Here is a 288,358-nt window from a genome sequence, read left to right as displayed (position 1 = left end):
ATTCGGCCACATTGGGAAGAGTGGCTTACTGAAGATGATCCGTGAAGATATGGTGAAAGGAATGTCGATGCAGAAAGAAGCTGTAAACAGTGGCGGCGGTGGCGTGTGTGTCCCTTGCGTGGAAGGCAAGCAGACACGCAAACCCTTCCAGGATATGCCACTTCCGCGGAGCTCTCGGCCTCTCGAGTTGGTATACAGCGGCGTCTGCGGTGCGATGTCCCCGGCTTCATGGAACGGTAAGCGCTATTTCGTTACCTTTACAGATGATTTCACTCACTTTTGTGCGGTCTACATCCTGAGCACAAAAGATGAGGTGTTTGATTGCTTTAAAACCTACGTAGCGATGGTCGAAGCCCATTTTGATACCAGCATCAGCCGTTTACGATGCGATAACGGCGGGGAATACGTCGGCAAGGCATTTGCTGATTTCTGCAAAGGCAAGGGTATTCAGGTGGAGTTCACTGTCCCATATACTCCCCAGCAGAATGGGGTCAGTGAACGGTTCAATCGCACCATTCTCGACAAGGCCAGAGCAATGATAGCGGATTCCGGACTGGATCGGAATATGTGGAACGAGGCTGTGTTGGCGGCCGTCTATCTCGTCAACCGGAGCCCTACGGCAGCGCTAACCACAAATAAGACACCGTATGAGCTATGGAAAATTATGGACGAGAACAGCTTTCCCGGGAAGCTGACTAGACTGATAAGAGCAACGATGGACGGTGTGCAGAACAGCGTAAGGATTTCGGGTGAACTATCCAGTTCATTTGAATCTCGACGGGGACTACGACAAGGTGATGGACTTTCCTGCCTACTATTCAACATCGCCCTGGAAGGTGTTATGCGACGAGCCGGGCTCAACAGCCGGGGTACGATCTTCACGAAATCCAGCCAATTTGTATGTTTTGCGGATGACATGGATATTATTGCTAGGACATTTGGAACGGTGGCAGAACAGTACACCCGCCTGAAACGTGAAGCAGCAAAGGTCGGACTGGTGGTGAATGCGGCTAAGACAAAGTACATGCTGGTAGGTGGGACTGAGCGAGACAGGACAAGCCTTGGCAGCAATGTTACGATAGACGGGGATACTTTCGAGGTGGTAGAAGAATTCGTCTACCTCGGTTCCTTGCTAACGGCTGACAATAACGTGAGCCGTGAAATACGAAGGCGCATCATCAGTGGAAGTCGTGCCTATTATGGGCTCCAGAAGAAACTGCGGTCAAAAAAGATTCACCCCCGCACCAAATGTACCATGTACAAGACGTTAATAAGACCGGTGGTTCTCCACGGGCACGAGACGTGGACGATGCTCGAGGAGGACATGCAAGCACTCGGAGTTTTCGAGCGACGGGTGCTAAGGACGATCTTCGGCGGCGTGCAGGAGAACGGTGTGTGGCGGAGAAGGATGAACCACGAGCTCGCTGCACTTTATGGCGAACCCAGCATCCAGAAGGTAGCCAAAGCCGGAAGGATACGGTGGGCAGGGCATGTTGCAAGAATGCCGGACAACAACCCTGCAAAGTTGGTGTTTGCTAACCATCCGGTTGGTACAAGAAGGCGTGGAGCGCAGAGAGCACGATGGGCGGACCAGGTGGAGCGTGATCTGGCGAGTGTTGGGCGTGACCGACGTTGGAGAGCTGCAGCTGCAAATCGAGTATTATGGCGGCAAATTGTTGATTCAGTATTATCATGAATTTGATGTTAACTAAATAAATGAATGAGCTATGGTACGGGCATAAGCCGGACGTATCCAGGATTCGGATTTTCGGGAGCAAGGCATACAGCCTGATTCCGAAGGAGAAGCGAGGAAAGCTGGATTCTCGCAGCAAGGTCAGCTACTTCGTTGGATACGGTGGTGGCGGGTACCGTTTGTGGGACGGCAAGCGGATTTTCATCGCTCGTGATGTCGTGGTGGATGAACCAGCCCTGCGACAGCGGAACATCGAATGCAAGTCGGAGAGTTCGAACGACGTCGGCCACGGAGTGAGTCATGGTCGACTGCTTGGGCCATTTTCTTCGAGAATCGTTGCTGATTGTGAGGATGCCCAGCGTGAATTGCCTAACGCTGGAGGCGGCTCCGTTCCTGGTTCCCGCAATGATGAAAATTCCGATGATGAGGTGTTTGATGAAGCGGATGATAGGCTGTTCGGCGAAAATCGTGATCAAGCTGAGGAGGGGAACAACGGCGACGCGGAAGAAGGTCTACGTCGTAGTGAGCGAGTTCGGAAGCCCCCAGAGAAGCTGAGTGATTACCTGTGCATCGCATATGCACTGAATGCCGAAAGCTACGTCGAAAATGTTCCTGAAACCGTCGAAGAGCTGCAGAAACTGGAAGATTGGCCTGAATGGAAGCTTGCCATAGACGAGGAGCTGAAGTCACTGGCTGAAAACAACACCTGGCAGCTGGTGGACTTGCCGGCCGGGCGAAAACCGATTGACTGCAAGTGGGTTTTCCGGCTCAAGTTCGACCCGGATGGTTCTGTTCAGAAGCGGAAGGCGCGTTTAGTCGCCAAAGGCTTCACGCAGCGTTTCGGATTCGACTTTTCGGAAACGTATGCGCCAGTCATCAAAATGTCAACCGTTCGTACAATGCTTGCTCTTGCCAATCAGTTCGACCTTGAAGTCCATCAAATGGACGTGACATCCGCCTTCCTCAATGGAGTCCTTACTGAGGACATCTATATGCGTCAACCAAAAGGATTTGAGGAGGGGGATAAAGTATGCAGACTTAACAAATCCATTTATGGGTTGAGGCAGGCGTCCAAGGCCTGGAACGACCGCTTCAATGAATTTATTTCACGGTGCGGATTCCGTCGATGCAAGGAGGATAGCTGTCTGTACGTCCGGGCAGGCAAATCAGGACCAGTGTACCTGTTGCTGTACGTGGACGATGTCCTGATCATCGCGAAGAACTTGGACGAAGTGAAGACGGTGAAGCGAATGCTGAGGAAGGAATTCAAGATGCAGGACCTCGGTGAAGCTCGAATGTTCCTGGGACTTCGAATCGACAGAGACAGACAGAAAGGCGTAATGAAGCTGAGTCAGCCGAAGTATGTGGATTCTGTGCTGAAGCGCTTCGGAATGGAGTCGTGTAAGCCGTCATCGACCCCGATGGAGCCAGGCTTGCAGCTTAAGAAAGCGGAACTCAACCAGAACTTGCACAAACCATATAGGGAACTGATCGGCTGCATAACTTACCTGGTGGTGACGTCTCGCCCGGACCTGAGCGCGGCCGTCTCGTACTTTAGCCAGTTCCAGTGCAACCCCGGAGAAGAACATTGGCAACACGCAAAAAGAATGCTTCGCTATCTAAAGGGAACACCGGAATATGGACTGATCTACAGGAGAACGGATACTGCTGGTCGCCAAATAGTGGGGTTTGCCGATGCAAATTGGGCCACTGACGTGAACGACCAACATTCGGTCTCAGGATACCTGATCCAGATCTACGGTGCTACGACAGCGTGGAGCACCAAGAAGCAGCGGACCGTGGCGCTTTCCTCGACCGAGGCTGAGTGCTATGCGCTGGCTGACTGTGTTTGCGAAGTTTTGTGGATCTCTAAGCTATTCACGGAATTGGGCATCCATGACTGTCAGCCTGCGGTTATCTTCGAAGACAATCAGTCTACAATCGCCATTGCAGAGTCGGACGGCTCATCCAAGAAACTCAAGCATACTGAAGTAAAGCTACATTTCATCAAGGAGTGCGTCCAAGAAGGTAAGGTGAACTTATGCTACATCCCGACGGCTGATCAACCGGCCGATATACTCACCAAGGCAAGGGTCTGTCAGTTGTGCCATTTGCCAGGCACCGAACCTTCATGGGGATTGAAGCGTGATTCGTTTGAGGAGGGGTGTGAAGAACAAACTATTCACTGGGTAAATCCCATCATACATTTGGGTAGTTGAACTTGACTGTGTAACTTTTGACAAATAAAACCATTCTGTACTTTTATACTCGACCGTAACACACGTGTTTGTTTTGCTCTCGCGTATCACATTCCGCTGGGTGCTCCGCTTATAGTAATTACTTCACAATGTATTTTGACAACTTCAGTAACGCTGGAAAAGAATGCTCTCTGTTATAAGTTTTGGAAGTGTTTATAAAATACACTGTATACTAAAGCTGATTACCAGGCCGTGTTCCAATTGGCATGTAATGCCATGGATTGAAAGAAACACATTTCGTGCATAGAGTGAAATGGTGAACATGAATTAACATGAAATAAATGAACTTCACACTAATAAACTATCCTTCACAATGTGCGAGCTTTTGCCCCGCACAGTGCGAACTTTTGCCCCCATTATGGGGCAAAGCACGATAAGGGGCTGTCCATAAACCACGTGGTCATTTTTTTTGGCACTTTTCAAACCCCCCCCCCCCCGCGTGGTCATTAGTCCATACAAAAATTTTTATTTGTCCATACAAAATGGTCATTGGCCGAAACCCCAACCCCCCCCCCCCCCCCCCCTCATGACCACGTGGTTTATGGACAGCCCCTAAGTAGTGAGTAGAGTGAGACGTCTGTATATGTGTTGCCTTAGTTCAGTCCTGTTCAGTCAAGATTTTGTTCTCTTACACATATTTATCGCTTGCATTGACTTTGTTCACTTTTGTAGTTCCTGTTCCACCCAATTCTGGTTCTGCATCACTATCGGTAGCCTCCAATGTGGTCTGAGCCTATTTTCTTGCTAATCGTTCCTCAGATTATTGAAAAAACAGCAGTTTGATGTGTCGCATGCATAGGTTTGGTTCACTTTTGTATTCGGCCACATTTGGTAGGATAACCCAATCCTGAACACTACTGGTAGTTTTAAATGCGGTCGAAGCCAATTTTCTTGCTAACGTGAGAAATGATGTATGAACCTCTGTAAATTGTCGGTGTACCTTTTGTTTGAAAATGTCATTCTTTGGATGTTTTTGTTTTGTCCCCGTGCACTGAAAAGTCATAAATAAAGCATCGGCACGGGCGCAAAGGAACTAAAGTCTTCGTTCCTGTGTATAAAACACCGAAGTTGTGAGTAATTATTAATTGTAAATTGTGGTATGTACTATATGTTTAATAAATTATAGCTTTACAGCATAGGCTATGTGAATCCACTACGCGTTCTCATTTGGCCTTGCTAGAAGATCGGTGCCCAAAGCTGCTGTTTGCAACACCGTTTTTCGGGTTATCTAAAAAGTCACGATTTGATGTATAGCATATATGGGTTAGGATAACTTTTTCATTTGGCCACCTCCGGCGGGACACCCGCAACCGATTCCGGGACAATACCGATTATTCCTTATATGGTTTGAGACTAGTTTCTTGCTAACTGTCCATCAGGTTTCCTAAAAAGCCATGAATTGATGCGTCTAATGGATGAGTTTGGTTCATTTTTGTATTTGACCACTTCCGGCGTAACAACTGAAACGGTTCTGGAACACTACCAATATTGTCTAATGTGATGTGAGCCTATTTTCTTGTTAACCGTTCATCAAGTTATCTGAAAAGCCGCTATCTGATGTATCGCATGCATGGGTTTGGTTCCTTTTGGCATTTGACCACTTTCGGCGGGACACCCTAGATCGGTTCCGGAACACTATCGGTAGTCTTTAAAAAGATCTTAGATGTGGTCTGAGCTTATTTTCTTGCTAATCGTTCATCAAATAATTTAAATAGCCGTTATTTAATGGGCCGCAGGCATGGGGTTGGTTCTCTTCCACATTTGACTACATCCGGCGGAATACCCGGAACCGGTTCCGGAACACTATCGGTTGATCCAAATAAGGCCTGAAACTATTTTCTTGCTAAAGGTTTGTTGCAAACTTCCCGACCAGTAGAGCAAGACTACCGTATAGCAGGGTAATTCGGGCACAAACACGGCAATCAAAGCACCAACTCAAAGCTTATTCATTTAGACAACATCTTTATTTGGCTCCTAGCATTGTGCCACCTAAACGCCTAATCCTCTCTCTACGTCCTAGCTGTTTATTCTTACTTAGAAACTAACATTTGTCTCATCTTTGTACTCACGCATCGCCACCGATCAAACCTCGACCGCTCACTCGGGCCTCCTCGCCTGCCGGATGCGTGTTCCCGGCCGACCCTACGGTCCGATTCATGATTGGCGCCAACTCGCTCACCAATCCGCTCCTCCGATTACCGATGCGATCGTTGCTGCCTTCGAGCCCTTCGCTCCCGCGCCGGAAAGCTGGCTACCGCGTCCCGCCGAAAGCCACCGAGAACGTCTCAAGATCGACGGTGCGCCGACGTCGGTGGTCACCCCCGCTCGATCTGCCTGATTGATGTTGACGAAACTGGAACGAGAAAAAAGAGCCTTCTTTGACGAAGGCTCTTTGCTCCTGTCCTCTCGGTGTATACGGATCGTCGCGGTTTCTTGCCTCTTCCGTCAGCGCTTGACTTCGGCTGATCGTGCAAGATGTCCCGCCGGGCGGCTGAATGATCTTCACTGGTGGGCCACGATGCAAAATTGTCACTCGTGCGGTTTGATCTGCCAATTGCACGGACGGCGAGTGCCACCACCGAGTTCACCGACGGTCAAACCGGGGGGAAACAGCGCTAATCGCGTTCGGATGTGCACGAAATACGTCGAATGAGGTGCAGTTTTCTCCAGAACATGTGGCTTGGCAATCTCGTGGTGGTGCAAAATGGCCTCCTCCTTTTGTTGGCTGCACTAAGCGTCGGTCTCACCGATGCAAAGGCCGAGTTCACCTTTTTCGTGTAACTAAAATTGCCTCCAACAGCAAATCAATTTTCCACCTCTTTTTGAAGCTGGAGCCACTTCTACGCCCGTAACGTGAGCCACTACCGTTTCGACCGATGGATGCTTGCAAACTGCTAGCACTATGAACGATCGCGTGATCAGCTCCCTCCGCCTGATTGCCGGTGATGGTAGTTGTGCTTCAGAAAAAAAAAACCTCCCTTTCTCTGGGAATGAACAGTGCTCTCTCGATGAACGTCGCTTGTGTGTATGCTGCCGTCGCGCCGTAATGCAATGTTTGCCTCTCTCGTTGCCGAGCTCGATGCTCAACGTATCCGATCGAGGCCTGCGTGATCGGAATGGAGTGCTTTGTGTGTGTGGTGTGCGGTGGTTAACATGAGCGCGAGTTTTAGGATTGCGAGTCGATGATGGTAGGCATTACAGAGGTGCTTAAGTTGTTCTTGGCGGAACAAATTTTTACTCCTAAGTCGGAGCATTTACAAATGTTCTTATGGTTTAACGAATTCCTAATGGCACAGCTGCTAATCACAAACTTAAACGTAACACAACTCTACCGTAGCGGAAGAATTTTTCATAAATCGGTGATCAAACGATTTATGAAAAATTCACAAAATCTTCACTCATCCTTCTAGGATGATGGTCAGAGACAAGTCGGTCAACCTAACTCTTGAGCAGACCTCAAGTTACATCGTTTCCTTAACTAAAACCAAACTCATACGCAAGCCTCGGCTGCTTGCCAAATCTTCGCTATCCTCCAAACTGCATAATCTTAATGCTAGACTAAACTTCATGCCAGCTGCGCCTGGCAAAATCTTCGACCTCTCAAATCGTCTCTGACCAAAGTCCATGTCCAACTTCCACGAATCCTACGGCAAAACTTTCAAATCGGATTCTAGCCTATGGTATCTGCTAAAATAGGCTTAACTGTACACTAAGCATTGAGAAGCTTTATGTGTCGACTATATCTATGGACAAAATTGGTTTGTATTGGTCTGTGCGTATTTTCTGAGAAAAGAAACATTTACTAATCTAAATCGTCATGAGCCCGGGAAATAGGGTTTTACCGCGCCCCTGGTCGCGTTACTTTTGGGATGAAGATTTCATGACGACCCCCAGATCTTTAACCCTTGGCCACGCATTCGAATTGACTGGAAACACTTGAGGGTTCGTGTGCACCATCCAGTCGTGGATGTGCTTGGATTGCCGAGATCGTGTTCTCTTCCTTCATAGTGGTGCCACTCATAGCTCTGTGTTAGTGAGGTAGAGGTGTGCGCCGCCGCGCCGCGCCGCGCCGATGAGAAATCGGCGTGAATCGGCGTGCGGCTCCCCAAGCCAACAAGAATCGAAAATACTATATTTTTTAAACGGGGATAGGTAAAGGGGGGTTATACCCATGCACTGGTGGAAAAAGTTTACGGTTATGTTGTTTGAAGCCGATCCAGGAAGCATCGGCGTGTCGGCGTGGCAAACGGCGGCGGCGGCGGCGGCGTGAAAACCGCACGCCGATCGGCGTATCCCTTCTCAGAAAGGCTACCATCATCAAAACCAAAAAAATTCTGCAGCAGCACATAGCTAGATGTCCATTTGTTGCAATCCAGTCATTAGAAAGTAGTTTACTTTGTTCATAATTGTTTGAGAAGCCCCACGCCGATGCACGCCGAATATTCGGCGCACACGTCTATAGTGAGGGTGGTCGAATAGTTGATGACGGGCTCGATTTGTCTCGATCGGCTAACGGCATGACCACTTGGTGTTTCGGTGTAAGGGTTCCTCGGATGTCGTTGCGCTTCACTCGATGTCCTGTTTGTTTGGTATCTGGAGCCTCCCTACTCAACGATGGTTTTCAGGGTCCCAGTCTCCCTCGCCTGCTGTAGGCTATATGCTGCGCTCTTCGTGGTGGTATTTGGAGCCTCCCTACTCACTGCTGTTTTCAGGGTCCCAATCTCCCGCGCCCGCTGTAGGCTTCTTGCTACATCCTCCTGCTCTCCCAAAGCTCTCCAGTTGCTGTCTCCTTGCGCCTGATAGTGGCCGTAAGCTTCGACTCCGCGCCGAACCGATGTTTGGTCGTCGATCTCCGGGTCTCCACTCCTCCTATCAGAGAATACATCTGGTGCCTTGACGAGAAACCTGCGTCCCGTTTCCAGAATCACAGGGTGCCATTTCTCTCGCTTGGCGAACGGCTTACGGTACACCTCCTGGCGCGATGGAAGTGTTTGGGTACCGCATGTTAATTCTCCACTTGCTACTGTTCGACCTTCTAAGAGATCGGGGGATGGAATCGCAAATCATTCATTGTTCCTGGCGAAGATCGTGGTCTATTACAAAGCTGGCTGATTTGTCGAGGTGGAGAGGTAGTCGTAAAGAAGTTATTGCTCATCACACCTGACTTTTTACCATTTTCCCGTTTGTTACGTGTTTTTGGAGCGTGGTACTCATGGTTGACAGGCGTTGCCTGCGGACATAGCTTTAACATTGTGGAACCTCGTACGGCTGTACGGAAATCCTTGCTGTCGACTCACAATCGGTGTTGCTGTGGTGGAGCAGTATTGCGACGGCTTCTCACCCTCAGCTCTCGTGATCAACTCTCCCAGTGATTGGTGTTTCTGCTAGCTTGACTGCTTTGTGGTTGACAGGCACCGCCTGTGTACATAGCTTGAACGGCCCGGGATCTCGCTGCTAGGAACGACGATTCCCGTAGATGTAGTCGTCAAATCGATGTAACGGAAGTGCAGAATCCGGTTGGAAATTCTCTGCCCTCCTTTTCGCTGTAATGATGCCCAATTGTGGTGTTTTCTTCAGCGTTCGCTTCATCGTAGACAGGCACCGCCTGTTTTCATAGCTTGCACACGTTCGTTTAGTCCGCCTTGATGTCCTTCGCGTGGTATCTTCCCTTCTTGCCGCTCAGAACATCTTCTAACACGTACAGGTTCGTCCCGATGATCTCCTTGACAACTGCCGGAACGAATTTCGGCTCGAGCTTGCTGTTGATTTGGTCCGCCTTCGAAGAGAGTACGAACGATCGCCGCCAAACCAGGTCTCCGACTTTGAACGCTACTGATCTTGTGCGAAGGTTGTATCGCTGCTTCGCCCGCTGGTGGCTGTTCTTAATCCGCTCGATGATAAGCTTTTGGATTCGACGAATCGCAGAAAGTCGCAGGTCCTGCGCTACCTTCGGGTCTTCGGGCGTGTTGAGTTCCTGCTGCGTGTACAGATCCGTGTGCAACAACAGGTTCCGTCCGAAGTTGGCTTCGTGTGGACTGACGCTCGTCGCCTCGTGCCGAGCAGCGTTTATCGCCGCCGTGATCGCCGGTAGCTTTTCGTCCCACTCTCGATGATCGCCGTCCAACAATGCCCGGATGCAGGTTACTACGACGCGGTTGACGCGTTCGGCGTTATTGACCTGCGGACAGTAGAACGCTGTCTTCATGTGGCCGATTTTGTGCTTTGCCAGCCAGGATTTGAAGACCATCGATTCGAACTGTTTCCCGTTATCGGACAGTATCAGCCGCGGCCGAGAGAACTTCAGACAAACTTCTTCTTCCAGGAACTCCACCATCTTCTGCGAATCCGCTGTACGCATCGGCTTGACGATCACATACTTGCTGACCCAGTCTACTACTACCAACAAAACCGTGTTTCCTCGTTTGGAACGTGTGAGCGGACCGACAAAGTCCACCGAAATCATCTCCCAAGGGGTCTTCGCCGGCTTCGGGTTTCCCATTTGCGGCATCATTCTTTTCCCCGGTGCCTTGCACGCTTTGCAGGTCGCACAGTTCATAACGTAATCGTGAATCTCCTGTTGCATCTGTGGCCAGTAGTAGTGGGCTTGTAGCTTGTGCCAGGTCTTGTAGAAACCAAGATGCGCTGCTGCCGGTTCGTCGTGGAATCTTCGGATTAGCTGGAACCTCTCTTCTTTCGGAACGACTTGCTTCCACTTGTGGTAAACTGCTCCCACTTCGTCCTTGCAACGGCAGTTCTTGAATAGCGTGTCGTTTGCTATGCGGAAGTCCGGGAACTTATCTCCTTCGCTCTTTACTCTGTCCACCAGCTTCCTGTACCACGGATCCAGGACTTGGTCTACCGTGAAGACTGCTTCTGCCACCGTCCTCGAGAGAGCATCTGGAACAACGTTGATGGAACCCTTCCTGTACCGGATCTCGAAATCAAACGCGTTCAGACGCAACAGCCACCGGCTCATCAAAGCCGTCGGGTTCTTCATCGACTTCAGGTAGCTGAGTGCTGCATGGTCACAGTGGACAATGAACCGGATTCCTTCTACGTAGCCTCTAAACTTCTCGATCGCTCGGATCACTGCGAGGCACTCCCGCTCCGTGACCGAGTACTTTCTCTCCGACGCTGACAACTTCTGCGAGAAGTAGCTGATGGGATGTTCCTCGCCGTTGATCTCCTGCGTTAGCACTGCTCCGATTGCTGTGTCGCTGGCATCGCACGCTATGGCGAACGGTACCGGTGCCGAAACCAGAGCTGCTTTTAGCTTGAGGAACGCTTCTTCAGCTATCGGATTCCAACGGAACTTGGTCTTGCCTGACGTCAAGTTTGTTAGCGGAGCTGCTAGCTGCGAGAAACCGGCGATGAAACGTCGGTACCAGTTGCAAACACCGAGAAATCGCTGCACCTCTTTGCGCGTTGTTGGAGTCGAGAATTGTACGATCGCTTGGATCTTCTCGTCGTCTACTCGCCAACCTTGCTCGTCGATTACGTAGCCTAGGTACTTCATGCTCTTCCGGCAGAACTTGGACTTCTCCGATGAAATCGTGAGATTCGCTTGGCGTAGCCGGCGGGCTACTTCTTCGAGCAGAGCGATATGCTCTTCGAATGTCTCGGAACAGATGATGATGTCGTCCAGGTAATGGAATACCAGCGGTTCTAGATCGGCGAATAGGTGGGTCATAAGTCTCGCTAGGGCTTGACTTGCCGTACACAGCCCGAAAGGCACCACTTTGAATTGGAAGTGGCCTCTGGATGGAACGGTGAAGGCTGTCAGTTGTCTCGAACCTGGATGTAGTGGTAGCTGCCAGATGGCATCCTTGAGATCGATCGAAGAAATGTATTTGCTGCTTCGGAGATTGTTGGTGATCGCTGCAATCTGGGGTATCGGATAGCCCTCGTTCACCATGATGGAGTTGAGGTGACGCGCGTCCAGACAGACGCGATACTGCCCAGTCTTCTTCTTAACGGCGACCAGCGGATTGTTCCATGGCGAGAACTGCGCCTCCTCAATGACGTCCAGCGCTATCATCCGGTCGATCTCCTTGTTGACCTCCTGTAGAACATACGGCGACATAGGGTAATGCCGTTGTTTACGGGGCGGTGCATTCCCCACATCGATTCGATGCTCGTACAGCTTCGCGCGTCCTAGTCTTCCCTCTACCGCTTTTGGAAACTTCTGGATCGCCTGCTCTAGGCGCCGTTGTTGTACGGGGCTGAGCTGCTTCATCTCCTGGTCTTCGCTGATCTGGTCTTCCTTCTAGTGTGCAACACACCGCTTTGACGCCAAACTTTTCCCAGAAGTTCATTCCTAGGATGACGCAGTCTGGAATCGAAGGTACCAAAAGCACTGGAAGAACTTCGTTGCGGTTGTTGTACACTATTGGGAGATAGACGAAATGCGAAATGTTGTGTCTTGTGCCGTCCGCCGTTTTTATTCCGCCGCTGACGGTTCCTTTCTGCAAACCGCAGTCTTCCGCCAGCTCGACTCTTTTTCCTCCTAGTAGGGAGCAGTTTGCTCCGCTATCCAGCAAAGCTGTTAACTCCTTTCCCAGCACTGATATGACGGCGTGCGGTCTATTGTCACTTCCGGGGTTGATAATGATCGAGTTGAGGTTTTGAAATTCCGGGATGTCGGAGGGGTCTCCGAGATTTTGCGGAGAGCTGCTCCCCTCTATTGCTGGTTCTCCGCTGGGTAGTTTAACGCGTCCGTGCGACACGTGAAGCAACTGCGCAACGAGTAGCCCTTCCGTCCACACCGGTAGCAGAAGAGAATGGCTTGCGGTTTCGGACAGTCCATGAATCTGTGGCCTTCCTCGTCGCAGTTCCAGCAGAGCATTGCTTGTCGTTGATCGTTCGGAGCTTCTTCCTGTTGTATATGGCGATCTTCCCGTTGCCTGACTGGTTCTGGCAACAGACGTTGACTTCTTCGGTTGTTGTCACTCTGATCAGAATTTGGCATCCACTGTCGTGCTTGCCAGCCCTGTGCTCTTTGCGGTTGTTCTTGCTGCTGTTGTGGTGGCCGAGTCTGGAACGATGCGGCTTGTGGCCGTTGCTGCTGTGCCGGAGCTTGCGCTTCTCTTGTGTACTGTCGCGCTGCTCGCAGAACATCAGCTTCTGTTCGGTTGTACCTGTCCGTCGACCTGGACTGCTTCTCGTCGCGTGCGGCAAAGATTGGCCTCGCAGATTTCCGCTCCAGGTTCATCTTCAGCGCGTTGACTTGCTCAACCAGTTCGTCGATTGTGTGCTGCCAATCGTCTTCTGGTCCTTCCTCTACCGCTTCGTGCTCATAAGCGCCTTCTACTTCCACGGCGTGAATCCTGTTGAACCGCTGTGGCTGTTGGTGATGCTGAACCGGTGGTGGTCTGCTGGTTACTACTGGCGTAGCAAAGTTCGGTTCCTGAAGCGCGCTGTGTGGAATCGGAATCCTGCGTTGTCTGTTCAGAAGCATTCTCGTCTCGTCGTATCCGGTGCAGACTTCCACCATTTCTTCCAGTGAACGAGGCCTCGCTGCTGTGACGATGGCTGCGTAGTTCTCGTTCATGTTCTTCTTCACCAGGAAGAACTTCTCGACGTCTGGTATGGGTGGATCGACGAAGCGAAAAAGCGCTGAAATGTCGCGATAGAATTTCGCGAAGGATTCCTCTCTTCCTTGGAATCGGAAGCTAGCTTCCAGACGAAGAATTTGGGAGTAGCCGCTGGGCAGGAATTCTCTTCGAATCTCTCGCTTGAATTGGTCCCAGGTTCGCAACAAGTTTTGCGAGGTTGCTCGTGAGTACCAGTCGATGGCGTTCTCCTGTAGTAGGTGTTTGATGGAGCTCAGGAGTGTGGCGTCACTCATGCCTTCTGACCTTGCGAACGTTTCCACGCGATCTAGGAACACGTTGAGTGATGTCGTGTCCTTTTCGCCGCGGAACTTGAATGGCCAGTTGTGAACGGCCTTCTGTATTCGGCGATCGTCCGCTCGTTCCGGTGCTGGTCGCTCTCGACGGATCAACCGCTCCAGGTCGTCTCGCATTCTGTAGTACTCCTCACGCATGTGTTGTTCTCTCTCCTGCATCTCCCTGATTCTTGCTTGTAACTCGCGGTTATCCCGCGATTGTTGTTCTCTGGTCGACGGGTTCCATATTTCCCGCTCTCTAGGCAGGTAGGGAGGGGGAGGTGAACTGTTTCGGTGCCTCGTATCTGCTGGTTCTGCTTCTTCGCTGTCTCGCGTTTGGAACGAACTTGAAAACAACAATCCTCTGCCTTGCCCACCCGAGAATGACGTCACGAGCGGTGGCTGCACTACCGATGGCGGTGTGGTGTCCTGTCTTGAAATGCTTTCCACTGGCATCGTGGTTTCTCCTCCGACTGCTCCTTCATCGCCGCCGTTGTACCTTCTTATGGCTCCAGTCGAAGTTGGTTGAGTCACAACATTCTCACTTCGCGGTACACTATTCACTACACTTGTTCCGTTCACCTTGTTTAGAAGCACGTCGACATGCACCGCTAGCATTGCATGCGTATCCCGCGATTCACTTGGCGGACGAATCAACTGTAGACGGTCGCGGTAATGATGAAGACGTGTCCGAATTTGGTTTAAAGTTACACTGTCAGCTGTACGAATGGCTGCTTCGCAGCTGATGTGAAGCTGATGAACTTGCGCTTCGCAAAGTTCTAAGTAGGATTGGGGACTCATGACGTGTTCTGAGCTAGTGGGCTTGTTGTCTTTCAAGCTCTCTTCTTGGACGAGAGCCTTAAGACGAAGAACTTTTCCCCTATGGGTAGTCGGACCTAAGTTGACTACGTGGCGCAAAGCCAACTCGTAGGTCACCTCTTCGTCAGTCAAATGGGTAAAGTCCATTTTACTTTCGAACTTACTGCGTAAAGGGCTAAAATTGTATTGACTATCAAGGCCGCCCAACTAACAATTGCAAGTCACAAACAAGCAAGCTTGCTGAATTGTGGCTTAATAATGGTAATGATAGCTGAACTAAAATTATGCTCAACACATTACTGTTTAAATGATTTTTCAATTGAGAAAATAGTCAATGTTCGACTTTCCTCATCGGTATCAACAATGATAAATTAAAACACTTTTCAAAAGTTTAACAAGAAATTTATTCGACAAGCATTGATTCTTTAACAAAAGAGTTTAACAAAACATTTGTCTGCATCTTATTAAGCTGATGTATCGATAAGCATATGCTCCTGAACAATGTGCTTTTCACTTGTCAAATAAACGCCTTCAGCCCGTCATAGTTTGACTCGGAACTTTGTCCGGATTATGGGATAAATCATGGCTAAAACTGTTTAGACAACCAAGTTACTAAAGAACCAAAATTTTAAACGAATCACATAAAATAAAACAGAATAGAATTATGTAGCTCAACATTGAGTGCCAAGAGACGTAATCAACGTAAAAATGAGGCATTTATTTATTATTATTATTAGTATGTAACAAGATATCTTGTAAAATAGTTATTATATTTTTTTATCTTCCGCAGCAGTTCGATTGTACGGGACGCTTGGATCGATGCATTTGACATTTCAGTGCTGTCGTGTTTACTGAATATTGTCCCCACAGTCACCTAGATAATCAAACAGCATTCAGAAATCGACAAATTTCAAGTATCCCTGAACATCCTTTTCACATTAATAAAAATTAAAAAAAAAATAATGATAAACATCCTTATGCACTCTTTATTGAACATAATATCAAGATTCCATGACAAAAGCATAAATAAAAAAAAATGCTTGACGGATCTTCGACTGAGCATGAGTAGATTACCTGAACAGATGCTGTGAATGCACCACGTCCAAGGCCATACCGCACCACATATTGTCATACATTTTTAAAGATCGATTTTTAAAAATAAAATTAAAAACATATTCATATCGCAATTAGTACGTCTGGAAACAATATCTTCAATAAAGACCAACATTTTTTGGCCACATTCGATACAAGTTTTCTCACCGTGCGATAAAAATACTGACTGCGAAATCAGAATGGAAAACACGTGTTTTGGGCTGAACAGCTGTTGAAGTTGAGGCGTTGTTCAGTTGATTAGCACGTGCTGTGCTAATTCACCACTGCTGAACACAAGTTCAGGAGTGATCATTATTGAGTCATGGGAAGATTATGTTTTGCTTTGGGTGTTGCATCTCACCATCTCTAGGATGGCGCAGATAGGAAGGCATGCGGCTGGCAATCGACAGGTCTCGAGTTCTAATCCGGATTTAGGTAATTTTATATGTAATTCTTATTTCATAATAGGTGTTCTCGACATGATAGCAAATAATTACTCTCGTGAGAGTTTCAACATTTTTGCATTTTATTTATTTTCAGTCATTTTTGCCAAAGCTGAATAACAACTTTCTTGTACATTTGTAAAACGCTTTGAACAACAAAAAATTAAGTTAGTGCACAACATGATGCTTTATAACTTCTCCAAATTTGTGTGAACAAAACCCGAACATAGGTTGTACGTGAAAATAATTCAAATGTTATTCAACATTATGCTGAATTAATTCGTCATAATGGTGCCTGTTAAATGAGTGATTGTTAGTTGGGCGGATAGTCAATATACACAAAACCAAATATATCAAACCCAAAACCAAAAAATCGCTAACGGTAGTTTCAAATTTTGTGGATTTTCAGTTGGGCGCCAGTGTTGCAAACTTCCCGACCAGTAGAGCAAGACTACCGTATAGCAGGGTAATTCGGGCACAAACACGGCAATCAAAGCACCAACTCAAAGCTTATTCATTTAGACAACATCTTTATTTGGCTCCTAGCATTGTGCCACCTAAACGCCTAATCCTCTCTCTACGTCCTAGCTGTTTATTCTTACTTAGAAACTAACATTTGTCTCATCTTTGTACTCACGCATCGCCACCGATCAAACCTCGACCGCTCACTCGGGCCTCCTCGCCTGCCGGATGCGTGTTCCCGGCCGACCCTACGGTCCGATTCATGATTGGCGCCAACTCGCTCACCAATCCGCTCCTCCGATTACCGATGCGATCGTTGCTGCCTTCGAGCCCTTCGCTCCCGCGCCGGAAAGCTGGCTACCGCGTCCCGCCGAAAGCCACCGAGAACGTCTCAAGATCGACGGTGCGCCGACGTCGGTGGTCACCCCCGCTCGATCTGCCTGATTGATGTTGACGAAACTGGAACGAGAAAAAAGAGCCTTCTTTGACGAAGGCTCTTTGCTCCTGTCCTCTCGGTGTATACGGATCGTCGCGGTTTCTTGCCTCTTCCGTCAGCGCTTGACTTCGGCTGATCGTGCAAGATGTCCCGCCGGGCGGCTGAATGATCTTCACTGGTGGGCCACGATGCAAAATTGTCACTCGTGCGGTTTGATCTGCCAATTGCACGGACGGCGAGTGCCACCACCGAGTTCACCGACGGTCAAACCGGGGGGAAACAGCGCTAATCGCGTTCGGATGTGCACGAAATACGTCGAATGAGGTGCAGTTTTCTCCAGAACATGTGGCTTGGCAATCTCGTGGTGGTGCAAAATGGCCTCCTCCTTTTGTTGGCTGCACTAAGCGTCGGTCTCACCGATGCAAAGGCCGAGTTCACCTTTTTCGTGTAACTAAAATTGCCTCCAACAGCAAATCAATTTTCCACCTCTTTTTGAAGCTGGAGCTACTTCTACGCCCGTAACGTGAGCCACTACCGTTTCGACCGATGGATGCTTGCAAACTGCTAGCACTATGAACGATCGCGTGATCAGCTCCCTCCGCCTGATTGCCGGTGATGGTAGTTGTGCTTCAGAAAAAAAACCTCCCTTTCTCTGGGAATGAACAGTGTTCTCTCGATGAACGTCGCTTGTGTGTATGCTGCCGTCGCGCCGTAATGCAATGTTTGCCTCTCTCGTTGCCGAGCTCGATGCTCAACGTATCCGATCGAGGCCTGCGTGATCGGAATGGAGTGCTTTGTGTGTGTGGTGTGCGGTGGTTAACATGAGCGCGAGTTTTAGGATTGCGAGTCGATGATGAGGCATTACAGAGGTGCTTAAGTTGTTCTTGGCGGAACAAATTTTTACTCCTAAGTCGGAGCATTTACAAATGTTCTTATGGTTTAACGAATTCCTAATGGCACAGCTGCTAATCACAAACTTAAACGTAACAGGTTTATCAGGTTGATTAAAGAGCCGCGATTTGGTGCGTCGCATGTGAGGGTTTGTTTATTTTTATAATTAGCTACTTCCGGCAGGACATCTGGAACGGGTTCTATAACACTACCGGTTCAAATATGGTCTAAGAATGTTTTTCTGCCTACTGTTCATCAGGTTATCGAAAAAGCCGCTGTTTGATGTGTCGCATGCATGGGTTTGGTTCACTTTCATATTTGGCCACCTCCGGCGGGACAACCGGAACCGGTTCCGGAACACTACCGGTTCAGATATGGTCTGGGACTATTTTCCTGCTTACCGTTCATCAGGTTATTTGAAATGCCGTGGTTTGATGTGTGGAATGAACCATCGGTCGTTGAAATTGGTTGATATTTACTATCTAAAAATGAGGTGACCTTTTTGTACACATACACACACACACGCACATACGCACACACATACATACACACACACACACATACACACACACACAGACATCACCTCTACTCGTCGAGCTGAGTCGATTGGTATATAAGACTTGACCCCTCCGAAGGCTCTATAAAATTTTCGTTTTTGGAGTGAACATATAGCCTTTCGGTACACCTTGGTGTACGAGAAAGGCAAAAATATATAAGTTGATTTGTATTTTTATGCGACTTTTCCAGACACATCGCAATAAGTACAAAAATAACATCATATGCGATGAAAATTATTCCTCCGCCATACATATATGCGATAAAAGCTTAAAATAGTACTTCTTAAGGTGTACTACATGCATTCTTATGCGACTCCTGGTTCTCTGGGGTTTAATCTCTTCGCACGAAGCGGGTAAGCAAGCTAACGCTTTAAGCAGTGTAGGGACACTATGAGGTAGCTGTGCGCGAAGTGCCAGTATAGGGAACCCCATTTTCATCCTGACTAGCATGGCGGGAGAGGTCATGGATGAATCATGGTTGATGAAGGCCATAAAAAATAAGGATGAGTAGAGTGCAGAAAAATGGAGGTGGCTGCGCAGCCGACAGGAGAGGTGTCACCAGGCGGCGTTCGTAAGGCCGGTTTTTAACCCGGAGAGTGTAAAGCAGTAATACTTGCAAGCTTGGAAGAGTGGGCCTTAATCGGCCGGCTCGTCCCAGATCGAAGGGAGCAGGGGCTTGCGACTATGTGTAGGTGCTCAGCGATCACAGATTAGGGCGGGTAAGGGGAAAACGCTTTCTGGATCTTGTGGACAGGCAGAAGAAAAAAAGAAAGAAAAATGAGGAACATGAGCTTAGGGACGCTAAGGCAAGAAGAAGTATAAGGGAAAATGCCAAGGGCAAGAAGGAAGACACCCTCGTCATCCAGACAAACGAGTCTAAGCACTAAGAGATTTTGAAGGCGATGATAAGCAATGCCAAGTTCAGGGACTCTGAAGCTGGAGCACTCGAAAAATAATATATCCTCGTGCTAAAGCACGACAAAATCTGCAAAGCGCGGCCTACAAGCACTCATTGACATGGATGAATCTTTATAGTCAATAATCGACTACTTTCCGGCTAAAGGCATTTCAGTACCGACATTAGCCAACATGGTCAGAGCCTTTAGCAGAGTGTGACCAAGCTGGTTCGTGAAACGGCATCTCCTTTACACGATCCAGGCATTGGAATCACCTGTCACCCGGTCTTTGCTCTATCAGCTCAGCGGTTATACAGTCCAGTATCTGAGTGAACTGTTCCAACACCTACTCCTGGACGGGGTATTCACCAGTTGTTCATATCGCCGATCCAGTTGCCATTATCGGTGGGTATTTGGTATGGGTGGTCCGTTATGTACTGTGACTTATCAACAAAGTTCTTTTGAAGACTAGGACCGCTGTACACGTTGTTCGCGTATTTCCCGCAACAAATCAAACACTTGTGATGGTTTGACCTGCCTTGCGCCTTATGACATTCGTCCCCACATCGCCTACAAAGCTTGCTATTGTGCCTCTCGATATCAGTGATATCGTATCACAATTAATCGCCCGTTTATTCAAACACAAACAGCTGTCCCTCAGAAACTCTTATTCCCTTCAGTCTTATCCAATCCTAGCTAGAATCAAAAGCTTCTATCTATAAATTCCATTATTTTTTCTAGTTCCCTTGAAATTACCACTTCTTCCTCAGAACTACCATTCGATAAACAATCATTTTTTTTTGGGGGGCGGTAAGGATATGCAACAAACTGCCCATTATAAAAAGGCAGTTTGTTACAAGTTGGCATATTTGATTAAAAGCAGTAGTTGAGTGTTTTTGAGTGTCCAAATTTACTTTGCACCAATCAATTAGAATTGAATCGATTTGGCCTAGATCCACTCGCCACTGCGAGCATAACAAGCCATATATAGCCCTGACTTTGAATATTTTTCAAGTTCAAGGGGAGAAAACTTTGCATACACCATATGCGACAATATTTATAAACACTCTTCCTCTAGAACAACCACCGATAGTATGGCGTTTAGCTGAGAGTTGTTTATGTTTGGAGAAATATCGATCGGACGCGCGATCAAAACGCAATGCGTGTTGCAAGCTACAGTCCGTCTTGGGTTTTCTTTTTGTTCTTCCATTTAGAACAGATTACCTCTTATGGAACATGGCATATGTTTCGATAGATGGAGATAGGAATCCATTCAATGATTCATACAAGGCATAGATTCAGCCACTTATTCAAGGCGAGAGCCTGGGGTAAGGAACAATCGATCCAACTGTGATTATGAGTATTCGTACTACAGGGGTTCTCGAACGAATTTGAGTACGAGACATTTTCTTCATACATTTGAGTACGAATCAATCAATAGGGTCCTAATATGAAACATATTTTCCCGGTTTTGCTGCATAATACGAAAGAGCATGCTTTTCTGATCTCAATGGTATTTTTTCCGAACTTAAACAGTGACAGAATAGTTAATAAATCGAAAATAAAATATTTATGAGCAGGTCTTGTTTGACATTCGAGGTCAACCTTGACGTAACGAAAGTGAAACGGCGTGTTGCAAAAGACATCACATTGGCTCACTTTTGACAACAAATGTTCCTGTTTGACATACACGGTAAACAAAATTTACCCAAAATTGAGTGCTAAACAAGGAGTGTTGCAAAAAATCTTAAAATTTTTGAAAATATATTTTATGGGTTTTACCTAATAGGAATACTTAAAAAATGAATAAACATGTCGTTTTAATCAATGCTTGATCGAATTATGCAGAAATTGAGATAGGCCTTTTGGAGCCTATTGGGAAACTTCATTTTTATCACGAATTAGATCTTATCCCCACCACTTTATATTGATAGTGTGTGAAAATTTTATTTATGGGAAAGGGGTGCAAATTTGGAATATCATACCCCCTCACCATATTTCGAATAAATATTTCCGAAGGTGAACCGATCTCTCCCCACCACTCTTTAGGGATATTTTGTAGGATCCGTAGTATCCCGATCCAGACCGATCGTGGATCCGATCTCTCCCTTCCATTCATCACGGATAAATATTCCGAAGTTGAACGAATATGAACCCGATCTCTCCCTTCCATTCATCACGGATAAATATTCCGAAGTTGAACGAATACAGATCCGATCTCTCCCTTCCATTCATCACGGATAAATATTCCGAAGTTTAACGAATATGGATCCGATCTCTCTCTTTCATTCGTCACGGATAAAAAGTCCGAAGTTGAACCGAACTCTTCCCACCACTCTTTAGGGATATTCTGTAGGACCCGTATCCCGATCAAGACCGATCGTGGATCCGATCTCTCCCTTCCATTCGTCACGGATAAATATTCCGATGCTGACTCGATCTCTCCCCACCATTGTTTTTAGGGACCCGAATTATCCCGATGCTGAACGAAAACTTTTTTTTTGTCATGGATAATTATCTCGGACGTGGTCGGATTGAAAAATAGAAAAGGCCCCTTTAGGGTCGGACTTCATGAGGATGGTTTGCCTTCAAATTATAAAATGATGGGTTCGATTTTTATGGGAACACAAGGGATATGGAATGATGTTTAGTTTTTAAGGACGAGAAAAACTATCGGTTTAAAAATATACTTTTGGTGTGTAGAAACGGGTTGGGTTCCAATAGAATCGAAGTTTCATTAGATTTGAATATTTGTTTTTAACTCGCCATGAAAAATCAAAGTTTATCCCGAGCTCAAGATTTTTTCTAGGCGCAGGGGCTGAAACGCATGCAAGTTCGGGGGGAAAATTTTGGAATGCGATTGGTCAAATGAACCGTTTGAGTTCATGTAATCAACCAAAAGGGGAAATATGATGAATATGATTGGTCAAATGAATCTCTTTGATTCAAAAAGACATCATATGGGGAAACAGCACAAATGAAAGAAGGATATATGCACATCTCTTTCCAGCTCAGGAACTCCAGGATTCTTTTCTGATTCCAGAGTGGGGATGATTGAAAAGTGTAGTGCATATGTATTGTAATGAGAGTTGATGTGTAGGTTGAAATCTCAGGATATAAAAACCGCTGCCGGACCCTTGATCGAGGAAGTGCTTAGAATTTTTTTAAGAGTTGTTATTAAGGAATTGAGTTATTTAGGGAGTTCTTAGTAAGTGATATTGAAGTGTATAGTGAAGACTAGGAAGTTCGTTTTTATTTTGTGAAAAACAAAGAAGAAAAACAGGAAGAGTAATCCTGAAAATCTGCACATGGAAAACGCAGCTAAGTATAAGAACTAATAAATAATCTATTTTAAGGATTCATTTAGCTTATCCACAAAATATCACATCCGAAAAGTACATTTTTTTAATTTTTTTTACAATCGCTCGAGATTGGGGCGGTTGCACATGTTTCTAGAGCCCCCGGTTGCTTTCCAGAAAACCCAGTTTTTTTAAGTTTCTTGAGGTTTTTCTCAACTTCTCTAGGATTCATTTGCTTCTTCCCAGAATCTTCAACTTCCTGCTCTAATATGAGCTTTTTGCTCAAATCGTCAGCTTTTTCCAATAACTCTTTGCTTTTTACTAGCATCTTGCTCCATAAATCGCCAGCTTGTTTTTGAATCTCGTTTTAGTTTTGGAATAGCCCTAGGTATTTCGGTATCCGAATCTTCTTAGATCCATTATATGTATATTGAATTCACTTACTATTCTCAAGGTTACAAGGGTTTTGCTGAGATCAAACATCCCAAGTAACCGAGCTTCTTATTGAAAGCATTGTCGTCTACCTAAAGTCACAATATTTCTGGTATCCTCATGGTACAGCAATGAATATTATCCATAGAACCTTGTGCATCACATACATAATTAAAACACCTTAATTAAATGTCAAGCTTCACTTGACTCATAAAGTTTTTTTCATACTCCCCTTATATTTTGATATGTTTCACTGTGTTTCAACATTAGAATCCATACATTGCACAAGCACTTGCTCAAGAGAAGGGTTTTTAGGTATAATACTTTTGGTTATACTCATTCCACTATAATAATATTAATACATAGATTAATACACTACGTGCCCCTCCATTTTTACCCAAAAAACTTGCTGAAACCCCAACCTTTTCTATGCACTGGCCTGTTCCAGAAATCATTATTATCTGTTTTTTGTAATAGAATGACTTATTATTGTGTATAACACTGACAGATGAGACATTTGGTTCATTTGAGATTGGTTACTTGTAAAAAATGATACAAATAATTACAACAAAAACAACTAAAATCCGTCCCATACAATGTCAAATAACTTTTTTCTCCCATGATGAATATTTTTGGCCCCATAGCAACTTTTTCTTGTCTCAATTAGACCTTTCGAAAGAGCTATGGGTCATTGGTGTACATTCCGGGCCCAGATTCGCCCAGTCTCCTTTTGTCGGAAATTCTGTCTCAAAATATCTCCAAAGAGGTTCTTAGAAGCTACAAAGGTTGGACTGGTGGTGAATGTGACTAAGACAAAGTAGGGTGGGGCGGGGCAAGATGGGTCGCGGGGCAAGATGGGTCAGTGCCATTTTCGGGCGCATTACTTATGTTTTGATTATGTTAATAATTTTGTTAGATGACCAGCATGAATATACAAAAGTTTGGGGCATTGATTGAAAAATTATTCACTCTCATTGGAAATACACAAAAAAATGGTTTTTTGCCATTTTTCTTATGCGATACATTCCATATATTCTCCATATAAACGGCCGCGGGGCAAGATGGGTCACCTTCAATTTTGAACGTATTTTTGGAGCATTCAAAAGTTATTTATTTTTTATTACAAGACTATCTCATAAATGACTTCAATCAAGCGGAATAAACGCTCAAAATTATAACATAAAATTATGATAATTTTTTAGTAAAAACATCGATTTTCAAGTCGCCTCAGGACCACTCAAATCGTAAAGTTTTTTATATTCCAAATAAATTTATAAAATGTTTACTAGTAGCTCTTGTTTACTCAGTATGGATATGGAGCATATTTGAATGCGGAACAAATCTTATATTTTGACGTTTTTCTTTGAGAAAATGTTAATTACTTAAAAGGTGACCCATCTTGCCCCGCACTTTTTTCACGGCACAAAATCGATCACTTTTTAAAACTGCTTGTTTAACATCATATTTTGTAAATAAAAGAAAATCGGGTTAAGTACGGTTCCTTTGAATTCCACTAAGAATTTGCATCCTTTGACAGATACGTATTTCGACCTCAACTGTAAGGTCGTCTTCAGTGTCTTGTACTTGACTTGAGTCGAGTCAAGTACAAGACACTGAAGACGACCTTACAGTTGAGGTCGAAATACGTATCTGTCAAAGGATGCAAATTCTTAGTGGAATTCAAAGGAACCGTACTTAACCCGATTTTCTTTTATTTACAGATATTCCCCTAACAAGCCCAGGTTAATCATCATCATCATATTTTGTATTTAATGAACTTTTTATCGACTTTTAGCATAGCTAACTAGTGTATTAAAGAGTAGCGGACAAATGCAAACCAATCCAATTTGTATTTACGAAGTTATGGTGATCCATCCTTATGCGACCCATCTTGCCCCGCCCCACCCTACATGCTGGTAGGTGGAACTGAGCGAGACAGGATAAGCCTTGGCAGCAATGTTACGATAGGGTAGTGGAGGTATTTTGGACCGGGCAGGTATTTTGGCCCACCTAGGGAGTTTTATCATATTTATCACATAATCTCTACTAAATCTTGGTAATTTTTTTATTGGAACACGAAAAGTATTCAACTATGTGATGACCTTTATTTTGAATGTCAGTTAAATATGCTGTTCAGTATCAAAAATAGAGAAAATGATTTCACTTCCAATGAAACGCACGGAAAAGCACCAAAAACAAAGAAGGTGACAAATTTGTAGTCGGCTTCGAAGAGGTATTAAATTTTACAAATAAATATTCGTTTCATGTGAATGTAGTTATGGCCTTGTAAGAACTCAAAATAAACTGTTCTTAACCTCGGTGGAGCGATAATATTTACTAAAATGGTGGTTTGAGGTATGGCCAAAATATGTTCAACATAATCAGATGTGAACATATTTTGGACCACCTGTCAGATCCATCTCTCCAGGTTCTTCTAAAGAGAGAAAATATTCATGCCAATGTAATGTACTCTAAAAGCAGATAAAAAGAATAAGTTGGGATCTCCCGTGATCTGGGTTGTTATACGTTTATTTCACAATGAGATTGTTGTGGGTTCGATTTGTTCTAACAACTTTTCGCCAAGTTAAAAATTTCGATTCGATTTGTGTCATAACAACTTTTTCGACAAGTTGAAATTTTCAGGTGTTCAGTCATCCAGTTTAGAAAAGTTGTCCTTCTCGGCAATCAGTTTATGACTGAGACAATGTGTTATCTAATGTATGTTTGACAATTTACGTATCATTCAAATTACTTTATTGTTGATGGCCTTTCCACTCATTACAATATGTGTGGAACGCCTTTATATTTAGAAAAATCATTAGACTTTCACACAATGTGTTATCTAATGTATGTTTGACAATTTACGTATCATTCAAATTACTTTATTGTTGATGGCCTTTCCACTCATTACAATAGGTGTGGAACGCCTTTATATTTAGAAAAATCATTAGACTTTCACACTTCTTCTATGAAGTGTTACGTAATTTATGCATGGTGACCGACGTCATGCAATAGTTAATAAATACACGTATTGCGTAACATTTTTTTATGAAACATCATACTACAATGCGTAAAAACTGGCAATTGCAACAAAATCTCATCTTTTTTTACCGTTACGTAATTTTTCAACGTTCCCTGACTAAAAAAATGAATAGAAAAGATGTAAACTTCACGTACTTTTAACTATGTTTAATTTTTTGCTGAGGTGGCTTTCATTTCATCAATCAATTGAAGTTTAATTTGGTGGGCCAAAATATGTGCACTTGGTGGTCCAAAATAAAATCAGGTGGTCCAAAATAGAAGCCCGAGATCCTTCAGGAGTTTTGATATTTCTTGTATTTACTACAACAATTTTGACTTCTGTTTGGCCTTTTCCGACAGAAAACATGTTGCTCTACGTAATGCCCACTTAAATTATCCATATTTTGAAGTGGGAACTTTCTTTTTTTGCTTATCTGTTTCATCCACTTCCTAAAGGGGTCCAAAATACCTCCCTTACCCTAGACATGGATACTTTCGAGGTGGTAGAAGAATTCGTCTACCTCGGTTCCTTGCTAACGGATAACAAGAACGTGAGCCATGAAATACGGAGGCGCATCAACAGTGGAAGTCGTGCCTACTATGAGCTCCAGAAGAAACTGCGGTCAAAAAAGATTCACCCCCGCACCAAATGTACCATGTACTATGTACAAGACGCTAATAAGACCGGTGGTCCTCTATGGACACGAGATATGGATAATGCTCGAGGAGGACCTGCAAGCACTCGGAGTTTCGAGCGACGCGTGCTGAGGACGATCTTCGGCGGCGTGCAGTAGAACGTTGTGAAAGTGGCTAAAGCTGGACGGATACGGTTGGCAGGGCATGTTGCAAGAATGCCGGACAACAACCCTGCAAAGTTGGTATTTGCTAACGATCCGGTTGGTACAAGAAGGCGTGGTGCTCAGAGGGCACGATCGATGGGCAGACCAGGTGGAGCGTGATCTGGCGAGCGTTGGGCGTGACCGACGTTAGAGGGCTGCAGCTACAAATCGAGTATTATGGCGGCAAATAGTTGATTCAGTATATATTATCATGAATTAGATGTTGAACTAAATAAATGAAATGAAATGAGGTTCTTAGAACCACATATACTTCTGCTAAAATAATATCTATCTTTTTATTGGTCAAAACATGTAGAACACTTTTATTACTACAATACAAAAAATATAAAGGCACTGCGTTGTATAAATGCACATTCGTTACGAACTACGTTTCACGTAGAATTTGTTAACCTGATAATTTCCATATCCCTTGAACAATCCATATTGTCTACTTGTATTCGTTATTCAGCGCACGTCCGATGATCATTCGACGGATTTCCGATGTTCCGGCGCCAATTTCATACAGCTTGGCATCACGCATGATGCGTCCCGTTGGATAGTCGTTGATATATCCGTTTCCACCCAAAATCTGAATCGCATCCAGCGCAATTTGGGTTGCCTTTTCGGCGCAGTACAGAATGACACCGGCGCAGTCCTTGGGGTTTGCCTTTCCCATATCACAAGATCTGGCCACCGAGTACAGATAGGCACGACAAGCGTTCATAGTCGTATACATATCGGCCATCTTACCCTGGAGCAGCTGGAACTCACCGATGCGAGTATTGAATTGTCTGCGGTTGTGAGCATACTCAAATGCTACGTCACAAGCGGCTTGCATCAGTCCAACCGGAGCGGCGGCCAGCACCAATCTCTCATAGTCCAATCCAGACATCAGAACATACACTCCCTTGTTCAATCCGCCGAGCATGTTCTTCGCTGGTACTTTGACGTCTTCGAAGACAAGTTCGCACGTTCCGCTACCTCGGATTCCTAGTTTATCCAGTTTGGGACCTCGCGAAAATCCAGGTGTATCCCTTTCGACAATGAACGCAGAAATTCCGTGCTGTGGCTTGGCACTGAGGTCAGTTTTCGCGTAAATAATGTAGGTATCGGCGTCAGGTCCATTGGTAATCCAGAACTTACTGCCGTTCAGCACGTAGTAATCTCCCTTCTTTTCGGCTTTTGTCTTCATAGAAACGACATCGCTGCCGGAGCCGGCTTCGGACATTGCCAGAGCACCGATGTGTTCGCCGGAGATCAACTTGGGCAGGTATTGAAGTTTCTGCTCCTCGGTTCCGTTTCGGTGGATCTGGTTGACACACAGATTGGAGTGTGCTCCGTAAGACAACGAAATGGCTCCCGAAGCACGCGATATCTCTTCGTTGATGACACAATGGTCCAAGTAGGTTCCACCTAGACCACCGTATTCCGGCTTCACGGTTGGACCCAGCAGTCCCAGGTCACCCATCTTTTTCCAAAAATTACGAAGATCCCTGAAAGAGATTAAAATGACGTTAGTTGGTTGATTTAATGTGGCAGAGGCTTTCAGTCTTTTTGATTCGCGGAGCAGTGCACGATGCACATTAGCGTGGCACACAACTCCTGTACACTTTTAGAGTTCCATTTTGGCCCCATATCAACTGTGCAACATTTCAGCTCGATCGAAAAAAAAAATATATATATTTTAGCGCCAGCCGTTTTTAGTTTTCAATATGTTTGCTATGGGGAAAATCACTTTTTCAAAGAAAAATAGCCATAGGTTTCCCCTTAACCTTTAAAAATAAATCGATGAATGATTTCTGTTGGATTTTTTACGAGGAAAAAATACTTCAAAGACCGCAAAGCGATATAAGTCATGTGGAAAAAGTTATTAGCTAAAAACCAAATAGCATGGCAACGTCGTTTAATACGTAAGGAATAACAATAAATAATAAAATCTCGTTTTTTTATCAATCGTTCAACGCCTAAAACCTTTTTTCATGAACGTCGCATCGCTTTGCGGTCTTCGGAGGTCTGATTCCTCATGATATTTTATTTTCTACAGAAATCATTCATCGACCAGACGAAGAAGTAAAATTTCCCCATAGTAAATCATATGAAAAACTAAGAACGACGGGCGCTAAAATAAATGGTTTGAACGACACCTCACGCAAACCAACGCAGGCCAAACATTTCAACAGGTCCTATCTGCATTTGAGAGGCTCTCTTTGTTCACTTTCTCTTTCTATTATTGAAATGTAATGGTACACTTTTCAACTATTTTTGCAGTAGAAATCAAAAGACGATTGTTTTGACCATCGTTCAATGCAAGGAGACAATCATAATACAAATAAACAGCTGAGATATTAACGTAAGAGAGGGAAACCAAAGAGAGCCTCTCTTCTGCAGATAGGACCTTTAGGCCTGAACGGGGTTCATTTTTAATTTGAACTTCTAGTAACCCTGTGGGCATCGAACAACACACTGATGGTAACCCTTTTCGCTGTTTTGTTTTGATTCTGCGTTCCGTTTCACCCCGTTCCATGAGCAGAATGACGTTTGAACAATTATTAGTTTGAACGATGTGCAGATTAGAGGGGGTCAAATTAAAAAGCGTTCAGATTAGATGAGGTCAAACCAACGGAGGTACACGGTATGCCCCTAATCCCCCTACCTACGGTCAATAATTCGGATTTTTTTTATTTTGTTTAAATTTAATTTTTTAGGTACTTTGCGAAAAAGTAATCCGATGTTTGTGTGAAAAGTTATACCCTAGAATTTCTTTGAAAATTTAATCACCTTTTCAAATTATTTGTATTAACACAGAAAATTTACTCCTGGCAATCGATCGTTTAGCACCAACAATTTCGACTATGAAAGAAACACATTGAAAATCCCTTAAAAAGTAATATAAGGCGTGACTTTGACTAAAAACTAAAAATTCCACACTCATCTCTAGACATCTATGAACTAGATGCGGTAAGATTTTTATGGTCATAAAGACGTGCAGACATTGCTAATACGGAATTACAATTTAGTCCGCAAATGCTCAATTTCACCTCGCTGATCAAATTTGACCCCCGTATACAGTATATTTATATTGCCTTCGCAAGTTTGGGGCATCGTGGGGTTAAATGAGAAAAAAACATTCCAAAAGGATTTAAAACCATATGAGATGACCAGACGCTTGTTGAAAAGCAAAAATAATTGATAAATGGATGATTCATGTATGGAATACCTCGCGGGGTGTGAAGTCTATTTTATTTGTTGGTTTTGATTGGTTTTTCTCAGTAATACTGAACTGCAATTAAACGTCGTTTTTACGTTTCAACCTACTTTTTTTTTTTTTTTTCGGTCATCTTCAGAAAAAATCTGCCGCCCGTCCGTTTCCCAAGGCTATTTTACCCCAATTTCCCTAAAAATATGATCATTTATGTACCTTTGTATAAAATTGTTCAAATTCAGATTTTTTTTCAGTCAGACAATGTCGTTTCGATTTCAATGTCTATTAGCGTGGGTCATAGAGAGAGGTCGTTTTTTCAGATCAAGGTTTTTTTTACTCCATTTCGGGTCTTGGGTGACTGTACAACATTTGAGCACTAGGGTAACGGTCGAATTTTGGACCCCTAGAGGACATTAGTTTGAATTTAAGCTAAAATCAAACAGATTCAGAGGGTGTTACACATAATGATGATGTTGGTATGACCGTAAAATCCGCCACTGTCCGTCAAAAATACCCACAAGGTCATTTCTGGCCGAAAATTTGATGAAAATAACTGATTTTTGAAGCATCAGTTTTCACTGTTTTGGACACCCCAATTTATTTTGGACCCTCTTCAGTATATATTTTGGACACCCGGTGTTTAAACCAACTTGAAACTTTCGAAGAATCTGCCACTTGGATTTGCTCGACCACATCCTAATTGGCTTCTTTAGCGGTGTTGAGATAATTCCATATTCTGAATCTGCATGCGAAACTGATCCGAAATCCAAATTTTCATGAATTTTGGTGCCCAGGAACCTATTTAAAAATCAATTTGAAGTTTGGATGGGAGTGATTTGTAGAATCACCCCTCGTCGCATTTTGTACTGGGTGGAGCTGTCAGACAGTTACTGAGCTGTCAAAAGGTGATTTCAAAAAATCTCTTTGAAATTGATTTTAGGTACCAAAATAAAGTTCTAAAAATCTGAAAAAAATCATAGTGGCTCAGAAAAAGGTGCTCTTTCGTATAAAATCAAAAAATTGATACATTTTTCTTAATTTAAAAACCCAATTACTTGATTGACAAAGGCTGATTAGACGAACTTTGCAAATTTAATGCGCTAGAATGATAAAAGTTTTTGTTTACATCTGCAAGTTTCCCCGGCACCATTTTCTCTTTTCGTAAACATGCCGCGACACTCGCACGGATGACGAGATTAATAAAAATAATTTAAAGGCAAATAATGATATTTCCAGTGAGCAAATGATTGCTGCTCGTGCAGAAAAATCTAATTTAACGAATGATTCTAAAAATTGTCGTCATCTCTTCATTACATCTGTGAAAACTATGAAAATACGGCCAAGGGGGTCCAAAATATATGGGGGTCCAAATTATATTGGTTACCCTATCAGTTATGTTGTTGAGGGGGCCTGTGCCCCCAATTTCATCCTTCTCTTTTTCTTGTTTATTTAGGAGAATGAGCGAGAAAAAAGAAAAAGCTAGCTACGCCAATGCATTTTCCACATATGTACATCGTATCGCTTTGCGGTCTTGGACAAAGTTTTTCGACACATCCTGGGCTATCCTTTTACAATAGCGGTTATAGGGTATAGAACAATTTTGAGCAACTTTCAAGAAAAACACAGTAAAATATGTTTTCCCTTGTAAAATTTCATACAAACTTCAATCGCGATGCGCAAAATGTAGGCCAAACCAATCATGTCCAAATTTTGCTCAGTAGTTTGGGACCTCAAAAGGCATCATAAAAGCTTTGATCTAATTGAATCTGATCAATTTTAAGTTTCCCCATACAACGTTGACCAACCCTAATGCCTATCCCAAGCAGAATATATGCCACAAAGGAGTCACGACAGCGCAGATTTTTGGTTACGCACTAGTCATTACTAAGTAATTCTAGCATTGGGTTAGAAGTACAAAACTGTAGCTCTTGCGCAACAAAAGCCTGTGCTGCCGTGATTCTTATGTGACATGTGTGCTGCTTGGGATACATTCCAGATGTCATAAATTTAGATGATATTAAGGCAATGAATGCTGTTATTTATTTTTAAGACTTTTTAGGTTACTAATACAATAAATGTACCTTAAAACGGAGTAACTTTGATAATGCGGGAAGTTTTGTATATTTTATGTTATTACTATGATTCTATCAGTCAGTTAAAAAAAGACAAAAGTGTTTCAAAGCTATACATATGAAAGGCTATGTGAGAGGTAAAACTGGGTTTACATGAATCTTTTTGGACAAAAATTAAAAATTGTTAGTATTTTCGTCATTCGTTAACACCTTCAAATAATGTGCTCTACAACAATGTTTTGTCTATTTTTTAATGAATGGTCTCGGTAAATCAATCATAGTAGAATTTGAATCTGATTTTGAATTGGTAAATTGGGAGATAAATTTCCATACACCGATAAACGCTTAAAAGTAGGCAATGCCCTAGTAATTTCATGTAATAAAAACTATTATGTTCGGAATTAATTTAAATAAATTTGTGGAAAAGTATTTACATCCCGCTGTAGAGATGTCGTCCATATATAAATCATCTATTTGTGTTTTCTTATGGAAATTTACTTTCAAACAAGCTATTGGTCATTCTATATAGTGTTTTCGCCTTTTGAATTGTATTTTTTTCTCATTCAATCCCAGTATGCCCTAAACTTCCAATTTCTTTAAAACACTACTAGCAAGCACTTCATTAAATTCGTTCATCTTATGTAATGTAATTTCAATTTAGAGCTGTTTTAACTTAAAAAATAATAAGAAACATATGATTTTAGGATATTTGGAGCAAACTGAGCTCGAAAACTATTTACTGCTGTCACCTCCCGTCTATGGAACCATGGGAAAACAATATTTTGGACCTTTTTAGAGTATGTAAGCTATCGCTCATCGTTTGGAAATGTTTGGAATCGGTGATATTAGGTAGAGAATTACTTATACTTGTTTGCGTGAAAATTTAAAAATTATCGATACTTCGGTACCATACCAACGTCACAAAAAAATAGTATTTTTTCGAAATAGTCCTTGAATATTCCATCATTTATTCAGTTGTAATTACGTGAAAAATTCTTTTTAAAAATTAGAAGAAATGAAAATTTACCTCGAAAATATACAATTGCTTAATTGACCACGTAATACCCTAAAATTCCAACATTTTAAAAACGTCTTGTGTGTAACGTTACTCAATGGATTTTTGGACGATCCCAGCGAAATATTTGCCAAAATCATAACAAATGTCAAAATATAACGAAAATACTCAAATTTTAGGGGGAACTGGGATAAAACGAGCTCTATAACTCACTTCAAAGCAGTTTCCTGAACACGAATCAATTCTTGAGAAAATTTGCTTCCAAATGAGCCATCGGTGGTCACATAGAGTCTTGTATTTAGAAGGTTATAAATTTTATTGATTTTTTATAAATGATAGGGCACTGTGCAATGGTTTGGATAGTTGCTATGTGTGATTCATGTTCTGGAAAGCATTGTTCATCGAGAAACATAGTTTTTTTATTATCACACAAAATAGAGCCATCACTGGTGAATTCATCTTCGTTTGTGGAACCATCATCTGCCATTTTTATTTTGGGAGAACGTTCTTTAGGTAAAGAAATCGTTTAATTAATAATTGGATCCTTTCGGGCTATCCAGATTATTTCATAATCGGAATCTTCGTCCAAAAATTAGTCGAAATCCAAAATTTCATAATTTTTGGTGCTCAAGAACTATTTTTAAAATGTATTTAAAGTTTTTTATGGGAAAATTGTTTTGTTCGTGGCGAACTGTCACTTTATCGATTGAACTGTCATTATATCCACTGTTTTGTTTATTTGACTATTAAAATAAAGGAATTAGAATGCAAAAAAAATCACGTTATGCTCAGAAAAATGAGCTCTTTCGATTAGGCTATAGACATTTTGAAAAATTTATTGATTTTTCAATATTATACAAAAGAGCACTTTTTCTGAGCCACTATGATTTTTTCAGCTTTTTAGAATTTGATTTTGGTACCTGAAATTGATCTCAGAGATATTTTACAATATCACCTTTTGATAGTTTTGGCAACTGATTGACAGCTCCGCCCAGTACAAAATCCGACGAGGGGTGATTTAACAAATCACTCCCATACAAATTTCAAATTGATTTTTAAATAGGTTCACGGGCTCTAAAATTTATGAAAATTTGGATTTTGGTTCAACATCGCTTAGTAAGCCAACTGTGGAAGAGCTTATAGAACACTAAGCTGAGAAGCAGGCTGCCCCAGTTGGGATGTAACTTCGGAATGATGATGCCAGATATTATGACAGGTAAATGTATCTGTAAAGCGAATAGAGGAATAGTGCTATCCTTACATCAAACGTATTCGTCCACGTCTTTCATTTCGCTGAATTTTAAAAGTGTTTTTTTTTTGAAAATCCGTGTTATAGGAGTCTGCATTATAAAAATTCATAGTAGGTGTCTCTGCTATACGTCTACTAATGATTCAAACTCATTTTTGAAGATTAAAAAATAACTTAATTTTGATGAATGTAGTAGCGAGGAAAATTTTCGTACTATTGAGGACACGCTCTTCCGGGGGTACGTACTATCGAGGTACGCCTGTGTACGAGAGAAATTTGACTCTTTGGAAAAAATGCGTTGTTAAAAATTATTAAAGTGCTCGGAACAATGTTCTCGTGTATTTAGAGAAATGTTGTTTAATTTTATACATCAAACTAGTTGTCCGGCAAACTTTGAATCGATTGCATATTGCGCTTTTTGACTTGCAGTTCTGTAAAGAAATACCCCTTAAAAGATAGTTTCAAATTTTCTCGGTTGATTTTCACATTTTTCTGATCGAACACGTCTGAGCCCACGTCGAATACAACAGCGAAAGAATTGTGCAAATCTAATAGCCTACTCTAGAGCCAAAACGTGACATACAAATATCATTCCATGCTTTATTTATATAAATACCTACTGTTATTTTTTTAATTACATGGAACGAGCTCACCGATAAATAACCATCCAAGGGTCCAGTGGTTATGATCTCTAAATCGACGCTGACAAGATAGCGTTATACCACTGACTGGCGTCGCCAAACTGAACCCCACAGAAAATGCTCTGTGTCCAGCGTTTGATTTTTCTATAAATGCTTCCCCAATGTTCTAAATTTTGTAATTCCTTCTCTTATTGTCCCTAACTTATGCATTGTGGATTTTTTACAACAACTTTCTATTCATTCGTTTCTCACTAAAAAAATCGATACAATGTTTTAGAACTTCCACTGACGCATATTTTTTTTTCCCAAAGAGTCAATTCTTTGTTCTTCTCATCATACTTTAAACGTCATACGAAATTTGCATGAAAACTTTTGAAAGATCTTTCGAAAAATGAATTTTAACCCATCGACTGATTACAGTACACGACAACGTTTTGAAATTCCAAAAATAATAATTTCAAATCCAGCATAATGCACCATAACCCCAAGGATACTTACTTGAATTCATTTTGCTTATCTATTTCCTGAGCGAAGGGGGCCAATTCTTTCTGCGCAAAATTGAACACCGTCTGACGTAACTAAAAAAAAATCAATGCAAAAATGGCTCAATATTAGTTGGGGGTTATCTACGTCACCTGTGCCAATTTCCATGCCATACCTGTTGCTGTTCCTCGGTCAGTCCAAAAATCGTTTCATCGATCGGGTAGTGGGATAGCGATCGACATCCCGCTCCAGCCAGAGCAGCTCCCTGAGGTCTGAGCCTCTTGGTCAGGAATTTAGCTGCAGTTGTTAGATTGCGGATCGACATCGTTTCCTTGTTCTGGCTTGCGCACGACTACGTCGGCGACAACAGCACCAGGGCCCGTCAACCAGTTGCGACGGACGATGATCTTGCCTACCTTCCTATATGTGATAAGCGAAATGTGCGCGAGGATTGGAAACAAACACAAAGTTTACGCTCACTTTCAATGCGTATGGAACAGCCGGCAACTGGGGTGTGTGAAATATACAGGCTAGACCCGAGGTTGTCCGTCAGAGGATGTACTTATACCAAAAAAGAAGACTTTACTGTGGGTGTGAGTTTTGGATGTTGTTTTGCAAAAATAATTTCAATATTGTATGAGCACAGCAAAATATGGTCAAAGCAATTGGAACTGATACATATCCTTTATTTAAAATTTTGCTGTACTTTTTGAATCAAGAAAATTAATGTATAAAAAACATCATCAATTTTTTTTTCTATTGAAAATAAAATGGTTCTATTGAAATACCTTTAATTCAAAAAAGGTGTTACTGCTGCTTAATTTGATTGAAATTAATTATTAAGGTTAGCTAGTTTTCTTCTTTAGTTCCCATATTGACTGTTGCATAATAAAATAGTTTGAATATACACACTTCGAAAAAATCTTGTAATATTGTGTCATATAAGTCCGACATATAAAAGCAACACATTTGACGCAAAATTGTGTGCGGCCTTAATTTTACAGGAAACGGAAAATGTTTGACTCATGTAATTTTACCACAACAGCTCAGCACGTCGGCTACTTGTATACATGATTTAGAACTGTGCTATTTATAGCACCGAATATTGAAACAAAAAAAAATACAAAAAAGTTCCATTCGGGAATCGAACTTCGATCCTCAGAGTGTCAGTTTTCGATCTTGCTCTCTCGGCTGACTCACCACGTTGAAGAGGAGGCAGTCGAAGATGAACAACTTCTACCATAAACGAACTTGCGCGACGGCTGTCGTGTCGTCACTGCTGGCGTGTATGTATGTACTGAGACAGCCGTCATCGCAACCAAGCAGACAAAGCCGCCTTCTGATTGACTGAGCGTGGCTGTTTTCGTTTACCACGGCATCGGCTGATGGCAACGGATTGTCATTTCAAAGTTTGTGGCTCAACTCGGTGTTAAATTTATGAGCGGTTTTCATGCTGTTTCACCTTCGTAATAAACAAATTTCCAATCGACTGCAGTCTTCATCTGTTTCTGTAAGGTGCTGTTTGACAGTTCAACATCAGTAATCATATGTTTCTGTAACATATCGCGTAAATTTACAGCGTGGAGAACTTAATTATCAGATCTGTTATTTAAAATTATGACTGGAAGAACTCAAACAATATAAACTTAACCCTCTAATACCCAAATTTTTGATTTTGATCTAAATATCATTTTTCGTCATCTAAAATCGATTTAAACATGTTTTGGAAGATGATTCTTTTTAATTCTCGATTTCGTGAATTTCAGTTTTTGATTTTTCTAATTTTTATTTTTGAACATCCCCACACTTTTATATTTTTCCTGGAAGCCTATTTGGGATACGGATTTTTTGGGATGAAAACATTTTGAGATTTTATGATTATTGTTGAAATATTTTTATTTTAAATTTTTTTCATGTAAAATTTTATTTTCCGTGTAATTTTAAAGAAAATAATTTTAGAGTGTATTCGATCCCCTTAAACTATTAAACAAGGATAGAATGGTTTGGGAAAAATTTAAAATATGTTAATTGTAGCGATTCAATACAAAATAAACAATGATTTCTAAAAGGTGACCAAAACATCAATTTTTCAATGATTTTTGAAAAATGTAAATACGCTTTAAAATACACCAAAAACCATTTTGAGATATACAAAACAGTCCTAAATATCAGCCAAAAATATAAAAATTTTGATTTCCCTCGAAACAAAAATTACAAAAATGCTCAAACTATACCCCGTCTAAAGGCGGGATTGGGTATTAGAGGGTTAATACGTACGTCACAAAAAGTGTAAAAATGTGGCACATTTATGTTTATGTCAAAGCTTTTTCAGGCAGTTCGATCAATTGTGTCACTATTAAAATTGAGATTTTTTTAGTGTGTAGCGTATGGAACAATTCCCTGCTTTGCGTTGGTTTTGGACTACTAAAATTACTTAGGAAGCGCTGTATATTTTTTTGGATAAACTTCTATCACTTGTTTTTTTTTGCATCTATCTATTTTTAAATTAAACATTACGTTTTTTTTGCATCTATCTATTTATCATTATCAACACTGAATGAGTTGAACTTTGATACGGAGGCTCGGCTCGGAGATACAATACAAGGCATAGGGAAGTGGTTTTTTTTGCACTACAAACTTGGAAAAAATTCATATGAATCTGCGTCGCTTGGATGCACATATGCAAGCGGCGCATATAACGTAAATTTAAACGCCTAAGTGACGTAATTTTCTGTCACTTTTAACTGTTTTTTTTTACATATGAATCATAATGATGCTCGATTTACAAATTGTTTACATCACATTGAACTCAATTTTACAAGAATGACGTATTATTAAGTCAAAAGACCTATACATTTACGTCATTAAATCACTTGCGTTATGTCCAATAAATTTACGGCACGAATAATTATGTTTTTTTCGTAGTGTGTATGGCTTAGATGAGATATTTTGCTAGCATAAGTGCATTAATTAAAAATTCAAGATATGTGTATACGCTGCAGTCACAGTTTTATTCTTATTAGATACCACAAAACGTGATCGAAGTTCTATTATACATACTATTTGAAAAGTGACTCTAGTAGTTTACTTGATATATAATAATTATGTGAACTGTTAGTTGTATTTGCTCATTACACTAGTTTACAAAATAAAACAAAAGTCGTGAATTTCTGTTAATGACCAAAATTTTTGAAGTACAATTTAGCACTGATTTCGAAACCGTGCTTCAAAAAATTTTAAGTAGAGCAGTTTTTGAGTTTTAGCTCAATATCGAGTTTTAAAACTTTTAAAAATATAGGATTTACTAAAACTCAAATATCTTACGTTTTGTTCAACCAATTTCAAACCTTTTTTATAAATTAAAAGCTGAATATAATACCATTCGATCATTCGAATGCAGGTTTTGCATCAGATTGATGAAATTCAAGATATTGACGAGTTTTGGGGACGATCTCCTTAAATTATAGCCAAATTTTAAAAAAATTATGATGAAATGTATTTTTTTCAATAAGAAAAATTCAATCTAAAAATTCTTTCTCAACGTTTATTTGACATATCATATGTAGGCGAGTTACAGTAAAAAATCAGCTCAATCGGAGCATTGGTTTCGGGAAATTAGATGTGTGAAGTAAGCGACCTTGCTTAAGAATAGAACAAAAATCGATTTCAAATCATCATCCTTGTATGGAAAGTCGAAAAAAATTCCGCTCTACTGTAATTTTTTTCCTTCGCGTTTTCGAACTCAGGGCATGATTCTACACCAAAAATGATCATCAGCTTACCGAGTTCAAAAATGCTGTAAACTAGTGTTATTTGTCCAGGATCGTTTTACAACTTCCTCATTCTGATTCAAAGGCGTCTCGTGAGAAATTAAACTGCATGTGCATTAGACCTGTTCACTTTTTTTGACCTACCCGTGTCACATCAAATTATCAATCCACATGCAAAAACAAGGCTTCAGTCCAAAATTGAGCCAAATTGATAAAGGTTTAGAGGTGTATCAAATCGATTTTGTGTTTTTTCGAGCATTTTCACGAAAATGTACTTCAATATCCAGAAAATTGCACCAAAAAGGTACCGGAGATACCGTTAAAATATAGTTAGAACAATACTCTACAACTTTGCCGAAGACACTACGGTGTTTAAATTGCGTATTTCAAAGTTATTCAACAATTTTCGTTAAAAAATCATCAAAAAATACAATATTTTTGCGATTTTTCATGTAAAAGTCATGTAATTTTACATTGTTTTAGGTGACTAATTTTATGAGCTATTGCTCCTATGTGTTACGAACATTTCGTCCATATATCATTTTAGTGTAGAAATTCGTTTTCATTGACTAATTATCAAAAGTTTGTCACGTTGAGACTAAAAATTGTACAGAGTTGCCAGCATAAAATAAAACAAAGTTACCCATGATTTAAACGTCATTACACTTCTTTGTCTCATCTGCATCAGTTTAAATTTAGTGCAGTTGGTTGAGCATGAGATTGTGGATTCGAAGATTCAAGGTTCGAGTCCTGGAATAGCTTTTTTTTGCGTCTCGATCCTGCTATAAGTTGATGAAACTACGCACTGCATCTCATTGCAATTTGGCATCATAGCATTGTTTCGGAACCGTAGAGTGTAATAATGAAGTTTCCCTTCATCGTGTAGTTGTGCTGATTTGTGGGTAGATAGATAACAAGTAAGCTCCAATCACAGTTGTCTGTAAAATGTTGCATCCAGAAGCAGTTCCATCATCGTGTTGAATTGTTTTAGCTAAATTGATCATTATCAAACAGATGCTCAATATTTCGCCCAGCTGATATCGTCGACACAATTTATTGTCAACAAGTATAAACTAAATATCTAGCTAGTCCTCGAATGGGCTTAATTGGCAGGTCCCGATCATTATTCTTTGGGAGATTGCGTGCGTGTAAGTCATGGCAGATTCATCATCCTAACTGCTACAAAGAAAGAAAAACAAAAGTTTATCATGTATTTGAGGCTTGAACCTGGGATCTTCTGATCCGCAAGCTCGAGCCTTACCATCTGCACCATTTCTGATACTTAAGTCAAAAGACATTAGAATACGATGGCATGACGTCTTAATCATGGGTAACTTTGTTTTAATTCGTGCTGGTAACTCTGTGCGATTTTTAGTATCAACGTGACATACTTTTGATAATTAGTCAATGAAAACGAATTCCTACACAAAAACGATGTATGGACGAAATGTTCGTTACATAAAGGAGTAATCGCTAAATTATTTAGTCACGAAAAACAATGTAAAATTACATGACTTTTATATGTAAAATCGTAAAAATATCTTGTTTTTTCGTGATTTTTTAACTAAAATTGTTGAATAACTTCGAAATACGCAATTTAAACACCGTAGTGTCTTCGGCAAAGTTGTAGAGTATTGTTCTTACTTTATCCTAACGGTATCTCCGGCATCTTTTCGGAGTAATTTTGTGAATTTCTGAGTGAATTTCTGTGAAAACGGCTAAAAAAACACAAAATCGATTTGATACACCTTTAAATCTTCATCAATTTGGCTCAATTTTGGACTGAAGACTTGGTTTTACATGTGGATTGATAATTTGATGTGTCACGGAGAATCGGAGAAAAAAAGTTTTAAAGTGAACAGGTCTAATGTGCATGATAAACTCTAGAACTTCTTTCTCACCTTTCAAACACCAATGCATAAACATTTATTTTCAGAAAAAAATGACGCGTGTTTGGGGCAGTTGCGATGAAAATCTCGGTCGCGTTGCATTGTTCGAAGGACAAAGAGAAAAATTGACACGTGTTTGGGGCAGGTGCACATTGTCCTTCCTCGTGAAGTGATAAAAATGGATGCACACTTGGTAGCAAACAGTTCTTGCAGAAAATTGAAGGAGTTAAGGAGTGGTTGCTGTCATCCGACGACATGGAACTGGGTGAGATCATTCTGAGTTTTTTTTTTCTTCACATACTAGTAGTTGGGATAATTTCACCAATGCGTTTTCATGAGGACTCCTGAAGTCTATAATATCTGCAAATCAATCTTGTAGTTCTGGTGCAGGCTTAATATTGAAGCGATAAAAATGTTAGGAGAAAGTGATTGCAGTTCACAACAATCATTGAGCAAATTTAAAATAATTGGCTTAATTACCTCAACGGCTGTCGATCACAGGTAACACATAGGACTACTCTTAGTAAAATGCATGATTCGAAAATAGCTATCTAAGCTTGAAAGTTTATTCTCCGTATACTCTAAGTTCAATACTGTAGGAAACGCGCGACTATTTCCATGAGTCGATCGATTTTCTCGGCAGGGAGATGGGGACGCGAATATTGAATGTGAAATCAGGAGCGCGCGATAACTTTCGTGGGAAAGTCGGTTGTCACGGTAGTGTAAACGATCAATGCGGTGACGCGTTTAATGTAGAATGATCGTAGACGTATGTGCATTACCCTTACTATCGCGATCAAATAAATCACATTCGGGATGAAGACCGTGTCGTGCATTTTCATATAACTAGTGGATCATATCACCTACTAAAGGTGGCTCCAAGATCCACGCCTTACCCTGCACTACTAACAAATACTCCTTCCCGAGACAACTGTGGAGATGCTGTGGATTCCACAGTTTCAAGTAACAACGGTTGTCTAACATTCCTTCCCTTTCCCGATGTCCGTAAGGACGTGGCCGGCGCCGTTATTGACTTTCAAATATTGATCTCTCGAGTTGTGCACATTGAGAGTGTGTAGCACCATTCATTGGATCTCTGTGCAATTTCAATTGTTATGTTCAATCACGGAGTAGCAACTACGATGTGTACGGTTATCTTTGCTTTGCTTTGCTTTCTTGTATTTATTACAACAATTCTGAGTTCTGTTTGAATATTTTCGATAGAAAACATGTTTCTCTTGGTAATGCCTACCGAAATTATCTATGTTTTTTTCGCCAAATTGTTCATCCGCTTCCTAAAAGGGTCCAAAATACCTTCCTTATCCTATATTCAAGTTTTATAATCTTCTTGTTCAGACGTAGCGTGCACCATAATCAATAAGCGTCGCAATGTCATGCCAGTGACACGTGCTTTTTTCCACTCCCATGGAAACATTTTCTCCGTCTCTCAGGTGCACTAAAGAGAAGTGAACTTGCTTAGCTTTCTACATACACTGAAATAAATTTTGTTGTGGAAATTACCGATTCCATAGTAAAATTACTAACCGTACCTATGAATCTCAACCGACAACAAAATCTGTTAAGTTCACTGAAATATGATTGAAGTAACAATGCATTGCAGTAAATTTGACTAAAAGCGTAGTCGCCTCAACAACAAAACATTGTCATTTTTTCCTGGACACGCATCTTACAACACGGTATGGTTAAAAATACAATGCCCAGTTGTTAAATTTAGATTTTTTTGGTAATGTTAACAGCACGGCTAGTTAAATTGACAGTGTTTTAGTGAAATTAACAGGAAATAGCTGTCGGTTGAGAATCATAGGTACGGTTAGTAGTTTTACTATGGAATCGGTAGTTTTTACAACAAAATTTATTTCAGTGTACACAACGCCACCTTTGCTCCAGGCATTGCAGACTAATACAACTGAAACTAGCTTCTTTGTAACACACAACTTTCGTCCACTAAATAGAGAGAGTTCAAACGGCGATAGCAAAGTCGCAAAGTTATAGTGGATCAATGGGGACGCATGGTAGTTTAATTTCTATGTTTTGTTGCTTTCGTTTACCGGAGTCCGCAGACTCAACCCAAATTGTAATTTGGAATGCGAATTTAATAGGTTCTTGGTGAACTAAAACTCTTACTGCATTTAGTTATGCGCTAAAATCACAAAACACAGCTTACGTCTTTTGACTAAAAATGCAGTGGACTAGCTAGATATCGACAGACCTAAACAAAATGGAGTATCAAAAAGGGCAGAGGCGGAATCATTTTCGTTAATTCGTTAACCCAGTAATCATCAGCCTTACTGACAGACAGTAGACTTACAGCCTAAATGAAAATACCGTAAAACAGGGTATCTTTGATAATGCGGGTAACTTTGATAATGCGACAGGTATTGTATAGTTCAAGCCTAACTTTACCAAACACCGTATCTAACCAAATATACAAACGGAGAAAATCGAAGGGGAAGCTCGCTGTTCCAATAGCAACTCATACATTGAGCATTTCCAAAACGAGTGATACAAGCAATCCTTAATTAAGCACCTTGGAGGCGAATGAATTAAAATTATTAAATTTAAAGCCCCCCCAAAAAAAAAAAAAATAAGCACCTAATGTGAAACCTTTTTTTTGTTTACATATGTTACATACGGTGTTTGGTAAAGTTAGGCTTGAGTTTATCTTATATGATTCCTTCAATCAGTTAAGAAAAAAAAGGGAAACGTAGATCAAAACTATACATATGAAAGTCCATCTTAAGTTTTTTTTTCATTAACACCTAGTTAATATTAAACATTTTAGCATAGCATAGCATAGCACGAATACTTGCACACTTAAACATTTTGAGCAAAAAATAAGAGTTGTTTAAATTATTGTCATTAGTCAACCCCTCCAAACAATCTGCTGTATGAATTCGTTTCAACTATTTTTCAATGAATTTTCTGTTATTCTTGGTTGATCCATCATAGTTGATTCTAATGCTAGCCTTGAATCTCTTAACGAAGTGTGTTTTTACTAACTGGAACCAATTTTGTAAATTGGGACATAAACCGGTAAATGCCTAAAAGTATGCAATTCTTTTGTAATTTCTTGTAGTTGTGTTCAAAATTAGTTTATAAAACATTCTAAACAACCCATAAAACCCATGTAATCATATGTTGATGTACTGTTAAAAATATTTTTTTTTACAAAGATAATGATTTTTGATAGCTAAGTCCACTTTATTTCTCACTCAGTACTCAAGAACCTCATTTTTAAATGTATAATTTTGTAAAAAAAAATCCATATTTTAATATAAAAATTCAAACTAATATACTACACCAGGCCTTTTGATGTGTTTTTCAGGGCACTATCAAAGCTACCCCAAAATGAAAATGAGCATCTCGCTTATATGAAAGCTTTCCTGTTTACCATACCATTCCTGTTTTCAACAACGTTTCATTTGGAGGGAGTTTTAGAAGGAACTTTCGAGTTATAACAGTACAAATGAGCCAACATTTGACCAAAATCGAGGGGTCCTCAAAAATTTGTTGTGGCTCTAACTAACGGGGGGTCCATCAATTTAACCTTCCAAGACGCGCGCCATCAAGCAACCGAAACTGCACCGCGCTAGTGCTGTATACGAAAAGCGAGTTTTTTTTATAGTGTTGTACTTTTTACAACAGCGCGCACGCAACCAAATGCATTTTTCTTACTTTTTCGGCAAGGACTTTCAAAAAATCGCTACCTTAAGCATTTTCAAAGACAAGGTGTGCATAGTGAACCGGTCTCAGCGAGAATTACTCATGGACTAGTCAAATTCAAGGCTGAGAAAGATTATCAATATTTTTAAAGTCTATTGCAGGTTAGAAAATATTTCGAACTCGTATAGAAATTATGATCCCATATTAAATTCATAGCTAGGAATCGAAGATGAACAGAACTTAGTATTGAGAAAGAGTAGTTATTAAATTATCGAGGGCTTTTTTGTTTATTTATACTTCTTTCGAAAACTTCTTAATGAAATACTTATATAGTAGTAACACAGTACAGTAGATCAGTGTTTCCCAAACTTTAAGGAGATATCGCCCCCTTGGAGCTTGAGAATAATATTTTCGCCCCCCTCAGTGAGATTGAATTTTTCCATGATAAAAGGCTAAAAATTTGCGAACCGGGAGCCGTTAATAGCCCACTATTTGACACTTTTATGGTAACACTGGTATTTAATGTACCTAAATTAGTATCGCTCTCATTTTCATTGAGTTGTAATGCAAATGCGTTGATTGTCTGCATTTGAAAAAAAACTGCATTTTTGCATGTAACAACAGTGCATCTTGAGATCATAGTATTGAACAAAATCGAGCAAAATAGAACGGACTGTGAACATTTACGAACACTCGTTAAACTCAATCAGATGTTTCACCAATATTCTAAAAGGGGGTTCTTCAACACCCGAAATATTTAGTCATAAGAACTCAAATAGGACTGGTGAGAAATTGAAAAACAATTACAAAAATATCGTTGAAGCAAAAATTACAACTCGATTTCTCGATTTATTGTAATTTTTCTAATCAACGTAAAAATAATCTTAAAAAATCCCAGAAAACTTGAAATTTGAAGAATTTTCTAATAAGCTTAGTTCAAAATCGACGAAATGGCCACTTATACCCCTTTGCATCTGGGCCCCTTATTTGTATATTTTCAAATGTAGTCAGCTTTGCTCAATAATTGAAAATTATGAAAAGCCTGGGATGTGTGTCAATTCAGCTTCCCAAGAATTGTAGAAATTTGTGTTGTCAAATAAGTAGATATGCAGAATGCAGCTATCACTCGCTTTTGAAAGAATTCAACGCTTTATTTGTGGAAGATTTTCAAAAAGCTACTTTCACTAGCAATGTTTGAAATTTCTCCTGGAAGCTTCTCTGATATATTTTCAAACAATATGTGACGACCTTCATCCGAATAGTGTTCTAGATGCATCTTAAACGTCATGTTTTTGATTGAAGTTTCAATAAAAAAAAAACCTCATATAAATTAAGAACAAAACTTTCTTATTTTTTACTTAATAAGAAAGTTTTGTTCTTGCCTTCATAACTTGGATAAAAATCAATTTTCAAATCCTATAAACAAAAAATCTTGAAATGTCAGGGAGTTTTAATGATAGAGATGACATTCTGAACTTGTATTTCAATATTTTTGATATTTCTCAATTATTTAAAAAATCGCCCCCTTATTTAGTATTTTCGCCCCCCAAATTTGGTATTTCAAATTTTCGCCCCCTTCGGCCTGATTTTCGCCCCTTGGGGGGCGATTTCGCCCACTTTGGGAATCACCGCAGTAGATTCTAAGCTCTTTACTTGAAATAAAAGCCGAATGACTTTCAGTACTTTAAACATTTTCATTACAGACATCATATCTGTTAGGTTTTCTCATAATCTCCTATCTCAAAAATATTTTATTGTCATAATTCGATGCCAAGTCATGATTGTCTTCATTCCAATAAACTCAGCAGGCTTAAACGAATATAATACATCCAGCAGCAGTTATTACAAATATAGATCGTATGTTCGGAATTTCAGAACAGTTTGGATGATCTTGATATATCTAAATAACTCGTAGTGTCTGTTTAAATTCAATGATCTCCAATAAACAGTGTTGATCGTGTAGCATAACCAAAAAAGAACCACTATGTGGGCTTCGTGGCCGTTGTAGGAAATTGATAATGTTATTCTAAAATAATGAGTAGATGATTTGCTTCGGTGTCCCGAGACATGCGCTCGTTGTTAGGGACAACAAGAAAAACCGGTCATAATAGTCGGGGACCTACTTGAAAGGCATAATTGACTGAGACGTGGTGATATAAAGCTGCTGTTTCAGAGCGCAAGTAATTGAAGAATTAGGTTTTCTGTTCATCATCTGATCGTGGTTTATTGAATCCAGGATTGAATCTTACTTTGGATTCGAGCTAGACCCAACAGCGGCGGCAATCGTTTAGGCGTATCATAAGCCTCGGAGTGTGGGCTCGATTCCCGCTCCAGTCGGTGGAAACTTTTCGTCAAACGAAAAATTCATCACTGGGCCACTGGGTGTTCTGTGTGTTGTCCGTTGTCTAGTGTAAGTAATGTGTTCAGTCTGTGCAGCCTCTGTCTGAAGACGGTGTGAATTGTCTTTTTAAGAAACATTATACGCAGTACCTACGTCTCATATTCCTAACCTCATAATGATTTGAATGACGTCTCAATCTATTGTATAATTCTGAGGTTTCAGAAGATTTATTGGGGACTGTTAATTGCATATTCAGTAAGGACCCGATTTTATCAGTTCCATTTTGCGACAAACTTTTGGCTCTTGTTATCCTACGGTCAAACTGAAATCAATTCATTAATGTGTATCATCAAACTACAGCTAAGATGCAGAACATAAAGGAATAAAAAGTTTGGAAAACTGTTTAATTTTTTAAGGAGAGCAAAAAATGTATTCCGAAAAGGGGCTGACAAAATCGGGTCACTTATGTCGTAGCTTTATATGATGTAAGAAGTTGCGATTACTCCCGTAGACTCCATGATGTAAACTCAAAGACAGCTTGGATGACCTGGCACATCTTCAAACCTATTCTCCACTTTTTATTTTAAAAATTTTATGTTTTTGAACACCAAAAATATAGAAATACGCAAAAAATGGTATAATATTGCTTAGAAAAAATAGTCCCCGTCAGGTTTAAGTGACAGTGATGTAAAATTTTTAATAATTTGTATTAAATTTGGCATTTTTCTAAATATAGTGATAATTTCTGCAATAACCTGTAACATGACGTCATCTGAATGGTCCATATTGCCACCACCAACACATTCATTCACCAGAATCGCCCTATACGTTCCATTTCCCCATTTCAAACGAAGAACTATGTTTATGTTGTTGCTTTCCTCGGTTCGTTCGACTCACAGCTTTAGCTTGACGGTTTATGCTTTGTTTCGGTATTAGTTACCATCTAGTTTGTTTTAGTTTGCATAGGCGAAAGTAGCAAAGGAGCAGTAAATGTGAAATTTTCTTTCCTAGTTCCTATCATGGTTGAACAACTAGATAGTTTAATTATTAAAAACGAGCCATTCTACGCCGTTGAAGAACCAGATCTTCTCAATGGTATCGGAACCAGTCATTTTTCATTGGGGGACAGCGATTTACGTACGCTCTGTCTGAATAGATTAGGGCTATGCGAGGAAACGGTGGCGCTATTGGAAGGTAAAGAAAAGTCTCAATTTTTTGCTTTCCTAATGATTAAAAACTTTCTTCCGCCGTAGCGCAACAAATCGATGTTGAATGCTTGAAGAAAATGCGCTTCGAAGATGTTGATACGCTCTTTGATGGACGTCCACTTGGGCCAAAAATTCATTTTAGGGAAGCTCTGTTATCATGGAGGATAGATATTGGATTACCGATGAAGAGCTTGCGGATGATTTCTTACCGTAAGAGATCTATAGATCAGCTTGATACGAGACCGATAAAGTATTCCAACAGTGGTGGTTGTGAACCAATGAGAAATGCATCAATCATGGTCGAAACTTCGCACAGATCCCATAAAGCACCACCCAATATTTCCTATAAGACTTTTTCTTGGCCAATGACAGTGGAGGTGCTGAAGGATATATTGAACAGTTCCAATGTTGGAAGAATGATTCTACACTCGGGAGAACTTGGAAGTTTAGAAAAGTCCTTCCAGAGTCAGCTAACGGCAATAGTGATCGATTACCACATGGAATTTGACACTAAAATTACAGCTATGCAGTTGGAAAACTACCAAAGATGCATCACGACGTTGTTTCCACATGAAAATAAGGTACGTTTTGAGCAGCCTCCCCGTGTATACGGCTATCAAAGGATGCTTCATTCATTTTAGAATTCGTACCACATTCCTCGGGGACCTACGAGGCGGAATCCTGGCGGTTCATTGTACTCAAGGTTCATCAACCAAAAGATTAGCAAGAAAGCCTTGGCCATCGGAAGTGGTTTGGCGTCTCCCTTCAACATGTAAACGGTAATCAGATTATACGTCATCTATGTGCTGCTATTGATTATGTTGCTTACCGTAATAGGTTCGATTTTAAGCCATATTGTTTAGAATATACGTTTTGTTGCATTATTTATATAAATAAATTTTAATAAATATTTATTTGATTGGAAACGTTTTATATGACCGCGGTAAAGATCTTATTTTTCCTCAATTCCCAATCATACAGACTTGTTCCGGCTGTGGATTTCCAAAATATCCTTACTGGAATGGTTCAAGGTAGCGAACTATCATCTTAGCTTGACATTGGGAAACAAGCTTCCCTGCAGGCAATAGGTTGACAAAACGGTCACATAATGCAACATCTTCCTGCTAAAACACCCTATTCTTTGATAAACTGGAAATATCGAACCAACAATACCACGTGCAAGTGCGCTGCCCAACCCAGAATCAATTGACATTCTGCCGTGTGATTAACTCGATTCACATAAAAAAAGGACACGCACACCGTCCTCAGCCAAAGGCTGTACAGACATGTGAGTGAGTACTGATTAAGTACTGATGATGATCCCATCTGCACTATCAGAACATTAACCAACAGTCCGACCTTTTGCTGCTTCCATCAAATTGATCGAAATTCATGACACTAAAACTGCTGAATTCGCCGTTAAACCTTCCAGAGTGATTTTGAAAAACAGGCATACGTTCTCTTAGCCATTTAGTAGGTTATTGAGGTGCTGCTTCCACCTTTCAATCACCTCATGTCCATTGTTATCCCTGTGTGTGGCCTTCTGATATCTACAGGGGATAGACAAAATGTTCGGGACAGGCAAAATTTGTACTTTTTTAAAGATGTAAAACTAGCTGTAACTTTTCGAAAAGTGCATCAAATATTCTCAAATTTTTTCTTTAAGTTCATCAACTAGTTGTCCAAATTTGGAAAAGATCGAGCCATTCTTCACGAAGTTATAAAGATTCTTGAAAAAGGTAAAATTATCCAATAGCCAACTTTGAGCTGATATATCTCCGTATTCAATGAACCGAATGCAATGAAATTTTGACCTTTTATGACCAATATAATGAGCTATGAAAAACAATTGACTTAACTTAAAATTCTTAACACGGAAGAAAATTATAACGATTTGATTATTTTTCTAATAAAACACTAAATTATCCAAAACATCAACATCGTTTCAAAATTCAAGATGCAAATTATATTTCATTTAATTTCCCTCTAATTGACTTATATATAGATGTGTTTTGAAGGAAAGTAACAACATAGCCGCCAATAAATTGAAAAAGTAATGGAACGTTTATTTAAAATATACCAATTTACTAAAAAAACGTGAAAAATTGCTATAACCAGGCCCCTGGCATGAATGGAATATATCGTAGCCAACATCTAACTGCCTTATACTCATATTCGTGCAAATTAAAACGAGCGTGTAATCAACAAACGCAGTTTTTGTTTGATGTTGTGAGCCATACACGAAATCACATTCACAATGCGTGTTTGTTGGGTTGCTTTATTCAACTAATCGCATGCTCCTCTTACCGTACATTAATATTAAAGCGAGTTTGACGTGTTTTGTGATCATCACAGGTGAAAAAAATGATTCCAAAAACTGATCAACAACCCAAAATAAACGTTAAACAAAAAAAATGTTGATGTTTTCGTATTTGACAGTGGGCGCTATTTATTAGCGCCCAGGACATCCTGTCTACCATGATTCCAATGCATTGATATAGGCCGTGTCAGAGGCCTGGCTATAACATTTTCTCTTGTTAAAAATTTCATGTTAAGTCAAATGTTTTCAAGAGTTCATTATATAAGTCATGAATGGTCAAAATTTCATTGCAATCGGTTCATTGAATCCGGAGATATAACAGCTCAAAGTTGGCTATCGGATAATTTTACCTTTTTCAAGAATCTCTATAATTTCGTGGAGAGTGGCTCGATCTTTTCCTAGTTGATGAACTTACAGTAAAAATTTGAAAATATTTGATGATGAAAAAGTTACAGCTAGTTAGACATTTTTTTAGAAGTGAAAATTTTGCCTGTCCTGATCATTTTGTCTATCCCCTGTATCTATCTATCTATCCAGAGGCGCGACCACGTCCAAATGCGTGGGTAGGGCAAATGTATGGAATCATCGAAACTTTTTTGTAGCAGTTTTTGAGTTACCTTCAAATATCCCAAATTTGAAAATATTGATTTAATCAACGGGTTATATATGTTGAGGTCGAGCACAAAATATATTTTTTAGTTCTTTGACCTTAAAAATGCTGTATCAAATTTTCATAGAGATCGAAGGAGTAGAACCAAAGATATAGCGTTTTGCGCGTCGCTCCTTTACGGGCATGTAGTGTTGAAACTTAAAAGTGATACGAGATGACATGTTATTTTCCCTCATTCTAACAATTTGCCTCACGATTTTGAAGATGGTAATCTCGATTTCTATCGCACTGAAGATGCTGAGAAACAATCAGCATTATGCACTGCAAGTGAGTATACACAATGATAAGTTTTTGTTGTAGAATATGAATTAAAATCTGAGATTACCATCTCAGTAGCAACAGAGCAATGGCGGATATTTCCGCGACCATCTCGTTCGCCCTTAAACGCGATTATCTCGGAATTGTTTCTCAAAAAACGTCGATGCGGTGACTACGATTGCGAAAACAGTTCTCAGCCGATCTCAACCCTATTTTTTTCGAGTATTCGCTATTCATGAGTCGTGTCCATAAACAATCAACTTTTTTTCAAAAAAACAAAAAAAAAATCATGTCGATGTTATGAAACACACTAATTTTCTGAACAAACTGTTTACTTAAAACATTTCGTTTGCAAAATGCAAAATAGTTAAAAAATCGTAATTTTGTTGTTTTTCTTGAATTGGAAGTTTTGCGATATTTAAGAAGTTTGACACAGAAATATTTTATTTTTTCTCAGATCAAATTTCAAGTTTCTTTGAATGTCCAGATAAAATTTGTGACCAATCGGTGCATTAAAAGCTGAGATTTAACTACCCAAACATGAGCATTTTGTATAAAATAACAGCCAATGTACAGACTGTACCTCATGCTATTTTTGAGAAACATTAGACAAAACAAATGTTGATGAATTTCAAGGGAAATTTCTTTTAGGATTAAACTGGAATACCCAGAAAAGATTTATGATGAATGTTCCAAGAAGCTTGTATTTCTAGGAGGAGAAAAAGATAAGCTAGGTGTACATTTTCTGGTGGAATCCTTGAAGCAATTATTATTGCAATATGTGTAAAATTTACCAAGTATTTGCTAGAAGCCCTTAGAAACATTTTCAATGATATTCTTGCAGCAGCTTATTAGAAAAGTCTTGATGGAAACCTAATTAGCAATTAGGTATTAGAATATGCGTCCGTTCACAGAAAGTTTTTCAAAGGATTTTATGACGAAATTTCTGTCATTTTTTTTTTTAATCCAAAGTGAACTTCCTGTCTGCTTCTGGGCTTTTGATAGTATTTCCAACTTTTTTTATTATTCCCTGGATTATCAATAGAATTCACTGCACTGTCCCTGGACAAATACAGGGGGTGGCTAAAATGTTTGGGATAGGCAACTTTTTTTTTTCTCTCACAAGAAAGTTCAACATGCTTTAACTTTTCAAAGAGTACATCAAAAAATCTGTTTGTCAACCTATTATATGTGCATCATTGGTACAAATTTGAGCTCGATTGGTTAATCTTTCGCGACGCTAGAACCGTTCTCGTAAAGACTATTTTTTAGACAACTAATTCTTGAGCTGTCATATTTCGAAAACCAGTGAACCGAATTGAATGAAATTTTGAGCGATTATCAACAATATATTAATGCTTGAAATTTTTTCAAAACATAGTTACTTTTTGAACGTTGGAAAATTTTTGATGCACTCTATGAAAAGTTACAGCATGTTGAACTTTTTTATGAGAGACAAAAAAAAATATCTATCGCAAACACTTTGGCCACCCCCTGTATTTCATGAAACATCTTTGAAGAATTTCGCAATGAGGTTTTTTATTATTCTTCAGCCACTTATCCTAATTTACAGCTCTTTTGTCCACCAGGGTACTGCGTGAGCGATTCCAATTGGCAACTGCACTTCACTTTGTACAGCGCCTTTGCACTGCTGTCACTTTTCTACACTGTCCATGGTAGAATTATGAGCACGAGGATTTTTATGTGTGGCTTTTGTTCCTTTTCCAGTCCGATTGTTGGTCCATTATGAGTTGCCGTTGGCCGATATCCAAATTTCCGGGTCCGTTAGAGCATATGCTCAGAAGAAGGTCAGGTTTCAGCCGCTCTCGGGGGGAAGTGTAACTGACGAAAATTTGCAAGTGCCGGGACTGGGATCGAACCCATGACCATCTACTTATGAAGCGAGCGTGTGTTCAATCCTTCGAGATTTTCCTGAAGGAATCAATATGAAAAAGTTCAAGTTCAAGTAGCGGTGCAACCGATTTTTTTCTGTGATGATAGTTGGATACGAAAGTTTTGTTTCAAGTAATCGATTCTAAGGGAGATTATTTTTCTTTGTTTTTCTCTGAAAATCATGGGCAGGACAATATCCAGCATTTTTTGTGGGTAGGACATGTCCTACCTGTTCTTCCCACTCCTCACGCTACTGAAATCTGTCTATCTAAGGAACCGACCCACTTGGGCAGCAAGTTGGGCAGTGACTTCTATGTAGGGTACACTTTCCACTATAAATCAGTCAATTGGGTTCTTTAAAGGGAATCAGGATTATTTCTTAATCGGATTCTCCGCCCAAAAATTAGTCGAAATCCAAAATTTCATAAATTTTGGAGTTTGGGAACTATTTTTAAAATTCATTCAAAGTTTGTATGGGGAATTTTTTTTGTTCGGATCGAACTGTCACTTTATCGATTGAACTGTCATTCTATCCACGAAAATTAAAACTGTTTTGTTAATTTAACCATCAAAACAAAGGTGTTGGGTTCCAATAAAATCACGTTATACTCAGAAAAATGAGCTCTTTCGATTAGGCTATAGAAAATAACAATATTTTATTCACTAAACAACCCAATTATGAACCAATTTTTGGAACGCGGTGAGATACACGCTAAGATCGCTCAGCACCAATGTGTAAGACCTACTTATAAGTGCATAATTTCCAGACTACACCAAAAATGTGTAACAGCTACACATTCACAAAAACAGCTCGTACACTCTTCTAGATGCGAAATGTCGATATTTTTTGTTTACCAAGGTCACTAGTAAACCTAGCTAGATTGCCGTACAAATTTTGTTTGCGAATTTCACGATTTTGTGGACGCAGGAGCTAATTTTGTGAATGTGCAAGGGTTACACATTTTTAGTGTAGTCTGGAAATTATGCACTTTAGTGCTGATCGGTTTTAGGGTGTAGTTATAGTATCTAGCCGTGTACAAAATTTCAAGTTAATTGGTTAAAAATTGACGGAAAAGTGTCCAAAATAGAAGCCACTGCCCAAGTGGCTCAGCACCCTATATCATCTATATAAATAAAAATACAATAGTACATACAAATGTCACGAATAGGCTCGGACACGGTTCAACGAATTGAATTCGTTCAGGGCTCCAACGTGTTCGTGCGATACAATATTTGTGCAAATCGAACGAAAAAAACAGTAAAAACCTATAAAAACGGGAGAATCTAAAATTTCATTTTGTGGGACACGTTTCTTCAAAACTACATGTCAAAAACGCAGTAAGCATGTGTTGGCCGGGACAGCTACCTTGTTGAAAATACAAAGAAAAAAATATGGTATTTGCGACAACTTTTGGCTCATACATATAATGAAAATCCATGGATGTTAATAACCGCACCTCCTGCAGCGCTACAATGCCTAGCCAGATAAAACTAGGGAAGCACTTCACGACTTTGTTAGTGCGTCACTGAACAGATTAAGCATCATCAACGTTGATTAAGCTGTGGAACTCCCGAAGATATAAGCATGAGCATGGACAGACGCGCCAACTTGGTCAAATTATTGGAGGGGTGGGGGGGGGGGGCAAGGCCTGCTTTTTCTGATTTTGTGTATGGGAAAATCGAAAAATCGCCAAATATTGGGGGGCAAAACCATGCTTGCCCCCCCTAAGTTGGCGCCTATGAGCATGGATGACTGCACGAATTTATGCTGGCCTGCTTACTCTCACACGAAATTTGACGTTTGAGCGGTGTCGGCACCGCTCAAATGTCAAATTTTCCGTGAGAGTAAACAGCCCAGCATAAATTCGTGCAGTGGACCATAGATGACCGCACAATTCGTAGTTGTTACTCCGTGATTGACCAGAGCAATCGAAATTGCACAAGGAACCAATGAATAGGGCTTGGGACTAGCTTACTATTCTCAATGTGCACAGTTCGAGAACTCACAAGTAATGTCAATAACGGCGCTGGCCACGTCCTTACGGTCATTGAGGAGGGAAGGGAATGTTAGTAAGACAACCGTTGAATGCTTGACGGACCGAAATCAATGACACGGGTGTTACAAATGACATTTCGACGTTATGCCTAACCATAGATTGCTTTTAAGCAGGGTGATGCGCACATGCTTCTAGGTTTTGTGGACGATAGTGATATCGTGATATCATCGGAATTGAATGAAAGACAGCAAAAAATATATTAATACCAGTAAGACGAAGTACATGTTGCTGGTCGGCAGCGTGGGCTCGATCGTGGTGTTTGGAGTGAAGTGGTGAAACATTTGAGAAATAGTGGAAGAATTTGCGTACCTTGGAACTCAAGTGACGTGCAATAATTGATTGATTGATTTGTCTTTATTAAAGAGACTTGCAGCCCTTGGCTGGAGGATACGTGCAATAATGATGTTGACCGCGAGGTGGAAAGACGAAATGCAGCTGCGAATATGATTTTCCACTGCCCCACCTTTATTTAATCAGTACCTAAGAGCCTTCAACGTCCATGAGCGCTTCCAGTCCATTAATCCAGGAACAAGTCCGTTGGAGAAGGATGCTTCATTCGGCGTAGATTCAACGGTGCGAGTTCCATCCCATCAACAATTCAAGTAAATAAGAAATGTTACATAATTCAGTTTCCAAAGGTCATGATTTGATTGTTGATAATCATGGATGGAGATGCGCATAGGATATGATATGGTGGAAATCTGCTTGATGACTTGACTCTATTCGAAAATGCAGATGAGACTAACCTAGACTAACTTGCAATGCACGGCAGTGTAAACCAACCAAAAAATAACGATGGGAGTAAAGACACTGTAAGAAGTCCCGACTGTATTCCATTGAATGCTGGTCAACTTCGTAACAAAATTGTATTTCAAATGTATGGTTTACGAAGTAACTTAAATTTATGGCTAAATTTTTTGCAATGCCACAGTGGTACACCCATTAGGGTGCCTGTACCAGTTATCGCACTACCTAAGGAAAACTACTCCTACAAAAATAAGAAGGAGACTGACGAATGTCGTCGATATGTCATATGATAGATTTGTTTTCATACTTTACAGGAAAAATATGAAATCTGAGCCAAACCCACTTTTACTATTTATTACGGCGTGTGCCAATGATAGGAACCCTGTACCAGTTATGGACATACTTTTTAATTTCGGTTCCACTTCGCACTATTTACATGCATTCCTTATGGAATTTGCCATAACTGGTACACTATGGCGAAATAGGGTGCAAGGAAGCCGAAATTTTAAGGAAAATGATTTGTTTCTCTCATAATTTGAGCAAAATGTGAAATATGAATGAGTGCAGTCATCTTTTATGAACGTGATCTATTGTTCACATATTTTTTCTTGATGTTTTGCATCGTTAAAAGTTGAAAATCAACTATGGCGAATTTGAGGTACTATAGCCATAACTGGTACACTGAGCCTACTGATTTTGCATAAATTCAGTAAAAATTAACCAACGTGAACAATTTAACTTCGGATTTCTCCTCCTCTCTTCTCCTCTTCTCTCCTCTTTTGATCGCTACATTCCAATTGATACAAGCGCTTCGGCTATATGGATCCAAAAGCTTCTAACTACAAGTTATTTATTTGCACATTCTGCATTGTTTCAAGTTCGCACCGATTAAGGAGTTGTTATCTTCGAATAACGGCGCGCCCTTGTTTGAATGAATTTAGTTTATTTAACTTGTTTTTAAAACTTAAACTTTCATAATGAAGGTTACGTCAAAACTAGCACAACATAAAATCAACGATTTCTTCTCTCTGAAGGTATGACGTGAAGGTTGTATAGTGTGAAAAGGTGCTACGTGATGAGTGAACGTAAACATAAAGGTTGATGAAACATTGTTGCGAGACGTCTGCCGTAACAGTTTTACATGTTAGTCTTATGCAGTCAATACACGTGTCTGGGTCTACCAGAACGAATTCCTAGTGTTTTTTTGTCATTCCAGTTTAACTTCTTCTGGAAGCATAAATAAATATGAAGTATTATTTCTCGTTTGCTCTGTTTGTGGCATCGTTCGTCGTCAGCAAATCGCAGTTCAGTGGTAACGATATTGACCATATCCAAGTGTCGTTGATTCACGCGCTATGCTAATCCTTCTATAGGTAATCCCTGTGGTGTCAACGAGGTGTTTCGTTTCTGTGGACCACCGGTCAACTGCCAGCAGAGTTGTCCCCGCATTTTCCGACAGAACGTTATGCCGTGCATTCCGGGCTGCCGAACTGGGTGTACCTGTAGACCGGGATATGTGCGAAATTCCATGAATCTGTGTGTGCATCCTTCGGACTGCTTCTTGAACAAGCTTGTCGGAATGGTAGCCGATACTGGTCCTTCCTCACTGCGATCGTCGAGAGCACCGATTTATCCGATTGGCAGCTTACCGGCAAGATTGTTTGGATTACGTTAATTGTTTTGTGAAATTATTAAATTCTGTGTGTAATGATTTATTCAGTGAAACTCCATATTTCAGTAACAAACGTGCTGCCGCAAGTCGAAGCTTTAGTTGAGATTTTGATTGTTCGATGGAAGATCTGTTATACGTGGGAAGCTCCCTACATTATTCCCTGCTGTACATCATGTCATGATGACCAAAGCAACTCATATTGATCAATGCTGTTACTGAGTATCAAGCTTAGTATGCATGTAGGGTTTAGTGATCCTTTTTAGCGTTCTGAATAGCCAAGTAAAAGTTCGGCATAAATAAAACTCTCTTTTTCATTTATTTTCCAACTTTATTGCATATAGATTTCGATACCCTTCTCGTCACAAAAAAAGCTTTCAATAGCTAAAAGCTAACTTATTCCACTAAGCAAATGTATGCGTCACATATTCTCGTTACTTTCATGTTTCTGACGGGACCCTATGGTCGTCTCTTTCATTCGTGATTGTCCGCAAAAAGCTCACTTGGGACGTTGTGTCATAGTATGATTTCGATTGCTATCAAAAGCACTGTGATAAATATGAACTCTACGGCTGAAAATGATGTAATATTAACTATAATTTCGATTACCTTTCCACATCGAAAGAAACAGTTTCTTTCGGATGTGGCCCAAGCGTAACGAAAATTGACTAGAACATTCACTCGATGCCATTTTCCTAAGGTCGCCTTGCGGAAAAATGTGCTAAAACTTTTCGATGCATAACAAAATTAGAAACTAATGAAGCCCGTTGATAATTCTAATAAAGTTTTTATTTGGTTGTATAATGTATTTAGCAGAAGTGTAATGACAACAAAAATACCTTTAACAACGTTGCCTTTATATACAATAGATGCGTTCGTTACTTTGGATGTTATTAAACAACTTAAATATTGCTAATAAAAGCAATCCAAACAACAAAGTCGGCAATTAATCAATATAACTACTTCATTGTTACATTTCTATCATGAGCTGTCTCTCTTTCATTATTTCAGAGCCCTACGACTCATTTTACCATTAACAGAGAGTTTCAACTGGGTAATAAGAGTTTCAATAGTTTAAAAAAGCGTTTATTCTTCCTCTTCTAGTTCTCGATTTATAAAAAAATAATGAAACCATGTTTCTTCCATCTGTTCTGGCCTAACCTAAAAAATAAAATTCAGAAGAATTCGGAATCCGACGGCCCGGCTAGGGCTAGTTAACTGCCTTTTAGTAGTCGGATTCCATCATGACGTGGTGCATTAAACGTTTGAAAGATCCACTCTGGTGGATCTTCTCGTTCGATTCTCCCATCGAGTTGACGTGCTGAGCGAATTCCGGCTGGGGAGCTGGGTGGGCCGCAGTTGGTTTCTGTAACTCATAGGAAAGGAATGATTAGGTATCACATTTTCAAATACAGCTGTTCAATTGAGTGAATAAGAGCGCTAATATGACCTTAATAGGACGCGGTCATAATTATTTCGTCCTTAATACACAATCTCTTAAATTGCCATTTAAGAAATCATCGAAAGAAATAATTGTATTTCAATCAAGTTTTATAGAATTAACGTTTGGTTTTACGATTGTAGAAAAGTTTAAGTAAAGTATAGTTTCTCGGCTCTGGCAGTCAAAGTGGGTAGCAAAAGGCTGTTAGGTTTCCACATCCGACGTTTCGGTTATATATATTAAGCCTTACCTAAGAAGATTAAATAAATGTAACCGAAACGTTGCATATAAAACCTACGTGTTTCACAGAATAGATAATCATAAAATATCACCGAAATTGGTGAAGAACCTACCTTTCCTGGTACCATACGATTTCCGTGGAAGGCACGCGGCTGGACAGGCGTGGTCACTTCCTGAAGTCCCTCACCAACTCCCTCCTGCAGGGCACGGTAGGTTTCGCTCTTGCTCGGATCAAAAACGACGGTTTTCTTGTAGCTGTTATAGTTGTGGTGGTGACGGAAATGTGGTGTTTTTTTTTGCGTTTTGAAATGATGAATTGGTTTTGGAGGGTTCACAGACGGGGTTGAAATAGAGGAAGTACAGGGTGATAAAATGCGCGTTGGGTTGACGCAGTCAGTGAACAAGAAAATGAACGTACAAAAACAGAGAAAGAAAAACGAATAAGATCATTTGGTTTTAGTGAAAATACATAGGTCAAGAACTAGAACTTCGGATACACATAACATATAACAAAAACACTAGTAATAACGGTGGTTAGTTGAATGTAAATAATGATGAAAAATTGGATAAACCTTGAGATAAATTTATGCTTTGCATGAAATATGCATAACTATTCCTTCATCATTTACAATCAATCAATATTAACAAACAATATTAGTCATTGTGTATGGACTTCAGTGTTTATTAATTAAGATCAATTTGTTTATTTTTTTCTTCTTCAGCGGTTATATTTGATAATCAAAAATCCATGTGCTTGTACCTTCTTAGCAATAAAAACTACGCTTACAGTGTCTATTATTCGAAATGAAACAAATGTATTGACGATCGTTAACACTTTTGCTATTATGTTTTTCATTTGCTTTTCTTGAGATTTTTTTTCGTGAATACGCAAAGTTAAACCATTTCCGTATATCGTTTATAGTCATTCAGGGATGGGAACACTCACTGGCAACGAGTTACATTCACTTGCTATTTTCTCAACTCAGAAGCGTACAATCAAGAAACGATGTATGGACGACTTTTACCTTGTGATTTCGTCTAAAACTTTGCCGAACAGAGTAGGGGTCGCATACGAATCCCAAGGTCGTGACAGCGCTGTGAAAGCGACTCTCCACGAGGTGAGTGTAATTTACATTCACCTCGTGGAGAGTTGCCTTTGCAGCTCCCTCACGACTTCGATATGCGTGTGCGACCCCTACTCTATTCGGCAAAGTTTTAGACGAAATCACAAGGTAAAAGTCGTCCATACATCGTTTCTTGATTGTACGCTTCTGAGTTGAGAAAACTGCAAGTGAGTGTAACTCTTTCCAAGTGAGTGTTCCCATCCTTGTAGTCATTAGGACATCAGAAGGGCACGTGAAAACTTTTAAGGGCAACCCTCGGAGAAACTTAGGAAATTTCACGAGAAACTTCAAGAGAAATTCCGGAAAAGTCTCTAAAAGAACTGCAGAAAACTAAAAAAAAATACCTGGAGAAACTGTTAAAAAGCCGGATAAACAACTATTTATGAGAAAATGAAGGAAATTTGAAAAAAATTTGGAAGGATCTCCGGAAAAAATCCAGCGAGAAACTTTGGAAACTTACGGGGAAATTTGCTGAAACAAATCCCGGGAGGTACTGCTGCAGAGACCCCATGAAAAACTTCAGCAGTAATCCTGGGCGAAACTCTGGTAGAAATCCCTGGGAAAACTACCACAAATCCCGGAAGGTACACTAGAAAGACTCAGAAAAGAACAAATCTAAAAAAAACTTCGGAATGAAATGTTAGGAGACCCTCCTTGAAAAATAGAAAAAAAAACGGCAATCCTTTGGAAAAAAAACTGTTAATACATTCAAGGAACTTCAAGATTTAATGAAGGAATTGCGATAGCAATCCAAATAGAAATGCAGGATATAATTCGAAAAAGAATCTTGGATAAAATTTTGGAAAAAAAACTACGATAGAATTAAATAATAGAATTGCAGTATGGATCCAGAGAGGAATCTAAGAATTTGAAAAAGAATTTTGTATAGAATTTTGGCAAAAGCCTAAGAGGAAAAATCCAAATTGTAGATAGATTTCCAAGTAAAATGCTTAACAAATCTCTGAAGGAATTAGTTACCTGAAAAAGATTGCAGATTACTTGTCACTAGTATCCATCGGAATTACCTGGATAGTCGGTAGGTACCGTCCAATTTTATTCAAATTTATAAATTTTATTTACAGGTATTTCCAGTTTGCCGTCACATTTTTATCGGAAACCCGGAATTACTATACCACAAATTAGCAATCTTTGTGACTAATTATTCATAACTTTCCGCAAATATCGGTTTTATTTATACCAAATGATTTGTTTGTGGTGTATTCAAAAGTTGTAGTTTAGTAAACTTGTTTTTTATTCATATAAACGTATTCCACAAGGGTTCCGGGTCATTTGACCGAACGCCATTTGGCCGAATGCCGTTTGGCCGAAGGCCGTTTGGCCGAACGCCATTTGGCAGAAAGGATCACTTGGCCGAATGCCATTTGGTCGAATGCTGTTTAGCCGAAAATAAATGATGAACTTAAGTGACCATGTCACTATTCCTCGCATAAGTATAACTCGAAAGAACAGCCTATGATTTAAAGAAGAATAAATCTTTGATAAAACATTGACAGGTTCAACGCCAACTCATCCCTGAATGTCAAAACTAAAAAGAATAGCCTAATGGTTAAAAGAAGGAAATATTTCTGATGATCATATTGGTAGTTGGAATGCCAAAAACTTCCTCTGAATTCTTTTGAACATAATTCGGCCAAACGGCATTCGGCCAAACAGCATTCGGCCAAACGACCATTCGGCCAAATGGCATTCGGCCAAATGGCGTTCCGCCAAACGACATTCGGCCAAACGGCGTTCGGCCAAATGACCGGACACCTTCCATAAGTAGTATTTACTGCCAAGAGTGTAATAAATTCAAATTTACTGCTTTTGGTTCAAATGCAGATGACCCATTATGATATTCTTGGGCATTGACCAGGACAAACTATTATCCCGGGAGAAACTACAGAAGAAAACCGACGGTAATTTCTTGAATACATTTCGGGAGGAAGTTCGGAAGAAATTTCTTTGTGTACCATTACTCAATGTAGCAGAAATGGCTATTGTTGGGGGTCACAGCTCCGAATAGCTCCGATCTAGAATGTAACAAGAATATAAAACTAGCTCTATTGGGCTTAGAAAGGTCCAGCAAACATGATTGGATTATGACTATGCAACATTATTTAATGAGCCGAAATGGCTACTATCATAGGTGCTGACCTGAAGTTCTATAGTTGTCAAAACTTGAACTACATGACAGTCTAGAGATACCAAAAATGTATAACAATACCTACATATTAGTCTTGGAGCTTCAGCGGACATGGCTATTAATGTAACGATACTAACAGTAATTGAAATTGCCATTTTCACAACTGTAGAACTTAAACTTTGAACTCGAGGGTATTTTTAATATCTGGAAAATGCCTAGCAGATGTCCAAAGATCCTATAAGATCTATATCGAGCGGAATCTCACTGATAACTTCTCAATTCATTTTATGTAAACAATAGACTCTAAGGAGAAACTGTACAAAATTTGGTTGATTTTGGTGAAGTAGGAAAAAAGTTACGTTAGTTTGAAAATGGCACAATAATTATCGACTCACCCTTTAGGTAATGTAATGTTATTGTAGGGCATTTTTTTTTATTACCGTACGGGTTTGGGCCGAAGGGTCTCAGATTTTCATGATTTTTTTTCCACAGGCAGGGTTTATGGATATATGAACAAAAAAAAAAAAAGAAAATTGAGAAAAATTCAGGGTCGCCTATTTTTTCGGAAAACTCAGGTGGAAATTTTTTGTTCTCCCCTGACACAACTTACTTTGAAAAATCATAACTCAAGAACGAAGCATCGTAGAAACAAAGTTTTTTAGAAAATGAAGGCAAATTTTGTCAGAAATCCAAAAAAAAATATGAACTGGAAAAAGTTTTCCACAAAATTATCTACAGTTGAGAAAATTCGCAAAGAATAGCCGGAAAAAAAAACTATGCCCGAACTCGTGGAAAATTTTCAAAAAAAAATTATTGAGAAGGTTATTTCATAAGTTTTAATCGCTGAAATTTTTGGAATGCACTTTTTTTCGTTTTTGAGTTATGGCCACTTTTGTTGAAAAATGTCCAAATGTGCCATATAAGCCTTTTCTTTAAAAATCATAACTCAAGAGAGAAACATCGTAGAAACAAAGTTTTTTAATGAAAATGAAAGCAAATTTCCACAAAATTTTCCACCGTTGAGAAGGATATAAAAAAGGGCCGGAAAAACTATGCCCAAACTCGAGGAAAATTTTCAAAAAATATATTTGAGAAGGTAATTTTACAAGCTTTGATCGCTGAAATTTTTAGAATGCACTTTTTTTCTCTCCTGAGTTATGGTCAATTTTGTGAAAAATGCCCATGTACGCATATGAGGGGGTTAGAAGCAAAGGGGTGTAAGTGACAAAAACCGACTTTCGAGTAAATGAGGTTTGAAGTTTTTGACAAATTTTTAATCCCATACAAAATGTATGGAGTTTCAAAAACAACACAATTTTCTATGATTTATTGTAATTTTTCCAATCATCGTAGAAACAATCTTAAAAAAGTTTCTGAAAGCTTGAAATCTGAAGAATTTTATGATATGCTCAACTCAAAATCAACAAAATGGTCACTTACACCCCTTTGATTCTGGGCCCCTCATATATTATATATTGTGCTCATATACGTATTGCGAAAACAACTACCATTACTGTTGTAAATTTCAAAGTTTGAACTTCATGATAGTTTGGACGACATGAATCATCCCAGGCTATGTAAAACTGTTATGTATTAATAATGTAAAAGAATTTATAAATACGTACGACTGAAAACCAGATGTCAACTTCTTCGTGTTCCGTGGATTCAATTTTTTTTGGATAAAGTAAATATTCATACTTTTCCTAAGAAAGCGTTAATTTGTAACTACTTCGCCGAAGACATTATTCATTTTTAGTGTCTGATTGATTGCAGCTATTTGCCTTTTGGGTTCATGTATGACCCCTTCCAGCCCCAAAAGGTTACGGTACAAGCACATGGGTTTTCTAAATAGTCTTAACAATCAACAAGAATCAACGTAACAACAGATAAACAACAGAACGTAATCGTTTAAAACTCACACAGATTTATTCATATAGATAACAATGTAAATTTGGCATAGTAAATCAGTTCGTGGTGGTAGTAATTTACACAAAGCTAACAATCAATAACAATACAGTAGTGTGATATGTTTAAGTTCTCGTCTCAGCGTTTTTTTGGTTAACGTTTGGCGCTTCGGTAGGTCCATCTTTCCGCAAAAGCAAGCGATTATTGTAAGGCGCAACTAGGTATATGCAGAAGCGTATCCTTTTTCGTATTTCGGTGGTGTGCCACTTTTGCGGTGTGTAGTCTCTCTTTTCGTTGGGAGTTCTTCTCGCTTGTGATTATTTTGTAAAGTGTGAGGATATTGGAGGGACGAACAGCGAAAATTGTTTTTATTGTGGATAAACAGCAGCACGACTGTTCAGTTGGTAGGTTAGATTGTAGTGGTGGTTCCGGAAGGATAGAAATAGACACAAGCAATAGATTAGCGTGGGCGTTAAAAGATAGGATGAGTTCTTCGTTGAACTATGATCAGAAAAAGAGAGTGAAATTAATGAAAAGAGTGCTGAGGATCCTCTCGCTGCGTTTGACAGTAGTAACCGCCAGGAAGTGGTGGAATCGGTGGCGGACTCAAAGTCGGCTGCCTCGGTGGTTGTTGCTGCTGAGAGTGCGCCTGCTGTTGATGGGCGTATGGCGACGGTGATGAGTGACCGGATGAGTGAAGCGATGACGATGACGCGTACGATTGGAAGGGATATTTGTTCTTGTGTTGAGTTTCCTGATCTTGGCGCCGTTGTTCCTCCAGAATTTTTTGTTTTTGTTTCAGGAAAGAAAGATCAATGAAAATTCTAATATTAACAGTGCAGCAGTGATCGCTTTGCGGTGAGATGAAATTGATCGTGTTGTCACAAAAGGCTGGATACCGCTTCCGTGAATGCCATTCTATCTTACTTCTAGAGTTCTGTTCTACAACAGTTCGGATAGACCGAGCGTTTGTTTTACATTGTTGGAATCGTATTTGAATGAATGTATAGGGTCAAGTGCCACCATTCTTCTTTTTCTCGTGTTTGTCTAGTAGATTTTTTTTTTCTAAAAACTACAGTTGAAATGAATTGTAAAATCCTTAAACATTTACAAACTAAAACAATAAATTAGCTTCATTCAGATTATCACATTAATTCATTCATATTTACGATTTGATTTGCAGTAATACAAACACTACTACTAGAATGGCAATCACCAAAAGCAAGCATTCAGCATAATGTGACACAACTTGTTAGCAATTGCTGTAAGTTTATAAATTTTTGCAATTATGTTTCGCTATTGCATTTCACATTGATGTGTGTTACGACATTGAAAGCCTTTTTCCTGCTGTAATTTGGAAAAGTATATCGATCGATGGTGCTGTTTTGGATTGTATGTGTGTGTGTACACGTGTCTCTTCGTATGTACTGATTTTGTAGTGCAAAAAGAAGTTTGCTACGTCGTTCTTAAAGATTTGGTCTGTTAAGGGCACTGCCGTGCAGTTTGCGTTTTGAGTTGGTTAGGTGTCGTGTACGAAATCAGTAAACAAGTAAAGCATTTGTTTCGCTACAGGTGCCAGCCACATAAACATCCACAATATTTAATGTTTGGCATTCCATAGGAAGTAAACTCAAAAATGATTAGAAAGTTAAGTAAGTCGTCAGCGCTCGGAAAAAAAAATACAGCGTCTTGCACTAATTTCTACTACGTGATATTTTCTTGCTTTCTGATTTACCCTTCGATTTTGGTTGGCCGATGGCGGCTTGTGAATCCGTTTGATCTGATTGTGTTGTATACAAAAATTTATAAATTTAATTTATGCGTATTATGGATTGTTTGAGAGTTGAAATGGATTGAATGTATGAGAAATACTATTTGATTGTTTTTTACACATAAGTAATATTTCTCATGCATTTTCAATCTGAAAAAGATGACCAAATCTCCGATCGTTATGAGTAAGCGTCTAAATTATTTCGGCGCCAAGAATGTGGCTGCCCACTTGAACTCCGTATAAGTCACACGTCATCGACGACAACCCTTCAGACGAATATACGTACTTTCGCAAATAGATTCCGATCCTTGAACTTTCGCATTCTCGGCATACTGATGAGCACATTCAAAACTATTTTGAGCGTATTCAAAAATAGTATTTTTTTCCATTCTTAGGTTGTCTATCAAGCACCTTTTGTGACGAAAAATACTGAAGTTTGACATAGCTTAGTTACCATTGGGTTTCTGAAAATAACTTACAATTTCATTTGTGCCGAAGATAGACATAAGTGATACTTTAAGTTTCTAAATTTAGAAGATTTCATATCTCTGATAAGACAGACACACTAATAATCATCGCTCATTTCGTTATCTTCGTTCTTTGCTTACAATTTTTTGAGAAGAGATTAGATCTGATGTCTTGACAAGCGAAAAGCAGTATTACAACTGCTACATTTTGTTTCTGATGCTTCTTCTCGGCGTAATGTCCCCACTTGGACAAAGCTTGCTTAAGATACTCTATGCCAAAGGAAGTTAACCCGGGAGCGGTGGCGTCGTGTACTGAGTACACGCACCATAAAAATGCACGCTTATGATACACAGCGTGAACGTAGTGCCGTTGGAGGTAGGCGAAGACGCGCCTGCTCAAGGGTTAAGGAAATTTCCTTTACGAAAAGTTCCTGGACTAACTGAGAATCGGACCCGTCACTCTCATCAGGGTTTTGATGAATATTCATGTGTTTACCGCATCAGCTATATGGGTCCTACAATTATAATGAGAACACCCTTATAACGATATTTCTATCTGATCAATCAAACAAAAATACAAAAAAAATAAAATAACTTCTTGAACTGTGCTTATGTACTATCTGTGTGTGTTTCTAACAAATTATCTCTATTCCATTACAAAAACAATATAGGTCGTTACGATCAAAGCTAGGATTTGGTCAACTTTTTCCAGATTGAACAGGATTAGATGCGATGTGGGCGTCCTAAAATATATCTTCATAAAACGAATACTTACGGCACGGCCTGTGGCTGAGGGGCGGCTGCTCTGACAGTGGTCTCAATGTTGCTGTCCGAGTACAATCCGATCGGGGAGTTGAACTGCTTGTGCACTAGCTGTGTTTTCGGAATCGAAGTCGTAAAACAAAAGAGGGAAAACAAAAACGACAATTGGGTCAGTTGAAAGGTGGAATTTTCGGACAAGCTTTCAGTTGTAGCTGACTGTAGTGGCGTACAATGTCCAAGGGTACGACTACAGACTTGTAGGAGAAACGATAAAGCGAAAGACAAAGTTTGAAACACAAAGAAAATAAACGTGACAATTCTTTCGAAAAACATTAGAAACAATCATGAATTTAACCGCACGAAATTTGTGAAAAACTGAAAGCGTTGAGAACACAGCAGAAAAGAATATATTTGAGGCAGTGATGAAGTGTAGAAACATGGAATGCGGGAAGCTAATCCACACGCCAGTCAGTAGCGTGGAGTGAATTAGCACTCCGTATGTATTTCGTGTTTGATGTGAAACACGTGGAAAAGCGCATTTTTGTTTGTTCGATGGCATTGCATTGAGAATTGTACATATGTAGAAAGGAAGCAGTTGTGCAAAAAAGTAAACAAAATTCAAAAATTCAACCCGCAACCAACAACGCAGTGCGAGCTGGGAACGATCGGAACAACCTTTGGACCACTTGGTGGTTCTTCTCCTACGACACGGTGGATTATGGTCTCGGCGGCCTAGATTTGAGTATAAAATGGATTGTACAAATCTGCAGATTGTTTTTTGCGTCGTGTTTTGTTTAGCGTACACCCAGCAAAGATTTCACTCATAATCTGTATAGAATCGTTCCAAATACAGAAAGTTGCAAGGCTTTTACAAAACTGTATGTTAACCTTACATCTTCTATATATGTGAACAATCACTAAACATGAATCGTATGGTTTCTATGCAGGATTGCATAGACATCGGACAGTCGTATGTTGGGTGTATGTTTTGTGTGCTGGATTACCTTCTGTCTCATCAGTGAATCTGTGAAGTCATGTACTGGTGGTGCGCGCATTGCTGGATTGGGGTGGTGTCTGAGGTAGGATTCTGTTGGTAGAACATCCTTTTTCGGTACTTTGGCACCGGGAAGGACTAGCGGAGTTGTACGATATGGCTGGAATGGGATTGTTGAGTAAGAAAAAGAGAAAAAATACACAAAAAAGAACACAGAAAAGTTTAATCACACTTGTAGGACATTTCATTCTCGATGAAATTCGGCAGCTGTTGCTGTTGATGGTGGCGATGCTAGCGAATTTCATCTCTCAAATGGTGTGATGATAATGTATTTTCACTTTCGAGGGCACACAATCTGACAAGCAAACGTGGGAGGGTTTCTATCTGAAAGAAATGTTTGCTTGAAGCAATGTATCATCGACCCACTTGAATGACGTCTCGAGAGGTTCAACATTCCTAACTGGTGAAAAAGCGGTGAGCGGAGAGCAGGATCAGTAGCAAAAAAAACGTGTTTAGTTCTGAGCTGAGACCTACTATCCACTTGCGTTATTTTAGATCAGCGTCTCTCAAACTCTGGTTCGCGATCTACTCGTGAGATGCAAACTGATTTTAGTGGATTATGAAGGTCAAGTCAACTAACTAGGGGAACAAGTAGTGACATATTTGGTCATATATCTCAAATTATTTTGTTTGTTTGTTTAAAATTATCCCTCTTGAGTTGGCTTTTCAGTCAGGATAAAATTATAGGCGATGTGATCCTATTTCATCCAACGCTTCGACCCTTGGTTTGGTCCTTCTTCAGAGACAAGGCAAAAACCAAGGGTCAAACCAACGGATGAAATAGGAGAACTCCGCTTACAATTTTGTCCTGACCGAAAAGCCAATCCAAGATGGGTAATTTTGTCAATCAGTCGATCGTTTTTCCACAATTTGTTTGTTTATTTACCATATTTGATACTGCTGTGCATAGATTTTATACGTTTTTATGCCCTGGAGAATAGTAAACATTTATTTAATCCACCAAAAAAAAATATACATCTAAGTGAATGTACTCGGTCCGAGAATTTTGGCACTAGAGCGGTGCACACCTATTCCGCAGCAAGTAAGAATTCTTAAAAACTTACGCTTAAGCGTGTCTCGCTCTAGTCAGTGTCTCTAAACTCACGGTCCAGTGAAGGAGCCATTTTACGAAACGACAACAGTGTTGTCACTTCCTGTATTTTCATTCATAAAAACGGTTCGTGAAATAAACTATTCAGTTCACCAATCCTATGGATAAGTCCATTAGCTCTGGAAAGCTCAACGTGCATTACGCCTTTTAAGGTGTTGAAACGCTTGCTGTCATTTTCTGTTTGAACGCTTGAACTGATATAGCCAAGGGGACGGCAACCTATTTTTTCACTATGGAGTTTGACAGGTTGGATTGTGCCTCCTTACGAGGAGCATAAATTTATGCTCCAGCCAAAATATTCACCAACACAGTCGTAAAATTTGAATGTTTACTTTTTTACGAGGGATATCGGTGCAAAACGCTTTCATCATATTAGATCTCATAAAAGTGTTGATCATGAAAAAGTGGCGTTAATTGATAATTTTCAATTTCAGAGTGTCGATGTTTAGATAAAGTTCCTACAGAGAGTGGGAATTGCTTGTGAAAAGACACAAAACACCTCTTTTCGCAAACTTTGTTCGCCAAAGTGCGTTTTTTCTTATTTTCTCCGGCTGCTGTATTGAGTGAATGTTGGTATTAGTGAGCATTGGTTGCGCATGATAAGCGGCAACAAAATCAGATAACCTTAGCACCCCCGTGGATATAGCCTAGGCTGTTTGAAGACTCCATTGTTATTTTCACAGCAGCAATGGATAGAGAAGAAGACGCATGGTAGTTAAACGGTTGAAGTAAATCGTTTTTTACGTTTCTTTCGACTATACCAGTACTTCTCAGCCCAGATCAAATAAATTAGATCTAAATTGTTTACGTCTGCATTTTGAATACACATGGTTCTTTTTCTACACAATTTCCCGAAATTTGCGCGATGTATGACGTCTACGATTCCCTATGATCGAAAATCTCGATGGCACAGCAAAGTTCACTTTACTCGAGCTAATCAATTGAGTGTGGCACAATGATTCTTATCCGCCGAATAGCGAAAAAGCTTCGTTGTACCAGTTCCGAAAACCGACTTACAAACCCGGGAGCCCACCGGGTTCCGACCGATTGCTTTGACCAGTTTGAATAATCACCATATGGACATGGTCGCTTTGGATATTTGTAAAGTCTTTAACAGAGTTTGGGCACCTCTGGTGCTTAAAAAGCTGGTTATGTGGGGTCTTAGCAGAAACATTCTGCACTTTATAAAGAACTTACTATCTGACCGCTCGTTCAAGGTAGGTGGGACACCAAGTCATCATCCTTCAGAGAAGAGACAGGGGTACCACAAGGATCCGTCATCTTGGTGATCCTCCCGAACGGGATTCACATCCTTGATTACGTAGATGATACTATTCTCATACACTCAGCGAAAAAAACTAACGAAATTCATCGAAATACCTTATGAAAATTTGCTATAACTAATTCTTATGGATGCCACAAGAATACCTTATGAAAATTGATCATGCTTGCTATGACAAATCTCATAAGATAGACTTATGAAAAGAACAAACAAATCTTAAAATGATGCAGACTGGATTCGATCCATGAACGTCGGGATCACCGAGCCCGTGTTTTATTCACACGGCCACCGACGCTTGAGAATATCATGTTGCTAAACATGAATAAAAGCCAAGCTGCGAGACGATTTTACGTCATAGAGTGACCTTATGGAATTCATCCGAATCATTATGAATTATTTAAAGGCCGTTTCATAAGTTGGGCCTTATGGAAATCTTAAGGTTATTTGGCTGAGTGTAGTATCCGGCTCGACCGTCTCCGTCACCCGTAGAAAATTCGGGTCATAAAATGGGGCACACCCATTGGTTTTACTATGTTAGCATGCAAGAGCGTCTGCTGTCACGTCCGCCCCTTCAGACACATGGTGAGATAACAGCATATTACCACTGCTGGTCAATCAATCCCCATACGGAAAATGGTTCGGGATTGACCGTGGTTTTACTTTTAAGCCTCACTTTGGAAACATCAAATACAACTGTCGCAGCTGCCTCATCCTCATCCAAACGCTGTAGAAGCCCCAACAGAGCAGCAACAGAAATATATTTTTCTATCTATCTAGCTATCAACAACCTTATTCACGCCGGTTTATATCTGGTATATACAGATTATCTCTGGGCTCTCCCATCGCTTCGGCTTCGTCAATTGAAGAAGCATGGATGAGCGAATAGGCCAAATGCCGTGGGACCTTTTTGCAGAAAGGCCACCCAACGTCTGGGTGGATTTAAAATCTAAAAAAGACCAATTCAATCAACGGTGCGAACGGGTCACATCAGGACTTCCCACAACTTGAGAGGGGTACCTTTCCATAGAACTTCAGTTTCATCATGTATATAGCGTAAAGCCGTTTTGCGTTCTGATCTCTTCTCATATGTTGAGTCTGTCACCTTGTCGCAGTCCCTGGCAAAATCCGAATGAACTGTATGTGTAGTTCATGTTCATACGCGAAACATCATTATTCAACATCCATCGTTGCTTTGTTCAGTCTAGTCCGCTTTTCATGAAAGCCGCTATCGTCCATGATTTTCCATATCCCTGTGCGTCGATACTGTCGTATGCTACCTTGCAGATTATGACGATCATTCGATGCAGAGAGGTGACCAACTTTTCTGGGCCCATCTTGATAAGTTCAACTGCGACACCACACGCTATGTCTGAACCAGCATATTATAAAAAATGAATGTACATCGGGTTTCTTTTCACCAAACATCAGTACCGTAAACCGGGGTCAAATTGATCTCCGGGTCGAAATTGATCAGACGGTTATCCGTTAGATAAAGCATACTTCAAATAGTTTCTAAGTAAATATCGTGTAGTATTGGTTCCCAACTGCACGATACCTAAAAGGAAATTATTTAAAATATGCTGAATCTAACCGAAAAACGTGTGATCAATTTCAACCCGAAGATCAATTTGACCCCGGTTTACGGTATTCATTATTCAAGCTATATTTTCATTTGCAGAAGGTTTAAAAATATTCTATCGGTGAAAATTTTTCCATACATTTTGTATGGGAGAGAAATTGGCCGAAAATGAGAATTCCATGCAAATTTGTATAAAAAACAGCTAAAAAGATGAAAAAATCAAAATTTCCCCGATGGAATATTTTAAAAGTTTTTGCATATAATAATATAGCATGAATTATGTGCAAAAAAAACCCGATGTAGGGGAACTTACGTATTTTCGGCAGTTTTGTTCTCTTCGTCACGGGGGGTTTTTTGAAACCCATTGATCTCAGATTTGGCCTCAAATCCTTCCCAACCATGCTGAGTTATATGCCCAAATTTCGGGCAATTTGGCCCACAAAAACCCCCCCTGACGAAGAGAACAAACCTGCCGATAATACCCTTCGTCACCCTACATTCAATTTTTATAATCTGCTAGTTTAGATATAGCGTGTACCATCCTCAGCAGCTACTTTGTTAGTTTTGAGCTGGTGAATGGCATCCTAAACTTCCCTCAGCGTGAGAGTTAGATCATTTCTGTCCTTTGCTACACTGATGTTTCCTCCGTTGCTTTAGTCTCCCATTCCTACACTCTCCTTGTTATTCAGGTGCTCATCGACGTGCTGCTTCCACCTTAATATCACGTAATTTCTGCTCGCGGCACGAAGGCGTTCCGGGATGCGATGAGTTTCTCGTAGAACTTCTGTGATTCTTGGGAGTGACACTGTAGTTCTATTCCCTCCTTCTTCCGGGTGGCGTTTTTTATCCCAACAAAGGCGCTTTTTTAGCCTGTTCTCATTCTAGCGGGTTCCTTGTCGCAGCTTTACCGCCTGCGCTGCGTTCGTGTCCTGCAAACTCGCTCTACACTCCTCGTCAAACCGCTCGTTCCGTCGATTTCGTTCCACGTACTGTACTCTCGGCTGTGTTGTACATGATTACTTTTACTGTACTTCAGCAGTTCTCTCAAGCTTGCCTTCGTCTCGTCTCGTTGCCTCTAGATTCTGGGCGAATGCTGAGGCGATAAGAGCCTGTCCATAAACTACGTAGACTCTTAGGGGAGGGGGTCTGGCCAAAGTCTACGCTTCATACAAATTTCGAAAATTTTGTATGGACGAAAGTCTACGAGGGGGAGGGACGTCAGAGATGACCAAAAATGAGTCTACGTAGTTTAAGTACAGCACCTAACCGGTTGCTTCAGTCGCTCTAGGTTGTACCGTGGCAGTCGCCAGTACCGTACACGTCATGTTGATGACGGAAAGTTTTGGGCGTAGTTTGAGTATCACCAGGTAGTGGTCGGAGTCGATGTTAGCACCACGATAGGTTTTGACGTGAATAATGTTGGAGAAGTGCCGTCCATCAATTAGAGCAGTGGTGTTCAGCGCTTTTTGACTTTTTGCACAACATTTGGTTAGATTGATTCATTTGTGTTTCCTTAAGCTGTGGTGATCTGCAGATGTAACCCTAAAGAAGGCTGTGGTGGAGAAAAGTGCTACTAATGGCCAATTTCTTGAAGGCGGTGAAATCGATGATATGGTTTGCGCCATGGATCTTGTTCGACACACCTTCTGCAGCGCTACGATGCCGAACCCCTGGTCCTTCAGTAGATCGGCGAGTATGCGGGTGCTCCCTATGTTGTTTAGAGATCAACAGTTCAATGTAGCGAGTTTCCAATCACAAGTCCTGTTTGGGGCCATTGTAGTTGTTCTCGGTTTGTTTTATTCTGTTGCTGATTTTACGTTGCAATTATTTTTTACAGCTCCATAGCACGCAATCGAGCTTACAGTCACTTATAGTCCTTCCCTGGAACTCGGACTTCGATCAACCACTCCCAACATGGGGAAAAGACGCTGATGTAAGCCGCTTTCCCTGGAGAACAGACGCTCAGTATTGTAGGAACAACCCTTCCGCCTCCGGTCAACCTCCGACCAAAGTTCCCACCAGGGTTGGTTATCCGATCTTCCCTAAGGTTGCTTTCGATGGGATCGATGAATTACGAGCAAAATACCCAGCTTTTAGTTATTGAAATTTTTATATTACCATTTTGAATACTAAAACTGTACACAAAAACGATTCTGCGAAAATGGGGTTTCTTGTGTATAACATAAATAACATGTACGAATTTTAATTCTATGCTTTTTCTTTTGTTTCATTAACAATGTGATTTTAAAAATAATAAAAAAGTTTTCTTTAGATTAAAAACAAAAACAAAAAAAAAATCAACAATAACAAACAAAAATTAGCTCAATTTTAAATTAGATGATTACAATCACACAAGCAAAAGATCACTGCATTTGGAAACAACATTTTTTTTTGTTTGTTAATTCAACAATACAATTGTAGCAATAATTAACAAAACTTATTACAACCAAAAATGAAAAAAATAAAAATAAAAACCTTGTTGTCTTTAAGTCAAATATTATTATGTTTATAATACTTTTCTCTGCATGTGGGGGCAAACGGTAGCGATACTTCCACTTGTGGAAGCGAAGTATAAACAGGTCTAATTTAACAAATTAACCAGTCAAGAATGTTTTGCAGAACACCGAACAATTCTTCTTGGTGGTCCAAGTTGCAATCCACTTGCTACGTTAAGTGGAAAGTGGAGAAGTCGAATGAAAGCGTGCGCGTCATTGTTACTCATCGCGGACTGAATTTATTTTTGCAGAAAATGTTTACATGTCTAGCCCCACCGAGATCGAGTTTTTATTTTAGAATCTTCCAACCGACAATCGGCTGATACAGGACGACTAGACAAGATATATTTTTATCTGTCGTTTCGGGGAAGGATCTGTGTCAATGCCATATTATTTCGGTATTGTATGTTTGACATGTACAAGATTGAATGTTAAGAATTTCGATAACAAAGGTTTGGGAGCCAAGCTTCACTATGCTTCTCCAGTTTGAATCATCATTGAATGAATTGGAAAACTGTGTTTTCATAGACTTGCGTAAAGGCTATGTAAATCAACCACACATCGGTGGATTTGTTTACCATTCCCTCGCGCAGTATTTATTGGAATTAATGCGTAATAGCACACCCACAGATCGAACATTGCCATCAGTAAGGTGAGTAATAAACCTTAACGCGTGATGTTTTGCTAGGTTTTATAACAATAAGTTGTTTATAGGAACTTTGATGCTGCTTCTAATTATAGAAGTATTTTGAACCAACAATGAAAAATTGCATTGTGCGAGCTTTTTAAGTGACAATTTGGTTTCGTAGCATACAGATGAAAGAGGATGAATAATTTCCTGTTCAATTGGAAACATAAAAACATTTTGAAAATCCTTAGCGATGTTTTTTTTAATTTGTTCAATTTGGTCTTGTGGCGTAATCCAGCACATACAAAACTGTATGATAGAATAAGTTCAGCGTTCTCCAAAACCAGCATCCCCCCATCAGCTGCATCTCGAATTTTCCTTCGAGGTGCCGTAGTCTGGTTTGCCACCCCCGCTTTCTGAACGGCCAGCTGTATTTGTTGAAAATTGCCATTAAGTTATTTTTATCGCGCCCGCGATCCTTGGTCTCAGAAAATTATCTTCGCTGATCGCTATGTGTTGCTGGTTGGTTGGTTATGTGGTAGGTTTGGATTATTTTCATCCATTTCGGTGTTTGGCGTAGGTATCATCTACTTGTCTTGCGTGTTCTCTGTTTTTTTTTTTCCTGCGTTGTTTACAGACGATATCTGACAAGGCTTTTCCATCCACACCGGATAATTCGTCGAAAGCAAAAGATAACTCCTACTGGCGCGGTTGATGCTTGGACCACGGTGGTGGTCAGGCTTACAAAAAACACGATGACTTATGAACCGGACACGTTGGCTGTCGTTTGTTTTAGAATCTCGGAGTTTTCGCGTGCCCACGATTGACGTAGAGAAGCAACTTCTAATTGGAGGTCGGATTTTTTGCGCGCCAGTTGGAGAAAACTCAATTGACCATCACTCATCGGGTGTGCACTCAATTATGACGGGGCATTGAAAGAGACTAGTTACTGGGTTTTGCCGTACTTATTCTCGTTCTATAAATGAATTTGTTCAACATGTTCACATAGATAATCCTGAATCCACAATACTATGCATGGCTCATGCCTCGCGTACGTAGTCCTTGTCCGGTTGTCGGGTCTTATTAGTGTCCTGTATTGTGCGTTTGGTGCGGGATGAATCCATTTTCGATGAAACTGCGCATCTGAAGCCCGTAGTAGGCACGACTCCCCTGGATGCGACTGCCGTTAGCAAGCAATCGAGAAAACACATATTTCCAGTACCTCGAAGGTATACCCATCTATCGTAACACTACTGCTGCCAAGGCTTGTCCTGTTTCGCTGAATTGGATGCACAGCGACGTAACCATTCCAAATGTTCTGTCGATTATATCCAAGTCGCTCTCAAATCACTGATTCTAAATTGGCTGGATTTCGTCACAATCGTACCCTGGATACACAGCAAAAAATAATTTTTGCTGCACATCAGTCGTGTCGTTAAAGTGATGTATAAATTACATCCTTTTCACGTAGCAAATTAGATGCCGCAGCTTGAAAGTGGGTCGATAGATGAATCATATATAAGTAGAATATTGGTGCAGATTCGTACACTGATCCGTTGCTAGCTCTCGACTATTTCACCGAGTTAGAAGGTAGAGGATAAATAATATACTGCTACTAGGTATCTGTTGAAAAAGGTTTGTTGACACTTTCAAGTTTCAATCAGTGTGTACATGGTGATTGGTGAGTGTGATAATTGTTGGAAAACAATGTAATAAAGTGAAATTATGTTCGGAAAAAAATACATCGCCAGAAATTACGCGCCTGGATATTACAAAATTATTTGCTGTGTACTAGACCCAGCACCCTGTCGTAGTTCCCGTCGAGATTCGAACGAACGAACATTCGTCCGAAATCTTCACTTGATTTTAAACTTAACTGTGAGTCATGATGAATTATATGACATATAATCAGTGCTGAAAATGTCATTTCGACATATCCAAATTCAACCACATCCAGCTCATTTTAGAAGCTCAACCTGAGTATGCTATATGAAAAACTTGTTCAGCTAGACCAATTCTACAAGAAAATCACGGAAGCCCGCTCTTTTTTGAATATTTAAGGTAAATGTCACGGAATAGCTTCGAAAAATGCCAATTGATATTCACAATTCAAAGGTAGTCCATGACATTTATCTTAAACTAGCTGACCCCGACAAACTTTGTCTTGCCTCCAGCGTTTTTTGACGTTTCAAGTCTTTAGCCAAGTCCAAGTCCCCGTTCAAAATGTATGAAGCATCGATTTTCAATAACTCTCAATTTGTCCATGTTTTATGCCTCATAAACCTTCCTTGGGTGAAAACTAATAGAATAAAACTAAGACGACCCAAATCAGGCCTTACGTTCGCAAGTTATGCGCGGTCCCACGTATGCCACTACATTTTTATATTTATACTAGCTGTACCCGGCAAACTTTGTCTTGCCTACTGCGTTTTTCGACGTTTCAAGTCCCTAGCCAAGCGCTCAAGTCCCCGTTCAAAATGTATGAAAACCCGATTATCAAAAACTCTCAATTTTCCCATGTTTAGGCCTCATAAACCTTCCTTGGGTGAAAACTAACAGAACAAAACTTAGACGACCCAAATCGGACCACCCGTTCGCAAGTTATGCGCGGTCCCACGTATGCCACTGCATTTTTATATATACAGGTATTCTTCGATATAACGAACCCTCGATATAGCGTACCCTCGATATAGCGAATTCGATATAACGTACATTTTGCTTCGATATAACGTACAACATTGAAAATTTTAATTTTTCCCAGGAATAACCCTCAGATAAGCAACGAAACCACTCAAACCAATGTTTTCTTGCAGTATTAACCTTGTTACCTGGAATTAGCGCAATTTGGGGAAAAATTTTGTGTACGTTATATCGAAGCAAAGTGTACGTTATATCGAAGCACAAAAAACGAAATAACTTTTTCGTGAAAACTCATATTTTTCATTATTGCTTTTGTGAATTTCACCGAAATCATTATTGGAATTAATTTCACGTCGAAATCATCAATATTAGCATAAAAAATATTATTTTTTTCTCTGCTTCGATATAACGTACACTTCGATATAACGTACAAAGAGAAAACTTTTTCGTACGTTATATCGAAGAGTACCTGTATAGATATACTAGCTGGCCCGGCAAACTTTATCTTGCCGTCTTGTGGAGGTTTGACAACTGTTGAGCTCAAAATAGCACCGCACTCTAGATTGGTTTCATTTAAGATCGTGTTGATTTTCTTCCCAGTTTATGAAAAATCAGTAATTTATCAATTTTCTTACTTTTCTAGTTGATTTTCGTAACTTTTTATACATATAAACCCAGCCATCACGAATACGAATCAAACCATGCAAGAGTCATCCTTATTGGTTCACCCGCTCGTGAGTTTTGTTGCCTCAAAGGGTCTTCTAACTCATTTTTATATATACAGGGTGTTAGGTTCGTGAGTGCAAACTTTTTAAAGGGTGATAGAGGACCATAAATGGTGAAAAAAATTGTTCTACACATATGGTCAAATCTCAACCGTTACGTAGTTATTGAACTCTCCATGTTTTTGACTATTATTGCCTTAACTGGCTATAACTTGAAAATGATCAAACTTATCGCAGTTTTTAGACCCTTATTCGAAAGATTTTTGAATTTTCTATCAAATGGCATCTTTGAATCGATTGGTTTAGTTAAATAACTAAGTTTTCTAGAGCAAATAGCTCAAAAGTAGTGTGTTTTAATTTGTTGTTGTCAATTATCTTTAAAAAATGCGTAATAAAGTAAAATTCTTTCTTAGACAAAGTTTGTAATACGGTAAAAATCTGTTCCAAGATTATTTTGAAAAAGCTTGGAGATCCCCTATTCTAAGGTGATCCATTTTATCCTCTTCTAGTTTTAAAAATATTGGTTATAAATGATGACAAAGTTTGATGCTTGATGCCTTTGAATGACGATAACAACTCCACCACATGGAGATGTCCATTTACTGAAGAAAATCTGATGCAACCTAGCTCTCACAGCCGCCTCTATAACGGAATCATTAAGACTTTACGGTTGAATTTCAGATTCCTGAAGACACAATAGATGTCCACGTCGCACTAATGATATCGAATTTGGCAAGTAACCTGTTGCCAGGAAGAGCAATCTGCAGGTGTGGGCATAATATGATCTTAACAGCAGATAAATACGGAGTTTTCAGAATACGGATGATGAACCGGTAGCAAACATGACAGCAAGGTCATCTCCCGAGTCATAAATTGATAAATATTTCATGCTGTTGGTCGCGACACCTAGCGGTTGAAGTCACACTTTTTACACGGAAAATTTCAACCGTGTTGACACGAATAAGCAAAGTATTTCGGAGGCAGGTACACCAACTCAAAAACTGATTCGCAAAAAAAATGTGGTCAACTAGAATGTATTTCGGGAACACAGTCAAAGTTGCTTACCGTAAATAGGGCACGCGATACAATAGTGATAGAAATATGTATAAAATCGTTATGATAATTAAGAAAAATTGGCAAAACACCAATATGATGCTTTATAACAGCCTGCAATTGCAAAAAACATCTTTGGTACGTGTACCATATTATTACAATAGTGGTCGAAACAACAATTGATATGCTCTCAATCAAACAAAATTTCGAAGAATAAGATAATTCGACAATGATTTTTCATAAGGGCCTAACTGACTTGTTCGATTTCTCTTCGTCGACTCTCTCTTTCGCTAATAACTTGATCAAAACAAACAAAATCATTAATCTTTTTGTTTCTATAGCAACATGTAGTCGTCTTCTTCGCATTTCAACCAAAAAATCTTTGGAAAACTCAATACACATTCTGTGATAACACAAAGAGAGGATCGATGAAGAGAACTAGAAAATGTCAGTCAGGCCCAAATGAAAAATCAGTGTCGAATTTACCATCGATATGACGTCATCTGTTCATTAATTTTGATTATACCTGAAATAATCAGTTGTTTGGCGTTTATACACGATGGAAACGAAATGGGCAGAAACAAAATAAATCGAGTCGATTTTTCACGCCTAAAATTTATCACTTTTCGTGTGTTCGGTTTGTTCTGAGATGCCCTTTTCTTCTCTGATGACAGTCTGTACCGAATGAACCGAACTGTTCGCCCTCTTTACCGAATGAACCTGTGAACTTTTCTGGCAAATTAAATCGAGTATTGGCATACAATGATGACTTTTAATAACCTATGTGTTCTGGCGATTTAAATCCTCTTAGTGACTTGCTCCTCTGACGATACTTGTGCAGGACGTTGTACAAAGCTGTGACTAGAACATGCGGAGACCTGATTGTGAATACAGAATTCAGGCTATGCATCGTTGAGCGAAAACCAGACGTGCAGGTTGATGAATCTAACCGAAGGGCGCAGGGCTATGCAGAACAAATGGGTTACCGCAATCAGACGTAGTGGCGGAAATTCGGTCGATCCCGATTACATTGGGTATTCAATGATAAAAAACCTTGATGCGCAGGCCCGGATTAAGGATTGTGGGGGCCCAGGGCCGGAGCGAATGTGGAGGCCCCTTGGAGGTACAAATGTGACGAGATAAAAAGTTTTTCTTTGTTTTTGAACAATAAAGTTAATGTTTAGCAAGCATAAACGGATTTTGTGGGGGCCCCTAAAATGTGGGGGCGCGGGGCCCTGGCCCCCCGCCCCCTTAGATCCAGCCCTGTTGATGCGTCTAGTAAGCTTGTTCTGCTTGAGCTTCTAAACTTAATATGAAGTCGAGCCATCCGGTTATCGGCCCATCTCTCTCACGTGTTGCCTTTTCAAGGTATCCAAACGCATGGTCCACAAGCGGTTAAAACATTATCTGCAAGAACACAGGTTTCTCGATCATCGTCAACACGCATTCCGACGTGGCTAAGGAACCAACACGTATTTTGCTTTCTTTGAAGAAGTTCTACAGAAAGCTAAGAAAATAGGCCGAGATCATTTCCTTGGATATCTCAAAGGCGTTCAACTGCTTGGATGCCTTTAATTATTCGTCTCAGTTACCTTATTCCTCATCTTAATGATTGGTGTATTTACAAATTTTCGTATACGCCTAAGACTTCGTCATTTTCTGTTTGGCCCCACCATCCTCGCCACTCGCAGAAAGACACAGACAGCCTTGACCAGGGTAGCCAACGAAACTGCTATTTTTCGAATATTTAAGATAAATGTCACGGAATACCTTCGAAAAATCCTAATGATATTCACGGTGAATATCATTTGGCATTTTTCGAAGACAGGCCGTGACATTTACCTTAAATATTCGAAAAATATCAGTTTTTCCGTGACTTTCTAGCAGAATTGGTCTAGCCGCACAAGTTTTTCATATACCATATTCCCAGGTTAAGCTTCTAAAATGAGCTGTTGGTGGTTGAATTTAGATATGGCGAAATGAATTTTTCAGCACTGACCATGTCACCTCCAAAGAGTGTTCGTTGCCACATCTGCAGATCCGATCATCACGTAAAGGGATCTCTCATCATCATAAACAGCCTGCCAATTCCCGTTACGTAAACCCGTTAGAATCCTAGGGAATACTACCGATCGCAGTCAAACCTTCAAACCGCACTTCGTCGGCGTCAAGGATAGCTGCCAGAGCTGCCTTAATCTCATAAAAGTGCTTTCCATAGCGGAACAACAATCGTAAACATCGATTTTGCGTAGCCACCGCTACTGTCGACAGCTGTTTACAATATGGTCTAGAGATAACAAGCTTGTTTATTGACAACTTGATCAGAACATTCCCGCCGGTGTACAACCAGCATTGAAGAATCATCGCCAGCTTTCTCCCATCTACGCCGGCCGACACCGCTTGTGTTGAAGTAGGTCTTCTGCCCTTCCGCTTTTGAACAGTTGTGGTCATTCCCTGTAAGGGTGTCGATAAGAGGAGAATACCGCAGGAAATGCCAGGACATACATGATAGAAAAGGCTAGAGCGTGGCTGGCGTGGGTCAAAGCTCAAATTCGAATGCAAGATTCAAAACAATTTCAAAGCCGGAAGCAACAGTGTCCAGCTACGATAATCCGTCGCCGAGATACTCTAAAGGACAGGAAACTGCAGACTACCTAGCAGGGTCAGGTGCATCCGACTGTCGCTACACCTGTATAGTGCCAACGATCGACTCCAAATGTTGTATTACACCTTGTTTGGCAGAAGGAATGGATACAAGCTAGCAAAGTGTATTTGAAGAAAATAAAGAAAAGCCTAGATCCGTGAACTGACCTCAAGTCCATGAAGGATCAGATCATCATATCTAGACTGCGAACGGGGCACATCAAGATGTCCCATGGCTTCGGAGGTAGCCCCTTCCACCGGACCTGTGACATTTCTGTAGCCAACAACTCTGTTGAGCACATCGTCTGTATCTTCTGTCGTCAATATACGAGGTTCCACGGTAGCTGTCCGGGATTCCGGAAATATTTGATGATGCATCGGCACTCGCGGTCCTTCTGTGCTTTGTTCAAGATGCTGGATTCAGATTTACCGCTTCAGTGCTCTATTGGTTTTAGTTTTATGATTTCTCTTCGTACTGCAAGGTGTTGTCTTTGTTTGTTTTATGTATTTGTAAAATTTTCGGACTTTGTCCGTTCTGAGTTTTAAAGACTTCTCTGATCAAGTGTTTTATAAATGTCCGTAGATTGTATCTTGTCTGTAACTTTCAAACTGTTCTATGTAATACTCTGTAAAAATACTCCGTTATTCACTCTGTAAAATAGTAGGGGTACTCACGAAACTGATTAAATTGCTGCCTAAGCCATGATTTTCTGCTTATTTGAAATGTTTCATGATTTTGCGAATGAAATAATCAAAGATTGCCTTGGTGATCGCGACGTTTAATCAGTTTAATCAGTTTGCGCTGTTAAGTGAATCCCCCTAGTATTAAGAAGAACTTTGGTGGTTTTTTTTTCAGGTGAACTCTTCTAAATCTATGGCAGAAAATCTGAAATTGTGCTAAAAATTGATTTTTTCATGAGTTCCTCCATGAACTCCTTCTGATTTTCTTACAAAAGTTGTTTTTTTTTTCGAGATTCCTTCTATGGCTTTCTCTGAGCTTCAGGAATTCTATCCAAGATACCGCCAGGAGTTCATTCTGGAATTCCTCCATGAGTACCATCCAGTATTGATCCAGTAATTTCTTCAAGAATTGCTACAGGAGTACCTCCTCAGATAGTAGATTTTTGTTCATACATAATTTTCGAAATTTGTATGGACCGTAGACTTTGGCCAGAACTCTCCCTCCCAAAGAGTCTACTACGTAATTCTTGAACAGGCCCTTGGTCATAGTTGATGTTTTCCAACCATTTGGATAAGTTTGATGCAACCTTTTAGATTGGTCCTTCACACCACAAATTTGGGACTATGTTAAATGTCCAACATATTGATTTTGCTTTTAAAAAAACACCGTCGACTTGCAAATTCTGCACTGGTGATGGCTTCTCACCACATCGCATCACATATAATCGAGAATCGTTGTTTACCAATTGGGAGATACATTGTTTGCACTAAGAATTCTTGAACTTGAACAATGTTTTCTGAACATTGCTGAAAATGCTTTTTTTTTGTTTGGAAACGAAAATACATCATCATTCACACGCTTCCTAGTAGTTTATTGTAATCACTTATTAACCGAACTCTTACTTGAAAGGAAATTTGTGCTTCATCGTAATTTTCATTTTTCTGTGCAAAATGGATGAATGAGGGCGATCGGTTTCGGTACTGGTACATGGTGGCCATTTTCTGGATCTCCTTTTGTCGCTCAACTAATACCCTTAACCAAATTTAATCACAGCACAGCGTTTTTGAATTTTCCACAATCCCACGGCTACCTCACTTTCAAATGAAAAAAATCCTTCACTCGCGCCCGTAATAATCCAAAGAATATCTGGTCAGACCGTTTCGTTACGAATCCCGAAAGCAACTGACCGGTCAGATTCCGGTGTGGAGATATTTTTGCAGTTGACCAAACCGCGTCTTGGTATTTACTCCACCGAAACAGCGTGCGGCGATCTTACTGGCGACCAACGGTGCGGTGGTGGTAGTAGCTGATTTTTCTCCTTATACTCACAAAAAAAAAAATGTAAGGAAAAATTACCAAAGCCGCGAATTTCTGTGTCTCGCTTACTGCAAGAAGGCACTGTCTTAGGTGGAAGGGCTTGGTGTCCGTGCGGGGGCACTATTTACACATTTTACTGTTTGGTTCTGGCGTGATTGCGTGGGTACCGAGAAGGGTATGGTAGAGAGGAAAATGGGAAAATCTTTTTTCCACCTCATCCGCGCGACGCGAGTCTTCATGCGGATGGTGGATACCAGACGCACGAATACCTACTTGCGCTGATTCCTATCGAAATATAAAAATTCTGCTTGGCTCCGCTGCTCCCTCCACAAACCAAGTTAGTTGAAAAGTAATCGCTTGTTGGTGGCGACCTTCAGGGTTACCAGATGTGAATGGGCGGTAGGCGAATAGCGCAGTTTACAAATCTGTCGTGTGTGAGATTTTATATTTTAATATGAGGAATATGACTCTTCCCTTTTGGAGGACTTTTTCTGACTTACAGTTTGGGGTCAATTTCCAAGCATGGCTCAAGGTGCTCCCAAACACAAGGTTGTGTGCTGGAATTTTCAAAAGCGTTATAAACTTAATTTTGTTTGCTTGTTCTTTTAATTTCGATTTTCATCTGAAATTTGTGTTGCTGTAAATTTAGCGCATGTGTTTCTGTTTTTTTTTATCTTTATTAAAGAGACTTTCAGCCCTCAGCTGGTTCGTCTCTACGGTGTTTCTACTGTCAAATATGAAATATGAATCAGGGAAAACAACTGGAAGGAATTCTATCTTTTGAGGTACGCTGACAGTGATATTTTATCGGCGTAGCAATCTCATAATGAAATCGAAAGCTAATCTATTTCAATGACCCACCTTGTTCAAGGATTCTAAATGTAAAATACTTTAATAGGTGTTTGCAGTAAATTTGACTTGAGCAAAGCAAAACAAAAAAATCGACAATCAACTGGTAGATGTAAATGGGATCAGACAAATTATTTATTTTTAAGCCCTAAAGAAGATCTCAACATCTGCATCGAAACGTTGACGATGAGATAAGAAAATCAACGCTTTTCTTTGACTGAAATCCGAAATTTCCCGCGAAAGAACTTGAAAAGGAACACCTCAGATGAAATTTCTCGAGGGGTTTATTTAGGACAAATAGGTTTTATCTGAGATTCCCCCTGGAGTTCTTTGCGGGATACTTCCAGGAATCTACAGAAACTACTTTCCAGGATTCCTACAGGAACTACGTCCACGATTTTTCTAGAGATTTCTTATGGGTTTTCTTTGAGAATCCCTTTTAGGGTGCCCTTGAGAGTTTCGTGATTGCTCTTTCTAGTAGTTCTTTGCACGATTCCTTCAGGTATATGCTCTTTCAGAGATTCTTCCAGGGGATTATTCAAAATTTCTTTAGAAGTTTCCTCTGATCTTCTTTCAGGAGTTTCTTCTGAGATTCCTAAAGGGGTTCCATCTGGGATGGATCCAGAATTTCATGATAGGATTTCTTTAATAATTTCTTGATAATTTCCTTCATTTTTTTTAAGAGAGTGCGGGAATTAATTTCAAGAATAAGTTGATCAGGAGTTTCTACTGAGAATACACAAAGAGTTCCTTCTGGATTTCCCCCAGGTTTTTCACCCAAGATTTCTTTTGTGTTTCCTCAAGAAGTTCTTCTGGAGATTCCTCCTTTATAGCGAAATTCCTTCAGCATTTTTATTATTGAAATACTTTTAGAAATTTAGGAGTTTCAAATCAAATTTGTCCATATCCGTGCAAGACTTTCTTACTGAGATCTAAAAGATTTTTTAAATGAATCCTAGGATGTATTTCAGCAAGGGTCCGCGAAAAAATAATCGAAAAATCTATGGAAGTTTTTTCAAAGTAATCCTTGGAAAAATTTTGAAAAGAACCACTGGAGGAAAATCTGAAGGTCTTTCTGAAGAAATCATATGTCGAATTTATAATGAAAGCCATGGGAGATTTTCTGACAAAAATCCGTGCAAAATTTGTTAAGGGTAGCTTAGCAATCCCTGCAAAAAATCCCGAATGGATCTCACATTTTTTTAAAAAGGTCACTGGAGGAATTTCTAAAGAAATCCCAGCAAAATTTTCTGGCAGAAATTCACATTTTCTAAAACTTAATCCCTGGAGTAATTCCTCAAGCATACCCCGGAGAAAGTTTTCGAATAAATCCTTGGAAGATCGTTTTGAAGAATGCGAGGAAATTCCGAAGAATTTTTCGGAAAAAAAATCTAGAAAAGTCCCGAAAAAAATAGGGTAAAGAAATCCCTGGAGAAATTTCTGCAGAAACTCATACACAACTTCCTTAAACAACACTTGATGAAACTTCCCTAGTGGAATTTGTGGAGAAATTAGAATTTGTTGCGGAAATGTTTGTTGAAATCCTTGGAAGAAATTTCAAAGTAACCCCAGTACAAATTTGTGAAGGAACTTTTGAAACATTTTCTAAAAATCTCTGGAATTTGTGCTGGGTGAGTGCGACTGGAAATCTGTTACTTCTGAAGATCTGGCATTCTCAGTCTTGGACGGTTGAAAAAGGCCCAATAAAAGAGCCGAAACGTCGGACAACGCAAAACACACCGTTTTGAATAGTCCAAGACTGAGAAAGCCAGATCTTCGAAAAAAATCTCTGGAATAGTTTCTGACATCGCTGATAGTTTTATTCAATGAATCTCTACAGAAATTTCTAAATAAATGTCCAAAGAAATTTTTGAAGGAATTTGAGAACGATCCCTAGAGGAATTTCTACTCAAATTCATAAACAATACTCTTTTGTGGAATTTCAGAAGTAAATTATGCAAGATGTTTTGAAAGAATTATTTGTGGAATTTGTTGGAGAGAAGGAATTTCTAAACAAATCCCTGAAGAAAACTTCCGTGTGAATCCATGATTTTTTGAAAAAAAAAATCCGCGAGAATTTTCGGAAATAATCCCTGGGCGAATTTCTTAAACAATCTATGAAATGATTTGTGAAAAATCATGGATGAATTAGTGAAGCAATCATGCAATATTTTGTTAAAGAATTCTTTGTGGCGCTTCTGGAGGAACACAAGAAAGATTTTCTGAAAAATCTGTAACATGATGATTTTGGGAAGTTTTATTCGGAGACTGTCATAATAAAGTTGAAAATTGTTGGCTTACCGCAGAATTGCAACAAAAGGCGCCCGAGCAGACAGCAGCACAAACCTTCTCTACTCGTGCAGAAAGATCGCTCGGCAAATACAGCATAGCCAGTAATCACGCTCTATCAAGTGCTTGTCACGAATATCTATATTTCTGAAGGATCCTTCTGAGAAATTTCAGAAGGGATCCCTGGAGGAATTTCTGAAGCAATTAGGCTGATCAGATTTGTCCCGTTTAAATACGGGACACATTTTGGAAATTCAACAATAAGGAAATCAATGTCCAAAACCAGAACTGCATGTTGTTAATAATGCTATTCCAGCTAGAAAATACGAATAATAAAAAATACTATCAAACAAATATATCATAATAATAATAATAATATTCATAGAAATATCTATATTTTAGATTTTACCTAATTTATTCTTAGAAGAAAGACATATCGTAGCATATCGTTGAAATATCGTAGCATTTTAAAACGACGGCACAAATTTCCTTTTTTTATTGTAAAGAATGTGAATTGTAACCAATTGATTTGAAATTGAATCGATTTGAACTGCATTCTCTAATGTTCGCCATTCGTTAACCCACATCTGGATTCTTTTGAAGTGCCCCTTCTAGGCGCAAATTGCAATCAACAAGTAGAACATTTGTTGCGAGTTCTGAACGTTACGGTTTTGCTTCTCGAATGCATGACTCAAGCAAATCTGGCTGTAAAATAACCGCCTTTTACAGGAGCAGCAAAAGATCGCCCACGCTTGGCCACGAAAATGAATGCACTGCCAATGACGAACTATGGGATATTTGCTTAATTCAGCTGGGCAAAAATGAAAGTTTCTGATTTTGGCGTTTAGTATAGTTATTTTGAATCAAACAGATATAAAGAAGTGGAATCATCTCGATAGAGAATCTATTTTTGAAACTCTTCCGGTGTAAATCAGCCATTTTTGTACCAATTTTTGAACTAGATTTTCCGTGCGCAGTGAGATACGTAAAGTATCTTGCCGTGTACAAACATTCAAGTCAATTGATTTGGTGAACGAGTTATAGCGAACAAATGCCCAAAATACATGCTACCACGTAAGTGGTTTGGCACCCTGAAAAATATGTAACAATTAGAACTTAAAGTCATTCATGGGGTGTTTTTTTATTGTCAGCATACTCAAATTTGTCTTAGTAAGGGAGAACATTTTGAACGGTGTTCTGTTTACAGCTGATAAATGGAAATAGTAACTTTGACAACTGTTGTCAGTTAGAACAAAAGTTTTACTAGTTTGGAATCTAGGCCAACATGCTTAACCCTAGTAGGATGTTGGTGTCAATATTACTCAGACCCGGCTCGCTGAACGTGCTCTACGCCATCGTGGTGCGCCTAGTTTTACATCCTAGGAGGGTTAAATACGAAACAATCTGCAGACATATACAGAGATTTGCTTTCTCACCAAACGATTTGAGTCTCCTAGATTGACAAAATACCCATAGTCTAGCAAACCATCAGCGTCATCGCCCGCTGTGCCGCAGCGTAGGTATCTTTCGGCAACTTTCACGCTTACTGATCGCTCGGCAATGATCCAACTCGGCACATCAAATGGGCAAACGGGGGAAATATATTTTCATTAGCCATTTTTGTGTGCATTTGCAGCTTGTTTATATGTACAGAAAACGTAGTCAGCTGCTTGTATTGACCCCATCATTTTTTTCACCCACTGTCGCTCTGAATTCAAGCTTGTTATTTATATGTCGGATTGAAAGGATTTGTCTCAAGATGTCCTCACTTTTCAATTAATTTTGCTTGTCTCTTGCTGATATTTTCCAGTAATCACTTGTGAAGTATTGGTGTCACGTCGAGGCATATCACACGGTTTTAGGAGGAAACGGCTCAATCTCCTTCGAAAATGTGTGACCCCATTTGTTATGCTTTGGACATTTGGCTAAATATACCCATGCAAAAAGTGCGACAAATAGATATAAAATCGCTTGGCGGTGGCTAAAATTATACGTTGTCCGTCTGAATAAATACAACATACTGACGACCGTGCGATGATGACGCCGTGGTTGTCGGGTGGTCAGGCTGGCCGTTTGGACAGCAGTATCGTATCGATAGATCAACATGACACACACGTACGAGAAATGGGATTTGTATTTTTGTCTTTCTTCAAATTTGTAAACATTCAGGATGTCGTTGAATGGTATTGCTTCAATACTGCTTCATGGTGTATCCGCTTCACCATGTAAAATGGGTAGGAAAAGCCGCTTCGGAGAACGCAGAACGTCGCTATGCATAGTTCAAAAACTGTGGAAACGCTTGGAATTGGATACAGTTGTGAAATGATAGGACTCATAAAATTCGTTAGATTGACTTTTTTATGGAATTACACAACAGGTCAATTAGAATTTGAATTGGCATCGTCTCCAAGAATTTCGTAGCACCTTCTGCCATGCCTCCTTCCAACGCAGCCTCCCTTACGTTACACCTGAAAATCATCGCAACAGATAAAATCGCAAATTGACCACGTTCGTATTGATGGACGACACTTCTCCGACATTTTCGACGTCTGGACCTATCGTGCGCTGACTCTGACCACCATTTCAAGCTACGCCCTAAACTCTCCCGTCATCAACAATGTACGGTATCGGCGACCGCTACGGCTCGATCTAGAGCGAATAAGGATAAGCGGATGTCACCTTTGTTTACGCGCAGAATCTCGAGGCAGCATTGCCGGACGAGGGTGACCTCAATGTTGCCCCCCCTAATGCACCGATGAAGTACAGCAAATGTAGCCATAAACAACGCAGCTGCAGCCGATAGCACTGTCGAGTACGTGGAACGAAGTCGACGCATGAACCCGACAGAACGCGTTACGATACAAAAGCGGAAACATCAGACCCGCCTCTTTCGAAAGATTCGCCTAGAAGAAAAGAAGCTGAGTGCAAGTAACTGGAAGTGCTGTGCCGTTTTCAAGACACGGAGGGTCCTGACGCATGGACGTTGGGTGGTTGAAAAGAAGCAGAAGCACTTCGATGAGCACATAAACAGAGCGAAGAACGCAGGTAATGATTATCAAGGCATCGCAGAAAACGACTACGTCAGTACAACAGAGGAAGGAAATTATCCAGTTCCTACGCTGAGGGAAATTCAGGATGTCATTAATCAACTCAAATAGCAACGAAGCAGTTGTTGAGGATGGTGTGGATTTGTTAATGAAGAAATCATAACACAGCGGAACTCATAAGGATAGATTCAGAAATGTTGGCCGCCAGATGATAGTCAGGGTCTAAGAAACCGAACAGCTACCGGAGGAGTGGAAGGAAGAAGTAATCTGCCTCATCAATATGTAAGGCGACCATTTGGAATAGGTGCGAGAACTTCACTATTTTAAATGCCAGCTACAAAGTGCTATCCCAGATGATCTTCTGCCACCTGTCATCTAAAACGAATGAGATAGTGAAAAGTTTTCAAGCCGGCTTCATCAACAGTCGGTCGACAATGGACCAAATTCAGATTGAAGCCGGCATACGACAGTATGGTCGCACAGAGCTAAGAAAAGCCGTAGCCATGTTTCCTGGAAAGTTGACCAGACTGATCGAAGCAACGATGGACGGCGTGCAAAACTGCTTAAGGGTTTCGAGTATCCAGTTCATTCGGGTCTCGCTGGAGACTGCGACAAGGTGACGGACTCTCATGCCCACTCTTCAACATCGCTCTGGAAGGTATAATGCAACGGGCCGTTCTGAACAACCGGAGTACGATTTTTAACAAAGTCCGGCCAATTTGTGTGCTTTGCGGCCGACATTGACATATTCGCCAGATCTTTTAGAACGGTGACAGAGCTGTACATCCACTTGAAATGCGAAGCAGCGAAGGTCGGATTGGGATCGTAGTGTGCCGCGCTTGCTGACGGATGTGCAATTTTTTGCTCCCGTCATTTTTCGTTTTTTCATCCAAGAATTTCAAAATTGTATCAGTTCAAAGAATGGAATTGATATCAGCAGGTGCCGAGATCGCGAAGTCGTTTCGAGTTTGTGTGTGGGAAGAGAGTGTTTCTTCCGGAATACGGTTGTGTGTTGCCCGTTGATATGGCTAGAGTTATGCCACCCGACTAACAGATCTCGCATGGAAAACTTTCTAAAAAAAAAAACCAGAGAGTTCTACATCGTGGTCCGCATTGTAATAAGTGCCTAACAAGTGTACATCATACGAAGCAGCTATTTCTTTCCTGAGAATTTTCTGAAATGTGGCTATTTTCGCGTTTTCGTCGAATATTCGTTCCGTGCAAGTTCCGTGTTACCTGTATTACGCCACCAGGTCAACGTCTTCGCGTTGTAAATAGTGCGTATTAAGGTATAACGTGTGATGTAATGTAGAAATGTATCCTGAACTGGAACCAGATGATTTTACGTCGAAGTGGTTGGATGCACTCAGAGGTTCCATTTCCCGACCAATTTGCTTGTCCCGGGATTCGGGATAAAATTTGTTGTTTGTCCCGGGAAATCCCGGGATCCCGGGAAATTTTTCAATGTGCTTAAAAACGCAATTTTGTGATTAGGAATATCTTTTATTCATCAATAAAAAAAAGTAACTGTTCTTATCAATTTGAATTCTTTCTTTAGAGATACGATTTCAAGAAGTAAATGTTAATAATGAATTTATCGGACAGTGAGGTTCTCGTTTTTGAACAGATATATAAGGAGTTCGAAAAAATGCACTCGCTATTAGTTGACGTCGGTTCAATTGTCGGTTTAATTTACCTGTAGCTCAAAAACAGCTCTTTCGATATAACTTTTGAAAAATCAATCATGCTGAATCAGTCTGGGACGGGTTGACATATTCCTTTACGGCCGATTCCAGTTATTCACGTATGCTCGATCGTGCCATGCATACAGGACAATCCAGCATTCAACTTGGCAGCATCATTATCGGTCCGTCTTTGGCAGTCCTGCAACAATCGTACTTCTAGCTTCTTAATGAACTTAATCTTTTGCGTTTTCGATAAGCTTTCGAGTTCTGCTGGCACTTGTGTTGACAACGTAAGACCGTGAAGGAACTTCAGCGCTGTTAATATTTCTTTTTGTCGTCTTTCGTTGATTTTCCTCGTGATTGCATCGAAGAGGTCGTTTCCAACTTTGGAGTTACTTTTCTTAAGCTTCGAATACAAGAAACTCAAGCAGCCATCAGCAGACAGTAATGTAGCATCTCGTCTTCCCAATGCTTCTTAAGCGAGTCTGGTTGGCTGAAAAGCTTCCTGAAGGTTTATTGCAACCTCGAACTGTCCAACACAAGACCTGAAAAGCCTATCTCGGAAAGTGTCTCTTTGATGCAATCAAAACAGCGAATGAAGTGCTCCAGCATCGTTTCAGTCGAATTTCAACAAGTTTTGACGTCCACACACAGTTGAAGTGGTTTATGTAACACTTTCGTCATTTTTTCTTGAAGGCAATTTTCGAAAAAAAACCACGACTCTTTGAATACGTTTCAAAGACTCCACAAATTCAAATCAAAGCGAAAACAACATGTAGGAAATGTGTGTCCCGGGAATCCCGGGATTTTCGGGACGGTGAAAAATTTAATCCCGGGATTCGGGAAATCCCGAATTTTTCAAGATCCCGGGATTTTTTGTCCCGGGGTATCCCGGGTTGGAACCTCTAGGAATTTGCATTCAATATTTCGAATGCTGTTAAATGAATGGTGTGGACGAAGCCAAAAATCTGCTTAACCAGAGGAGACTACCTGAACCATCTTCAAAACAAAATTTGGTGAGCCCTTTCCATGTCTTATGGGTCATTATATTCTAATTAAATTTTGTTAACACATTGCTATAACTAATAACTATTTAACTCATACAACTCGGAGCGTTTGGTACGGTATGTCCACGCATCCTTCCTTCCCTGTAGATTCGAGAAGTGATTCGATGTTAAAAAATCTTTCATGACGTCGAAACATTTCAAATAATCATCTTTGCGGTAAACACAACGTAGTAGGCCTGGCCGCTTTGATGCTTGCGTCATATCTCTGATATGCCACAATCATCAATACTGACAAGAATAATAATTGGGCGTAATCTTACTTACCTTACCGGTCAGGCTAAGGCCGGGGTGGCCTCTGCTGTACATAGTAGCCGCCTCCACTCCACTCGGTCCATGGCTGTTTGTCTCCAGTTCCGCACTCTGCGTAGGGTCCGCAGATCGTCCTCCACTTGGTCGACCCACCTAGCTCGCTGCGCTCCACGTCTTCTTGTACCGGTCGGATGACTCTCGAGAACCATTTTAGTCGGGTTGCTATCCGACATCCTGATGACGTGACCCGCCCACCGTAGCCTCCCGATTTTCGCGGTATGGACGATGGTTGGTTCTCCCAGCAGCTGATGCAGCTCGTGGTTCATTCGCCTTCTCCAAGTCCCGTCTTCCATCTGCACTCCGCCGTAGATGGTACGCAACACCTTCCGTTCGAAAACTCCAAGGGCGCGTTGGTCCTCTGCACGTAGGGTCCATGTTTCGTGCCCATAGAGGACGACCGGTCTAATCAACGTTTTGTAGATGGTTAACTTCGTGTTACGGCGAACCTTATTCGATCGTAGAGTTCTGCGGAGTCCAAAGTAGGCACGATTTCCTGCCACAATGCGCCTCTGAATTTCTCTGCTGGTGTCGTTGTCGTCGGTCACCAGTGAGCCCAAGTACACGAATTCTTCAACCGCCTCGATTTCTTCACCGTCGATATGAATTCGGGGTGGCGGGCGCGGTGATTCCTCCCTGGAGCCCTTTGCCATAATGTACTTTGTCTTCGACACATTAATGACTAATCCGATTCGCCTGGCTTCACTCTTTAGTCGGATGTACGTTTCCGCCATCGTCTCAAATTTACGAGCAATAATATCAATATCATCGGCGAAACCAAGCAGCTGAACGGACTTCGTGAAAATCGTCCCACTCGTGTTTATCCCCGCTCTCCTTATTACACCTTCTAACGCAATGTTGAACAACAAGCACGAAAGACCATCACCTTGCCGTAACCCTCTGCGAGATTCGAAGGGACTCGAGAGTGTCCCTGATACTCGAACTACGCACATCACTCGATCCATCGTCGCCTTGATCAATCGTATCAGTTTATCCGGGAATCCGTATTCGTGCATAATCTGCCATAGCTGTTCTCGATCGATTGTATCATACGCCGATTTGAAATCGATGAACAAGTGATGTGTGGGCACGTTGTATTCGCGGCATTTCTGCAACACCTGGCGGATGGCGAACATCTGGTCCGTTGTAGCGCGTTCACCCATAAATCCAGCCTGATATTGCCCCACGAACTCTCTTGCAATCGGTGATAGACGGCGGCATAAAATTTGAGAGAGTATCTTGTAGGCAGCGCTCAGTAGTGTGATCGCGCGGTAGTTCCCGCAATCCAACTTGTCGCCCTTTTTGTAGATGGGACACACGATACCTTCCATCCATTCCTCCGGTAATACTTCCTCTTCCCAAATCTTGGTAATGACCCAGTGTAGTGCTCTCACCAGTGCTTCTCCACCGTATTTTAGAAGCTCGCTTGGTAGTTGATCTGCTCCAGCGGCTTTGTTGTTTTTCAACCGGCCAACCTCCTCCTCAATCTCTTGGAGGTCGGGGGCCGGAAGTCTTTCGTCCTGTGCACATACTCCTAAATCTGTTACCACGCCACCTTCGGTACTTGCAACGTCGCCATTGAGGTGCTCGTCGTAATGCTGCCGCCACCTCTCGACCACCTCACGCTCGCTCGTGAGAATATTCCCGTGATTATCTCGGCACATGTCGGCTTGTGGCACAAAGCCTCTGCGCGAGCGGTTCAGCTTCTCGTAGAACTTTCGTGTGTCCTTAGCGCGGTACAGCTCTTCCATCGCTTCGCGATCTCGTTCTTCCTGCTGGCGCTTCTTCATCCGGAAGACTGAGTTCTGCCTGTTCCGCGCCTGTTTGTAACGTGCCTCATTCGCTCTCGTACGGTGTTGCAGCATTCTCGCCCATGCTGCATTCTTCTCGTTTTTCAACTGTTCACATTCGCCGTCGTACCAGTCGTTTCTGTGGTTCGGAGTCGCGAATCCTAGTGCTGTAGCCGAGGTTCTACCTATGGCGGATCGGATGTCCCTCCAGCCATCTTCAAGTGTAGCTGCGCCAAGCTGCTCTTCCGTTGGTAGGGCCACTGCTAACTGCTGCGCGTAGTCTTGAGCCACTTCTACGTTACGAAGTTGCTCGATGTTGAGCCGCGGCGTTCGACTTCGACGCGTGGTGATAACTGTCGAAAGTTTTGAGCGCATGCATACAGCGACTAAGTAGTGATCCGAATCTATATTCGCACTGCGGTATGTGCGGACGTTGGTTATATCTGAGAAGAATTTACCGTCGATTAGAACGTGGTCGATTTGGTTTTCTGTTTGATGGTCGGGTGATCTCCAGGTGGCTTTGTGGATATCTTTGCGGGGGAAGAAGGTGCTTCGGACTACCATACCACGGGAGGCTGCAAAGTTTACGCATCGCTGGCCGTTATCATTCGATACGGCGTGCAGGCTGTTCCGCCCGATTACCGGTCTGTACATTTCCTCCCTTCCTACCTGCGCGTTCATGTCGCCGACAACGATCTTCACGTCACGCGGCGAGCAACCATCGTATGTTTGCTCTAACTGCGCGTAGAACGCTTCTTTCTCGTCATCGGGTCTCCCTTCGTATGGGCAGTGGACGTTGATGATGCTGTAGTTGAAGAAACGGCCCTTAACTCTCAACATGCACATCCTTGCGTTGATCGGCTGCCACCCGATCACACGTTGTCGCATCTTGCCCAACACTATAAATCCTGTTCCCAGTTCATTGGTGGTGCCACAGCTTTGGTAGAAGGTAGCCGCTCGATGCCCGCTTTTCCACACTTTCTGTCCAGTCCAACAAAGTTCCTGCAACGCCACGATGCCGAAGTTGCGGGGATGTAGTTCGTCGTAGATTATCCTGTCACATCCTGCGAAACCTAGTTACTTGCAATTCCATGTTCCAAGTTTCCAATCGTAGTCCTTATTTCGTCGCGTGGGTCTTTGCCGATTGTATCGAGTCGTATTTTCTCCTATGTTATTCGCAATGGGGATTTTTACGGGTGGCTTATTGGGCCTACGCCAACACTCCTGTCTCGCCGGAGGGCCATCGTGCCAGTTCTGTTTAACGTCCCAACCAACACTGGGACGACCACGCTGATGGGGCTACCACCTTGGATCTAGCTGGGCGTGGTGCAGGGTTTCTTACTCAGCCGCTGGATGCCAGAACAGACGCTGTTTGAGCCGCACCTCCTTGGTGAACAGACACTCGGATCGTACCTCCTCAATCTAGCTGAAGTCAGAAGGACAACAGTGCCCAGGCTGCACTACCAGCTAAGCACACAACTCTTAGCTGGCGGTCTTTGTCATCGCTTGACCCGTGGAAGCATGAGGTAGGAACTTGTGAGGAACAGAGCTATGTTGGACGCTCTCCTTATCGACTCACCGTTTTGCAGCCCATGGGCGTAATCTAACCCGATTATTTTCCAGGATGCTTTTTCGTACTGGCTGCGTTTGTGTTAGATTAGATTAGATTAGATTAGATTAGAAGCAGCGAAGGTCGGATTGGTGGTGGATGCATAAAAAGTACAAGCTGGTAAGCGGAACTGAATACAATATGATTCGTTTAGGATCTCGATAGACGGGGATACCTTCGAGGTGGTTGAGGAATTCGTTTACATTCGATCCTTATACTGAAGGCTGAGACTAACAATGAGAGTCGAGGAATACAAAGGCATATCATCAGTGGGAGTCCTGCCTACTATGGGTTCCGGGAGAATCTGTGATAAAAAAGCATTTACCCCCATCAAATGCATCAAGTACAAACCGCTAATACGACCGGCGCTCCTCTACGGACGGACATGATACATGGACCATGCACGAGGAGGACCTGGCTTGCTAGCACTCAGAGTTTGTGAGTAATACGTGCTCAGGACGATCTCCTGTTGTGTGCAGAAAAATGTTATGTTGCTTAGAAACATGAACCTTAAGATGATCTATGCCTAAAGAAGGTCAAATTTCGATTACGAAAAATTCTTGGACCAACTGGGAAATCAACATGTTAGCCTCAACATAGTCGTGCTGAATACCTGCACTTTTATCACTTCGGCTAAATGGAAGAAAATAGGGTCTGGGACAATTTGGGCAGGAGAACCTATTTTGGGCACTTGCTACTATTACTTACCTTACCGGTCAGGCTAAGGCCGGAGTGGCCTCTGCTGTACATAGTAGCCGCCTCCATTCCACTCGGTCCATGGCTGTTTGTCTCCAGTTCCGCACTCTGCGTAGGGTCCGCAGATCGTCTTCCACTTGGTCGACCCACCTAGCTCGCTGCGCTCCACGTCTTCTTGTACCGGTCGGATGACTCTCGAGAACCATTTTAGTCGGGTTGCTATCCGACATCCTGATGACGTGACCCGCCCACCGTAGCCTCCCGATTTTCGCGGTATGGACGATGGTTGGTTCTCCCAGCAGCTGATGCAGCTCGTGGTTCATTCGCCTTCTCCAAGTCCCTTCTTCCATCTGCACTCCGCCGTAGATGGTACGCAACACCTTCCGTTCGAAAACTCCAAGGGCGCGTTGGTCCTCTGCACGTAGGGTCCATGTTTCGTGCCCATAGAGGACGATCGGTCTAATCAACGTTTTGTAGATGGTTAACTTCGTGTTACGGCGAACTTTATTCGATCGTAGAGTTCTGCGGAGTCCAAAGTAGGCACGATTTCCTGCCACAATGCGCCTCTGAATTTCTCTGCTGGTGTCGTTGTCATCGGTCACCTGTGAGCCCAAGTACACGAATTCTTCAACCGCCTCGATTTCATCACCGTCGATATGAATTCGGGGTGGCGGGTGCGGTGATTCCTCCCTGGAGCCCTTTGCCATCGTGTACTTTGTCTTCGACACATTAATGACTAATCCGATTCGCCTGGCTTCACTCTTTAGTCTGATGTACGTTTCCGCCATAGTCTCAAATTTACGAGCAGCTGAACGGGCTTCGTGAAAATCGTCCCACTCGTGTTTATCCCCGCTCTTCTTATTACACCCTCCAAAGCAATGTTGAACAGCAAGCACGAAAGACCATCACCTTGCCGTAACCCTCTGCGAGATTCGAAGGGACTCGAGAGTGTCCCTGATACTCGAACTACGTACATCACTCGATCCATCGTCGCCTTGATCAATCGTATCAGTTTATCCGGGAATCCGTATTCGTGCATAATCTGCCATAGCTGCTCTCGATCGATTGTATCATACGCCGATTTGAAATCGATGAACAAGTGATGTGTGGGCACGTTGTATTCGCGGCATTTTTGCAACACCTGGCGGATGGCGAACATCTGGTCCGTTGTAGCGCGTTCACCCATAAATCCAGCCTGATATTGCCCCACGAACTCTCTTGCAATCGGTGATAGACGGCGGCATAAAATTTGAGAGAGTATCTTGTAGGCAGCGCTCAGTAGTGTGATCGCGCGGTAGTTCCCGCAATCCAACATGTCGCCCTTTTTGTAGATGGGACACACGATATCTTCCATCCATTCCTTGCTGCTATAACTCAGCTAATTTTGAGCTAATTGATTTGATTTTTGGACACGGTGTACCAAGCTACAGTATCTAGCAATGTACAACAATTTAAGTCAATTAGTTTGAAATTGACTGAGCTATAGCAGCGAGTGTCAAAAATAGACCCTACTAAGCAAGTTAGTAGGGGCCATATAGCCGAGGCGGTAAACGCACGGGCATTCAGCATGACCATGCTGAGGGTGACGGTCCAGGATCTTTTCGTAAAGGAAATTTCCTTGACTTCCTTGGGCATAGAGTATCTTCGTGCCTGCCACACGGTATACATATGCAAAATGGTCATTGGCAGAGGAAGCTCTCAGTTAATAACTGTGGAAGTGCTCATAGAACAATAAGCTGAGAAGCAGGCTTTGTCCCATTGAGGACGTTACGCCAAGAAGAGAGAGAGAGAAGCAAGTTAAAATTTTAAGATTCTCAATTTTTAGGAAATGTTTAAGAAACTTTCCACAAAGTTTAGTAATTTTGGATGATCATCGATTGTGGAAAACCACTCGGGAACAAAAACATTGGACATCTGCTGCCCTAATTAAACAATTCTGTTGACGAGTGACATACTCCACAGATAAAACTCGTGATGGGTCCATGTTTAGCCTCCTGATATCATACTGAGTAGCATTGACCTTGCTTCTAAATATCCGACATCCACCCATATTATAATTTTAATTCATTTTCATTCAAAACTCCCCAATGCGATGTGGTCTATTTTCATCACCGCGGAAACCTATTTACGTCGGCGATCTAACAGTAATAGAACACTGCAGTAGAAAGTGGCGTCTCAAACGCAGCTGAGCGACGATGGCGACGGATGGTGCCCTTGAATCCACCGCATCCCGCACGGTCAACGTCACGTAGACGACCGACGACGGACGACGGATGATTGTAGGCAAAAAGAACACCAGAAGGTATTGGCCCATGTCCATCGGATGGGATTCAAGTGCATTGTGAAAACGTATAAAACCGTGACAAATCGTTCTGGTGGTTACACTTGACCGTACACGTGCGAGCGGTCGGTCCCGTCTCTTTCACGCCGAATTCCTGTCGGAAGGTTTTTAAAGGTCATCGGGCGGCGGTGTGATAAATTCGAAACACACGGTTGTGTTGTTTCTGTTTTCACTATCATCATTAAGTAGTTTGGTGGTGGGGGCGAGATGGTGCAAAGAAATAGTCACGGTCAAGAGAAATGTTTATTTGCGCGAGCTACTAATGGATCACTGTTGAAGGGAAACCGTTAGCGGAAGGTACAATTGGTCATGGTCGTAACTTATGGAGTACTTGGGGTTGATTTATTAGAGAATGAAATTATTTATCTTGATTTGTAGTGTTTCAATAACGACTTTATGCTAGTAAAATTGGTTCATATAAGCCGAAGCGGTAAATTCATCATATGAGGGGGTATTCGACAATCATATGCTGAAGCTGTCTGGGTTGGATATCCGGTCGGTCCAGAATCTTTTCGTAAAGGAAGATTCATTGTTTTCTTTGGGCAGTGAGCGTAGAATATATTCTTGCCTGCCGTACGACATACATATGGAAATATGGCGGAGAAAGCTCTCAGATCATCAATTCAGGGTCGTTATAATAATTAATACTTATGTGACCAACATAATTATTATTATTATTTGAAATTCGGGGTTGAAAACCATTCTTTTTAGAACACTGGTAGAACATCTCGTTAAAGATATCGAATGATCATAAGTGTTCACAGATCGTTCTATTTTGCTTAATGAACAACTGTTCAAGAATGATGCTGGGTCATTAGGCCGAAGGTCATTAAGCGGAATGGACATTAGGCTGAATTGTCATCAGGACTAATAGATATTTAGCAGTTATCTGTAAACGGATGAGTTGTTATCATCTTCTTCAACTATTATTGTAAAAAAACTATTTTAACAATAATACAAGAAAGAACAGCCTATGTTACAAAGAAGAAAAAGTTCATACAAATGGAAAATGGTCATTGGCAAAGGAAGCTCTCAGTTAATAACAGTGGAAGTGCTCATAGAACACTAAGCTGAAAAGCATACTGTGTCTCAGTGGGGACGTAACGGCAAAAAAAGACCCAATGACCATTTGGCCCAATGGCCTTCAGCCGAATGGCCTGAGACCTTCAAAAAAATAGCACAAACATCATTTCAAAATTTATGTAAGAACGATCAATAGGGTTCAAAATAGTTTATTCAAATGCAAAAAAAAAATCGATGCGTTTACAAAACCATGCAATGAAAATCAGAGCGATACTATTTTAGATCAATACATTAGGGGCCGTACACAAATTACGTAACGCTTCTAGGGGGGAGGGGGGTTTTGCAGAGGGTGACGACCCTTACAAAAAATATTGAGGTCTCATACAAAAAGTGTGACATAGGGGGGAGGGGGGTTGAAAAACGTCGATTTTTGCGTGACATAATTTGTGTATCACCCCTTACTACCACTACTGGTTTTGCCACAGTATAGCGTCAAATAATGGGCTTTTAATGTTGAAGGATTCGTCATTCAAATAATCATCATCTTCGAAAATACGAAAGCAGTTTACTCGCTCGGAAAGCAAATGTTTGTACCCACAATTCAGTAAATAAATTTTCACTACGGAGATTTAATTTTTGAACAAGAAAACTGCTTTCAATGATAATGAATATGTCAATAACGAATCCTTCCGGCTTCAGCTTAGCACAGTATCAGCCTATGTACTATAGAAACATAAATAGGGGGGCGAAAATATTTTTCCCAAGCTCCAAGGGGGCGATTTCTCCAACAAGTTTGGGAAACACTGATTTAGATGTTAATTGACAAATTTACCTGATTGCTTAAAAAATATTGCTATGCTTAATGGCTTGCAGTAAAAAAAAACCTTAAATCGTATATTTTACCATATAAATGGAGGTGTAGCTCAAACTTGTGACGTGCTGGAGCAAATCTGAGCTCGAATTCGGATTCAGCGGCCCAAAATCTATCAGAGACACATAAGTTTGCTCTTGAGACAGACCAATAGTTAATTTTTTTTTCACTGTGCAATCTAGTGATGATTCATGAGTAATTAAGAATCAGAATCTTCATTACACAGACAATAGAATATCAGGTGCAATTGCTGGAGATACCTCGGAAGAAATTTCCGGAGGAAGCCTGGGAGGATTTTTTGGAGGAAATCCAGGGAAATCCAGGAGAATGAAACGACATGAAAAGTCCACCACAAAAAAACAAGGTGTTTGAAGGTGGCGTTAAGGAGCATTTTCCGTAAATATTGAGGGCAGGGATGAGAAATGTACTGGAAAAAACAGTTACCGGCTGTACATTTGACCTTTTTCCACACGAACATCATAGGCCCAGCCAAACTCAAACTGTTCGAAAAATAAATGTCATAACATTTTTTTTTCCTGCAGCCTTCTTCCTCGAAACGGTTTCCAAGCGCGAGAGCGCCAGTACTCGAGCACAACGACGACAAAAATTTCTGACTCTCCCGTTTTCGCATTTTTCTGCGTTTCAAACCGCTTCCAGACAAACTTCTTTACATGCATCACAAAGCTAGGAGTGTGCTCTAGCTATTTGTGCAAATCGATTTAAATTATTTATTAACACAAGCGAGTTATTAGCAGTTGAAAATATTTGACATTTTTCGCAATCATCCGCCTCTGCATGACTGCTCATAAATGTTTTCGTGGGGAAGCGAAAACCATCAAGCGTCTGCTTGACTGCCGTCGGCGCGGCGTCTGATGGTATTGGTGCTGCCGTTGTTTTGTTTTTATTTTACTGCCAGTATCGATGAACGGAAAAGAGAAAAAAGTATTTTTGCCATCCCTGATTGAGGGATTGCAGTTTCCTGACAAATTGGTGAGATCGTTTCAAGCTACGCTTTCTTCTCTTATTTCTTGCGACAACGTTTGTAAACTATTACAACAATCTGCCCTACTCTCAGAGAATTGTATTTTGTATCATTTCAGATAGCGAGTAAAGGCACAAGGGCCAGGACACAGAGTTAATAAATTCCAAGGGGTGACATTAACCTTCTTAGCTAGGTTACCCCCACCGCTTTTTCATTTCATGCTATATAAAATGAGCGTTAGGTACGAGATGTCCCCACTCAATAGTTTCACTGGAAAATCAAAAACGCTGCACAGTAGGCCTGGCCTTTGATGCTTGTAATACATTTCCGATGTTTTGCAAACATATAAAATGACAAGAAAAATGATAGAAGTAGTCGATTCTATCATTTTCCAGGATGCTTTCAATGAATGACTGCGTATATGTAGACTGAATTAATGAATGACTGCGTATACTCGACTAGAATTCCGAGAAAATCCGCGAGGAAAATGTCCTGAATAGCTGGAGGAACCTCGGGAGGAATTACTAAATAAATCCCAGCATTATTACCTGGAAGAATCTCGGGAGGAATGATGGAATTTTTGGTGGAAGTTCTGGAAATCCCCTGAAGCACTGGATCATCCTTGAGGACATCTTGAGAAAATTCTGAAAAATCATGGATCCCTAAAGGTACTTGCGGGAAAATCCCTGAATAAATCCTTAAAGGGATCTAGCGAGATGATTACGAACCGGATTTTTTTTTAGATTAGCCGATCTCAATAATTTGTACGATTTTGTCGATGACGCGAACTTTGTATCTTTTCACAGGACCAAAATTATCTGTGGAAGGCACTATTTTCACCCCAGAGACAACGCTTAGCCGTACGAACATCTTTGCAGAAAACACCAACTTTATATCTTTTCGTTGGACTGGGATTTTGACGAAATAAATTATTTGTGCATTGAGATAATCTCACATCAAAGATAACTTAAATATAAAACTTACATTTATATGTAGTTATTCATTTGCAAGAGACATCAACCTCAAACATTTTCTTTCGATCGTGATATCAGCGTAACAAAAATATATTATTTTTTTTAAATGCGGTTGGAAATCTTTGCAGCCAAATTAGCGTCACCGTGTGAATCATTTTTGAACTAAATTATCCTCCAAATAGGATGTATTGTATAGGTATTGTGAACAGTATGCAAATATACTGTGTTATTCACAACCAGAGCAAAGTCTGGAAGCAAATTGAAAACTAATTTTGGTGTTGTGGTATTGCAAATTGAGGGGCCTAGAATCATAGGGGTGTAAGTGACCATTTTGTCGATTTTGAGCTGAGCATTTCATAAAATTCTTCAGAGTTCAAGCTTTTAGGAACTTTTTTAAGATTGTTTCTACGATGTTTGGAAAAATTACAATAAATCAGAGAAAATTGGGTTGATTTTGAAGCTCCATACATTTTGTATGAGATGAAAAATTGGTCAAAAACTTTAAACCTCATTTACTCGAAAGTGGGTTTTTGACACTTACACCCCCTTGCTTCTAACCCCCTCAATTATGATAACTCAGGTTGTTGCCGTTTTGGTCGTTTTAACGGTTAAAACATCAAAAATGAGAGCAGAAAAATGTTCCCGTAACAGCAAGTTGAAAACAATTTCAGCTATCAGTGATAGTGATAGTGATTTTGCTATTAGTACGAAAAAATGGCAAAATCGCTAAATATACGGCTTTGATTGATATGATATGAATATTTAAATGAAATCATAAATGCCATAAGATAATTACACTAATGGTATATGCTTAGAGTTATTATACAAGGTTGCCTAGAAGTTTCAAAATAACTTATAATCTTGTTTTTAATAATAGTTTGACGTGGCAGCAAAACGAAATCTAAGTTTGAAATCAAATTTAGTCAAGATCAACTTATATAAATTTTAATTATGTAATATCTATTTGCTGCTGAATACAAATCGAGTTTTGATTTGCTATCATTTTGTTGCTAGACTCTGCTCGGAAAGATATTCACCTCAAAATAAGTGTCTTTATTTGAGGACGCTTTTCGCTCGGGACATTTAGGATGTTGGGTGGATATAGTTCTTTGTGTATTGGACACTTTTGTCGATGACACAAACATTCTATATAGGTATTCAGAATATCGGGATATTCAAGCTAAATATAAATTTTAGTTCATAATTTAAATTCAAACTAGTACCATCTACTGGGATAGTTTCGATTCAATTTTTCCGTCATAAAATTGCATTTGGTCTTTTGGACAATTTCGTCTAAGACAGAAAGTTACGACCAGAAGATACAGATGTGTCGTGGGGTCCAATGGACCTTAGGGGAACTAAATCACCCGGTTCAACTTTGATGTGTTAAGTAGTTTTGAATGAGATATTTTTAATCCTTAATCATAGTTGAAACCAAATTGAATCATAAATCATAATCCTAACATCCTTAACCTTCCAGGACGCGCACCATCAAGCAACCGAAACTGCACCGCGCACGCGCTGTATACGAAAAGCGAGGTTTTTTGGTAGTGTTGTACTTTTTACAACAGTGCGCGCGCTGAAGGGTTAAAACCAAATTATTCATTATTCATTTTCATTAATAAAGAAAATAAAATTTCAATCAATAATGATTAATCATGATTATTTTTTTGTTATTCATTAACGCTCAGGTTATCGCACACCAACTTGTTTGACATGCTCTCTCATGTTCGGAAATAGTTTTAAACTGGAAATGATTCTGAACGGCGATAAGCCTTCTCAAGGGGGATGTCTATATAGTTCGCTTTAGCCCCTAGAAAATTATAATAATCTTATGAGATCTCAGAATTACCGATGTCTAGTCTGAGCCAAGTTTCCGTTAAAACGATGATATTATAATACCAATTTGATAAAGCTAGGCGTAGTCGAGAAGTTTTAGCGCACAGACCTCTGACGAGGTTCTCGTAAATAACGTTAGGAAATCATTTTCTGCAACGGATGGTGATTATGCAAAGGGGCCATAATCTTGTACATGAATTCCTGATTATATTGGTATGTATTAACCTTGATTTTTTTTTCAAGAACATATGACGGTTAATTTGGTTACAGAGACTACACGCTAACGCCGCTCAGCACAAAAATGCATAATTTCCAGACTACACCAAAAATGTGTAACCCTTGCACATTCACAAAATCAGCTCATGTGTCCGCTAAATCGTTAAATTCGCAAAAAAATTTGTACAGCAATCTAGCTAGGTTTACTAGTGACCTTGGAAAACAAAAAAAATTGACATTTCGCATCTAGACAAGTGTACGAGCTGTTTTTTTTGAGAATGTGTAACTGTGACACATTTTTGTGTGGTTTGGAAATTATGCACTTATGAGTAGGGCTTACACATTTTAGTGCTGAACGGTTTTACTGTGTATACCTTCTCATCTCATCAAAGACACAAAGCACAACGCGTCTCCATTGCTGTTTCGAAAATCACCAGTTCAAACTGCACAAAGGACTGCGCCTAAATGCATGCAACATCAGAACACGAACAAGCTGGAAGCTTTGCATTTGTACGATATTCGAACTAAATATGTTTTTCAAAGTGGTGACCTGAAAGAGTATGTTGATTGAGTAAGAGGTAATTCCCCATTTTTTTTGTTTAGTTATACATTTTTTTTAATTTAAAAACTAATTATCGCATTCTTCATGCGAACATTCTTCATAAATACTTTTCGATCAAAATCCCGCATAATTTATTCCTCTTTCTTAAAACCATAGTTGAGAAAACTTTGTTCTAGCAGCAGCAAGCGGAAGCAGCGAACACGCGTGCAAGATGGCGGAAAAAAGCCACCACCCACCACCGACATCCTTCGCCGCTCGCATCTTACTACTTAGCGCGTCGTCGTAAGGGGCCGTTCATAAACCACGTAGACTTTTTGGGGGGAGGGGGGGTCTGGCCAAAGTCTACGCTCCATACAAATTTCAAATTTTTTGTATGGACAAAAGTGTACGAGGGGGGAGGGGGGGTCTTCAAATAGCCAAATTTTGGTCTACGTGGTTTATGAACAGCCCCTAACTGGAAACTCAACAAATTTAATAAATCTTAACTTTCCAACAGCGCCGCAAGTGGATTTCCAAGCAAGACTTCCCCTTCTATTTAGTTGGTACGGTGCGGCTCGGTCGGTGGATGCTTAGCTCTTCTATTGGAAAATAGTTGCTCGATGACGCGCTGCTGCACTGGTAGTGGTTTGGAGAGAAACGAACGTTGTCAGGTTTCCTCCACCGCACCGCTGACTGATGCTGGTGGATGGGAAGCGATTGAAGCACCGCCCTTGTGTGAAGGGGGTAGAAGTCGCTTTCGCTCGTAGAAATAATATATTCGAATATAATTAGTTTTCACCCGCACGGTTGAAACCACGGCACGGGTTTCTTCGAAGGGAGAGAGGCAATGGTGGATCTGTTCGCTTGCGAGGCTTAGCTTCTTTGCCGGATGAATATTGTTTCCTGATTCCGAAACGTTAATCCTGCATAGTGCACAGCGAGACGTGTTCGGTGGTTCAAAAGTATTCTTTTCGATGGGTGTCCTGAAAGATGGTTGTACGAACTAAATTTGTAGGTTCTCAATTTACGAGCCCCGACTATATTTGCCGATAGTACTAAATGTATTACACATTCCAAAATTTCAAAAATAATCTTGGATTTAAAAAAATACATGGAGTTGTAAATTTACATTTGAATGAAAACTCTCGGTCGTAAAAAGGAATCGCGTGAAGAATCCCTCAACATTTTGGAGACGGATGGGTCATGTTAGCCCAGCCGAGAAAACCAACCTTTACAAACGTGTTCTAGACCAGCGAGATTGCATCCGGAAAGCCGAAAATGACGTCTCCAAAGGGTTAAAGAACCCCGGTTGAAATCTCTTAGGGAATTCTGAGTGCAATCCATGAATGAGTTCTGGAGAAATTCGTGAAAGGCAGCCAGGGGCAGTATAATGCCCATGGTTTAAAAAAATCAAAAGCTATAAAGCCTTGTGAATCCAATCCAATATCGTCCATTCAAAATCGTCTCCAGCGTAGGGGATAAAGTGCCCCGGGAATGTATAAGTAAGTTTAATAAATGAATTCCACATAAAACTGTATCAATGAGTGCTTTTAAAATCATTCAAATGAACCTTCTTCACGCGAAGGGTGCTTCGTCTGTGCTCAGTAGAAGATTTACTAAAGAAGATCTAGACGTGGGACTAATTCAGGAGCCCTGGGTAAATAACGGTAGGGTAATGGGATGCTCTTTACCGAACTGTAAACTCGTGTATCATGAAAATCAGTGTAAACCTAGGACTGCAATCTTAGTAAATAGGAGAACGAAATTTGTCCCAATTACTGAGTTCATTCCAAGAGATATTGTAGCTATCAAGTTGGAGGTCCCGACAATCCGGGGAAAAACTGAGGTATGCATTGCTTCAGCATATTTCCCAGGTGACGTTGAAGATGTGCCTCCATCTAGTGTTGTGAGTTTCATTAATTATTGTAAGAGAATAAACGCTCAATTTTTGATTGGATGCGATGCGAATGCCCATCATACCATTTGAGGCAGTACCGATATTAATAAGAGGGGTGAGGATCTTTTGAACTACATTTCGTCTAATAGCATAGACATATGCAATAAGGAAGATTCTTCCACTTTTATTAACACTATTCGACAGGAGGTTCTAGATCTTACGATCTGCAGTGACCTGCTGTCGGAAAAAAATGTGAACTGGCATGTTTCTGATGAGGAATCATTGTCAGATCACAAACATATCTGGTTTGAATCTAAAGCCGGATCAAATTTAATTGAAAGTTTTAGAAACCCAAGAAAAACAAACTGGGACCTCTATCGCTTTTACTTAACGCATGAAAATGCATATAAATGGGAGTAGATCACGTCTGTTTCACAATTGGAAAGTGCCTCTGATGAGGTTATTGATAAAATGATCTCATCATATCATGCTAGCTGCACAATCCAACAGGGATGTCCCTTGGTGGAATGACAAGCTAGCAAAACTGAGGAAAGAATCTAGAAGATTGTTCAATAGAGCAAAGGCTACTTCTGATTGGGTTCAATACAAAAAAGCCCTAACAGAATATAACAGAGAACTGAGGCTAGCCAAACGTAAGGATTGGAGACGGGTGTGTTAAGACATCAATAACGCTCCTGCAGCTGCAAGGCTCCACAAAGTCCTTTCAAAAGACCATTCTAATGGTCTTGGAAGCCTCAAAAAGGAAGATGGCAGTTTCTATCGATTCTTCTGAAGCTTTGAAAGAGATGATGAAGACTCATTTTCCGGGGTCGATTCCTTACTCGGCTGAAGATCAGGACTTAGACAAGGTAAACCATGTATGGTCGACAAATGCCTATCAGAAAGCCTGTGAAATCTTCACGCCATCGAGGGTCGAATGCGCACTGAGTTCTTTTCAACCTTTCAAATCCGCTGGGATAGATGGAATCATTCCAGCGTTACTTCAACAAGGGAAAGAAGTGATTGGTCCGCTCCTAACCGAAATATTTAGAGCCAGTATCACTTTAGCTTACATACCTAAGGCATGGCGTAAGGTTCGTGTTGTTTTTATCCCAAAAGCTGGCAAAATAGATAAAACAATACCTAAAGCCTTCAGACCTATAAGCCTTTCCTGTGTTCTGTTAAAGGCCATGGAGAAAATAGTGGATTACTTTATCAAGTCTACCAGCTTAGTAGAAATGCCTCTTAGCATGTTTCAATTTGCTTATCAAACAGGTAATATAACAGCGCTACAGTCGCTAGTCAGCAAAGTTGAGAAATCGCTTCAAGCCAAGGAAATAGCCGTTGTTGCTTTTCAGACAAAAGACTGAATTGGAATTCACATTTAAACAATGTTTTAACTAAGGGTACGAATGCCCTTTGGGTCTGCAGCAAAGCCCTAGGAAAAACCTGGGGTCTTAGGCCAAACATGATTCACTGGATTTATGTTGCGATAGTCCGGCCTAAGAATACTTATGCTTCACTTGTTTGGTGGCCTAAAACAAATGAGGTAACCTCTCAAGGGAAGCTAGGTAAGCTACAAAGACTTGCTTGTATATCTATTACAGGAGCAATGAAAAGCACTCCATCAGTTGCTTTGGATGCCCTTCTCAATATACTGCCACTGCATCAATTTGTTAAACTACAAGCGGCAAAAAGTGCCCTGCAGTTTATACGTTACAATAAAGTCCTAGACGGGGATCTTGTTGGACATTTGAGGATCATCAAAGACTTCAAATTAAACATGGACACAAAAGCAGTAGAAGATTGGATGATAACGAAGACCAACTATTATGTTCCCTTCAAAGTGATGAAACCATGTCGCTATGTTTGGGATGCTGGCCAAGTTTACGTACAGGTTCTATTGTATTTTATACTGATGAGTCTAAGATATGAGAAAATGCTGGAGCTGGTGTTTTGGCCCGACAATTTAGCCAGACAGGGTGCGCCATCAAGCTCTGTAGGCCCTGAACCTTTCTGTGGAGTTACTGAGTGTGGTCTTCGGGTGAAACTAAAAACTTGGGAAATGTCCGCAATAGAATCTAATTGGAGTGCCACGGATACATTCAAGCAAGCAAAAAGGTTCATAAAACCCAGTGCAGAAAAAAGCCAGGTCCATACTGAACCTATACAAAAGAGATCTCAGGGTAATTACTGGTCTGATGACTGGTCACTGCCCGAGTAAATATCATCTAAGTAAGATTGGAAAAATCCAATCCTCCGAGTTTCGTTTCTGTCAAACGGAAAACGAAACTGCTGAACATTTACTCTGCAACTGTGGAGTACTATCCAATCAGAGATTGGCGGTATTTGGTAAAGGGTTTCTAAAAGCCCTTGGTAATTTGGCGAAGTAATCCCAACAGGGTAATAAACTTCATAAAACGAGTTGTGCCTAGTTGGGATCAGGTGTTACATCAACCATTGCCCATCACAGCTCAATTGTGCCAGGATATTGGACTAGCACCAAATTAAATATGGGTAATACCACAATATTCCTAAATAATGGACGCAGTGGTTAAAAGGCTCTACAGATGAGGGAAAAAAAATCCGTGGAAGAATCTCAAGAGAAGCCCCTGAGACAATTCTGGAAAAATGCCGGAGAGAATGCCGGAGGAACCCCTGAAGGAATCTCAGGAGAAATCTAGGAAGGAATACATTAAAGAATTATATATGTTAAGTAGATTTTTTTTAATTCTTTTTTTTTACGTCATACGTAGTACAATATTAAATGTGTAAAATCAGCTTGAGAACATGAAAAAAGTACTATAACAATTTCTGTAAAAGTTTTTTAACTATGATTACAGTCCAACGGCTCAACTGAAAGCGCAAACCCAAAACAACCCCTTAACTAGAGGACCTTGTGATATCCTTGAACGATCGGAATTACAAAAAAGGTTTTATTTGCAAAAGGGGAACGATTTCTCCCAAAAATGTCACATTTTTTACAAAAAAAATAAATAAAAAATCATAACACTGACATGATTTTTTTACGAAACATATTGATCGTTCAAGGACACAACACATGAATAGTGAACAAAAATTGGTTGAAGTCGGTTGAGAACTAGTGTAAAATTAGCATAAGTTAAAATACACAATAATAAAAATTAAAAACCCAAATTAATCCACCTAGAGGTGATAGTGCCTTTCTCGTCGTATATGTTCACACGATCTTTCCGTCGACGTAAGTCAAAGTGTTCCTGAACCCTGATATTGTTTTAAGAAAAGCAAGCATTTTATCAAAGCCATCATTGAATTGACTTAAAACTTATTGATGGCACATACTCCGACGTTGTGTTCAGCGTAAAAGCAGAGCTGAATAATATCAGATTTCTCAGTTGACTGCTTGAGTACCTTCACTAACATTTGGAGCTGATCAATATCAAGACGATACTAACAAGCTATGATATAACTTTTTACACAATGCGGTCTTCGATAAAGTTTTTTCTGAACATTCTAGGTTATATTTTATTGACCGTTGAAAACAAGAATGTAGTGAGTATAGTGAGACGTCTGTTTGTATGTGGGTTTAATATGTCAAGATTTTGTTCTCTTACACATATTTATCGCTTGCATTGATTTTATTTACTTTCGTAGTTACGGCGAAGCATCAAATGCTGGTTGTGCAACCCTACCGGTAGTCTCTAATGTGGTATGAGCCTATTTTCTAGTTAACCGTTCCTCAGGTTCAGGCCCGGATTAAGGATTGTGGGGGCCCGGGGCCCGAGCGGATGTGGAGGCCCCTCGGAGAGATGAACAAAAATGTTTTTCTTCATTTTCGAACAGTACATGAGCAATATGAAAAATAAAGCTAATGTTAGCAACCAAAAAAGGTTTTTGTGGGGGCCCCTAAAATGTGGGGGCCCGGGGCCCCCCCGGCCCCCCCTTAGATCCGGCCCTGCTCAGGTTATTAAAAAGCCGTGATTTGATGTGTCGCATGGTTCATTTGATTACTTTCTGGAACAGGTTCCGGAACACCACCGGGTCTCCCAAATATAGTCTGAGGCAATATCATTGCTAACGTACATTAGGTTACCTTAAAAAACACGATTTGATTTATCTTATGCATGGGTACAGATCACTTTTACATTTGACCACTTCCAATGGGACACCCAGAACTAGTTTCGGGACACTACCGGTTGTCTAAAATATGGTCTGAGGCTATGTTCTTACGAATCGATCATCGTGTTATCAAAAAGGGTCTCCAGTTGGCCTAGTAATTAAGGCTATGAATCGCCAATCCGGAAACGGCGGGTTTCATTCTCGTTTCGGTCGGGAACTTTTTCTCGACTTCCTGGGCATAGTGTATCTTTGTACTTGCCTCACAATATACAAATTCATGCAATGGCAGGCAAAGAAAACCCTTCAATTAATAACTGTGGAAGTGCTCTAAAGAACACTAAGTAGGAGAGAGGCAGGCCAAGTTCCAATGCGAACGTCAAGCCATAAAGAAGAAGAAGTTATCAAAAAAGCTGCTATTTGGTGTACTGTCAAACCCCGCGAAATCATCACTCTTTAATACGACACTTTTTGATTTGTACCCCGCTTATTCGAAATTTGTTGAATTAAAACATGATCAAATGTCACAGTGTAATACACTGCAAATACTAATGATACGATATTGTGATGTAACTCACACCCGCAGCGGCTCCTCGTGCAGCTGCTATTTCCGAAAGTTCTAATTTGGTGCTTTCCGACACCTGATCCGTTTGATGATCAGCCGCAGTGAACCTCGGAAAAATGAACAAGCTATAAATTCGTACCACCACAATATCTGTAAGATTTGTGTTCAAAAACAAATCATACAATCTAAACGAAACTAAAATAATGATAGTTTATCGAATTAAAAGTTTATCCAGGTAATTTGACAGTAATCATTGTCGAAATAGCGTGGTTTTATGGAACGACACGCATGGTTTTGGTCCAATTTCAAATTTACAACTTTCGGTTCACATTTTACCACTAACCGATTGTCAGTGATGTGGTCTTAGACTAGTTTCATGCAAATTAATAATCAGTTTTCCTAAAAAGTCGCAAATTGATGTAATGCATGTATGGGTTTGGTTCATTTGTGCATTTCGCCAGTTCCGGCGAGGCACTCGAATCTGGTTCCGGAACACTACTGGCCTGAGACTATTTTCTTGCTGACCGTTCTTCGCTTTATCGAAAAAGCCGTTATTTAACGTGCTGCGTGTATGCGTTTGGTTCTTTTCTACATTTGATCACTTCCGTCGGGGCACCTGGAACCGGTTTCGGCACACTATTGGTTTTCCAAAGTAAAAGCTGCGGTTTGATATGTCGCATTCATGGTTTTAGTTCAATTTTGTATTTGGACACTTCTTACGGGACACCCGGAACCGGTTCCGAGACACAACCGGTTCAGATATGGTCTGAGAATGTTATCCTGCTTACTGTTCATTAGGACATCAAAAAAGCCACTATTTGATATGTCGCATGCATGGGCTTGGTTAACTTTTATACTTGGCCACTTCCGGTGGGGCATTTGCAACCGGTTCCGGAACACTACCGGTTCCGATATGGTCTGATAATGTTTTCCTGCTTACTGTTCATCACGTTATCGAAAAAGCCGCGGTTTGATGTGTCGCATGCATGGGTTTTGTTCACTTTTATGTTTGGTCACTTCCGGCGGGACACCCGGAACCGGTTCCGGGACACTACCGGTTCAGATATGGTCTGATAATGTTTTCCTGCTTACTGTTCATCACGTTATCGAAAAAGCCGCGGTTTGATGTGTCGCATGCATGGGTTTTGTTCACTTTTATGTTTGGTCACTTCCGGCGGGACACCCGGAACCGGTTCCGGGACACTACCGGTTCAGATATGGTCTGATAATGTTTTCCTGCTTACTGTTCATCACGTTATCGAAAAAGCCGCGGTTTGATGTGTCGCATGCATGGGTTTTGTTCACTTTTATGTTTGGTCACTTCCGGCGGGACACCCGGAACCGGTTCCGGGACGCTACCGGTTCAGATATGGTCTGAGACTATTTTTCTGCATACCATTCATCAAGTTATCGAAAATACCGTAGTTTGATGTGCCGCATGGATGGGTTTATAGCGTTTTCATATCTGGCCTCTTCCTGGGGTACCGGTCCGGAACACCTAAATGGCCATAACTCCGGAACGGCTGGACCGATCTGAACCATTTTCAATAGGAAACAATGGGACCAGATTCCGCGTCGAATGAACCATCGGTCATTAAAATCGGTTGAGGTTTACTGCCAAAAAGTGATGTGAGTTTTTTTTGTACACATACACACATACACACACACACACATACACACACACAGACATCACCTCAATTCGTCGAGCTGAGTCGATTGGTATATAAGACTTGACCTCTCCGGAGGCTCTATAAAATTTTCGTTTTTGGAGTGAACATATAGCCTTTCGGTACACCTTGGTGTACGAGAAAGGCAAAAAGGTTGAGAACTGATTTCGCAATCGGAGTCATAATTCCGAGATAATTGCGTTGAAAGTTTCTTATATACACTACACGCTCATAAAGAACGAGGCGTAAAACGCTATATCTACTGCTTGGATCTCTATGAAAATTTGATACTGCATTCTTAAGAAATCATACTTAAAGACAAAAGAATAAAAAAACATTTTTTCCCGATCTCAACATTGATAACCCCATAAGGAAACTCTTGAGCAGCCCCGGAGAAATCCCAAAATGAAATTCGGCAACAGTCGATGAAGAAATTTCTCAAAGAATCTGGGAGAAATCGCCTAAGAAATATCTAATTGAATCTCGAGGAGAATACCTGAAGGAATGCTGAAAAGAATTCCAGGAGAAATCAATGAAGGGATCTCAGAAGGAATCCCGGGGGAAATCCCTAAATGAATCGTAAATCACTGAACGAATCTTGGGAGGAATCTGTTAAGGAAACCTGGTAAAAAAAACTCCTGGAGGAATAAGTGAAGGAATCCTGGGAGAAATTCCTGAAAGAATTTTGAAAACAGCCCGGGGGAAACCCCTAAAGGAATTCCGAAAAAAATGCCAGAAAAATCCTTGGAGGAATCCCTGATGCAATCTTGGGAATGATACGAGAGAGAATCCCGGGACTCAATGAAAGAGTTCCTTAGGAAATTCCAGAAATAATTCATCGAGAAAACCAGTAAAGGAATCCAGGAAAGAATCCAGAAAGGAATGTCGGAGGAAATCGCCAAGGGAATCCCGGGAAAAATACCTGAAGAATTCCAAGCAAGATTCTCTGGAAAGTCAATGGAAAAATCCCTGAAGAAATCTTCAGGAATCCCTGATAAATAAAACAGAAACAGTCGAGAAAGAAAAAAAATCCACAATGGAACCTCTACGAATCTCGAAAGGAATACCTGGAAGAATACCGGAAGGAGTCACAGGAGAAACTTCCAAAAGAACCCCAGGTTGAATTAAAGGCAACCTTGGGAAAATCAACACAGTACGAACAAAACCTGTAAAATGAAGACGGATCAAATTTAACAAAAAGAACCCCTCATATAGAATGGATTTTTTTATGCAATCCTAATATAAGATTGAAAAAGTAAAAGAAATATTTAGATTCGAACAAGATTTGCGCTCAGGTACTTGGGGTGTGAGTAGCACGCCCGAGCACTCTCAGCTGCCTCAGCTTGTTTAATACTAGACAGTAGGCCGTCCCTTATTTTGCAAAAAATGGAAATGTTATAAGTTATTTAGTGGAAAATGATCGTTATAGCTAAGAAATGATCGTGTCAAAATTTGAAGTCCGTATCTCAAGGCTAAGTGGTCCCACAAGGGGCCTAAAGTTGTCAAAAATGATATGGGACCAAAAAAAAAACATGATTTTTTTTTCGACGATAAAATACGCTATTCTTCTAAAACCGGTGATTTTAGGACCTTGTGCTTAGAATTGCGATATCTCTACTCGTTTTTGAGTTATTGAACAAAATAGGGTAAGTTTCCTTCGGAATCTAAAAAAAATGATCAAAAATGCTGATTTTTCGATTGTTTTTTGTCAATATCTCAGAAACGAGAAGAGATATTGCAAATCTAAGCACATTTTGGCCCTTTAGGATCCTAAAATCACCGGTTTTAGTAGAATGGCGTATTTGTTCTATCAGAAAAAAAAATTTCATGTTTTTTCGTCCCATACCATTTTTGACAATTTTAGGCCCCTTGAGGGACCATTTAGCCTTGAGATACGGACTTATACGATCATTTCTTAGGCCAGTAGTACACAGGGTAAAATATTTGACAAGAAAAGAATTCAAGAAACAACATCAGTTTGACTCTAATGAAAATTCGATTGAGTCAAACAAGATGTTTGAGCATTGGTTTCGTTTTGTACAAATATTTGACCCTGTGTACTTACAGCTTTAGCTAAAACGATCATTTTCCGCTAACGAACTTATAACATTTCTAAATTTTGCAAAATAAGGGACGGCCTACTAGACAGTTAAACTCAAACAGCTGCAACCGTAAATAAACGACCAGCTCCGATCTTGTGTTAGCTGCTGAAGCGAGTGCAAAGAGATACAACCGTGACACAAAGCGTTTGAAGAATTCCTGAGCACCCGAATGGTATCCCGAAAGGAATCAGTGAAGGAATCCCCAATGAAATGCTGGAAAATGTTTCTGAAGGAATCCCGGGAGGAATCCCTAGACGAATCCCAAATTGAATTCCAAACGGAATTCCAGAAGAAAAAATCTTGGAGAAATACTTGGCAGAATCCTCGAGGAATCCCTGAAGGGATCTCAAAAGAAAGGAAGCTTGAGTAGGATAAATGTGGAATCCCGGAAAGAATATCAAAAAGACTGTTAGGGGAAATCATAAAATTCTTTGGAGGAATGTCTGACAAACTGTCAGAAAAAACTTCCAATAGGATTCTGGGAGGAATCAACGAAGTAATTTGTGAAGGAATCCAGCAATAACTTCACTTTTCAATTTGAAGTATGTATGAATTTTCTGAACAACTTTTCCGAAAACAACAGATGTGCTGAAATATTGTGTAATTCTTAAGGTATTCCATTCAAATGCGCTGTAGAATAAATATATAACATAAGAACTTCAAAATTGCTGTCTACTGTTAAGGCGCTGTCCATAAACTACGTAGACCTTTTTTCGGCCATCTCAAAATGGCTGATGCTGGATGCAATAAAAAGTTTCGTAGTACAATTTATAACTACTGGATTAACCGTTATGTGTCCGACCAACTTTTTGCTTTTTTCTACACCGTATATTTTAAATGGGTGCTGGGTACCCTGTCGGCCACAAAGGGTTAACGGTGTTTCTGACGCATTTTTATTGAATGCTTTGTAATTTCAAGAACTTTTTTTTACTTTTCATTTTGGGAATTTTTAATCTCATGCTAGTTTTTTCAATATTTCAAGAAATTTTGATGAAAATCGTCAATAACACCAGAAGATAAATTAAAAGATCTATCTAAAATATGAAGGAATCTACCTTAGCATTCATTTTTTTATGTTAATGCAGCAGATCGCAAAGAATTCCTCCTGATACTCTTTCATAACGTACACCTAAAACGTATCTGTAGTTCTTAATGAACCAGAAAAGGCCAACACATTAAATGTATAATACAAGTGGAGAACTGCTTTCGCGAAGCTTTCCAGTAAGAGAAGACTGCAATGTGTGACTAAATACACTATCCAAAATGTTGAAGCCCCTGTGCTTAAGGCTTTCGAACTGTGTGGCAATAGTTGTTAATACTTCGAAAATGATGCCTTACTCCTCTAGGCAAAACTTGGCAGCTGCTGCTGTTATGCTACTCTAAAGTTTACATTTTGAGTGCACTAGAGTGCACCGTTTTGCACCCACACGCTGTACTTTATGTAGAAGGAGTATATGAAGCGGTGGATAATAATGCGAATCTCAGATGACAATTTATCGTGCATAAATTTACATCTCATTGCGGTTCGATATTTTGTACTGCTTCCCATACATTTGCAAGTTTTCTTCTTTCTTTAGATCGCGTAATGTATTAAGTCCCAACATACTTCTTGGAATATTCCGGCGAAACAAATTTCTAGCGGCACTCTCCGCTCGCGTGCACTTTATGATAATGAAGATATTTGAAGCAAACAATTTTCACCACTCTACGTTCCTCCCTGTGTACATTGCGGTTTTCCAAGATTCGCTCGCTGTGATGGTTGTGAAAATACAAAGCTTCTTCGAAGAATGTACCTACATACCCTTTTCTAGAGCTGAGGAGGATGGAAGTGCGGTTCATCATCAGCACGCGCGCATCCTTACGAATCCCTATCGCAATTACGCTCAAATTCCCACCCAACCGGAGTGCTGTAAAGATTGTTTGCTTCAGAAGCAACTTGTCTCCTAGTGCTTTACCTCCTTACACTTGGTATACTGCCGTGAATCGCATACTTGTCCCATTTGCATAGGAAATCCAGCAAAGATGGGACTGATATGCGATTCACGGCAGTATAGGCAAGCAGTTAAAAAAGGATATTCTGTTCTGTGTACCCTCCGGTCCCGTTGTACCACGTGCGAAGGGTACATCTAACGAAAACGACACGCGAAAATTATCAATTCCCAACCTTCCCATCCCACTCTGAATTTTTGCATGGGTCGTAACACTTTGCTGAAATATTCCCCCTCCTTCTCAAAGCGTGTCATAACTTCTGGACGTTCCCTTTGTAGTGACTGCGAAACATAGAATGATTTATCCTTCACTCTGGCAAAGTTCTCGCATCGTCGCGCATCCTTTTACAAGCAGCACGATGGGTATCTTCTCCCTATCTGTGGAATTATTGTAGCATCCTTCTTTCTTGGAACGTGTCTTTACGAGGCATGTGCTCGCTTAAACTTGTTTGTGTTCGAGCCAGGATAAGAAATTTGATTAGAAAATGGGGGTGACTCCAGGGTAAGAAATTTAATTTATTCATAAGAGCATTTTCGCTTTGCGCTGCTTCTTTGACTAGGAAGCGTGTTTAGAAGTCAATTTTGAATATAGTAAAATGGAGGGAAATTCAGGTTTAAAAAGATTTTATTTCTAGTAAATTCTTTTCAAACATTTTTAAACCTTACGTCAGCATCACGTTGATGCTGAGTAGAAAAAGCGAGATTTATTCAACGCGTTGAACTAAATATAACACCACGATCACTCAAGGGTTAATGTGTTAAAAACATTTTTCTGCGTAAGTTCTTACGGTGCTTGGCCAAATTGCCTATTTCAATTCTTGATTTTAAAACAAAAAAGGCCAGATAATGAATACATAACACGGACAGTTTTTTTTGTCCAGCTCCAAATTTCTCCTTTTCTGATTGCTCCCGACTAGAAACTCATAAATCTGAAGTTTTGATCCATCCTATCACACAGATATAAAATTTTGAAAAATTGAAAAATTTCGAGGTTTTTCATTTTCAAGGTATTATTAACGTATCTTAAAAATCAACTGAGATACGAACTTGGCGTCCTTGACAAAGTTATTCAGAACAACATTTTCTACAACTCTTGTGAAGACATCAACCTTGTATCTTGAAAAATTAATAAAAGTAAATTTCCTGTTTCACTTTTAGGAGGATTGATCATTTTTACCAACAGTCAAAAAGAAGCATGTTATCGTAGTGAAAAATTTCCTTGAAGACGCCATGACGCCAAACAGCATGGTTAAATTAGCAACTGTGCAATAAAGTAGTTGGATTCTTTGCATTCAATACCTATAAGAAATCCTTAAAACATAACTTCGTAAAAAAACACCGTTTCTCGAGAATGGCTTGCCGGATCTTCGTAAAATTTTTATGGTAGCTGCACAACCCCTAAAGCTCCGTGGTACACCTTTCCCTTTTTTGATATCGTGCATTTAGCCGGAATGGAGAACGAAAAACCTCGAAATTTTCCGATTTTCCAAAATTTCATATCTATGCGGCCCCTCCTCTCTCCCAGGAGGGGATGGGTCAAAACTTCAGATTTATGAGTTTCTAGTTGAGAGCAATCAGAAAAGGTGAAATGTAGAGCTGGGCAGAAAAAAAGTTGATTTTTTTTTGTCAGACCGTGTAATTCCCCATGGATTCTAGTTGAAAATATTGAATTAATGTTTTGAATATTGTATTATGCGTTCAATTTTAAACTTCGCCTGATTTGATTTTACTGTGTATGTCGGAGGAAAACCTCATTTGACTTTTTGTTGAATCTTATTTAGACGAGGTTAGCTAATTAGAACTGCTTTCCACCATTTCACTTTAGTGTTTACTCATTATAGTTTATAGTCTTTAACTCGGAAAGCTGATGATCATTTTTAGTGTAGAATCATGTCCTGAGTTCGTAAACGCGATAAATACAGTAGAGTGGTTTTTTTCGACTTTCCATGCAAGGCTGGGTGATTTGGAATCGAATTAGTGGCTCACTTCGTATACAGTAAGGACCGATTTTGTCAGCCTCTGGTAGCGTTTTGGGCTGACAAAATCGGGAAATTTTAAAAATCATTTTTTTATTCATGAAAAATTATTCTGAGCACGTCAGAGACGGAAATAGGTGTCTAATAAGGAGGATCTGCTTTGGGTTCGTTCACATGTTACGTAACGTCTTCTCCTAGCTTATAGCTTATACATTTAACTTTAGCTGTCTACGAATAAAAATGAACCAATATCTGATTGACAAGTATAAACACTCATACTGCCCAAATTGACTACGTTCCGCTGCCATTCCACTTTAACTTGCAGAGCCTAATCTCTAAAAAATCTCTGGAAAAATCTTCGAAGAAATGTTTGAGGGAATTTCTGGAGAAATTACCCCAGGAATTACGGAACGTACCGTAAACTGGGGTGTAGTTGATCAGTGGGGTGAACCTGATCACTTAATTATCCGCGAATATCGACTTTCAAGGAAGCAATTATATATTAACTATTCGCAATCCAATGACGTAACATTAACATGGAATGGTAACTTCCTTGAAAGTCGATATCCGTGGGTAATTGAGAGATCAGGTTCACCCCACTGATCAACTACACCCCAGTTTTCGGTAACCCTCAGGACATTCCCGAAGGAATCCCGTAAGTAGTTTCTACAAAAGCCTTTACAGGAGCTCCTGATAAATCCCTTAAGTAATTTCTGAAAGAATCGTTATTGCAATCTCCGTAGAAATTCCTAGAGGCATTTCTTCATTCAAAAAATCTTTAAAAGAATCCCTATTTCAATCTTTGAAGAAATTCCCTTGAGAAATTCATGGAAAAATCTTAAGAGAGACCCCGGGGGAAGGGAATGCCGAATTAGGAAGTCTAACAGTGGAATCATAGTGAAATCTCTAGAGGAATTCCTATATGAGGAAGAACTGAAGTCATTAATAGAGGAACGCTTTAAGAAATTCCTAGAAGAATCCCTGATGGAATCCTAAGAGGAATTCTTAAAAAAATCCCTAGGAAAATCGCTTGATTTATTCATCAGATTGGCTCCAGGGGCAGGTTCTTTTCCATTTGGGAAATTTGTGCCTTTCGCAAATTCATGGACTAATGCACGGAGTAATTCATACAGGAATTATCGCAGAAATATCTACAGAATTACCTGAATACACCACTAGGGGAGTTCATATAGAAATAACTGGATAAAGTCCTACAGGAATACTAGCGAGAATTTCTGGAAGAATCTTAGCAGGAGTTTGTGAAGGCTATAGGGGTATCATAGGAAGAATACATGAACAATTCTTAGGGAAATATCAGAAAGGGTTCTTATAGAAATTTCCAGAAAATAATCTTGGAGGAACTCCAGCAGATGTTCCTGGACTATCAAAGCAGATACAGGGGATACTCAAAATAACTGGGACAGGTAAAATTTTCACTTGTCAAAAAATTTTCAACTAGCTGAAACTTTTCGAATAGGGCATCAAATATTCTCAAATTTTTACTGTAAGTTCATCAACTAGTTGTGTATCAGTGGTCCAATTTTCCAAAGTTCGGACTATTCTACACGAAGTTAAAAATATTCTAGAAAAAGGTATAATTATCCGATAGCCAATTTTGAGCTGTTATATCTCCGGATTCAATGAACCGAATGCAATGAAATTTTGATCATTTATGACTAATATAATGAACTTTGAAAAACATTTGACTTAATTTGAAATTATTTTTAAGAAAAAAAAAGTTATAGCGATTTCATTTATTCTATGTTTTTTATTAAATTTATCTATTTTTCATATGTATCCCATTACTTTTTCAATATAATGCCGGCCATTTGGTTTCTTTTTTTTTCGAAAAATTAATATATTCAAGTCAATTAGAAAGAATTTAATTGAATTATAATTACTATCTTGAACTTTGAATCGATTATGAAGTTTTGGATAAATTGGCGTTTCATTATGAAAATAATCTAATCGTTATAATTCTCTTTCGCGTTAAAAAAATTAAGTTTAGTCAAAAGTTTTTAATAGCTCATTAAATTAGTCATAAATGATCTAAATTTTATTGCATTCAGTTTATTGAATCCGGAGATATAACAGCTCAAAGTTGGCTATCGAGTAATTATATCTTTTTCTAGACTATTTTTAACTTCGTGTAGAATAGTCCGAACTTTTCCAAAATTGGACCACTGATACACAACTAGTTGATGAAATTACAGTAAAAATTTGAGAATATTTGATGCCCTGTTCGAAAAGTTACAGCGAGTTGAACATTTTTTGACAAATGACAATTTTACCTGTCCCAGTTATTGTGAGTATCCCCTGTATGTATGGAGAAATCTCAGCAGGATGTCTTTAAAGAATCGGTAGGAAAATCTCTGGATAAATACAAGTAACAATTGTAGGAGAAATTATTTGAGAAATCCTTGGAGAAACACCTGGATACATCGCTGTAGAAATTCATGTAGAAATTTTTAGAAAAAGTCCTGCATGAATACCAGCAAATATTTTAGAGGAATCCTAGAAGAAGTTCCTGAACGAATCTCAAAAAAAGCTGCCGGAGCAATCACAGGAGAATGCCTGGAAAAATCTTAAAGAGACACATGTTAATGAATTGTTATTAAATTCCTGGAAGAATTCCTTTAAAAACTTCCGGCGGAATTTATGGAGAAACACCAGCAAAAGTACTTACAAGAAACCAAGCAAAAGTTCTTGAAGGAATCGCAGCAATAATTTCGGGGGAATTTCACCACGAATTCCTCAAGGGTTTCTAATGGATGAATCTCTGGAAGAATTACGACAGCAATGTTTGAAGCAATCCAGGCAGGAAATCTACAACACAAATATCATAATAAATATCTGGATCAATCCTAACAAGTAAACCTGGAGGAATCCAGAGGCGTCGGAAAGAAGAAGAAGAAAATTGGTTGACTTGTAATCACAACAAAAGCCACCGTTTCTAGTTTGTTCTGCATACATACATTTATTTGTTCAACATCATTAAGACAAGACATAATCAACAATAGTACGCCACAATACTCGGTTTGTGGCTGCCGCTCTCCATCCTCGGTCGCGCCCAATGCTCGCCAAGTCACGCTCCACCTGGTCCGCCCATCGTACTCTCTGCGCTCCACGCCTTCTTGTGCCAACCGGATCCGTTGCAAACACCAGCTTTGCAGGGTTGTTGTCCGGCATTCTTGCAACATGCCCTGCCCACCGTATCCTTCCGGCTTTGGCCACCTTCTGGATGCTGGGTTCGCCGTAAAGTGCAGCGAGCTCGTGGTTCATTCTTCTCCGCCACACACCGTTCTCCTGCACACCGCCGAAGATCGTTCTTAGCACGCGTCGCTCGAAAACTCCGAGTGCTTGCAGGTCCTCCTCGAGCATGGTCCATGTCTCGTGCCCGTAGAGGATCACCGGTCTTATCAGCGTTTTGTACATGGTGCATTTGGTGCGTGGGTGAATCTTTTTCGACCGCAGTTTCTTCTGGAGCCCGTAGTAGGCCCGACTTCCGCTGATGATGCGCCTCCGAATTTCTCGGCTCACGTTGTTGTCAGCCGTCGATAAGGATCCGAGGTAGACGAATTCCTCCACCACCTCGAAAGTATCCCCGTCTATCGTAACATTACTACCCAGACGGATCCGGTCGTTTTCGGTTCCGCCTACCAGCATGTACTTTGTTTTTGAGGCATTCACCACCAGTCCGACCTTTGCTGCTTCGCGTTTCAGGCGGGTGTACAGCTCTGCCACCGTTCCAAATGTCCTGGCAATAATGTCCATGTCGTCCGCAAAGCACACAAATTGACCGGATTTTGTGAAAATCGTTCCCCGGCTGTTGAGCCCGGCTCGTCGCATCACACCTTCCAGCGCGATGTTAAAGAGTAGACATGAGAGTCCGTCACCTTGTCGCAGTCCCCGGCGAGATACGAATGAACTAGATAGTTCACCCGAAACCCTTACGCAGTTTTGCACACCGTCCATCGTTGCTTTAATCAGTCTAGTCAGCTTCCCAGGAAAGCCGTTTTCGTCCATGATTCTCCATAGCTCTGCGCGGTCGATACTATCGTATGCCGCTTTGAAGTCGATGAACAGGTGGTACGTTGGGACCTGGTATTCACGGCATTTCTGGAGGATTTGCCGTACGGTAAAGATCTGGTCCGTTGTCGACCGGCCGTCGATGAAGCCGGCTTGATAACTTCCCACGAACTCATTTGTTTTAGGTGACAGACGACGGAAGATGATCTGCGATAGCACTTTGTAGGCAGCATTCAAAATAGTGATCGCCCTGAAGTTCTCACATTCCAAATGGTCGCCTTTCTTGTGAATGGGGCAGATTACCCCTTCCTTCCACTCCTCCGGTAGCTGTTCGGTTTCCCAGATCCTGACTATCAGCCGATGCAGACAGGTGGCCAACTTTTCTGGGCCCATCTTGATGAGTTCAGCTGCGATACCATCCTTACCCGCTGCTTTGTTGGTTTTGAGCTGGTGAATGGCATCCTTAACTTCCCTCAGCGTGGGAGTTGGTTCATTTCCGTCCTCCGCTGCACTGGCGTCGTCGTTCCTTCCGTTGCCGTGGGCTCCCGTGCCTACGTTCTCCACGCCGTTCAGGTGCTGATCGAAGTGCTGCTTCCACCTTTCGATCACCTCACGTCCGTCCGTCAAGAGGCCTCCGTCTTTATCCCTGCATATTTCGGCTCGCGGCACGAAGCCGTTGCGGGATGCGTTGAGCTTCTGATAGAACTTCCGTGTTTCTTGGGAACGGCACAGCAGTTCCATTTCTTCACACTCCGCTTCTTCCAGGCGGCGCTTTTTCTCCCGAAAGAGGCGGGTCTGCTGTTTCCGCTTCTGTTTGTAACGTTCCACGTTCTGTCGAGTCCCTTGCTGCAGCATTACCGCCCTCGCTGCGTTCTTCTCCTCCAGAACCGTTCTGCACTCTTCGTCGAACCATTCGTTACGTCGATTCCGTTCCACGTACCCGATGGTGCTCTCTGCTGCGTCGTTGATGGCTGCTTTCACTGTACTCCAGCAGTCCTCTAGAGGGGCCTCATCGAGCTCGCCCTCGTCTGGCAACGCGGCTTCGAGATTCTGCGCGTATGCTGAGGCGACATCCGGTTGCTTCAGTCGCTCTAGGTTGTACCGTGGCGGTCGCCGGTACCGTACATTGTTGATGACGGAGAGTTTTGGGCGCAGTTTGACCATCACCAGATAGTGGTCGGAGTCGATGTTGGCGCCACGATAGGTCCTGACGTCGATAATGTCGGAGAAGTGCCGTCCGTCAATCAGAACGTGGTCGATTTGAGATTCCGTCTGCTGTGGTGATCTCCAGGTGTAACGATAAGGGAGGCTGTGTTGGAAAAAGGTGCTACGTATGGCCATATTTTTGGAGGCGGCGAAATCAATGAGTCGTAGGCCGTTTTCGTTCGTCTGCTGGTGGGCGCTGAACTTACCAATCGTCGGTCTGAATTCCTCCTCCTGGCCTACCTGAGCGTTCAAATCTCCTATGATGATCTTGACGTCGTGGCTTGGGCAGCGATCGTACTCGCGTTCGAGCTGCGCGTAAAATGCGTCCTTGTCATCATCAGTACTTCCGGAGTGTGGGCTGTGCACGTTTATTATGCTGAAGTTGAAGAATCGGCCCTTGATCCTCAACCTGCACATTCTTTCGTCGATCGGCCACCAACCGATCACGCGCCTCTGCATATCACCCATCACGATGAAAGCTGTTCCCAGCTCGCGTGTGTTGCCGCAGCTCTGGTAGATGGTATGATTACCTCTAAACGTTCGCACCATGGATCCTGTCCAACACACCTCCTGCAGCGCTACGATGCCGAACCCGCGGTCCTTCAGTAGATCGGCGAGTATGCGGGTGCTCCCAATGAAGTTGAGAGATCGGCAGTTCCACGTACCGAGTTTCCAATCGCAAGTCCTTTTTGTTCGCTGGGGTCGTTGCCGTTGGTCTCGGTTCGTATTATTCTGTTGCTGATTTTCCGTTACAATGGTTTTTTACGGCTGGCTCGTAGGGCCTGACACCAACCCCCTACTTTCCGGAGGACCATAGTGCACAGTTGAGCTTAGAGTCCTTCCCTGGCACTCGGACGTAGATCAGCCGCCCCTAACATGGGGATCAGACGCTGTTGTGAGCCGCTCCTCCTGGAGAACAGACGCTCAGGTTTGCCGAAGCAAACCCCCCCTTCCCTGTCAGCCTACGACCAAAGGTCCCACCGGGGTTGGTTACCCGATCTTCCCTAAGGTTGCTCATAGTTTCCGGCCGGTACCGCGTGGAGGTAGGGATAGGAGTTGCTGGGCAGAGGCTAGTGGATCACAATGGGATCTGAATTGCGCAGCATACCCAGCCTTTACCGTGCCCTAGTTTGTTCTGATCCAGAGGAAATTAAGAAGAATAGTCTTTAAGCCCATATAGCCGATGTGGTAAGCGCACGTGCAATCAACAAAACCATGCTGAGGGTGACGAGTTTGATTCCCGGCTAGCCAAGAATCCGTTTCATAATCAACATTTCCATAACTACCTTGGGTATAAAATATCTTTATGACTGCCACACGATATACCTACACTCCCGATCAAAAGTTTGGGGTCACCGCCTCAAAAACATATCATATTTTTAGGCCCATATCTCCGCTAATTTGCGTCCGAATTCAAAACCTTAGGCTTCATTCAAAAGATAATAAGTCAAAGAAACTTTGAACATGATTTAAAAGAAACTTTTTCAAAAAAAAAATGTATGTAAACTTAACCCAAAGTTGCCAAATTTTCTAAAAAAATAATATAAACTTACGGCAGTGTCGCTGGAAATTGGGTTGACCAAATTTTAAGATGAGAGCGGTAATATAACCCATTTTCTATTAGCTTTCAACTGCTTTTTACAGAACTTAGCTAAAAAATCTAGAAAAAAAGTTATTAAGTAAATTAACTCTTCTTGTCATCGACCAAAAGTTTGGGGTCACCCCTCAATATGATGTATCGGCCAAAAGTTTGGGGTCACTTTCGTAAAACGTGGAAAAGTGATTTGGTGATATCTTCGTCATCTATAGTTCAATTTTAAGTCTTTTTCTCATTTCAAAGATAATTAACTAAATTTACGTTTGATGTCTGTAACTTAACGTATTTAACAATTTTTGTATATAAAAATTTTATGTAAAGTTAACACATTTCACCACATTTCAAAAAATGAGGCAACTTTACGTTAAGTTTTAGTATGTAAATTTCAACAAATGTGTGTGGTTGAATGTCTATGCAGTAAGATTTATTCATTGTGTTTCAAATAGGCCAAGAAGAATTGAAATTGAATGAAAGATGACAAAGATATCAACAAATCACTTTTCCATGTTTTACGATAGTGACCCCAAACTTTTGGTCGATGACATCAAGGATTAATTTACTTAATAACTTTTTTCCTAGATTTTTTAGCTAAGTTCTGTAAAAAGCAGTTGAAAGCTAATAAAAAAATGGGTTATATTACCGCTCTCATCTTAAAATTTGGTCAACCCAATTTCCAGCGACACTACCGTAAGTTTATATTCATTTTTTAGAAAATTTGGCAACTCTGGGATAAGTTTACATACATAATTTTTTGAAAAAGTTTCTTTGACTTATTATCTTTTGAATGAGACCTAGGGTTTTGAAATTGGACGCAAATTGACGAAGATGTGGGCTTAAGGACAGACTTGTTAGAATCCCAAAATGGCCGCCACAATGGCCGACTTTGGCACCTACTCACGATTTTGAAGGCACAAAACAGAATAATAAAACGCATTATTGTTTGAAGCTTGCTTTTAGAGATTTGTGCATCTGAAGTTTTGATGCACTGTTGAAGCGGGACTTCAAGACGTTTGTCCTTAAAAAAATGACATGTTTTTGAGGGGGTGACCCCAAACTTTTGATCGGGAGTGTACATATGCAAAATAAACATTGACTGTGGAGGATCTCAATCAACGATTGTGAAAGTTCTCATAAAATAATTGATTGATTGATTTGTCTTCATGTAAGATACAGGGGATGGCCAAAATGTTTGGGATAGGCAACTCTTTTACTCTCACAATAAAATTCAACATGCTGTTACTTTTCATAGAGTGCATCAAAAAATCTCAAATTTTGACTGTTTGTCAACCTATTATATGTGCATCATTGGTATGAATTTGGGCTTGATTGATTAATTTTTCGCGAAGTTAGAACCGATCGGGTAAAAGACTATTATTTAGACAACTAATTTTTGAACTGTCATATCTCGGAAACCAGTGAACCGAATTGAATGATTTTTTTAACGTTTATCAACAATATATTGATACTTAATACGACGTTATAATATGTAATATTTTCTCACGGCGAATTATGTTATGCCGGATTGAAGTTTTTACCCATATAGAGGAAAATAAGTCAAATTTACAATACCACACAAAAATTACTAAATGCGTTCTTCCTTCAGTCTAAATAGGCTCTACTATATCTGATTAGAGATAACTTGAGAACAGAAGTGGAACATCTTTGGATATCAACACTAAAATTTATTGACATTGATGTAAAAAAATTACATTTTTCGAGAAAAATCCAAAAAGTGTCAAATCCATGATAACTTTTTTCAACGTTTAAAAAGTACCTATGTTTTAATCGTTTGTGCAGCATTTGCATATTATTAGTGTACGTTCAAAATTTCATTCAATTCGGTTCACTGGTTTCCGAGATATGACACTTCAAAAATGAGTTGTCTGAAAAATAGTGTTTTACGCGAACGGTTCTAACTTTCCGAAATATTAATCAATCGAGCCCAAATTTGTACCAATGATGCACACATAATAGGTTGACAAACAGTCAAAATTTGAGATTTTTTGATGCACTCTATGAAAAGTTATAGCTATTTGAACTTTTTTGTGAGGGATAAAAAAGTTGCCTATCCCAAACATTTTGGCCATCCCCTGTACTTTCACTCATAAAATACTAAGCTTAGAAGCAGGCTGTGTCCCAGTTAGACGTAACGTTCTAAGAGAGAGAGAGAGAGAGAGCTGGAATCTTTTAGTAATTTAAAACAATATAGGTTTAAAACATTGGCGAGGTTTGGGTGCTAAAATAGCAGAAATTTATTGGTTTGCAAAAAAGTGATTTCAAAAGTTATGCGAGTTTTGTTCATTGCGTAATTTTTCTATGACGCCTAAAGACATCCACTGCAAATATTGATTATCAAATTGAAATTCTGATTGAAAATCACTTTTTTTTTACTTCAAAAAAGGCTTAAAAGCTGACAAAATCGGGTCCTTATTGTATATCACTCTCCGTAATCAATGCTCCGATTAAGCTGAAAATTTTCCGTGTTGTCAACATAATATATTTGAAATGCACATTGAGAAAAACTTTTTCAATCTTATTTTCCTGTATTATCGTATGCGTGATAATGTTTGCACTATCGTTACATGGTGTTCCACTTTCACTTGTGAATAGTCTATTTTTTAGGCTAGTCAAACGACAGAAGTACGCGCTCTGATGTTCACATTTTTAATCATCATCCGGTTGATGATGGTTAATGACTGCGCGCAAGTCAAGCGTAGTTTTTGAGACTGGCTAAAACAATAATTAGAAATTTTTATTTAATTTTTTTCGCAACTTAATGAGTCAATCGCAACGAAAAAAATACCTGATTAATTATTGAGTTTTGTATTGCTTCTACGACAGCTTTCGAGCCTTTTTGGCACAAATTTCTCTTATCTCCAATTTGTCGAACAAGTACCTTTTCAAAAATTAAACGAGATTCCAGCAAAAAAAAATGTGCGTGGACTTCTGTCAGTTGACGCCGCTGCTGCGATCAGTTGTTCTGGAACGTCTCGTAAAATGGCTTATACAACAAATTGGTTTTCTTCACAGGCACGTATGCTATAACTCATGTCATAGTACGGTACGAATAAAAAAAAAGTCAATTTGCAGTTGGACACTTGCACAATGACTGAGTGGCAACCTACTCGTGATTCGTCCACGCGCAAATGTCGAAAAGTGACTTTACAGTCAGTCACCGTGGGAGTGTCACAGTTAAAAATCAAAATTATCGATTACTACAATGCAAATTGTTTGAATTTTAGTAAATGTAAATATTTTAAACAAGAAATCAAGAATTTCTTTTATTATAAAACATATGTAGTGTAGTGTAGCAATGCTCTCCGCTCACGCTTTCACTAGGATGTTGTTTCCTAAACCTTTCTGAAAATTCACAAAACGTTAATCGGTATGAACTAAGTCATTCACGCAGGCATTCATAATAAATGGTTCGACACAAAATGGATCCTAGACAAGAGCTTGACGTACATATCACATAGAATGATTTTGTTGTCTATGGATCAACCTTTATGCACACACACACAATGAAGCCCAATTTCAGAATGATAGAATTTCCAAATTGTCATCTGAATATGGAAACGGCGTTTTTGACCACCAATTTACGCGCAGCTGCATTTAACATAGAGGTCGACGACAGTATGTGCTTGTCGACCTGTGATTTGACTGAACATTGCTCAATTACCTGGTTGGTTAGCGCCTCGCTGCCTTCATCGTTGTTTGGAGCCATTGGTGGATATGGAGTCTTTGGCAGATGATAGCCACCGCTAGCATCCAGTTGTGGGAAAACTGTGTGCGGTAGGGTATCAACCGGATGTTCCAGAGCAGCGGCGTAAGCATGTGGTCCATGGGGAAGCGGCGATGTAACTCTAAAACAAGAAAGATGCGCGTCAAACGATGTTCACAAAAAATCGATCCCGAAATCTATCATACCTTGGCAACAAGCTGGCCGGGTCCGGCGGTGGGAAGTTCTGATGCTGGTATGGCTTCTGCTGCTGGTGTTGCTGTGGCACCGGGCTCATCGGTTGAGCAGCATAAGCTGGGGGCACGGGGCTCATCGCGGGACTGTACGCTCCATATCCGTTCGGTTCGTGGTGGGCGCTCTGATGCAGAGCGACCTTGTCATCGCGTCGGATTGTGATTTTTATCTGGTTGCCGGCGTTGCGGAAGAGGTTCTGCGCATCGTTGTGGGTCAGATCGCGGGCATCGTACTGGTCAATTTTGGTAATGATATCGCCACGCAGCAGTTCCTTTTGGGCCGGGCTGTTCACTTGGACCTGAAAAAGAAAAGGGGAAAACGACAAGACGGTGGCAAGTTAGTGGAATTGTTTGCTCGTGGATAAAGGGTAGTGCTGATGGGTCAGGTAAACGCATATCCCACAACCTGTTTCGATGTGTCCCTTCGGCCGAGTTTGTTATTCAGAATTGCATCATGGAAAGGGGTTTTTAGCTCTAAACTTTTTAAATTAAAGAACTAGTTATTCCGTTGTGGGACATACTTTAGTTCCCACGAGCAAGTTTCCAGTTTATTTCTATTTCTTAGATCGCTGATTTTGTCTATCACAAAGAAACTTGTTTCGTACCTTATTATTTACCGATCACCATTCATTTTTTCTCACGTTGTCCTGTCTTTGTGAAATTTAAATAAAGGCAACGCAAATACGGTTGAACTGACGCAGAGAAGTTGTTGGGCAATCCTGTTATATTGTATGCATTCATATGAATTTTTGATAATATTTTTTTTTATAAATTGAATACCGAACCGTAACTGTTACTGATGAGTACAATGTCTGTTTAAGGATCTCTAAGAACTCTACTGAGTAAAGGCTATTTAATCTACAAGCGTAGCTAGTGGTTTCTTAAAACTTTACAATAATTAAGGTCCATACTAACCGTCGAGATTTCTGATGGAATATAAATCCCAAGAAGGTAGTAGCATACATAATGGATGCTATTCGCAGGCCCAAAAAACAACTTTAGGTCCTAAATACTGATGGGTGTAGAAATGAACTGCTCACAACTGCTCTTACCACAATAGACCAATAAATATTCGTAGCGCGTTAATACCCCGACAGAACGCTCCTGAAAATGAAGGTTCATACTAACACAGCTCCAGGTAGCTTCGATATACCAAGTCACGATTTTAATAACTCTTTAAGGGTCTTGAGTAAAGGCCATAAAATCTGCGAGCGTAAATAGGGTGACGCGTCATGAAGCTCTTCTGAAGTGCTCTAAAACGACCCTGAAACGACTTGAAACACCTCTGAAACCCCTGAAGCTCATCTGAAAGCTTGAGAAGTTCCCTAACACTTCCGGGAATCTCACTGGAACCCCCTGAAACGCACTGAAACGTCTTGAAACGTCGCGAAACGTTTTGCAACATGTGTAAACAACCCCCACTCCCTGAAACTCATTTGAAAGCCTGTGAACGTCTTGAAACGCCATTGAAGACCGCCTGCAAACTCACCCGAGGGCCTGTGAAGCCCCTTAACCGTTCAGGACGCGCACCGTTGTCGCTCGTCGTACAAAGTGCGAACACAGTGCACAGCGCACCGTTGTCGCTCGTCGTACAAAGTGCGAACACAGTGCAGTTTTAAGCTCAAACAGGTGCGCGTCATAAAAGGTTTAACCCTTGGTTTAACCCCCTCTGAAATACGTAAATTCCTCGGGAACGCATTGAAGCGCCTCTAAAATCTGTTCGAAGCCACTTGAAGCTCACCTGAAAGTCTGTGAAACCCCTTAAATCCCATCCGAAACTCCCTCAAACACCTTGTAACTCTACCAAGTCCCCCTAAGTCTCACCAGAAAGTCAGTGAAGCCCTCTAAATATTATACAAAACCACCTGAATTGTCTTAAAAAGCTTCTGAAACACCCCGAAACCCCTTTGAAACGTCTTCAAACGTTCCTGAAGCTCCACTACACCCTTATAAAAACCTGTTCACATTTCATTAGAGCTTCCGGACTCTCACTGCAAGGCTTTGGAATCCCTCTGAAACGCTCCTGAAAGCACTTGAAGTTCCCAGGACACTTTTCAAAATCTCCAGAAACCTTAAAATGCCTCTGCAATCTACACAAATAAAAATAATTAGATGTACACGTCATGTAAACTTCATTTTAGTCATGTAAACTTAGTGTTATGATGGTTTACATGATTTATCATGTAAATTTATGTTAAATGTCATGTAAACTCTCAGAGTCATGCTGATTTACATGACCTATAATGGAAGTTTACATGATATTTCATGTACTTTTCATGATATGTCATGTAAACTTCCGTGATATCCCACGCTCCAATTATGTGCATCATATGTCACAGAATTTTACACTCTTTTTTCGATCTGTGTACCTGAAGTTCACCTGAGAACCTCCGAAGTCCTCTGAACCCCCTCCAAAACCTCCTGAAAAGCCCTTTTTTGTTCAAAACCTTAAGGAATTTGAATATGGACTAGGGTGGGTCATCGGAACATTTTTGTCAGATCAAGGTTTTTTCGACTCCATTTGGGGTCCTTAACAACTGGCCGAAATTTGAGAGGGATCGGTTACGCCTACGTTTTGCGCATCGCGATTGAAATTTATATGGAAATTCGTATGGGAAAACGTGCTTTTTTGTATTTTTCCTATTTCATCTACTAATTTAACTAAAGTCATAATACTAAACCCGTTAAAGTATAGTTCATGATATACCTTACAACTTTGCCGAAGACAGCAGGGTGCTAAAATGCTCACAAAAAAAAGTTATTATGCTCCAAAGTGAGGTATATCGAAATATATGTATGCTGAAAATGACTTTTTCTGCCATCACTGCCCGCTGGGTCAATTATAAACTGCTATAGCACTTTGTGGATGCATTCTATCAATTTGGTGTCTTCAGCAAAGTTGTTTGGATTTACATGCTCTTTGAATTGCATTTGGACATTAGTTCGAAATTTCACCGCATAGGTGGCGCTGCAATACAAACTTTTTTAATTCGCATCCTAGAGCTTTGGCGTTTTCGGCAATGTTGTAGAACATGGAAAGTTATGAAAATTTGTCGAAGACACCAAAGCTCTAGCACTCAACCCAGCGAAGTTATAGCGAAAATAGTAAATCGTATCTCAAAGTTTACGTTTTTGCACTTTTTTATATACTTCTTTTAGTGCCATGAATCGTTTATCTTCTACTAGCTGTCCCGGTAAACGTCGTACTGCTTTTTGCTGTTTTTTTTGACATACAGCTCCATAGGGACGTTTCCCGCAAAGTTATCTGTGCGGGAACCCCCAAATCAAAGGGGCTACATCCTCAATAGCGTTGGTAGATCGCTTACGCTGAGAGTTTACTACTTGAACATACATATACCTCGAACTATAATGATTAAAAGTAATATCATTCGTAATATATTAGTTATATTGGCAGATAAGGAAGGAGTATTCTCAAATATATATTTTAATATGTACGATTACCTACTTTCAAGGTAGCTGCAATGTAGTACATATGTCACACGTAGTACAAAAACGTAAACTTTGAGATAGGATTTACTATTTTCGCTATAACTTCGCTGGGTTGAGTGCTAGAGCTTTAGTGTCTTCGACAAATTTTCATAACTTTTCATGTTCTACAACATTGCCGAAAACGCCAAAGCTCTAGGATGCGAAATAAAAAAGTTTGTATCGCAGCGCCACCTATGCGGTGAAATTTCGAACTAATGTCCAAATGCAATTCAAAGAGCATGTAAATCCAAACAACTTTGCTGAAGACACCAAATTGATAGAATGCATCCACAAAGTGCTATAGCAGTTTATAATTGACCCAGCGGGCAGTGATGGCAGAAAAAGTCATTTTCAGCATATATTTCGATATACCTCACTTTGGAGCATAATAACTTTTTTTGTGAGCATTTTAGCACCCTGCTGTCTTCGGCAAAGTTGTAAGGTATATCATGAACTATACTTTAACGGGTTTAGTATTATGACTTTAGTTAAATTAGTAGATGAAATAGGAAAAATACAAAAAAGCACGTTTTCCCATACGAATTTCCATATAAATTTCAATCGCGATGCGCAAAACGTAGGCGTAACCGATCCCTCTCAAATTTCGGCCAGTTGTTAAGGACCCCAAATGGAGTCGAAAAAACCTTGATCTGACAAAAATGTTCCGATGACCCACCCTAGTGAGGTATGATGTCATTTTTAAAACTTTCATCGTTTCCAATAATAAATAGTCTCATTTGTTAGGCATTCGAAGTAGTAACAGCAACTAAACAATATTTGCTTGATACTTTAGCAGAAATGTTCACGAAAATAATGCATTTTCATTGATTTTGAGCGATTTTAAAAGCTGGATCATAAAATGGAAGTGGTGCAAAAAGGCCTTCTGCCATGGGATAAGAGGCCACATTCAAATATGACATCCATTTTTTTCTGACATTTCAGATCCCCTTTTCCACGTCTGTCATGTATTTTCGTACACACAATAAATCGTCACATTTGAATGACCCGTAATATGGATAGCGTACTAGCGTAGGCAACAACAACCATGCGCCTCCATGTGTTAATCAATCTCCTTAGAAACACATGGCTGACAACAAACTCATCAGAAAACCTTAGTTGCAAGCAAGAAAACCGGAAGTTTCCAATTTTTATTGGGAAATTAAAAGATTTCCCGCGGGTTTGTCTGCCTGGCTTCTGGAAGGATATTATATTTTCAGGAATGATTTTATTAATTGTTTTTTTTACCTCATTAGTGCATTTTAGGCCCGGTTCTCTTACACAGCTATGTTCTACATTTAAAAAAGATCTTACTTAGTTCCGTTATTTTAGTAGTAACAACTTCTGTGATCAAGATGAAAATTCATCTTTTGGGGGTTGGAATAGAGCACGAAAAGTGGAGAAACACAAGATTTTTTTTTCATTTATTTTAGCAATCATCTCTTTGAGATAGGCACACATCGGTGTAAGCTGCCAATATATAGTTTTCAAAATAACGGCATTAATTTAATAAAATTAATTACCGATAGCACACTTCTCAGTCGTGCCAACGGCTTTTCTATCGTGGTGTCATCCTCCCTGTGACAACATTTAATCGCATCAGACACAAGGTCAAGCGTTCTTACGTATTTTCACGGATTGCCACAGACATATACTATAGTGTATCCGAGTGGCGTTGATGATGTGATCTAGTTGTATTCACAAGGTCACTAATTTTCGTTTCGGTTTTGAACGGATGCTTTTTAGTAATTCAGTATTTAGTGAGAGTCATCCATCTTAATCGACTACTAATGAATCGTTCGAGGCATTACGTTGCGTTGCCTCGTCACCTAGAGACTAATGAAAGTGACAGTGACGGGTGGCTGTCTTATTAGAGGAAGGAAGTGACACATCAAATTAATGGAATTTTTAAATGATGAAATCCCGCGTCAGACAAAAAAAAAACTCTCAATGCCAATATCGATCGCTAGCCGTTAGATGCAATATGGTAAACAGAGAGAAAAACACTCAACGTTGTGACTGAGTGATCGACGCTCAAACTTCCCCAATGGCGATATGGTCAGCAATGACGCTGGCTGATGATGATGGGCGAGCTACAAGTGCATTTTTCGGTGCCGGCCAAGTATTTTTTTTTGCTGGTGCCTGCTAACGATACCAAAATAAAATCAGTGTGGTTTCGTTTTCATGCTCACACGGGCGTCCACTCACGAGAAAATAAAACGAAATAAATCGTCACAATAAGCGCATATGTTTTAGAGATGTGTGTTTTTTTTTGTACCGCTTCGAGGATGCGCCGAAGATTGAGATTTTCGAGTGGAAACAAAGCTGAAAATCGTCACATTTAATAATAAGCTGTTGAAACAGAGCAAATAAAAAAAAGCAAAAAAGTAGCCTTCAAACGAACGCAGGTTTGACAAACAGGCTATTTTGTTCTGCGTTGATGGACCTTGACGTAGATTTTTTGTGTGTGTATTCTCACGCTGTCGATGCTATTTCTAGTTTACATATTTGTTCATTCTACAGCAAACATAGGCGTTCTTCTTGGACGGTATCGCATCAGGCTGTCAACGGCTGTCGGAAAATCTGTTGTCAGCAACCAATATGCTAGACCATATTGGATTGTGGAATTTTTCCCCTAACTCGGGAATGTCAAGGTCGATGCTCTGTATAAAGGAAACTTTCTTCTTCATCTGATTTTTTTTTTATCTGTATTAACGAGATTTTTAGCCCTAGGCTAGTTCATCTCAGGACCCACGCTTTACTTCCCTTTTGAAGGAAGAACTCACATTTTGCGAGTTTGTCGGGAGTGGGATGCGATCCCAGGTCCTCGACTATCACGACTATCTCAAAATGTGAGTTCTTCCTTCGGAAGGGAAGTAAAGCGTGGGTCCCGAGATGAACTAGCCTAGGGCTATAAATCTCGTTAATACAGATAAAAAAAATCTTCATCTGAACCAAGGTTGTTAACCGATGATATATCAACGGTTAACTCAACGCAAACTCGATAACGATAAAGGTTACTCTAACCTCTCGATAACGATAAATCAAACGATGAAACAACGCGAAGATCAACGTATACCAGTATCAAGAACGGGTCATATAAAGAAGATTTTTTTTGGAGACGTTATCGAGGCGATAATCTCCACAGTTAACTGTATCGCCAATGATGTTTCCGCCTAAACACGTATCGTTATCGACGATAAACGATAACAGATGTTAACTTTATCGGTGAACGATAAGTTATCGATTACACTAGTTTTTGAACTCGGTAAGCTGATGATCATTTTTGGTGTAGAATCATGCCCTTCGAACTCAGGGCAACGCAAAGGAACGCAAAGGAAGAAAATTACAAAAGAGCGGAAATTTTTTCGACTTTCCATACAAGGTTGATGATTTGAAATCGATTTTTGTTCTATTTTTAAGCAAATTCATTTACTTCACACATCTCATTCTCCGTAATCAATGCTCCGATTGAGCTGAATTTTTTACTATATGTGCCTACATATAATATATCAAATAAACGTTGAGAAAGATTTTTTAAAATGTTTTTTTCTTATTAAAATAAAAAAATGCATTTCTTTATATATTTTTGGAAATCTAGCTATTAGGGAATTGGGGCGGAATTAAAAGGTACGAAACTGATTACACTCATTCGAAGAGGGTATTCAGCTTAGAGGGTTTTTCTCCTGCGCTTGCGATCCTGTACCGCTCCCTCTGCATACACAGCCATTCAATGAAAGAATCCTGGAAAATGATAGAATTTACTACTTCCATCTTTTTTGACATTATTGATGATTGCAGTACATCGGAGATACATTACAAGCATGAAAGCGGCCAGGCCTACTGTGCAGCGTTATAATTCAACAATAAAGACAATGAGTGGGGACATTTCGTACCAATGAAGTTGAAGATGTTCAAAATTTCGTGGGCTTCATGGTTGTGCGGCAAGAGGTGTCAGTCATCTAGACGTTGCGTAAGCCTCAGAAGTGTGGGTTCGATTCCCGCTCCAGTCGGGGAAAACTTTTCATCGAATGGAAAATTCTTCACTGGGCCACTGGGTGTTAAATATGTGTGTTGTCCGTTGTCTTATGTAAGTGCTTGTTCAGTCTGTACAACCTCTGGTTGAAGACGGTGTAGTGTCTTTTTTTTCAATTTACACTGTAATTTGCACTAAATTTGTTACTCAAAGTTCACAACTGCACAAGCAAGCGCGAGAACACCGCCGTTAAAATATCGATTCTACCGAGCAGCATCTAGACGGAACGTATCTAGCAAACGAAACTATTTTTTCTAACATAGACAGAGACAGAAACATGTTTGTTTTCAAAAAGCAGATAGGCCCTTTTCAAATGTATCGCGAGATTTTTTATGTTTACTCCAACTCAACCCGTCATACCACCTTTTCAAAAAACTTTGATTTTTTAAGAAAAATACCTGTAGGGGAGACTGAGGAGACTTAATCCCTGCGGAGACTTGTTCCCCCCACATTTTCTCGGAATCAAAAACCGTTTTATTCTAGCATATTTTTTTTTCAAAACTACATCTGAATAAACGACAATGTTTTGGCTACAAGTAATTGCGATTTTGCATTGCTTTATTTTTTAATGGCTGCTGGTTTGTTTTCAGTCCTTCAGAAATCTTTCAGGTGATTACGAAAAATCTCAATTACTATAGACTAGACTAGACTAGACAAACATGTTTCTGTCTCTGTAGGGCCCATCTGCATCCACCCACGCACATCAATATCTTTAACAGATAGCTTGAAGAACACAGTTTCAGATAAGGGTGTTGATGTACGTGGGTCGGTGCAGATAGGCCCTACAGAGACAAAACTATGCTTGTTTACTCAAAGCAGATAGGCCCTTTTCAAATGTTCATCTAGAAATATATTTTGCCTGCATTCAAAAGAAGAAATGTTGTTTTAAAACATATTAAACAATTAGAGGGGTGCTATTTCTGTAACTCAAGTAAAAAATACTTGAAAAGTGCCATAGTTTTTAAAGGGTGACACATGAACAAACAAAAATATACTAAATCTTCCTATCTTATTTTGATGATGGCAATTCTCATAAGTAACAGCGAAAATTTGATCAGAAGTCAACACAGCCGCTCTGAAGACGAATTGCATCGTGCAAACACCATACTACTCTAAACATGAAACAGTATGAAAAGTTTAACTTCTTCGATGAAAAGGTGGTTAATCGTAGTAGAGCTCACTTTTTCCAAAACATTCAATTTGGCCTTTAGACTTTTTTAGAATTTACTAGTTGTAAAATTTTTCACACGTTATCCGACTTCAGAAGATGGAGGGATTATTGTGTTGTTTCTTGCTGTGCATGCATCGCTCCTGGATTGGGTGAGATCGCAGCATAATCGATCGCGTTCGCCATCATTTCACGCGGAAACATAAAAAGAGATGCATTGGAAACACATCGTAATTGTAATAAAGACCGCGACGGGTATTTTCATATAAAGAGTGGATCATATCACCTACCAAAGGTGGCTACAAGATCCACACCTTTCCCTGCCCTACTAACAAATACTTCTTCCTGAAACAACAGTTGGATTCCACGTTTTCTAGTAGCAACGCACAGTGGGGAAAAATAGGTATAAAACGCGAATAAATTCAATATCTCTGCTCGGAGTGGATGGATTTGAATGAATTTTTGACACAATCTGCAAAAATCTCTATAGTTTCAGATAAGGAGGGTGTCATTCGCCGCACGATGCTTTTTCACACCTTTTTAAGAAAATCCTCATCTATTCCCGACTGCCTTGCAAAAGAAATGACTTATTTAACTCGTATTTGTGTAGAAACTTTCATTGTATCGGAAATTTGACATAAGTTTGATCCTTATCTTGTCGATTGCATTCCACTCCGGGCGGAGATGTATGTGAACATTTAAAAAATATGGGATATCGGGGTTATTTGAAGATATTTCCATTTTTAAGGCCGTGCGGTGAGCCAAACCAGCTCCATCTGATACTACGGAAGTTTTAACACAAACACGAATCAAATAAATCATTTATTTTGCACTCCAAGATTTTTCCAAAAAGGTGAAAAAGAGAGAGTGGGGTAAAACAGGCCTGATACACTGATTTCCAGCATCGAGCGGCGCATGACCCCCTCTTTATCTGAAACTGTAGAGTTTTTTGCAGTTTGTGTCAAAATTTCATTCAAATCCATCCACTCCGAGCAGAGATATTGAATTTATTCGCGTTTTATACCTATTTTTTCCATTGTGCAACGGTTGTCGAACTAACATCCCTTGCCTTTCCCGATTACCGTAAGGACGTGGCCGGCACCGTTATTGACTCTCAAATGTTGAACTCTCCAATTGTGCACATTGAAAATGGTTATAGCTTGTCCCAAGCTTCACATTCATTGGTTCTCTGCGTTACTTCGATTACCAGAACAATCACGGAGCAGCAAATACGATGTGTATGTACATTTATTTGCTCAACATCACATTTAAGACAAGACATAAACAATATTAGTAGGCCACAATACTCGGTTTGTGGCTACCACTCTCCATCCTCGGTCGCGCCCAATGCTCGCCAGGTTACGCTTCACCTGATCCGCCCCTCTCTGCGCTTCACGCCTTCTTGTGCCAACCGGATCAGTAGCAAACACCAGCTTTACAGGGCTGTTATTCGGCATTTTTGAAATCTGCCCTGCCCACCGTATCCTTTCGGCTTTGGCCACCTTCTGGATGCTGGGTTCGCCGCAAAACGCAGCGAGCTCGTGGATCATCCTTCTCCGCCACATGCCGTTCTCCTGCACACCGCCGAAGATCGTCCTTGGCACACGTCGCTCGAAAACTCCGAGTGCTTGCAGGTCCTCCTCGAGCATGGTCCATGTCTCGTGTCCGTAGAGGACCACCGATCTAAATAGCGTTTTGTACATGGTGCATTTGGTGCGTATACGGTTATCTTTGATTTGATTCAGTAGATCGAAATTAAGTGGAGGGGGCAACATTTGAAACGCTATCAATTAAGAAGCGATTGCTTACTGTTATCCACAAAAGTTGTTTCAGAATGATCAATTTGACTTCGGCTTGTACTACTTGACTAGAATTCACCAAAAATGCTTAATATATTCTACCAGGGCTTATATAACCGGAGCTATATTCAACAAGATCATGCTGATGGTGACGGGTTCGATTCCCGGTCAGCCCAGGAACTTTTTGTTATAAATATGTCTTTGGCATCCTGGGGCAAGAAGTTTTTTCGTGTCTGGCACGCAATATACATTACACATGCAAAACAATCATGGGCAGCGAAGGCTCACAGTGATCATAACTATGGAAGTGCTGTTTGAAGTTTAGAGACAGGTTTCGTCCCAGTTGATGCGCCAATAAGAAGACGAATAGTCTTAGTATAATTTCGAACAAAACCTCCAAGATGTAACACAAGTCTGGTTGGGATACACAAACCATGCATATTTCATTTAAATTAAATCCCTTATCTAATTTCCACTGAGTACTATCTTATGTTCTCAGAAAAGTTTTTGCTGTCTCTGCTATACAAAAGGTCTTGCTAATTTCCAAGAAACATTAACGCTTATTTGATCCTTGCTTCATACAAACATAGACAAACACAGATAAGAACCAACCGTGCCCAGGACTTTCTTCAAAAGTCTGCCCGGTGGTACAACTGCTTGATAGAGTTTGTCGAGTGCAAAAGTGCCCCCTATTGCATTGGGTTATGGTTGTTGGCTGTTCCATTTTATAATTTATTTTACGTCGAGCGACTTCTTCTGACTTTTTAGCAACCGAGATAAAAGAAATTCGCATGGACCGAAGCGGAACGGTCGACGAGGGTAAGAAGCAATTTCACCATCTTACCCCAGCCAGCAGAGAGTTTCGCCGCCTTTCACAAGGAGAAACTTTTCTTGCATATAAATTACCGAAAGAGAAGATGTCACACCCAACCCTTGTTGGTAATCTTCGCTCGAAAGAAGACTCCAGGCTACGACTTTTCGGGGGAAAACATTTTTAATTAATGCGACAACCTTAATTAGATTTTCATTTATATTAAATTTTGGAGATAATTTATTATTGCAGACAACGAACACGTCTTGTAGCAAAAAGGAAATCCCCAGACAAGCAAAGGGTGGGTCCCGGTATATCACCTTATGACCCCCACGCTCTGTAGGTACTGCCGACAAATCTCGGTCGGTTGGTGCTTATCAAAAAACTACAGCACTGAACGGCATAGTTAGGAGTGCCGGCGAACCCTCGTCTTATTCGTATCGGTAATTTTCATGTTCTGGAGACCATAGGCGTCACTGAAAGCGAGGCATTAGGTGAAATTCGAGGGAATATAAATAGTACTGTTGAAAAATAGAACAATGACTTGTTTCTTTACACTTATGCATTGAAAGTTTAACAGAAAAATCAACGGTTTCGGCAAAAACGGGGGTTTCCATTTCGCCCCGGGTGTCCATTATGCCCCGATCTCCTCTACACTGGACATGGAAATATTTTTATAAAACACTTATATCTTATGAGCTTTACTCAAATTTATCTGGAAACTGCTTATGTGAATCATGGAAATACAGCTTCTTATCAATATTCTTACCCAAACAGTCACCAAGCAGTACCTCTCTCCCCATCTAGCTACGTCTCGTTGCTCCAAGGAACATTATTTAAATATTTGAATATCGCTTTTGCGAGCGATCCTTGTGTAAGCAATCCTCGTCCCAGCCGTAAAAAGCTTTTCCATCTCCATCGCATCCCGCATGGGTAAGAAATTCAGTCTAGCGCAGCGCAGGCAGGATATGGGAAGCGAAACGGGCACGTAATTATCATCATCAGAGCTAAGAGACCGTCGTAAAGCAGGGCTAAGAAACGCCGGTAATAAAAGCGGAAAGACTGTGCGGTTACGGTTGGAAAAATATCCGGGATGCCGAGATTTCAGCCCCAATATACCAACGGAATCGGAGGTATGGGGGGAAAACTTCTTCCGAAATTATTCCTTCGTGGGTCGTTTGGTTTTGCTCGTGTCGCTAAATTTTCCTTCCCTCAGTCCAAAGCTGAAAGGTAGCAAGAAAACCACTCCCTTGTATTTTTTCGATGGCACCACCTCTATCCACCTCGCTGCACCATTCCAACTGGCAAAGCTATAGGGGTGGGGTTCCGTGATGTGTTAGCATATTTTCCAAACGCGGCATAGCTAGTTGGTTTACGTGTGTTTGTGTACACGTTTCGCGGCATGTCCCGAAACGGGATATCTAGACAAAGGGCTTTGAAGGGAAGCAATTTTGAATCACGAGTGAGAGAAGGTAGTCATCAAAATGGAAATGCGTCCTCTGATAAGAGTGAAATGAGTTTTGATATGCGTAGTTGGAGCGAAGCTTCTAAAGAAACGACGATTTGATTGGCAACCCGTTTCATGTGGGATTACGAAACAAAACTAAGCTGGTATTAATATGACATCAATATGCATTAATGCAATATCTTCTCATTTATTTAATCACATATCACGCCATTTAAAACCAAAACATTTGCATACATTGACGGGTGTCATATTTTGCTCAGTTATTAGTTAGGACGTAGCTTTCCAGAAATTGGTTCTTCCAGAGATTTTCCCAAGGAATTCATCCAGGATTATCCAAGAACTCCTCTGGAATTATCACTAAAAATTCATGCTGGGATTCCTCCAAATATTTTTAAAGAGATTCATCCAGCAATCATTGCTGCAACTTCTCCATTGATTCCTTCAGAAATTCAGTGAGCGATTTTTTTTTCAGTGATTCCTTCAGTATTCCTCTAAGGATCCTTTTAGGAATTTCTTTTCATTCTTTTACTGAAAATCCTTTTCCGGTTCCTTTGAGAATTTTTGTTGGTTCTGGAACGCTGCTGAAATTTCTTCATGCATTTGTGATGGAAATCCTAAAAGAAGTCTAGCAATTGCTGGTGGAATTATTGATGGATTCCTGAAAGCAATAACTGCAGGAATACCATCTTGAAATGCGTAAGAAATCATAGCAATCCTGACATAAGCTCATGAAGGAACTCCAGAAAGAATTTATGGAGGTATTCCGAGAGGAGTCCTTGGATAAAACCCTGAAGCAGGGGTTTCAGGCCTTTTTTCTCGCTGTGATCTCGAGATTGATGTTCTTCACAAGTCGAAATAGTTTTGGCACTGACTTGTAGTTCTAAGATTTTTAATAATAAAAGTAAATTCATATCGAAGTTATGATCTGATTTTTTTCTGTTTAAACGAGATTTTTAGCCTTAGGCTAGTTTAACTCGGGACCTACGCATTACATCCCTTCCGAAGGAAGAACTCACATTTTGCGAGTTTGTCGGGAGTGGGATTCGATCCCAGGTCCTCGGCGTGATAGTCACGTGCTTTAACCATCACACCAGTTCCGCTCCTCGTTATGATCTGGTTTCTGGTGAAAGTAGTGTTTGGTTAATATCCATATTTCAGTGGATTTGTGGCGAGGCCCTTGACGAAGCCTTGTGTTGATCTTTGGATATATCTATAGATGACTGATAGGTATAATTTTTATTATAAATATACTGTTTCAAATATATCTTAAGAGGTTCGTAGAAAAATCCGTATAAAATAGTTTTGTTTTCAGAACTATTTTAACTCATATTGGAATCTCTAGAAAAAAAAACATAACAATAATCTTAAGTCTTTTTGCCTTTCTCGTACACCAAGGTGTACCGAAAGGCTATATGTTCACTCCAAAAACGAAAATTTGATAGAGCCCCCGGAGGGGTCAAGTGTTATATACCAATCGACTCAGCTCGACGAGTTGAGATGATGTCTGTGTGTATGTATGTGTGTGTGTGTGTGTGTGTGTGTATGTATGTGTGTGTGTGTGTATGTGTACAAAAAGGTCACCTCATTTTTAGATAGTAAATATGAACCGATTTCAATGACCGATGGTTCATTCGACGGGGTACATTGTCCCATTGTTTCCTATTGAAAATGGTTCAGATCGGTCCAGCCGTTCCGGAGTTATGGCCATTTAGGTGTTCCGGACCGGTACCCCAGGAAGGGGCCAGATATGAAAATGCCACAAACCCATAAACCCATGCATGCGACCCATCAAACCACGGCATTTTCGATTATCTGATGAACGGGAAGTAGGAAAATAGTCTCTGACTATATCTGAACCGGTAGTGTTCCGGAACCGGTTCCGGGTGTTCCGCCGGAAGTGGCCAAATAAGAAAGTGAACATAACCCATGCATGCGACACATCATATAGCGGCTTTTTCGATAACGAGTTGAATGGTAAGCAGGAAAATAGTTTCAGACCATGTTTGAACCGGTAGTGTTCCGAAACCAGTTCCGGGTGTCCTGTCGGAAGTGGTCAATAAAAAAAGTGTTCCAAACCCAGGCATGCGAAACATCAAAGAGCGGCTATTTCGATAACTAGATGAACGGTAAGCAGGAAAATAGTTTCAGACCATGTTTGATCCGGTTGTGTTCCGGAACCGGTTCCGAATTTCCTGCCAGAAGTGGCCAATTAAAAAAGTGAACCAAACCCAGGCATGCGACACATCGAAGAGCGGCTTTTTCGATAACCAGATGAACGGTTAGCAAGAAAATAGTTTCAGACCATGTTTGAACCGGTAGTGTTCCGGAACCGGTTCCGGGTGTTCCGCCGGAAGTGGCCAAATAAGAAAGTGAACATAACCCATGCATCCGACACGTCAAATAGCGGCTTTTCGATAACGAGTTGAATGGTAAGCAGGAAAATAGTTTCAGACCATGTTTGAACCGGTAGTGTTCCGAAGCCGGTTCCGGATGTCCTGTCGGAAGTGGCCAATTAAAAAAGTGTTCCAAACCCAGGCATGCGACACATCAAAGAGCGGCTTTTTCGACAACCAGATGAACGGTAGGCAAGAAAATAGTTTCAGACCATATCTGAACTAATTGTATTTCGGATGTCCTGCCGGAAGAGGCCAATTAAAAAAGTGAACTAAACCCAGGCATGCGACACATCAAAGAGCAGCTTTTTCGATAACCAGATGAACGGTAAGCAAGAAAATAGTTTCAGACCATGTCTGAACTAATTGTATTACGGAACCGGTTCCGGATGTCCTGCCGGAAGTGGCCAATTAAGGAGTGTACCAAACCTAGGCATGCGACACATGAAAGAGCGGCTTTTTCGATAACCGGATGACTGGTAGGCAGGAAAATAGTTTCAAACCTCGTTTGATACGGTAGTGTTCCGGAACCGGTTCCGAATGTCCTGCCGGAAGTGACCAATTAAAAAAGTGAACCAAACCCAGGTATGCAACACATCGAAGAGCGGCTTTTTCGATAACCAGATGAACGGTTAGCAGGAAAATAGTTTCATACCGTATTTAAACCGGTTGTGTTTCGGAACCGGTTCCAGGTGTCCCGTCGGAAGTGACCAATTAGAAAACTAAACCAAACCCATGCATGCGAAACATCAAATCATCAAAAATGTTCGTTAACCAGATAAACGGGCAGCAAGAAAATAGTCTCTGACCACACTTAAGATTACCGGCAGTGTTGCAGAATCAGGATTGGATCCATTGCTGAAATTACGCAGGTGAACAAAATCGATGCAAGCGATTAATATGTATGTGTAAAAGAACAAAATCTTGATAAAAATTTAAGCGATCTTGTCAAATTACATCATTTTAGATTCCTGAGGCGTCATTATACAGTAGGATGGATCAACGTTGTATGGAAAAATAAATAAATTTTATAGCACCAATCCCCTTTTGCGTCTAAAATAACTGCGAACAATTTTGATGTAACTGGTTGAGCCCTCGCACTCTGTAACACGGTTGAAATTTGAATAGGCTTTAATAGGGAAAATTTCGCTTGCTTGCACTTTTTTTTTGTCAAATTTTACATGAATCTTATAACTTAATAAAATACAGGCTAAAGTGCGCAGAAAAAAAATTGCCGAAATTTCTTGATAATGATCGGCATCCAGTGCTAGTGAAGGTGGTGAAGCAGTCAACTGAGAGATTTGATATTTTTCAGCTCGGCCTATACGTTTAACGTCGGAATGTGAGCCATCAAGAAGTTTCCAAATTCAATTATGGCTTTGATAAAATTCTTGCTTTTCTGAATAAGGGTGACACAAATTTCGATTTTCTCTTAAGTCCAGAGGGGCCCCCCTTAGAAATTTTGGTCGGAATTCAACATTTTGAAGAAGTGCACAAATAAAAAAACCAATAAATTTTTCAATTTTAAAGTGAAATTAAAGTCTTCCAGAAGTTTTTTTTTTGTCAAAACCGATGAGTTAAGCGGTTTTGTTTAATTTTTTAGGATTTTTTTCATCAAATACATTTATTATTCATCAACTCCACCCCATATTGACGAGTCAACGAACACTTTGAAAAGAAAATGAGATTTACTCCGTTCTAGAGTATTCTCAGGATTCAGGAACACTTCGGCTTATGGCCAGAAAAAAAATGTTGAGTACATATTCGACGAGAAAGGCACTATCACCACTAGGTGGATTAATCTGGGTTTTTTTTATTAATTGTTTTAACGAGATTTTTAGCCCTAGGCTAGTTCATTTCGGGACCCACGTTTTACTTCCCTTACGAAAGAAGAACTCACATTTTGTGAGTTGGTCTCGAGTAGGACTCGATCCCAGGTTCTCGGCGTAATAATCACTTGCTTTAACCATCACACCAGGTCCGCTCCACATCTTCTTAAGTCGTGGTAGATTACTTCAAAGATAATTAGAAATTCCTGCTCAGATTCTCAGAAATACTAGCCAAAATTCGTAATTCTTAGTGAAGTTCTAGAAAATGCTATGATAGCTTCAGAGATTTTTTCAAGAATTCCTTAAGGAATTACTTTTTGTGTTCCAGTTATTACTGCTGGAATTCCACCCATTCCTACTAGAATTTCTTCCGAAATTCTTGCAAAGAATTACCAAGTATGTTCAGCTCATAACTCTTGAGAGTCCTCTAGGAATTCTTAGAGGATTATCTGCAGGTATTGCTTGGAAAATCCAGAAAAAAAATCCTGGAGATTGAAGGTCGCTGCTTCTCGCTTTGTTTTTGACAACATTGCGTTGGAGAGAGCGAGGAAACTACCCACTGCTGGGTAAAAAATCGACCGGTTTACTTATGTTTGCGTTCTTTTGACGTATTTTTAGAGTAATCTGTTTACTCCGTGTAGAAGTCCTTGAGCAATATCAGCCGTAGTTCCTAAAATAATCTCAAAGGAAACCAGTAGAAATGCTACTATTCTTTAGAAGCCCATGAATAAATTACAGCATGATAAAGGAATTCCAACAAGCATTTCTAGTGGTAATGCCAGAAGAATTCTTGGATAAATACTTGCAGATATTTCTGGAGGAATCTCAAGAGCAATTCCTGCAAGAATCCTTGGAAAAATCTCTGAAGGAATCTCAGAAGAAATCACTGGAGGAACTAATGCGGAAATTCTTTCAAAATCCCTGGAGGAATTCATGAAGAAATTCTTGGAGAAACCCATTGAACAAATAACAGGAGAAATTCCTGGAGGAACTTCAAGTGAACACCCTGGGGGAATCCCAGGACAAATTCCTGGGGTAATCCATCAAGGCATTTCTTCGGCAACCACAGCAGAGTTTTTTTTTAGAAAATCCCATCAGACATTGCTAGAGGCAATCCTAAAAGAATCCTCTTAGAATTCCTCCAAAAGTGTCCGATAGTTTAGAGGTATCCCATTCTTGTTGTATTGTCTGAGAACATTCTTGTCAAAATTACATAAGTGGTTTGTGTAAAAATTCCTTCACACATCGTTTATGTGATTATGGGATTTATGGAATTCCTCCAGAGATTTCTCCTAGGATTCCTATAGCAATTCCTCTTGCGATTCCTCCCGAGATTTCTTCCACACAGAAAAAAAATGTAATTAAAATTCAGCGAGAAATCATGCACACAAAGGGAATGCTAGAGTTAGTGCATATTTACATGGGATATCATGTAAAATTACGTTACTTTCGTGTGAATTTCCGCCAATAGTCGCGTAACCGGTTGGAGTCCATGATGGTTTACGCGATGGTTGGCGGAAATTTACACGATGGTAATGTAATTTTACATTATATCTCATGTAAAAGTACATTAACTCTAGCATTTCCTTTATGTGCATGATTTCTCGCTGAAATTTAATTACATATTTTTTTCTGTGCAGGATTCCTTTAGGATGTCTTCGAGTATGTATTAGCAAATATTCCTACTATATTTTTTTGCTAAGATTTCTACAGTAATTGCTCTTGGGAGTCCTCCAAGAAGGATTCAGGACTCAGGGAGATTCCCAACGGGAATTGCCTGAGGAATCCCAGCAAAACTTCTAGGTGGATCCAATCATTTTTTTTTTTTAATAAATCCCAGCGGTATTTCTGGACTAATGCAAGCGAGAGTTCCTAAAGGAATCTTATGGTGATTTCCAACAGGAATTACTGGGAACATTCTAAAAAAAAAATCTGTAGTAATCTTCGTAGATATCCCTGACGGAATCATAGCAGGAATCTCAGCTGTTATAACAGGTTATAACTAGCGTTAGGCCGGGGTCCGTGGCGTAGTGGCTACACGTTCATTTCAGAGGTGGATTGTTATGGGTTCGATCCCATGACTTGTCCCGGAAATTGCAATTTTTCGTCAGTTGCTCTTCCCCCCGAGAGCGGCTGACACCCTCTTCTGAGCATATGCTCTAACGGATGCGGAAACTTGGATATCGGCTAACGGCAACTCATAATGGATCCCCAATCGGACTGGAAAAGGAACAAGAGCCACATATCAACATCCTCATCATTATACCATAAAGCATTGTCCACTTAGAATCCGGACGCATGGCATATTTTCTAGGGACGCTCTCAATGATCACAATCTTCATTCTTTTACAGCAGTCTTATCCTACACTAGTCCTCTTTTAACGGTGAAAATTTCATCGATTTTCTTGCAACGAGTGAAAAGTTATTTTTGATTGAAGACAAGAGAAGGGAAAAAATCTTGCACAAACACGTTGAAAATTTAGCGTGGTCAGGTACGGCAGTCGCAAAAAATGTTAATATCTCCAAAACCATTAAGTGTTTTGTGCTCAGATGTTGTCAGTCATGGCATAAAGAAGTGTCCCAGAAGATTAAAGTTTGGGTTCATTGATTAATCTGCTTGGAATTTGAAGATTTGGCAAGAAGCACGAAATCTGGGCATCGTTTTTTAAAAACAAGATGATGAGAACAAATTTATACAAGGATGACATCCTCAATAACCGCGTGCTGCTTTTCATAGACGCACACAAGGGATCTATAGAGGTTTTACCTATTTCGATGATCTGTCACGGCAGCCGGAGCCGTTCAGTTGTTTCGTTATGGATGGGTAGCATTTATCAACGAAAAAACACTAAAATTTCGAGTTCACTCTATTCACCAAATTGCCTCTCATTTCGTAATAAGAAAAACTTTTTGATTTTTTTCTTCGGAATCCTAATCAGACTAATCAAGGCACTCAGGAAATTACATAGACGACCTGATTGTTGGACAAACAAGCCGAAGGGGTTGATTCTAAAATTTACCACCTTTGTGCAGATTTTTAAGGAAGTTAACACGGAAAAAGTGAAAAAATGTATTTGAAATAAAAATAAATAATTTCAATGTAATTTTTCCATGAAACTACAATAAATAATCTTTGTTTTGAGGGCTTTACCTTTTATGTTTGTTATTCCATCCCTGAGATATACGTGATTTTGTCCGTCCGGATTCTAAGTGGACAATGCCTTAGACAGGGTAAAAAAGTGACAGCAGCGCAAAGGCAACCAGTTCGATATAGTACAATAAGAATAGAATACATTTAGGCACTGTATAAAGTGTAAGTGCAGCTGCTAATTGGAATCGCTCCCGCAGTGCCCTAGTGAACAAAAAGAGCTGTAAATTAGGTTAAGTGATTGAAGAATAGAAAAAAAACTAGCGTTAGGAGCTTCTTTTCTTAGTCACTCTACCAAACAAACGAGAAGGCGAAGGATAAAGGTTGGGGGTCTTGCCTCCTTTTTCATTTCTCTTTGAGTAGAGATGCATCTCTGGAGCTCGGAGCGTTGTTCCAGTATGAAAAAAAAAACAGAAGATGTATTGCATTACAAGAAAAATGTTGAACACACGAATATTCCCAGAAACCCCTTTAAAAATGTAATAAAAAAAAACTGTTAAGAGATAATTCACAAAAAAAATAATACAAAACTTTTAAAACTAAGTAAATTAAGTAAATCTTCAATAATTTAATAAAAAGCGAATTTCTATCGCACATTTAGGTGGATTACTCACAAAAGTGAAAATTCCAAAATAATGAGTTTTGTTAATAGAACATTAATAAAGTCCGCTAAGTCAGACATTTTATATTTAGTGAACTTTTCTTGAGATAACTGATGATGGAAATGAAATCACTAATGATTACGATGTCAAACATTTATTTGTCATTTTTCACACTGGTGAATGAACCCTGGTTGTCAAAGTTGTTCAATCTAAAACGAAAGCATGCTGGTTTTATTACAGATTTGTTGTTGCTCTCTACGTAGCTTTTTAAACTACTGGTCCCCTTGGTTAGAAAGCGTAATTATAGTGGATGTCAGAAAGTCGAAAGGTTGCGTTATGGTGCAATAGTTAACTTGTTTGGCAGTTTTATGAAATTGGTCGGAAGAATCGCTAAATCAGAGCATCATAAAACTAAAAATAAGGTGATACCAAATGGTCTCCGAATGAACTGAGAAGGGGCTGTTCATAAACCACGTAGACTATTTGGGGGAGGGGGGGGGGGTGGTTTGGTCCAGCCAAAGTCTACGCTCCATACAAATTTTAAAATTATTGCACGCAAGGATGTTTTCGATCACTTGGCAATCGTTTAACTCATTCGTTCATAACTCAGTTCAGAAGCCCTATATTGGAATGTTGTGTTCGGCAAAGTTGTAGATTAGTGTTTTTTTTACATTTATCACCAAGGGCGTCATATTCTAATTCCAATATTTACGCCGTAAAAGTGTTAGTATCACAATTAACCCTCTAATACCCAACCCCGTCTTTAGACGGGGTATAATTTGAGCATTTTTGTAATTTTTGTTTCGTGGAAAATCTATTTTTTTATATTTTTGACTGATATTTAGGACTGTTCTGTATATCTCAAAATGGTTTTTGATGTATTTTAAAGCGTATTTACATTTTTTAAAAATCATTGAAAAATTGGTGTTTTAGTCCCCTTTTGAAAGTCATTGTTTTTTTGTATTGAATCGCTACAATTAACATATTTTAAATTTTTCCTTAATCATTCTATCCTTGTTTAATAGTTTAAGGGAATCGAATACACTCTAAAATGATTTCCTTAAAATTACACGGAAAATAAAATTTTCTGTGAAAATAATTTAAAATAATAATATTTCAACAATAATCATAAAATCTCAAAATGTTTTCATCTCAAAGAGTCCAGGAAAAATATAAAAGCGTAGGGATGTTCAAAAATAAAAATTAAAAAAATCAAAAACTGAAATTCATGAAATCGAGAATTAAAAAGAATCATCTTCCAAAACATATTTAAATTGATTTTAGATGACGAAAAATGATATTTAAATTAAAATAAAAAATTGGGTATTAGAGGGTTAATTGTTCTGGAAATACTGAACTGTAATTCTGGTAAAAAAAACATTAGAAAAAAAAACAACCATGTCTGGAATGGAATTTATTTTCATCCAGGCAATGCTGGAATTCTGTTTGAAATTCTTCTATAGATTCCAGTAGAGATGTCACTTGACCAGCTTTGTTGGGTGTTTGGGGTCAGTACAGGTATACCTCGATTTAGTGGACATTTCAGTTTTCGAAATGTCAATAAAATCGAATTTTACATAAAATCGAAGCAAATTTTTTTATTTAATTTTTATGTAAATTTTATACCAAAATGTACCAAAACATATAGAAACTGCATGAAAATTGAGTTTTTGATAAAAGGCTCGGAGTTTTTGGCATATATTAGTAATTGTCGCTAAATAACGAATAAACCACTATCTCACTATTTTGCTGCGATCAAAAATTTTTGTCGCCAAAACTATGTATGGTTGATTTAAAAGCCATTTTTTTAAGCAATGGATATACACAATGACGTTATTTGCATAAATGTCCCAAAAAATTGAAAAAGTTCATAAATTTTTCCAGGGATCCCATCTGAACTTCCTCAAGGGGTTCCTTCGGAAATTGAGAGATTCGTGAGAAGTACTTGATAGAGCGTGGTTACTAGTTGTGCTGTATTTGCCGAACGATTTTTCTATATGATTAGTGTAGGTTTGTGCCGTTATCTCCTCGATCGCCTTTTGTTGCAACTCAGGGGTGTTAAATAAAATTAAGTAAACCCAAATTAGAAATCTCAAATTTATTACGACGGTCTCCGAATAAAACTTCCCACATCAAATCATCATGTTGCAGAATATTTCAGAAAATCTTCCATGTGTTCCTCCAGAAGAATCACAAAGAATTATTCAACGAAATTTGGCAAGATTTGCTTCACCAGTTCCTTCATGATTTTTCACAAATCGTTTCAGAGATTGTTCGAGAAATTCGCACAGGGATTACTTCAGAAATTATTTTGATTATTTATTCTTGAACTTCTCTAGGCATTCGTTCAAGACCCAAGTAACCACGAGGCACTATAATTCACCTGGAGGCGAATATAATTCTATTGAGGAGCTGACCGACTCTATAATGGCCGCTTAATAGGAAATGTTTTGGAGATTTCTATAGAAAATTTACCGAGAATTCTTCGGAAAATCTTCTATTCTATTTTTGTTTGCGGAAACTTGTCCGAGTATTCGGCCAAAAAATCCTTCACGGATTCTTTCAAAAAATCTTCCATGGATACATTTGGAAATTTTCTTCATAGATTTGTTAAGAAATTCCTTCTTTTCTATAAATTTCACAAAGAATTCTTTCAAAACATCTTTCATGATTTACTTCTGAAATTCCTCCACTTTTTCTCAAAAACTTATTTATGAAAATGAGTTGAAATTCCTCTAGGGATTCTTACAAAAATGCGTCCAGAGATTTATTCAGAAATATCTTTAGACATTTATTAAGAAATTTCTCCAGAGATTCCTTTAATAAAACTTTCAGCGATGCCTCCAGAAACTATTTTTCAGAAAATGTTTCAAAAGTTCCTTCAGAAATTTGAACTGGGGTCACTTTGAAAATTCTTTCAAGGATTTCTCCAAAAATTCCAACAGAAACTTCCGATTTCTACTGATATTCCACTAGGGATTTCTCCAGAAGTTTCAGAAAGAGTTGTGTATGATTTTTTTTAGAAAATCCTCCTTTGCCTTTTTTAGATTTTTTTCGCGAAAAATACTTCGGGAATTCCTTTAAGCACTCTCTCAAACGATTCCCCAAGGATTTATTCCAAAACTTTCTCCAAGGTTTGGTTTAGAAATTGCTCCAAGGATTTTCTTGAATCTAAATTTCTGTCAGAAAAAAAACTTCCTGGGATTCCTCTAGAAATTCCTCAAGGGTTTCTTAAAAAAATGTGAGAAACTTTCGGAAATTTTCTCATGGGATTCCTATAGAAACTACCCTGGAAATTGCATTACTAATATTTCGAGGGAATCTTTCAGATAATCTCCCATGGCTTTTATTATAAATTCGACTAATACTCTCTTCTAAAATATCTCTTGATTTTCATCCATGGATTTCTTTACAAATTTCTCAAGGATAACTTAGAACAAACTTCTACAGATATTCCGATAATACTTTCATGGACTTTTGCTAGAATCCATCCTAGGATTGGTTAAAAAAATCTTTCATGAGTTCCTGAAAAAAATCTTCCAGGTATTCTTAAAGGAACCCTTTCAGGGACTTCTTTGGAAACTGTTCGTAGATTTAGTTCAAAAAATCATCCAGGAAATCTTAAAGAAATTCAGTCAGAATTTGTTTTCACAAAATCTTCTAGGGATTCCTCTAGGCTTTTGAATGTTATTTAGAAATTTTTCCAAGAACACCTTAAGAAAGTCTTTCACGGATAGCTTCCAAAAATGTTGCATGGGTTCAAAAAAATCTTGCATAGATTGTTCCATAAATTTATCTACGAATTCCTTCGGATTTCTTCAATAGAGATTCCTCCAGATTCAGCATTCATTAAAAAACCCTTCCATGAAGTTTTTCAAAAATACTCCATGAACTTTAGAATATTATTCACGGATACATTGAGAATCAGAAGCTCAAAACTCCTTCAAAATTTTCTCAGAAGCTTTCTAAAGAACTGTCTCTAAAGCAATCCTTAGAGACAGGAATGCTACAAGATATTATTGAGGAAATTTCCAAAATTTATTCACTTTCCTTTTAGTATTCCTTCAAGCCATTTCTGTTCCAGAAATTTCTCCAAGGATTCCTTAAGAAAGTCTTTGGAAATCATCCAAGATTACTTCAGAAGTTTATTAACAGATTTTGCAGACTTCTACAGAGGATTGCTATGGAAAGGCTGAAAAATATTCTTGCAGAAAATCGGCCGGGTATTCCTCTATGTATTTTCTCAGAAATTCCTCTAAGATTTCCTCCACGCATACTCTTCTCAGAATTTTTCTATGGATTTCTCAAGACATTCGTTAAAAAAATGTTAAGTATTTTTATTTGGGGATTTCTCCAAGATTTTTTTTTCAAAAATATCAAGAGGTTTTTAAGCTTTTCATCAAAACTTTCCAAATATTCCTTCCGGAACTTCTCCGGAATCCATCTATTCCAAAAATATTCCTTGTTTTCAGAAATTTATTTAGAATTTGCTTCAGATTTTTTTTAAATTTCTTCAGCGATACTTTAGAGACTTCTTGAATATAACTTGAATTATTTCAGAAATTTCGGCAGGGATTTCTTCAAAAGTTGTTCCATGGATTATTTCAGAAGTTGTTCCAGCAGCTTCTTCAGGAATTGCTCAAGTGGATCCTTCAAGGATTCCTTGAGGAATTCATCCTTGAGAATGTACTCGTTAAAAGACACTGGAATTGGGGAACCTTGACTAACTAGCTCTGATTCTACCATGACAGAACCAGAAATAATTTATCATACATCTTGTCAGTAATCTGCGAAGCATTACAATGACCTTGTTATGGAATTTGCTACATATTTTCGACTTCAATCGGCAGGCATGTACCAAAAATATCAGGAATATAATAAAATTCTCGGTGATGAAGTCATAAGAAATGTTGAAAAAAAGTTTGTTAGAAAACTTTGAGGAAAAGTCTGGCGAATGGGCAGTTAGCATGCATCCACCAAAAATGTGGTCATTGCTAAGGGATCTGTAAAAAATATAGCCAGAAATTCACCCCATATATTCCGCTCATCGTAAGCATCGACAATGCCAGGGATATTTATAAAAAAATGAAGTCAGATGGGGAAGTATGAGATTACGAGAGTATGAGATTAGAACTAAGTATGTCATGAGGTAAGCTTTCTCACTAATATGGGTGCTCCACAAACAATGTGTCAAAAGGGCTGAAAACCCCTGCATTATAAGTCATCATGATACAAACTGCACTATTATACTGATCGAGTATTAAAAATTTTACCATTAAAAAATGTACATAAAATCGAGGTAAAATGTACATAAAATCGAAGTACATAAAATCGAGGGTCTATATAATCGAGGTTCCACTAAATCGAGGTATACCTGTATAACCCATGCTGAACGCTGAATTTATACTGCACTACAGAGTGCTGTTATTGCCATAACTCCTCAGAATGGTTTTTAAATTGTAGTATTCCCCTGGTGACAGCCTTCACGAATGGGGTAACTCGTGATTCACGATATTGTATCTGCAAGGTAAATATTTTATATAAACTGCTGCCTTCTGAAATAATTGTGTGCTATAACAGCGGTACTTTGTGTAAATGAGAATATTGACCAAGGTTCAGCAGAAAACAGCTACTTTCAAACAATCACTGCACGTTTCTTGGCATCAATTTGTGATGCAATAATTTCAAATGTAAACAGATTTCGTTACCACTCGAGTTACAAAACATTTGATTTAATTTATTTCTTTTGTTCTTTTTATCCCATTCTATCTTAACCATACCGACATGGTCAATAGCTTCTTTTTTGGCACTAAATAGCTAGAATAAGAATCATAACTGTTTTGGCTTAAAATAGTGTTAAAATTTTATTGGCTTGCATCCTGCAACTCGGTCAATCATCCTGAACCCACTCTTGCCAAATCACATAAAAAGCTGACTAAACACTAAACGTAAATTACAATACAATCATGCACCATAGCGATTGAATAAGCGCAGCTGATTCTGTCATTGCTTCCTCTCGACCCTCAGTTTCAATTCAGTGCATGCGCAGGGGTTCAGCAGAGGCAACGACTTTTTAGAAAATGCGCGTTTTCTTCTGCATTGCCATCACCTTCAAAAACAGAAAAGGCATGCACAATGCAACGAATGTCACGAACGTATTACGCCATATCGTCACTCGAGATGATCATCGACAAACAACATTGTTTTCTTCCAAGTTCTACGCGGCTAATGTCACTTTGGAAGATGAGGGATGACGCATGTCTAGAAATTTCGCAACCTACCCGGGTGATGATCAGTGGTGCGTTGAGGTCCGTTCCGCCGACCAGCCGGATCCCCCATGCAACCTGGGGAGAGCTACGCTGCAGCGTAACCAGGAAATCGTGCGGCTTAGGACTCATGACTTCGGTTCACTAAATGTACGGCTATTTCCCGAATATAGGAAAAAGGTCAACGACTCGAAACGCACGAATTCTTCAAATTTTCCACCACCACTAATATGCACCTTTTCACTTTGACGAATTTTGAGCAATTATTTCCTTCTACAGCCTAAAATATCACAGCTTTTCTTGAATTTTCTCTTATATCACTCGAGGGTTTCGTCGAAAAATTCACTTCCCTGTCTCCTTCCTGTTTTGTTTTTCTCTTCGTTTTAGTTACCACTGAAATACTAACAACTCGTAACAAATTTGCAATCACTTAACACAATTCGCTTCTGATCGGTTAAATCAATGCTCTGAAAGAAAAAAAAGTTCCAAATTGAACCCCGAAAAGTCGTAACGTAATGATTTTCCACCGTTTTCCCGTTTGTACCCCTGTGTTTTCGCGCGGGAGACCGTGATCTGATCGTCGTCCGAGGAAAAAAGCACCGTTCGTGAGTACGGGCAGGAAAATCTCTTTTATCGTTGCTCGGCGCAGCGAGCCCCCGAGCAACCAACGGCGATGGGATGGATGCAAAGGCGCGAGTCACTCAAGCAAGCACCCAGCAGCGATGGCGAGAATCCGAGCGCAGGAATACACACATGCAGGGGTTCCCACTATGCATTTATCAAGCGTGGCGAGTTCGATGCGAATCCAAATTGTGAAGGTGGAATGATTTAAAAAATAAGCAAATTGCAATTCGGAAACCTAATTTTCAACATAAAGAGGAGGCTAGAGAAGTTTAATCCCTTTTCCTTTATTTGGCTACAGCTTTAAGGCAAATGCTGAACTCAATTCGGTTTTTGCAAAAGGTTTCAGGTACACATGTTAGAAGGTTACAGCATTTTAAACTATGTTTTTGGAAGACATGTCTAATGCTGTATTGAAAAAACAATAACACTTTAACCCTTCCCTTTTTTGCATCTGAAATATCTTCCCCAAGCCTATACTTTACCGATTTTTATGCTTTTTATGGCATCATCTACACATACTATACAGTAACTGTTTGAAAAATCATCTGTTCGGATGCGTCTAATCATAAATTATACATTATTTTCTTTGGTGCAGTTTTTTCGAGTACAGGCCTTAGCTAAGAAAATGTTTTTCAATTCAGAAAACAATTTTGGAACACATGGTATTGTACCATTCAGGTAGGTGTACTATTTTGCCAAACTCTATACAAAATTTCAAATCAATCGGTTTGAAATTGACTTATAAGTCTATAGTTATAGTGGCAAGTGCCCAATATAGGTACACCTGCCCAAATGGTACAAGACCCTACATTCAAATATGCAAGAAGAAACTATTTTGTTCAATACTGTTGCGCTCGGGTCACGTTGCTAGCCCGAGCATTCAATACCCTTGCTGATGTTGCTGGTATACAGTCTTTACGTTCCGTGAAGTACTAGATTTGTAGTAATGAGCTGAATTTTTGTATGGGAGCGTCCATAAATTAAGTCACGCGAAAATTGCCCATTTTCAACCCCCCTCCTCCCTATGTCACACTTTTTGTATGAGACCTCTGAAATTTTTGTATGGCTTGTCACAATTTACTGGTCCATGTCACCCCTTCAAGCGTGACATAATTTATGGACGTTCCCTATGGTGAGAAAGTAAATTCTTCGTTACTGAAATGAAATCGTCAAAACGCGTGGGTATTATGATTCCTTGCCTAATTTGATGCTGTTTGAGCAAACTTTGGATAACTGTGTTGTTTAACCCGTTAACGCCCAAGGTGTCACACAACATAAATCTTCAAATCTATTTATAACACTAGTTTACAGCATTTTTGAACTCGGTAAGCTGATGGTCGTTTTTGGTGTAGAATCATGCCCTGAGTTCGAAAACGCGAAGGAAAAAAAACAGTAGAGCGGATTTTTGTTCGACTTTTCATACAAGGTTGATGATTTGAAATCGATTTTTGTTCTATTTTTAAGTAAAGTCGCTCACTTCATACATCCCATTCTCCGTAACCAATACTCCAATTGAGCTGATTTTTTTACTGTAACTCGCCTACATATAATATGTGGAATAAACGTTAAGAAAGCATTTTTAATTTGTTTTTTTTTTCTTATTGAAAAAATACATTTCTTCATATATTTTTGGAAATTTTGCTAAAATTTAAGGAGATCGTCCCCAAAACTCATCAATATCTTATATTTCATCAATCTGACGCAAAACCCGCATTGAGACGATCGAATGGTATTATATTCAGCTTTTAATTTATGGAAACAAGATTTAAAGTTGGTTGAGCAAAACGCAAGATATTTGAATTTTATTGAATTCCATATTTTAAAAAGTTGTAAAACTCAATATTGAGCTAAAACTCAAAAACTGTTCTACTTGAAATTTTTTGAAGCATGTTTTCGAAATCAGCGCTAAATAATGCTTCAAAAATTTTGGTCGTTGACAGAAGTTCACGACTTTCGTTCTATTTTGTAAACTAGTGTAATCAAAGGTCAAGTTCCAATAAATTAAGCATGATTTGACAAAAAAAAGTGGAAGTCTATGGTGTAGTTCCAAAAAAATCTGTAATGTAGGTCCTCAAAATCTGATAATTTTCTCATGTTTTATTTCAGTACAACTTCTACACTATCGTTATATTCTGATCCAATCCGTATAGATACAATACAGATCTAAACAAGTGAGAAAGATGATAATCACTCAAACAAAATAGAAAAAGGACTTGCAGAAATCTAACCCGACCCGACCCAAGGGTTCAGTATCAAGTGTTCTTAGGAGTTTTAGAAATTTGAGATAAGTTGGTATGTTTCTAATGCAAATTTAAACAGTATGGCTCCATGCAACAAAACAGGACTTCACAGATTTTAGGTAATCTATACAACATTTTAGAGAGAAAGGAAACATTTAGTTTAACTCTCCTTTGGCATCACATTACATTGACATTTATTTGTTCAACATCACATTTAACACAAGACATAATCAACAATAGTACGCCAAAATATTCGGTTTGTGGCTGCCGCTCTCCATCCTCGGTCGCGCCCAATGCTCGCCAGGTCACGCTCCACCTGGTTCGCCCATCGTGCTCTCTGCGCTCCACGCCTTCATGTGCTAACCGGATCAGTAGCAAACACCAGCTTTGCAGGGTTGTTGTCCGGCATGAACCCTCCTTTGGAATTAGGGTCATTTTTGACCCAAACCGTACACTACGTCAGCGAGCTGTTCCCAACGTAATGCAGAAAGAAGGTTATACAAACCTTATGGAGGCATAGAGACCTTAAAGAACTTTTAAAATTTAATTTCAAATGAAAGGATGTCTAATCATGCATTTTGTAAGTTTTGTTTTTAATGTTTTTAAATTGTAGAACTGGAAAATCTGAAAAGTCTCCTTAAAATTGTAATCTATCCTTCATACGTTTATTTTATTTCTATTTGGTTGCAATAACTTATTTTGCTATTCCGATATCTGTAAAGTTCAAATTATCAAATTTATACTGAAGTTAAGCTTTACCAAAATTTGGTGAGGATTACCTAATGTTCCGTGGTTTCTTGTCGAAATTTTTTTTTTTCCTAATTATTTGAAAGTATTTTTTTTTTCTAAAATTCAAACTTTTGAACTTGGCATGCAAATGTAACTGAAAATGAAGCTTTCAAGCAACAACTTGAACTCAATTGTCAAACTCAATCTGTCATGACAGCAATTTTTCAGAACAAAAATTCTAAAATTTTCCCAGCATTTTTAGACTTTCCGATTGAAAACTCATTGTTTCAGAATCGAAATCAGAAAGTTTGGTAGGAATCCCTAAAATAATAACATAAGAAATCCCAGAAGGAACTATTGTAGCAATCCTGAGAGGAATGTCAGAAAAACTTCCCAGAAGCCAGCAGGGATTCCGGCACGTATATCCGAAAAAAAATCATCAGGATTCTCTGAACATATTTCGACAGAGCTCTTTGAATGTATACAAGGATGAATTTGTGAAGTAATTCCAGCACAAATCCATAAAGGAATTCTAGCTAGAATTTCTGAAAGAATCGTTTCTGGATTTTTGAACGCAATTCCGGCAAAAATCCCTGAGATTATTCCTGACGGAATCCTGTAAAGAATACCTGATGGAATTCTTACAAGATTCATGATAGGAATTCCGGCTGGAAGATGAGTGGGAATTCCTGCAAGAATCATAGAAGAAGTCCTTGAAGGAATTGGGTTCTTTAGGGGTATCCAGATTATTGCATAATCGGAATCTCCGTCCAAAAAATAGTCGAAATCCAAAATTCCATCATTCTTGGTGCTCGGGAACTATTTTAAAAATGCATTTAAAGTTTGTATGGGGAAAATTTTTTGTTCGGGGTGAACTGTCACTTTATCGATTGAACTGTCATTCTATCCACAGAAATTAAAACTGTTTTGTTTAATTATCATCTAAACAAAGGAATCGGAACACAATAAAATCACCTTATACTCAGAAAAATGAGCTCTTTCGATTAGGCTAAATAAAATGGCAATATTTAATTCACTAAACAACCCAATTATTGAATAAATTCCTGAACTCTACCTACATATGAGGGCTTCGTGGTCGCCAAAGTAAACGGGGTCTTCTTCTGTAGCTGTTATACGCCTCTACGGTGGCCGTTCGAGCAGTTTACGCAGATGCTGCACTTTATGTCGACCGTGCTAACGGGGCGAAGGCCGGTGGTAATAGCGGGTGACTTTAATGTCTGGGATGTGCAATGGGGAAGCCGTTTTACTAACTCCGCCGTGAGTGAAACCTACTTGGTTTAGATGGCGACGAGATGGTAGTAGCGGTGCTTTCGCGTGCGTGCGATACGCCCATGCCTAGGCGAGTCCATTCTAGAAATAGGAGGCCACCGGCTTACAGGTGGACTGAAGCGATTGCGGACCTGCGCCGTGCTTGCTTACGGGCTAGACGATGGATACAACGAGCACGATCTCAGGAAGAGCTGAACAAACGGCGGGTGGTGTTCGCCACTGCAAAAGCAGCGCTGGAGACCGAACTAAGGACAAGCAAAATGGCCTGTTTTGAGGGTCTCTGTCAGAGTGCCAATGCGAATCCGTGGGGTGATGCCTACAGGATCGTGAAAGCCGAGACGAGAGGTGTAATGGCTTCTACAGAGCAATCTCCAAAGATGTTGGAGGGGATCATCGAGGGGCTTCTTCCACGTCATGATCCTAGTCCTCCTTCCGTAGGATAGCCGGGGACTGGGGTTGGCGATGAACAGAGGGTCACTGATGTGGAACTTGCGGGGATAGCAAAGTCCCTTACCACGCCTCAGGTCCGGGCGGAGTTCCGAACCTGGCCTTAAAAGTAGCTATTGCAGAGGCTGTTGAGATGAGCCGCACGACCACGAAGCCACACAAATGTTCCCGGTGGTGGTGGAGATCGTCGGCTTAGCTGACGATATTACGCTGGAAATCTACAGAGAATCGATCGCAGAAGTGTAGTTGACTACTACCCACTCGATAAAGGTTGTGGAGGCGTGGATGAGGTCCAGAAAACTGGAGTTGGCTCACCACAAAACTGATTTGATGGTTGTGAACAACCGGAAGTCGGAGCAGCAAGCGGTGATCAGTGTAGGCGACTGCACTATGACGTCGAAGCGTTCCGTGAAACATTGTCCCGGATGATGTCCATTAGTACTGCGGTGTACGCAAGTAAGCTGTACAGTAAGCGGCGCCTGAAACGCGAAGCAGCAAAGGTCGGACTGGTGGTGAATGCCTCAAAAACAAAGTACATGTTGGTAGGCGGAACCGAACACGACCGGATCCCTCTGGGTAGTAATGTTACGATAGACGGGGATACTTTCGAGGTGGTGGAGGAATTCGTCTACCTCGAATCCTTACTGACGGCTGACAACAACGTGAGCCGTGAAATTCGGAGGCGCATCATCAGTGGAAGTCGGGCCTACTACGGGCTCCAGAAGAAACTGCGGTCGAAAAGGATTCACCCACGCACCAAATGCACCATGTACAAAACGCTAATAAGACCGGTAATCCTCTACGGGCACGAGACATGGACCATGCTCGAGGAGGACCTGCAAGCACTCGGAGTTTTCGAGCGACGCGTGCTAAGGACGATCTTCGGCGGTGTGCACGAGAAAGGTGTGTGGCGAAGAAGAATGAACCACGAGCTCGCTACACTTTACGGCGAACCCAGCATCCAGAAGATGGCCAAAGCCGGAAGGATACGGTGGGCAGGGCATGTTGCAAGAATGCCGGACAACAACCCTGCAAAGCTGGTGTTTGCAACTGATCCGGTTGGCACAAGAAGGCGTGGAACGCAGAGAGCACGATGGGCGGACCAGGTGGAGCGTGACTTAATTAACCGAACTTGAGTTCACAAAAAGTACACTTGTGTCGCTGAAAGGAACGCTATTCAGCATAAAAATAAGCTTCGAAAAAATGAAAAAAAAAAATGTGTTTAGTCCTCAAAAGCAATTTATTATTAAGAGACAATAGTTCATGTGGAATCCAAATTGACTAATACCTTGAAATAATTTTTGATGTTTTTTACTTACTGAGATTTGAACTCGGGTTCTCCTCGTTGAAAGCCGGTGCCTAACCACTACTCCATGTATGTGTTGTTAGGCACTGTGGGATTTTACTCAATGTGCTGATATCATATAGTAGAGCTCAATCAGGTTCGCGTGTGAACTTTCTCTGAACTTGGAATACTTTTTGAAGTCGAAAGTTCGAAAGAAGTTCGCGTGGAACTTCTTGTGAACTTACACAGTTTGACATTTTCAGTTTGTTGTGGTTCGCAGTGCAAAGCTGTAACGTCATTTAGAACCCTATATGTGTTTTCCGTTTCATTCATAAGTTTCTGTCTGTTTCTGTTATACATATACTAGTGTTCGTCATGAATGTACAAAACTGACAGCATATGAAGTTTAGCCAAAGCACAAACCCAACAATGCGCCATCTTGTATTTGAGTTGAGTAACTAGGCGACATTTCATTATTTCAAATCTATTGCGTCTTAGAGAAATAATCAGAACCTCTCTCGTCGCTGTAACTAAATTGCGCCAGAGTTGCATATGAAAATTCCCAAATTAGTCAACCAAAAGAAACAATAGAATGCGCGACTATTTGTATGCATTCGGGTGGGAAATTGCGCTCATCTAAATGTGCTCAACCCTATTTTGAATCTGGATCGCGATTATTACTTCAGAATAGTGGAGTGCTTTGTGGAGTGCAGATCGACATTTGTCGGAGTGCTTTGAAAGTTAATCAAAGTTACATTAAATCAATTTGAATTAGTTTTTCATTGTTCAAACTAAACTCGAAGCAGAGATGCATTTTGAACGCTCATGTTCTGTGAGCGTGCCATAAATGTTCCCTGATTGCTCTTACGTGCGCGTTCACATTTTTTGAACACAACCTAGGCAACTAGATTGCTCACGAAATGGTGTTCAAAATTGACAGCTCAGATCGTTAGCCAAAAGCAAGGCCGAAAGTAAAAAAAAATCAAGATGTTTTACGACGCCGTGCCTGAATTTTCATCGCAGGTGATCGCAGTCACTTCCGTTCCCTTCTGATTTGATGGATGCATACTCGAATTACCATGTCCCTGTAAGTGCCGAATTCTATGTCGTTATGTAGGATGTTGGAAGCCGAGATAACACCTGGTCAGAAACGGGCCAAGCCCTGGAAATATTTTTTCAAACGATATTATGATGTGCTGTTCCACACGCCGTGTCATGGCTCAGATCCGTCAGATCCAAGAAGCACCTCGGTGGAGCTCCGGTCCAACATCACATCACTGAGAATAAATTGTTGTCCAAGAACTGACTCGATCAAGTGTAATGGACCCTTTGTATTTAGAGGAGGACTACAGGCCGGAGAGGCTCCTCAAAAGAGAAAGAGATCTTACTTTTTGTTCATTGAGAACTAGCCATTATTTTAGTAAGCTGTACGGATATTTCACATCCAGCGCTGACGCAAAAACCTTGTGAAAATCTGCACAACCGACACGCACGCCCCAGCGATGATGACCGAGTGACTGCAAAGGTCGCAAATCTGTTGCTACTAGCTACAGTGCCCTGTGTTCAAGCACCCACTTTGTTTGAACTTGAACACGGCTCACGTGAGCGCAGGATTTGAACAGAACATGAACAGAACACGTTCAAATGCATCTCTGACTCGAAGTAAGTTATCGGGAGTTTTAAAATTAAATTTCGTGTGCTAATGTGATGTTTCTGTGTTTTCGTGTAGAATATTTGAATTGATCGAGAATTTAGAATCGGTGAAAAAAGTGCCTGATTAATTGAGTTTTGGCTAATACAAATTCAGGTAAGCCTAATTTGATTGAAAGTGAGCAAATTTAAGTGAGAATCCACGTTGAATAGGCCCTCCTTGCCCAACCAACGTGGGCGGCTAGTCTGGGGTGGACAATCATTCCTCAGATCCAGCGAGGACTACCACCGACCATCACCGATAGGCTGTGAGTTTTGACCCACCAAACTGTCACCGCCACTGCTGTGCAACATTGGCTACCACGGTAGCATTTTTCGTGTGACGACGACTCGTCCGCCAATAAGACGTGCGGCGTGAGCTGACATCCCAATTGGAAGCTCAACACTCCACTGCAAGGGGACGCCTATACCCCGGAACCGACGCCGACGCGCGAGTCGTATGGTGGAACCGGCCGTTGGTGTAAGTTTGGACCAGTCGGTGAGTACTGAAGTGCGCAACAACCAATCGTAAAACCACGTGGGACGACCGCCGAGGGATCGTCGCGTACTAGGATGTCGCGTATAGAGGTCAGATCTGACAAAACGAAACGAAAATTTGCTCTTGAAGTTTCTTTCGAAAACGTGACGTCACAGTTAGGAGTTAGGTTTGCCTTAATTTGCAGTTGAATTAAATAGTTTAATTAAAGGCAATCGATTTGAACTCGATGAATTTGAATATATATTTTTTTAAAATTAACTTCGCTTAAATTGAATCTGAATAAAACTTACTTCTAGATTAGTTAGGGTACTCCATTTTTTTTAATACGTCACAAATTTGTTGAATTTCTAGATTTAAGGTTGGTGTTGGGTTCTTTTAGTGATAAGCATTTCCCCCATTGGCTAATTTAGGAATATTTGATTCGGTTTCGGTAAGTTTTTTTGAGAATTTGAGTTGGTTCTGATTAGTTGTCTGACGTTTGGGTTGTTGAGTGCGGCTTCGTTTCTAAAGAACTAGGTTGACCTGCCCTGAGAGGGAGGTCTCCTTGCCGGGTAATTGAGAAGAGTGAACGGTCCTTCTACTTGGAAGGTGGCGCTTAAGCCGTTTGCTTAGCGTAACGGGACGGAACGTTACAAATCAATAAGTTAGGGTCAGTGTATCGACTTTAAGAAAAGATTATAAATTTTCAGCTTGGTTTCCAGTGAATACGATTGCGTCGATTTCCGCCGTGCTGCAGCGACAAGTGAGACGGTGTTGGAAACATCCAGTAAAGCTCAAAAAAAATATGCACAGCCAAAAAAAAACTCCGGTGGAATCCGAGGTGGAACAGTTCGACACTGATTTTTCATTTGGGCCTAACTGACATTTTCGAGTTCTCTTCATCGATCCTCTCTTTGTGTTATCACAGAATGTGTATTGAGTTTTCCAAAGATTTTATGGTTGAAATGCGAAGAAGACGACTACATGTTGCTATAGAAACAAAAAGAATAATGATTTTGTTTGTTTTGATCAAGTTATTAGCGAAAGAGAGAGTCGACGAAGAGAAATCGATCAAGTCAGTTAGGCCCTTATGAAAAATCATTGTCGAGTTGTCTGCTGCGGGGGCAGCCTTTGAGCCACACAATACGGATGCTTTGCGTTGATTACAAGTAAGTTCGTTTAAATATTATAGTGAAACAAAGTGTACTAATGAAATTAACGCAAGCTGTGGCTGCTGCGCTCGATTTCCGAGTGATTTAATTGAATGAGAGCTTCTTCCCGGCCCCGCTGACGCCAAAGTTCAAGTGAAGTTCACTTTTGGTACGGTTAATATTTATCCAAACTTTGAGTAGTAAGTTCAAAACAAAGTTCAGAACGGATGATTTCAAATTGTTGGAATATGTCCAAATGAACTTTATTCGAGTTTTAAAGGCACGCAAAAGTTCAACATGAGTTCGGTTAGTATTTGTTTGAACTCTGTTTTTAAGTTCAGCATAAGTTCTTTCTGAACCTTTTTTCGACTTTAATGTCGTTTTGAAGAGAAGTCAAAAGCTTGTGCATGTACTTCCAAGTTCATAAACAATACAAGAGTAACTTTTTGGAAAATTAAGTTCAACGAAACCGGAATTGAACCAAACTTGAACTTCTGAGTTCGATCTTCAAGTGGAATCCGAACTTTTGGTTGCTTGGGTAATGCTTTCAACGATTTTGAGGTGAATATTGTATGTGACTGTGAAGTGTATGTCGTCTTGCATACCTGTGCATTTGAGGGGTTTTAGTGAAACATTTAACATTTTCGATAATTTTGAAGTAAATTTTTTATTGTAAAGGATATTTTCAACGTAAGTCATCAGAATATGGTCTGTTTGATCCATCAATCGATATTCAGAAGTATCTACTTTTATTATCTCTCCGGAAGAAGACATACATCGCAGTGCATGTCCAAATTATATACATGTCCAAATTATACACAGAAAGAAATCATGAAATTTAAACAACACGTAAGTTAAGCATCGTCTGAAAATTATAGCAGAAGCTACAAAATTACATCCATTTACCGTGAGATGATGCTGTCCGCTCAGTAATCAGCCAATCATGCGTACTGTTTACAGATTTTGAGACATATTCGCTAGAAATTTACATGCAGTAACGTAAACGAGGACATACGCTCAGTCGTCTGCCTCGCTGCGGAGACTGCTCTCTCCCACTCTCTGTGGCCGAAGCGGTACAACAGTTTGTTCCTTTATGGTGGAACATGTTTATCTTTGATTTTCTTCTCTTCAGCTTGATGAGACAGCCTAGAGGGGTCAGGTGTGAACTCTCACTCGGAAGATCTGAGTTCGATTCTCGTGCACGCTTAAATGAAACAACACAGCGCACGAGTAACTTTCACGCAGCGAGCAAAAAGACAAAAGAATTTTCACGCAGATTTGTGTAACACCGGATCAGCACATTTTTTGTGTTGATCCGGTGTTACACAAATCTGCGTGAAAATTCTTTTGTCTTTTCGGTCGCTGCGTGAAAGTTACTCGTTGCGCTGTGTACATCGAGTTCTGCGTGTGTAAAGATTTTTTTGAAGTTTCTCTGAGAAGTCGGTGATATAATTAACACGTTTCTCTCAGCAATCAGCAGTGTAATTTTAAGATCACACATAAATTTCTATCGAACACGATGGAGTTCAATTTGTTACATTCAGTTCGTCATAAATTTACCGCGGTGTCTAAAATGCAATTCTAACAGGCAATTGGAAATTGTGATTTTCTCAGATTAAAATGCGTTCGTTAAGCTTTTTACCACCTGGAACGCAAAGTACAATCATATTATAAGCGTAATAGTAATTTTGCAAAATAATCAATTCCTTTCTAACGAAACTAGGGGGCGATATTTCTAACGTTGTCCTCAGCCTGTGCAAAATACATGGTTATCTTTGATGTGCTGCTTGGCTCCGAGCCAAACCGTGGGTTACTGTGGCATCTTGTTACCACACAGATAAAAATAATGAGATTTACACGTCATGTAAACTTCATTTTAGTCATGTAAACTTAATGTTAAGATGGTTTACATGATATATCATGTAAATTTGTGTTATATGTCATGTAAACTCTCAGAGTCATGCTGAATTACATGACATATAATGGAAGTTTACATGAAACTTTGTGAACTTTACATGATATGTCATGTAAACTTTTGTGATATCCCACGCTCCAATTATGTGCATCATATGTCACAGAATTTTACACTCTTTTTTCGATCTGTGCATGGATCGATTTTCGACTACACAGATCGAAAAAAGAGTGTAAAATTCTGTGACATATGATGCACATAATTGGAGCGTGGGATATCACAAAAGTTTACATGACATATCATGTAAAGTTCACAAAGTTTCATGTAAACTTCCATTATATGTCATGTAATTCAGCATGACTCTGAGAGTTTACATGACATATAACACAAATTTACATGATATATCATGTAAACCATCTTAACATTAAGTTTACATGACTAAAATGAAGTTTACATGACGTGTAAATCTCATTATTTTTATCTGTGTAGTTTGAAATAGGTTGGCAATAGTAGTTTACGCAACAAGGTGCAGAATGAAGATTTTTACAGCACGAGATGTACACTTATCCAACGAGGCTTGCCGAGTTGGATAAGTACGACGAGTGCTGTAAAAATCGAGTTCTGCACCGAGATGCGTACAACGTTTTTTGAAATTTCATAAATTACCACTTGAGGATAGTTTTTAACAAAACTTTTTCATCAAACTGGCCATAGCCATGTTTAAGAAAGTCTGATCATAGCAGGTTATGCTGTACAGTTGTCACAAATTTTGAAACCTGCGTCTAGAAAGCATCAAGAAGTTGATCAAAACTGCACAGCTAAAATTTCTGAATATTCGTTGTCATGTAATCAATAATTCATCGTAAATATTGGTCATGTAAAAGAAATCCAAATGTAACTTTCTATTATATCTGATGCACATGAAGGTTTAACGGAAGAGATTTTAATCATTAGCTGTGTTTACCTTAACGCTACAACATCGCGGTAACTTTCTGCACATTGAAATTTGAATTTACTCGATCTTTTTAACTCTACACGATCGGACCACGAAATTTACATGAATGTAATGTAGAGATGACAGGAGCGCTACAATCGGAGCGAACCAAAACAAACATGGCTACTCTCCGTGCGGATAAGATTTTATTCGAGAGAAAAAGTTATCGATTGCGTATTTTATCGCTTGTGAAATGATTGGATGTTTTAAGGTAGGTAAAATAAAGTTTGCACTATGTAGATATGCCGCCAGAAAAAGTGTTTTCGTTACAGATTGCTCAGAAAAGCAGCTCCCTGGGATCCATAGGTCAAGGCGGGTCAAATGTGCAAATGTGCAACATTCTACTGCATTGGAAATGTGTACCTATTCTAGACGCTGTGCCTCATTCTTCAGGCATCAATGATCTTCTCATTCAAGGTGTTATTAGTGATACAAAATAAAATGATTTGAAACTGAACGTTGGTGCCTCGTTATTTATTTGAAGTGACAAAACTACCCGAAACAAAAGAGAGAGAGAAGAAAAGTAAAGTGAGAGGAAGAGAGAAAGACAAAGCGCGTATATTACGCTATGAAATTTACATGGCTTGTATTTGCGATGGATGTAATGTTAGGATGGCACGTAATCCTGTAGCATTTTCCACGCTCCAATTATGTGCATTATATTTGATGTAAATGTACACGGATTTTTCGAACTGTGTGAAAACAGTGCTGTAATGGTTCATTACGCAACGCAAATCAGTGCTGTAATGAACCATTACCGCACTACTAATGTGATGTGGGAAAGTAGGCCTTTTCCTGGTAGATTTGCGTGAGGTAAAACAGCCTATTACGATGAGAAATTGCAAAAAGGGTATTATCGGCAGGTTTGTTCTCTTCGTCATTAGGGGTTTTTGTCAGCCAAATTGTCCGAAACTTGCTCGTATAATTCAACTTGTTTGGGGTCAATTTTGAGTGAACTCAAAGGTTTCAAGAAACCCCTATATTGACGAAGAGAACAAAACGGCCGTAAATACGTATAAATTCCCCTATTAAGAAATAAAGATTCTCTTACAATTTTCATTTGCAAGTCACAATCGGTTTCTTTCGTTTCATGATTCGAGAGCCCCTGCTCCCAGCCGTTTGAACAGTATTTATTTTCTTATTTTAATCGCTGGGAAAGTCGCTCACTGAGCGGAAAAGTTATATAGTTTAGGGTTCGTTCAAATATTACGTAACGCTAAGAGGGGAGGGAGGGGGTCTAGCGCTGTGTTACGCTTCATACAAAATTTCAAAATTTCCCATACAAAACTTGTTACGTGGGGGAGGGAGGGGGTCTAAAATGGTCAAATTTTGCGTTACGTAATATTTGAATGAACCCTTACTTGAACTGGCGTGCGCTTCGGCGCTGAGAACATCATGCATCATACGATCGCAAGCGCTTTGCAACCGGGGGAGGGTTTGTTGGTGGTTTTAGGTTGAATGATGGTGATCATCATCATCGGTTGGAGTAACTTTTGTCATTTAAATTTGCTGAGATTTTTCCCCGACCGGTGAGAGATGAGCACCCTGACGCTGATCGGTTGGTCGGTAGATGTTTTGATGTTGAAAAATACGGTGCTCTCTGCTGCCGTAGTGGTAGTGGGTCACGTAGGACGATCAGACAACGCGGAGAGGATGACCTGTGCAAACAGCACCGGTGTGGCGGTGATCGCAGTCTGAATCTTGAAAACGATTTTCGAGGACACACGATTTTTTACGACTTGACAGGGGAATGAGAGATGTTTCCATGATTTAAAATGTTTATCAAGGTGAAAAGTTTCCCAATGCGGCTTTTTGTTGAATTATTGAGCAACTCGGCTCATTTGGTTTTATGCAATGACGATAATACTAGATCGCGAGGTATTATGGGAATGATTTATTTGTTGCAGCCGAAATATGAGATTTGCGCTGTATGACTCTACACACCAAAAAATCGATTGAGGGTTTCAGCAAAATTTTGCTGAATTTTGCCGAGCTGAAGGTTTCAGCAAAAAAATTGCTGAAATACAGCAAAATTTGCTGATTTGCTCAGTAAACTCTGCTGATCATCAGTAACGTTTTGCTGAAATTCAGCAAACTTTGCCGAAAGTTTAGCAAAAAATTTTGCTGGACCCTTCAGCTCGGCAAAATTCAGCAAAATATTGCTGAAAGCTTTTAGTGTGTATGTATGATTTCGAGTGATAATTTTCTATTTCCATTCAAGCAACAAGTGGCAAAATGATAAATGATTCATTACGAGTCGATTCGTAACCTTTACAAATACGATTATTCCACGGTATTCCAAAGCTTTCCTACTTTAAACGTCGTTTTACGAAAATACGCTAGAAATCAGTTTGACGTCCGACTGGTCGCATGTTTGGCAAAATTGCCCGAAAAGATATCACATGCATTCCGGTTTTTTGTGACCTCATCACCCAACACCACCCTTCTCCTTGGACATTCCTTAGTCTATCCTTCATGGTAGGTAAGTATTTATTTTTCCTCTCGGAAAAGTCGCTCCTCTCTTGTGAGAGCTGGATGACCACTCAAATTCAGCCGATGTTCGTATAGTGACCGTCATTCCTGCTAGAATGCTTGCGATCATTGAAGTTTGTGTGTTATTGTGATGATTGTTTTCCTGAGGAAATTTTGCTATTTCCAAATGGCTTGATGCGTTCGTTGCAATTTCCTCCGATTGAGCTGTTTCATTTGTTCTTCAAAAGAAATCTTTAACTTAGCTTTAGTACGGAAAAAATATTTGCAAATCGTTAAAGTGTTCAAGTAATCCGGTTCATTCCTAATGATCACTGGTTAAAGGGCAAGATGGTATTATTTCATTGATGATTAATTCCTTCAGTAGAAAATCAGATCCAATTCGATTCTAATTTTATTTGCACAGGGAAAAATTTCTACTCAGTGACTGAGTTGGCCTTACTCAGAAATCGAAAAATCCTTTGTTTTCTTACTCAGTTTCCGTTAAAAGTGGGACAACCCATTGCCAATGGGTTGTCCCACTTTTAGCCGAAACTGAGTAAGAAAACAAAGGATTTTTCGATTTCTGAGTAAGACCAACTCAGTCATTGAGTAGAAATTTTTCTCGGTGTGGTTTATTTTCATTGGCATGGTAAGCATCATTTAGGTGTAAATAGAGCAACATTGTAGCGACCAGTGTTTCTGAATGATTCATTTATCTAAACTCTAAACATTACTTTAAATAATTCGATCGGTTACAGTAAATCAGACAAATTTTCCACATTTTCATTTTAAGGGAAGCAGAAAATGTTTTGTTTCGTGTGGCTGAAAATTTTCCACGGTTTAATGATTATGACTAGCATATTTAACTGTGCTGGCAAGAATGACGTATTTCTTATCCCGCTGTTTAGGCAAATCGGACATTCAAGCGTCTCATAACGTACACAATTTTGAGACGGACTTGTGGCACGACATCGTGACCACAACGACGACGACGGCGACAGAAAATAGTTTTACTACAGTTTTGACCACCTGTTTCCAACTGCTAGGTTATAGGTACAGACAGTCAACGTCTGCCAGTTGGTGCATCATCATCATCACGATCATGGCACGCAGGGCCCTGTGCTGTGACTGGGCAATGTGATTCATTGAAATTTGTTTTTCGGACGGATGATTCGAGCGCGTAAGGGCTATTAGGGCTGATGTGTTTTTAGACTACATTTTCTAGCCCGTCCCGTCTGTGAGCAATCTGAGTTTGTGTCAGACTGACGTATGGCAACATTGCGTTGGGTTTTGTTTACATTGCTCTGTGTCTGAAAGGAGACTGATTGACTTGTTAAGATGTGGCCTATCAGAATGTGGTTGTTTTACAAACTCATGTCAGTTTGTTTGGATCGAACTTGATGTTCGTACATAATAAACGTTGATAATAATTATTATTTCCGCAACATATTGCAATATGTAGCAATAAAAGGAACTGGTTTTTCTCAGTGAATGAAATTGTGGCTTAACCCTTTGAAGCCGGTATTTTCCAAGCTTTATTATGAAGTTTTTTCTACGGTTTTTTCAGTAGTTTCGCTGGTTAATAGCATAAAAACGGTTGAGTATTATACAGAATATTTTTCTGGATTTCCTAGGTCATCCAAACTATTCTTTAGTTGAGATCCTTAAGTCTACGGGTGTAACGCTAACTTTTATCATTATACAAAGCTACGGTTTGTAATCTAACATGTCCAGTAAGTCTTTTGAAAGGTTAATAGACAAAGTCAGATCAGTCGGGATATCCTAGGTCATCCAAACTGGTCTTGTGTTTAGATCCTAAAGTCTACGGGTGTAACGGTAACTTTTTTTTTTTTTTTTTTTTTCTTTTTTATTTAGGGATTTTCTGCCGTAGGCAGGTTCATCCCGAGTCTCGATCAACAGGACGATCCAGAAGGGTTCGCCTGAAAAAACTACACAAGTTCTTCTTAAAACTATTTCACAGAGTATCATTTACAGCGTATAACAAACACAGTTCAAAAGTTACAGAAAGATACAATAGGATACAATCTAAAAACGTCTATACAACACTTGATCGGAGAAATCTTAAATCACAGAGCGGACGAAATCCGAAAATCTTACAAATAGATAATGCGACAAAAAGAGGAACGTTGCAATACGAGGATAGAGCATATAACTAACAAAAATAGACATTTAAGGAGCAAATCTAAATCTTAAAATAGAGTCCAGCGTCTTTCACGAAGCACAGAAGAGCCGCGAGTGCCGACGGATCGTCGCTGAGGGCATCGCAAATACTTCCCGGAATCCCGTACAGCTGCCGTGGGCCCTCGTATGCTGGGCAGACACAGACGATGTGCTCAGCAGAGTTGTGAACTCCGCAAATTTCACAGGTCCGGTGGAAAGGACCACCTCCGAAGTCATGAGACATCCTGGTGTGCCCCGTTCGCAGTCTAGATATGATGATCTGATCCTTCATAGATTTGAGGTCAGTCCACGGATCCACGCTTCTCTTTATTTTCTTCAAATACGCTCCGCTAGGTTGAATCCATTCCCTCTGCCAAGCATCGTGTAGTATTGAGCGAACCCAGCGTTTGGCGTCGATCGATGGTACTGTACGTGTGTAGCGACTGTCGGATGCACCTGTCCCTGCTAGGTGGTCTGCAGTTTCGTTTCCAGGAACACCGCAGTGCCCTGGGACCCAGAGAAATGTCACGCCAGGTGGGGCGCATTTAATTATTCGCTGAATCCATGGATGCCGAGGCCTTTCGGATTGTAAGGCTGAGATACAGCTCGCTGAATCTGTTATGATGACGACAGGCCGATTTGCCGGTGTTGTGGCGGCAGCGAGAATGGCCGCGGCCTCGGCTGAAAAAACCGAGCATTGGTTAGGAAGGCTCCTGCTGATCGCCAAGTTTTCCCCAGCGACTCCCATGCCGACACCCTGCGAAGACAGCGAGCCATCGGTGTACCGCCGGTGATGGTTGTCATACTTAGTACGGAGTAGTTCAGCTACGGATTGTCGTAGCCGGACAGAGTTGTCTCCGGCATTAAAATTGTTTTGAATCTTGCATTCAAATTTAAACTTAGACCCACGCCAATTGCGCTCTCCGGACCAGTGGGACTTGGCGATTGGTGGTAGTGAGACACCCGCAATGTTCTGGAGTAGACTGTTAGCCATTTCTAGCAGGTAGGTTCTGGCATTTCCTGCGGTATTCTCCGCTATAGCGATAGCCTTACAGCAGAGGGCCGCAACTATTCGATAACGGAAGGGCAGAAGGCCTGCTTCAACACAAGCGGTGTCCGCCGGCGTAGAAGGCAGAAGACCAGAGATTATTCTTAAGTACCGGTTGTACACCGGTGCGAATGTTCTGATCAAGGTATCAATGGACAAGCTGGTTATCTCCAGACCATACAGTAAACGGCTGTCGACAGTCGCGGCGGCTACGCGAAAACGAAGTTTCCGATTGTTGCTTCGGTGGGAACTGGAAAGCGCTTTTATTAGATTAAGGCGGCTCTGGCAACTAGCCTTGACGCCGTCGAAGTGTGGTTTGAAGGTTAGACTGCGATCGATAGTAATCCCTAGGATCCTAACAGTTTTGCGTAACGGAATCGGCAGGTTGTTTATGCTGATGGGTGGTCCTTTTACCCGATGACCGGAGTTACAGATGTGGCAGCGTACACTCTTTGGAGCTGACATGGTGAACCCTACAGACGCAGCCCATTTGGCTACCCTGGTCACGGCTGCCTGCGCCTTCCTGCGAGTGGCGAGGATGGTGGGGCCAGACACGACAATGACGATGTCATCGGCGTACACGAAGATTTGGACGCCATTTGGAAGGTCCTCGAAGACACCATTCATCAAGATGAGAAATAACGTCACTGAGATTACAGATCCTTGTGGAACGCCAGTTTCCTCTCTGAAGGACTCCGATTTGCTGTCCCCTATTATGACTCTAAAGGTACGATCAGTTAAAAAGTTTTTAATGAATTGGAGAATGTTACCAGCGAGGCCCCAGCGTACTAGTTTACGGAGAATTAAAGGCGTCCAAGTTCTGTTGAACGCCTTCGAGATATCCAAGGAAATGATCTCGGTATGGTGGCCTAAGTTCTTAGCTTTCTGTAGAGCTTCCCCTAGGGCAGCAAAATACGTGTTGGTTCCGTACCCTGATCTGAAAGCGTGTTGACGATGATCGAGGAACCTATTTTCTTGCAGATAATGTGTTAAACGCCTGTTGACCATGCGTTCGGCTACCTTCGAAAGGCAACACGTGAGGGAGATGGGTCGAAAACTGGATGGCTCGCGTGTCTGGCTGCCGGGCTTAGGTATAGGGACCACCAAACTCTCCCGCCACTCAGGGGGGTAATGATGACGACTCCATATTGAGTTTAGAAGCTCGAGCAGAACAAGCTTACTAGGCGAGTCGAGGTTTTTTAGCATCGGATACCCGATGTCATCGGGGCCGGCTGATTTGCCGCTACTACAGCTCAGGGCGAATTGCAATTCACTGTAGGAGAATGGTTGATTGATGTCCAGCGGTATGCTGTCTACTGGGACGTAGAAATTCGCAATATCGGTAGTAGTAGCGCCAGTCTGCCGCACAAAGTTCGTGTCATAGCTGTCGAAGGCTGCTAGCTCAGCAAAATATTTGCCAAGACCACTTGCAATGGCGATCGGATCCGTGGTGTTGGTCCCATCCAAGCTAACGGTGGCTGGCACGGCAGTACGTTTACCGCTAAGGGCGTTAACCCTGGACCACAGTTCGGCAGAAGATTGGCTGGCATCGATACTCTCTAGGAATTTTTTCCAAGAGGTTCTTTTTGCTTCACGTATGGCTTGCCGGCAGTCATTACGCAAGGATCGGTAGTGATCCAGCATCATTTCTCGGTTTGGATGATCGAGGGCCACTCGCTTGACGGCTCGAAGTGCTTTCCTTCGAGCTTTAACTATCTTTTTAATCTCCGGCGACCACCAACGTAGTGCTTTGCGACCAGGTTTGCTCCCGGATTTTGGGATAGACAACGTCGCCGCTTGCGTAAGAAGAGCAGTAAATTCGGCCATGTCTTTCGGACTGGAGGTTTGTAACGAAGCATAGACTATTTTGTTGTATTCTGTCCAATTAGCAAGATCGTAGACCCAGCGAGGACGCCTCGTCGTAGCAGGTGCTTCAGTTGCCACTGAAATTTGTAACGGGTGGTGATTGCTACCATGTAGATCCGGGTTACGAGTCCAAAAAAAACGCTGGATTTCGGACCGACTGACGACGGAAACATCGATTGCGGTCGAGTGAGGTCCGCTGAAGTACGTTGGCGATCCGTCGTTGAGGATGGTTAGATCACCAGCCTCGAAGGCCTCAAAAAGTGTCGTCCCCCTGTGGTCAGAACGCGTTCCACCCCAAGCTGGGTGATGTGAGTTGAAATCGCCAAGAATCATTCTCGGCTGTGGGATTTGGTTTAGCAGACTTTCTAGCTCGCTATGAAGATTCGGTATAGCTCCGCATGGCAGGTAAACACAGATCATCGCCATCTTGATTGGGCCCTGCAGTTTAACACCGACAATTGGGAGGGGAGAGTCAATGTCCAGGTTTACAAAAGGGAGGGACCTAAGAACACCTAGGGCTACGGAGTGTCGAAAATTGACTCCACGTTTTATGGTCCAGCTGTATCTCCCACCGAGGGAGCGGTTTAGTTGATCAACTGTAATCTTGTTAATCTCTTGAAGGGCCAAAGTCCAGGGAGGTTCACTATTAACCAGTAGCTCAAGGTCCGCCAGATTGTTAAAGAATCCGTTAATGTTCCATTGCAGACAAAATCTGACCGGTTTGGGCAGGGCCGGAATAGGGTGATTAGACCTTACCTGAGACGTTGGGCTGGTGACAAACGTGGTGCTCGAACGAAACAGAGCCCCACCAGTGGCAGGTCCTGATGGTGAACCCACCAAAGGCAGGGATGATCCGACGGCGGAAAAAAAGGATGTTGCTGTCTCTGCTGTTTCTTCGCTAATACAGGACCTAGGTGACGGACCCGTTGAGTGTCCGAGAGGTCCAGTGGTGGTTGGGAAAAATGGGGTAGCGTATGGTGACAGACAACTTATTTGGCCATCCGGAATGACCGATATCCTTGGCGAGCTGCTTGCTTGGCCATCAGAGGCGGAAAAAGTGCTTGGTAGGCGGCTATCTAAGCCGACCGTGGTGGGTACTTGTCCTAAAGAAGCTTGATTTCCCACGCTGTCCTTCGGGGTAGCGGGTAGAGCCCGGCGCGTCCCGACTTCGTTAAAACCTTCACTTCTTCCCACGTCGTCCAGTGTAGCAGGCATTGAGGCCGTACTACCCTCTTCCAGATCTCCCCCCGGCGCCGCAGGTGGTCCGTCAGTTCCGGTGTGGGAGACGTCCGCACTGAGGGGGCCACGGCTACCGGCGGATTTAGCTGGGCATCGATTGTTCTGGAGCTCTTCGTATATATCCGATCCAAGATGCCGGAGTCGACCCAGCGATTCCGGTTGAGGAAAGGCTTCCGGTACGCTGGCGCCCCGACTATCAAGGTGGACAGTGATACAGTTTTGGGTGGCTGGGTGCCGGAGTCGGTCCGGCGATTCCGGTTGGGACAGGGCTTCCGGTACGCTGGCGCCCCGACGACCCGAAGCCGTTTGTTCCGTATCTCGTTGTTCTGTGACTCCAGGAAAATTGGAGCAAGAAGGTACAGCGTTATCAGTCATGTTACTAGGTAGGGGTGGTGATGTAGGGGAAGAGAGGAGTAGATTGATGGTCTTACCGTGACTTAGGGATAGCCCCAAGATTAATGGACGAACTCTTCAGTTTGGATTTCTTTTGCTGTTGTTGCTGGAAAAGTGTTTCAGTCCGAGAGATTTTCCCTCGGGGACGCTTACTAGGAATTTTCGTGGGATCCGTATTTGACTTGACAGACCCAGGAATGGGTGTTCCAGGGCGGTTCGAGAGTGGCGTACGAGGTGAAGCTACAGACTTCTCTAGATGTGGAGAGAAGAACTCTGCACTTTGACTTTGTTCGGAGGAGTGTGAATCGGAGTCCCAAGAAACATTATCGACGTCGTTTACCGGGAGAGGCTTATCAGTGGTTATGGGGGCGTCGGCGGTTGTGGAGTTTGAAGAAGTGGCCGTACTTTCGACGGCAATGGTAGCGTCGTCGGCTTCAGTAGGAGCAATCGGAGTAACAGTAAGGGTTGTAGCAGTGGCACCGACGGTAGTGGTGGCAGAGGTAGCGGCTACTGGTTCGGCGGTAGATACACCTAATTGTACGATGTTAGTCGGTAAAGAGACAACAGGTTGAGGGAGGGAAATGCTGGCTGCGGGCATAACGGCGTTGAGAAACGCGGATAATTGGCTGGTGAGTATCTGAATTTGCTTTGCCTGGTCGGCAACAATAGATTTCAAGGCGGCGATCTCTTCGTTGACTGCTACCGGTTGGGTGGGACGGATGGCAAGGGCTGCCCGAAGTTCGGCTATCTCAGCATCCTTGGATGCCAGAGCAGCAGTTAGCTGATCTACCCTCTCGTTAGTTTTCCGGAGTGCGTCATTGTCGGCGGGACCGACAATATTGGCAAACGCGCTCTCACCTCGATTTTGCTCAACGATCCGACGGGCCATGGGATATGAGACCCCTTGGTCCACTTTGACCCTTTGTATGGTGTTTTCCAGCTGCCAAAGTGGGCAAGATCTACTGGAGACTTTGTGATCGTTTGTATTGCAGGTTTTACAAAATTGCTGATGGATGCATTCCTTGTTTTCGGAAATCGGATGATTTCCGGAACAGGTCCCACAGGTAGCGGTTTTGGCCTGACAGCGCATCTTTGTATGCCCAAAAAGCCAGCAATTAAAACATTGCATGGGTGAGGGGTAGTAAGGACGTGTTCTACATCGGATGTAGCCAAAATCGATTGCTTCTGGCCGATTCGTCCCACGGCAGGTCAGCACTATCGCCGGAGTGTTCTCGCGCGCTTGTCCGTTCCTCCTCGTAATCCTTCTGATATCCTTGACTCCTTGCTCTTTTAGCTCCTCCAGGAGTTCGCCATCGGGCATATCCATTACGTCCCGACAGCTGACAACACACCTGATGGAATTGAGCGTTGGGTGTTCAGTGACGTTGACCGCAGTGCCATCTATAAGCGCCTTCATGTTCAGCAGTAGGTTGAACTGTCGTAGATTCCGCACTTTCAATGCATATGTCGTTTTGTTGTTTTCCGGAAAAGCTCCTTCAATTTTTCCTCCGACAAACTTCTCTACGGATCGACGGATATGAAAAGGCCGGTTCGGTAGAGGTCCATTAGCCCCCGAGATTCGCAGCAGATGCAGTTCACCGTACATTCCCTCCGGGTCCATGTATGACGGAAGGGTTGCTCCGGTATACGTGCCATCAATCCTCCCTTGTGTGAATATGTCTGGTTGACCGTCTCCCCAGGAAATAGGGGGAGGTCCCGATGAACTCGCCGCCATAGCGACCCCCCTTTATGACAAAAGTAACACCACCACCCACTAACCTGTTTTTTCGGGTACCTTCTCGTCGAAAAATCCTACTGCGTGCAGCGAGAAACAGCACTCGGAATGTGTTTGCACTCGCTTGTGGGTCCACTCGCGCACTATTAAGGGTCTAATTCACTACTCGTGTGCCTTCACCCGGCTCCCGATTGGAGTTCTTCGCTGCGGAGAGCGGTAAGTTTTTCTTTTTAATGTGACCAGCGAGGTGCTGGTATGACGCAAAACACAACGATGTCTAGCGGTCGATACGATTTCTTCGGACTACTACAGAAATTCTTCTCAGATGCCACTAACGCGGACACACACGCACACACTTTATTGGGGTTAACCCCGGTCACTGGTGTAACTCTTGCTTTGCGGTGTACAAATAAAGCACCCGAAAGCGAACGTGATGAAATTGTTATTCGCTCTGCACACAGGCCCCCTTGCCGTGAAGCCGGCTAAAGGGGGCTTTTTCGGTGATTTTCGTAGCAAAAATCACTCACTCGATCGCGTTTTTCGCGTAATAATCGTGTACGATATACAAAGTGGTGCTTTTTAGCACGTTCCTCTAAGTGATAAACACACAAATCACACGGACTAGCACGATAAAAAACGGATTAAAAAGCTTGCAATACTAGAGAGATGCGCCCGCACGTCTGCTCTAGCCAAAAACACAAGCGAAACTGCGGTAACACAAGCGGTAACTTCTTTCATTATACAAAGCTACGATTTGTGATCTTTCATGTCCAGTAAGTCTTCTGAAAAATTAATAGGCAATATCAGATCAGTCGGGATATCGTAGGTCATCCAAACTGTTCTTGAGTTTAGATCCTCAAATCTACGGGTAAATTCTTTCATTAAAAGCTACGATTTGTAATCTATCATGTCCAGTAAGTCTTCTGAAAGTTACAGTAGTTGTTTTTATCAACTAAACTTTATAACAGTATGAAAGCCTATGATATCCCAAAAATATATAACAACAAGATGAACAATAACATCTAACTACTTTGATAAGTACAGTGGATTATGTAACACTACCTAACGTAGTGAAAAAAGCTATTATCACAAGTGTAGACCTGAAGCTATGGTCTCCGGAGTAGTGTTGTTGATGTGGAATATTCCTGTAGTGTTTCTAAATGACATTTGAGATTTCAACAGCTTCGCGGATCCCAGCAGATTATGCAGGAGTATTATTTATGGCGAAAACACATAAGGTTTTTCTTGTAAATTTGAAGCACTTCATTATAGAACAGTTTGGACTAACCTGAATGTCCCAAAGGTTTCTAATAAAAAAAAAAATACTTCAGATTGGTTCAGTAACCACGGATAAATATGCAACGTTACTCAGTATAGCAGATATGGCTATTGTTAGGAGTGAAGACCTGAAGTCCTGAAATCCAAGAAAGTTTGGCTGACCTGGAATATCCCTGTAGTGTCTCTAAATGGCATTTGAGATTTCAAGAGTTTCGTGGATTCCAGCAGATTATGCAATGCTAATAATATGTAAATATGTACACTCCCGATCAAAAGTTTGGGGTCACTCCCTCAAAAATATGTCATTTCTTTAGGCCCATATCTCCGCCAATTTGCGTCCGATTTCAAAACTCTAGGTTTCATTCAAAAGATAATAAAGACCGGTCCAGAAAGTATGGACGCAGTAAGAAAATACTGGCATTTCAAAACTATTGATAACTAGTTCTTTTTGAAAGCTACATCCTGTTGGTCAACCTATTTTCTCAGCATTTGTATAGTGGTTTTTGCGATTCCAACAGTTAGTTTCAAAATACATGAACTTTCAGCGGAACATCATCGACAAAATGTGCACAAACGATGTACAAAGCTTGAAAGGTCATTTAGGAAATGAGCAAAATATGGTGGGTGCAAGTGAGAAAACCGTGCAAGCAGCAATCAGCAAACACGGTGGGGATAACACGTTTAAGCATAGGCAAAAATTAGGTAAAAAATAAAGATCTTTTTAACTCTCCTTTAGATCAACAAATAATGAAGGTATTTGAGCATAAGAAAAAACCATCTAACTTACACAGAACGAGGTATGACCAAAAAAGTTCCTATTTCGAATTCCAATGTTCATAGTGGCAAAGAACGTTTGAATTTCTGATCCAATAGTAAGCAGAAACAGCCTAAACGAAGCCCGAAACAAGAACCATCGATCAGGCTCAGGCAACTGAAGACTAGGTGCGTCCATACTTTCTGGGGCAGTCTTTAAGTCAAAGAAACTTTGAACATGATTTTGAAAAAAACTTTTTCAAAAAAAAAATGTATGTAAACTTAACCCAAAGTTGCCTCAAACTTTTGGTCGATGACATCAAGAATTAATTTAATTAATAACCTTTTTTTAGATTTTTTAGCTAAGTTCTGTAAAAAGCAGTTGAAAGCTAATAGAAAATGGGTAATATTACCGCTCTCATTTTAAAATTTGGTCGACCCAATTTCGAGTGACACTGCCGTAAGTTTATATTCATTTTTTAGAAAATTTGGCAACTTTAGGTTAAGTTTACATACAATTTTTTTGAAAAAGTTTCTTTTAAATCTTGTTCATAGTTTCTTTGACATATTATCTTTTGAATGAGCTCTAGAGTTTTAAAAGTGGACGCAAATTGGAGAAGATATGGGCCTAACAAAATGACTTTTTGAGGGGGTGACCCCAAACTTTTGATCGGGAGTGTATAGCAAAAACACAAAGTTTTTCTTGTAGATTTGAAGCACTTCATTATAGAACAGTTTGGACAAACCTGAATGTCCCAAAGGTTTCTAAAAAAAAGCAGACTTCAGATTGATCCAGTGACCACGGATAAATATCCAACGTTACTCAGTATAACAGATGTGGCTACTGTTGCGAGTGTAGACCTGAAGTTCTGAAGTCCAAGGTAGTTTGGGTAAACTGGAATATCCATAAAGTATAAATGAAATTGTAGATGTCAAGAGCTTCACGGATCCCAGTAGGTTATGCAATGCTATTGTTTGTGGCAAGAATACAAAAAAATATTCTTGTAGGTTTGAAGGACTTCCTTATAGGACAGTTTGAAACACCTAGAACACCACAGAATATTAAACACGTTTTGAAATTTTTGACGATGGCCAAATGGATTCATATAAACGTAACCCTCATCCAAGTACAACTTTTAGAACAACTGGTATGTCAATTGTTTCGTTTTCACAAATTTCATGGTGTTCAGTGTGTTCTAGGTTATCAATGATGTACCAAATACAAATATTCTCATTTTTTTCCTAATAGAGGACTTAATTTGCAACAACTTTGCCGAAGAAAGTATTCTGTTTTATCGAATGGGTGAATTTATACAGCCGTTTCTATGTTGGGGTCATATATGACCCCTCCGGCTCCAAAGGGTTAAAGAGGCATAAACAGACGACAAATAAGCACTAAAAGTCTCCTTCCCCAACTTTGGCAACAAGGGTCAACATTATGGAAAACATTTTAAACTTACGAACACAATCGATTATTATAAATACGTAACCACTTGTGTCTTTCGACAATAAAACAAATCGTTCATTTTCTGCGAAATGTAATTGTTCTAGCAAACAAAGATTGAGACACAGTTATAGTTGCTGTCCTTTGCTTAGATAGTTCCTGGATAAATCGTTTAAACAAGTACATGACAAATTAAAAAAAAAAAACCTGGAGAATTCTGAAAAATCACTAGAGATGCTTTCAATGAAGTTTCTGTGGAAATTCCTTAGAAATGATTTTAAAGAAAACCCATGGAACAAATTCTAGAAGTATTCTGCATGAATTTCTGCAGGAATCTTCGAAGGAATTCCTGCTAGAATCACTGAATGTAATAATATAAGAATATTTTAAGGAATCATGGCTGGATTTTCTACCTGAATACCTGAAGTAATTCTTAGAGACGTTTCAACGGAATTTCCAATGGAATCCCTGGAGAAGTTCTCAGTGAAATCACCGGAGAAGTTCCTGAAGGACTTACCGAAATATTTTCCGAAAAAAATAATACTAGCAGAACGAATGCCTGAAACAAAATTTCAGAAAGAACATTTGAATACGGAGATGTATCAGCCTGCTGAAAATATCAAAATTTAAAAAAAAAAGAACTTGTGGATCTCTGAAGAAAACTATCTGATTCCTTCAGTGGGATTTTCTAAAATGCGCCCTAGTAATATTTTTGAAGTAATTCCATCAGAAGGAATCCATGGAAAACTTCCTGAACAAATTTTTAGATGGTTGAAGCAATTTTTAAGCACATATATAAGGGAGGTCCCTCTTTTAATTTTCCTGGAATTTTTTTTTTAAGATTATAGATTATGAATCAATTTCTGAAGTAATTTTTGGAGTTTATTTGCTCAATACCACGTATACTGAGACGGTTTACGTAGTTGCAATCTTTTATAAGTCTTAAATTTTGTATCTCCTTGGGAATGAATAATGCAGTTTTAATACATTACTTTACGAACTATACGTTACTTTTGTAGCAAAGTTATACTGTTCTAGAATCTTCACAGAAGCAGAATGACATAACTCAACATGTGTGTGGTGCAGTTTGAGGCTCAAACAGCTGCGCATCCTGAAAGGGAAAGGTTAAATGATTTCTGATGAAATCCATGGATATTTTCTAAAATGAACTTTTCCAAATGATTTCATGATAGATTATTGAAAGAATAGGAATGCCTGCTGGAATCTTTAAAAAATCTAAGGAATCCCTGAAGGGATTGCTAAAGAAGTATCTATAATGCTAGAGGAATATACAAACTCCCTGGGAGTAGTTCCAGTATCACAGAGATTGTATAATCTGTAACAAAAGGACCCCGTTGTATTTCACACATTTTTCCATCAGGGCCGTTCAAAAACCACGTAGACATTTTGGGGGGTGGGTGAGGTATCTGACCAAAGTCTACGCTGAATATGAATTTATTTTTTTTGTCTACGAGGGGGAGGGGGTCTGAGATGGTCAAATTTTGGTGTACATGGTTTATGAACAGCCCCTCAGTTTTTTTTTTAATTTACAGCTTACTCTCACTATGAAGCTTATGTTCAACATTCCATACGAGAAATTGTAAGATTCAGTGAAATTGAATAGAAGTTTATATATCAATTTGTTTACTTCGAATGTGATTTACAAAAAAAAATGCTGTGGGTATGAGGGCACAAATAAAAGTCTTAATAATCACATAGGCGGTTTACTTATATACAGGAAGAGCAATTTTCAAAGGAATAAAAGGAAAAAGGAATATTGATAACGTACAAAAATTATAATTTTAACATACATTATTCCTCAATGTTTGGGAGGGAGCAGAATAGCTCGAAGTATCATTTTATAATATTCAGAAGGGCGGAATAAAAATTCCTTCATACGGGAAAAAGAAGTTTTTCCTACAATTTGGGGAAGCAAAAAATTTTGAGAATTGGTATTGAGGGGTTTCTGGGGGTTTCAGGTGGATTTCAGGGAGCTTCAGGGTCTTTTGAAACAATAGCAAGACGTTTCAGGTGAGTTTCAAGTCGTTTCAAGTAGTTTCAAGTGGTTTTTTGGGGTTTCAGAATGTTTCAGGGTGCTTCAGTAAAGTTGAGGGGAATGGGAATTCTACTAGAATCTCAAGGTTTTCTGAGAAGTTTCAATACATTTCAGGGGATTTCAGAGAGTTAATATGAGGTTCAGTACAGTTGAGGTCTCACTAGAGCTTTCTGAGTAGTTTCAAGTTATTTCAAGGCGTGTCGACGGGGTTCAGGATGTTTTAGAGATGACTACAGGAGAGTATGAGGGATGTTTCAAGGGGACTTTAAGGGGATTCAGATGTGTTTCAAGGGGTTTCAGGGCGTATCAGTGCGTATCAAGGTGTATCAGGACAGGCTCCCCAACTAACATTTATTGTCAATGTAAACGTCAACCAAGCGTCTTCAATACGGCATGATACTGAATTACTGTTTTGTACATATGGACGGAAGCTTCTATGCAAGTCCTATATCAATGAATCTGGCGAACTTAATCCACATATATATGCTGTGCGAGCAGCTTCTATGCCACGAAGTCATAGCTCTTTTCTCGGCTGCTATGTAACCACCAACTGAATAACATCTTGAGAAGGCGCTTTTACCCGAGCAGAAGGGAATTGCAACAGCATAGTAAAATATGTTATTGTGACAAAATAACTGAGTAACGGAAATAGTTATTTTCATGTTATCAATATAACATATCATGTTATAAACTTGTCTGTCATAAGCGGCAAAATAACAAAAATCATAACAAAAAAATGTTCTTGGAAGACCAGTTAAATAACACATTTTGTTAGTTTCAATAACAACTTCATAATAGCGAATAAGTAAAATATTTCAATAACAAATTTTGATATAAATAAGTTATTGATAACAATCTGAAAACAAGATGAGTTATAATATCAAAACCAAAAAGACCTCGATGCAGTGAAAGCAATAAAAAAGGTCTAAACTTAATAAATTTCCTGTTCTTCTTCTTGGTGACTTCTTCTTGGTGTCTGACTTCTTTTTTTGACATTTTTGTCTGAAATGTGTAGTTCATCCTGGGAGTCTCAGTTAGCCTAGTGATTAAGGCTATGGATCGCCAATCCGAAGACGGCGGGTTCGATTCCCGTTCCAGTCGGAAATTTTTTTACGACTCCCTGGACATAGAGTATCATCGTTCTTGCCTCACAATATACAAATTCATGCAATGGCAGGCAAAGGAAGCCCTTCAATTAATAATTGTGGAAATGCTCAAAGAACACTAAGGAAGCGAGGCACGCCAAGTCCCAGTGGGGACGTAGAGCCATAAAAGAAGAAGAAGGAGAAGAAGAAGAAGAAGAAGAAGTGTAGTTCATCCTGGAATTTCACCAGCTGATCCAAAACGTAAAATGGATAACACTCTATTGCACTTTCTATATACGTACTTGTACCCAACTGAAACTGAAACAAAAAACACCAGTTACTTATCAAAGTGCTTATGAAACAAAGGGCTCTGTCCCAGTTAGAATGGTAATGTCAAAAAGAAGAGGAAGAGGAACTGTTGAAAAAAAAATTGAGCTGTTAACAACGTTAATCTCGAATAGTGTAGTTTTGATTGCAAAGCTTGTCATTGTTGTGCTATTCACGATCAAATATTTGTACAGTCCCAATAACACAATAAAAACTGAACTTATGGTACAACAAAACATGTTATTGAAATGTAATTTGAAGAAAATTTACCAATACCACGATCATAACAAAATAAGGTTGTTCAACAAAACATGTTATGGAACGGTTATACCTCAATAAGTTAATAATAACAAACTAAGATATAAAAACAGGTTTTGTGATTTCGTTGTTATTATTTTGATACTCTCCTCTGCTCGGGTACAGCCTTTTCGCAGTTGTTAAATAATAGTTATACGGCATCCCCAAATTAATCGATTAAATATAATTAAATTATGGATACCGTGACGCAAACATGTGGAACTGGAATTATCGCTTTTAAAATTGAATAATTAAAGTACTAGCAAGTAGCGAATCGAACTCCCGATTTCCGTATCCCTTGGTTCCGATGATGTCCTTGCTGCCACTTTGCTATATATAAATAGTATAGAAAATAGCCCGTTTTTTTTACTCCAGACAAGGCTTTAAAATTGTGCCACAAGAAACCTTACTCAACTTCATCTTGCTGCAAAAGCTTGTGAAACGTCAAACGCAATAATGTTTACATTGAACAAGCTGTGTGGTTGCACCAACGAGTTCTTCGTCACAGCTTCTAGCTAAAAAAAGTGTTCTTTAAACAGCTACGGCAACATTACAAAACGTTTTGTATAAAAGCAGCTGTTTTATTGGCAGGGACTCTAATTAGATTTGCACATCTTCCGGCAAATCTTCTGGGGTTGGATTAAAGTGCAATAAAAGCTATCAATAATTTCACAGCACAGATATGGATAGTTATAAAGTAGTTGTGTAGTAGCTATATATTCCGCTTAGAGTTTGATTTGACAATAATGTTTACATCCGACAAGCCATGTTGGTATACCAACAGTTTCTTTATTACAGCTTCTAGCTGTAATGAAATCGCATAACGGCCGTCAAAGCGCTGCTGGTTCGGGGATTTGTTAGTATAACGAATTGTACTGTATAGTAGCAACTGTTTGTTAGTGGAGACTAATATTCGGTTTGTTCAAGTTTTCACATCTTCTGGGAAATCTCCCGGAGTTGGAATAGAGCACAGAAAAGGCAACCCCAGTGACAAGTGAAAATTTTTTTTTCAAATTTGGTAGCTGTATGGTGCTTGTTTTGCAGTCGTGTATTAGCTTATGATTTATATTTGACTAGCTTCCCTTCTATTTAGCGTTAACTATTTCGATTCGATGGTTACACAACAGAAAGCAAATGACTTATAGCGCTGAAAATGTTAGTTGAGTCAGGCAGAAATTGATAAAACATATAGGTGACTGAGGGTATTATCGATAGGTTTATTCTCTTCGTTATGGGGGGTTTTCGTCGGTCAAATTGCCTGGAACTTGATCATATAATTCAGCTTGGTCGGGAAGGATTTGAGGCCAACTCTGATCTCAACGGGCTTCAAAAAACCCCCATGACGAAATGAACAAAACTACCCGAACAACATACGTTCCCCTATATATAAAACACTGTTATGCATATATTATTCGTAGTTCAGCTGAAGATCACTAGCTACGCTTGTAGATACCATTACCCATATCCAAGAGAATTCTTGAAGACCCTAAACAGTCATTGAACTCACTGCTTGAGCGAACGTTGTTGCACGAGGCTGTTTTAGCATGAACTTAACAAATTTGTTCATAGTGACTCATACTCAAAGGAATTTTTAGATACCCTTAGATACTGCCTTCCGCTCTAACTAAAAAAAGCCTTGAACGCCCTTGTTCAACTCTCTGATCTGCCCTTTTTTCGTGAATCCTCCATATCCCTAACCCGAAGTCCCCCATCTGCTCTAGTTTTTTTTGCTCTGATTACATTTAAACACTATTTGGGTAACTTTACATAAAGTAAAACTAACATCAAAATTCTAATCCGATCATAGTCCGATAAACTGTTTGTTATAAGCATAAAGAACGCTTGAGCGATGTTAGTTGTATGTATAGTGGTAAGCGTGGTCGGGCATCTTTCGCCAGAGTTGGTCTAGGTTCCATACAATTTCTGATCACGTCTCGGTTCATGTGCTGATGAGCTTGATATGTATGTCAGGTGTATGTCTAAATAGGGAAATCGATCATAAATATCTCAAATTAAATTCATACAATATACGTCATTTTAAAGAAATTTCTTCGAAGGTTTTTTTCATTGGTGCTTATCATTATGGTGTTGACGAACCTGGGCTTATCATTAATTTTTCATGTGTTTGAAACAAGTTTTCTCTGAACATATTTTAAGTGTCTCAAAAATTCATAAATAAATCAATTGTGGAAAAGCTTGAGCTGAAAATCTGAGATTTATCATATCATGCTGACACAAACCTACAATAAACAACAATGGCAACCGATTTCAGTTTCCAAAATGGTTGCTTACAGTTATCACGAATCTGGTTCAATTTGCAGCGGAAAGCATTTGCATAGCAGAGGGCGACCACATCGCACCCTTATATCATAGGCATCGAACGAAACCACGCCGCCACGCGCTGCGGGGGTTGAATTTTCCTTTCCCCTTTATTGTACGAGCTAGATATGTACATACATACGAAGCTGCAGTTACGCAGCTGCTAGGTTCACATCAAACTGTATCCCGCCATTTTCTGTCTCTCACGCGCGCACGTTTTCAGACATTAAAATTTTTGTGTTTGTTTGCCATACGGGAGTTGTACGAGAATTTCTCGCAGTACTGTGACATAAAGACGAAAATAATGGAATTGTTTTACTTTCTGTAGAACAATGTAAGAGAAAATAAAACCAATCTGTGAATAATCATTCTATACGATTGTTTGTTTATTCATGCAAGTACAAAGGGTCATAAATCCACACGTGAATCAGTGAGTTTACATCAGCTCAACCAACCCGAATGACAATTTAGGACAATTACCGAATACAAATAAACATCGTGATTCACAGTACAAAACTATAAAACTTTGTAATGATGGCTCATTACTGAATAAATAAAAAAATCCTTACATTCATTGACGATTAATTATATGTGCGAAGTTAAGAATGAATAGGGCATATGTGCAATGAATTTCACCGGGCGGCAGGGTCGCGTTAGTGAAGATATTTCCACTTGAAGATGGCCGGCGGTGGTGGTGAAAATGGTATTTTCATTGAAGGTATCACCGCCCGCCAGCACCACCTCATGAAATACCTCCTGAATACGAACGTTTGTTGTGGTGGCCTTCTCTATTGCCTGGCAGCAATTTTACACGGTAGTTAGTGGGGCAGGCAGATGAAATCACACATGATGGTGATTCGGGTGTTGATGATGTTTTCAAGCGGTCAGAATCAGCCAAGTTGACCTATATTTAGCAATCAGCCGGTCGTTCGATCATTGGAGCTCCGTTTCCCTCGGACGGGACGTAATGTATAGGTTTGAATACAAAACTTACGGTACATGTTTTGGAAGTAGGAAATGGAAGATTGCTGTTGTTCAAGCTGTATCCATTCTATTAATTTCAATTATAGTATTTCGTCAAATCATGTAGTCAACAAGAGTTCTTCTCATCCATGAAGATCCGGAAGGATGGGTTGAGGTTACGGGTTTGCTCGTTTCTATAACAAATGCAAAGAACGCATAGCGGAGGAGATTTAACCCTTTGGAGCCGGAGGGGTCATATACGACACAGAATCAGGTATCAGGTATCAGAAGGCCGGCTCCAGAGGCACGTTATCCTCCATTTGGGACATTTGTGCCATCGCCAAAATAACAGCCTATTTCATCATCTACCTGAGGGAAAAGGAAGGAAAAAGGAGATGGGGATAGGGACAGGTAGGGAAATAGGAAAAATACCCTGGAAGAGGGTACTAACGCACAAGCGTACCATAATGGGTTCAAACAGCGCCCTGAAAAGGGCACTGTAATAACGCATAAAGCAAAAGAGAGCCTATAGCTCTTTACCACAACGGGTTCAGAACAACAAAATATCCTGAAGATTCAGGTTTCTGAAGTCAGTTTCACTTAATAAGTGTTTACCGAATACTCGGAAACGCAGTTGCGCGAAAACTGGACAGTTACATATCAAATGATACGAAGTTCCATAATCGGATTCACAGCTATCGCAGGCAAATGAATCAGCTTGCTGAATATTCGCCATGTGATAGCTGAGTCGGCAGTGGCCAGTCAATGCTTTGACCAGCATGCTGCAATTCTGCTTAGACAGATTAGTTAGATACTTCGCCACCCGTAGAGATGGCTCAGCACTATACAATTTGGTTTGACGACATGACTCCAAACTATTCCAATATTGTATGTGTTGAGTGACAGCCCAGGTGTGAATCTGAAGCTTAATCCAACACTTCGATATCGGAATAGCTGGCTCAGGGCCAATGAAGTCATGTGATGCTCCAGAGCGAGCTAACTCATCAGCCAATTCATTTCCAGCGATGGAAGAATGACCAGGTACCCATAGAAGGTGAACAGCGTTTGCTGAATTCAGCTCCTCGATTTGAGTTCGACAAGCGATAACTATCTTCGACCTGGAGTTGGCCGAAGCAAGTGCTTTAATAGCAGCCTGGCTATCTGAACAGAAGTATATTACTTTGCCCATTTCGTGCTGCTGAAGTGCTGATTGCACTCTGCACATACACTGTGGTGCATAATTGATCGGACAAACGCCGATTTTCATACAAAATGGCCAAGTTTAAGATGCTGTAACTATGGTTTGCTTTGTTGGATTGAGCTGAACTACAAATATGCTGAATTTTGTGTATATAAAGTATAAAATGTTTTCGTTCACAGGTCTGGGCGTGGCAAGGCGTTGAAAATATTGCAAAAGTGATCGGACAGCGGTACCCCTTTGATTTACACGCGTGCCGCTGTCCGATCACTTTTGCAATTTTTTCAACGCCTTGCCACGCCCAGACCTGTGAACGAAAACATTTTATACTTTGTATACACAAAATTCAGCAAATTTGTAGTTCCGTGTCAAAAATTGAGCTCAATCCATCAAAGCAAACCATAGTGACAGCATCTCAAACTTGGCCATTTTGTATGAAAATCGGCGTTTGTCCGATCAATTATGCACCACAGTGTAAGAGCAAAGATTTCGGCCTGAAAAACGGTGCAGTGTCTACCAAGTGAGTAAGACTGATACAGCCTTAGCTCACTAGAATAAACACCAGCACCTGCTCGACCTTCGAGAAGGGAGCCATCAGTGCCGTCTGAAATACTTCTTTCCAGATAACCAGATGTCCACTCTTCCCGGGAAGGGCATTTCGTGGAAAATGTCCTATATGGAAAATTACAAGCAATTGTAAGATCACTTGGAGCAAGGACAATTTTGTCCCAATTCACTAAAAGTGGAAACAACGAGGTGTGTGTTGATGCGCAGTTCGCAGGAGTTTCCTCTAGTACCGTCAAAGCGCTATTCACCGTGGGGGCTCCATTCACCGTGTGCCTTCGAATATTGTTTCATTATTTCCATATTATGATTGAATGATATGACAATTTCCCTTCAATTTCACCAATACAACACTAATGCATTGTTACCATGTCAAAACGCTCATTAAAAACACTTAAAAGTATCATTTTGACACTAAAGTGTGTTTACATGAAGCGGGTTTCTGCTCGTTCACTGCATTCATAGTGAAAAAACGAAAACTGCGCTAAGGTGATTTAAGCGATAAACTAAATGTAGTAACGTTTTTATTCCATCAAGAAGCAATTAAATTCACATATCAGGTATGTATTTTGCATTACCGAAGTAAGTTTAACAAGGAAGTACGATTACTCGTACTTTTTAATTGAAACAAAAAGACACGGTAAATGGGTACCCTAAAAATCAATGGTCTCCATTCACCGTGTCCCATATTGTCACATATATCTAGAAAAAATCGAAAATTTGAACATTCGTTTTTCTAATAAAATCTTGCAAGTTATTACTTGAAATGAATTTATACGAAGAAAATTCCCTTGGCTGGGTTGTTTTGATCATTTTTAAACAAAGTAGAATAAAATTTCTCATACACGGTGAATGGGTCCCTACTACCACGGTGAATGGTGACCTACCACGGAATTAGGCGACCTTACTACCCTTTACTAATTGTACTATATCACCAAATTTTGTGAAAATTTTTCTACTTCTGTGGATATTGCTTTAATTTTAACCTATAATGAAGGCAAATAAAAGCGGCACCAACAATGTTTATAAGACTGGTGTCAAATTACAGCCCTTATTTGCCCCGAATCCTCTTAGATCCACGGTGAATGGTGCCTTGACGGTAGACCGAGTACCCGTCACCGGTAAGTGCAAGAAAGGGCTTCTTGTTTGAGATGAATGTGTAGTGGGGCAACGTCAAAGAGAACTTCTAGCGCTGCCGTAGGAGTTGAAGAGAACGCTTCAGACATCGCCATTAAGCACATCCTTTGGAGATGGTCTAATTTTGATTGGACCGTTCTCACTTCATTCTTTTGCCACCACACAAGACATCCATAAGTCAATATTGGCCGAACCACAGTTGTGTAAATCCATTTGATATACTTGGGTTTTAGACCCCAAGTTGTACCAAAAGTACGCCGGCATTGCCCGAAGGCCATACAAGCTTTCTTGATTCTGAACTCAATGTGAGGTGTCCAGGAAAGCTTGGAATCAAGAATGACTCCAACGTACTTTACCTGTTCAGTCACATCGATTTCAGAATCAAAGAGACGCAAAGGTCGAACGCCATTACGGTTTCGCCTTTCCGTGAAAAGAACAATAGATGTTTTACTCGGATTAACCGAAAGGCCATATTGGCGACACCAACCCTCAACTACCTGAAGGGCGTTTTGCATCAGGTCGAAAAGGGTGCTGAGGCACATTCAAACTAACAATGTTAGGTAGTCGTCGGCAAAACCATAAGTAGGAAAACCGCTATTATTGAGTTGCCTCAATAGCGTATCTGCTACGAGATTCCACAAAAGCGGTGATAAGACTCCCCCTTGGGGGCATCCACAAACACTCAATTTCCTAATCCCTGCTAGACGCAATGTCGAGAAGAGATATCGGTTTTTGAGCATTTGGTGAATCCAATTGGAAATCATTGGAGATATACCATGACTCCGTGCGGCTTCCAATATGGCATCGAAAGGCACGTTGTCAAAGGCACCCTCGATATCTAAGAAAACACCCAAACAAGATTGCTTTTGAGCGAATGCTTTCTCGATACCGTAAACAACCTTGTGTAAAAGAGTCACAGTGGACTTACCAGATTGGTAGGCATGTTGGTTCACATGAAGAGGCACGTTGGCCAGATGAACATCACGAAGAAGAAGAAAAGAGGTCAAACTGATAGGTCTAAAACTCTTTGCTTCTTCATACGACGCACGACCCACTTTCGGAATAAACTATACAGTAATATCCCTCCAGAATTTTAGAATATACCCTGTAGCAAAACTGCAAACAAATAGTTTTTTCAAAACATGTTTGAAATAATCAAATCTATTCTGAAGCAAAATAGGATAAATCCCATCTGCCCCAGGAGATTTGAAAGGAGCAAAGCTATTAAGAGCCCACTCAACCGATTCTATAGTTACAATACTCCGAGCCGAAGCTAAAGAATCATAACTACAAGAAAAGACATCAGGATCATCCGAAGATATAATATCCACACATCCAGGGAAGTGTGTGCTGAATAAGCATTCCAGAACTTCCTCATCAGAGGAAGTCAGATCGCCATTTGGCAAACGAAGTTCGTTCACCCGGAAATCCTTAGATTTCGCAAGGATTTTGTTTACCGACTGACTTCACTCAAGCTGGAAACATTTGTACAAGGGTTTTTCCAGCCGGATCGTTCAGCAGACCGGAGAGCTTTCCTGTAGGCCTTGCGAGCCGACCTGAAAGCCTCCAAACCAGCCAAACGTCGTCTGTTCCAACTCTTTCTACATTGTTTCCTGAGTTTCGCCAGATCAGAGTTCTACCAAGGGGTTCCTCTTGTGATCTTCACAGACCGTAGAGGGCATGCTTCTTCAAAAGCTTCCATGATGAAGGTCGTTGTAGTATCAACGGCATCATCTAAATCACTTGGAGTGTCAATGGATGGTGAATATCCATGAAATTTGGCTGCAACCAAATCAGTATAAAGATCCCAGTTTGTTGACCGAGGATTCCTGAAACGCAATGTTTGCGAAGTAACATTTAAATGTTCAAAAAAGATGTAGCGATGGTCAGATAAAGATTCTTCATCTGACACATGCCAATTGGTCAGCTCGTGACTAATTCTGCTAGAGCAGAGCGTTATATCTAACACTTCCTCTCTAGCAGATACCATGAAGGTTGGGCGGTTGCCTATGTTAAGTAATGCAAGATCTGTACTACTTAAGTACTCCATCAAACTGGAGCCTCTCAAGTTAATGTCTGAGCTGCCCCAGATGATATGGTGAGCATTAGCATCACTGCCAACAATTAGCGGAAGGCCTTTTGAAGTTCAGTATGCGATGACTTGTTTGAAAGCATCCGTAGGGGATGGTTCATCATACGATAAATACACAGAACAATAGACGTATTTCCTGTTGAGGTTTCCAACAGATACATCAATTGTGATAGCACATACATCTCTGGTGGTTAGTTCAGAGATGAGTGTAGCAACTATTGCGTTGTTGACAAGCACACAGGCTCGAGGCATGACACGCGAGTTTGCCATTTCATGTTTACTGAAAGTGGCAAACACCGGGTTCACAAGGTATCCTAGATAGAAATTTCCCTAACGAAAGTAAGGTTCTTGTACCAAGGCCACTTGGGCTGTACCATTTTGCATAAGTCTGCAAAGATTGATCGTTGCTGTTCTTTTATGCTGAAGATTGATCTGAGCTATCTTAACCGTAGCCACTACCCAAACTAGGTAAGAATAAACTCTTCACAACAACAGCACAACAAAGAACAGCAACAATAAAACCAAATCGGTATCGATTGGAAAACGCCAAAGGCGAGGATACACAGAATACACAGTGTAAATCGCATAATGCGAAACCATATAGGTGAAAATTTAAACTAATCAACAACATCTTCATAATCCCGCCTTTATTTAGCCAGAAGGGCAGCTGATTGTCTCGGAGAAACACAAGGTCCACTGCACCATTGCTCCGGTTAGCGCAGTAAGGGCTACATACTGTGGAGGGCGTCCTAGTACTCCACAGGCTCCGTTAGCGGTTAGGTTTTTATTAGACCCCCCTAGTCATTCATTCCTAGGCACGGTAAGCATAAAGCCGCATCACACCATGAATTAGGGGTCACCTGTTGTTACCACCGGAACAGGCGGTCCGTAGTGTTATTCTTAGCCAATTGAGACAATCGCTACCGACACTACACAGCTATCTAGGCTGATCGAAAAAAGAAGTTAATATTGATGATCAACTTCATACGGACTCGAACAGCCCGAAAAGCAATCAGCCGGTCGTTCGACCGTTGTGTGGAGCTCTGTTTACCTCGGACGGGACGTAATGTATAGGTTTGAATACAAAACTTACGGTACATGTTTTGGAAGTAGGAAATGGAAGATTGCTGTTGTTCAAGCTGTATCCATTCTATTAATTTCAATTATAGTATTTCGTCAAATCATGTAGTCAACAAGAGTTCTTCTCATACATGAAGATCCGGAAGGATGGGTTGAGGTTACGGGTTTGCTCGTTTCTATAACAAATGCAAAGAACGCATAGCGGAGGAGATTTAAGTGTGCCAATCCAATCGAAATATCTATTTTCAGTTATTCATCAATCATTTCTATTGAGTTATACCGTATATAGTACCGGCTAGCCCACCTCAACCGACCCAGAGAGTGCTGAGTAAATTATTGATTGGACTACACTTGAACGTTTTCCCATTGAATGCTACTCTTGGACGTTGCCTGGTGCCGATGCTAGTGGTGGAGAAGAATGTTGTACGACTGGAGTAGACATTTCCCTCAAGGAAACCGGGTTAATTTTCAATGTCAAAACTGGAAACCAACATTAAATGTCTGGATCGATCTCGTTAAAACCAGGACTATGATGGGGGAAAACACCATCACCCAGTATTGAAATGCCAACGTGGCACTGGTGGCGACTGGTCAAAGCTGCTAACAGAACAGTAGTGCTGTGGCGATAATTGTGTGTGGATCAGTCTGTGTTCGCTTCAAGAGGAAATATCAAAACCAGCGTCCCATATGGTGTTGGATATTGCATGGCACACGGCTAATGTGTGAACACATCTGTCTCTTGCTCCTGGCAGTGTCGGATGCTTGGAAAGGTCGACCTGGAAGACGTCGTCTTTCGGTCTTCGCCAAGTGTGCGCTGCATATTTATGCACATCTTGGTGGAATACGTGAAATGCTCAAACTGTGACGTACGTCTCACAAGAGAAGTTTCCATCTATGTGCATCATATATGCCTTCCCATAAAATCTGCACTGAGTGGTATTTAATTGGAGGAAATTTCATTCCGGACTGATTCGAAGCGATAACGGGAAATCTATGTGGCACCATTTTCGGAAACGAGTCCCGCTTCCCGCTCCCTAGAAGATCCAATTATTACGGGAACGACTTTCCGCCATTATTGCGAACGAGAAGCATCGTCCCAAGTGTCATTTTTCCTCGTCGTCATCGAGTTGTAATATTTGCGCGGTCTGAAAGTTTTAAACAACTGGCACTGGGAACTCCGGGAGCGTCCCATTCTCAGATCCCAAATCACGCACATTCCCGAACCCAAAACCGTGCTTTTTGGATCAGGTTAGTCCAGTTTCTTCCGAGTCGGGATGGATGGATTCGTTGGAAAGGTACCGTAGATTAACCTGTGAGGTCAAATTCCGGTACGCACACACTGTCCGGTTTTCGGCTCGGTTATTGTTGTGTCCATTTTTGGGACGAATTTGTCCCAAAATTAAAATTCAAAAAGCAGAAACAAGTTCGATTCCAATCGGGCATGGGAAAAGGAGTTAGATCGATCGCCAAGTACCTTTTTTCTTTGGTAGAAATCAAGTGAATCGAACTGGTTTGTGAAGATGTTGATTTTCATATCTGTCTACCCTTTTCTGAAGGCGATGTTCTATTTCCCCTAATTGCAATAAAAAGTGTTTCTGTAATGTTTTTTTTTTCTGATACCTACACATATTTCTAAGAAAGGGTTCTTTTGGTCGCGTGTGTCATATGCAAATGCATTGAAGGGAAATTCAAAACCAAGAGGGGTGCGTTTCTCTAAAACGTGAAGCGGAAGCGGTATGGTTCCTCTTTTGTAGCTTTCGGTGACCGGTAAGGTAATGTTAAGTGTATTGTATACATTTAGGCGATTTCTCTTGTGTTGCATAAAAAACGTTTGCCCGTAAAAATCGACCTAACAAGGTGTTTAAGAAGTAAAAATAAAATCGGGTTACGTCTAAGAACTGTTCATTTTAATTTCATTAAGAACTTGACTTGACGTAGGGGAAAAAGGGGCATAACGCCCCGGCTAAGCATATGGGGTCATAAACCGAATGACATTTATTTTAAGGGTATATTCTGCCTTAGATAGTAGTTTACTCTCGTACCTAATAGACTTTTATTTATGTTTGCCGAATATTTATGTTTATTTCAGTCGACAATAGTTTGAAATAATTTAACGGAGTTCTTAGAAGAATTGCAAGAATAGTTATTAGTATGAGACATACATCAAATTCTCGCTCCAGTTGACTTTTTTGATTTAATTTAGGTCCCATATGAACTGTACAAAATTTCAGAGCAATCGGTGAAACTATAATTTAGCGCAAGCGGTTCAAAGTTTTCATAGGATTTACTATGGGAAAAGTTACACTTTCAGATATAAAATCCCAGAGGTCGCCCTTTGTCTCCTTAACGCAAATCGATCAACGCTTCTTGTACAAAAATCATTTATGAAACTTTCCTTCTAAGACCGCAAAACAATTGGATGCTTGTGGATAAAGTTATTAATTTAATACCGATTATTGATTCAACGAACGGCTTTTTGTTTTGTTTTATTAGCAGCACTGTAGCTGCTGCCTTGGCTGCTGCTGTTTCTGGGGGTGGTGATGCCTCCCGCCACGCCATGCAGCAACGGCAGCAGCAGTGCTGCTGATAAAACAAAACAAAAATCCGTTCGTTGGACCACTAAGGCCGGAACAAATCTCATTTCCTTCTTTTGTTACTTTGCTCGGTGACTCGTCAAGGGGGGGGGGATGATAAATAATAAATGTATTTGATAAAAAAATACCCAAACAATTAGGCAAAATCGTCAAACTCATCAGATTACTTAAGAATTTTTTTCAACAACTCTAATTTCACTTTAAAATTTTAAAATTTCTTAAATAATTTATTTTTGTCCCCCCTCAAAATGTCGAATTCCGATAAAAAATTTCCGAGGGGGGGGGGGGGGTGACATTAGAGAAAATCGAAATTTGTGTCAGCCTAATCGGTAATAAATAAATAACTTTTTCCACAAGAATCCAATTGTTTTGCGGTCGTAGAAGGAAAGTGTCATAAATGATTTTTGATCGATTTGAATTAAGGAGACAAAGGGCGACCTCTGGGATTTTTTGTTTGAAAGTGTAACTTTTCCCATATTATATCCTATGCAAACTTTGAACCGCTTGCGCTAAATTATAGTTTCACCGATAGCTCTGAAATTTTGTACAGTTCATATGGGACCTAAATGGGATCTAAAAAGTCGACTGGAGCGAGGATTTATTTTTTTTCCATACAAGCGTGTCCCATATTAATAGTTATGCTTGTGTTCACTGGAACGCCCCGGCTAAGCATATGGGGTCATAAACCATGAATGACATTTATTTTATGGGTATATTCTGCCTTAATTAACTCTCGTACCTAATAGACTTTTATTTATGTTTGCCGAATATTTATGTTTATTTCAGTCGAAAATAGTTTGAAGTAATCTTAACGGAGTTCTTAGAAGAATTGCAAGAATAGTTATGCTTGTGTTCACTGGAAATTTTCTAATATATTTTGCATTTTTTTTTCCACAAATCTCTTTGATGATAAATTTTATTGATTTGAATTTAGAAGATTTTTTATATTTTTGTAATTTCTTTAGAAAAATATCTTCTTCTTTATGGCTTTACGTCCCCACTGGGACATGTCTGGCCTTGCTCGCTTCAGTGTTAGTGTTCTTTGAGCACTTTCACAGTTATTTATTGAAGGGCTTTCTTTGCCTGCCGTTGCATGAATTTGTATATTGTGAGGCAAGCAGTTCTGAAAATTTCATTTCGTCATATCTAAATTCAACCACCTACAGCTCATTTATAAGCTGAACCTGAGCATATGGTATATGAAAAACTTGTGCGGCTAGACCAGTTCTGCAAGAAGGTCACGGAAAACCCGCTATTTTTCGAATATTTGATGTAAATGTCACGGACTACCTTTGGAAAATGCCAAATGATATTCACCGTGAATATCATTGGCATTTTTCGAAGGAAGTCCGTGACATTTACCGTAAATATTTGAAAAAATAGTGGGTTTTCCGTGACTTTCTTGCAGAACTGGTATAGCCGCACAAGTTTTTCATATACCATATTCTCAGATTCAGCTTATAAAACGAGCTGTAGGTGATTGAATTTAGATATGACGAAATGAATTTTTCAGCACTGGAGGCAAGCACAATGACACACTATACCCAGGGAAGTCGAGAAAGTTGCCCACCAGAACAGGAATCAAACCCGCCGTCTCCGGATTGGCGATCCATAGCCTTAACCACTAGGCTAACTGGAGACCCAGAAGAAAAGAAAGATATGGTTGGGTTTATTTCAGTTCCTGAGGGAATATGGCGAATATAACAAACTCGTGATAAAATACATAAATTCCTTGAAGAAAATGCAGAAGAAGTTTGTGCAGTGATCCTAATAGATCTTGAGAGAATTTGAAACATTACTCCAACTTTTTTGTGACAATCAATCAAAAATTCCTAAGGAATTTCTGTCTAAGATTTACTAGAAAAATCACATTCTAAAAAATGAAGTCAGAAACTCAAGAAGAAACTTATTGAACTCCTAAAAAAATCTATTATTATTTCTAGATAAATCTATAGAATTTACAAATTTTTCTTTAGAAATTTTGTCGAAAATAATAATGGGATGCATGATGGGATGTCGTTAGAAACTCCCGTAGCCGTGTCCGCAGCAGTCCATATAAAAACCAGCACCTTCTCTAGCAATTTATCCAGAGATTGAAACTGGGAAATTGCTAGAAATTCTTATTGAAGATTCTGTAAAACTAACCGAGCGAGTGCGTTACAAATTCAATCTGCAATTTCTAGAATTTTATAAATTCTTCTAGAAATTTCTCTAGGAACTCACAAGGGGAATGCGAGGGTACATTAGTTTCACCACCATCAATGTAAACTGTGTTGAAATAATCGTCATAAAGCTCAGCCCCTGTTCCACCAAGGTAAATATAAGGTAGGCAATCCAATATGTCAGATTATATAATTCACCATATTGCTATATTTGCACCCATTTAGACTCGACACGGTTTCATTATTATCACAGTCGAATTTCGCACACGACTTCGCAGCGGCAGTGGGGTAAGATACTTACCTTACCTTACTTACCGGTCAGGCTAAGGCCGGGGTGGCCTCTGCTGTACATAGTAGCCGCCTCCATTCCACTCGGTCCATGGCTGTTTGTCTCCAGTTCCGCACTCTGCGTAGGGTCCGCAGATCGTCCTCCACTTGGTCGACCCACCTAGCTCGCTGCGCTCCACGTCTTCTTGTACCGGTCGGATGACTCTCGAGAACCATTTTAGTCGGGTTGCTATCCGACATCCTGATGACGTGACCCGCCCACCGTAGCCTCCCGATTTTCGCGGTATGGACGATGGTTGGTTCTCTCAGCAGCTGATGCAGCTCGTGGTTCATTCGCCTTCTCCAAGTCCCGTCTTCCATCTGCACTCCGCCGTAGATGGTACGCAACACCTTCCGTTCGAAAACTCCAAGGGCGCGTTGGTCCTCTGCACGTAGGGTCCATGTTTCGTGCCCATAGAGGACGACCGGTCTAATCAGCGTTTTGTAGATGGTTAACTTCGTGTTACGGCGAACTTTATTCGATCGTAGAGTTCTGCGGAGTCCAAAGTAAGAACGATTTCCTGCCACAATGCGCCTCTGAATTTCTCTGCTGGTGTCGTTGTCGGCGGTCACCAGTGAGCCCAAGTACACAAATTCTTCAACCGCCTCGATTTCATCACCGTCGCTATGAATTCGGGGTGGCGGGCGCGGTGATTCCTCCCTGGAGCCCTTTGCCATCATGTACTTTGTTTTCGACACATTAATGACTAATCCGATTCGCCTGGCTTCACTCTTTAGTCGGATGTACGTTTCCGCCATCGTCTCAAATTTACGAGCAATAATATCAATATCATCGGCGAAACCAAGCAGCTGAACGGACTTCGTGAAAATCGTCCCACTCGTGTTTATCCCCGCTCTTCTTATTACACCCTCCAAAGCAATGTTGAACAGCAAGCACGAAAGACCATCACCTTGCCGTAACCCTCTGCGAGTTTCGAAGGGACTCGAGAGTGTCCCTGATACTCGAACTACGCACATCACTCGATCCATCGTCGCCTTGATCAACCGTATCAGTTTATCCGGGAATCCGTATTCGTGCATAATCTGCCATAGCTGTTCTCGATCGATTGTATCATACGCCGATTTGAAATCGATGAACAAGTGATGTGTGGGCACGTTGTATTCGCGGCATTTCTGCAACACCTGGCGGATGGCGAACATCTGGTCCGTTGTAGCGCGTTCACCCATAAATCCAGCCTGATATTGCCCCACGAACTCTCTTGCAATCGGTGATAGACGGCGGCATAAAATTTGAGAGAGTATCTTGTAGGCAGCGCTCAGTAGTGTGATCGCGCGGTAGTTCCCGCAATCCAACTTGTCGCCCTTTTTGTAGATGGGACACAAGATACCTTCCATCCATTCCTCCGGTAATACTTCCTCCTCCCAAATCTTGGTAATGACCCAGTGTAGTGCTCTCACCAGTGCTTCTCCACCGTATTTTAGAAGCTCGCTTGGTAGTTGATCTGCTCCAGCGGCTTTGTTGTTTTTCAACCGGCCAACCTCCTCCTCAATCTCTTGAAGGTCAGGGGCCGGAAGTCTTTCGTCCTGTGCACATACTCCTAGATCTGTTACCACGCCACCTTCGGTACTTGCAACGTCGCCATTGAGGTGCTCATCGTAATGCTGCCGCCACCTCTCGACCACCTCACGCTCGCTCGTAAGAATATTCCCGTGATTATCTCGGCACATGTCGGCTTGTGGCACAAAGCCTCTGCGCGAGCGGTTCAGCTTCTCGTAGAACTTTCGTGTGTCCTTAGCGCGGTACAGCTCTTCCATCGCTTCGAGATCTCGTTCTTCCTGCTGGCACTTCTTCATCCGGAAGACTGAGTTCTGCCTGTTCCGCGCCTGTTTGTAACGTGCCTCATTCGCTCTCGTACGGTGTTGCAGCATTCTCGCCCATGCTGCATTCTTCTCGTTTTTCAACTGTTCACATTCGCCGTCGTACCAGTCGTTTCTGTGATTCGGAGTCGCGAAACCTAGTGCTGTAGCCGAGGTACTACCTTTGGCGGATCGGATGTCCCTCCAGCCATCTTCAAGTGTAGCTGCGCCAAGCTGCTCTTCCGTTGGTAGGGCCACTGCTAACTGCTGCGCGTAGTCTTGAGCCACTTCTACGTAACGAAGTTGCTCGATGTTGAGCCGCGGCGTTCGACTTCGACGCGTGGTGATAACTGTCGAAAGTTTTGAGCGCATGCATACAGCGACTAAGTAGTGATCCGAATCTATATTCGCACTGCGGTATGTGCGGACGTTGGTTATATCTGAGAAGAATTTACCGTCGATTAGAACGTGGTCGATTTGGTTTTCTGTTTGATGGTCGGGTGATCTCCAGGTGGCTTTGTGGATATCTTTGCGGGGGAAGAAGGTGCTTCGGACTACCATACCACGGGAGGCTGCAAAGTTTACGCATCGCTGGCCGTTATCATTCGATACGGCGTGCAGGCTGTTTCACCCGATTACCGGTCTGTACATTTCCTCCCTTCCTACCTGCGCGTTCATGTCGCCGACAACGATTTTCACGTCACGCGGCGAGCAACCATCGTATGTTTGCTCTAACTGCGCGTAGAACGCTTCTTTCTCGTCATCGGGTCTCCCTTCGTGTGGGCAGTGGACGTTGATGATGCTGTAGTTGAAGAAACGGCCCTTAACTCTCAACAAGCACATCCTTGCGTTGATCGGCTGCCACCCGATCACACGTTGTCGCATCTTGCCCAACACTATAAATCCTGTTCCCAGTTCATTGGTGGTGCCACAGCTTTGGTAGAAGGTAGCCGCTCGATGTCCGCTTTTCCACACTTTCTGTCCAGTCCAACAAAGTTCCTGCAACGCCACGATGTCGAAGTTGCGGGGATGTAGTTCGTCGTAGATTATCCTGTCACATCCTGCGAAACCTAGTGACTTGCAATTCCATGTTCCAAGTTTCCAATCGTAGTCCTTATTTCGTCGCGTGGGTCTTTGCCGATTGTATCGAGTCGTATTTTCTCCTATGTTATTCGCAATGGGGATTTTTACGGGTGGCTTATTGGGCCTACGCCAACACTCCTGTCTCGCCGGAGGGCCATCGTGCCAGTTCTGTTTAACGTCCCAACCAACACTGGGACGACCACGCTGATGGGGCTACCACCTTGGATCTAGCTGGGCGTGGTGCAGCGTTTCTTACTCAGCCGCTGGATGCCAGAACAGACGCTGTTTGAGACGCACCTCCTTGGTGAACAGACACTCGGATCGTACCTCCTCAATCTAGCTGAAGTCAGGAGGACAACAGTGCCCAGGCTGCACTACCAGCTAAGCACACAACTCTTAGCTGGCGGCATTGTCATCGCTTGACCCGTGGAAGCATGAGGTAGGAACTTGTGAGGACCAGAGCTATATTGGATGCTCTCCTTATCGACTCACCGTTTTGCAGCCCAGTGGGGTAAGATGCCATTTTTAAAAAAAAGATGCCATTTTTAAAAGTTTCATCATTTTCAATGGATAATAGCCTCATTTGTTAGGCTTCCAAAGTGGTAACAGAAACTAGACAATATTTGCTCAATACTTAAGCAAAAATATTCACTAAAATATTGCATTTTCATCAATTTTCAGTAATTTGAAGAACTGGTTCGTAGAACGGAAGTGGTGCAAAAAGGCCATCTGCCATGGGGTTAAGATGCCACACCATGAAAACATTCAAAAATTGCGTCCAACATATTTTGAGCATTTCCGACTCCCTTTCCCCCCTCTGTCCCGCTTTTTTATATACTCAATGCATTGAGTACCACTCCCTCCCTGCTAAACGATGGTCGTCATATTTGAATGAACCTCAACCGGGATAGCGTAGACATCAACAACCATGCGTGCCTCAATCTCCTTGAAACAACATGGCTGGTAATAAAATCACCCGAAAACCTTAATTGCAAGCACGAAAACCCGGAAGTTGCCAATTTTCTTTGGGAAATCAAAAGATTTTCCGTGGGTTTGACGGCCTAGCTTCTAGAAGAATGTTTAATGCAAACATATCTTGGCACCATTCACCTATAGGGTAAGAAATCAAACTTTGAACTAGTCAAAATGTAATCTTAATTTGAACCATTTCAAAACTCATTAAAACGACGTTCTTTTCAGGCAAATATTGTCCCGAAAAAGATGTTAAACAGCTTTTCGTAATGTAACCTGATAACATGGACTTTAAAAGCATTGAAAAAAGCGTTTTTGTCATGGAAAACAGGCAATTGAAAAATCACTGTGATTTCACCCATTTCCACCAAGAGAAAGCACATTTTCAGTGCACTCGTACAGCTCATGCATTGTATCAAACGCAATATGTGAACACGTCAAATGAAAGCTTATTTATCGTAGAATCGACCAACCGAATAATATTCCGCATTATTTGTCATAAAATTATCAAATTTAAGTGATTCTTACTTGGAGAATGTTATCTTAAGTTGAACCATTTGTAATCTAAATTTGAACTAGTAAACGGGGGTGAGCTTCTAGTGTTGGTCTGTAGATTGCGCTAGTGGTTGCTTTGTTTACTCTGGGGGGATGAAAAAAATCCAAATTTAGTTTCCAAATTCCTATAGAATTTCGAACATTCTGAGTTGAGATTCCACTGCCTAATGAAAAATAGGTATCAGAATTAGCAGATTCATGTGATTTTTTATTGTTTAGCATGGAATTGGCTGTTTTGTGAGTTGCTCGAGCTGCTGCCGCCAGTAGCTCAAATTAAGATTAAAATTGGTTCAAATTATGATTACGATGGTTCAAATTAAGATTAAAATTATTGTTGATGAAAAATTAAATATTTCAATGAAATTCGGTGCAAATACAAACTTTTTACCATTTAACAGAAAGCTTATACCCGTGGCTTTCATGTACATACGATTTTGCCGTAGTAAATTATTTCCATGTGGGAGAAAAAATCACCTAAAATTTGCACTGCTTAAGAAAGCCGCAATTTGGTTCAAATTTTGATTACCTACCCTAGTAATGATCAAGTCCCATACAAGAATGATTTTATGAGTTGGGCCATTTTACCCCATCTTGGCATTTTTGGGCTCTGTTCCCCTACACAAGCTCGGTTGTGTGGCGCATGTGCATTACAGGGGCGTAGGATGCACAACAGGTAAACAAAATAAGTGTGATTAGTGTGAAATGTCGCTGGGAAATGATGATTCCGTTGGTGAAACTCTGAAGCTCAGGAAACAATGTAGAAAGAGTTGCAACCGATGACGTTCGGCTGGATCGGAGGCTTTCAGGTCGGCTCGCAAGGCCTACCAGAAAGCTCTTCGGTCTGCTGAACGATCCGGCTGGTCGAAAAACCTTTGTACAAATGTTTCCAGTTTGAGTGAAACCAGTCGGTTGCACAAAACCCTTGAAAAATCAAAGGATCTTCAATCAAGTGATCGAACTTCGTTTGCCAAATGGCGATCTGACTTCCTCTGATGAGGAAGTTCTGGAATGCTTATTCAGCACACACTTCCCTGGATGTGTAGATAATACATCTTCGGATGATCCTGATGTATTTTCTTGTAGTTATGATTCTTTAGCTTCGGCTCGGAGTATTGTAACTATAGAATCGATTGAGTGGGCTCTTAATAGCTTTGCTCCTTTCAAATCTCCTGGGCCAGATGGGATTTATCCTATTTTGCTTCAGAAGGGATTTGATTATTTCAAACATGTTTTGAAAAAACTACTTGTTTGCAGTTTTGCTACTGGGTATATTCCCAAATCCTGGAGGGATATTACTGTAAAGTTTATTCCGAAAGTGGGTCGTGCGTCGTATGAAGAAGCAAAGAGTTTCACCCCTATCAGTTTGACCTCTTTTCTTCTGAAATGCTTAGAACGCATTGTGGATCATCACATCCGTGATGTTCATCTGGCCAACGTGCCTCTTCATGTGAACCAGCATGCCTACCAATCTGGAAAGTCCACTGTGATTCTTTTACACAAGGTTGTTTACGATATCGAGAAAGCATTCGCTCAAAAGCAATCTTGTTTGGGTGTTTTCTTAGATATCGAGGGTGCCTTTGACAACGTGCCTTTCGATGCCATATTGGAAGCCGCACGGAGTCATGGCATATCTCCAATGATTTCCAATTGGATTCACCAAATGCTCAAAAACCGATATCTCTTCTCGACATTGCGTCTAGCAGGGATTAGGAAATTGAGTGTTTGTGGATGTCTTTTACGACCTGATGCAAAACGCTCTTCAGGTAGTTGAGGGTTGGTGTCGCCAATATGGCTTTTCGGTAAATCTGAGTAAAATATCTATTGTTCTTTTCACGGAAAAGCAAAACCGTAATGGTGTTCGACCTTTGCGTCTCTTTGATTCTGAAATCAATGTGGCTGAACAGGTAAAGTACGTTGGAGTCATTCTTGGTTCCAAACTTTCCTGGACAACTCATATTGAGTTCAGAATCAAGAAAGTTTGTATGGCCTTCGGGCAATGCTGGCGAACCTTTCGTACAACTTGGGGTCTAAAAACCAAGTATATCAAATGGATTTACACAACTGTTGTTCGACCAATATTGGCCTATGGATGTCTTGTGTGGTGGCAAAAGGGCGAAATGAGAACGGTTCAATCAAAGTTAGGCCATCTCCAAAGGATGTGCTTAATGGCGATGTCTGGAGCGTTCTCTTCAACTTCCACGGCAGCGCTCGAAGTTGCTTTTGACGTTGCTCCACTACACATTCATCTATATTCTCAAACAAGAAGCACTTTCTTGCACTTACCGTCTATGGGTACTCGGTCTACTAGAGGACACTTCTGTGAACCGCACATCAACACACACCTTATTGTTTCCACTTTTGGTGAATTGGGATAAAATTGTCCTCGCTCCAAGTGATCTTACAATTGCTTGTAATTTTCCATATCTACAGGACGTTTTCCACGAAATTCCCTTCTTGGGAAGAATGGGAACCTGGATATCTGAAGAGAAGTATTTGGGGGGGTTTGGGGTAGTGGTATGTTGAAAATGGTCGATTTTTGCGTGACGTAGTATATGGACGTTCCCTATGGCGAATATTCAACAAGCTGATTCATTTGCATGTGATAGCGCAACTGCTTTTCTGAGAACTCGGTAAACACTTATTAAGTGAAACTGACATCAGAAACCTGCATCTTCAGAACGTTCTGTTGTTCTTGACCCGCTGTGGTAGAGAGCTATAGGCACTCTTTACGTTATATGCGTTATCACAGTGCTATTTTCAGCACGCTATGTGAACCCATTGTGGTACGCTTATTCCCTTACCTGTCCTTTCCCCTGTCCCATTTTTTCCTTTCCTTCTTCCTCAGGTAAATGGTGAATAGGCTCGTGTTCATTGTGATGGCACAAATTTCCCAAATGGAGGAGAACGTGCCTCTGGAGCCGACCTACTATACCTAATAGCTGATACTACGGATAGCTGTTTCTATCTCCAGAGGCCAATCATGCCGAATAGTTGACGACGGGACGACACTAGAAAAAGGTTCATAAAGAATTATTATCGCCGGTGGCGATGATATACATTTTTAGTTCATGCGATCGCAAAAATGGTTATAGATATGAGATTTTTTTAGCATCAAACTGAAGCCTGAAATTATAGCTAATGCATACATGTGTCGACAATTAAATTTAATTTTCTTACGTATGTTTAAAAAAAATCAAACATTTTCACTTGGATAACTTAGATGTAACACTTAGCTTCCATTAAATACCAAAATTGTCGTTTATGATTATTTTTACGAGCGTATTTACCAGTTGAAAATGTCAGAAACATGCGAAAAAGGTTGGGCGGCCCTGTCACCTTCCGGAATATCCGTTGCATTGTCCTCCAATTCCTCAACGATCGACAAGGAATTCTCAGGACTGATCGATCACATCATTCTTGCCACACATCACTGTTAACAAACAGAGCCACTTTTAAGGATCTTGTCCACCACAGCATTCAATTGGCTATAAAAGTACGATAAACGTGCCCCATAGCAACGCAGTGCGTCTGACGCAAATTCGAATACTTCCTGACGTCGTGCTTGAGTACAAAATTCCTCGAATACTTCCTAAAATTGAGATAGGCCAAACGATAATAATTTGGAATTGTTCCAAATAGTTGCTTGTACGCCAGATACGCAATGTTCAATCGTATATTTGGCATTACCATTGAGTCGATAATTTATCGGATAGGAAAATAAATCCAGTTTTCGAGTGCATCAGATGATCGCAAAACTTCCCTTTTACGTATTACCAAGCTATTATACATCACGTGGCATGGGCTGTTCATTCCGTTGTGAGTGCAATGCATGAGTTGGTGTATTTTTATAAATAAATTTTCGATCGATCATCTGTTCCGTGCGGCATAGGAGGAAATATTTTGTGGAAAATTTTCTGACAAATGCTCGTCACCACCGAAGATTCGCCCAACCGGAACGAACATGGATCATTTGTTTTTGCCTAGTGACGCAAATATGTTGGTCGTAATTGGCTAGGACTGTCACACTCTCTCACTTCAAACGTGCAATTAGTCTGTTTGTAGAAGAAAGAAAACAACGATTATTCAACATTCATCGATACAAAAATCAGCTTCTCTAAGTTGCGTCATTCATAAAAAAGTGTCATTGGTCGTCTAGCATATGTCGTTCACTGTCCATTCCCCAGAACGGACGTCCTTCCGCCGAAAATCCACCTGTTTTGATCAACTCACTCCCACACGGATTTTCACCCAGTTTTCACTTTCCTGAAACACCACACAGAAATTGATATTCTATTTATGCAATCAGTCAGACTCACCTCCTCGCTGAATGAAACTCGCTTTTTTCTGTACGGAGAATCGAAGGTCTTGGACCGCGGGACTCTCCAAAAGGCAGGACGCTCGTAGTATTTCTGTTCGCATTCCATATTTCTCAAACACTTGCGATCGATGATCAGAACACCAACAGTTCAACAGGTAGCACACCGTGGATTAAGGTACAAACAGACGACACACCTAAAAATGAAACCAGATTGAACTTGAACTTCTTGCGAAGTGCACGGCAACAACACGTGTATGTGTAGTAGGCGAGTGAACTAACTTCGTTACGAAAATTTTCCTCCTACTGCTGAATTTTCGGGGGTGGTCTAGCGTTCTCGGCACTTACAGTGACACTATCCGATCGCGGTTTCAATGTTTCGGCTCGCGTTTTCCGACGGTCAGCCAAGTTCAACTCACGCGCGCGTCTTTCCCCCGCAAGAGATGGAAGGGAAAATATTTTTCGTCTAAAATAAATCAGAGTCCGGTTAACGACGACGCTCAAGACGGACAACAGAAAACAACGGCGAAATGCCTCATGCGATAATCTCTTCGCCGTGGCGGCGCGGCTTTTTGGTTTACCACCACGGTCAGTTTGTTAGTAGAACAGGTCGGACGAATGACGCGGCGTGGATCCGATGCCGCCCTCCGGACGCTCCGCCAGGTTTGAACTGTAATACGCAGGCGCACGCATCAAGTGCGGCTTCAGAGAAGTTCTCAATGAATTTCGGTAGTCAATATGCGCAAGTCTTATGACGCAGCACATCCCCATTGAGGTGACCGATGAAATGACGGAGGAAGTGATCCCGCGCATTTGGTTCTGGGTTAGTGATCCATTCCAATTTTTACAAACATTCCCTACGGATGGCAACGGTTAAGTCGGTTAATTTGCCGCTTTGTTGATATTAATTGATTTGTTTATCTTGGATATCCGAATTTATGACTTGTTGTTCTGTTGACTTGATGAAGGATTTTTTTCTTTTAGTCGACATTCGAAACGGTTTCGTGAGATGAGCGCGAATGTGTTGTAGAAGAAATCAACAATTAACAGCTGGTAGAACTTGGCCGAACAGTAGGGCTTTAAAACTTTACCACAACGGATATAAATGCCCTAAAGCATGGCTATGTAGAGTTAAGGGGTCGTGCACAAATTACGTCACGCTTTTGAGGGGGCGGGGAGGGGGGGGGGGTTGGGGGGGTTTGCAGAACTTGACGACCCATACAAAAAATATTTAGGTTCCATACAAAAAATGTAACATAGGGGGGAGGGGGGTTAAAAATGGTCGATTTTAACGTGACATAATTTGTGCATCATCCCTAATATAAACGACGCATGCAACACACAAAGCTTCTAGGAAGGTAAACTCGGATCTTTCGGAACGTTAAGGATACTTGTGATTGAAATTTCGATAATGTGGAATTACAAATATCTGAAGTGCATCGGTATCGTAGCAATGCAGAAGGTACTGTATTGCAAGCTCCATCTTGTTCGATTTTCCGCGCTGCGTCGCGTTTGTGCCGTGTGACAACGTTTTTAATATGGAAAAACATGAGCATATACATGATCATTGGTGATGGTGGCCGTACACTTCGTAGTTTAACCATCGCGATTGATCAGAGCTACCTACCAGACTTGCACAGAGAACCAATAAATGGGGCATGGAATTAGCATACCATCCTTAATGTACACGTTCCGAGAGCTCAAACATTATTTCATGAGCAAATTTTCAATACGTCCTAAGTAACAAAAAAAAAAAAAAAACAAAAATAAATATTATTGCCTCGTATGGTAGCTTTGGAACTGATTAGTGTGTTCACTAAAATATCTGAAAAATAATGCTAAAATGGTTTTATATTGAAAGTTGCAATATTAACCTAAGTAAAAAATCAGCCATTGATAATTTTCTACTGTTGCGACTTATGTAACGCCTATAACGCCCTGCAGTTACGATAAAAAAAATGAAACCACCTAAGTGACAAAATTTAACGAAACGTCTGCAACGGTGCTTAAGCCGAAATGTAAACATGCCAAATTACAATCCCCTCGTGGTTCGGAAGAATAATCTCTGCGTGAAAGGTAAAAAATCCATTGATAAAAATTGATAAAAAAAATTAATTTGTGCGTTTACCTATCTTACATTGAATAATTGTCGTACAGGACCCCACCTGTTGGCAGAAGTTAACTCGCTCAAAATTCTGGGCGTGGAAATTTTTCAAAATTTCAGCGATACAGTAAACTTGAATTATTCTAAAATAATACAGTCAATCAAATTTTTGATACAAATTCACCAAAAACGGAATCTTAATATTTTTCAAAAAACCTGGATATTGAACCACTTAATTCTTTCAAAGCATTGGTATCTGTCACAAGTTTTTCCACCTAATAACAGTCATTTGGCTAAGATCAAGACTGTCTCGCGCAACTTTATAATCAAAGGCATCGGAATTTTCAGAGTTTGTCTTAACCCATTATGGTATGTGTGCCATCAGTAATCTCACGCTCCCATATTCATCCTATTCGAAAACAAGGGGTGATACACAAATTATGTCACGCAAAAATCGACCTTTTTTAACCCCCCCCCCCCCCCACTATGTCACACTTTTTGTATGAGACCTCAACATTTGTTGTATGGGTCGTCACGTTATGGAAAACCCCCCTAAAAGCGTGACGTAATTTGTGCATGGCCCCCAAGCGATTACGGCACCGGTTGATTCCGTTCTTTTTGTTTTCATGGGTGCTCACTTCTAACAAAATACAAAAATAAGAAACAAAACAAACAGCGCTTCAATCCTTCGTTTTTCATAGGATGAAAATGGGAGCCATATGCTTAATAAGGGAACCAATACCCTATATCTCGATGTTGAAAGAGGTGGGCTTAATGTAATATATATAGATAGCAAAACGAAATCGCTGTTTATTTAGAATATTTTAAAAGGTAACCAAAATGGCGGAAAAGACAATTTTATGGTTAGGCAAGAATATAATCAATCTATCTCTAGGAACGCTCGAGATTTGATACGCACAGCTCATGATACAGAACAGTGTATAGATGTAACAACCTGTAAAACAATCTACAACTTTTTCATAAGTCAGCAGAACATAATTCCTCGAATAACCCTAAAATTTCCAAACAAACCATGGGATATACTGTGGCAAAATCTAAACCAAAAGTTTTTGAGCTCCCCGAGCAGAAGGGAATAGCAACAGCATAATAAAATGTGTTATTTTGGAAAAATAACTGAGTAGCGGAAAGAGTTATTTTCATGTTATTTACATAACATATCCTGTTATACACTTGTCTGTCATAAGCGGCAAAATAACAAATATTATAACAAAAAAATGTTCCTGGAAGACCTGTTTAATAACATGTTTTGTTAGTTTCAATAACAACTTAATAACAGCGAATTTTGAAAATATTTCAATAACAAATTTTGATATGAATACGTTATTGATAACATTCCGAAAACAAAATTGGCTTTTTTCTGTTGCGGATAGGAGCTCCTCGAAAGTCCCATATGCATTCAATGGGATACGCAACAATAGGATCTATTGTTAAATGTTAATTGGGACGCTATTGTTGTCGCAAGCGATTTTTTATCGAAAACAGAGAGAAACTAGTTATTTATGTAACGAGTTGCAAAATGATGATTTTTACAGCACGAGTCGTACATTTATCCAACGAGGCTTGCCGAGTTGGATAAATATGACGAGTGCTGTAAAAATCGAGTTTTGCAACGAGTTGCATACAACATTTTTTGCAATGAGAAAAAATAATCACTGTAATATGATCATTTCCATCAGCATCATCATGCTTCCAGGTGGTTGTACGAGATCACCCACGTGTTCCATCAAGCTAGACGCAAAACTTGAATCAAGTAAGCTGTGCTATAACCGTCACAGTTTTTCAAGCTCTTGACATGGAAACACATTGGAAACACAGGTTGTTTCCCAAACAATTGCATTATGATTCATAATGCAACCCAAATGAGTTGCATTATGAATCATAATGCAACTGCTTTTTATAGTAAGGAAAAGTAGGCCGTAGTGACACTTAAACGGCAAGTATAAAATGCAATATTTTAGTGCCAAGTTGCAAAAAATAGTTTTCGTTTATTTTCCAAACAACTTACGTTGAAAAACTACCGTCGTTTTGAAACCCTTTATTAGGTGGTTCATTGTTTATAAGATTAACTAACATTATTACCTCATTGATTGACACATTCATCCAAGTGAATCTAAGTGGGCTCGATGCAGTGAAATCAATAAAAATAAAATGTCTAAAAATAATCAATGGAGTTCTTGATGACATATTTTTTTTACATTTTTGTCGAAAATGTGTTGTTTGTCGTTGAATTCCACCAGTTGATCCAAAATGTTTCATAAAATGGCTAACACTCTATTACACTCTCTATTTTCGTATTCATATCTAACTGAAACTGAAAAAAAAACAGGTATACTTTTCAAAGTGCTTATAAAACAAAAGGCTGATAAGTTGGCACTGTCACAGTTAAAATGTAATGTCAGTAAGAAGAGGAACTGATGACCAGGCTTGATAATCCTCCTCGAAATCAAAAAAGTTTTGCAACATGCTCTAGAGCGGCGTTTTGCTTTTGCCTCGTCGCGAGGGAGCGAACGAACCCCAAACAGAGAGGCAATAAAAACTGAGCGAGGAAGAGGGGAACAAAAAAAGAGCCGATGATTATTTCGGGTTTTTGAGTGCGATTTTCGCCTCGAGAGTCTTTCTTTGTATAGGAGTGGAACTCGCGAGAGCTTTTTGAGTGTGAGTGGACGTGAGAAACACAACAAGCAATTATGAGTGTTGGACGAACTCCTCGCTGCGCGGTAAGCTCGCGCTCGGTGCTGTTGAGGATTTGCGTTGTGATTTCTGAGTTTTATTTTAACTCCTCAGAAAAACGCCAAAATCGCTTCCTCATTTTCTCGCGAGTGAGTTTCTGTCAAGCCTGCTGATGACAAAATAATATTTTCTCTTACAGTTCCTCACGGAATGCTGTGAACATCGAAAATCTCGAATGGTGTAGTTTTCATTGAAAAGCTAGTTATGTTGTTATATTAATGATTAAATATTTGTACAGTCTCAATGACACAATAATAACTGAACTTGTGCTACAACAAAACATGTTATTGAAATATAATTTAAAGAAAATATGCCAAGAGCACGATCATAACAAAATAAGATTGCCCAACAGAACATGTTATGGAACGGTGATGACTTAATAAGTTAATAATAACAAACCGAGATATAAAAACAGGTTTTGTGATTCCGTTGTTATTATTTTGATATTTTCCTCTGCTCGGGTCTGATGTCAAACATTTCATTTTTTTGGTGATAAACTATATAATTCCGTCAAAGGAAAAGCTTTGCGACAAAAGAATACAAGGTAATTCAGACAAAACTTGTAACAGCTGTGGAAGAATAGACACCATTGAGCATAGAATTGAAACTTGTGGCTCTAGTGAAACTGTGGATCACAAGGAACATTGAAGAAAAAATAAAAATTTCTATCAACGATCCAACAGACATGTTAGGGAGGGTAATTGGAAACAATCATTATTGTGTTTTTAACATATCTTATTATGTTATAAACTTGTCTGTCATGAGCGGCAAAATAACAAAAATCATAACAAAAAAATATACCTGGAAGAGCAATTTAATAACATGTTTTGTTAGAATCAATAACAACTTAATAACAATGAATTTTGCAGTGAATTTGAAAACTTGTTATTATTGTGTTATAGTTCATCACATATCTGTACATTTTCAATAGTAGAATAATAACAAAACTTGGTCTACAACAAAGTATATGATTGAAATGATATTTAGTGAATAAATCTCATTAACTTGATCATATCAAAATCAGATTGCCCAATAAAACATGTTATAAAAAAGTAATACTTTGATAAGTTAATAATAATAAATTATGATATAAAAGCAGGCTATGTGATTTTGTTGTTATGAATTTGATATTCTCCTCTGCTCGGGTACCAGGTCTTTCTCCAAGTTCTGGTCACGAACCTGCAAAGATCCTTCCAGATGGACTTCGTCTTCCAGGTTGAGTATTTGATTCTCAATATTTACCTTCCATTTCACTGCGAAAATTGTTACTACCATCAGTCGAAAAATGGTTGAAGTTAGAGAAAATTGTTACTTATCTATTTGTTGCAATTATAATTCCAGGTCTTAAGAATTGCTTCACCGTATTCCATCATCATAGCATAGTGCAATGGAGCAACCAAGGAATTGGCATCCCTATCCCACCAATGCAATGTTTTCGTAGCCAACATAACTGTGGCTCAAGTGTGAGGCTCAAGCTGAGAACCTATCTTTTAACACAGCAGCATAGGTGAGCATAGTTTTAATGCTGGGTAAGAAAACAAGAAAACCATAACAGTCCCCTGGGAGCTACCCGGAAACATCAAATAAACCAATGCGAAAAAACGTTAGTAGAATACATATAATGTGCACTAAAATATATTTAAAGACATGTTTCACATCGTTACAGTGTCCACGGCCAAATCGTTTGGTTCCGAGTTCAGGAGATTTCTGACCGACATTCAGCAGGATCCGCCTCATCTGATGGAGGAGCTTCATAAAATCGAAGTGGGTAAGTATATATTGTTTGATTGATGATGGGTAAAGCCCGTGACTATCTCGCCAAGAACCTGGGATCGAATCCCACTCCCGACATACTCACAAAAATGTGAGTTCACCCTCTTCAAGGGAAGTAATGCCGTGGATGACGATGAACATGCCACTAATAGGCTATAGACCATATGAATGAAGCTTAGTAAATACTCTAAATATGTGAAAGCCTTAGATCAAATCTATGTGAGTCTTAACAGAGATCTGAGTAAAGAGAGTATTTACTCAGTTTTGTTCGTTTGGCCCAATTTTTGATATTGAAAACACTACGAAAATTATATCAAATGAACGGTGAATGGGTACCTTACGATATACTAATCATTATACTAATCATTATACTAATCATTATACTAACATATCTGACCAAAAAAAATATTCCTTATGACCTTTCAGTGGCACTAAGCATTTCTATTGGAGCAGCAGCAATTGATGAATCGTGCCAAATAGGACAAGAACAATCATTGGGAAGTTTCACGCGAACGGAGTATCTGGAATCGAGTTGCGTAAGTTCCAACGATGATGCTAAAGGTCAATGTTCATTAGTTGTTTCGGAGAGAACTCTGTAATGTGTTACGTTTGGGATGAGACAAAGGCACGGAGAGGATCCAAAGAAGGGCAGACAATTAAACGTTCCATAATAAATACAAAATTTCCCATAAATAATTCGAAAAGTCCCAGTGAAGAAACTGGGGTGTAAGCAGTAATAAATAACAAAAGTTCCATAAACAAATAGAAAAATGCATAAATAAATTAAAAGTTTCCATAAATAATTGATTTTTGAGCAATTAAAAACGTCAAAAATGCAATGAATAAATCAACTGTTGCAATAAAAAAAGCCAATTTTCCCACCAAATAACTTCGAATTTTCCATAAAAAAATCCGAATTTTCCATAATAAATTAGAAAATTCACAATAAAAAAATATCGAAAAAGCAATAAAAAATTCAAAAAATGCAATAAAAAATGACGAAATTACCCATGAAAAACAAATGCAGAAAAGTATGAGACAGTGAAATGCTGAATCGCACTTATATGACCGAAAAGCTAGCGTAACTATGATCGCAATTTACCGAGCAATTGCTTGCTGTCCGAACTCGCTATCGCTCGTCGGACCTAAAAAAAGGGATAACATCTATGTTTGCATTATACCGGGCAAATTCTTGAATCTGTGGTTTGCCTAGAACCGAATCGATGCAGTTGCGGTGCATCGGATATCGGAAACTTCGGCGGCCTTCTGCCGCCTCAGTTCCTCAATCCTCTATGCGGCTGCGCCGCATGGTCTATGTAATTTTTGGCTCAAAGTGCACTTACGTTTATTGCTCGTTTTTTGACATTTATTGATAATTTATTTTTTTGTTATTGCACTTTTTGTAATATTTATTGCTTTTTCGATATTTTTTTATTGTGAATTTTCTAATTTTTTATGGAAAAATCGGATTTATTTAAGGAAAATTCGAAGTTTTTTGGTGGGAAAATTGGCTTTTTTTATTGCAACAGTTGAATTATTCATTGCATTTTTGACGTTTTTAATTGCTCAAAAATCAATTATTTATGGAAACTTTTGATTTATTCATGCACTTCTCTATTTGTTTATGGAACTTTTGTTATTTTTTACTGCTTATACCCCTGTTTCTTCACTGGGACTTTTGGAATTATTTATGACGAATGATCACTTTCTTATGAGTCGTTTATATTTTAGCCCCAAAGAAGTTGGATCTTGCCTCATCAAAGACCTCATGTCCATACCCTCAGCGATCACTGAGATGATTTATTACAGTGATCGATGCGGAGGACAAAATTTAAACAAAAATATTGTTTATATGTTCAGTTACGTAAAGGAACTGCTTGCTGAACGTTGTCGTACCCTAACTATCATCCATAAACTCATGAGAACAGGCCACTCACATATGGAAGTGGTCAGTGTGTACGCTGCAATCGAAAAGACGAAAAAGAAGAAGCACAATAGATATTGATGTACCTCATGATTGGGCGATACTAATTGCATCGATTCGTCGGTCTGTGCCAATAAAAGAGGACGAAATGCGTCAAGAAGAATTTAAATCTATCAGTGATCTTTCGAAACGGTACAGTATTCCTCGTCACAATATAAACGGGGATCGCATTAAGTTTAAAGATATAATGGTATTCAAGTAATCCACCAAACATCCTCAAACCGTGGATTATAAACATGATGTGGATCAAGAAGAATTTAACACGATGATGTTGACACGAGACGAAATTCTGCCTAACGCAGAAACTATTGTACTGGATCCAATAGAAACGAAACCAATACCGTTGCCACATGCAAAATTGAAGGATTTGAAAAATTTGATGCCGTAGAAACAAAGAATACTACACTACTTTCCTTAAAAATTTGGAAGAGCCAAAAAGAGGAAGAAAAGCTAAAAAAGAAATTAACTATCATTTCGAATCGGATATATATGATCAGCTGGACAGTGAAAAAGAGTGAAAATAGACACAAATATTGCAGGTCGAAAATTTGTAAACTTAAGAAATTGTAACTAAAATGTGAAGAAACAAATATCTTAAAACTGTTTATACAGCGAGAATACCATCAAAACACCTTGAGGAATGAGCCCTCTAGAGGCATAATCAGTAATAACTTGTATATGCCAATAAACTAATGTATAAACTGATTGAAATATTGATTGATTTGATTCCCCGTGTATCACAAACCTACAAGAGAATAAAAATCTAAACTACAACAAGTTTTCTGTAGAATGTACTTCGTACAAACTGAACAACGTTTAAAACATTAGCGAGTACCTATCATTGTACTTGCCTAACAATATACAAACTCATGCAATGGTAGGCAAAGAAAGCCCAATAAATAACTGTGGAAGTGCTTAAAGAACACTAAGTTGAAGAGAGGCAGGCCAAGTACCAGTGGGAACGTCGAGCCATAAAGAAGAAGGTTAGGTCCGACGCATGTTTTATGACATAAATCGGAGAATTGTACATAGATGTAAGCAAGCAGGATGGTGGCTTTCATTATGGGTATGGCTATGGGATCGACTGTGGTTCTGGAATAGCGGATATGATTACTGTTACGAGTAACTATCTGAGGTTCTAGTTAGTTAGAATGACCTGGATTAGCATAATAATATCAATGAGTGGCTTCCGAGTTTTCAAGAGATTCGCGGATAACAGCAGTTTATTCAACGTTATTATTTGTTGCTGAAACGAACAAAATGGCTTCTGTAGATTTAAAGGATTGAATTTCAGGACAGCTTGAACACCTTAGACCATCCTTCTGGAGCGCAACGTTGCCTAAACACGGACGTATGAGGGAGACTGACACCCTACATATCGAACCCATCAACACATGGGCCGGGACCTGCGGCTTTACTTCCTATCCGAGGCAAGGCGTGATCAAATATTTTTGTCTCAGAAATACCGATGGTGTCAGCTAAGAGGACGGAACCTAGACCGGTTGGGGTGAGAGGAAACCATGCTTACTACTACACTACCGACGCTGGTGGTGTTCTATATTCATAAAGAGGGCTATTCAAATACGTATAAATGTAAACCATATTCAAAATCAGCATTTAACGCTGAACAACATTGGTGAATCAATTATTTTGTTTTTTTTTTTTTAAATTTTAAACTTCTCGATGTTCAGGATGCGCTGTGATGTGAATGATGTTTTAAACATACAGGGGATAGACAGAATGATCGGAACAGGCAAAAGTTTCACTTTTCAAAAAAGGTTGCACTAGCTGTAACTTTTCGAAAAGTGCATCAAATATTCTCAAATTTTTACAGTAAGTTCACCAACTAGCTGTGTATTAGTGGTCCAAATTTGGAAAAGATGGGACCATTCTCCACGAAGTTATAAAGATTCTTGAAAAAGGAATAATAATCCGATGCCAAACTTGAGCTGTCAAACACGATCGAATTTCGGTTCGTTCCGAGCTATAATCCGAAAAATCGATCAATGGGAAGTGCCTTAAAAATGAGTGAACTTTTTTGTACACAGACATACATACATTCACACATACATACACACATACAGACATCATCTCAATTCGTCGAACTGAGTTGATTGGTATATGTGCCTTCTATCGAAAATTCTTTTTTTGAGTGAACATTAAGGTGGCCCACACTTATATGAAAAACAAAAATTGCGAAAAATGCCAAGTCTTACCTCCTAAATCAGTTGTGTTGTACTCCCAGAAGCTACGTTCAAAATTTGAGCAAAATCGGTTGAGCCTAAGGGGGCGCTCAAAACGCTTGAAGTTTGTATGGGAAAACTTGGCCAAATGTATGCAGAAATTTTAGGTTTTCGAATTTTGCCGCTAGGTGGCGCTGTAAGCGTTCTCCCATGCTGATGAAACCGGTTGTTCTCTACGGGCACGAGATCTAGACTATGCTCGAGGAGGACATGCAAGCACTCGAAGTGTTCGTACGTCGAGTGCTAAAGTTATCTATCTATATATATAAAAATGAGTTTGAAGTCCCTTTGAGGCAACAAAAGTCACGAACGGCTGAACTGATCAGCATGACTCTTGCACGGTTCGATTCGTATTCGTGGTGGCTGTGTTTATATATGTAATAAAAAGTTACGAAAATCAACTAAAAAGTAGAAAAACTGTGAAAGTAAGGATTTTTCATGAATCGAGAAGAAATTCAACAGGATCGAAATGAAACCAATCTAGAGTGCTGTGCTAAAATGACCTCCACAGTTGTCAAACCACTGCAACCTGGCAAGACAAAGTTTGCCGGGACAGCTAGTGCTAAATAAAAGAAGTGAAATGACCTAGGAAATGACCTATTTGTAAGGATGTAGAACTGAATCAATGAAACGAAATATCTTATAGCCCTGGAAAGCCAAAAAAAAATGTCCATTCTGGTAAATTCCTAAAACGAAAATGGAATCAATACACCTAGGCAACACGTTTACCGCCTTAGCTATAAAGCCCTTGAGAAGTGAAGGGAAATGTAATGATTTTTTTCTAGTTTCTCCATGACCCATGTTAATTTCTGCCCGCTGGAATCAATAATCAATAATGCTTTTAAGTTATGGAAAATCAATGATGTCGTCAATAAGCCTTTCTTATTAGAGGCAGTGAAATTGGCAAATAACACAATGATCTATTCATGATACTTGCCATCTTTGCCCTTGAGGATGGCAACTTGTAAGGTTAGAAAAAAAAGTTAATTGTTTCGGATACTACCATCAACAACACTTACTGTTTTCATTTCGTTTCATCTTTTTTATTTCAATCATGTTACACTACAACAGCGTGATGGTGGTTCTAAAGAGAGCGATTAAAAGTTCAACACAATTCTTCCCACTTTGCCTCTTTCGATGCTGATCATGAAACCGTGTGTTGATTTTTTTGAATTCATTTTTTTTTCCTGGTGTAAGATGAGATGACCTATCTCGTAAATTGTGCCAAGCTGGCTGAAGTGAAAATAAACGACACACGTTTTAATTTCAACTTTCGCCGCTCAATGACAACGACGTGAGGGTGTATTAAAAATATGCTAGAATGGGTTAATTTCAGCTTGATGTTTGTGGGTGAATCATGTCTCGTCTCTTCTATCAATAGCGTTGCAATTTGAACGCACGCTGCGGCAGCGATGGTTGTGTTTCAGTATAACGGTGACTTTTTTGTTTTCGTCGTATTATTATAATTAAAACTATTATAATATTATTATAAATTATAGTTTTCACTTTTTCTAAGATGATGAGATACTAAGTGGGGGATAGTTTTTTTTTTTTCGAGGGGAAGGAAATAGGATAAGTCTTGTTGTATATCATCAGCCTTTGACCTCGCTAGCCTACCGCCCTACTGGTACTGGGTGTAGTCTGGTCGGGCCTTTTGTGGCTGCTGCTGGAGACGGTGCTGCTGCTGAGGTTGCTGCTGCTGTTGGTGGATTTGGTGGGGCTGCTGTTGATATTCCGGGATCGGCTTGGGGGTCTTGACGACGATGTCGGTAGGCTGACGGCTGACTTCGGCCTTAAAGCCCTCCTTCGGGTCGGCGGTGTAGGTAACGGTACGGATGAATCCGTCAGAGTCGACGACCGAGTAGCTGCCCTTGATCACGTTGCCGTCGCGCTGTTCCTTGCGGTTTTGGTAGTTGGTGAACTCGTCGTCCTTGACGTCGAAACCGAACTGGTAGGATGGGTTGGGCTGAGGTGGAGATGGAAAGGAAATGCACAGCCAGTTAGTGAAAGTGTTTTTTGGTTGAATGCTGGAGCTTATGTTATAATATGTAAAACCGGTTTCTTACATAATGTACACGGTAAAAATTCTGCACGCTAGATGTAAGGGAAAAATCCCTTAACTATTCAATGTCGTAATCAACATAATCAGAAGTGCTTTTCCTTTGAGATCGCAATGCTGTCAGTGTTGATTTGAGAACCAAAACAAACCCACCAGAGAAATCAACAGAAAATCCCTTCGATTTGCACTACTGTAAAAAGCAATACGATCCAAAGTGAAAAGTTGTTGATTTGGTAATGACTGTTTTGGGCATGAAAGTAAATATAGATGACAGGCGGTAGAAAGTGCTTCGCTTCGATTCGCACCTCCTTAACAGATGTGAAGCAGTGTAGTGGCAAAATAGTTGATCGTGACTCTAAAGGTCCTGGTATCGAATCTGGGTGCGGCTGTACACATTTTTTTTTTAATTTTAGTTTTGAAATCAAAACATTGTCAACATGAATTGGTGTGAAGTTACATTAAAATTGAAGAGGCATTGGGTGTTCTTTGTCAAATGATATGTAATTGATAACAAACTGATTGAACAGTAGTGCGAATTCAAGTGCCTATCAGTTTATATCACAGTGCAGATTTTTTACCGTGTAGTCTAATTCTTACAGGGTGCCTAAGATTGTCTGTCAGTGTTTTTGACATTATTACAAAAAGGGCAACAAATTGTTGTCATATTGAAATTACAAATACATTTTGTTTTATTATGACAACAAGATGAACAGAATAAGTTATGTCATCATGATAAACACATTTGGATCATGAAACTCTTGCGAGGCCAGGAAGCATAATATCATGCGAATGAAAGTGAGAGCTCTTCATACAGCATGGCACCATAAAGAAAAATCCCAGAGTAAATCAGACTGCAGCTGGAGGGTGCTAGAGGGGTTAATCGGTTCACCTTTCTTCGTTCGTATGAACCGCAAAGCTTTGATCCGTCGGCCTACGGAGTGTACATTTATGTGCATTTTGTGTTTTATTGTCCACCTGATTTGGCACAATGTGGTGTTATAGCAGCAGTGGCGGTGGTACAGAGTGCATTATGTCACAGCACCGCCATACAAATCATGCAAAACACATCTGTTTCGGATTGGCACGGTTTGACTGCAAGCGGGAGAGCTTACATAATAGCGCCAGTTGATGTTTAACCATGTAATTAATATCGCTGATTTCCTCGTATAATAGTACTGTTTAAGTGCGGTAATAATAAAAAACCAATAAAGTGCAGCGCAATGGCTCTATAGCCAGAAGAGTGTTTCATAAATCTCTTCTCGTTTCAGGTTCATAACCATGGACGTCGTCAATGATGCCTGACACCTCGCAGAAGAAAAGTAAGTGTCACATAACCCGAGCAAAGGGGGATAACTAAGTGATATCACTTTGGTAATAAACTGTTATCGGTATTATCATTTTGTTATTTTTGTTATCATTTTTTCCAATTGATGATAATCAGATGATAACACATTTAGTTATCAATAATTTTGGTCTATAGCGATAACATAAAAATACTAATTGATAACAAAATGTGTTATCAGTTTCCAAACGCACATTTCAAAGTTTTCTCAAAACTGAAAGTCTGGTGGACTTCGAATCTAAAAGTAGATTCCGCTTTCCATCTTCAATGCGACTACAGTACGAAAGCGTAGCCTTCAACCACTCTCCTTCTCACTGAGTCCCGTTGGTATAGGGGATATCGGCTGCGACCGATAATCACTCAATCAGGGTTCGAGACCCACTAGGCGCAATAGTTGAAACTTTTTTCAACTGTTAACTATGTCGGTAAAGTAGATTTATACTGTTTTGGTCGATAAAACAGCTCTGAATGATAACCAGATGATAACAAAACATGTTATCAATCAGCTGTATTTTTTCATCTTGATAACTAAATGAAATATTGAATAAAAAATTGAATAACACAACTAGTTATCAACTTGAACTCAATGATAAATTACCTTCTTATCATTTTGGTATTCGTGCAGTAAATTTGAGTTGAGGGGGTTAGAAGCAAAGGGGTGTAAGTGACAAAAATCCACTTTCGAGTAAATGAGGTTTAAAGTTTTTGACCAACTTCTCATCCCATACAAAATGTATGGAGTTTCAAAATTAACCCAATTTTCTCCGATTTATTGTATTTTTTCCAATCATCGTATAAATAATCTTAAAAAAGTTCCTGAAAGCTTGAAATCTGAAGAATTTTATGATATGTTCAGCTTAAAATCGACAAAATGGTCACTTACACCCCTATGATTCTGGGCCCCTCAGTTATTATTTTTGTTATGTTTGAGTTGAGGGGGTTAGAAGCAAAGGGGTGTAAGTGACAAAAATCCACTTTCGAGTAAATGAGGTTTAAAGTTTTTGACCAACTTCTCATCCCATACAAAATGTATGGAGTTTCAAAATTAACCCAATTTTCTCCGATTTATTGTATTTTTTCCAATCATCGTATAAATAATCTTAAAAAAGTTCCTGAAAGCTTGAAATCTGAAGAATTTTATGATATGTTCAGCTTAAAATCGACAAAATGGTCACTTACACCCCTATGATTCTGGGCCCCTCAGTTATTATTTTTGTTATGTTGGCTCTTAATTCAATCTAAATGATAACAAACTCAATTATCAAACGAATGATAACCAGGAAACAGAACTTGTTATCATTTTGTTATCCGCCTTTGCTCGGGAAATTACTGAAAAGGGTGAGTTTATTGAAGTCAACACATTCTTGTCTATTTATTTTTCACTATTGGAACCTGCGTAAAGAACTTTATATGAATAAGCTCAACTTCTTCGTGCGCATTTAAATTATAGGTGCTATACTAGTTTTGCGTAAAGATTTAGGCGACATCCATTTATTACGTAACGCTAAAATCGACATTTTTTGACCCCCCCTCCCCCCTCCGTAACGCTTTTTTGTATGAAAACTCATTTTTTTTTGTATGGGCCGTAACGCTCGGCCATACTCCCCCCCTCCTCCTAGAGCGTTACGTAATTTGTGGACGGCGCCTTATGATGTTAATTAGACCGAACCATGCCTGGTCGTGTGAGCGTTTCGTACGCATATGTTCATAAATGACCAAAGAGTGCTCGTTAGCTGAATACAACTATGCAACAGTTTGTTAATTAATTCGAAATTACTTCTATCCAATTGGACAGTCACTGATGGATTGGGTTTTCTCTATAGTTCACACTGCGTCCTGTTTATACAGCATGCATTTCAATTCACCCTATCAATGCACCCTTTCACGTGCGTTGATGGTTTAGAGAGTGGTAGCTTGACGAAGCTTTATAGTTCCAGTTGGAAAGTTTAGTGACCATAATATTTATTATATTACAATTGGAAATTTGTGACACGAAGCTTTTATTTATATTCTTATTAGACACACAGCAAAGTAAGTTTTACGGCAGTGATCACCAAACTGCGGCCGTCATGCAGGTTTTGTGCGGCCCGTGCACTGATTTGGAAATTAATTAGCATTTGGCCCACTAATTAGCTTCATAATAACAGTAAAAAAATACAAGTTTTAATACATATTGGTATGAGAATAAAAAACAAGTTCGTTGATACTGCTATTAAGAACTTTTTCACGAACTATACAGTAGTTCAACGAGATTTTTAACCCGAGCCTAGTTCTTCTCGGACATTTTATAAAGAAGTTTTCAACCAAAGTATTAGCCAACTACAACATTTTTCTGAATCATTATATTTGATTCTCCTAAAAGTTTAATATATTATTCATTTACTTAAAATATTGAGTAGATAATTACATATTTACATATCTACCTAGTTATTAACTTTTCTGTGACCACAATTTGGAGACGATTTCTGAAACTTTTCCCAATTGCAGAACACTTCAACAATCCATGATCTATTACAAACTGGACAAAATTATTCTTATGTCTTGTATTTTGTTCCGAAAATATTCAAAACTATAGTTAATCCAAAAGTTTGAACAGTGTATAAATCGTTGCTTATATTTCTTAACGCATTTTCGCTGAGAAACTACATTTTCCCCAAAATAACGATTTTTGAGCTTAATTTTACTCTACCGTGGGTTTTGGGTTTTCGGCAGAACTTGTCAAGAATAGTTTGCTTTTCATGAACAAAATTACGGGAAATTTTGTTTCTGTTTTTGTTAACATTCTGGAAGAGAATCTGTTCCAAATTGAGATATTAATTTTGAAACAGACTTTTGAATATTTTCATGAGTTTTTTTTTCTGAGGTTTATTCATGAAATTCGAGAATGTATTTAGCAATTCTACCGTGAGTTTAATTTCTAAAATCTTTCAGTATTTTTACAGAAAATGTACTTAAAAGCAGAACTACTTACTGGAATTCTAGGGATTGGGCAAGATACTGCTCAAAGATGTTCCTCTATAGAAACGTACTCTTGTTCGTTTTTGATTGGTGTTTCTCGGCGATATCGTTTAATTGAGCTCGTATTTTTTTTTTACGTTTTAACCTACTTTTATTTTTCGCCCATCTTCAAAAAATTTCCACTACACCTTCGCTCTTTGGGGCGGCACACTCAATTCTCAAAGTTGGATAAGATTTTATTAAAGGAAATTCCTTAGAAATTCGATAGAAATTCCTCTACTGAATTTCGCATTAAACCGCGAGTTATTTCAAGAAATCCTTTTGATTTTCCTTTGTACTACTTTTTCTTCGGACTTTTTTTTCCTGAAATCAGTATTTAGAAGCCGAAGTGATAAATGAACCACTCAGCAGTTTTTTTTCGTTTGTTCTGTTTCAATTACTAGGTGCGTCTTTATTCTCACGTCGAGTCCCATGGTTCACGAAGGAATACCAAGAAGATACTCCGTTATACACAAGCTGCCACGAGAAGTGGTTCTCACTTAGTGTAACACTTTTCGATGCCCTCATTCGTTGGATTCGCCGAATGTAACACAAGCTGAGATTGACCACCCAGTTAACTCGCAAATAAATTCCAAACACTGTCTGAAACTGTCTAGAAAAGCCTTTTCTCAACGCTCTGTTATGAGTACTGTCAGGCGTTTCTTCAAATCATTCATAAATCTTTGCAAAATTGTTGCTTCTAAATCAGCAATATTTGATACAGACATTTCTTTGAAAATCTTATCTACAAATTTTCAGCAAAAAATCGTGTTTTCAAAGCATTCTGGCTTCAGGAAGCAAACTTCAGAATGACAAGAAATGTTAGCAGATTTTACAACAACATTTTCAAGAAACTGAGTTGGTCTTACTCAGAAATCGATGAATCGAATTGTCTATGAAGTACTAGATTCTAGACTCTAGTAACTAGAAGATGGTGATTCTGTACAAAATAATATGTTTGAGTTATCAGAAGATGTTTTGGAACTAGTTCACTTACATGATAATTCAACAATTCATAAATTTCACTTGTTTATTGCGTTATGAGTTTGTGGAAGTTTAAAAAACTATTTTGGTGGATTTTTGAACAGGGTTTCCGGTGCAAATCAGTCCATGAAGAAAATTCAAAAAAAGAAAGATTCCTGAAGTCAAAGGCTTTTATTCAGAATATTAAGAAAAAAAATCTCTAACATAATTTCTTAAAACACGATAATATGATCTTTGCTGAAGACGCAAATGACCTTTGCTGAAAACTCGATAAAATGATCTTTGCTGTTGCTCCTCATCCCGAGCAGGAGAAAATAGTTGAAGAATAACCAACTCAGGTATGGAAAACCGAATAACTACAACCTGAATGAGGTATTAGGAAGCCCTGCATAAGAGGTAAAATACCTAAAATAATAACTGGTGTGTATTCTGTGCATAATACTTGAATAATGACATCAGGTATGGCAATACCTAAATAATAATCGGCGATATTTCCATACAAATAGCGATTTTTTCCATAATTCAATAGTACCTCAAGCAGTCCTAAACACCAAAGCAATAACTCGTTGAGGTATCGTATCAATACCTGCAAAATACCAAAATAAGTTATTTTCAATACCTGGATAACCGACCAATACCTTGTCTTGGTATGATACCTGACTTTGGCATGCTCTAGTTATGTGGCAGTTATTCATTCCTGCTCGGGATTTGAAAGATGTTTTATCTTACTTTTATCTTTCGTTTTCTAGCTTTAACTACTTAGATAAATTGGAAATAAAATTATGGGACAGATAAAACTTTTTCATGTTTTACAGTTTGGGTCCACTTTTTGTTTCACTTATTGTGGTAAATATCACATGTAACGTAAACAGAAGTTTGTTTACACACATACAAGAACGTACAAGTAATAGCACAATAATTATTAAAACAGTTTTCATCACATAAAACAAAGATTAAACAGTTTGTTTTTCGGTTTACAAATTAAGCAGTGAGCATGTGCGTGGCTTGATTCGGAAGATTACCGAGAGTTTATCTTTCTGTGCGAAGAGAAAACAATAAGCGTGTGCTTGGCATGGTTTGAAAGATATCTTGCCGGGAGTTTGTTGTTTGGCGCGGAAAGTAAACAGAGAGAGGAAACAAAGAGCATGCGCTCGGCAAGATTCGGTAGACTTCTTGGCGGGAGTTTGTTTTTCGGCTCGGTAAGTAAACATTGGACGATAAGTCAAGAAAATGTAGCGCGCAGTTGGCAGTAGATGATCTATTACCAAGAACACTATTTAGCGTAGCAAAGCAATCTAAGCATGGGTGCGATTGCCCGAGGAGATGGAACTTGGTGAGGTCCTTCCAACTAATTCTTTGCACACTGTGTTTTACATGGCTATCATTTTTTTTGCACATTCGCTATTCTCACCATACTATTATCTTACCGGAAGCTGATTCAGGTCCGATCTTCCTGTTTTAATGATAGGGTAGCGAACCACTTCGGTAGCGGCCGGTATTTTGGGCCCTCTTCGCTATAACTCAGTTAATTCCAAACCAATTGACTGTAAATTTTGTACACGGCTATATACTATACGTATCTCATCGCGTTCTAAAAATTGTGTCAATTGGTTCAGAGTTGGCTGAGTTATAGCAGAAAAGTGCCCAAAATAGGACCCCTGCCGAGATGGTTCCACTTCCCTAGGACTTATCGGATAAAAAGTGGAGATAAGTGCGTCTCACAGAGGTCCAATTTTGAGAAAAGCTGGCAGAAACTCAATTTTTTTAACATGTCTTATATGGGATACAGTATATTGAGCATTCATCCATAATACCAGGAGCACTAACTGTCCGTGTAGCTGCCGGCTTAGAATAGCACTACGGACCACCTGTTCCGGGGGTAAAAGTCCACCAAACAGGTAACCCCAATCCAAGGTGTCAGGCGACCCGTGCTGAGGGATGAATGGTTGAGGGGGTTTAAAACATGCTCGATCTTTAACGGAGCCCGTAGCGTGGGTAGATCGCCTTTTTGGGTTGCGTTGCGGTGTTAGATCTACCAAACCGAAATCTAGTGTCGTCCTATTTTTCAATTTTGGAATATGTGTTCTGATAATTATACTCATTATAGTATTTAGTCCTTGCTACTGGTGTTGTGATGACTTCCAGTCTTTGAATAAAACTAAGTTTACCAACTTTACTTTGCATATAGTTAAAAACCTCACCATCTGAGGCTAAACTCAATGCAAAGGAAATCAAATTGGGTTAGGGATCCATGTATGTACTAACTCTTCGAAGACTGGAAAGTGCTAGTACGCAAGGAACATACTAGAATCCTTATTACTAAACACATGTCCCATTATTGGAATGATATTGCTGCTAATGTTAAAACCCGGGTCCTAAACCTGGGGAGAATTTAGCAGTAAAACTAGGGTGATGCTAGGTTTCCGATGCATGGCCAATATCAGTACTCTTGTTTTGTTTTCTAAGAAAACAAAACAAAAACTGTATCAAAATCGATACTTTATTGCCCCTCAATGGCAATTGAGTAATGCGACATGCACTACACTAAGGATACGGGTAATGTCACAATAGATCTAAAAACTGGTCGCAGTGACAAACCCGAACAGGAATAATAAAAAACTGGCATTTAAAAAATTTGAAAATATCGAATTTGTATCTTGTTACAGCTGATGGAAAAAGTGCTGAATTTTTGATAAAGAATACAAACAAGTTCAACCACTACAAAAGTCTATTGATACAAGTAATATAATTGCTTTCAAAAGTTTATTTATAAGTTCTTGTCTATATCAGACATCTGCAATGGAGGAAGAGATGAAAATAACACTTTTGACTACAAAATTGAGATTACATATCATTAGTACGAGAAATTCTTACAGTTCGACTTCAAAGTGTCTTACAAATCGCTCCCCGCTACTCCCCGCGGGGAGATTCCGTTCAAATGCTCGTTTATGTATGCAGAATCGGTTAGAGAAAAATGCAACTGCCAAGAGCTGCCAAAACGATAGCGCCAGGATGATATGTGTATAGTAAAATTGAATGAAAAACATCAATTTTGTTCGGATTTTGCTCGAAGAAATCGACAAAAAATGAAAATGCCTTTAAAATGAAATTGAGCGCTAAATCATGTTTCAATACATTCATATGGGCCAAAACTAGCAGACTACTGATTTGGAAATTTTTGCCAGGTATTTTCAAATCTGGACCACTGTGCGTCTATGTTTTTGTAGATAGTAGTGAAATCTGCCAGTCTTCAAAAAATCTCACTCCAAGAGCTGCTGGGATTCAAAACCACAGGAGCATGATCAGTTCGACGCGCTTATTTCGTTTCAATCCAGGCATGCAATGAATCTTGCCTCATGTATGGGAGGATTGAATCCCATGATTCAATCCTTGATTGATTCCTACAGCAGGAAAAATGCATCGCGTTGCCATAGATATTTCATTTGAGTGTTGATGGTAAATTTATCTTGGACAGTTTACAGGGAAGTCATTTGATTACTTGATCATTATCAGCAGAATGGTCTCTGTAATCTGCTTTGAGATTACAAGTTCCTACATGGAAACTGCTGTAAAAAAACACCCAAAGAAGTGTTTCGAGACGGAAGAACGTAAAGTTCTAGGCTGACGGTTTGTGGTTTTATGGATGGCTCGCAGGGCCTGTCACCGACCGCTTAACCCAGGAAATTGGGCTGACCTTCGCGGTAGCTATAGGTTTTGCATTGGTGTTTTCTTCATGACAAGTGCCAAATAGCTGGACTCAAACGCCAGCCTTGCCGGAGATGGTGCTTTAGAAAGACAATTTTCCTGTGCTTACGCTACCTTTTTATCACAAATGGGTCTACAGTTAACACACAAAAGGGGGCTCATCTTGTGAAGATCCTCCTACACAAATCAAAATGCGATAAAAGCTAAACATTTGCGTTCAATAACAAGGTTCGACTATGTACGGTATGTACTACTACCAATTAGTATTGCACCCGTATTGCAGTGGAACGGGTAACGGGTAACAGACACCCGAAGGGCTGATTCAAATACGGCGTCCATCATTCTTCTAGATTTTTAGACACCCCCTCCCCTCTCTGTCACGCTTTTTCATATACTCATACACCGAGTCACACTTTCTCAGACTCCCCCTCCCTCTAATCGATGGTCGTCATATTAGAATGACCCCGAAGAGGAATTTTTTCTCCAAAAATAAAAACTGTCAAACCAAACAACCAACCTATTCAGCGCACTAGTGCACTTGAACGCAGGGATTCAATCTTGGGATTGAATCTCATGCACAAATCCCGCACGCTGGGATTGGAAAAAATCATGATCCAAATCGATCCTGGCATTCAGGATCATTAAGCACGCTTATTTGAATCATGGAGTAGAAGGATGCTCTTGAAAGACTGAAATCTGCTACACACTCAGTTGAGCTCGACCATCGCAAATTGACTGAGATATCAGCAAAAAGTCAAGTTTATTCATAGCATCACCCATCAAACATTAAACGTCAAACGTTTAGCCGAGATTTCAGCAAAACAGAGATTCACACAGCCGATCTCGGCATTCTGTTTTAAGTATGTTGGAAGTAGATATACTAATCTTTGCAACTCCACAGCCATAAGCACAGCTGTAAAGGCGTAGGTGTTCAGCGTGACCATGCTGAAGGGACAGGGTTCGATTCCTAGTCGGCCAAGGAACGTTTTGTAAAGAAAATTTCCTTGACTTAGTTGGGCATAGAATATATTTGTGCCTGTCACACGGTATATACACATGCAAAATTATCATTGGTAGATGAAGCTTTCAGTTAATAACTATGAAAGTGCTCATAGAACACCCAAGTTGAGAAGCAGTCTTTGTCCTAGTAGGGGCGTTACGCAAAGAAGAAGAAGGTACAGAAGTGAACAGTTAGCTAACTAATCTACACTCAGTGAAGTAAACTACCGAAATTGATCAAAATACCTTATGAAATTTAGCCATAACTGTAAAGTACACTGAACGAAACCCCCCGCCCAAAATCGACTGAGAGGCGATACGATCACGCCCCTTAACGACATTCGGTCGGAAACCGTATGGTCCACCGACCGAATGATGTCATCTTAAAACCGGATGACAGCGATATGAAAATAGAATGTCGACCATATGGTCGAGCAACTTTGTTTTTTAGCGATTGATAACAATAATGTCACCGCTATCTTTTTCAAAAAGTTATGAGCTTAGAGGCCAGGGATGCCACATATACAGATTTTTCTGTAATCATGCAGATTTTTTTGCAGCTTTTTATACAGAATTCTGTATACCAATATACACAGATTTTTGGAAATTATACAGATTATACAGATTTTTGAGAAACTTACAGAATTTTAAACAGATTTTTCGCGAAATATTACAGATTTCATACAGATTTTTGACAAAAAATGGTGATGCAGATTATAAAGATTTTTGAAAGGCAAAATACAGATTTAAATGTGGCAACACTGTTAGAGGCCAGGGTACCCTTGCGGGCACCCTTTTCAAAAAATGACATGTCCAGGATAGGACATGCGAAGCAAAATCGTCAATGTCCCGGGTGTCACGATCAAGGAACTTGTTACGCTATCGATGAATAAATTCGGTGCATCTGTGTGGCCTTCGCTCTGCAACTAATATTCATTCATATAGCGTGCGTCGACTCATACGCGAATAAGATGATCGTCATCCGATTTTTGGGATGATTGCCGTATGACTGATTCGTCATTCGAAAACACGATTTTGGTACTTTGGACTGGATGGTCGGACAAATCAGTCGATTTCGGGATGGGGTTTTCGTTCAGTGTATGGATGCCATAAGAATACCTTATGAAAATTGAACATGCTTATTATGACCTAATTACATAAGACAAACTTATGAAAAGAGCAGAAAAATAGTAAAATGATGCAGACTGGAATCGATCCATGAACGTCGAGATCACTGAACTCGTGCTCAAGCCACGCGGCTAACGACGCTTGAGAATATCGTAGTGTTAAATGTGTATAAAAGCCAAACTGTGAGTCGATTCTGCATCATAAACTGACTTATGAAATTCGTTCTAGCCGTTATGAATTGTATAAAGACCATTTCATAAGTAAGACCTTATGATAATCTTAGGTTTATTTGCCTGAGTGTATCTATTGAGTGCTTCTGACTAATCAAAAAGGAAAACCAAGAAATGCATTGATTGGTTTGATAATTTGTCGCATCTCATTTCCATTTTAGCCGAAGCAAAGCTGCAAAAAACCTCTATTGAATTTACAAACAGGTGCATCGAAGCGATTTCTTAGTCTTCAAATATCCGGACTGATCTCATGCGTAAATCGATCATCGAGCAGCAAAACTGATCGATCCCAATCCCATTAACCGCTACCTGTCGTAAATCCAATCAATAGGCGCCGAATCGATTCTTGCCGCCAACTGTAGTAACATTGTGTACCAATTTGCTCCAAACGTTACGCACCATTAGTGTTCACATTTTCGCTTTCAACCGGTACGCCGAGGTATCAAATCGTAACCGAATCGTATGTGATCATCGTCAAGTCGCAACGCATCTTACGTTATTTCGATATGCCCGCGGCTCCGGGTCCGAGTAAGCATTTTCCTTATTTTCGCTTTTCACACACTTCTCCAATAATAATTGGCAAATGCGCTCTGAGCCCCCCGGCATGTGTCGTCAATACCTCCAGCAGTACACGCTAAAACTGCTCAGCACTAAAATGTGTAAGACCTACTCATAAGTGCATAATTTCCAGACCACACAAAAATGTGTAGCAGTTACACATTCTCAAAAAACAGCTCGTACACTCTTCTAGATGCGAAATGTTGATTTTTTTTTGTTTTCCAAGGTCACTAGTAATCCTACCTAGATTGGCGTACAAAAAAATTGCGATTTTAACAATTTTGCGGACACTGGAGCTGATTTTGTAAATGTGCAAGGGTTACACATTTTTGGTGTAGTCTGGAAATTATGCACTTTAGTGCTGAGCGGCGTTAGCGTGTAGCGTCATGATGATGCGCGGAATGCATTATTTACGACATTCGTTGGTACCTCAACGCATCTACGGCTTGACCGTGGTCAGTAATCGACAATAAAGACACTCGGTGCGTGCCGTTATGGTGTACCTTTTTGTTGCTTAATTCGAAATGAGTTCTTGTAGGTTGTTATTGCATGTTTTCTTTTGGTAATGTGTGAGTTTTATTTATTTTTTAATTTTCAGTCAAATTGTGACAGAGTGTATCACACTTGCTAGCTCTAATTGATTATCAAATATCAGGTATCACTTTTAAATTACGAGCAACAGAATCGAAATGGCTGCTAAAGATGATGGGCCACTCAGCCTTAATTCTCGTGGGCCATGGCTCACACGGAGACATATGCTCACATATGTCATCTGGGAAGAGCAATTTTGATTAAGACATAAAAAATCACAACCAACTGATTAAAAATATCTCGTCGCCATAATTGAAAGGCTTCCCAACGAGGGTGTTTACATAACGCAACAAACGAGTCAACGAGTGTAACTCAAATGACGGTTGTCCGTAAAAGACCATACTGTTGTTGGTAGCATGTACTGAGGGTCAACGTACAAGTCTACCCAATCGACAACGACCAGCCACACTTGGTTTGGACCACCTCATGGATGGTGGTGATCGCTACTACCACTGTATGCACGTAATAGTCAACTTGATCTCGATCCCGCCCGGACTAGTCCACAGCCAGCATCAGCTCGTAACTGGTTCGGCGAGCAGATGATTTAGGTACATAGTAGGCAACTGAATTGCATCTAGGTACACTACACCCAGGAAGGTATGCGGACGGAAGTAAACTACCCTATACTAGTCAGTCGGTAACGGTTGTAGCTACAGGTACTTACGTCATAGTCTTCTTCGTCTTCGAGGTGCTTCTGGCCTCCTGTGGCTTGGCCTAGTCCTTGGTACTGCTGGGCTGGACGGGGCTTCGATACCTTCACCTGCTGCTTGGGTTGAGCGAACTGCTGCTCCTGGACGTATTGGATCTGTTTTTGGGATGAGAAGGTGGTTTGGTTCGATAGAGAAAGAGAGCGTAAGTATTGGGTTCACGTTGTGAGTGTTGATTGCATTATTTGGCGGTGTTTATTAAGCGGTTATACCTACTGGATAGTTATTGTGAAGTGTAGGAAAGAGTTTCAAGTTTTGTCGAAGGTTGCATTTGATGTTGTCTCAAAGTAGTTTTTGTGAAGTGCGAGGTAGCATATGTGTTAGAGCTATTTCGTAATGTGTAAATCTTAACTCTTGAATATTTCCAATTTAATTTGTTTCAGTCATCAAGTTGTTTTGTATCCGTTGTATATCCAATGTTATGCGTAAACCTCAGAGATTGTTATAATCCAAAACCGTGTTACCCGGGTAGAGCGAAATGGCAAATGAATGACAAATTTTACCATTAAAATAGAATGATTGAATGGCAAAGTTTGCTATTAATTTGTTTGAAATAAGAGTTAAAATAACAAAAATAATAACTAAATTTATATAGCATAACAACTATACATTAACTGATTTTGCTATTGTCATAACAAAATAATAGCAAAAATGTCAAAATAATAACATATTTTAATATGATGGTAAATTATGATAATGTTTTGATATTGTGGCAAGATAGTATGATAGCAACATTTGTTATTATTATGTTATTATTCTATTTAATAATAACTCGTCAATTGGCTTCTTTAGCGGTGTTGAGATAATTCCATATTCACAATCTGCATGCAAAACTGAGCCGAAATCCAAATTTTCATGAATTTTGGTGCCCGGGAACCTATTTAAAAAACAGTTTGAAGTTTGTATGGGAGCGTTTTGTCGAATCACCCCTCGTCGCATTTTGTACTGGGCGAAGCTGTCAAGCAGTTGACCAGCTGTCAAAAGGTGATTTCGAAAAATATCTTCGAAAGCGATTTTAGGTACCAAAATGAAGTTCTAAAAATCTGAAAAAATCATGGTGGTTCAGAAAAAGGTGCTCTTTCGTATAAAATCAAAAAATCAATACATTTGTCTTAATTTGAAAACCCAATTACAAGTTTTACAATGATAGCATGTTTTGTTATTTATGTGTCATCCTGAGTTATTCTTAAAAAACTAAAGAATTGCAAATTTAGATATGATGACAAAATATGTTATTCTTTAGTTATTGGTTTGTTATTCACCTCTACCCGGGTAGTTTACAATGGATAATGTTGGCTAGCTTTAGTTTCGTATCTAGGGTGAGCTCGTGCGCGCTTACATTCGCGGTCACAGTGGTAGAATTACAGCCAGGAGTTTTTTTATGCGGTGCAAAGCATAAACAGTGAAAATAGTTCGGAAGATTCTTGACTGGAAATATGTTTTTCGGCGTGAAACTATGTTGGGAGTTTGTTGCTCGACGCAAAAAGTTAACGGTGAGCTAGATTCGGAAGATATATTGCCAAGAGTACGTTGTTCAGCGCGAAATGTAAACAGTGACAGACTGTGCTCTACTAGATTCGGAAAATTCCTTGCCGGAAGATCGTAATTCGGCGCAAAAAGTAAATCGTCAGTTACATTTATGCGGAAAGAGCTCCAGGATACCGTTGTCTGGCGAGCAAAGTAAAGAGTGAGCGTGTGCGTGGTTGGATTTTGAAGATTCCTTTCCGGGAGTACGTTGTTAGGCATGAAAAGTAAACAATGACTAAATTCGGAAAATTTCTTGGTGGAAGTTTGCATATGGCGCAAAAACTAAACAGCGAGATAGATTCGAAAGATTCCTTGCTGGAAGAATGTTGCTGGGCGCGAAAAGTAAACAGTGAGCGTGTGTGCGGCTAGAATCAGAAGATTTTTTATCGAGAGTCTATTGTTCTGCATGAAAAGTAAACAGTGATCGTATGCATGATTAGATTCTGAAAATGCATTGCCGGGAATATGCTAGTTTGAGAGTGCGTTTTGTGGTGCATTGAGATTTTTACGTTCATTGCTCTCAGGGTCAGATTTGCGAATGTGGGGGCATAGGGCCACAGTGTGGGGGGCCTTTAGGTATATAGAGTTTATATTTTTACCGATATAACATGAAAAATGTATAAAATTAATAATCTTCTTACAAACACAGTAGTGAAGATATTAACCCTCGAGAAGTCGCGTCTTTGACTACCTGCAGTGACGCCGCGCTCACACTTTGTACCACATGCGTGCATTTATGATGGTGCGTGTACTCAGTACACGACGCGACCGCTCCCGGGTTAATATCGTTGTGCTTACATACTACACCAAAGGCTCTATGACAGAATCGCTGCTCAACGTACCATAAAAGTTACTGAAGTTGTTACTTTCCTCTCCTCTTCTTGGCGTAACGTCCTCACTGGGACAAAGCCTGCTTCTCAGCTTAGTGTTGTATGAGCACTTCCACAGTTATTAACTGAGAGCTTCCTCTGCCAATGACCATTTTGCATGTGTATATCGTGTGGCAGGCACGAAGATACTCTATGCCCAAGGAAGTCAAGGAAATTTCCTTTACGAAAAGATCCTGGACCGACCGGGAATCGAACCCGTCACCCTCAGCATGGTCATGCTGAATACCCGTGCGTTTACCGCCTCGGCTATATGGGCCCTAAGTTGTTACTTTATTGAACCTTTTTTGTCACAAGTTAGAGAACTGTCAAAATGAGAAGACGCTCAAGTTTTCCGCATCGCATTTGGAACCAAATCTGAGCAAATAAACCAGAATTTGATGTTTCATGCATGTTACTTAGCACATTCAATGTAAGCTAACTGTATTATCACTTGCGAGGAATATGTAAGCTCTGCCTCCACAAATCGATATCAAACACGAGGTGATTTGTGATTTTTATGAAACAAAGCCGCAATTTTACGAATTTTGGAGTTTAAATGCAACTCAGCTGACAAGATGGAAGTTTCGTGTGCTTTAGTGCAACTTATTTAGACCAAAGCATAGAAAGCCATAATGTGGATGATGTAGCAGGTGCAGCTTGGGACGACATTAGATCTCAGATTTAGTAGTAACTAATGCCTGAGTTTATATAGAAATGGCAAGAAGAATATGAAGGTGCAATTTGCATGAAAAATTTGAAGTAAAATTTGTAGTACAATCGTTTGTCTTTTTTTTGCGAAATCTAAAGAGAATTTCTACTAAATCCCTGTTGCAATCTCTGGAGAAGATTTTTGCTGGGTGATCACCATAAAGAATGAACACTAAAAAACTTGTTCTAACGTGACTTCTCGGGGAGGATAACAAAATTTTGAAATCAAAATAGAATATCTAGTAGAAAATGCAGAAGAAATTTTGGAGGAAATCCATTATTAGTTCTCGATGGAGTTTCTGGCCCAATTTCCAATAGTGTTTCCTACTGAATTTCTTGAAAAGCTTCAGCTGAAATCCTGGGTAAATTTTAAGCCAATTTCATCTGAAATTTGCTCGAGGAATCCATGGATTTTATCAAAAATACGATATTATGTATAGTGATGTTTCCAGAAATTCGATCCTCCTAGTGTAAAACTGGGAATCAATTCAAGAAATTGTTTCTCTTGAGATTTTTATGCTGAATCCTTCAAGAATTTGAGCAGGGCTTCACAATGTATTGTGTCACGAACTGTTTAAGGATTCCTTCTGAAAGACTTTGAAACATTATACAATTCATCATTCAAGAATTGATCAGCAATTTCCTCAGGAATTCCGATTCAACAGCGAATTCAATACTAGCTCTATGAAACATTTTTTGTTTTTCTTGGCGTATTATTTCAACTGGGACTTCAGCCGCATGAGTTGTTCGAATCATTTCAATTAATTCCCAATGAACGAAATTGTAGACCTGAGGGAAGGTCTAAAATGGTTTGTAATATCACTTTTCGCCACTTCAAATATTAATTGTCACTACGAATATAACATTGTGTCAAATTCACATCAAGCTTCAAACGTATGTCAAATCACTATGATGAAATCCACTTTATGTAGTTTCAAAAAAACTGTCTTCGTTTTTGTCCATTAATTCTGAACTGTTTGTGGTCTCAGTGTTGAGTTGAGTGGAGTGAAGCTAGTGGTGTGCTGGCACACATGTGGGACGATGTGCAATCGCGCTTCTTTGGTTAATGTGCGTTGTCTGCGTTGTGCTTAGTGTGGTCAAGCATTAGCCTAAAGCAAAGCACTTTACTCCATGCACTACTCTCTACGATTTAACACTCACTTGCTGAGGCTGATATTGAGGCTGGTATTGCCTAATCTGTTGCGGTTGCTGGTATTGCCTCTGAATCTGTGGGAAATCAACAACATGAATGACAATGACTGTATCACACACCTTACGCGAGAATCCTTTCCGCGCATATCCAGGACGCACGTTCATTGTGTGATAATTCACTTCACTTTACACTAATCGCACACAATTTTGTAGCTTCCGTAAATCACACACATCACCCAGAACCTCACCTGATCCTGAACGTTGTCCCGCAGACGGAGCTGTTGGGCCTGCTGTTGCTGAACGTACTGTGGAACGTGTTGCTGTTCCTGGGCTCCCTGTTCGTAGATCGGTGTCGCATCGGCACGGGCCTGGGCTGCTCCACCCTGGGCACCGGCCTGCGCCGCAATCTGCTGGTAATACTGACGCAGGTAGGCAGGATCTATGGCTTGCTGTGGGAATGCGACTGTAAGTCCTGCGCACAGGACCGAAATTAGCACTATCGCACGCATTTTTTCCTGGATGATGTTGCTTCTAGAGCGCGAGATCTAAACTAATGTTCTTCGATTTGTCACTACGTGCTCCCACACAAGATTAATACACACACTATCACTGCCCGTTTTCTAGAGTCCTTTCAGTTATACACGATCACGATTCTTCTTGCAGCTGCTCAACCACACACAGTAAGATCCACAGTGAGCTACAGCTGGAATGGGCAATTCGATTTATATACCACCCGTGGGGAGGTTGCTGCATTTCGGCTCCCCGGTTCAGGTGGGGCTCGAAATGTGGCTCTGTGAAAATTTCGCTCAATTCGATGCTCTGCCTTTGCTGTTGCTGCTGCTGGGCCGAAGCCGGTGGCTCAGTTCAGTTCGAGCTCAGATCGGTCGTTAAGCTCACGCGCACGTTGCCGGGTTTACCTTTCTCACATGGATCTGAGTGTAGCACACTGCATGCCGGCGAATATTGAGAGCTGCATGTTTATTTGACTTGGTTCAATTTTGCAGAATCTAGATTGACCTCGTAGATTACCAATCGATTTTTTTTCGGTGTATTCTTGCTACTATATTAGATTAGCCTGCGTTCCTAAGAAAGTTTACATTTTAACCCGGGCAGAGTTCAAGTACTGACGATCAAAATGTGATATTGGTTTGTTTGAGATAAGAGGTAAAAGTACTGAAAATAATAGCAAAAATTTGTTCTTGAACCATCTAACCAATAGCAAAATATGATATTTGAAGATCAATCAAATAGCTCACTGCTATTGGCTAGATCTTACCAAGAGCTAAATGTGCTATGATAATGATGTTCCAGGAGTAAAATTGAGATATTATTTTCAGTACTTTTACCTCTTATCTCAAACAAACAAATAACACTTTTTGTTCTCCATATCAAAATATGCTATTATTGAGATTTTTTCTTCTGGTCGGGAAGATATATTTGAGCTTCAAAAGTAAGATTGATATTTCTCCTTTTGATATAAGAATCAATCATACAAGCTTATGTTGACATTCTTTGTCTTTGTGGTACATTCTCTATTATTTCCTATTGACATAAGAAAGGCATCACATAAAATAATGAACATTTCTGATATATCTTCAGAAGTTAGTAGTTTATTGCCCTAAGGAGTGTTTCAAGTCGAACAAGTTTGGAAACCTACCAATTTTAGATCAAAAATCATATTGTTGCAGGATTGGTTGTATTTGAGGCCTAAACATCACAGTACCAATTAGATATTTCTAGTGAAAATGTTTTGAATACCAATTATTTCAAGTATATCAGTTTGTCTGAGTAGTGTTCTGCTCACATATATTTGAGCTCAACTCAAATCATCAATAATACAAACATTCTCTCAAGAAAGAAAGTATTATAGTGATTAAGAAATTTATCTCTTTTTATTTATATTTTCTCTAAAAACTCAACAACAAATAAAATGCTACGAATTTTTCAAGAAGCTCCACTTCCATCTGATCATAGAATTGATCAGTTTAAAGTGGAGCTCCTTGAAAAATTCTCAATCAAGATTTTACCTAAAATATCAATCCAATTTTTTTCAAGAATTCTCGCATAAGTATTTCCAACGAGTAACTGTAGCAATTCCTACGTAGATTCTACTAGTACACGAAATTCAATTAGAAACTTCAACGAAATATTGCCAGAGCTTCTACTTACAAAGATTTTTTTCTCAGGGTTTTGTTTTCATAAATGCATTCACCAGGCCTTTTGGCATAGGGAACTGTTTTCATTATTGAGATTTTTCAGCTCAACTCACGAGTCGCATAGCCCTGAACTTTTTCAATTAAAATGAAATTTCGATCATGTAAGAGCTTCTGTTTTTCGAAACAGTGTTTCATGTTATTTGTTTTGTAATATTCTTCACCTACAAGCTCCTGTTTGCTGCCGTTGCATCGGAGAGTTGCGTCAATCTTCTCCTGTATCCGGTTAAGGATCAGGATTCGCAGAGCACTTCGAGAACGATACACAGTAAAAAAAGTTGTGCGGATACTACGGGGTCAGCTTTGAGCACCTCAGCAGATATGCGATCGACTCCTGGGGCCCTGTTCGATTTCATGCTACGGATGGCTGTTTCTATCACCTGCACTGATGGAGCTTCGGTGTTGACACGAGTAATGCGTCGAACCCTTGGCGGATCATGCTGAGGTGTTGACAGCGTGGCCGACACTTGAATAAGATTTCCAAAGTGCTCGAATCAGCGTTTCAACTGCACGCCAAAACCGCTCAGCACCCAAAATGTGTAAGGCCTACTCATAAGTGCATAATTTCCAGACCACACAAAAATGTATAACAGTTACACATATCAAAAAACAGCTCGTACACTCTTCTAGATGCGAAATTTCGATATTTTTTCGTTTACCACGATCACTAGTAAACCTAGTTAGATTGCCGTACAAATTGTTTTGCGAATTTCACGATTTTGCGGACGCAGGAGCTCATTTTGTGAATGTGCAAGTGTTGCACATTTTTGGTGTAGTCTGGAAATTATGCACTTTAATTCTGAGCGGTCTTAGCGTGTGGTTAGCCGGGTCAGCTAGTAACTGCCCAGACGTGTCTTGCACGGGCATCGTAGCATTCATCTCGGTCCCACTATGGCGACGTGAGACATCGCAGAGGAGATGGATGTCACCGGTGTTTGCGGCTTTCTCGCCTTCGTTGGCTAGGGTGTCCGCCCAAGCTCTTTTGTCCCGTCTACATGAGCGTTTCACTTCCTTCTCGAGAGCCGAATAGCGTCGATTGGCTACGGCTTTGGATCCTCGTGTTTTCGCTCGCTGTATCGCGGCTTTGGTATTCCTTCGCTCCTCTATCTTTCTCCAGGTATCATCTGTGATCCACTGCATTCTCCAGGTGCGTAGCTTACCAACATTATTCTCGCCGGTGGCGATGAAGGCGTTCTTGATGGCACTCCATTGATCTTCTACGCTTCCACCTGCTGGAATATCCGCAGCACGGTTCTCTAGCGGCGTGTGTTGAACCGTCGCCCGATTTTCTCCTCCTGTCGATGGATCCTAGCAATGCGCAACCGGATCTCACCGATTAGGAGATGCTGGTCACACGTAATGTCGGCGCTACGTTTGTTCCGCACAAGAAGGCTCCGTCTCCATTTTCAGCTGATGTAGATGTCGTCGATTTGATTTTCCGTGACGCCATCACGGGAAACCCATGTCACATTGTGCACTGGTCGCATCGTAACATTGGATCATGGTAAGGTTTCGTAACCGTGTTCTGAATCTGACATGAGCGATGAGCAGAGAATTAACTACACGGTGGCGAGCAGCGTGTTCACCTCGTAGGCCAGAGTATAGCATAATTTGACCCGACGCCATTCTGTGTTCTCCGAAGTTCGGCCAACGGACTTCGCTCAGTCCTAGGATATCAAGCTTCATACGGCACACCTCATTGGCTAGTTGAGCCAGTTCACCCTGCTGGGCTAGGGTTAATACATTCCAAGTTCCAATTCTTGTCCGTTGTTTCGCGCTAAACGTCGTTGCCGTTGAATCAGTTCGTAATCGTTCATTTTCGGTTTCGATAACGGGATTTTGGTTTCGGAAACAGTATGTTGGCCTAAGGTCCCCTATCCACCATGGTGGGGCTGCCACCTTAGGTATTGCTTCCGGTGAAGGAGCATTTCATACTCAGCCGCTGGATGCCAGAAAAGATGCTGTTTGAACCGCACCTCCTGTGACATACTCTCGATACGTCCCACCTCATTCTAGCTCAAGTCAGAAGGACAACAGTTCCCAAGCTGCACTACCAGCTAAGCACACAACTCTTAGCTGGCGGTCTTTGTCATCGCTTGACCCGCGGAAGCATGAGGTAGGAACTCGTGAGGATCAGAGCTATGTTGGACGCTCTTCTTTTCAACTCACCGTTTTGCAGACCTTGGGCGTATTTCAGCCTTGGAGAAACTGGGGCTCTAATCATTAACAGGTAGTATGTTACATTCGAAATGTAGCACCTGTGTGGTAAGCACGCCAATTAAGGCTAGGAGGATATTCAATTATTCATTTTTCAATAGTGATGTATTTTCTCAGTAAGTTAAAAACAAAGAGTATAACACCACAACACAAGACTAACATTAGAGAAGGGCGTAACAATAATTGCGAATTTCGGCTTCTCCAGATCCTCCTGAGCATATGTTTAATTTATCTAGTAATCTTCTTCTTCTTCTTCTCTTCTTTGTGGCTCTACGTCCCCACTGGGACTTGGCCTCCCACGCTTCAACTTAGTGTTCTTTTGAGCACTTCCACAGTTATTAATTGAAGGGCTTTCTTTGCCTGCCATTGCATGAATTTGTATGTTGTGAGGTAAGGACAATGATACACTATGCCCAGGGAGTCGAGAAAATTTTCCCGACCGGAACGGGAATCGAACCCGCCGTCTCCGGATTGGCGATCCATAGCCTTAATCACTAGGCTAACTGGAGACCCCTATCTAGTAATCTCTGATCAGTAATTAGTAGAGCAGACTTCCATCTGTTTGATAACGGGATAAATAAAATGAGATTCTTCTAGAAGAAACGGAAGAAGATGAGACATGCAATGGTTTTTCCGTCCTTTTCACATGGTGGTCTTATTGATCAATTTAATAGTCACAGTGAACGGCAGTTTGACTCTTCAAAGTATATAACAACCTACAGTATGGCCCATAAAAAAAAAATGCGAAAATCTTTTTTTTCGTTCTTCGGTAATTTTTTATGTAATATTTCTAATGTATTCAGCTGTTTCAGATTAGGCTGCAATAAGGAGGTGATTGTCATACGGAATACCTCAAAAGTGTGTCAAAATATTAATTGGTTTCTTACATGGGATGCTTAATAGTTGCCAACAATTTTTAAAATAAATCACTCCTTCCTCAAATTTTCGGGGCTTAACGAATTTGGATATTTTTTTTTTAATACATGCAAATCATGCAGAAATATGTACCTTCAAATATGCCCACGTTTAGAAAACTTTTTGAAAACAATATCAGATGCTTCGGAACCAAAATCTAAAAAAGTGGCATATTTCAAAAGCCATATATAAGATAGATCCATAAATAACTCCACACTGTTTAAAAAAAATCAAAATAATTTCTTGCTAATGAAGGCTTATAAACCTACGATGCTTCAAACATTTTTTTCTGAAAATCTTCATTTATCGTATGTATACCTTAACTTTCAGAAACCGTCCCATAATTTATAGGACAATAAAGTTTCTTACTGAATCGTAATCGGATGCCTGAAGACATTGACTAGCTATGAAAGTGCTGTTCTTTAAATAACATTAAATTGTATGTGACTGGGAGCAATTTATCGAAAATTTCATCCTTAAAAAATAGCTTTTTTCGCGTGGACGTTTTTGAGATCCATATGCTCAACGTTATTTTTTTCAAAGGGGTATGATTTAAATCAGTCAATGTTTATATGACTTTGTTAGATTAGTGTACCGACTATGATATCCAATAGATAAATGTGAGGTTTAGCGGTTGGAAGCAGGTGAACAATGTCTTTGAAAACTTTCGCATTTTTTATGGGCCATACTGTAAAACCTTCTCGACCGCTAGAAAAAAAAATAACGCCATTCCTTTTGCTCTAATCACCCAATCCTTTATTCAAAATGAACACATAGATCAGGGGTTCTCAAACTTTTCCAGTTTGCGACTCACCTCCGATTGTTATAGTACGTATTTTCAAAAACTTCTGACAATTTTAGAAAATTTTGTGCTGAAAATTCAATAATTAATACTTTTGATCACTTCCGTTGTGCTATATGTTTATTTGTGTCAAAATGTTCAATTAAAGATGGTAGCAAGCTTGCGTTTCTAAACACTTATTCTTTTTTTTATCTGTATTAACGAGATTTTTAGCCCTAGGCTAGTTCATCTCGGGACCCACCCTTTACTTCCCTTCCGAAGGAAGAACCCACATTTTGTGAGTTTGTCGGGAGTGGGATTCGATCTCAGGTCCTCATAGAATTTCTACAAGGAATTTCACTGCATAAACGCATAGTATAGCATTTCCAAATCATGTATTTTATTTGAAATTGTGCATAAATTTTTAGATACATCATACATATCGGACGGGCTAAAATGCTAAATAATGGGTGACAAAACGTTGAGTACCAAAACGTCGAATGTCAAAACGTCTAAAGGACAAAACGTCCAAAAGTGTGTAAGTGTTCGCAGTTCAGTGTGCAGTATTTTTGAAATTTTGTGTGAATTTAAACCATGTTTTGTGAAATTGGTAGTGTTCGTATGTGTAAACGCCCTTGAAGGAACAATGGGCCCGATAATCGCCATCGCCACCCTAAAGGTGCCAGAAATCCGCCCGACGATAGCTATGTTTTTGTTTACGACTGTGATGAAAGTTGGCCTTTTCAGTCTTGAAAAAATTCAAATACTGTTATATAATCTTGCCCGACGTTTCGGTCACATTTGGGATCATCCTCAGGGACTCAATCATTACAGATTCTACGTCGAGTGTGCTCTGTTGAACAAAGGTTGTCCAGGGGATTGAAATTTCCCTCACAGCAGTTAAACGAATCTTTATCGATAGCATCTTCAGTGCACGTTGAACTAGGACCAATTTTATGAGAACCATCCCTCAAAAGACCGTAAAGCGATTTGAGGTATGTGGAAAAAGTTATTGACTGAAACCCGAATAGCATTGCAACGCTGTTTAACATATAAGAAATAACAATAATTAATACAATTTCGTCATTTTATCAATCGAACAAGTCTTAATAACTTTTTCCGCGAACGTCGCATCGCTTAGCGGTCTTTGGAGGTCTGATTTCTCGTGAAGTTTTTTACAGACATCATTCATCGACTTATTTTTAGGGATCAAAGAGTGACCACTAGCGATTATTCTTTGAAGAAGTAAGTTTTCCCTATACTAAATCGTATGGAAATTTTAAAAATGCGGTCGCTAAAATATAGTTTCTTCGATTGAGCTGGAATTTTGCATAGTTTAGCAAAACTTAGCTTAAAAAGACAAAAAACGTCAAAGCATATTCCTGATCATTAATTTCAAGCTAATGTAATAATTTACAGATTTATTTATTCTCTGAAATAGAAACTATGCACATATATGAAGTAAAAATAAACATGAAAACGTTACAAATAATATACACTCCCGATCAAAAGTTTGGGGTCACCCCCTAAAAAATATGTCATTTTTTAGGCCCATATCTTCGTCGATTTGCGTCTGATTTGAAAACCCTTGATATTATTCAAAAGATTATAAGTCAAAGAAATTTTGAACAACAAAACATAATGAAAAAACATTTGAATTTAAAACATAAATAATGGTACTTATTGTATAGACATTAAAACACACATATTAGTTAAATTTTACATACTAACTGTGTTAACTCTACATACCATTATTATACATGAAAATCGTTAAATACGTTAAATTAAAGACATCAAACTTAAATTTAATTAATTATCTTTGAAATTAACCAAAAATAATTAAAATTGAATTATAGATACCGAAGATATCACCAAATCTCTTTTCCATGTTTTTTTTAGCCAAGTTCGGCTAAAAGTAGTTGAAAGCTAATAGAAAATAGGTTATATTGCCGCTCTCATATTAAAATTTGGTCGACCCAATTTTCAGCGACACTGTGGTAAGTTTATATTCATTTTTTCGAAAATTTGGCAACTTTAGGTTAAGCTTACACACACATATTTTTGTAAAAGTTTCACCTAAATCATGTTTAAAGTTACTTTGACTTATTAACTTCTGAATGAGGCCTAGTGTTTTGAAATCGGACGCAAATTGGCGGAGATATGGGCCTAAAAAAATGACATGTTTTAGAAGGGGTGACCCCCAAATTTTGATCGGGAGTGTACATCGTCTACCAACGTTAATTCAATAACACGCATGTAACTTCTCATTGATTTCACAGAGCTAAGAACTGCCACAAATGTGTATTGAGGATGGTAAACCAAGCCAGGCCTCATCTGTTCCTGACTAGTGGAAAACATTTCATATTTTGATATGGAAAACAAAAAGTAATATTGGTTTGATTAAGACATATAAGAGATAAAAGATAAAATTTGCTCCTGGAACATCATCAATAGCAGGGTTCTATTTGTTTGATCTTGAAACATCAAATTTTGATATTGTTAAGATGTTCCAGGAACATTTTTAGATATTTGTATTTGCAGTACTTTTATCTCTTATATCAATTACATCAATATCACTTTCTGATCGTCAATACTTCATTTCTACCCGGGTTGATTCCCTGTGCAATTTGGATTGCTCTTGTTATACTAATTCGCTTGAATTTGACCCACTGACATATATTCAATAGCTTTGATCCAATAGGATGGAGCTTCCGTTTTGTAAGGAAAAGCTTCACTATCCAAGCATTTTCGGAATGTTTTCTTCTTTACTATTTTCTAGTGTATTCCAAGATGAAGGCGTGGTGGCCTCACGTTGGCATCTCTTGTTCTAATTGCTCTACTATATCAATTACCTACTCTCCCTTTCATGGCAAGGCGTGCTGCTACAAACACCGTGGGACCGTTGCCAATTTTGCCGCAAGGCTGAACGTTTTGTGGCTTATTAGTGAAGGCTTGCTGTCTAATTGAAGTTGCTTGATTGAGTGAACGATTCCAAACGAACTGTAAAGGGTCTCAAAATGTGGTTTGATTTGAAAGATTTTTTTTTTGTTTACGTTTCAGAGATATATGATACGATGCTCTGGGGCTTGGAGCTTTCGTAAACGCCTGTCGCCACTGTTTAGGCATCACCGACCGTGCTGGGATGGCGGAAACGTAGTGTGTTTTATGCGACTGCTGACCACATGGCGAGTCGGTTTACACTGAATTCTTTTTTTATACGACTTTTTTTACGCGATTTTTTTTGCACGATTTTTTTTACGCGATTTTCTCGAAGTTACGCGACTTTTTTTTACGCGATTTTGGTCATTTGCGGAGAACAAATCGCGTAAAAAAAATTTCCTTTGGATTTTTTTTGCGCGATTTCTCGAAGTTACGCGAACTTTTTTTACACGATCTTTTTTTGCGCGAACGCATCAATCGCGTAAAAACAGAATTTAGTGTACTTGTATCTACACATTCATTCATCTGAACAGGACAGACATTCTAAACAGCGCTTAGAGGTGTTTACAGTGCTGATGTTTGTTGGAGTGATTGAGTTATGATATGATATGAGTTATGATATATAGATGAGTTATGATATATATAGCAGATGACGTTAGGTTTGTGGTATTTTTGTAAAAAAAACATGCCTCTATTATCTTTTTACATAAATACTTATCTCATGTTACAATATTTTATTTGAAATGTTATAATATTCTAATTGTACTCGCTTATTAAATAAAGCGATCCTGATATTTTCGCTATTCATTACACGCTTGCGGCCTTCATTGAAATTGAGAACACTACTGTGTGGCCACTCTTGCCTCCTGTTTGTCTGGACAAGCGACGGACGGTGGTGATAGCGGTCCAATGATTTCATAACTGACATTAAAAAATGATCGATTCTTACCTGAGGCTTTCTTTCTCGCCGATAAAAGAGGAGGTATCATTTTTTCCCTCTGAACGACCACTCTGTTTCTACCGAACTTCTTAAGGGGTCGTTCATAAACTACGTAAACTATCTGTAAAGGAAAAAATGACTGAAATCTACAACCACCAGAAATTAAACAATATAAATATGGGTAAAAATTCACGAAGAGGGTGGGGTCTAAATGCCCCAAATTGATACACAAAATTTATGGATAAACCCTCGTAAGCTGCCACGGGTAATCACCGTTGCATCCAACTTATGCTTCTCGCATAATCATAATCATAAACGACCAAGTCAATCAAACGTGGTGTATGCCGCCTCCGTGCTGCCTTCAGCCAAGATATCACGAAAATGGTTTGGGTTATTTTTGTACACTTCGTTTGTCATGTATACCCAGCCGGTTTTACATTGTCTTCACGAGTTGTTCCAATACTGTGTGCTTGCCAGCGAACAGCTGTCTGGTTCATGTCTGCTAATTGGGCTCGATTTACATGTTACTCATGAAGACATCAAAGCGACCCTTAAGGTGGCATTAATTATGTTTGAATCAGTTGCATTTTGGTCCTACTTTGCAAGGTTGAAAAATCTCAATACATTTCGTGGGACCATATTAAACAAAATAAGTGTGATTGGTATCGCTTAAGACCTCAAAAGCCATTCTCATGCAGTAGGCTCAATGTACCAGTTATGGCTATAGTACCTCAAATTCTCCATAGTAGGTTTCTAACTTTTAAAGATGCAAATCAATAAGGAAAATATCGTGAACAACAGATCATGTTCACAAAAGATGGTTGCAATCATTCAAACTGCACTGTTTGCTCAAATCATGATAGAAATAAATCATTTTCCTTAACTTTTCGGCTTCCTTGCACCCTATTTCGCCATAGTGTACCAGTTATGGCTAGTCCCATAAGCTCTCTCTCTCTCTCTCTTCTTGGCGTAACGTCCTCATTGGGACGAAGCCTGCTTCTCAGCTTAGTGTTCTATGAGCACTTCCACAGTTATTAACTGAGAGCTTCCTCTGCCAATGACCATTTTGTATGCGTATATCGTGTGGCAGGCACGAAGATACTCTATGCCCAAGGAAGTCAAGGAAATTTCCTTTACGAAAAGATCCTGGACCGATCGGGAATCGAACCCGTCACCCTCAGCATGGTCATGCTGAATACCCGTGCGTTTACCGCCTCGGCTATATGGGCCCTTAATCCCATAAGCAATGCATGTAAATAGTGCGAAGTGGAACCCACCTTAAAGGATGTGGACAACTTTTTTGCATAGTTATACTTATAACTTTTGACACAGTGGGTGGATTTTCAAAACCAAAATGTTTTTATCAAGGGGATTAGTTGTGCTATCATATGTATACATGGAGATTATGTTATGCTAGAACAGTTTGGAGATATAGCTGCAAATGTAGTGTACACCACTTGTTAATCGCTCGATTTCGGGTAATATTTTTATGCAAATGTGATATATTTTAGTGAAAATTGCCCAGGGATCAGGGATATCTGAGACTTCTGAAAGGTGACCTCAGATATCCCTGATGATCTGGAAACTTCTCTCCCATGGCTTGCACTGTATAAATCAAACGGGCAAAACCTTATGTTTGTGCACTTCTGTTGGTACACCATTTCAAATTCAAATCATATTTCTCAACTTCAGAATAGTTCGGATGATCCAGGATGCCTCTATGGTGTGTATACAAGTATCATATTATTCAACTGATCTTCTATGACTACCAAAACGCACTATACTAAGTTTGAAATGCAACCGATGCGTAATTACCGGTGTAGATATAAAGGCCTTAACTCCAGAATGGTTTGAATGGCCTAAGGTATTACCATTGATGTGCAGTTAGTCTTTCATACTCTGATTTACATGTATGGGTCTAATGAAATCAGTTCTGACATGCATACATTAGTTTGATATACTATTACAAAGGCCTTACAATCACAATTTCAGAGCTTTTTTAAGTTGCCTAGAACATCACCAGGTCATGACTACCATCATTTCATGTTTTAAAATGTATATTTGAATGTAATTCTTCAAGTTCAAGTGATTTAAAAAGTAAACATAACTGTTTGTATGCAGTAGACAGAGTTCAAAACTTCTGGACGTTTTGGATAACCTGGAGATCTATGTTACAGCTGTAAAAGGACGTAACTCATTTCTATCTAACAGCTACAACCCAAACAAGGAGTTTTCGGCAATTTTCACTAAAATATATCACATTTGCATAGAAATATTACCCGAAATCGAGCGAATAACAAGTGGTGTACACTACATTTGCAGCTATATCTACAAAATGTTCTAGCATAACATAATCTCCATATATGCATATGATAGCACAACTAATCCCCTTGATAAAAACATTTTGGTTTTGAAAATCCACCCACTGGGTCAAAAGCTATAAGCATAACATGCAAAAAAGTTGTCCACATCCTTTAAGGGTTAACAAATGTGTCCATAACTGGTACAGGGTTGCTATGGCTCCGTTTATATATTTTTCCTGAAAAGTATGACAACTAATCAACCATTTGACATATCGATGACATTCGTCGGTCTTCTTCTTATTTTTGTAGGAATAGTTTTCCTTAGGTAGTGCGATAACTGGTACAGGCACCCTATTACCGTTAAATTATAGTTTTTGTTTTATAACATAATACTGTAAAATCTGCAATAATTTTAATTGAAATTGTAATTTTATTGTTAACGTAACAATAGCGCTTGTCCTAACAGTTTCGTGTTTCGATTTTTAATTTCCTTATCGTGGACTTAGTAGTATAATTCTATGTGTAGAGATCAGGATCATAGAATGCATAGAAAGCTTCAAGCTGTTTATCACAATGCAACCAATACAATGCAATTTCATCATCTTCTTCTTCTTAAAGTAATATCCCCTCTTAAACAATGTCTGCTACTCAGCTAAGTATTTTTTTATGAGCACTTCCACAGTTATTAACTGAGAGCTTTCTCTGCCAATGACCATTTTGCATGTGCATATCGTGTGGAACGAAGGTGTTCAGGAACAAAAAGAGATAGAGTTAAGTGGGGCAAAAGTTCGAGTGGGGCAAGAGTTTCTTTTGAAGTTTTTGAGCTCAATTCAAATTATTTTTTTCGGGTGTCAAGGTTGTTCGAAGACTTTTCGAAAAAGAGTCTTTCACTTCAAAAATTATGGAAATTGATAAATATTTCGAAAAGTTATGACAAAATGTTTGTTTTTGATCAAAAAATTGTGATATGCGATAGTCCTTCCAACGCATGGAATGGAATTGTATTGAAATCGAATTCGATATTTTATTTTCGGGCGTAGCTAGTCATATTTTGAAGATGCTTTAGCATGAATAACTTTTTGCAAAAAAAAATCGGAAATCATATTTTACACATAGTGGGGCAAACATTCGAATTGTGGGGCAAGAGTTCGAGTCATATGGCAACTTTAGGTAAAAACATAAAATTCTGAAAAATGTACATATTATCTCTAAAAATGATTGAATTAGTGAGAAAATTCGATCAAAGTTGAAAAAAAATGTTGTTTTATCTTTTATCTAAATTTGGCGGAAAACTACTAATTTTTGGTGTAGTAAATTTAACCCTGATTTGGGTAAAATCCAGGTCGAACTTTAAAGTGTATTCCAGTTTCAACATCAAATATTAATTGGTTTCACGTATTCCTGTTACCAAAGTGTCAAAATAGTGTGCAACGGCTAGCGAAATTCCACAAACACTAGATTCGAACTTTCGCCCCAGTGGTGGGGCAAGAGTTCGAATAGGACACAGACATACAAAAACTGTTGTAACTTAAAATTGAAAAGACATTTGGCGTTACTTTGTTCAGCAAAGTTTTAGCTCATAGATGGTAGAATCACCAGCCGCTATTCATTTATTTATATCTGCTTTGGTTTTTTGAAAAATATTGAATTTTCAACTGGGGTCGAACTTTTGCCCCACCTTACTCTAACGCAATTCTAAGCACATTTTTAAATCACCGGTTTTAGCATCATAGCGTATTTTTTTTCGACGAAATTTTTTTTTTAGCCCCGTACAATTATTGACAATTTTAGGCCCCTTGAGGGACCACTTAACTTTGAGATACGGACTTCAAACCTTGACACGATCATTTCTAAGCTAAATCGATCATTTTCCAATGAAGAACTTTTAACATTTCTGAAATAAGGAACGGCCTACTCAGGAGCTGACCTACTGATACGCGATTCCTCGACTACCTAACACGCTAGACAGGGCACGTTCACGTTAACCAACTTCACCTCAGGACAGCAGGTAACTATTCTGCGGAGCAGAAAGCCAAACGGAATTCAAATTCGTCATCGTACGCTATTTTTCCGATTTTTCATCTCCCTCGGGTTGTTGTCCACTTTCAACACATCGAATATTTTTATGACCCATCTAATTAAATCAATTGAAATATGATGTTTTTGGGCAAATTAGAAACCTGGCATCCAATTCAAGCTTACTTATCTGCCTATCAATGGATCGATGTGACTGAAGCTTTTAAACATCCCATTAGCAGTGTTCTCATTTGTATAACGTACAACCAAGCAGAAATACATCGGTGTTACGTAATATTGGCGAGCAGTCGCTTTAATACTATAGCACACACACCGAAGTCCTTTCACTCTCGGTCGACTAAACTTGAATTAATCATTCCGGCTGGCAGTTCTCCCCCGGCTGCAACTCTGTTGGCCATACATACATACCTAACCTACCAACTTGGAGACGACCGATAATCAGTGTAATGCGCCGCGCCGCGGCTGTATGAAGGCATCGATTCACAACAGTGCAACAGACGACGTCGGACGACGACAACGATCGACCAATATTCGCCTCGAAGAAGAACACCAAGAGAGAACACCAGCAGAGACCTCGTCGACAATTTCGTCGTCCGTGAGGGCCAGCCGCCAGATACCTAACGCGATCTAAACGTAATATTTTAGAAAATGATTCGTTCATAATGGCGGACTGAGATTTGTTAAGAGAAGTTCTATGCCGCCCAGGTTGAGGGTGTTTCTTTGTTTCAATATGTTTTTTTTTAATTTGTCTTGATTTTCTAATGAAAAAAAAACAAGTATTTTTTATTGTTCACTTTATAAAAGATATTGTTCATTACTGATGTTTGTTTATTGAACAAGTAAAATACTAAATCATAAACATATATTACCTTATTTATTTTTTCATTTATACACTACATACTTATCTGGGAGTAATGATTGTTAAATAATTCAATATACATAAAATTGCGTGTGCTTTAAACTATATGAACAATATGAAAATCAGCGTTTACCAAGAATATTGTTGGTTCTACAATCTTGTTTGTAAACGAAGGACTCAACGGTATTGGAAGCAACTACACTGCCACTCACTTCTAAAAAGCAGTATACTTCAACCGGTCATGATTCGCTCGAGAAAAGGCTTTCCCAGTCTGCGGACAGTGGGTCGCGACATGTACCCTACCACACTACACTGACTGACTGCGCTGCCTATACAGTTTGTACCTATGTAGGTCCCGCACGCACCGAATGCAGGTCAACCACTTTCGATCAGCTGGTTGACAACGCACATTTTGTGGCGTTGCGAGTACGCGTTCCGCTCCCTTCTGATGTGGTGTGGGAAAACTGAAACTTGCCTCTCAGCAGATTGATTTCAGCACCCAGGCAGGTCGTTCTTGTTCGATTTCTTAATTCGATAGTGTCACAGCCGCAGCAGCAAGATCAATACCTCGTATGAAACTCGATCAGGGAGTTTCGTTTCTGTTGGCTTCGTTCCGATGGTGGAGATGTATACGATTTACGTGGTGTTGAAATTGGATCGTTGATTTTCTTAAGTGCTTCAATAATGAACCTAAAGTTAACGTATGCACCCCCATGATTTTTATTGCTTATTTGGATGGGCATATGTATTTCTCATGTGTTTAAACAAGAACGACCTAAAGTTTGGGATTCCTTTAACACGGTGCCACTCACTTAACGCCTGGTATAATTTGAAATACCTACTTTACAACAAATCCTGGTGCGTTATAGGGTATGTGTGCCATCAGTAATCTCACGCTCCCATATTCATCTTATTCGAAAACAAGCAATTACGGCACCGATTGATTCCGTTCTTTTTTGTTTTCATGGGTGCTCACTTCTAACAAAAAATACAAAAATAGGAAACAAAATAAACAGCGCTTCAATCCTTTGTTTTTCGTAGGATGAAAATGGGAGCCACATGATTAATAAGAGAACCAATACCCTACATATTAAGTAATTTCTGGGAAATTTCCAGAAAAAAAACTGTTGGACAATGGACAAAATCAACCTCACTTCCTGCAGTAACCTTGGATTCCACCATTCATTTTGGCAATAATTCGTCAATAATTTCCGTTTTGATGTTCTTCTTCTTGGCGTAACGTCTCCACTAGGATAAAGTCTGCTGCCCTGCTTTATGATCTCCACAATTATTGACTGAGTGCTACCTCTGTCAATGACCATTTTGCATGGGCATATCATGTGGCAGGCACGAAGATGCTTGATGCCCAAGGAAATCAAAGATATTTCCTTTACGAAAGGATGCTGGACCGATTGGGAATCGATCCGATACCCTCAGCCTAGCCATGGGATTTCAACAGACTATGAAATAGATTAAATGTTTGGTACGTGATTTCACCGCTACGTGGCGCTAGTGCGCTATAAAAAATATTGAGTTTTCACATGTTTTATCTCATGATCCAAGCGACACGTAGCGGAAAATCACCAATCCACAGATATCGCCATTTGGGCGCCATAAGCCTCCCCAAAAACTATTTCCTGAAGACAATAATCATTACATAAAACATGTGAACCAAAGATTACCACAGATCACGTCATTAAAGAGCCATTTACCTTCCCAAAAGCTTTGCTTAAGATATAAACTGTCTAGGTGACCTGGATCATGAGAAATCCATAAGATAAAATATATAAAAATGTTTCTGCTTTGTGCACAATAGCTCCACGTTGCGGAAGAATTACTTACCACACATTCCACTATTTGAGAACCATGAGTCCTCTGAGAAACCTTGCTGATGACAGGAACTTTATAGATGGTCTGGATAATGAGATATTCATGAGATAAAACATGTGAAAACACACTGAAAGACATTTGCCAGAAAATACCGTTTCCTAGAAAACCGTTTGCCAGAAAGAACCATTTCTTAGAAAATTATTTGCCAAAATGTACTTTTCCCCAGAAATTTTTAGTAATAACATTTTCTTGAGTTGTATGTAATAGTGCAAGAAATATTTATGTAACGAGTTGCACAAAGCTGATTTTTTTTCAGCACGAGTGGATAAATACGAAGAGTGCTGAAAAAATCGAGTTTTGCAACGAGTTCCATACAAAATTTAATGAATGATTTTTTTCATTATACAACTCATTTGAGTTGCATAATGTTCATAATGCAACTCAAATGAGTTGCATAATGAACATTATGCAACTATTTTTTCATTATGCAACTCATTTCAGTTGCATAATGAACCGGTACGGAAAAGTTGGTCATTATGATACTGAAATTAGTTGTATAAAATAGAAATTATGACACTGAATTGCATAAAATATTATTTTTGTTCAGATTTGGATGCGAAAGTTAAAAAGGCACGGACACGTTTAATGCTTCCAGTGAGCTATTTGCTTTTTGAAGGAAGCACGACCTAGACAACGGACTAGCATGCAACGCCCAGTGGCACAGCCGAAAACTTTTCCAGACAGCTGCGGCGGGAATCGAACCCGCGCTCCTCAGCACGATGTGACTAAAGGCTTGGTGACCTTAGCCTCACAACCATGAAGCCACATAAATAAATTATGGGAACTGATTGAATAGCAAACAAGAAATGGCATAAGGCTAATTTTTAGACAACAGCCTATAGTTGAGGGCAAACCACTCTGAAACAAAAAAATGATGTGAACTAGAACCTTACAAACTTCACAATACATGAAGTCTGATATGTTGTTTAATTATTTTATTGAACTTTCCACAACAGCTTATTTTTTTCAATTAGAGCAATTTCACAAATTTGTTTTGTAGAAAAGTTTATCGACCAGATGTTTACCATCCCTCTGGTATTGCAGAAATCCGCGAATACAACGTGCCCACACATTACTTGTTCATCGATTTCAAATCGGCGTATGATACAATCGATCGAGAACCGCTATGGCAGATTATGCACGAATACGGATTTCCGGATAAACTGATACGATTGATCAAGGCGACGATGGATCGAGTGATGTGCGTAGTTCGAGTATCAGGGACACTTTCGAATCCCTTCGAATCTCGCAGAGGGTTACGGCAAGGTGATGGTCTTTCGTGCTTGCTATTCAACATTGCGTTAGAAGGTGTAACAAGGAGAGCGGGGATAAACACGAGTGGGACGATTTTCACGAAGTCCGTTCAGCTGCTTGGTTTCGCTGATGATATTGATATCATTGCTCGTAAATTTGAGACAATGGCGGAGACGTACATCCGACTAAAGAGTGAAGCCAGGCGAATCAGATTAGTCATTAATATGTCGAAGACAAAGTACATGATGACAAAGGGCTCCAGGGAGGAATCACCGCGCCCGCCACCCCGATTTTATATCGACAGTGATGAAATCGAGGCGGTTGAAGAATTTGTATACTTGGGCTCACTGGTGACCGCCGACAACGACACCAGCAGAAAAATTCAAAGGCGCATTGTGGCAGGAAATCGTGCATCGCACAATTCTGGAGCAACATTTGTAAAGGGCATACAAGCATTGGTAAACAATGACTTCACACGTCGCTCCTGAGCCCCCATCAGCTTATGCACACAAACTAAGACCGTTATCAGATAGAACGAACATCGATCTTTCGAATAACGGTGTTCATTTGCGTGGGCGGGCTGCTGTTATGCCCTATGGAGCGTTTTCAAAAAAAGACACAAGACCTCTTGGGCACTTTTCAAATGTTGCTCCAGAATTGTTAAAGCATTTTAACATTTCTTAAAAATCATTGGAAAATCGATGTTCTGGTCACCTTTCAGACGTCATTAATTCTTTTGTATTGAGTCGCAAAAACTACCATATTCTAAATGTTTCCTCAACCATTCTATTATAGTACAAGAGTTTAAGAGAGTTGATTACACTCTAATATTATTTTCCTTAAAGTTAGACGGAACATACAATTTTCCATGAAAAAGAAAATAAACATATTTTAACAATGATCATTAGTGTGGGTCATCGGAACCGTTTCCTCAGATCAAAGCTTTTTTAATTCCGTTTCGGGTCCTGAGTATCTGTACAAAATTTGAGCACGATCGGTTGCGTCTACACTTTGCGCATTGCAATTGAAATTTGTATGGGTTTTTGTATGAGCAAACATATTTTTTGCATGTTTGTCATCAGTTCAAAAAGTTTGTCTGAAACTTTTTAACCGATACTATTAAATGATAGCTTAGAATGTTCAGAAAAACTTTGTTGGAGACCGCAAAGCGATCCGATGCTTGTAAAAATAGTTATAATCAACGAACCGCATGCATGTGTTTAAGTTTTCCCATGTAAAGGAATAACAATAGCAACAAAATCATGCTGCTTCGCCAAGCAATGCCAACGCTATAACTTTTTTCATAAGCATCATATCACTTCGCGGTCTTCGACAAAGTTTTTCAGGACACCCTAGGCTATGTTTTCACTTTATCGGTTACGCGGTTTTAGAAAATAATCGAGCTTGTTATGAGAGAAATGCAAAAAAGTGTGTTTTACCATGTGAAACCCCATACAAACTTCAAACGCGATGCGCAAAATGTAGACATAACCGATCGTGCCCAAATTTAGCACACTTCTTTAGGTCCTGAAATGGGATCAAAAAAGCTTTGATCTGATGGGATACCATTGAATTTTTCATTTTTCCATATAAATGATGACCCACTCTAATGATCATACAAGCTCAAAATGTTTTCGTCTTAAAAAATCTGGATCCAAAATAGGCTTCAAGGAAAAATATAAAAGCGTAGAGGCACTCAAACATAAAAGGCAGACAAATTAAAAACTAAAATTCACAAAATTGCAAACTAAAAAGAATCACATTTCAAAGCATATTTGAATCGATTTGAGATAACAAAAAATGATATTTATATCAAAATCAAAAATTTGTATTAGAGTACATACATACATTTATTTGTTCAACATCATTAAGACAAGACATAATCAACAATAGTACCTACGCCACAATACTCGGTTTGTGGCTGCCGCTCTCCATCCTCGGTCGCGCCCAATGCTCGCCATGTCACACTCCACCTGGTCCGCCCATCGTGCTCTCTGCGCTTCACGCCTTCCTGTGCCAACCGGATCCGTTGCAAACACCAGCTTTGCAGAGTTGTTGTCCGGCATTCTTGCAACATGCCCTGCCCACCGTATCCTTCCGGCTTTGGCCACTTTCTGGATGCTGGGTTCGCCGTAAAGTGTAGCGAGCTCGTTGTTTCATCCTTCTCCGCCACACACCGTTCTCCTGCACACCGCCGAAGATCGTTCTTAGCACGCGTCGCTCGAAAACTCCGAGTGCTTGCAGGTCCTCCTCGAGCATGGTCCATGTCTCGTGCCCGTAGAGGATCACCGGTCTTATTAGCGTTTTGTACATGGTGCATTTGGTGCGTGGGTGAATCTTTTTCGACCGCAGTTTCTTGTGGAGCCCGTAGTAGGCCCGACTTCCGCTGATGATGCGCCTCCGAATTTCACGGCTCACGTTGTTGTCAGCCGTCAGTAAGGATCCGAGGTAGACGAATTCCTCCATCACCTCGAAAGTATCCCCGTCTATCGTAACATTACTACCCAGACGGATCCGGTCGTGTTCGGTTCCGCCTACCAGCATGTACTTTGTTTTTGAGGCATTCACCACCAGTCCGACCTTTGCTGCTTCGCGTTTCAGGCGGGTGTACAGTTCTGCCACCGTTCCAAATGTTCTAGCGATAATGTCCATGTCGTCCGCAAAGCACACAAATTGACCGGATTTTGTGAAAATCGTTCCCCGGCTGTTGAGCCCGGCTCGTCGCATCACACCTTCCAGCGCGATGTTGAAGAGTAGACATGAGAGTCCGTCACCTTGTCGCAGTCCCCGGCGAGATACGAATGAACTGGATAGTTCACCCGAAACCCTTACGCAGTTTTGCACACCGTCCATCGTTGCTTTAATCAGTCTAGTCAGCTTCCCAGGAAAGCCGTTTTCGTCCATGATTCTTCATAGCTCTGCGCGGTCGATACTATCGTATGCCGCTTTGAAGTCGATGAACAGGTGGTGCGTTGGGACCTGGTATTCACGGCATTTCTGGAGGATTTGCCGTACGGTAAAGATCTGGTCCGTTGTCGACCGGCCGTCGATGAAGCCGGCTTGATAACTTCCCACGAACTCATTTGTTTTAGGTGACAGACGACGGATGATGATCTGGGATAGCACTTTGTAGGCAGCATTCAAAATAGTGATTGCCCTGAAGTTCTCACATTCCAAATGGTCGCCTTTCTTGTGAATGGGGCAGATTACCCCTTCCTTCCACTCCTCCGGTAGCTGTTCGGTTTCCCAGATGCTGACTATCAGCCGATGCAGACAGGTGGCCAACTTTTCTGGGCCCATCTTGATGAGTTCAGCTGCGATACCATCCTTACCAGCTGCTTTGTTGGTTTTGAGCTGGTGAATGGCATCCTTAACTTCCCTCAGCGTGGGAGTTGGTTCATTTCCGTCCTCCGCTGCACTGGCGTCGTCGTTCCTTCCGTTGCCGTGGGCTCCCGTGCCTACGTTCTCCACGTCGTTCAGGTGCTGATCGAAGTGCTGCTTCCACCTTTCGATCACCTCACGTCCGTCCGTCAAGAGGCCTCCGTCTTTATCCCTGCATATTTCGGCTCGCGGCACGAAGCCGTTGCGGGATGCGTTGAGCTTCTGATAGAACTTCCGTGTTTCTTGGGAACGGCACAGCAGTTCCATTTCTTCACACTCCGCTTCTTCCAAGCGGCGCTTTTTCTCCCGAAAGAGGCGGGTCTGGTGTTTCCGCTTCTGTTTGTAACGTTCCACGTTCTGTCGAGTCCCTTGCTGCAGCATTACCGCCCTCGCTGCGTTCTTCTCCTCCAAAACCGTTCTGCACTCTTCGTCGAACCATTCGTTCCGTCGATTCCGTTCCACGTACCCGATGGTGCTCTCGGCTGCGTCGTTGATGGCTGCTTTCACTGTACTCCAGCAGTCCTCTAGAGGGGCCTCATCGAGCTCGCCCTCATCTGGCAACGCGGCTTCGAGATTCTGCGCGTATGCTGAGGCGACATCCGGTTGCTTCAGTCGCTCTAGGTTGTACCGTGGCGGTCGCCGGTACCGTACATTGTTGATGACGGAGAGTTTTGGGAGCAGTTTGACCATCACCAGATAGTGGTCGGAGTCGATGTTGGCGCCACGATAGGTCCTGACGTCGATAATGTCGGAGAAGTGCCGTCCGTCAATCAGAACGTGGTCGATTTGAGATTCCGTCTGCTGTGGTGATCTCCAGGTGTAACGATAAGGGAGGCTGTGTTGGAAAAAGGTGCTACGTATGGCCATATTTTTGGAGGCGGCGAAATCAATGAGTCGTAGGCCGTTTTCATTCGTTTGCTGGTGGGCGCTAAACTTACCAATCGTCGGTCTGAATTCCTCCTCCTGGCCTACCTGAGCGTTCAAATCTCCTATGATGATCTTGACGTCGTGGCTTGGGCAGCGGTCGTACTCGCGTTCGAGCTGCGCGTAAAATGCGTCCTTGTCATCATCAGTACTTCCGGAGTGTGGGCTGTGCACGTTTATTATGCTGAAGTTGAAGAATCGGCCCTTGATCCTCAACCTGCACATTCTTTCGTCGATCGGCCACCAACCGATCACGCGCCTCTGCATATCACCCATCACGATGAAAGCTGTTCCCAGCTCGCGTGTGTTGCCGCAGCTCTGGTAGATGGTATGACTACCTCTAAACGTCCGCACCATGGATCCTGTTCAACGCACCTCCTGCAGCGCTACGATGCCGAACCCGCGGTATGCGGGTATGCGGGTGCTCCCAATGAAGTTGAGAGATCGGCAGTTCCACGTACCGAGTTTCCAATCGCAAGTCCTTTTTGTTCGCTGGGGTCGTTGCCGTTGGTCTCGGTTCGTATTATTCTGTTGCTGATTTTCCGTTGCAATGGTTTTTTACGGCTGGCTCGTAGGGCCTGACACCAACCCCCTACTTTCCGGAGGACCATAGTGCACAGTTGAGCTTAGAGTCCTTCCCTGGCACTCGGACGTAGATCAGCCGCCCCTAACATGGGGATCAGACGCTGTTGTGAGCCGGGGTGCCGGGGTGACGATGGGCATTATCGGCAGGTTTGTTCTCTTCATTATGGGAGGTTTTTGTCGGTCAAATTCCCTGAAACTTGGTCATATAGTTCAGCCTAATTGGGAAGGATTTGAGACCAACTCTGAGTTCAACAGCTCAAAAAACCCATGACAAAGAAAACAAAACTGCCAAAAATACACAATTTTCCCTATGACGTTTCTTGGTGTGCTTATCGAACATCATGGTTTTATACCAAGTGTCAGTATCAACCGACATTTCAAGCTGAAATTGAGATAGGTAACCACTAATTTTCCATTTACCATCAGAATATCAATTGACTACCCTCCGATCATTCAATTGATATCCGCTCCAGTATCAGTCAATGCACATATCATTCAATTAAGCCCCAGCTAGGAAGCACCCAACCCAGCCCAACCCAACATAGACCCTACAGATGTTCAATGTTGGTCCAACATTCGATAAAAAATTTACCCGGCTTTGATCCGACATTCGATCAATGGCGGAACTTTGCAGGGTTATTTTGTGTTTCGTGCCCAGCAACATTTGAGTGAAACCTCATTTAATTGACAAGGATTCGCATCTCATTTGATAGGTGCTCTGATTGAATGAAATAGTTTTAAACATGACTAGAAGAAAAAATTGGACACGAATGCCAACTTATTTGGTAAAGTATTTTTAATCTATATATATAAAAATGCAGTGGCATACGTGGGACCGCGCATAACTTGCGAACGGATGGTCCGATTTGGATCGTCTAAGTTTTGTTCTGTTAGTTTTCACCCAAGGAAGGTTTATGAGGCCAAAAACATGGGAAAATTGGAAGTTTTTGAAATCGGGTTTTCATACATTTTGAACGGGGACTTGGGCGCTTGGCTAAGGACTTGAAACGTCAAAAACGCAGTAGGCAAGACAAAGTTTGCCGGGGACAGCTAGTAAAATATAAAAAAGAAGAGAAAATGACTGAAAAGATTTGTTGGTTACTGTTCAAATGAATAAGATGAATTTTTGCAACACTGGTTTTGTAGACGACTATCACAGAGAAACTTACAAAGATTGAAAATTCACCAGTCACGGTACGTGGTGATCGCAGCGTCATCCAAGCAGTGTCTGGTTCTGAACCAATGTCAAACTATTTTGCTACGCTGCATCAACGCCGATTTCAGCACAAGATTGTGCCAATTACGCACCATCGCTCTCAAAATTTACACGACACCCGTCAGAAAATCATTTTTCAAAAATCTTGTCGCACCCCGATCCCACACTGGAGGCGAAAGGTCGCCAAGGTCATGCTTTACCTAGTTATACCTACGGTGGGAGCGCCAGTTAACACGCAGCACAATTTGACCGCAGATATTTGTTGTACGCTGCGATTTCGTGGGCACGCGCATGGAAATCACTACCGTACTTAGAGGTGGCTTGCTTGTTTGAACCATGAATAGACCACTTCTGAAAATATTATTATGTACCAAATTGCATATATCATTGTAGTTCGTATTGCATATTCAAATTTAGAACTGAATTCGAAACATTATACTAGTTGACAGCATTTCTATATTCGGTAAGCTCATACTCATTTTTGCAAACAATTGTGAGATTGTCCAATACATTCTCCAAAAGCACCAATTTGACGCAAGAATTATATTAAAGTAATCGAAATATATTAAATTCAGCTCCATGTATTAAAAGATTTCAATTTATTTGAATTTTAGTGAATTTAAACAGTGTAAAACTCGATCTACAGCTATAACTCAAAAGCTGTTGTACTTGACATTGTTTCAAGCATGATTCCGAAATCAGCAAGTATTTATGCATGTAAATTTTGGTCGTTGCAATAAGTTCATGACTTTCGTTTTATTGTATAAACTGGTATCATAAAAATAGTATTAGTGATCTCGATACCTCAAATTTGATGACCTTCTATTCAAATTCATGCTCTTCTCATAGTTATGCATTTTTTTAGTGCTCATTTACTTCCAGCTTCCATCGGGATAAAGAGAGTTATTTATACCACAACATGGTTTATTTTTAAGGCTATCTGTTTTTAAAATTTTCGAAGTCATGGTTTTCTTTCATACTTAATTTTAGATACAACAGTTTGGAGTTTAAAAACCAATACATACAATTGAAACTATTTTGAAGAATCTAAGTTTTTATTTGTACCAAAAATATAAAATACCTACGGATTGAGCACGAGCACAAATCTTGATCATAACATCCTTTTGACATTGATAGGTATCCTCAATCGTTCCAAGTGTACGCCACTTAACAGTCCATTCTCGAACAGCCGATCGTGGCACCATTCGTTAGATTTGCATTGTAAACCCGAAAATCGCCTGCGGCGACACGCTTTGCCAGATTCTAGCAGCACAGGCCCAACAAAGCCCTTCTCCTTTCTCTCCTAGTACTAGACATCGCATCGCAAGCAGCAGCCAGGCGCTCGCTCTTGACATTTACACGGTGTCTATCAAGATTTGGCTAACATTTATCTATATTTGTGAGGCGATTGTTGATCATAAAACGTATCCGATTGGCTCGTGGCGGTTGGACGCCGCAGTCATCTGGCAGAAGACGAATCAGACATGATTGAAGTCCCAGTAGTGCTCGCCGAATCCTCCGTTCTTATCGGCCCATTTTACCTAAAATACATAGGTATAGTTTGGAAAGTATCAAAATCCATTTATCTGACTTGCGAATGCATTAGATACCCGTTTCTGAAAAATCCCTGCACCTTCAGAAGCTCTTTCGTGCTGTTCTATGTAGTGCCGATCGCTTCCACGTTTAAGGCCAGTGTTGTAAGACCCATCACCAAAGAAGTTAAAGTACCTAGCGAAAAAAAGGATGTGGATAGAGCATGCGTATTAGTTTTATTGGAAGATTCGTAACCTTTGCCAAACTAATAAAAATAATAATCAAGCTTAGGATAGACTTTAAAACTAAAGATAAAAACTAAAAACTAAAAAATAGAATTACTTTTCCTTGATGCCGATTGTTTTTATGATCCTGTCGTTCATATCTCTCTTCCCATCTGTCTTCAGTTTCATACAGATGGCCGAACTCCAGTTCAAGGGGGGATTTTTGCTCGCAATACGTATCTCTGGTTGTGATAATGGAATAAAATTGAAATTGAGGCAATACTAAAGTGATCAACGTATTCAAGATGTTTTTCTTTCCCTTCCCTCTGACGTTACAGTTCAACTGTGACAGAGCCTGTACAAGAAGAAGGTAAATCCGCAGGTAGAAGTGCAGGACGCCAAGCCAAGGCGTAGGGGGGCAGGTGCCAGGCGCGAGAAAGGCGACACTATCGTCATCAAGACGGAACAGTCCAAGTACTCGGACGTCTTGAAGACGATGCGAAGCGACGCCAAGCTTGAGGGTCTTGGAGCCGACGTACGCATTATTAGACGTACTCGTACGGGCGAGATGATCCTGGAGCTGAAGCGCCAGAAGGAACACAAGAGGCTGGCAGAAGAGGTCCTTGGTGAGGGTGTGCAGGTGAGGGCTCTGACACATGAGGCGACCTTCAGTCAAAGACATTGACGAGATCACCGAAGTGGAAGAGCTCGTCACGGCACTGCGGCAACAGTGCGATGTGCAGGTGGCCGCCGCAGCCGTTAAGCTACGGAGAGGGCCAGCAGGGACACAGATAGCTTTGGTTCAGCTACCTGTGGCGGATGTTAAAAAGTCCGTTAAAGTAGGGAGTATAAAGGTGGGCAGGTGTGTATGTCACCTGACATTCCACGAGCCACCTGAGGTTTGCTTCAGGTGTCTGGAACCAGGACACAAGTCGTGGGACTGCAAAGGCCCCGACAGGCGCAAACTGTGTAGGTGATGCGGCGCTGAAGGTCATAAGGCCCAAAGCTGCACGAGTCCGCCCATCTGCATGATCTGTACCGGGAAAACCTCGAAAAACAGACATCCGATGGGTGGTCCAGGGTGCCCGGTCTTTAAGAAAGCCGCAGTGAACAACAAATCACAATGCAGGTAACGCAGCTGAACCTGAACCACTGTGATGCGGCTCAGCAACTGCTTTGTCAGGCGGTTTCTGAGTGGGAGACGGATATCGCCATCATTTCGGACCCATACCGAGTACCCGCCGGCAACGGCAACTGGGCCTCGGATGGGACCAGGAAAATGGCGGCGATATGGACGACGGGTAAATACCCCGTGCAGGAGTTGGTGTCTACTACCTACGAGGGCTTCGTGGTCACCAAAGTAAACGGGGTCTTCTTCTGTAGCTGTTATGCGCCTCCGCGGTGGCCGATCGAGCGGTTCACGCAAATGCTGGACCGCTTAACGACCGTGCTAACAGGGCGAAGGCCGGTGGTAATAGCGGGTGACTTTAATGCCTGGGCTGTGGAATGGGGAAGCCGTTTCACGAACCAGCGGGGTCAGATCCTGCTAGAAACACTGGCCATCTTAGATGTCGACTTGGCTAACGTCGGTACCAAGAGTACCTATAGTCGAAACGGAGCGGAGTCAATTATTGACGTGACCTTTTGTAGTCCTGGCCTAACAAGTAGTCCGAACTGGAGAGTAGATGATGGCTACACTCACAGCGACCACCTGGCGGTTCGCTACAGTATCGGCTACAACAACAGCAGACAGCGGATAGAAGAGGCGGCTAGGCCAAGGCCAAGCCCTCGTAGGTGGAAGACATCATACTTCGACGAAGAGGTATTTAGGGAAGCGCTCCGCCGTGAGCGAAACTTAATCGGTTTAGACGGCGACGAGCTGGTAGCGGTGCTCTCACGTGCGTGTGATGCGACCACGCCTAGGCGAGTCCACCCTAGAAATGGGAGGCCACCGGCTTACTGGTGAACCGACTCGATTGCGGACCTGCGCCGCGCCTGCCTACGGGCTATGAGGCGGATGCAGCGAGCACGATCAGAGGAAGAGCGAAACGAACGACGGGTGGTGTTCGCCGCTGCAAAAGCCGCGCTCAGGACCGAGATAAGAGCAAGCAAAAAGGCCTGCTTTGAGGGTCTCTGTCAGAGTGCCAATACGAACCCGTGGGGTGACGCCTACAGGGTCGTTATGGCCAAGACGAGAGGTGTGATGGCTCCTACAGAGCAATCTCCAGAGATGTTGGAGGAGATCATTGGAGGACTTTTTCCGCGTCATGATCCTAGTCCTTGGCCTCTTTCGTAGGACAGCCGGGGATTGGGGCTGGCGATGAGGAAAGGGTTACCGATGTGGAACTTGTGGGGATAGCTAAGTCCCTTAGCGTAGGTAAGGCCCCATGTCCGGACGGAGTTCCGAACCTGGCCTTAAAAGTAGCTATTGCAGAGGCTCCCGAGATGTTCAGGTCTGCTATGCAGAAATGCCTGGACGAGGAAGTTTTCCCAGAAGCTTGGAAGAGGCAGAGCCTGGTACTATTGCCAAAGGCGGGGAAACCACCCGGAGACCCGTCGGCATATAGACCAATATGCTTGATTGACACGGTGGGGAAGGTGCTCGAAAAGATCATCCTCAATAGAATGTTGAGGTTCACTGAGGGCGTAAATGATCTTTCGAGCAACCAGTATGGCTTCCGGAAGGGGAGGTCCACCGTAGACGCTATCTTGTCGGTTACAAAAACCGCCGAGAAAGCACTCGAGCCTAAGAGGAGGGGAATTCGCTTCTGCGGGGTAGTGACTCTGAATGTAAGGAATGCATTTAATAGCGCCAGTTGGGCTGCTATTGCCGATGCGCTCTTGCGTCTGGGGATACCGGAGTACTTGTACAAGATTCTCGGAAGCTACTTCCACAATTGCGTACTAGTTTACGACACGGAGGTGGGTCGGAAGTGCTTTCACATAACCTCAGGAGTCCCGCAAGGTTCCATCCTGGGTCCGGTGTTATGGAATGTCATGTACGACGAGGTGTTGAGGTTAGAGTACCCAGTGGGAGTGGTGATTGTCGGATTTGCCGACAATATTACGCTCGAAGTCTACGGTGAAACGATCGAGGAGGTAAAGTTGACTACCAACCACTCGATCAAGGTTGTGGAGGCGTGGATGCGGTTCAGGAAACTGGAGCTGGCTCACCACAAGACAGAGGTGACGGTTGTTAACAACATGCAGTCGGCGCAGCAGACGGAGATCAGTGTAGGAGAGTGCACTATCCTGTTAAAGCGCTCTGTCAAGCACTTGGGCGTGATGATCGACGATAAGCTTACCTTCGGTAGCCACGTCGATTATGCCTGTAAAAGAGCCTCCACAGCTATTGCGGCACTGTCCCGGATGATGTCCAATAGCTCTGCGGTGTACGCCAGTAAGCGCAATCTTCTGGCTAGTGTTGCTACGTCCATACTTAGGTATGGCGGCCCGGCGTGGGGTACCGCGCTAAGTACTGAATGCTACCGACGGAAGCTGGAAAGTACTTACAGGCTTATGTGTCTGAGGGTTGCAAGCGCGTACCGTACCGTGTCACACGACGCTCTCTGCGTCATTACTGGTATGGTGCCTATCAGCATTCTTATCAGTGAGGACATGGAGTGCTTCGAAATGCGCGGCACAAGAGGCATCCGCAAGACTGTCAGGATGGCCTCTATGGTCAAATGGCAGCGCGCGTGGGACAGTTCCACCAAAGGAAGGTGGACCCATAGGTTGATACCGAGGGTAGATAGTTGGATTAATAGGCGCCATGGGGAAGTTTCATTCCACCTGACACAGGCCCTTACAGGTCATGGTTGCTTCCGACAGTATCTACACCGTTTCGGGCATGCGGATTCTCCCGAATGCCCAGTGTGCAATGGTTTAGAGGAAACGGCGGAACACGTTTTGTTCGTGTGCCCGCGTTTTCGCACAATGCGTGACCGCATGCTTGCCACATGCGGGGAGGACACAACTCCGGACAACTTGGTCCAGAGAATGTGTAGGGATGAGATTAGCTGGAATGTCGTTTCAACGGCTATCACCCATATCGTCTGGGAGCTACAGAGGAGGTGGCGCGTGGAATTGGAGAATGACTAGTCCAGATGCAGTACAAGAGGTGGTCCAGGGGTTCGAAGTCGGCTTCGTAGGTCATACCGGTGCCCTGCGGTCGAGATCGACCCTTACAGCGATTAAGTGGCCGCGGAGAGGAAGTCCCGGTAGCGGTGCTGTCGTGGCGTCAGTCTACTGGGTTGGATCCGAGCCCGCGGTTGGAAAGGGGTCCCCGGCAAGGGTCGGGGTAGGTGAGACCCTGCTGTCTGCAACCTACGGATGCATCTGATAGGGCCTGAAGGGTAGTGATACCCTTCCTTACGGGCAGGTCAGATCGGGTTGCATGTGGGCATCAGTTCTTGATGTCCGCTCAGCAGTAGGGCGCGGGCGGGGTTGACCCTGCCCGCCTTCCGAGGACGAAGGGAGTGGTGAGGACCACTCGGGAAACTGGCTAAGCGCCAGCATGCTATCGTGATGGACTCTCCAGAGCGAGTCATCGATGTTCGTTACTGCTAGGCTACGGCAGCTAACCTTGAGGGTGCGATATGCACTAGCCCCTCTCTGAAGCAATACCTTCTTGGTGGTTCCGGAGAGACGTAGGGTTTGGCGACCATAGGAATGTGTTTTAGTGGGTCGAGGAGAGAATAGTCCTGGCTTCTACTTGTAGAAGACGGCCTTAACCCCACACTACCCTAACCTTCCTGTTAGGGTGTCTGTTGAGCAGATGTATCCCCCTATGGTTTAGAAGGAAAAAAAAAAGAGCTCGTACACGGTAAAGGCTTGGTAATTCGCGGAATTCAGCCCCCCTTGGAAACGCTAGCTTTTTTCCAGTAACTTCTATCCCTACATCCGCGTGGCACTGCACAATGGTCCAATTTTGAGAAAAGCTGGCAGAAACTCTATTTTTGAACATCTCTTTTCAGTATATCGATCATTCATCTACAGTATCAGAAGCGTTGACTGTCTTTTAAATAAATTGGAAATCATGATGTTGTATCTTTTCACAGCGGTCAATAGCTGCTGATGGAAAAAATGCTCATTTTTTGATAAAGAAGACAACCAAGTTTTACAATTACAAAAGTCTAATAATATAAGGAATTTAATGGCTTCCAGAAGTTTATTTGTTAGTTCTTGTGTATATTAGGCACCTGCAATGGAAAAAGAGATCCAAATAACACTTTTGGTTTCAAAATTAACATCACATATTATTAGTACGAGAAATTCTTATACTTCAACTTCAAAGTGTCTTACATATTGCTCCCAGTCCCAGCTACTCCGCGCGCAGATATTCGGTTCAAACGCTCGTCTAAGCATAACTTTTTTAATTGATTAAAGAAAATTGCAGCTGTCAAGAGTTGCCAGAATATTAGCGCTATAATGATATGTGTATAGCCAAATTGTATGAAAAACAGCAATTTTGTTCGGAATTCGCTCGAAGAAATCGACAAACATTGATTTAGCTGTATTATAGAGACTCTCAGCCCTTGGCAGGTTCGTCTCTATATCGACAAGCAATGAAAATGCCATTAATATGAAATTGAGAGCTATATACACTAAATTCTTTTTTTACACGATCTTTTTTTACGCGGTTTTATTTTACACGATTTTTTTTGCACGATTTTCTCGAAATTACGCGATGTGTTTTTGTAAAGATTCTTCTTTCCTGGTCGCAACTTACTTCCGATGGGGCTCAAATTTCTACCAGAGATCTCTCTTATCATCCTTGATACCCTGTCAAAATTTTAGGATGATCCGATAAAAACAGTTTTGAAAACTTTTTTTACACGATTTTTTTTACGCGGAACAAAAAATCGCGTAAAAACAGAATTTAGTGTAATGTTTCAGTTCATTAATTTAGTCTAGGGAAGTTTAGCTGATCCAAACATCTGCTTTTTAATAGTTTTATGTACGTTTACAAAATGTTCTACAAAGTGTTAAAACAACTTATTTGGAGCAAGTTTGCAGAAGAAACCATTATTCTATCTCTTATGGTTCGTAACCTATATTTTTTAAAAGATGTATGTTAGGGTGATCCATGAAATTCAGTTTTCTTGAAATAACTTTTAATTCGTTCGTTTCTCGTAAATACTTTGTTCCGAGCACTTTTAGAACAATCAACGACGCAAATTTTTTTTTCAAAGAGTTCAATGTTCTGTACTCTCATAGTTAAAAATATAATGGCATGTTTCTTCAAAAAATAACTTTTTTTTTAAAGTCATATCTCAAAAGGGAGCAAATGGATTTTCAATCTCTCGGTTGCATTGGAAAGATCGCGCTCTGTTCTATTTATGGTGAAAAAATTCAGGTACCTTTTTCGTATGAAGCTTTTTATTGAATTAAAAAAAAACGATTTTTTTATGAACAAGCTGTTGTAGCTTTGGAAGTCGATGAGGGACAAACCAGGCGTCTTCGACAAAATTATGAGTTTTTGGATGCTCTAAAAGTGCCCATAACAAAGTATTGCGAAAAAATCAACACATAAAATTATATTGAACAGATTTTCATATGGAAAGCGGAACAATTTAAGCAAATTCAACTCGTCTTTGTTAGATAGATCGAAGTAACCATGTCGGAAATAATTAAATTTGTTTTTAATCCATAATTCGTCAATGAGCTCAACTTAAAATGTGATTTTGAGCTGATTTACATAAATATAATTTTAATTTCATCACTTCAATGTATGCATAGCAAAAATGTCAATCACTAGTATATGTTGATGTTAACGTAAAAGCCAATCAAAGTTTCACAATTCTTTTCAACATTGTGCCTTAATGGTGATGACGGTATAAATAAACATTGGCTCTAGAATGAAATGGATGACCATTTACCAAGCTACTTTGATCTATCCAACAAAGATTAGTTGAATTAGCGTGAAGTGTGTCGTTTTTCATATGAAAATCTATTTTTACTCAATATAATTTTGGAAGAGCGGACCTGGTGTGATGGTTACAACACTTGACTATCATGCCGAGGACCTGGGATCGAATCCCACTCCCGACAAACTCGCAAAATGTGGGTTCTTCCTTCGGAAGGGAAGTAAAGCGTGGGTCCCGAGATGAACTAGCCTAGGGCTAAAAATCTCGTTAATACAGATAAAAAAAAAATATAATTTTATGTAGTGATTTTTTCGCAATACTTTGTTCTGGGCACTTTTAGAGCAGCCAAGTTTGTATCTGATCGAATTTCAAAGTTACAACTGCTTTTCAATGAAAAAAAATCGTATTTTCAAAATTCAATAAACAGCTTCATACGAAAAAGGTACCTACATTTTTTTCACCATAAATAGAACAGAGTACGTTCTATCTAATGCAACCGAAAGATTGAAAATCCATTTGTTCCCTTTTGAGATATGACTTTGTAGCGGCCATGGGCCCGCTCGGAGTCTGCTTCTTGTTTCCGGCCCGGATTTTTAAACAAGTGGCTTAAGCGCCACCACCTAGGAGGACCACCCGTCGTTTTCTACGATGCCCGGCTAGATACTGACCGAAGAGACAGCTTCGGAATAATCAACAATGCGCGGGAACAAGCGAGCAGACTCATCATACAAGGACTCTACTTCAATAGCGGAAGCCACACAGACATAACCAACAAATTCCCCCAAACGACCGATATCCCAGAACTCGACCTTATCCTGTTCTCATTACTGGCAAAGACACCCCAACCACTTCAGTTCCATCCCGTTTTGGAAGACGGACTTCACAACAAGGCGGAATAACAAATTACCACGAAACGTTAAACGTACTTTGGACTTTCTTAACACTCACTAACACATGGTTTAGGGAAACAAGGACTTCATCATGAACATTTATTCAATTGGATAACCTAAGATATTTATTAATAGAAACAATTTGATAACCTATTCCATTTCTACGGTCGCGTCCGACCGGCCTTCCTTCTTCTTCTTCTCCCTTTCTGACTATGACCCTATCTTGTGCGGTTTTGGTCTACGCTGGCGCTTTTGTGTGTGTAGGTGCGAATTCACTTGCATGCAAAATTTAGTGGAACGTACTCACGAGCTTTCGATCGGGCGCTTTCTACGACGACGCTGATGACGTTGACGATAGTGTCGACGATTGGAAGATCGGTACCTCTACGGTGAATTCGATTCACGGCCACGCACGAGCTTCGTGGAGTGTTTGTCGTGCTCGTGACCAAACGAGCGGACGATTGGCAAATGTCGCTTGCCTTCGGAGTGCGTTGGTCACGTTCGCGACTCCCTTCCGGCCTGGAATCGCCGGGCAAACTTTGGCCCCAGGACGCAGGGTGGATGCGCGACGTAAGGTGGTGGGCGAGACGCTCTCGTTCTTCGCTTTGTACGATGTACGTGCTATTTTTGGAGTAGAGGTATAGCCGTCGCTCGCGCTTGGCTAGATGACACAATTAGCACATAAAATAACACACAACACAAGTCGTTTACCTTTGAACTTGGTACTCGGGTTCAACACGCACAATTCACCGCACAACCTAGCTATTGAACTATTGGCCTAAACGGGGATACACAGAGACAATTAATACTCGTTGAAGTACTCTTCACGTTTAAGTTAACTCACAAAATCACACCACGGGAAAGACACTACTTCGCGATTCTTCTTCTACCACGATCTGGGACAAAGTGGACGAGAATATCTTTGTGATTCCTCAGATAGGATCTCACGGTATGGTTCCCGGAAATGGATGCCCGAAGGTCTCCGTTGATCAGGTCTGTGTGATTTCGGATAAAGAAATCTCCCTTGCTGTTAGGAAGTCAGTCGCGCTTGGAACCAGAACACCATATCGATAGCAGCATTATTTCACGCAGCTTCAATACTGCAAATTTACTCAGTTTTATCACAGAGAACAGACATCCAAGTCCAGTTCCGAAACTGTGTAAGGAATTTAACGGTCATTTGAAATCGGCAACACAAGTGGCAATAGCGTGGCGCTGCAATCGATTAATTTTCCATACTAATTTAATTCACCACTTGAAATGTTTCAATTCACCACTGACTGTGGCAATATGGTGTTTGGTGGCGTTAGTGTTGTCATCGTGTATTGGTTTGCAACCTTACTCAAGTATAGATTCAAATCCTTACACAACTTTCCGAGCGAGATTTGTTCTAGCCTGGATGTCTGTTCTCTGTGGTTTTATTATATTATATTAAATTACATTTCATTCAAACTTACAATCTAGTATTCCTTCACGAGACAGACAGGTCACCTAACCGCAGTGCAGTTCCTACCGGGCTCACTGATTAAACAACACTGCCTAATCGATTGTTTCTTGGTAGCGCCGGCGCTTGTAGTTCGCAACCTTGCTTCAGTGTTGCCGGTTTCACCAAGCACCAAACGTACTACTATCTGTACGCAACACTTGCCTTTGAATTGTCTTTTCATCTCATTCCGTTACAAAATCAATTATTCAGAAGCTAACTACTTCGGGGTTCTCTAACAAGGTAACGAGAGCACGAACAGTGATACTCATTACAGCGTGTGCTTGCGTAGCGGATAACCTATCTACGCTTCAGGAAATTGTATGCAATTGTTGGTATCATTTTGATTCAGATTATGTCCATGTTATTTAGTTGCTTTTTCGAAGAAAAATGCCAATATCTTTTAAATTTTGAGAGTTAGAACATTAAGCTCTTTGGAAAAAATATGCGTCGTTGATTGTTCTAAAAGTGCTCGGAACAAAGTATTTATGAGAAACGAACGAATTAAAAGTTATATCAAGAAAACTGAATTTCATGGATCAGCCAAACATGAATCTTTAAAAAATATAAAAGTTAGGAACCATAAGAGATAGAATAATGGTTTCTTCGGCAAACTTGCTCCAAATAAGTTGTTTTACAACTTTGTAGAACATTTTGTAAACGTACAAAAAACTATTAAAAAGCAGATGTTTGGATCAGCTAATTTCACAATAATGAGAAAAAAGGTCGAAAAATAAGAAGAAACTTTCCCAAAGACACCAATATGTATCAAAAACTTATGGTTTAGGCACAAACATTTTTGTCTTCGTAAATACGGCCCTGGACCCATTGTGCTTTGGGATTATTGTAGGTGACTATATGCCAAACAACTTTGTCGAAGACCGCAAAGTGATACGACGCCTATTAAAAAAATTATTCCCTAGATAAAGTGAGGTGAGACATTATGGTTGTTTTTCCAGTGCATGTAAAGGAATAATATCAATAATGAAATCTCGATACTTCGCCTCACTTTGGCTAGGGTAAAACTTTTCTCACAGGCGTCGGATCACTTTGCGGTCTTCGACAAAGTTGTTTTATAGTCACCTATAATAATAACAAAGGGTTTTATCGTTAAACGCTTACAGCACCACCTAGCGTAAAAAAACAAAACTTAAGATTTTTGCAAACATTTGGTAACGTTTTCCCATACAAACTTTAAGCACTTTGAACGCCTCCTTAAGCTTAATTGATTTTGCTCAAATTTTGAACGTAACTTCTGGTAGTCCAGAACAACCGGCTCAGGAGGTAAGACTTGCCATTTTCCGAAATAGTTGTTTTTCGTTTAAGTGAGGGCTACCCTAACTAGCAGACTACTATGATTTGGCAGTTTTTGCTACGTATTTCCAAAATCTGGACCACTGTGCACCTGGCGGGCTGCAAGAAACCTTGGGAAGATCGGGTAACAAACCCCGGTGGCAGCTTTGGTGGTCGGCTGACAGGGAAAAGGGGCTTCTGCAAACATAAGCGGCTATGCTCTAGGAGGAGCGGCTCACAACAGCGGCTGATCCTTATGTTAGGGGCGGCTGATCGACGTCTAAGTGCCAGGAAAAGATTCTAGACTCTAAGCTCAACTAAGCACTATGGTCCTCCGGAAAATAGGGACTTGGCATGTGGCCCTACAAGACAGCCGTAAAAACCCATTGTAAGAGGAAATCAGCAACAAAATAAGAGATCAACTGAAACGACCCCAGTGAACAAAAAGCACTTGCGATTAGAAACTCGGTACGTGGAGCTGCTAATCCCTCAACTTCATTAGGAGCACCCGCATACTCTCTGATCTACTGAAGGACTGCGGGTTCGGCATTGTAGCGCTCCAGCTCCAGGAGGTGTGTTGGACAGGATCCATGGTGCGAACGTTTAGAGGTAATCATACCATTTACCTGCGCATAATCTCGAACCAGCGTCATCAGACGAGGTTGAGCTTGATGTGGCTCCTCTAGAGGACTGCTGAAGTATAGTAAACGCAGCCAATGACGCAGCCGAGAGTGCACGTGGAAAGGAGCCGATGGCACGAATGGTTCGACAAAAAGTGCAGAGCAATTATGGAGGAAAAGAACCCAGTGTGGGCCGTAATGCTGCAGCAAGGAATCTGGCAGAATGTGTCAAGCTACAAACCGAAGTGAAAGGTGGGTCTGCTCTCTTTGGGAGAAAAAGCGCTATCTGGAAGAAGCGATGTGCGAAGAAAGGTACTGCTGTGCCGTTCCCACAAAACACGGAAGTTCTACAAGAAGCTCAGCGCATCCCGCAACGGCTTAGTGCCGGAGCCGAGATATGCAGGGATAAGGGCGGGAGCCTCTTAATGGACAGACGTGAGCTGATCAAAAGATGGAAGCAGCACTTCGATGATCACCTGAATGGCGTAGAGAACTGTGTCTACGTTTTCCACGCCATTCAGAGACTATGGCAACAGAAGAAACCATTACGCCAGTGCAGTAGAGGACTCCGGATGGACTGATAAAGGAACAGCAGGAGCAGTGTGACGTGCAACCGTCAACAAAATAGAAGAGAGGCAGCATCGTAGCGATCAGTGTTCAAATGCAGCACGGCAGTCACAATGTCCCCCGCTCACGCAGTGCCCTAGTGGACAAAAGAGCTGTACAATTAGGGTTACCAATATAAATTGGACCCCCATATATTTTGGGCGCCCTGGGTCGTATTATCACAAGGGCAGCAATCATTTCCACACTGGAAAAATCATTATTTGGCTAGAAATTTATTTTTGATCATCTCCATGCGAGTGTCGCTACATGTTTACAAAACAAAAATGTGGTGCAGAGAAAACTTGATGTTGTAAACAAAAACGTTTCCCATTCTAGCGCATTAAATTCGCAAAGTTCGTCAAATCAGCCTTTGTCAATCACGTAATTAGGATGTAATCCAGCATACTGAAGTGGCAGACTCTTCGAAAATAGTTTCAAATGGGTTTAAACACCGGGTGCCCAAAATATATACTTAAGAGGGTCCAAAATGCACTGGGGTGTCCAAAACAGTGGAAACTGATCCTTCAGAAATCAGTTATTTTCATCAAATTTTCAGTAAGAAATGACCATATGGGTATTTCTAACGGACAGTGGAAGGATCATACTAACATGATATATATGTTTAACACCCTCTGAATCTGTTTGATCTTGACTTAAATTCAAACTAATGTCTTCTAGGGGTCCAAAAATCAACCGTTACCCTAGAATAAGTTAGAAAAAAAATGTTTAAAGATCTAAGTTTCATTCTTCCTCAAAAAGTTTTGACATCTGATTCAGTATTGGCGAATTGTCACGTTTCCTAGCAGTATACCGCATTTGGAAATGGCAATTCAACGCATTCTGACGCATACACGGCTATAATGATACTTACTGAAAATATTTGGTTTCTTCCGGTAAGCTGGATTGCCTTCGATTTTCATTTGATGTTTGCTCGTAGGGAAAGATTTCTGGATCAGATTCTTCATATCGCTTCGGATAGTCCATGGAGGCCAATGCAGCTGAATCGTTTCCCTTGAAAATTGGTTCAGTATCATCTCTCCAACTTCTTTTTATAGTGTCCTTCACTTTACGACGCTTCTTAGATTTTTTAACAGTTTTTAATTTATCCTTTTTCTTGATGCTATCGTCTTCCTTTCGTTTAGCAAACTTTTTACGAAAAGCAATCAAACTTTCTTCTAATAGCTTCCGCTTCTCCGAGTCGTCGAGAGTTATTTGGGCGCTATTCACGTAGTCGGATGTGTCCACATGCAACCGCCGGCGATTATACTCCTCCACCGGGTCTTCACCTTTTACGTAGCTCGGATAGTGACTTACATGCTTATGAAAAGTACTTACACCCCCGACGCCGCCGCCACCACGACTCCTCTTCGGCACCACGGCACCTATCGTAGGCACTGCAGTAGTGACCGTAACCGGTTCGAATAGCTCCACATCATGCGGGTAATCTCCACTCACTACGGCGGGGGTGTGCCAAAACGCAATCACCAAAGCGGCCGCCATAACGACCAGGATGCTACCGGCGGCGTCCAAGCGATTTGCTAATAGGCCCATTATTGGGGCTTCTGGGGCGCACAGCTAATTAGCACGCGGGCAGCCACTCAACTTTGGCCCCACGGCGGCGATGGATGAACGGGGACCGTAATTCAATTTCGATAGTCGATAGATGACAGTAATGTGGGCGCGAAACGGCGATGACGTTCGAAGCACTCTCATTTCGGATTGACGACACAGTGACAATTGAAAGGGCTTGATCCCATTCAGATCGGATTTATAGACAACGGAAATCAAAATCAGCAGCCGGCTTTGGCGTTGTTCGCCATTAATCATAGTTGGGGTCTACCCGGATTCACTCAAGCATTTCATATCATCGTTACTGGAAAGTGAAAATTGTTACCGCAATACATCCGGAGATAATTGAATTTGTGGACAGTTGGGTTTCAATTTAGGCAATTGGGTTTATGCTTGTTTTCTTTGAATTTTCGCTTATGTTGTATCAATTGATTAAGTCGATCCTACTATGGGCTATGGACTCCACCGATGAACGAATTCCTCCTCTCCTCTTCTTGGCGTAACGTCCTCACTGGGACAAAGCCTGCTTCTCAGCTTAGTGTTCTATGAGCACTTCCACAGTTTTTAACTCAGAGCTTCCTCTGCCAATGACCATTTTGCATGTGTATATCGTGTGGCAGGCACGAAGATACTCTATGCCCAAGGAAGTCAAGGAAGATTACTTTACGAAAAGATCCTGGACCGACCGGGAATCGAACTCGTCACCCTCAGCATGGTCATGCTGAATACCCGTGCGTTTACCGCCTCGGCTATATGGGCCCCCAAGCATACCATTCCATATAGTAGGATCGACTGAGCACCATCTTCATCGTTGGGGCTCGGGGGCGATGTTCCTCAAGTTTTCTTCAACGTTTAGGGTTCCCAGGTCTTCTTCAACCGCGTGCAGACAGCACGCTCGTGGCCACCTACAAAATTTTATGTTAGTATGAAAACTTGCATGCAACTTTTGGAGGATGACTTGTATGGGAAATATCGTGCTTATCATAAATCGCTTAAAACTATCAAATTCGATTTGGTAAAACGAAATATTTTGCATGAGTCGTTAATTTAGATGTTAATTGACCAATTAACCTTTTGATTGCTTAAAAAAATAATTCCTTGCTTAATGGTTTGCAGTCAAAAAAGCCCAAAATCGCATATTTTGTCCTATAAATTGAGGTATAGCTCAAAATTGTGACGTGTTAGAGCAAATCTGAGCCCGGATTCGGATTCAGCGGCCCAAAATCCTTCGGAGACACATAAGTTTGCTCTTGAGACAGACAAAAAGTTATTTTTTGTTACGCTGTGTTACATAACGCCTACGAGCTATGCGAACTGTGCCGCAATATAATCCAAGTAATAAATATTCCAATATATCATTTAACGACTGGCATCCACGCACTAATGTGTGAACCCATTGCCAACCATATCCCACCAACACTCCGACATCCGCATGAATTTGTGCAGTCGCAGAGGTATATTCGGTCTGATGTGGGTACAAACGATTGCAATCATCACTTCCTTTCCATTCCCCACATTGACCGGTAACCTGACGTGGCAGATCGAAGATCACCAACATTCACACACTGAAGATGCTTGCTTATTTCCTGGCAGATATCTCATTGGTTCCTTGTGTGAGTGTAGCTTGTCCGGCAATACTGGAGTAGCATCCACGGGCGGTCAATCAAGCTCAAGCTCATGCTCAAGCAATAATGTACTACGCCTTGTTAAAGATTCAATACGTTTGAAGGCGCACGCTATGTTTGAACCAGCAAAAATCGAATGTACGTCGGGTTTATTTCCACCAAACATCAGAATTCAAGCTATATTTTCATGTACAGAAGGTATCAAAATATTCTATCGGTGAAAATTTGTCCATACATTTTGTATAGGAGAGGAATTGATATTCTATGGAGAGAAACCCGGTGTACATTCGATTTTTATAATCTGCTGGTTCAGACATAGCGTGAGGCGTTTCAGGAAGCTTCTGATGGGTTTTAGGGGGCTTCATAGGCTCTCAGGTGAGCTTCAGGGGAGTTTCAGAGGCGTTTCAAAGCGTTTTAGGGCTTCAGAGGAGTTTAGAGGTCTCTTAGGTGAGTTTCTCGGGGGTTTCAGGGAGTTTGCACCAGAAGAGATGCCCAGCTTCTTCATCTTCTTTATGACTCTACGACCCCACTCGGACTTGGCCTGCCTCGCTCCAACTTAGTGTTCTTTGAGTACTTCCACAGATATTAATTGAAGGACTGAAATTGTATATTGTGAGGTAAGTACAATGATACACTATGCCCAAGGAGTCGAGAAAATTTTCCCGACCGGAACGGGAATCGAATCCGCCGTCTCCAGATTGGCGATCCATAGCCTTAACCACTAGGCTAACTGGAGACCCATATCCTCAGTGTAACAAAGAGAAAAAAACACACCACTCACACTGTTGATCTGAACAAGAGCCCGGCTCTTTTATGTGGATTCACCACTGATATTTGGTTGCGCGCAAATATGTTGAGCAAAAATGAGTGGGTTTGCTTGATGAGCACTGGATCACACAACAGTGTGATGAGAGCGCTGTTAAATGTTCTCAGAAGAGCACACAAGAGCATGCAGGAGACACTAGCACAGCTTTTTTCTTTCTTCTCTTTCATTCTTTGATAAACACAAGAAAGAGCGAGATGTTCGTTTACGAGGGTCTCGTGTTTGTTTACGAGAGTGAGTGAGAAAAAAGAAAAAGCTGCGCACGCTACAAGGGAGAGATATCACCGGCCCGGATTAAGGATTGTGGGGGCCCGGGGCCCGAGCGGATGTGGAGGCCCCTCGGAGAGATGACCAAAATTGTTTTTCCTTATTTTCGAACAGTACTTGAGTAATATGAAAAATAAAGCTAATGTTAGCAACGAAAAAAGGTGTTTGTGGGGGGCCCTAAAATGTGGGGGTCCGGCCCTCCCCGGCCCCCCTTAGATCCGGCCCTGGATATCACCCCGGACAACATTGTTGAATGAATGTTTATGGAGGCGGAGAAGTGAGGTTCCGTTAATTTCACCGTTTCCCGAATACTTGAACTACTGGCGGGCTAACAGCAAGTTGATTTGACCACCCCCCCCCCCCCCCCCCCTCTCCATCCTAGAACTTATCAGTAGGTCGGCTCCAGAGGCATCCAAGAAATTAATTCCAACGAGTAGTCTGAAAAGCTAGCCAGGTCCCAAGCTTCCAGGGGAGAGAGGACAACTTAAGGCTGATGGAACGCTAACCACCAAAGACGAGAGAAACTGGCTTCTCGGTGTGGTGAAAAATGCTTATATCCTCAGTGTGGTTGATAAACTGACGCCCCAGAATCGCTACGGTGAAATGCCATAATCGTATACGCTCAAAATACAACCGATGAGCTTTGATGAGCAGTTAAACGATGATACATAGCATTATTGGCTTCAGGGTGGTTTCGTGGAAGTTTCAAAAGCATTTCGTGGCATTTCAGGACGTTTCAGCATGTTTCAGAAGGGGTTCAGGTAGCTTCACATACTCTCACGTAAGCTTCACAGAAATTTTAGATCCATTTCAGTACGTTTTAGGAAATTTACTTGGGTTTTCATATGGGTTGGCTTTACTGGTTATCAGGCGAGCTTCAAGGGGCTCTCAGAAGTGTTGCAAAGCATTTCATGAGCGTTTATGGTAATTTAAAAAGACCTTCAAGACGTTTCAGACTGATAACGCTTGTGGATCCAATGAACTTATTTTAAGAGATTTTTGGAAGATTATTATTATTTCTTTATCAGTGAGGCTTTCAGCCACAGGCTGGTTGACCTCCTCAATTTTGGAAGGTACTCCAACATAAATTAAACTCACCACTTGATAGGATTGGAAATGCTGCTGTTGGTAGTGCTCCTTGGCTGTAACATCTTCAAATTCGCGATATATAACAATATTACAAAAGCATAAAAACCCGAGGGTCACTCCTAGGATGGTTAAGAAATATAAGAAATAATATATGTATTCTTTGAAAGATTTGAACTAAATCGGTTGAAGGCTAGCAGGCGCAAATAAGGCGAAGTTTACAAGGGATTTTAGGCAAACGATATGAGAAACTGGATAACGTTCAGTTTATCGGTCGGCACATCGGCGTGCCGATTTGGCTCAGATCGGATAAAGAAGCTGTCAATTTTGTAGAAGGTCATGATATGATTAAGTTTTAATTTCTTGTAATATTAGGTACCTAAGTAAAGCCACACAAATTAGGTCACATATTTGCGATTCGCTATGCACTACTACTCTTGGTTTGGTCCATCAGTTATGCAATCTATGTCTAATATCGGAAAACAAAATCATCACTACAACATGAAACGGAAGCTCTCCACTTCTCAAGTGCAACCAACGCCCATCCAGTGCGGTACAAGTTGTGTTCATTTAAACGCGGTTACGTATCTTCTCAATTTTCCCTTTTCTATCTTATGCAGCCCGGTCGGTGGTGGTGCCATAATATCTCCCTCTGTTTCGAAAACCATTCAAGTGTTAAATAATCTCCGATCGCCTGGGCTGCAAAATTGTCTACTTCGCAGAAAAGTAGACAAACAAAAGCCTATAAGTACATGTTCCGAGCAATCATAAATCGTCAAGTGATTAATGCTCGCAGTTTTGCTTGGTGACAGTGCGAGGTATAAAGCAGTAAAATGTTGCGATCACGTACTTTGATTGCCGCTGCACTGGTGATCTATGGTTTATCCATCGATCATCAGCGCTGTCACGCCATTGAAAAGATTCGTAGTA

The 288,358-nt window shown here is 40.5% G+C and overlaps 6 protein-coding genes across 15 annotated transcripts in view; 2 read left to right on the top strand and 4 right to left on the bottom strand.

Moving 5' to 3' along the window:
- Positions 1 to 27,292: 27,292 nt before the first annotated feature.
- LOC109420869 (isovaleryl-CoA dehydrogenase, mitochondrial) lies at positions 27,293 to 36,179 on the bottom strand. The gene is made up of 3 exons (XM_019695354.3): positions 35,862 to 36,179; positions 35,702 to 35,781; positions 27,293 to 28,517 (listed from the first exon to the last, which is right to left on the bottom strand). The coding sequence occupies exons 1-3, from the start codon at positions 36,009 to 36,011 to the stop codon at positions 27,473 to 27,475; spliced, it is 1,275 nt and encodes a 424-aa protein (XP_019550899.3). The 5' UTR covers positions 36,012 to 36,179; the 3' UTR covers positions 27,293 to 27,472.
- A 12,056-nt stretch (positions 36,180 to 48,235) lies between these two features.
- On the top strand, positions 48,236 to 49,511 carry LOC109420870 (uncharacterized). Its single transcript, XM_019695355.3, has 3 exons — positions 48,236 to 48,564; positions 48,624 to 49,159; positions 49,220 to 49,511. Exons 1-3 carry the CDS (start codon positions 48,390 to 48,392, stop codon positions 49,352 to 49,354), a joined length of 846 nt encoding a protein of 281 aa, XP_019550900.1. The 5' UTR covers positions 48,236 to 48,389; the 3' UTR covers positions 49,355 to 49,511.
- Positions 49,512 to 58,502: 8,991 nt separating this feature from the next.
- Positions 58,503 to 214,112, bottom strand: LOC109420871 (PDZ and LIM domain protein 3). 8 transcript variants are annotated; one of them, XM_029880087.2, is made up of 10 exons: positions 213,957 to 214,112; positions 213,676 to 213,871; positions 132,432 to 132,775; positions 132,184 to 132,367; positions 69,053 to 69,202; positions 68,724 to 68,780; positions 68,062 to 68,159; positions 66,784 to 66,828; positions 59,987 to 60,128; positions 58,503 to 59,558 (listed from the first exon to the last, which is right to left on the bottom strand). In XM_029880087.2, the coding sequence occupies exons 2-10, from the start codon at positions 213,781 to 213,783 to the stop codon at positions 59,418 to 59,420; spliced, it is 1,269 nt and encodes a 422-aa protein (XP_029735947.2). In that variant the 5' UTR covers positions 213,784 to 213,871; positions 213,957 to 214,112; the 3' UTR covers positions 58,503 to 59,417. The 8 variants fall into 8 exon arrangements, with proteins under 8 accessions (XP_029735947.2, XP_029735945.2, XP_029735946.2 ...); XM_029880085.2 differs by lacking the exons at positions 213,676 to 213,871; positions 213,957 to 214,112 and adding exons at positions 159,498 to 159,949; positions 160,027 to 160,176; XM_029880086.2 differs by lacking the exons at positions 213,676 to 213,871; positions 213,957 to 214,112 and adding exons at positions 159,498 to 159,949; positions 160,050 to 160,152.
- Positions 214,113 to 225,550: 11,438 nt separating this feature from the next.
- On the bottom strand, positions 225,551 to 244,800 carry LOC109401031 (uncharacterized). 2 transcript variants are annotated; one of them, XM_019673515.3, is made up of 4 exons: positions 244,334 to 244,800; positions 244,095 to 244,160; positions 239,787 to 239,927; positions 225,551 to 226,495 (listed from the first exon to the last, which is right to left on the bottom strand). In XM_019673515.3, exons 1-4 carry the CDS (start codon positions 244,592 to 244,594, stop codon positions 226,151 to 226,153), a joined length of 813 nt encoding a protein of 270 aa, XP_019529060.1. In that variant the 5' UTR covers positions 244,595 to 244,800; the 3' UTR covers positions 225,551 to 226,150. The 2 variants fall into 2 exon arrangements, with proteins under 2 accessions (XP_019529060.1, XP_019529061.1); XM_019673516.3 differs by lacking the exon at positions 244,095 to 244,160.
- Positions 244,801 to 269,724: 24,924 nt separating this feature from the next.
- On the bottom strand, positions 269,725 to 283,985 carry LOC134288206 (uncharacterized). 2 transcript variants are annotated; one of them, XR_009997814.1, is made up of 3 exons: positions 270,416 to 270,545; positions 270,151 to 270,268; positions 269,725 to 270,081 (listed from the first exon to the last, which is right to left on the bottom strand). XR_009997814.1 is itself a non-coding variant. In XM_062852276.1 (3 exons), exons 1-3 carry the CDS (start codon positions 283,607 to 283,609, stop codon positions 270,019 to 270,021), a joined length of 861 nt encoding a protein of 286 aa, XP_062708260.1. In that variant the 5' UTR covers positions 283,610 to 283,985; the 3' UTR covers positions 269,725 to 270,018. The 2 variants fall into 2 exon arrangements, 1 of the variants encoding a protein (XP_062708260.1); XM_062852276.1 differs by lacking the exon at positions 270,416 to 270,545 and adding an exon at positions 282,930 to 283,985.
- A 3,868-nt stretch (positions 283,986 to 287,853) lies between these two features.
- Positions 287,854 to 288,358, top strand: part of LOC109420790 (uncharacterized) — a 1,466-nt gene continuing 961 nt past the window's right edge. The window contains exon 1 of the mRNA XM_019695240.3: positions 287,854 to 288,355. Coding sequence (XP_019550785.3) covers positions 288,262 to 288,355 — 94 coding nt within the window. The 5' untranslated portion in view covers positions 287,854 to 288,261. The remainder of the gene's footprint in view (positions 288,356 to 288,358) is intronic.

This window comes from Aedes albopictus, chromosome 2 (assembly GCF_035046485.1).
Source record: "Aedes albopictus strain Foshan chromosome 2, AalbF5, whole genome shotgun sequence".
Classification (NCBI taxonomy): domain Eukaryota; kingdom Metazoa; phylum Arthropoda; class Insecta; order Diptera; family Culicidae; genus Aedes; species Aedes albopictus.
This window is presented reverse-complemented; position numbering and strand designations above follow the sequence as displayed.

Excerpts from the sequence above, each read along its gene's own strand:
- LOC134288206 (XM_062852276.1), bottom strand. The coding sequence starts at position 283,609 with ATGGGCCTATTAGCAAATCGCTTGGACGCCGCCGGTAGCATCCTGGTC. Across the intron at positions 270,269-282,929 it reads GAAGAAACCAAATATTTTCA|GTACTTTAACTTCTTTGGTG; the intron begins GTAAGTATCATT and ends TTTTTTCGCTAG. Across the intron at positions 270,082-270,150 it reads CAGGGATTTTTCAGAAACGG|GTAAAATGGGCCGATAAGAA; the intron begins GTATCTAATGCA and ends TATGTATTTTAG.
- LOC109420870 (XM_019695355.3), top strand. The coding sequence starts at position 48,390 with ATGGTTGAACAACTAGATAGTTTAATTATTAAAAACGAGCCATTCTAC. Across the intron at positions 48,565-48,623 it reads AACGGTGGCGCTATTGGAAG|CGCAACAAATCGATGTTGAA; the intron begins GTAAAGAAAAGT and ends CTTCCGCCGTAG. Across the intron at positions 49,160-49,219 it reads TGTTTCCACATGAAAATAAG|AATTCGTACCACATTCCTCG; the intron begins GTACGTTTTGAG and ends CATTCATTTTAG.
- LOC109420869 (XM_019695354.3), bottom strand. The coding sequence starts at position 36,011 with ATGTCGATCCGCAATCTAACAACTGCAGCTAAATTCCTGACCAAGAGG. Across the intron at positions 35,782-35,861 it reads TGACCGAGGAACAGCAACAG|TTACGTCAGACGGTGTTCAA; the intron begins GTATGGCATGGA and ends ATTTTTTTTTAG. Across the intron at positions 28,518-35,701 it reads GATAAGCAAAATGAATTCAA|GGATCTTCGTAATTTTTGGA; the intron begins GTAAGTATCCTT and ends AATCTCTTTCAG.
- LOC109420871 (XM_029880085.2), bottom strand. The coding sequence starts at position 159,614 with ATGAGTCCTAAGCCGCACGATTTCCTGGTTACGCTGCAGCGTAGCTCT. Across the intron at positions 68,781-69,052 it reads ATTCACTGATGAGACAGAAG|GCCGCCGAGACCATAATCCA; the intron begins GTAATCCAGCAC and ends ACTCAAATCTAG. Across the intron at positions 68,160-68,723 it reads AACCACCAAGTGGTCCAAAG|CTAGTGCACAAGCAGTTCAA; the intron begins GTTGTTCCGATC and ends CCGAAAACACAG.
- LOC109401031 (XM_019673515.3), bottom strand. The coding sequence starts at position 244,594 with ATGCGTGCGATAGTGCTAATTTCGGTCCTGTGCGCAGGACTTACAGTC. Across the intron at positions 244,161-244,333 it reads GGGACAACGTTCAGGATCAG|ATTCAGAGGCAATACCAGCA; the intron begins GTGAGGTTCTGG and ends GATTTCCCACAG. Across the intron at positions 239,928-244,094 it reads CTCAATATCAGCCTCAGCAA|ATCCAATACGTCCAGGAGCA; the intron begins GTGAGTGTTAAA and ends TCCCAAAAACAG.